Source organism: Leucoraja erinacea, chromosome 1, assembly GCF_028641065.1.
Source record: "Leucoraja erinacea ecotype New England chromosome 1, Leri_hhj_1, whole genome shotgun sequence".
Lineage (NCBI taxonomy): Eukaryota > Metazoa > Chordata > Chondrichthyes > Rajiformes > Rajidae > Leucoraja > Leucoraja erinaceus.
The window spans coordinates 101,195,713-101,484,070 of NC_073377.1; positions in this window are offsets into that span (position 1 = coordinate 101,195,713).

Here is a 288,358-nt window from a genome sequence, read left to right on the forward strand (position 1 = left end):
GGTTTGGGTCATGCTTTTATTAAACTTAAGGTGTACATAATAGCAAGCTGCTCCTGAATTCACTTAAGGCTTATATATGTATGTCTTTCAAATTTTAATTTGGGAAATTGTATGGGACTAGGACTAGCAACCGTGAGTTTTTCCTAACTTACAGACCTGGCATTGGTCGCACTGAATCTTCAGTCATCTCTATTTAGTTTAATTTAGTTTAGTTCAGAGATACAGCGTGGAATCAAGGCCTTTGGCCCACCGAATCCACTCAGCCAGGGTCTCCGGAGCTGAAAGCACTGTAAGGCAGCAACTCTACCGCTGCGCCACAGTGTAGACATTGGATCAGATAATAGCAAATCAGAACTGGGAAGAATGAAATTATAGAAACATATAAAATTCTTAAAGGATTGGACACGCTAGATGCAGGAAAATGTTCCCAATGATGAGGTAGTCCAGAACCAGGTGTCATAGTTAAAGAATGATGGGTTGGCCATTTAGGACTGAGATTAAGTACAAATTTTCATGCAGAGAGTTGTGAATTTGTGGAATTCTCTGCCACAGAAGGCAGTGGAGGCCAATTCACTGGGTGTTTTCATAGCTCTTGGGGCTAACGGAATCAAGGGATATGGGGAATGCGCAGGAATGGGGTATTGATTTTAGATGATCAGCTATGACCATATTCAATGGCGGTGCTGGCTCGAAGGGCTGAATGGCCTACTCCTGCACCTATTTTCTATGTTTCTATGTTTCTAATTCATTCTCAGTCACTTGCACTAAATCTTTGACATGCCACCAGCTGCAGAATGTGGTGTCTCTAAAAATAATTTAAAAGGAACTGAATTTCCGAAGTATGATCCAATGCATAGGATGTTCAATTTTGTGACCAAGGACAGGTGGGCCTTTCCAGCCTGTATGACTCAGCAACGAACCAGATGGCACATTTTGTAACAGTGCCACAGGAGAGCAACTCCATTATCTAAATGGCTGATGAAAATCAATTAAAAGTAAAGGTAAATCTTGAGATGGGCTTCATTTTTCACCATTAGCAAAATGTGAGTTCAGCTTCTTACATAAGTAGCTTCATTAATTTCCATCATTTCTTCATAATTATTAAATTACCACATTTTATTTTATGCAATACTTAAAATAGATAGATTTGCAAAACTGAGAGCAAGCATGGAACAAATGAGTTGAAAGCAAAAACTATTTTGGAATGTATTTAACATTATGATAAAGCTCATTTTAATTCATTCTTGAAGGACTCTTGGGTATCCTTATAGATGTCTACAAATCATGCGAGGCATGGAAAAACTAAATGGCCACAGCCTTCTTCCCAGTGAAGAGTAGTCCAGTACTAGAAGGTGAGAGGGGTAACATTAAAAAGAGACCCATGGGGCTATTTTTATTTTTTTACACAACAGGTGATGCTTATGGTGGAACGAGCGGTCAGATGAACCTGTAGAGATAGGCACAATTAGACATTTAATAGAACAAATAAACCTTTATGGTTACTGTACAACATTCCAGAAAATGTTCAATGGAATGAGGGTCTGTATTTACAACCTAAGTGTGACACAGTGGTGCACCAGGGTGGCACAGTGGCGCAACCGGTAGAGCTGCTGCCTCACAACGCCATAGAGCCAGGTTCATAACCTCAGATGCTGCTTGTGTCGGGTTTGCACATTCTTCCTCTGACGACATGGGTTTCTTCCGGTGCTCCAGTTTCCTCCCACGCCCCAAAGACGTGCGGGTTTGCAAGTTAGTTGGCCTCAGCAAATTTTATCAACCACCAGTAAGAAGACTAACCAAGTTGCCTTTTGTGACAGGACAGAACCCTCATGTTGTTGATTAAATACAGTGCAACCACCTCGAACTCCACCTCAAAAATGCAAGTTTGTTCTCAGATATTTTACAAGGCATTATTGCAATTACTTCAGTTCTTGCTAACTCAACTACTTTTCAATTCTGTTCTCCTAAATACACGATCAACAAGTTAAATCTTAATGATCTATGTTACCTGCTGTAAATATGAAACATTGCAGGGTCCAATGTAAAATTTCATTGCATTGCCCCGATCTGTGATGGTCGTGTTTCAATTGGTAGCAGTCTCTCCTCTGAATCAGAAGGTTGCAGATTTGACGCATTTGAGTGCAAACATCTCTCCTGACATTCCTGTCCAATACTGATCTGCTGCAGCAAAGGATGTGCCTTTGTTAGGAGAAGCTGTTAAACTGAGGGCCAGTCTGCTCTTCCAAGTGACTATATGATCACAGTACTATTATGAAGACAAACAGCTAGATTTTCTCCCGTCTCAGTCAACACCCCATGTCAGTAGTGAATTGCTTATTACCTGCTTATCACCACCTTACTCGAAGGGCTGCAAATACAAATAACCTGAAGGATGTCCATCCTCAAATTAGAAGACCAAAACTGCACACAATAATCTAGATGTGGTCTCACCTGGCCCCTGTACAACTGCAGAAGGACCTCTTTACTCCTATACTCAATCCTCTTGTTATGAAGGCCAACATGCCATTAGCTTTCTTCACTGCCTGCTGTACCTGCATGGGGCAGGTTGGTAGAGCACATGTGTCTTGAGGGGATTGAGTTCAAAGCACAACCTTTAAAATACTTTCACAAATGAGTTAATAACGTATTGAAACTCAGCTTTTGAACATGTGCAAAAACAAGCATTGTCTACATGATGCAGGGCTACCGAAAACCTTCAGGTGGTCTTGCTTCTGGAGTGCAATCAGTGTATGTTGAACAGTTTCCCATAAATTCTGAAGATTAACTTTGGTCCTGCAGAATGTTTATTAGAGGTAATGCCATCATCGCAGTGAGAGGTTTTGAGAAATGTGTCAGGAAATCTACACTAACAATGACACTGAGATTGGGAGATTGGTTATTTTCTGGACACATTGGTTAGTATCAAGTAAAGGAGATGAAATTCCTATTTTTTTTATTATTTAAGCTAAATTTGAGGAGGGTGCCCTGCTTACTTGATAAAGTTGAAGACAATAGATGGGTTAAGAAAGGTCATGTATTGTGGTTGGTGCTGCTCCTGACAATATTTTTTCAAGCCATCACCTGTTAAAGATCGTTTACAATGTTCCTCCAGATAGAAAAACTCCACACTAATGAGAATTGATGCCCTAATTACATTCTCTCAGCTTCTCGGGGCAGGGTTGTTCTGAGTTCAGGTACAGGAAGAGATTTTCAGGCAGACGGAGGCAAATATTCTGGGATGTGCTCAAAGCTTCCTTGATGAAATGCATCATTCCCGCTAACTTCTTTAATGCCTAAGAGTGTGCATTCATCATGTTCCCTTTATCTATAGCACTTTAATAACTTCATTAAAATAACTTCAATCACTTTATCTAAAATGGCTTAGAAACATAGAAACATAGAAAATAGGTGCAGAAGTAGGCCATTTGGCCCTTCGAGCCAGCACCGCCATTCAATATGATCATGGCTGATCATCCAAAATCAGTACCTTCCTGCTTTCTCCCCATATCCCTTGATTCCGTTAGCCCTAAGACTTCCCTTTCACAATCACTTTGCCTTGAATGAAGGAACACATTGGTTATTTTTCAATCTACTGGAACCATCTAAAGTCTATGGAATTTTAGAAAATTACAATTGTTTCATCGTATTAAACTAGGCACCAACCATCAACCTGGACACACTGCAGCAGAGCCACTGTCGTGCCGCTGCCGATCGGAACGCCTGTTGAATGTTTAGTAGAGTGTTAAATTTGTTCATGATATATGTATTTTTATTTCTATTTATTTTTAATGCACACTGAATGGACACTGGTTGAGCGACGTTTTTTTGTTTCCTCTGGGTATGTGAATACTCAGGAAATGACAATAAAGATATACAATACAATACAATTTATTTCAAGGACCTAGGGCATTTTGAGATGCAAAAGGTGTTGGGTCTCTTGAAGAGCATTGAACTGGAGAGTTCCACATGGCTGGATGGTTCTGTCCCAGGTTAATGAGAGAAGGAAAATAAGAGATTTCTGGAACATTTACAAAAAACGTTGTGTCCTTTCTAGCCACAGGTGAGGTACCAGATGACTGAAGACTTTCACAAAGATAATCACAAAATGCTGCAGTAATTCAGGGGATCAGGTAGCATCTTTGTAGTTTAATCCAGGGAAGTATAGGGCATTGTACTTTGGGAGGTCAAATATAAGGGGAAAGTATGCAGTTACTGGCAGGACCCTTAGCAGAGGGATCTTCGGGTTTAGTACAGAGCTTCCTGAAGATAGAAACACAGTAGACAAGGTGATAAAGAAAGCATTAGGTACACTAGCCTTCATTGGTCTTGGCATTGAGCATAAGATTCAGGAAGGCAAGCTACAGTTTTATAAAGTCTTAGAACGGCCACTATTTGGAGTATTGTGTGCAGTTCTGCTTCCCCCTTTAGAGACAATAGACAATAGATGCAGGACTAGGCCATTCGGCTCTTCGAGCCAGCACCACCATTCAATGGAATCATGGCTGATCATCCCCAAACAGTACCCCATTCCTGCCTTATCCCCATATCCCCTGACTCCACTATCTTTAAGAGCCCTATCTAACTCTCTCTTGAAAGTATCCAGAGAACTGGCCTCCACTGCCCTGTGAGGCAGAGAATTCCACAGACTCATAACTCTCAATGTGAAAACGTGTTTCCTCATCTCAGTTCTAAATGGTTTATCCCTTATTATTAAACTGAGGCCCCTGGTTCTGGACTCCCTCAACATCGGGAACATGTTTCCTGCCTCTAACATGTCCAAACCCTTAATAATCTTATATGTTTCAATAAGATTCCCTCTCATCCTTCTAAACTCCAGAGTATACAAGCCCAGCTGCTCCATTATCTCAGCATATGACAGTCCCGCCATCTTGGGAATTAACCTTGTAAACCTACGCTGCACTCCCTCAATAGCAAGATTGTCCTTCCTCAAATAAGGGGATCAAAATTGCACACAATACTCCAGGTGTGGTATCACTAGGGCCCTATGCAACTGCAGAAGGACCTCTTTGCTCCTATACTCAACTCGTCTTGTTATGAAGGCCAACATGCCATTCGCTTTCTTCACTGCCTGCTATACCTGCATGCTTACTTTCATTGACTGATGAACAAGGACCCCCAGATCCCATTGTACTTCCCCTTTTCCCAACTTGACACCATTTAGATAATAATCTGACTTCCTGTTTTTGCTACTAAAGTGGATAACCTCACATTTATCCACATTAAACAGCATCTGCCATGCATCTGCTGACACACTCAACCTGTCCAAGTCACCATGCAACCTCTAAGCATCTTCTTCGCAGTTCACACTGCCACCCAGCTGACATGTGATTCGCAAAGGGGTGGTGATCAGGAAAGCTAATAGAATGTCATTGTTGAATACAAAAGTAGAGATGTTATGTTTCAATTATAAACAACATTGGTGCATTCTCACCTGCAGTACTGGGTACATTATTGGTCTCTTTAGCAAGTAAGTAAGTAAGTAAGATGAAGAGGGGTCAGGGTAGATGTGAAGAGGACTTTCCTTCTGTGAATTTAGAACAATGAGTCATTATTCAAAAATAAGTAAGACAATTCATGTCTTGGTATCCATCATTGCCAAAGGGCAGTAGAAGTTGTCTTTGAATATTTTAAGGCAGAGATAGATTGGTACATGGGTAAGAACTGCAGATGCTGGTTTAAATCGAAGGTAGACACAAAATGCTGGAGTAACTCAGCGGGTGAGGCAGCATATCTAGAGAGAAGGAATGGGTAACGTTTCGGGTCTGAAGAAGGGTCTTGATCCGAAACATCGCCCATTCCTTCTCTCCAGAGATGTTACCTCACCCTCTGAGTTACTCCAGCATTTTGTGTCTACCTTAGTACATTGGTAGATAGGCAAGGGATTGAAAGGTAACCTCTGGTAGATGGGAAAGTGATATTAAGGTTACAATCAGATGGCGCAGAGGCTTAAGAGGCTGAGGACCGTCTCATGCTCCTAATGTGTATGTTTGTGAATAAAAAGGCAAAGGATATTTGGCAGGTTAGACAGCTTGACATGCTGAGCCAGAGTTTTCTCACTTTATCATGACCTTATTGCTTATGAGAGGTTACAGCATAAATATTGTTCCTACAATAACGGCACTGGGAGTATTTTGTTGTCCGCACATCACTTTGCACTTTAAACATAGAAAGTAGAAAGTAGGTGCGAGAGCAGACCACCAGGTCCATCGAGCCCGCACTGCCATTCGCTCATGGCTGAACACTAAACAGACACACTTACCCACAAACAGTAGACACAAGACACAGAACACAAGACACTACCCTCCCCTTTATACCGCTATCACCCCTCTCCACCCCAAGAACCTCGTGATCTCCTGGGGGAGGCAAAAAACCGGATAAAAACCCAGGTCCAATTCGGGAAAAAAATCCGGGAAATTCCTCTCCGACCCCAATCTAGGCGATCGACACTTGTCCAGGAGATCACTCGGGTCTTACTATACTAACCATACCTAGGTAGGTACCATACTTTAGTGGATTAAAGGGAAATGAAAATTGTTTTGCCAAATACAAATATTCCATTCAAGCAGTATAATGTTGCATTACAACTACAGAATTATTTGACTTGACTGGAATTTGGTGCTTTGAATTTTGAGGAAAATGCAGCAATGAGTATGATAGGACTTTTAAATGTGAACTGTAAAGATTGAACAAACAGGTGCTGAACAAGGCTGTGGACTGGAAAGGGTTGAAAGAATCTTACCTTGAAATTTCTCTTGTATGGGGTTGTAAATAGCCAAGGGCAATAGTAGATAACTAATGTGCAGAATATTGCAATTTGCATAGCAAGGTACTTAACAGGGATCAAATTAAAAAAATCATTAATGTGTGCGCTTAATTAAGAAACACTTTTCAGTATACATGATAAATTATGATACCTATTAAATCTTCCAGTACATGCTGTAATGACTTCCTTGCTCCTGGGCAGAAAAGTGTGGTTATGGGGGTGTGCTGAGTTCCCCATGGAACTGCGGTACATGTTACGGTTTTAATAGGTAAATTGTTGGTTCCTTAAAGAAGTACGTGCACATATAGAACTGTGTATAATTGAAGTTACATTCCTGATCCTTTTAATTTGATTATATCATGTTTTACCACTTGCTTATAATTGAACATAGAGAGAATGTTTTCTATCGCATAAAATATATGATGGTCAGAAAGAATGTTGGCTTCATATTATGACACATTTTTATTATCTATTAAGTTTTATAGAATCATTAATTTGTGCTTGTCAAGATGCGAGATACAAGGAGGTTGGCCATTTGATTAAAAAATTAATTGAAGTTGGGCATTTGTTTCGATTAAGACCATTCTGAGAAGTCTACTTGTTTGAATTTTCTGATAAAATGCTGTGAAATATTAAAACCTGATCGTGATAACGTTAATACATTTCACAGTGTGAATTTGTTGAATGTTTATTTAGTTGGAAATTTATTGACCCACCAGTAATCTGCAGAAGCATTTAAGAGTTGAAAGGCGATTTGCATCTGAACATTTTAATCTACGACTAAAAATTGAATTTGATTTTACAGTATTCGTTTTACAAAGGAAATTGAGCTCAATAGCATGCAATATTGTATAATAATATTCAATAATTTAAATGATCATGAAATCACATACTATATGCTCTCAAATTTCAAATAAGCCCACTTATTGTGCAAGGTTTTCATCATCTGGTGCAATCTCAATGATTACAATGAGAATATTTATAGATAAATTAATGTCTGTTGATGTTTTTATGTCTTTCCAGGCAAAGAAATGTCTCCAATTCCTAGGACACATCATGAATGACATTTGTCGGGAAATTGGTGACATTCGGTCATTTGGATCTTGTGATAACATTTGACATGTGTATAATGAACAGGCAATTGATGACGTGAATTCTCGTGCATTGCAAACATGATGCCAATACTGAACTTGAGTCAATGAACCAAACACATGGTGTTCAGAACAGGCATGACGATCTTTGCCACAAGGACGGAAGAGTGACGGGAGGGTCAATCAAGCAACGAGCGAGTGGGAAGATGGCTCTGATCAGGCAGCCCTATCTTCTGACTTCATTCCAAAGCTGCTCTCCAATGTTCACCTAACTGAGGAATTTATTTCAATTGCATGTAATTATATGAAATAATTTTAAGCCCACAACATCAATTGCATGCAATCCTAACAAATCCAGAGTTCTTGTTTGCAGACTAGAATTATCTAGAGCTGGCATTTCAATCCACCCACTCTGCCAACTCTTCCCCATTTGTGCCTTTGGTTTCCCTCTGGGAGTTGGAAGATCTCAGTTTTCAGTCTTTGAAACTCTCATTCCAAAATCACTTAATCTGTTTTCTCAGACCTTGACACCCGGCGATGTCTCTCAAAGCTGTTATTCATTCAGCAGGTGGTTGTGGACACCTGTCACAGGCCACCTGTGAAGCTGTAACCACTGTGCAGAAACCAAATATTGCTGCTGGTTGAATTAAAAGTGACAGTGACCTGAAATCTCTTTGCCACAGGATACTTGCAGACTGCAGCTGCCAAGATGTGTGAACATGTAGAAGTGTCACATGGTCACTCAGGTTAGCTCCACTGCTTGACAGGGTCACAGGTGATCTTCTACTTTATTTCCACTAGTCTCCAATTCTACCTGCCTAGTGCCCACATCCCCCCATACTTCTGCATTTTTAAAATAAATGTACTCAGTCTTGAATGTACTAACAATTCAGCATCCACGGCCGCCTGTGATGGAACATTCCATGATTCACAATGCTCTCAGCAAATAAATCCCTCCTGATTTCAGTCTTAAAACATCCGACCTCTAATTCTGAAATTCCACTCGACAATTCTGGACCCTCCAGCCAAGGAAGACAATTCCTCAACTCACCCAGCAAACTCGTCCAGCATTATACCTGTTTCCCTGATGTTCCCATTAATCTTCTAAACTGTAGTGAATGTGGATCTACCTTTCCACCTAAAGCAAGCCTATCCTTCCCAAGATAGGAAAAACTAAATCACTGCACAGTACCTCAAGTGTGATCTCACCAAAACAGAACAGTTTGGCAGGCCTTTCTTACTGCTACATTGCAATACCTTTGAATACAATTTTGCACGTCATTTGAGCTACATATTACTTGCTGTAACTTCATTGTTTCTGTTGTTCATGTGAGGGCGCCCAAATCATACTGAACACCAATATTAAATATTTAACATCTGTGAAAGCGTATCCCATTTTTTTCTATTCTTCCGCCAAAGGGACGAACTTTGCGACATTACATTCCTACTAAATTGATATCTATTAAAAATCAACCTTCAGCAACAGATACACCAATTAACAGAACAAAAACTACTAATATATCTATTGTTGAAGATTGATTTCTGAGCTTCTGTCACCACAGAAGTTGTCAGGTTCTTGTGCTGCAATGCAACTGGTGGCACTAACTGTCAATGTTTAGTTTAGATAGACACAAAATGTTGGGGTAACTCAGCAGGTCAGGTAGCATGTCTGGAGAAAAGGAATAGGTAATGTTTCAGGGTTGAGACCCTACATCTCAACCCAAAATGTCACCTATTCCTTTTCTCCAGAGATGCTGCCTGATCTGCTGAGTTACTTCAGATTCTATATCTCTTTGGTGTAAACCTGCATCTGCAGTTCCTTCCTACATAAATGTTTAGTTTAGTTTTGTTTAGTTTATTATTGTCACGTGTACCGAGGTACAGTGAAAAGGTTTTTCGTCATGTGCTATCCAGTCAGCGAAAAGAGCTTCTTCCTGGTTATGGGTCCCTCTGCTGGAATGGAATGGACCATGACTCTCACGCTGGACAAGGTAGGATCCAGGCTCGTCACAAAACTTCACAGAGTTTTGAAGCTGCAGCCACCCATAGCTTAGTCTTTCAGCAAAAACATGAGCATCTCATTGGCAGACCCGTCAGCTTTTTTTCTCCAGGCAGGCCTATGATTATGTTCACTGGAGACACCTCGAGCAGAGCTAAAGTTTGACCATTGCCTCCATTACACAGATTGTTGCATTACTCTATCCACCAGACCAGTTGCACCTTTTCATGTCCAGTGATTCACAGCATGCTGATACCTACTCTAACCCACACCCATTGTCAGTACCAGGGTTAAAAATACTAGGACAAGGAACAGTTTGACCTCTTCTCTCTGTTAGGCAGTAAGTGGTCCAGATTATTTTGGCCAGGATGAGATTTCTTGGTTTTCTTTGTGAAGGAAGTAAGCACATGCACATGCATCTGTTTTACTCAGTTAATATCAAATTATGTCAGTGATTTCTAGATTCAGTATATCATACTGACAGCCTATTATGTCAATACATGATCCTTGTTATTTTCCAGCAACAATTTAAACTCACTCAAGCAAGACTAATACATTTAGTGTATAGTTCATGGAAACAGCAAATTAAGTGAATGTGGATCTATTACTATATTATCAGAGCATAAATCTTACAATACTTGTAAATAATATATTTAATATGACAATAGTATACTATACTTTTTAAAATATCTCAACACATCAATAATATACAATATATACTGAATTCTACAAATACACAATAATAATAGAAGTGGTCGATTAAATTTAATACAGGGGAAATATGTGATACAAACATTGAACATGGAGCAGTTTAGCACAGGTAAAGGTCAGTCTGAAGAAGGGTCTCGACCCGAAATATCACCCATTCCGTCTCTCCAGAGATGCTGCCTGTCCCATTGAGTTACTCCAGCTTTTTGTGCCTTTGGTTTCAACCAGCATCTGCAGTTCCTTCATACACAGGAATAGGCCCTTTGATCCATTACTTCTGTGCCAAAAATGATGCTAAATTAAACTGCCCCCATCTGTCTGTAATTGATCCATATCCCTCCATCATGTATCTATCACCTTAAAACTCTAACCTCTGATCTTTGACATTTGCACCCTGGGAACAAGGTTCTGACTGCACACATATTAAGCCTCTCATAATGTAAACTTCTATCAAGTCTCTCCTCAGTCTTCGATGCTCCAGAGAAAACACTCCTGTTGTCCAACCTCTCCCAAAAGCAAACACCTTCTAATTCAGGCAGATTCCTGGTAAACCAAATACAATACTCTCTGCAGCATTCAAAATATTCTGTGTTGTTTCTTATCTTTACTTCTACTTTGGCTTCTGCTTGCCACTGGTGGGAAAGCAATAGTTATATCAGTCACCAAGTCTTTATTTTGGAAATCAGATGGTTCAAAGAGCAACCACGGGCAAGCAACATTAACACTGCCCTCCGTGCACTGGCAGGACAGTGAGGCCACACCTGATAACTGGAGGCACTGTATTACAATCATTAAGCATGGCTTCTGTAGCTCTGCTGCAACATCCCACATCTGGGGACGAGTGGCTCCATGAGGTGTGGGTGTTGTTGTCAAGATTGATGCCCATTCCTAAATATCCCCAAGTACACGGTGAGCAGCCATTTTCTGGAACCATTGCAGTTCTGTGGTACGGTTACTCCCAGGGAGTTGTTAGGTTTGGTGTTCGAGATTTCTGCCAAAGTGATGACGTTGTTTAGAACAACCTGAAGAATGAGTCCTTAATAATGTGATCTTCTTCTTATCGAGTCCAACACAAGATTAGTTGTTCAGCCAGAGCTGAACACACTTCTCAGAATCTGCATCCAATGGTATCTGTCTTGCGCTTCTTGTGCTTCTTGTGCGTGGTGGTGAAGTGATTGGTGAAACAGGGCCGTGACCTGAACGCTCTTTCCTTGACCCCAATAATGTGATAGAGGCCAAAGTAATTGGCAACCAACATAAAAATCAAACATTGACAACTCTGGGCACTGGGAAGGCTGAGAAAGTAGAAACCTTTGCAAATATCCTTTCAATATTTGAGTAGGGGACTCTTGTGGCAAAGTTTCTTGGAGGCCTTGCGACATATTCGGTACAGAAATAGACCTTTCAGCCCACCACATGTGCCCTGACCACAAACCACCCTATACCAATGCAACAATATTCGATTTTATTTTATTTTCGCTACATTCTCATCAACTCCCCTGCAGATTCCAGCACTCACTTGGGGGCAAATTTACATGGGGTAATTATTCTACTAACCTTCACGTCTTTGAGATGTGGGAGAAAACGTGAGCACAGGTCAGGCAGTCACAGGGAGAATGTACAAACTCCATACAGGTCAGGATTGAAGCTGGTTTCTGGCGCTGTGGCACAACAACTTCACTAGGTACCATGAGAAAGGCAAACACTCAGCAGAAATTACATCTTCGATGTATTACAGAGGCAATTGAACTTCAAAGTTATTTTCTTGGCTATCAGCTCCTCAGGCCCTTTTGGAAGTACAGTGGAAGGGCAACTGTGAAAGCCTGAAGCAATGAGATGCTCTTTCAAATATTTTCTAACATTTGTGAATGAGATTTCCACTGGTTCTCTAAAAGGTTATATTGGTACAGCTGGAGATATTTCATCCCTTTAATCTATGCACACACAATGAGTCCTATGGCCGAGCAACATCTCCAGTATTGAGCCCCTAATTACCCTCAGACTGCTCCAAATGGCCGGGCGCCTCATGAGCTTGCCTGACTCAAGACTCCTGAAACAGAATATTTTATTCCAAGAAAGACTTTGCCAAGCAAGTGGAGGAACCAATTCAAGGACATGCACAAAGGCTCTTTGGAATTTGCAATATCTCTACTGACACTTGGCTATTCTGGCTCCTGAACACTCAAAGCAGAAATGATTCTCTCAGGATGGTCTTGAGAACCTCAAGTCCATGCATTGTAACACACAGAATTCCTGCATAAATGGCAGGAGTATATCATGAGCCACCTGCCCCATCTGTAGAAGTGTCTGCAATTCCCACATTGTCAGTCACACAAAACCAGAATGATACTATTATCCCTGATTCCAAGGGACCACCTGATAAGGAGGGGAAGAAGGTGTTAGTGGCTCCAGTAAGCACAAATCCTGATCTAACATTCCCCTTATATGTGTGTATTCAAGGGACCAACCTGATTCTTCAGTTTATCCAAGATCTCATCAAGGTATTTTTAAAAGGCTCAAAGGCTCAGGTTATTCGTTTATAAATAGCTACAACCACTGATGTGTAATTTGGATACTTGAGAAAGGAGCATTAAAATGTTATGCATGGCTAAATCTACTACTGTGGTTAAATGTATTAAACGATGAATGCACAAATTGTGCCACAGATATTGGTCCAATTGAACAAACTCTACCCACACTGACTAATCTTCCCTACACAAGCAAGAGAGACCCAATGAAAGTAAATTCCCTCAGGCTACAGGTTTACTGCTGCCATCCCCTCAGTGGAACCTCCTTAAAAAGGTAAATATTCAGGCTAGCTTTGCCAACGTTATAAAGATGGTGCAGGAGAAATCCAGAATAAATTAATTATTTTGCAATAAAATATATATTAGCAAAAGCATTTATTTACTATCTGCCTTTGCTGGAAAATAATATATACGTTTTCTCCCATTTTAAATTTTAACTATTTCCTGAGGATTTTAAAAGTCTTTCACTGAAATTCTTTCAATTAATATTTGTACTCCTTCAGCTGGAAAATGGATTAAAAGATTGAGCATTTGTTTCCCCTTAAGGCATTTCAATCCCAAAGAACTAAGTAAAATTTCCCTTGTACTAGTAAACAATATCTCCCATTAGTTTGAACTATGTCCCTATCCTGACCCAAAGGGATAGGAAGGACTGAGGCAACAATATCTGTCAGCTGACAATTTAAATTCCCAGCCTATTTATTTGGCTGAAAGAGAACACGGTTGCTGGGTTGTGATTTCTGAAGCATTTTGCCACAGATAGATGAGTTTTCCTTGCTTCACTTGGGATTTGTCAATATATTTATACAGTGAGAAACAAACTGTAGTTCCTAATAGATGAAGCAGCCCCATCTGTGGAAGATTGGAAGGGGTCACACATAGCATGGAGGCCAAAATATGATGCCTGTGAATTAGTTAGCACAAATAGAAAAAGGAATTGTTGCAGTTTGTGACTTTATTTATAAAAGGTGAGCATTTAATTTCATATTTTAAATTGCTGATCCTGCATTACCTTCAGTTGAATTTCAGTAACAATTTTCCCAGATGCCCCTCACCAGAGCCAAGTTTCTTTTTTTTTTATAAAAAAGATCAAAAAACACCTTGTTCATAGAAAAAGCAGAATCGATAGGCAGATAAAAAAATAAATACAGTTGGTGTAATTTTAACAGGGGTTCCAGTCGCTTAATGCGTAACATTAGAAGGGTATTAACAGTGTTCATCCCTCATTGAGTCTTTATAGTGCCTGTCTCCAGTTTTAATGTGTCTGTCAATGCCAGGTCCAGAATGGAGTCCATTGCAGTGTGTGATCCTGGAAACAGTCCATATAGAAATCTATCAAATATTTCTGCATCGTTTACAAACCTAACTGGCATATATACAATTTGGAAGAAGATGGGCAATGCCCTAATTTCTAATCCACCTATCATACATGAAAGATCTGACTGTGAGACACCATTTCTCTACCAGCCAAGCAAGATTATTTTGTTTGAAAGTGATGAAGTATTCTCTCAAAATAATTTGATAATCCATTCTCGGAAACATCTGTCTAGTTCCACCTTTTCCTTTTCCTTTTCCTACCGGGCTCTGATGACATTTTATGCACGAGATTGCGTGATTGATTTGCGATCAAAGGTGTTCTTCTGGGTAGACAGTCCTATGAGGGAGAGGTTGGTTTGGACAGTCCAGATAAAAGGAATATTCCAAGGTAATATGGCCAGATCCATCCTTTACAAGACTGATGCTGTTAAACTAATCTCATCTGCCTGCACATAATCCATATCCCTCTAATTCATATCCATCTATGCTCTATCTTAAGTTTATCTACAATATGTTCAATAACTCTTTTGCCCTTACTTAATGACAATTATTCTCAGATTTGAAGTTTTCCCGGGCACAGATTTGCCATTATTTCTGGGGAGAGATTTCCTGATCTCCCTTAACTTGATATGAAAGAGTGCTTTCTGATATCAACCATGAACAACCCGTCCCTGATTTCAAGATTACACATCTTGGTTCTGGTGATTGTAAAGAAGGATGCAGATATGAAAAGAGTGCTTGTTCTTTCATTCAAAGAGCAGGGGAATAATTAAATATGGGCAATAAAGTGTTATAAAGCAAAGTTTTTAATTCAATTCTATTTCTTTTGAAATGTTATGAAAAATAAACATATCAAAAAGGTTTTCATTATAGTAGCTGATTGGGTAGTGACTTATTCATAAATTTTTATTTAATTTTAAAATTAGTAATGCATCCAAGGTTTTAATAATGAATTACCATAATGAGTGCTTAAGACTAATCAGCTGCTACAGAATTTTATTGCACTATTTTTGCAACATTTATTGCCCTATTAAATTTGAGTAATGACTAGAGAGATATTGATTTATTTGTACCAGTAGTTTTCAAAAATGAAACAAAAGTAATAATAATTCATCTGAAAAGTAGGAGTTTGACATACTTTAAAGGTACCATTTCTTAAATTGCCCTGAAAATTACAGTGAGAAACAATGCATTAAAACGTCTTGTGTGATAAAAAGAAATCTAGGTCAGTAAAAATAGAAAATAAACCATTTATGCTGTTCATGGGACCTCAACATCATTGTATGAAATTGAAGCACCTTTAGTATCACAATTCAATGATAATGCATTAGATTTTTTATTGCTCTTTGTAAATACTACTGTTGCCATGACATTACTTACCACCACTTTATGTTAAAGCGTAAAATGCACATTTTATATTAGCCGCATCTTCGTGCTATATCATTCGAAAAGGCTGATTTATGTTCAGAGGAAGAAAATTATTGAATATGCTGGAAATTGTAAATAAAAGCTGAAATGACTGGTTGGTCAGGTAGCTCCAGTGGATAGTGAGACAGATTTAACATTTCAAGCTGATCTGGTGATTCTTTTCTTCCCCTTTGAATAGGTTAGAGCCTGGTCGACAACTAATGTGAAAATGACTGGAGAGAGTCAATATTTCAAACCCATATGTGATGAATAAAATGTTCAAAATATTGTCAATAATCTTCAGTAACATGTAAAGATCTGCCAGGGGTTTCCCGGTTCTCAAACATATTATACTGTCAGCTTAATAGTACATATTTGGCATTAAATTCTGCTGCGCATGCCCTTGACCAGTGATCTTCCATTGCATGACACTTTCATGTTCCCAGTAATTCAACTATCATCATGTTCCACATGCATAATAGAAAGTTACATTCATTGTTAGGGCAGCCTCACTAAGGAATGGAAAAGTACTCCAGTGTGCTCTGTACAGAAGGTCAACTGCTTTATTCACTCAGTTAAGCATTGAGAAAAATGACAAGTAATTGGCATAAAATGCCATTGCGGAATGTATCAACAAGATTTTCTTTTTATTTGAGTTTAAAAAAGTGATTTGTGTTCACATCAGAAAACATAATAAAACAGCTAGAAATATCAATTTTTCATGCTAACTTGCACAAAGGTCAAATTGAAGACCAAATCATTGTTATTAGGGTTATATAACTTAATTCACTTGTAATATACATTAATCCATTTATTTGATAAATCTATTTTTAGCTTTTCTGTTTTGAACTGATTAGTGATTTTTGATATTGTTGATTCTTAAATGGTTAAATCTAGCAATCCTAATAGGTCATGATTAATGTGGAATGATATTAAAGATGTTATTTTTAGAAACTCTACTTTAATTGATGCATTCCTCATTATCATTACATAATAATTAGTCTTAGCCTGTGTGAATATTTACAATTGACTCTATGAGAAGCCTTTGTGTTATGAGTCTTGTAGGAACAGTTTAGTCAAATGTTTTGCATCTTTGCTACTCTGTACAGAACATAAAACAATTAAAATTCTCTGCATAGTTTATAATTTCCAAGTTCTATTCTAAAGTTTATTGCCATTAGCCCGTTCAGTATACGCTTTTTTAAATCTTTAATGGAAAATGGATGTCATTGTCAAGGTGTGTATTTTGTTACCCATCTCTGATTTACACTTGGGAAGGTGGCGGTGAGACACCTTATTGAACCCTTACAGTTCTGGTTTAGCACTCCCCTAGTAGGGAGAGACAAAAAACAGCAAGACATTTGCAAATTAGAAATGTGTACATTTCAACATATGACATACAAGTGGTGTTCAATCGCAGCAGATCCAACACTGATCCTTCCATTCCTTCCCTTCCTATCACCTGGGGGCACAGACAGTTTTCCCAGTTAGCACAGGAAATCACTTGCAATTTGACAATCCAGTGTACTGCATCGTATGTTCACCAAATGGTTTCCCCAATATTAATTGAGAGCACCTCAATTTGCAGAGCACCTTGTTCATTCCACAAGGGTGACCCTGACTTTCCTGTTGCCTGCCACTTTAATTCTCCAGCCCATTCCCACTCTGATCTCTCTCTCTGATTGTGGACTCCTGCACTGTCGTAGTGAGTCCTTTAGTTCCAATTCCATAGTTTCTTTGTTTTGTTAGTTATGATACTTCAGTTTTTAGTTAAGGTCTGTAGATATTGTAATGCTTTGATGCAATATAACCATCGGGCGTGAATACAAGTTTTAAAACGCTACTTCTGGCGAATCATTGAAAATTCAGTGATCGTGCCGTCATCATCCTTTTTCTCCAGAGCTGCTGCCTGACCCACGGAATTATTCCAGCAATTTGTATCTATCTTTAGGATATTCCATTGTTTGTTTGGCTGTTTTTTACCTTGAATATGTTAGAATGATTTGTGGAACAGAAAATGCAGAATTCACTGTAAACCCCTGGACTCTATCTTGCTTCCACTATCCTACTTTCACAGGCAATTTTTAAAAACACGTGACTGATCCAGTTAAGTATCTGTGCAACAGTAACCTCCAGATGTTAATGGTTGGGTTTATGATTCACGAATAAAACTGATTGTATTGTATTGTATTGTATTGTATGGTAGGTATTGATGGAAAGCTAAGCAGTGTGTCACACATGATAACTCTCTGACAGGTTTCCCACTGTGTGGTGTAAACAATGCTGCAGCTTACACTCCAGCAGTATGAACATTGACTTCTCTAGCTTCAAGTAACCCTTGCTTACCTTCTCTCTCCATCTCTCTCCCCTTCCCATTTCTCCGACCAGTCTTACTGTCTCTGACTACATTTTATCTCTGTTTGCTTTGGTGTTACCTTCTCCCAGCCAACAATAATCTATTCTTCATTTTCCTTGAGGTCCATTCCATTTGTCCTGTTTTCACACCTTACACTCCTTTACCTATGCATCTCCTTCTCCCCTGATATCAGTCCAAAGAAGAATCTCGACCAGAAACATCACCCTTCCTTATCCCCAGAAATGTTGCCTATCCCGTTGAGTTACTCCAGCATTTTGTGTCTATTTTCTGTATTTCATTTGCTGCCCATTCCTGGCCACATCCATTGACCACTACAAGTAGATTCATCCAACTGTGGGTTTTGCTGTAACCACATCCAGGCCCGAATTAAGCTTTTCAAAAAGGGGGGTGGTATGACAGGATTACAAAAATTTAAAAGTGAAATAATGTGCGCGCTGCGCACATCACAAGCGCGAAGCGTCGTCCCTCAATGCCGGGGTCCAGGGCCCGGTTAAGGGCCCTGGATGCATTCTGACCCTTATTTTGCATTCTGCTTATTTTGCAGCATTTTTGACCAATATTTCAGAAATTAACAGGAATCCGAGGTAACTTTTTCACACAAAGGGTGGTGGGTGTATGGAACGAGCTGCCAGAGGAAGTAGTTAAGGCTGGGACTATCCTAATGTTTAAGAGACATTTGGACACGTACATGGATAGGACAGGTTTTGATGGATATGGGCCAAACACGTGTGAGTGGGACTAGTGTAGATGGGACATGTTGGTCGGTGTGGGCAAGTTGGGCTGAAGTGCCTGTTTCCACACTGCATCATTCTATGACTAAAAAGTTAAGAAGAAAAATGCATGTACATAAGTAGAGCAGATTTGAAAGAGGAGTGAAATGTAAAGGCAGAGAGAGGTTTATGGGTGAAAAGGAACATAGGAAAGGAGGGGGGAGAGTGGGCTTGGGCAAATGGGTGAATGGAAAATAGACACAAAGTGCTGGAGTAACTCAGTGGGTCAGGCAGCATCTGTGGAGAATATGAATAGGTGGCGTTTCACAGAGTGCTGGAGTATCTCAGCGGGTCAGGCAGCATCTCTGGAGAACATGGATAGGTGACTTGTCACAGAGTGCTGCAGTAACTCAGTGGGTCAGGCAGCATCTCTGGAGAAAAGGTATAGATTATATTTTGGGTCAAGACCCTTCTTCAGTAATATTCATGATGCGACATGCATAGACGTTCCTGAATGTTACCCAAACCATTGTGAGCTACTTTGTTATGGTGCTTGCCCTCTCCTATAACGTCTCTGTGCCATGTGTGATGCAGGACAGGACACAAGCTTTGGGACACAGTGTGAAGTTGTTGCCATCTGTCCCAGCCTGGTAAAAACCTGGATGGAATGGATGTGGATGATTAAAAGGCATTCCTTTAGGAAGGAAATGAGCAGGAATTTCTTAAGTCAGAGGGTGGTTAACTGTGCAATTCATTGCCACAGACAGCTGTGGAGTCAATGGACATTTTTCAGGAGGAGATTGATAGATTCTTGATTGATGCGGGTGTCAGAGGTAATGGGGAGAAGGCAGGAGAATGGGTTTGAGAAGGAAAGATAGATAGGGTCATAGAGTGATACAGTGTGGAAACAGGCATGTCCCATCTACACTAGTCCCACCTGCCCATGTTTGATCCATATCCCTCCAAACCTGTCCTATCCATGTACCTGTCTAACTGTTTCTTAAATGTTGCGATAGTCCCTGCCTTAACTACCTCCTCTGGCAGCTTGTTCCATACACGTACAACTCTTTGTGTGGAAAAATATACCCCTCAGATTCAAATCATGATTTTATGCACCTCTACTAGATCATACCTCATCCTCCTGTGCTCCATGAAATAGAGTCCCAGCCTACTCATCCTCTCCCTATAACATCCTCGTAAATCTTCACTATACCCTTTCCAGTTTGATGACATCTTTCCTATAACATGGTGCCCAGAACTGAATACAATACTCTGAATGCGGTCTCACCTTCTTATGCAACTGCAACATGACCTCCCAACTTCTATACTCAGTCTGACCCGCTCAGTTACTCCAGCACTCTGTGAAACGTCACAGAACAGGGCAAGATTAGCAAGTTTGCTGATGATACAGAAGTGAGTGGTTTTGCAGATAGTGAAGATGGTTGTGAAAGATTGCAGCAGGATCTGGATCAATTAGCCAGGTGGGCAGAGGAATGGTTGATGGTTGCATGATTCCTTGAAGGTCGAGTCGCAGGTACATCAGGTGGTCAAAAAGTATTTTGGCCCTTTGGCCTTCATCAGTCAGATTATTGAGTATAGATGTTGGGAGGTCATGTCGCAGGTGTATAAAACGTTGGTGAGACCGCATTTAGAATATTGTGTTCAGTTCTGTCCACCATGTTATAGGAAAGATGTCAAACTGAAAAGAGTACAGAGATCCCCATCCTGGATCAGTCCAATCAGGGTTGTGTCATCCACAAACTTGAGAAGCTTGACAGGGGTGTCTGTGGAGGTGCAATCATTGGTGTAGCGATAGTAGAGGAGAGGGGAGAGGAGTGGTGCTCCTATGCTGAGCGTTTGCGGGTCCGAGATGTTCTTTCCCAGCCTCACATGCTGCTTCCCGTCTGTCAGAAAGCTGGTGATCAGTCGACAAAGGGGTTCAGGCACAAACAACTCAGAAAGTTTGGAAGGTAATAGCTCTGGCACAATGGTGTTGAATGCAGAGCTAAAATCAGCAAACAAACTCCTCTCATAGGTCCCCTGGTGGTCTAGGTGCTGGAGGATGAAGTGCAGGCGTCATCCACAGATCTATTGACCCAATATGCAAACTGCAGAGGGTCCAGCAGGGGGCTTGGGATATTTTATTTCTTGGCCAGCACAAGCCTTTCAAGGGTCTTCGTGAATCCCCCCAATCTCAATATGGAAATGTTACATCTGTATATAATGATCCCATTAAAATGTATATTTATGTCACAAACTGTGGAATTCATATTTTTCAGTATTGTTATCAAGGAAAAGAAAGCAGTTCCAATTGTTTGATATTATTTGATATTGTTTAATATTATTCATATGGAGGAGAAATATAATAGCTCTAAAACCTACCCTAATTTTGCAATCTCACTAAAGATAATCCCCCTTTCCATCTCTCCTCCACCTCTCTCTCCTTCCCCATTTCTCTCTCCCCTCCTTCATTTCTCTCTCTCCCCCTCCCCTCCCTCCCCCTCTCACATTCCCCCCTCTTTCACCTTGCTCCCTCCCACGCAGCGTTGGATGGCCCACAGCCAAGGGGAAGATGCGAGGGCCCGCGGGGGTGGGGGGGGGCGAGGTTACAGCCGCTGGGTTCAGATTCAGGCACTCCCGCCCAGTGAAGAGAGAACGATCGCCAGGTTGGCCGTTGGTGAGGCTCCGACGCCGCAGATGGAGACGTTGGACCGGGCGGGCAGATACCGCACGCACCAACCCCCTCACCCCAGGGCCAGGAGAAATGGGCACTCCCTTTTTTTTCTAAATCATCCCGCGGGCCGGATTAGACCCCCTCACGGGTAGTTTGCCACCAAGGATAAAAAACAGGCAACCCCTCCTGCAACGCAATATTCCACTACTTACCTGGAGTAGACACGAGGCATTGAGCTGAATGTGTGGAGTACAATTGGCAGTCTGACCCCGCCAGGGCTCACTGCGCACGTGCGGAGAATAGGCGTAATTTTGCGTCGCTTCCCCAACTGCGCAGGTGTGGATGGTCGCATTTTTTTCTCACAAATCATCCAGGGGGCCGGAACCAGAATTTCGTGCAATTTTCGTCAAAGTGGAAACGCTGATAGCGCTCCAATTTAAAAAAAAATTATATGGATTTTTTCTTACTCTGGGGGAAAAAGGGGGGGGGGGGGGGGATGCAGTCGTACCCAACGCACCCCCCCTTTCGGACGCCCATGACATCTGTGCTTATTCCAACAGTTTTTTAATAACTAGCCATTCTCTTTGAACAATGAAGATAATGACCAGGATATGTGGCAGTCTTCCTGTGCTTATTCAATTCAATTTACTGGTTACTTCAATTACAAGTATTTTAAACCTATTTACAGTTACATAGTTTCCACTACATAGTTTCCACTTATTAGTCTCAAGGGCATATTTACTGCAGTGTTGCAGCAATGTATAATATACTCAGATTAAGTGCTACAAAAAGGCACAGAGGAACATTAAGCACTCATATGGGAACGATACAATTCAGAAGATGTATCTCTATTTGTTTAGAGTGTATTGACGTAACTAATTTAAATCCTTCGTCAAATCTATAACCGTATTTTCTATTTCTGTTCCTGGCCTTATTTTTATGTAACCATCTGATGTAGCCGGGCTTAATCTTGTTTCAGTGTTTCAATGGACAGGTGATTTATGTGAATTAGAAGGAATTGTGATCCAAGCATTGATCCTAGTGGGAATCCCTTAAACCTTCAAAAACAGTTAATGGGGTGCTTTCATAGCTTCTGACCTTTTAATGTGTAACCAGTTTATTCTGCAGTTCCATCCTCCATCCTAGACCTCTGAAAAGCTTAGCTTAATAAAAGTACTTTCTGTGTATTCTTTTTAAAATTTTGCTGGATATCTAATTAAACTCCGTTGCAAGTACTAGTACTGATTTTGCCCGAATCCGGATGATTTTCAGGGAAGATCTTGCTCAGTCTGGTATCTTATTAGGCAATGCATGTTAAGGTGATCCTCTGGTCTTTGGCTTGACAGTATTTCCATGTATTCCATGCTGAGACATACTGAGCTGAATGGGCACCATCAATGGTCCATTACTTTGTAAATTGAATGCATTACTTTGTAAATTGTGAATATGTAATATGTAATAGAAGTTCCGTCAAGGAAAATAAAATGGTGTTGCATCTTATTGAGCTCACCAGTTGCCTGGCAGAAAAACAATAAATGTACTTATTCCATCGAGATAAATGAAGCCTGCATAACGAGCTAGGGCTACTCTAAAATGGCAGTGGAGTGAAATCAAACATCTCTCTTTGTGAGGTATTTTTAAAGGAAAGGCAGCACAGTGGCGCAGCAGTAGAGTTGCTGCCTTGCAGTGCTTGCAGCACCAGAGAACAGGTTTGATCCTGCTGAAGGAAAGATGTAATTACTAAATGGGACCCGTTGGGTCCCTGTCACATGGGAGGCCTGGTCCCCCAAGGCAACCCATTCCCCAACGCAATATTCCACCATTCATCCATAGCCCCTAACTGCGCAGGTGTGGCTCATTTTCCCTCCCCCTCATCATCATGTGTGGGAGGGGAGGAGGGGAGGGGGGATGAAAGTGGGATGTATGGCGGAGGGGTGTGAGGTGAGAGTGAAAGACGGGAGGGGACCGTGTGTGGGAGGGGAGGTGTAGGAGGGGGGGGGAGAGGGTGGTGTGGGAGGGGGGGGGGATGTGGGGGATGGGTGGTGTTTTGCGGGGGGTGGGCGGGGAGGTGTGAACGTGGTTGGGAGGGTTGTGGGAGGCGGAGAGGAGGGATGTGGGAGGGGGGGGGGGGGTGGGGGGGGGGGGGTGGGGGGAGGGGGGGGGGGTGGGTGGAGGGGGTTTGTGGGGGGGGGAGTGTGTGTGTGAGTGGGGGGGGACGGGGAGAGAGCACAAAAGACAGGGGAAGAGCCATGGGGGAGAAGAGGGTATCATGGGGGAGCCGGTCAGGAGCCAGCGAGGGGGACCAGAGGGGAAGGGGCTGGAGCTGGCAGTGTGATGGGAACTCACAGTGGGCGCTGTTTTTTTTTTTAATTTCATGGCGTCCTGAACTGTGATAGGCTGGTCTTTAAATGACTTCCAAATATCAGATGTGGACCTTACAATAAAAGCTGATCCTAATTTACTCTCCTTAGCTCTTTTCTAATAATGGTATAATTTACCCCACACCAATTGGTACTTTCCTCCAAGGTCGAGACTTATCTTTATCCATAAGCATCTTAAAACCTATGGTGTTGTGATCACTATTTTAAAAATGCTCTCCCAATTGAAACACTTGTCATTTGGCCGGGCTTATTTCCCACTTCTAGGTCCAGTACGGTTCTGCCTCCAGTTGGACTATCTACATATTGTTTCAAGAAATCCTTTTGAAATGCATCCAATAAATTCGGTCCCATCTAAGCCTTGTGGACTGTGGAAGCACCAATGAATATTCGCAAATTTAAAGTCACCCACTAGTATTATTATTGTAACTATTATTATTAATTATTTTTTTGTGCATATTTTCTTGTTATTTCCCTGGAAAAATCCATTAATTTCATATTCACATAAAGATAAGGATGAAAATAGATGTCTGCCTATCCTCTGCCTTATCTACTTCCTTATCAAATTATTTTTAAAAAGTAGATGAGATAGTGCTTCTGCTTTCTCTTCCCTAATTATTGCCATGCATGTGGACACGACAACAGTCCTGCAAATTGTAACATTTAAGTTTGATTTGTTTATCAATTAACTTTTTTATCATAGAAGTCCAGTATTTCTGGTCTCTTCCTAATATGTCCTGCACACACATTTATTTCCTCTGTTAATTATAAGACAAAGTATTGTGTCAATATTGCCAAGAGTTAACACGACTTTTTCAGCGACTGCCGGCACACTTCATAAGTTGCCGAAAATGTTCAAAATGTTGAAAATTCAGTGGCAACCAGAAAAAAACACCACGTCTCTTTTAGTGACTAGGAGACTACTCACGACCATACAGGCGACACCCTGGCGACATGTCGCATAAGTGGGACAGGCCCTTTACATTCCCTTTCATATTTGTAAGTCTTGAAGGTAAAGTATTTGGACCTATCCCTATTTCATGCAATATTTTGGTTCCAGTGTATATTGGTTAAGTTTATAAAGAAACAATTTGGTCATGTTTATGCAAAAGATTCACACTGATTTACCAATGAATCGTTGCACATTCTGTTCCTTGGACAGACTCCAAGCAGAAAGATGTTCCAGTCAACATCAGACAGAATGTCCGCTGTATAGGCTATCACTGGTTTACGAGCAACCGACCTATAGACACCCTTTCATACAAATGAACTTCCATATTATGAAATTCAGTATAAATCCAATACAAATACATATGTTTGTTTCTATGAATAGCAGAACTACTTCCTTCTCTCCCTCTCCACTTTTATTAATTGCTCTTTCTTATCGGTCTTATGTACTTTTGTTGCCATTCATTACATTGCTGTTGAGTTATCAGAACCACATTGGCTGTTTCTTGTGCATTTTCTGACATAAACAAAATCAACGAAACCTGTTTGTCACCCGACGTCAGCCTGTTTATAGAAACCAAATAAGGCAACAGTCTTAAAACCGAAAATATATTGTCTGACGGTGCCAATCCATGTATGTCCTCTCCAGCTCTCAGAACACCATGCTCCTTGAATTCTAATTGTGAGATAATGAAGCTTTTCAGCAGCATGTAAAAGAATAACAATTATGTAAAGTCTAAGATATAAATTTACAATATTAATAAATTAATTATTAACATAGTTTAAGTGCTGGTAGATTTCCTTTGGAAAATCGTGAACATCTGGTGTATTTACAGCTGTGCATAACACCTAACAGATTGGACCATTTTACAGCGGACAGAGTTAGACTGTAATTATTGAGGGAGAGTAGTATGAGCATGTCAGTGAAGATGTGGGCAAACACACAGAGTAAATACGGTTCAGATTTAGTTCATTGGTACATCGAAATGTTGCATGCTAACCATTCAGCGGAAAGGCAATACATGATTACAATCGATTACAATTGATCCATTTACAGTGTATAGCATTGTAATATGAGTTTGTAGATCTGCTGCTGTAGCTAGCACGCAAATTGTTGCCTGGGTTGGGTGCACATCTTGGAAGCAGATGGAAGTGTCTGGTGGCATTAACCCAGATATTTTGTATGGAGAAAGTTTATAATTTCCGCATATTATTGCTCTTCACCCCCCACTTGTCTTGTCATTCAATGCAGTAAATCCTTGCTCTTCCCACACATTTGCTGTTTAAATAACTACGCAAGATTATTTGCAATAATTTCTTACTTTAGCAATGTACGCTGAAACATTGTGGGTAGATCTCCCTAGACCTGACCCACTGCCGACAGTGCCTGCCCATCCACACTCATCTAGCCCACTGCACTCACTGTTGGGTGCTAGGATATAGGTAATGATTAGGCAGACCCCTTGTTTCATGCTGATGTGGCCCTACCCGGGTCAAAGACAAAAGTTGGGGCTTGGGGTAAAGTGATTACATTTGATTTAAATAATCAAATAACATTATGAAAAAAGAATGTTTAATAAGGTAATAGTCTATTAAAACATATTAAAGTAATTAGAAATCTATGAATACGCGGACTCCGAGGGAAGGTGGCCGACGAGAGGTTCCTGGCGAGAGGGCCTGAACATCGGGCCGCCCAAGCAGCGACTACAGGGTGCTCGGGAGGCATCCCACCAGCCTCCACTTCCAGTTTGTCCAAAAGTCAAGTTGTTGAATGTTTCAATGGTGTTTTATTGTCACACGTGCGAAGTGCAAACTCACAGTGAAATCATTTTCTTACAAACAGCCGAATAGAGTATCACCATACCACCCCAAATTCGCAGTTGTACAGAAATAGTCTACTGAGCCCGTTGCAAGAGGTGCCATGTTTGCCGCCATTTTCCAAACCTAGTCCACACTCCAGTTGTTAAGAACAGTGCCTGACGCAGGCAAGCCCCAGGCTGCTACGGGACCCTCAGCCGTCGCCTTCATTGGTCGACCAGCAATCGCCATCCTCTCCTCACCAGTCAACCTTAGTTCTCTGGAGAGCCCCCCACAGCAGACCTCGATCGACATCAAGGTAGGCCAGACCCCAGTCCCTGTCCTCGGATTGTTCCAATCGATACAATTAATTAGGGAAGCAATGTTGATCAGGATATTTGTTAAATCAGCAACTCTACCTTCAACAATGTGATATAATCTTTAACATTACCATGTGTCATCAGATTTGGAAGAGACATTTGATAAACCTTGTGATCCACTGTGAGATGGTATCAATAGCACAATAGTGGAAATAATGAGAACTGCTGTAACTCACTCCAGGAGACGCAGACATCTTCAGAACATGTGCTTTCCTGAGATCATGCATACAATTAGATCATATGTTACAAATTAGTTTCTCCAGCCAATTCTTCATCAAGATCGTGAAAAGTCTCTGAGGGATTGCCTTTCCCTGGAGTCCATGGAAAGGAGGTTGGTTTGTGTGATGGTCTGAACTGCATCCACAACACTGCAATTTTTTTCGGTCTTAGATGGAGCTGTTCCCAAATCCTGCGGTGATGCATCCTGATAAAATGGTTTCTATGGCGCATCAGTAGAGGTTGGTAAGGATTATTGGGGACATGCCGATCTTCCTAAGCATAGTAGAGCCATTTAATGTGCTTTCTTGGCCATTGCTTCGATGTGGCTGGTGCAGGACAAATTTCTGGTGACATTTATCCCTAAGAACTTGAAGGTTTCATCCATCCATCTCAGCGCCATCAAAGTATACCGGGATGTGTGCACCGCTTTGCTTCCTGGTCGAACATAATCTCCTATGTCTTGCTGACTTTGCAGGAGAGGTTGTTGTCTTGGCACCAGGTTACAAGATTCTCAGTCTCCTTCCTGTACTCTGCCTCATCATTATTTAATATCCAACCCACTACAGTCCGCAAATTTGTAAACTGAGTTTGAATGGTATTTGGCTGCAATGTACCTGAATGTATAAGGAGTATAGAAGGGGGCTGAGAACGCATCCAAATGTGGCACCAGAGTTGAGGATTATTGTAGATGATTTGTCATCTATCCTCACTGACAGCAATTGCCAGCTAATCCAGCTCTTTGATTCTTCAGTCCAAATAAAGAAGGCTGTAGTTTGTAATAACCCACAATTTTCTCACCATCACTGTGCATGACGCATTTTGGCTTGTGAACATCAGACCATCACATTAGGATATAAGAAATAGGATCATCGTCTATATCTCTTGTTTACAGTGTTTACAGTGCCAGAGATGCAGGTTTGATCCCCAACTATAGGTGCTGTTTGTACGAAGTTTGCATGTCCTCCCTGTGACCGCATGGGTTTTCTCCAAGACCTTCAGTTACCTCCCACACCCTAAAGACGTACAGGTTTATAGGTTAATTAGCTTGGTATTAATGTAAAAAAAATACCAGCGTGTGTCGGACAGTGTTAATATGCCAGGATGACTGGTCGTCACAGGCCTGTTTCCACTCTGTATCTCTAAACTAAACTCTAAACTAATTAGTAAGTGTAAGATAGATGTCAGAGCCAATATTCTCTTTTTGCAGTATTCCATAATTCATATTTGTTCCATATGAGCCACGGCCTCCCTAATATAATTTGCCATAATGCATATTTCCATTCTCTCCATCTCAAATGTTCCACTGTAAACTCCTGGAATGCCTAGATATATTTAATGTCTCCACTTGACTACCATTTGTGTTACATTTTTCAGACACACTGTCATTGTTGCACCCAAACATCATTACTCTCTTCCAGTTTTCCGATGCCTGGTTCTCCTGCTGTACACGAGGTCACTGCAGGAGGAATCATAGGTATGGAGACACGTTGTAATATTCAAATTCTCTCCTCTCAAAATCTCATTAGATTCAATTTGGTTTTGTATGAAGTTTAGAAGGCCTATTGATTTCACTGATTCAGCATTAATTTCAATCATCAGTAATGTCAAAGCTTTAAAGTCCTGGAACATTGTTTCTTCTAGTCATCCATTAGTTGGGGGAGTAGCTGAATGAATGAATGAATGAATGAATGTATGAATGCATGATTGAATGAATGAATGCATGATGAATGAATGAATGTATGCATGAATGAATGAATGAATGAATGAATGAATGAATGTATGGATGAATGAATGAATGTAATGAATGAATGTATGGCTGAATGAATGAATGAATGAGTGAATGCTCTATTGTCACATGTAACAAGTCACAGCTAAATTCTTTGCTAGCATACCCAAGGTATGCAAATAGTCACCCATAAAGTTCGCTTACAAAGTTACAATGTACCCCCCCCCCCCCCCCCCCCCCCCCCCCCCGCCTTTATTCCCCCCCCCCCCCCCCCCCCCCACGCCATGTTTTCCTTTGTTCCTTCCCTCCAACAGCAGTGTCCTCAATTTCACGTGGTCCGTCCTTGTCCGTCAGTCGGCATCGTCATCGACCGCCGCACTGACATCTCCACTATTACCGCCGGGTCCTCTCCGCGCGTCTCCGTGGCGCCGACCCATGCCCCAATTGTGGGTTTTGCCGATCCAGACACCGTTGGCCGCCGGCTTCATCAACTCACGAGGCTACGATCAGCGGTGCTCCTACCCACGAGGCCCGGACTCTGGCTCGCAAGGCCCGGCCGGCGAGGCTCCGGCCTTGCCTTCTCAGCACGCCTCCAGGAGGTGTCTGCCGCAGAGGCCCTCTGGGAAGTGAGATGTGATGTATTCCAAGAATGCGGCAAGATCACAATAATAGAACTAATAAAAAATGTTTTAAAGTAATTCTAGGAAGCACAGAACCTTTGCCATATGTGCTAACTCCCTTATTGTAAACTAATGACAACTAAGCACACATTTTCATCACACGGAAATTATCCAATTATATCATAAACACATAACCCTTTTATATACATATTGTGAGCAATTTTAGGCACCATATCAGAGGAAGGATGTGCTGGTTCTGGCGAGGGTCCAGAGGAGGTTTACAAGAATGATCCCAGGAATGAGTGGGTTAACATATGATGAGCGTTTGATGGCTCTGGGCCTGTACTCGCTGGAGTTTAGCAGAATGAGAGGGGACCTTATGTAAACTTACGGAATAGTGAAAGGCTTGGATAGAGTGGATGTGGAGAGGTTGTTTTCACCAGTGGGAGAGTCTAAGGTTAGAGGTCATAGCCTCAGAATTAAAGGACATTCCTTCAGGAAGATGAGGAGGAATTTCTTTCATCATATGGAATTCTTTGCCACAGAAGGATGTAGAGGCCGTCAGTGGATATTTTTATGGCAGAGATAGATAGATTTTTGATTAGCATGGGTGTCACGGGTTATTGGGTGAAGGCAAGAGAATGGGGTTTGGAGAGAGAAATAGATCAGCCATGATTGAATGGCAGAGTAGACTTGATGGGCCAAATGATCAAATTCTACTATTATTTATGATCTTATGAATGGATTGTTTGTACTTATCTGCTTTTCATCCCCCCAGGTGCTGCACAAATTTCCTTGGGATCTTTTGACATCAATTATGTCGAATTTGTCAACCTTGTGATACATTTGTTTCTTCATGCTTAAAAATCTCCACCAGATCCTTTGTTCATTCACACCACACACTCTATCCCGTAGTACACAGCTTAAGGTTCAAAAGAGTTGCAATGGGTTGATAAATTCTTAAGTTCCTCTAGACAGCTGTTAACAGTTAACCCAGCTGACCTTATGACCCTCTACATGTGATTTACACTGGCTTTCAGAATACTATCAATGTTTGGGAGGAATATTATAGTAATGTTATGATCCAGCTATGGAAATCCTGGAATTCTGATGAATTTAGTTATATGGCTTTTTGACCATGGTGGTACAGCGATACAGTTACTGCCTTATAACACCACAGACACAGGTTTGATCCTAACTACGGGTGATGTCTGTACAGTGTTTGTGCGTTCAACCTGCGTGGGTTTTCTCTGGGTGCCCCGGTTTCCTCCCATACGCCAAACACTAGTTGGCTTTGGTAAAATTGTAAATTGTCCCACTGTGTTAGTGTACGGGGAACGCTGGTCGGCACAGACTCAGTGGGCCTAAGGGCCTCCTTCCACAGCGTATCTCTAAACTGACTGACTAATATCTCTGGACTCCCTCTCCCCTGACTCTCAGTCTGAAGAAGTGTCTTGACCATTCCTTCTCTCCAGAGATACTGCCTGTCCCGCTTCATTACTCTAGCATTTTGTGTCTATCTTTGGTGTAAACCAACATCTGCAGTTCCTTCCTACACAAACTAAACTTCCTATTGCTCATCCTAAGAACTGATTTAGCACCATAATCCCCGAATACATGTGATTCCAATAAGTACCTATAATAGTAAATGTCTTCCCAGCATCTGTTATTTTGTTTTCCTTGTGAGTCAAAAAGCACTATGAATATAATTGAGCATTGTACAATCATCAGTATTTGCTTCCACTTCTGACAAGTAGAATAGATAAGGGAGAGCCAGTGGATGCGGTGTATTTGGACTTTCAAAAAGCCTTTGACAAGGTCCCACACAAGAGATTACTGTGCAAAATTAGAGCACATGGTATTGGGGGTATGATATTGACATGGATAGAGAGGTGGTTGGCAGACAGGAATCAAAGAGTAGGAATTAATGGGTCCTTTTCAGAATGGCAGAATGAGGGAATTAAATGTAACATCCCTAAGTTTGCGGATGACACAAAGCAGTGTGAGCTGCGAGGAGGATGCTATGAGGCTGCAGGGTAACTTGGACAGGTTGGATGAGTGGACATATGCACAGCACATGCAGTATAATGTGGATAAATATGAGGTTATCCATTTTGGTGGCAAGAACAGGAAGGCAGATTATTATCTGAATGGTAGGTACACAAAAATGCTGGGAAACAGCAACATATATGGAGCGAAGGAAATAGGGAACGTTTCGAGCCGAAACCCTTCTTCAGACTGAATGGTGAATTTGTCACCATTATCTGAATGGTGTCGGATTAGGAGAAGGAGAGGAGCAACAAGACCTGGGTGCGCTTGTACATCAGTCACTGAAAGTAAGCACGCAGTTACAGCAAGCAATGAAGAAAGCTAATGGCATGTTGGCCTTCATTGCTAGAGGATTTAAGAGCAAGGAAACCCTATTGCAGTTGTACACGGCCCTGGTGAGACCATACCTGGAGTATTGTGTACAATTTTGGTCTCCTAATTTGAGGAATGACATTCTTGCTTTTGAGGGAGTGCATCGAAGGTTCACCAGGTTAATTCCCGGGATGGCGGGACTGACATATGATGAAAGAATGGGTCGACTGGACTTGTATTCGCTGTAATTTAGAAGGATGAGAACGGATCTGGTAAAAACATATAAAAATTCTTAGAGGATTGGACATGGCAGGTGCAGGAAAAATGTTCCCACTGTTGGGGGAGTCCAGAACCCAGGGTCACAGTTTAAGAATAAGAGGTACGCCATTTAGGATAAAGATGAGGAAAAACTTTTCACCCAGAGAGTCGTGAATCTGTGGAATTCTTTGCCACAGAAGGCAGTGGAGGCAGTTCACTGGATGATTTCAAGAGAGAGTTAGATTTAGCTCTCAGGGCTCATGGAATCAAGGGATATGGGGAGAAAGCAGGATCGGGGTACTGATTTTGGACGATCAGCCATTTTCATATTGAATGGCAGTGCTGGCTCGAAGGGCTGAATGGCTTACTTCTGCACCTATTTTCTATATTTCTATGTTAATTTCAATAACATCAATTCATATTTTTTAATTGGCATTAACATGATGAACCCCTTGCTTCCCAATCCTTATCATAAATGTTCCACTTGGCATTCAACAGGCAAATAAATACTCGTTTGAAAGAAAATATTAAAACACAAAGATAATTTACCCATTGTCTTCAGGTTGTCATTAACAGAGAATGGTTTACAGATAATAATGCCAGGTGAAAGTTTGTTGCCTTCCTTGTTGCCTAAACACTTGCTACACATGATAAGAAGAGGTTGTGCAATGCACTAATGAGCAAAATCTAATAACTGTGCATTCCCTATGACAGAGATATATCTTCTCCAAACTACAATTTTTTTCTTTTACAGTTAAATGTATTTATTTGTTCCTACTTATTCACCAAACTATTGATTAAAATTGAATTTAGAAATATCAACCCCTCTCTTGACTCATCCCAATAGCATTTGTTTCCCAAGCACACCAACCACTAAGCTAGTTTTGATTCATCTATAATTACCTATTTTCCTTAACACCCTTTCCCTTCACAAACTCTGAGTAGATCTGAGTTACCACCGCAAACTCAGTCTCCACGGACATGGGTGGAAATCCCTTGGGGGGGGGGACTGTTGACGGGGGGGCACCTGTCCCTCCCATGTTTTGAGAGGTGGGGGACAATCCCCCCCATGTTTTGTAATCCGGATTTTGTAATTCGGTGAAAAAAAATCTATTAAAATCACCGCTTTCACTGTTAAGTGCTTGTTAAATGTCTCTATTAACGTCGTATTAACACGATGTGTCACCAATTGTGTTTTGACCTTCAAGTATTACTGAAGGTATTCACAGAGAATTTCTTAAAGCTGTCTGATGCAGTTACAATTACCATTTGAAATAATGGATGTATTGGTTGATGGGAAGATTTAAACGGGTATCGGATTTAAATGGGTCAGGTCAGTAAGGGCTCCGGTCGAATGGGTTTCCTGGCTGGCTTGCAGGTAACTCATTCCCTCATTCACGGTCACTCACGTGATTTAGCATGTTTTTCCCATCTCTCTCTCTCTCTCTCTCTCTCTCCCCTCTCTCTCTCTCTCTCTCTCTCTCTCCCCTCCAAGGATGATTCTTCTTTTTGCCTTTATTTGCTTCAGTTTTATTTGTTTAAGTGTTATTTATCACATTGTAGCTTTTGAAAGACTCAAGCGGGTATCAGGCGCTTTCTAAGGGCTGAATCGGCCCGTTCGCGGGGCCTTTCATCGCCTGGCATGGCTTAAAATCAATGCTGCATTGAGGCGATTGAGGTTCCCAATGTTGAAGCCCCCGCCGGCCGATTTTAAGCCACGCTGGGCGATGAAGGCCCCTGCGAATGGGCTGATTCAAGCCCTATGATTCGGGGCGGTCGAAGTTGCTGCCGCTGAAGTTCGGAGTCCCTGATCACAGGCACAGCCTGACCTCATGAGTTTTTTCAAGCAGTTTTGGTTTTATTTCAGATTTTTAGCATCTGCATTGACTTTCTTTTTCCACATTAAAAACAGGAGTCATAAATGGAGATTCAAGGAACTGCATATGCTGGAATCTTGAACAAAACACAAAGTTCAAACACATCAAATCACCACAGATCAGACAAAATCAGTCTGCAAACGTGTACTGGCACAACACATAACCTGTCCATTCCTTTCTTAGATGCTAGCTGACCCGCTCAGTTCCTCCAGCACTTGTGTTTTGCCCAAGACTCCTTAATACCCTGGCAACCCTCTCAGGTTCTTGAATATCTAAGAGAGCCAGTTATTTACATTCAGTGGTGCAGGGAAAGAAAATCCTGGCGTGATTGCAAAAGTATCGAGTTTAACCCAGCTTGGTTTGCCTTTTGCAACAAACTAGACACAAATACTTTCAAAGCTCCATGTAATGTGTGCACTCACAGAACTGAACAAGCTTGTGACAGATTGAGTGAACACATTGCTACTCATGTCAATTCATTCTGTCGTGACCTCATCGTAGCATGCCAAAGATCACCCAAAATCAATTCCAGACCGCAGAAAGATCAACCTCTCAGCATGCAGGTTTTCCATAATAATGATCCAAACCGACTGATGAAGAACGCTGCCAGCTCACAATCTTGAAACTAGTTCTTAAATGATTTCAGTTCAGAGTCTTTTAATTGTATTCATCTACAGCTAATCACGGTAGCTGAAAATACCACACATCTTTCTCCTCCAGCATTCTTTCATCACTGCCTCCTGCCACCCACCGTCTCCACATTTGGCCATGTCCTGGTTTCATGAAAAGTCTACTTTCTGCTGGAGGACCATAAGGGAAAAAGTCCAAACTAGGTTTAAGGTGAAAGGGGCAAAGTTTAAAGGAGATGTGTGGGGCAAGTTTTTTACACAGAGAGTGGTGAGTTTCCGCACGCACTGAATGCTCGGGGTGGCGTTGGAGGCAGATATGATACTGGTATTTCAGAGACCTTTGGATAAGCACATGGATATGCATAGAATGGAGGGATATGGAACAGGGATATGTGAAAACAGATAAGAATTGGTCTTGGCATCATGTCCGTCACAGACATTGTGGGCTGAAGGGCCTGTTCCTGTGCGGTACATAGCTACAATGGACCAAAATCCTCCAGGATCATGGGGATCAACCTGAAAGTAAAGTTAAGGTCAAAGATCAGATGATTCACAATTTTATCAAATAACCAAAAGGGCTCGTGGCTAAAACATCTAACTCTGTTTCTATTTCCAGAGGTCTTTCATCTGAGTTATAATATTCTGAGTTTCTGTTGAGGTTCAACTTCAAACTCTAGAACGACTCTGGCCCACATTGTTCTAGTGTCCAATTAATTAAATTTACTCTATAAATATGTCAAAGAACTCAACAATCCAAACAGCACCATTTTGAATTCTCAATGGAACTCATATCAAATTAATTTGAATAAAGATGCAATCTGGTGTATTCTCACATCTAATGTTATGGACTGAATTGTAGATTTAACAATAGTTACACTAGGTGGAAGGACAATGATTTATTTTGGAGTGCAGATGTTGGATTCATGAAACTGCAGATGTTGGAATCATGTATAGCATGAGGTCTGGAGTAACTCAATGGGTCAGGCAGCATCTCTGGAGGACTTGGATGGACGACTTTGCAGGTCGGGACCCTTCTTCGGACTGGGATTCATTCTGTTAGATTTCTGCCATCCAGAATCCAACTCAATTTTCTGATTAGCCTTTGTACTATTGGCAAAGTGGCCATCAAAATCCTATTAACCACGCTATCCAACTTCGTCATGTCCTTAAAATGTACCATTTCTTCTGTCTGTACAGTGCTCAATTATATAATTACTCACATTAACTTGTTGAGTAGAGAAACTTTGGAAAACCCCAATCAATATTACAATTTGAAGTGCTCTCAGCGCTTTCTTTTTAGACAATAGACAATAGGTGCAGGAGTAGGCCATTCGGCCCTTCGAGCCAGCACCACCATTCAATGTGATCATGGCTGATCATCCCCAAGCAGTACTCCATTCCTGCCTCCTCCCCACATCCCCTGACTCCGTTATAGAATCATAGAAACATAGAAAATAGGTGCAGGAGTAGGCCATTCGGCTCTTCGAGCCTGCACCGCCATTCAATATGATCATGGCTGATCATCCAACTCAGTATCCTGTACCTGCCTTCTGTCCATACCCCCTGATCCCTTTAGCCACAAGGGCCACATCTAACTCCCCTTAAATATAGCCAACGAACTGGCCTCAACTACCTTCTGTGGCAGAGAATTCCAGAGATTCACCACTCTCTGTGTGAAAAATGTTTTCTTTAAGAACCCTATCGAGCTCTCTTTTGAAAGTATACCGGCCTCCACCGCTCTCTGAGGCAGAGAATTCCACAGACTCACAACACTCTGGGTGAAAAAATGTTTCCTCGTCTCTGTTCTAAATGGCTTACCCCTTATTATTAAACTCTGGCCCCTGGTTCTGGTTTATTTTTTTGTAAATGAACTGAGAATCATTGCTCCTAATTATGGCTCAACATTAATCCTTTTTTCCCCCATTGAATTATAGATATGGCAGGCACATGTGTTATCCTGGTATTTTCCAGTACTTCTGCCCCCATATTTACCACTAAGAGCATTTACCCAAAGGCACCTAACAGAATTTGTTGCCAGAACCTGAGTTTACGGTGTGAAAGGTATACCTGGGTCAGTATACAGTGTGCTCCAACAGTATTACCTCTGGTTCTGAGATATGCATGGGCCACATGTCTTTTTCTACTACTTGCCCCACTGCTTATCTGCCCTCTATCGATAAGATGCTTATCTGCCCTCTATCGATAAGATATTAAGGTTCTTACTCCTGCTGGCACATTCTTCTGTGCGTTAACCCCGTCTTACCCCTGCACCCTTCACTCTGCAACACTGCCCTATCCTGGTTCACCATTCTTTCTACTTTCATCCTCATTTTGTCTCATACCAACTTGCCATTCAAGGATTTGTCATCTTCTCTATTCCTCTCTTTCCTTGCATTATCATATTAAATGGCAAAAGTACTCCACTGCATGTATTGTCAAAGAGATAAAAGCTGCAAGATTTTCTTCTTGACAGTTAATTCTTGAATTGAAGTGTTGCCTAATATTTGATCCGCCAGCTGCATTTCTGATGAACATTGCTATTCCTTGGCTGTAACATTAAGTACAAATACTTGTGGTATTTTCCAAGACAAACAAACACTGATGTAATGGAACCCAGCAGAAATCAAAAGGTTTTCATTTTGCGTGACATACCAAAGCAATTTTCCTAAATAATAAAGAATCACAAATCTGTTGGGCTGTCCCAACTGCCTTTGTTAAATAAGTATCTGGAATCACAGGAATTACAAAAGTTTAGTTTAGTTGAATTTGGAGATACAGCACAGAAATAGTCCCTTCAGCCCGCTGAGTCCGCACTGACCAGCGATTCCCGCGCACTTACACTATCCTACACACACTAGAGACAATTTACCAAGCCAATTAACCTACAAACCTGTATTTCTTTGGAGTGTGGGAGGAAACTGAGGATCTCGGAGAAAACCCACGCGGTCACGGGGAGAATGTACAAACTCGGTACAGAAGCACCCGTAGTCAGAGATTGAACGGGGTCTCCGGCGCTGTAAGGCAGCAACGCTACCGCTGCGCCACCGTGCCGCCCTTAAAAGATGTTTATGGAAACAGAAGTTTTGTGGATAAGCCTGATTCCATGCATGCATGGGTTAATGATTCTGGTTGTGTGTGGATTGTCATGAGGTTTACAAATGCATATGGTCATGGCTTGTTGATGATGATGTTCAGATTGTTGTACAAAAAACAGAGGCCACAAGAGGAAGTGTGCGGAAGTTCTGAAATGAAGATATTCATCCACATTTTCCACCTTTGTTTTGGGATGAAAATTCTCTAAAAATGAAGCTGAATTATTTACTTTATATCCCATTATGTTGCTAACAATATGTTAATTTGTTTATTCATATCAAACCACAGTGAACAGATGGCCCCTTTTACTTCAGCTTCCCAATCAAGTGCATCTCCCGGATGATGCCAAAGCCTCCTGCCGCTCTATAGTCTCCATTCTAATTATTTATGTTGGTGAAACACAGCAGGACTTGTTATCAGTTGGATGGTGTCTTAATAAAGGGAGACACGTCAACATATTGACATTGTGTTCAAGGGGAAATTTTGCCACATATAAACTGTTGAGAGGGTATTTGAACAGCTTAGGCCTTGTGCCAGCTCAAGAATTTTGACCTCCATGTATTCCTGCATCAAGTTCACTCCGGGTTCCAATGTTCCTGGTTGTGTAATGGTAATTAGAAGGAACTTATTAAAAAGTCAAATAAGCTTGAATACATTAATATTGACGTGAGGCTTGATGATTTCCAGTAGGTCATGACAAAGAAGGACAAAGAGGTGGGCTGCATAGAGAGAATAGCCATCTGAATAGAATTGATTGAAATTAAGAATTTGGCCCTGATCAGATCACGGGAGTGATCTTATCCTCATCAAATGGAGGTTTGGCATTCATATGACAGGCAACCTTCAGGAGTACAGGAACTTTAACCTCCAGACACCGAGGCAAGCTGAGCAATACCTTCTGGTCATTGTCTCGAAGTTCCTTCCTCTTCCACCTCCAAACAATTGTAAAGCTCTCTGGCAAAATGCAACCTTGACATTTGCAATACATATTTTAAAGTACAAATACAGTCCTTCCTTTTGAGTATTTTGTAATATTTTTAACAGTCTTTCAAAAGCTGTACCATTGGTAGAGAGAATAGTCACCCACTGATGGTAACCACAATGTATAATTCAGGTTTATGTCTCTTGCCAACTACAAGGTAAATAACCAAGTTTGTACAGGTTCAGGAGGTTTGGTGTTCTTTCTTCCAATCGGATAAGTGTATAATTTATACTGATGCACAGTATATGGTAGGAGACCTAGTTCATGCATTGGTGATTCATCTCTATTCTCTAGAAGGTAACAACATACTTCCTAAGTTTAGGTATAAGTTTAGGTTCATGTTTTTATTGGCACGTGTACTGAGGTACAGTGTAAAGCTTTGGAAAGCTTTGAAAAGCTAAAAAGCATTCTATCCAATTAGATCAGATAATACTATACATATACAGTCAAACTTAAGTAAAATAAGTAGAGCAAAGGGGAAGATAGAGCATGCAGAATATAGTTGCAACATTGTAACATTATTTCATAGACAAAGTCCAATGTCACAGTGGGATGGAGGTGAATTGGACAGTACCTTAGATTATGGGTGGGTGTTCAGAAGCCTGGTACAAGAGGGGAAGGAGCTGTTACTGACTCTCAAGATGCGTGTTTTCAAATTTCTGAATTTTCCACCCAATGGGAGTGGGTGAAGAACGAATGGCCTGGGTGGAAGAAGCCTTTGATGATGTTGGCTGCTTTTCCGAAGCACCATGAAGTATAGATGAAGTCAGTGGTGAGGGAGTCTGGTCGTATGATGGACTGGGCTACATCCACAATTTCTTGCAGTCTTGGGCAGAGCTATTCCTAGATCAAGCTGTGATGCTGCCTGATAGCATGCCTTCTATGGTGCTTGTCGATTTTTGTAAGAGTCATTGGAAACGTGCTGAATTTCCTCAATTTTCTAAGGAAGTTCAAGCACTGGCATGTCTTCTTGGCTGTTGCTTCAATGTGGTTGGCCCACGACAGTTTGGTGATAATATTAATGCCAAGGAACGTGAAGCTCTCAACTATTTTCATTACGGCACGATTGATGCTGATTGGGCGCTTCCTGAAGTCGATAACTAGTTCTTCATCTTGCTGGCATTGAGGGAAAGGTTGTTTTGGCACCAACGTCACTAAGCTGTCTATCTCTTTTATGTACTCCATCTCATCATTGTTCTTGATCTGACCCACCACAGTGGTATTAACTGCAAACCTGTAGATAGAGTTGGTGCCTGAATTTGGCCATATGATTGTGAGTGCACAGGGAACATAGTAGGAGACTGAGAACACATCCTTGTGGGGAGCTGGTGTGGAGAATTTTTAGGGAAGATATGTTGTCACCTATCCTCACTGATTGTGGTCTGTGAGACAGAAAGTCAAGGAATCAATGCTAGAGTCCAGAATTTTTGAGATAAGTTTGGATGGGATTATGGGGTTGAAGGTAGAGCTATAGCTGCTAAATAGGAATCTAACGTAGGTGTCCTTATTGTCTAGGTGTTCCAGAGATTAGTTTAGGTCCAGAGAGCTGGCATCCACTGTGGACCTGATCCATCATAGTTCCTTATTTTTTAAATATTATAATATACTCTTTTATTGGCATTCCACAGCAAACACATTTCCATAAAACGGGTTTCAGGTATAATGCTATATGTATACATCATCCACTTATGTTTGTCTTGAATTGCCTCTTTTTGAGATTTGTACAAAACTAATATAGAAACAGGAACACAGTAAAAACTACAAACACTTAGGGAGTGATCCTTTCTTTACCATATAATCAAAACATTGTAAAAATAAAGTCTGGCATATGAGGCTTTACATAGTTAACCCAGTTTTCCCAGCGTGACACAAATAAATCCAATTTCAAGTTAACATATGCTGTTATTTTTTCCATTTTATAAATGTCCATTGTGATGTCCATCCATGCATTCAGCTGGGCTCTCCTGTGATAACCATTTCTTGTGAGAGCTTTCTTTTTTACCAGCTACCATCAATATATTCAGTAAGTATTTATCTTTTTACCACCAGCCTTCAGGTATGTCCAAAAAGCATGGTCTTACACTCCAGGGGCACATGACATCTAAAATTGTTTTGTAAGGCATCATGTAACTCTCTCCAAAAACTTTAATAACAGGGCAACCCCAGATAACATGGTAATGATCTGCCTTTAAATTTCCACATTTTCTCCAACAAACTGGAGAGTTCCCATCATAATGGGATTTCTGAGAAGGCGTAATAAAATACTGTATCAGGCTTTTCCAACTAAACTCCCTCCAGTTTTGTGAGCTGGTACACTTCCATTGATACCTCCATATTGCTGTCCATTCTTCCTCGGATATGATTATCCCTCCTTCCATCTCCCATTTCATTTTAATATATAGGGTTGAGTAGGATTTAAGATTCAGTAAACCTTTATACAAACATGAAATAATTTTACTACCAGTATTTGAGTTATACGCTGTCCGAAATAATCCTATCAAACCTATGCTCTACCCCGTTATATTTTTAACATTTTTATTAACATAGTTCCGCATCTGTAAGTATCGATAGAAGTCTTGTTTTTCTAACAGGAATTTTTCTTTAAGCATTTCAAAACTTAACAGTGTGCCTTCTTTCATTATGTTACAAAGAGTGGTTATGCCTTTAATTGTCCACTCTTTAAAACTACTATCTAATTTATTAGGAGTAAAGTCTGTGTCATATGCGCACCATTTAAGGATTGTAATGTCTTCCTCTTAATTATACTCTGTTATAACTGTTTTCCATATTTTAAGAGTCAATTTTACCCAAGGATTTTCAATAGCATTTATACAGTCTTGTAGGTTGCTGTCAGCTATGATCGCTTGTACAGGAATGGCGAGTGTTCTCTCTTCAATATTTTTCCATTGAGCATCATATGATGGGTTGCACCAGCATATCATAGGTCTTAACTGTGCTGCCTGATAATACTTTGAAAGAGGGTAGACCCCATCGTCCCTTTTCTTTTGTTAACTGTAAGGCTTTAAGACGGGTCCTAGGACTTTTGCCTTGCCATATATATCTTGACAATAGTTTGTTCCATTCATTAAATTGTTTTTGATTAATCTCTATAGGTAGGGTCTGAAATAAATATAATAGTCTTGGAAATATGTTCATTTTAATAGATTAAATTCTCGAGCTGAGACTTAAGAAAGGAATTTGGCTCCATCTAGCTATAACCTCCTTAATTTTTTGGTGTATAGGTGAATAGTTGCATTCTGATAGTTCTGTAAGATCCCCTGGTATAATGATGCCCAGATATTTGAGATTTTCTGCTTGCCATGCCAGAGGGTACCTACTTCGGACTTCTCCTGATGGGCTGTAGTTGTATGTAAGCAGTTGTGTTTTACCTATGTTAATCTTGTATCCTGATAGTTGACCGTATTGTTCGAGTGATTGCATCAATTTAGGTAGAAATAGGTAGAGAGTTTGTTGGTTGCCCCAAATAAATAAAAATATCATTCGCATAACAGGCCAATTTATGTTCAGTCCCTTGAATAGTAATACCTTTTATTTCTTCATTTTGTCTTATGTATTGAGCTAGTGGTTCCAAATATAATGCAAAGAGTAATGGTGACCACGTACATCCCTGTCTTGAACACCTTTCTAGAGAAAAACTCTTTGATAAATATCCGTTAACTTTAATTCTAGCAGTGGGCTTATTATATAGTACCTGTATGGTTTTAATAATAGTGTCATGCAAGCTAAATCTATGTAGAACTCAATAGATAAAATTCCAGTTCACAGAGTCGAATGCCTTTTCAGCGTCCACACTTAACACTATTGCTTCAATTTTTTTTTTTTTTAATGTAGTCCATAATATGTAGTGTCCGTCGTATATTGTCCCGTGTTTGACGTTGCTGAATAAAACCTGTCTGGTCATTGTGTAGTCATTTAGGCAAGAACTGTTCTAACCGTTTGGCCATCATAGAAGTGACTAATTTATAATCTACATTAAGAACTGATATCGGTCTAAATGACCCACACTCTGTTTTATCTTTACCTTCTTTTGGTATAGCAGAGATAATTGCCTCCCTCCAGCTCGGTGGTGTTCGTGCCTTTTTAAAACCCAGTTTAATATACGGAGTATAATGGGTGTTAACTCATCTTTAAATTCCTTACACCATTCTGCCGTATAATCATCAGATCCTGGTGACTTGCTCAGCTTGAGCCTATTAATTGCAATTTCTAATTCACCCTCTGTTATGTCTCCAGTCATTATCTTGTTTTGTTCTTCATTTAAGGTGGGCAAATCTAAGGAATTCAGAAAGGTGTCTACTTGAGTTTGGCTACCTCCTCGAACTTCAGAATACAGAGTTCTGTAGAATACTTCAAAGGCTTCTGGAATTTCGCAATTAACTTTTCAATATTTTTGTTCTTGGGTCAGATTCAGTCATGTATTTTCAGCCATCTTTTTTTTCAGTTTCCATGCCAATACTTTCATAGATTTAGAACCACTTTCATAGTGCCTCTGTTTAAGGAACATTAACCTTTTCTTGATTTCTTGTGCAGCCAAATTGTTGATTTCATTCCTAGTATTCCGAATTTCCTCCAATGTATTCCGCGCCAGCATCAATTTGTGTTTCCTTTCTAGTTCCTTCAGCTTATTTTGCAAATTCTCAAATGTTTTACTCCTTATTTTTTTCTTATATGAAGATATTGCTATAATTTTGCCTCTTAGGACAGCCTTCAAAGCATCCCACAAAATAGGGGGAGAGACCTCTCCGTTATCATTGAGTTCTAAATAAAGACTTATCTCCTTTTTAATTTTTTCCTTAAAGTTAAGATCATTGAGTAGGCTCGAGTTCAGTTTCCATGAGGCATTTTTTGGACTTAGGTCTAAATCAACAGATAAGCAAATAGGTGCATGGTCACTTAAATCTATTGTTCCAATTCCACAGGTGTGTATTTTATCTTTACCCTTTCCAAATGTTATAAAATAGTCTATTCTTGTGTATAGAGAGTGTGAGGCCGAGTAATGGGTGTAATCCCTTCTATTAGGGAAAAGGTCCCGCCATATATCAATTAAACCGACCTCTTTAAAAAGAGTTTTAACTTTCTTATGTAAAGACTTTGTATCATGAGTTTTTCTACTGGACGAGTCTAGCTCTGGTTGTAAATGTATATTTAGGTCTCCCCCATAAATAAGAAGGCCTTCCGTTTCCGTTATCATGATATTATTAATTCTCTGGAAGAAATTAAAATCAGTCCCAGGAGGTGCATATACATTCAGCAACGTAACTTGATTCCCATCCATATTCCCCTTTACTAAAATGATTCTACCCTCCTTATCACTCATTTCAAATACTTTTTCAAAATGTAACTTGCTTGAGATGAGAGTAGCAACTCCTCTCCTACGTCCCGATATATAGGAGGAGAAAAAAAGAGGTTTAGTGAAACCCATTCTTTTAAGTTTTTCGTGTTCTTTGTTATTTAGATGGGTTTCCTGCAAGTATATTATATGGGCATGTTCTTTCCTCATTTTAGTTAGAATTTTGCTGCGTTTGATTGGGTTTAACAGTCCATTCACATTAAAAGAGATCAATTTTACCTTGCCATTAGCCATTTGTATTTAACTTTCAGTGTATCAGTAACATGGTGAAATAAGACATAACAAATCTACTCCCTGAACAGACAAGAACAAAAGAACATTTGAACAAACAAATACGTGATTCCAAGGTAGGGGTCTCCTGTGGATGACCCTGGGCTAAGCTTGAGGAGAAGCCTAGTTGTGCGGGAGAGCCTCTCTCATCTGTGAGCTGAGGGCCCCCACTGCAGCATCCAAAAATAAATTATACTCCATCCATAAGGTAGAACACACTTCCCAGTGCATTCCTCCCCTGTATTTATCGTTATTTAAATAGGGGAAAACGTAACAAATGAAATAAAGCACCATCGACTTTTAAGTTCTGTTCAGCTCAACTACATTTTTAAAGTTATCCATAACTTAAAGCTCTTCTGAAGATGACGTACTATGATCTTTTCTGTAAAAGTTTGATTGCTGTTCTGTGTCAACCTTCAACGAATGTCATTTAGTCTTTCATTCAGTCTAACCTATGACATTCCCTAGACCTTTTTTGAAGATGAAACCTTGATATACTGAAGACCCGTAGATTCGCCACAATGTCCTTCTCCTCGGCCGTCCCCTGCTGTCTTGATCTTCCCACCATCTCCCATGCAGTGCGGGAAAGTTGCTCAGCCAGGCTCTCTTTCGGTGTGGTCACTCTGACGGGCAGTCCTCTGTTCCTCCTGTCAGTGGTCGCCTCATCCACCGCCTGGTATAGCCATGTCTCGTCATCGTAAAAAACTCGTAACTTGATGGGGAACGGAGTCTGGAAGCGGATATTGTTCTGCTTTAACACCCGTTTCGCCTCAGAATATTCTTTTAGCTTCTGTAGCACTGCTGGGGCATAGTCTTGATCTCGAAGTATATTAGTCTCCCGTTCAAAAACACCTATTTCTTTCTCCAGGCCTTGCACAAAATCTCCTCTTTAGTTTTGTAGCGGAGAAATCTGGTTATTATGGATCGTGGTTTATCTCCTGGGTCTCCTGGGGGTTTCGGGGTGAGTGATCGGTGCGCTCTCTCATAGAAACATAGAAACATTGAAAATAGGTGCAGGAGGAGACCATTCGGCCCTTTGAGTCTGCACCACCATTCATTGTGATCATGGCTGATCGTCCCCTATCAATAACCGTGCCTGCCTTCTCCCCATATCCCTTGACTCCACTAGCTCCAAGAGCTCTATCTAACTCTCTCTTAAATCCATCCAGTGACTTGGCCTCCACTGCCCTCTGTGGCAGGGAATTCCATAAATTCACAACTCTCTGGGTGAAAAAGTTTTTTCTCACCTCAGTCTTAAATGACCTCCCCTTTATTCTAAGACTGTGGTCCCTGGTTCTGGACTCACCCAACATTGGGGAAATTTTTCCTGCATCTAGCTTGTCCAGTCCTTTTATAATTTTATATGTTTCTATAAGATATCCCCTCATCCCTCTAAACTCCAGTGAATACAAGCCTAGTCTTTTCAATCTCTCAATGTGAAACTCCGTGGTGGGCGGAAGTTCAAGTGTGTCCCGCAGTCCCCAGTACAAAGTCCATCATAGACAACCCCTCAGCTCCTTGGGATCATTATATATCCGTATATTTTCCTGTCTGGATCACCCTTCTTGGTCATGTAGCTTATTTTCTTGCTGGTTTATCACTTTTATCATCTTAGCTAGCACCTGCTCCACGTTTGGCACATGGTATTCCACCCTTTCGAGCCGTGTCTCCGCCACCACTGTTTTTTGATTAACATTGGTGAGTTCGCCCTTAATATCGATTAGCTGTTCTTTTGTTTCTTTGCAAAAATCCAGTATCTCCTCCAAAACAGTGGCTAAAATTAGCTCTACATCTTCCTGGTGTGGTTTGTTGCTAGCTCTATCATCTTGTACCTTTGTAGGTGAGCCGTCTGTGTTTTCTTCGTTTTCAGGTTGTTCAGCGGCACTTTTCTTGTTTACATCTCGTCTTCCCATTCCTGCCCCTTTCATCAGGTCAGTTATTCTCAATAAATGTTATATTTGACAAACTAACAGGTCTAAATAAGCATTTATCGGAGGAGCTGTTATCTTATGCTGCCATTCGGGATGGTGACGTCACCGGAACCCCCAAGAGTTCCTTATTCTCATGGACTGAACACATCTACCAAATGAAGAAATTTTGAACTGAAGCAGATAGCCATCTTATTGCAAGTAAAAAACAAGAAGGGAATCTTGGGAATTAACCATACGGGATTGTAAAATATTATAGACGTGGACAAAAATGTAATGATGAAGCAAATCAAAGTTGTTTTATTCAAAAAATAGACACAACAATCTGGAGTAACTCATTGGATCCGGCAGCATCTCCGGAGAAAATGAGTAGGTGATGTTTTGGGTCGAGACTCTTCTTCAGTTTTGTTTGCCACATTTAAGGAGTGATGTTATGGTGCGTAGAAGTTTCATAAGAGATTTATTAAGGTCATACAGGGAATGAAAAACTTCAGTTCCGAGAGAAGCAGAGGGGAATTGTGGCTGAATATCATTAGACAAAGACACTTAAGAGGAGATCTGACAAGTAAGCAAAATGATAAAGGTAATGGAGAATAATGTGTTCCACTGGGCACTGAGCCAGGAATTCAAGGACAAACATTCAGAATCATTACCAAAAGAGGGAGAGGTTAGGAGAATATTGTGTTTCAACAGATCTTTTGGGACATTGAAGAATGTGCTAATGAAAACATTCCAGGAAGGAGAGTCTATACTTTGGAAAGAGAAGTCAAAATATTTTTGAGAAAAGAAAGATTTCAAAGACTACAGGAGAAGGGAATTGCTCAGGCATAACCACGGCTGATGACAGTGGAGGGTTCTGTGCTCTCCACCCCACCTCGCCGCAAGATGGAGCTGATCCAGGGCAGGGCAAGGTTGATGGGGACACACACATGATTTAGGCTGCTTCAACAGCATCACTTTGACCTGTGGAGTGAGAACAGGACATGTGAGCAAGCAGCATCATATAGGGAGGGACAGCTACAACTCAACATGGAGCAGACAGCCAACAGATTGTGGGAAAGGGCAAGTGCATATTAAGCAACATTGGGAAGGTTCAATTATTGTCCTTTCTGTGACAAGGCCTATTGAAGGACATTAAAAGTGAAAACAAGAAAGGTTGAATATGTAACAGCAAGGGTAAATATTGTGCTGCTGATTTGTACACTGAACGTCTAAATTAAAGAAATAATTAGAGAGTAAAAGCTGGAAAAAAGCCTGCTCTTGTTGCATGGTCCTCTGAATTCATCACCTGCATTACTTCATGATGCCCCTAAGCCGGTGATATTGATAACCATCACCTCTACTAATTTACACAAGTCTGAAAGTTCTTAACCTTTACCAGCCATCCTGTTGGACAAGTAAAAATAAGTCTGCATGAAGAGATTTCAAACTTGGCAACACGTGTTAGCTTGCTGTTTGTGATGAGAGGGTTGGGTTGGGAAACGGAAGCAGCGGCTGTGAGAGCAGTACCTGATGTTGAGAGGGAATGCAAACAATGAAGCGTACCATGTTGATGCAAGAAGAAGTTTGGAAAGGGGAGAATGGAATGACTGATTATGCCAAGGTTATTGTAAGATAGTGTGTACAGTGGAATGAAGGGGTCTTGGAAAAAAATGCTTTATTATTCATTGTTGTGACGTACATATTATCGGCAAGTCCAATATTTAATGTCCAACCCTAATTTTCTTTCCGAACCATAACAGTCATTGTGGCATTGTCAAGTCAGTTCAAGAATCTTTGACTTAGGTATGATAAGCTCTGAACACAACAAATAAGCTATGAACACGACAAATAAGCTCTGAACTACAACAGACTATTATTATTATTGCACTATATTTGTTCATTTATTGAGTATGTGTGTATGTGTATATGTACACATTGAACTTTTTTTTCTCCCGTTATGTACTGTGTTTACATATTCTCTTGTGCTGCATCAGGCAATAATTTCATTGTCCTATCTGGGACATATGACAATAAAACATTCTTGACTCTTGTTGTAGGAATGATAAAATATTTTCAAGTCATCACAGAAACCACCCACTGCTGATATACTGATGAACGGTTAATGAACTCATTCCTTTCAGAAATCCCATCCCATTCAGTAGCAATCATTGACACATCTTGAGTATCAAAATTAAACTTGATTGAGAAAATAGATCTGACCTCCTGCTCTTGCGATCAGGCAAGTATCCTACCACCTGAACTCCAGATTTACAAGATAACCAAACATTGCTTAGTAACACATGTTGTTGCTTTATAATATTAATCCTTGTTGTGGAAACAATATAGTAAAGAAAGCAGAAGGTAGACAAAAATGCTGGAGAAAGCCAACGGGCGAGGCAGCATCTATGTAGCGAAGGAAATAGGCAACGTAAAGAAAGCATTTTAGTATTGCTGATTAAAATTAAAAGATACAACAGTGTCCTCCAAGCAGAAAAATGCAAGGTTAATGGCAGGTACCAGATAGTAGACATTGGGAGGAACTTAAGTCTATATGGAAGTCAGAGAGATCAGGTAATGCTATAGCACCATTATTTCAGTGGACTGAAAAATCAGGCAGGTGTAGAATGTGTGCTCGCAAAAAGTACTATTTAAATCCCAGGCACTAAGTTTCAGGGCTGGCATCTTACGCAAGTTGCCAGTCTTCAATTGCCAATTGAAATATTTACACTTAAGAAAGCTTTATAGTTATTCCTGACCTTGTTAGATTCTGAGAGTTGTACATTTGCACTATCCAGAGCAAATACCAGTCTGTGACCAGGAGCCTTAGATGATCATACTGTCCTCCTACTCTTTATTAGAGGTAGCAATATCTGAGGTACCAGATATTGTCTTGTTAGAGAACATCATAGGCCAAAAATTCTGTTGATCCATATGATTCTGCACAGGGTAGAAACTTTATCCTTTAAGTCAAGACATTTTCCAGAGTGTAAAGATTTCAAAGATTTATTATTATTAAATCAAATTTTCATGTAATGCAAAATATTAAAAGATAGTTGTATAGCAAAGAAATAGGCCCTTTGGCCCACCATAACCATGCTGAGCTTTTTGTCCTTTTACGCTTATGACACTTGCCAGCAGTAAGACTGTATTTTTCTTTGCCTTGGCAAGTTAATGCCTGTCTAAATGTCTCTTAAACACAGCAATTGCATTTGACTTCACTAGCAATGAGTTCCTGAAAGCAACCACTCTCTGTAAAAATCCTACCTCTCACTTTAAAGGTGACTCTCTCTTTTCTGTTGTCTTGTTTTTGATTCTTCTACCACACGGAAAAGATCCTGACTATCTACCTTTTCTATGGTTCTTGTAATTTTACATACTTTTATCAGGTCATGTCTTGGCACCCTCATGCCACGGAAAAGAAACACAACCTATCCAATCTATCTCCATCACTAAAATTCTTTGATCCAGGAAACATACTGGTGGATCTGCTCTGCACCTTCTCCAGTGCAACCATATCCTTCCCAGTGTGTGGCCAGAGCTGTACAACATATTCCAAGTATGATCTGACCAGTGTTCTGTAAAATTACAACATAACATTACAACTTTTATATTCTGTGCCCTGAACTATTAAGGCAGGCATGTCACATGCCTTCTTCACCATCCGATCTTCTTGTGTTGTCACTTTCAGGGAATTGTCAACTTGAACCTATAGTTTCTTCTGTCCATCAACATTCCTTAACTCCCTACCATTAACTGTATATGTCCTTCCCCTGTTGGACTTTCAGAAATGCATCACCTCACATTTGTCAGGTCTATATTTCATAGACCTGTTAGTTTGACTTCAGTGGTGGGCAAATTAATGGAAAAGATACTTAGAGACAATATATATAAGCATCTAGATAAACAGGGTCTGATTAGGAACAGTCAACATGGATTTGTGCCTGGAAGGTCATGTTTGACTAATCTTCTTGAATTTTTTGAAGAGGTTACTAGGGAAATTGACGAGGGTAAAGCAGTGGATGTTGTCTATATGGACTTTAGTAAGGCCTTTGACAAGGTTCCTCATGGAAGGTTGGTTAAGAAGGTTCAACTGTTGGGTATAAATGCAGGAATAGCAAGATGGATTCAACAGTGGCTGAATGGGAGAAGCCAGAGGGTAATGGTGGATGGCTGTTTATCGGGTTGGAGGCAGGTGACTAGTGGGGTGCCTCAGGGATCTGTGTTGGGTCCTTTGTTGTTTGTCATGTACATCAATGATCTGGATGAAGGTGTGGTAAATTGGATTAGTAAGTATGCAGATGATACCAAGATAGGGGGTGTTGTGGATAATGAAGATTTCCAAAGTCTACAGAGTGATTTAGGCCATTTGGAAAAATGGGCTGAAAGATGGCAGATGGAGTTTAATGCTGATAAATGTGAGGTGCTACACCTTGGCAGGACAAATCAAAATAGGACGTACATGGTAAATGGTAGGGAATTGAAGAATACAGTTGAACAGAGGGATCTGGGTATAACCGTGCATAGTTCCTTGAAGGTGGAATCTCATATAGATAGGGTGGTAAAGAAAGCTTTTGGTATGCTAGCCTTTATAAATCAGAGCATTGAGTATAGAAGCTGGGATGTAATGTTAAAATTGTACAAGGCATTGGTGAGACCAAATCTGGAGTATGGTGTACAATTTTGGTCGCCAAATTATAGGAAGGATGTCAACAAAATAGAGAGAGTACAGAGGAGATTTACTAGAATGTTGCCTGGGTTTCAACAACTAAGTTACAGAGATAGGTTGAATAAGTTAGGTCTTTATTCTCTGGAGCGCAGAAGGTTAAGGGGGGACCTGATAGAGGTCTTTAAAATGATGAGAGGGATAGACAGAGTTGATGTGGACAAGCTTTTCCCTTTGAGAATAGGGAAGATTCAAACAAGAGGACATGACTTCAGAATTAAGGGACAGAATTTAGGGGTAATATGAGGGGGAACTTCTTTACGCAGAGAGTGGTGGCGGTGTGGAATGAGCTCCCAGTGGAAGTGGTGGAGGCAGGTTCGTTGGTATCATTTAAAAATAAATTGGATAGGCATATGGATGAGAAGGGAATGGAGGGTTATGGTACGAGTGCAGGCAGGTGGGACTAAGGGGAACAAAAATTTGTTCGGCATGGACTTGTAGGGCCGAGATGGCCTGTTTCCGTGCTGTAATTGTTATATGGTTATATGGTTATGGTTATACCAACACCCTGCCTAACATGGTATCTGATTTACTTTAGTTTTAGTTTAAAGATACAGTGCAGAAACAGGTCCTTCAGCCCACTGAGTCTGTGCCGACCACCAAACCACACACACTAGCACAATCTTACACACATTAGGGATATTTTTTTAATTTTACCAAGCCAATTAATTTACAAAATTGGACGGCTTTGGACTGTCAGAGGAAACCGGAGATCCTAGAGAAAACCCATGCAGGTCATGGGGAGAAAGTACAAAGTCCATACATACTGCACCCGTAGTCAGGATTGAACCCGGGTTCTGGAACTGTAAGGCAGACTGCACCACTCTGCCACCTGTATATCCTGCTGTAGCCTCAGACATCCATCCTCGTTATTTATAATATCGCCAATGTTCACATCAACTGCAAACTTACTAATCATATCCCCTGCTTGATAATCAGTTCTGCATTTATGTACGATTTCGGTTGGGATCATTCTAATTAGTACTTTTTCCGCATTCTAGGTTGAGCCAGCATTTACTTGCCCATCCTTAATTGCCCTTGAGAAGGTGAGTAGCCTTCTTGAACCATTACAGTCCTTCAGGTGTAGGTGGAAGACTTTGATCCAGCAATGATGAAAGAATGGTGATATACTTCCCAGTCAGGTTGTAAGTAGCTTGGAGGGTAACTTCTAGGTGGTGGTGTTCCCATGCTTTTGCTGCCTTTGCTGTGGCAGAGGTTGTGGGTTTGGAAGGTGGTGTTGATATAGTCTTGATAAGTTGCCACTGTGCACTGTGATAATGAAGCGGTATTCATCCCGGCAAGTGGAGAGTATTCCATCACACTCCTGACTTGAGGCTTGTAAATGATGGACAGGCTTTGGGGCGTTAGAAGATGAGTTATTCAACGCAAGATTCTGAGCCTCTGACCTGCTCTTGTAGCCACGTTGTGCATGTGACCGCTCCAGTTCAGCTTCTGGTCAAAGGTAGCCTACAAGCAATTGATAGTGGGGGATTAAGTGATGTTAATGGCATTGAATGGGATCTTGTCATTGCCTGGCATTTGTGTGGCATGAATGCTACTTGCCGCTTATCAGCGTTGGATTGAATATTGTCCGGGTCTCATGGCATTTGGTTGTGGACTGATTCATTATCTGAGAAGTTCCGAATGGTGTGGAACATTATAGAATCATCAATGGTTCAATGGTGCTTTATTTGTCACATATGCAGCTACACCGTGAAGTTCTTTTTGCATATGTACACTTGCAGGCGCCCCCATGTTTTAGCGCTATTTCCAAAGACCAAAGTCCGGTCTGCCCCCACACTCGGTCTACTGGAACAGTTCCTGATCCTCGTAAGCCCCAGGCTCCTGCAGGGCCTACTTTGGTTGCCTTCAACTGGAGAAGCCCACAAACTGATGTCCCTCTGCTCGCCCGGCCATCTTTAGGTTCTGGGGGTGCCTCCTGCAGCCATCCTTGAAGGCTGGAGACATTACCCCAGTTCACCTTCCTGCCGGTCCACACTGTGTGTCTGACATCTCCAGCTGCTCCCTCACTGTACTGCAGTCTGACTTTGCCTTCAGGTGGATTCTGCGTTCACTGAGCCTACCGGCGGGATTCCGCCGTCTGCCATCAGCGAACGTCCCTCCCCTTCAGCTTACGATTGAAGAAAGATTATTGATGAAACAGCTAACGGTGGGGGAGATGAGGGTTGGGGGGAAGATTCTACTGAGGAACTCAGATAACAAATTCTTGAAACTAAGATGATTGTCCTCCAATTACCACAACCATCTTCTTGGGTGCTCGGTGTGATTGCAACCACTGACAGACTTTCCCACCAATTCTCTCTCCTCCCATACGTTTATGAGCTTTTATATTAAGACGGTAACTAACTTTTTTGCCCATAAAAGCAACCTACACAGTTTTGAAAGTTATATATTTATAATAAATTGGAGCTCCCCATCTCCCACGCTGAAATCTTTGAAACATAGAATTTCATTTAATTTCCTTACCATTAAAATGTTCCTATCAGATTAATTGTAACACACCAGCAAGTAGCTTATGGCAATCACAGGCGAGTGAAAAGTAGGCCATATAATTTCCGTGGGCCTCCAGTGAGTGTTCAATAATACCTGCTGATATCAGGCAGACAGCCCACATTTTTTCATGCATTAATCCTATAGTGATGATAGAAGTAAATCAGAGTTTAGAAGGATCAGTATGATCCTAATCCACATATAGCTGCCTATGCATGATTTCTGATGTTTTTATTATGATTTTGATATTGTTTAATACCTATTACAAACCCATAATCCGGTAAGAATCTATTGTTTGAATTACTGTAAGACATTATCCTTAAGTTTAAGTCTAAATGCTAAATTAAACAATCCTCTCTGTCAAGAAATTATTCAGCAACCATACCAGTGTTGGATATCAAGCTTTGTTTTTAATCATGTGGACTAATAAGACCCCTGAGAGTAATCTTCTAGCAATATCCGCAGTAAACAAGATCATATCTCTGTAGGTCACCTGCCTTAACCTTCTGTCGAATTACAGCTCCACTGGCCATTCTGATTGCTTCAATCAAAACAGCAGATTTGAATATCCAGGAGAGTTTCCAGTAAAACCTTCAAAAAATGATTTATTCTCACACGAGGAAATTACATTTGCTGGCTTGACTCTGTGTTTGGCATGCAATATTCTTCATTATCCTGTGCAGCAGCCATTCAGTTCATCATTAAAAGCGAAACAAAGGGGAAATCTGAAGAGAAAAATAAAGTTGCAGCCTGAATACATACAGTATTCACCTAGAAAGCATTTATATTTTCTCCTAATTTCACATTTTTTTTCTTTTCCTGTGCATTACCTCAGACAAATCTGTGTGAGTGTCTGTCCACTGCTAATCTATTCACCCAACATAGGCAATGGGAAGTTATTCAGTCACAATTTGATCATTTGACGATTCTAGGCTATAAATGTTTGTCAGATAATGCTGACCAGAATTAAGGCTTCACTTTCCTACCACAGGTTATATGTGAAAGGCTGTGCTTGGCTGCCATGACATCAATGACAAAAAGCAGAACGGAGCACAGATATAAGTCAGTGAATTTTTGCAGACTGCTTTTTTATCATTTGAATGAAAAGAGTTGTAACCTTGTGCCATGTGCAAAGAAAGCTCCACTAGCTATTAATGCAAGTCACACTGAATGGTAATACTCACATATAATATTATTTTTGATAGCACATATTTTCCTCACTATAACTGCATAGCATTCATTAGAGCAAAAGTCGGCCCACACTTCAAGTCCAAACAAGAACAGAAAATGCTGGAAGCTTAAACAGCCTTTGTGGAGAGACATAGTTAATGTTTTGGGTCAAGGGCTATTCATCAGAACAGGGTAAGTGAAAAAGAAAACATATTTTATGTTGCCAAGAGGAAAGGGCTGGAGAGAGCTGAGAGAATGTTTGAATACAGTGCAGAACAAATTAATTAAACTCATTATTACTCTAAAAAATGGTTACTTGCAATGGAAGAAGAAAGTGAGAAACAAATTAAATTATATATATAAATAAAAAGAAAGACACACACACGCACGCATGCACACGCGCTCGGAAAAAAACAGGATTACCTAAAATTGATAATTTAATATTGTCTCAGAGGATGGAAGTGTCCAGTTGGTAGGTGAGGTGTTGGTCCTCAAGCTTGCATTGGGTATCACTGGAGCAATGAAGAATGCTGAAGACAGGGAGGTCAAAGTGGGAATGGTGCAAAGGATTAAATGACTAATGATTTGAAGCTCAGGGTCACCTTTGCAGATGACACAGAGATACTCTGTTGCAGAGATAGTCTGCGCCGACCATCGATCACCCTGTACACTAGCAGTATTGCATACACCAGGGACAGTTTGCAATTTTTACTGAAGCCAATTAACCTACATACCTGTACATCTTTGGAGTGTGGGTGCAAACTGGAGCACCCGGAGAAAACCCACGCGGTCACAGGTAGAACATACAAGCTCTGTACAGCCAGTCAATTAATCCAACACCATCATTCCACAAGATCATGGCTGATCTCTTACTTCAAACACCATTTTCCTACCCTGTCTTCATAGGCATAGTCTGGATTGAACACAGGCCTCTGGCACTCTACCACCACACTGGTCCTATTGTGAATACTGTCTGGGAGAAACACAAGTAATTTGCCAAAGATGTTAGATGGTGGAAAGATAAAAACTAAAATGAAATGTAATGTAAGGATATAAAAACATGCTGGAGTAGGATACCCAGTCACTTAACCTGACTCCATCATTCCACACAATCATAGCTCATTTTTACTTCAAACACCATTTTCCTATCCTATCTACATAAACATTGATTTTTTAACATCCATAAATTTATTGATCACTATTTCGAACAAAATCATTCACTGTACCATCCCATCCCTCTTGTGTGATGATTTCAGAGATTGACCACCATTTGAGTGATGATATATTTTCTAATTTTACCCTTAAAGATTTATCTTTATTTAAACATTTTGATCATACTTTGCTGGCTTTACCATGCACTAAACGTCATTCCCTTATCATGTACAGTATCTATACACTGTAAATGGATCGATTGTAATCATGTATTGTGTTTCTGCTAACTGATTAACACACAACAAAAAGCTTTTCACCGTACCTCGGCACATGTGACAATAAACTAAACTGATCTGAACTGAAATTGTGACTTAGTTCTGGACACTGGCTAGAGAAACATCCTCCCTAAAATTATCTTGTCAAGCCTACTAAGAATTTTGCATGATTATTGAGGTCAACTTACATTGTTCTAAACTTTCGAGAATTGATTGCATAGCCTCCTGAATCACTTCTTCTTTGATGGACTTCTCATTCCCGAAACCAATCCGATGAATGTGAGAACATAGAAACAAGGAACTGGAGATTCTGGTTTCCCAAAGAAAGGTACAAAATGCTGGATTTACCCATAGGGTCAGGTAGTATCCCTGGAGAACATGGAGGGGTGAAGTGTCCGGTCAGGATCCTTCTTCAAATGAATTTGAAAAGTAAAAGGTAAACACAAAATCTGGCACTAAAACATCAGTGGATTTGTTTTTGATTAACTTGCTCCACCTACTGAAGACTCTTATTTATTTGTAGCTTATCAGAGCTTTGTCCATCATAAATAAGGAGTGAGGTGGTGTAGCAAATGAATGAGATAGGTGGCAGGTCTTCCACATTCTGCTCCATTCCAAGGTGCGAATGATACATCATATAGTCATGTTAAAGCCAAAGGGCCTGCCAACATTCTGTCAGTCCGGAGGAAGATCTGAGATTTGGTCAGGCTCATGACTGGGATCCTTGATGATGCTGCATTTTTTAAAAGAACGATCATGTTATTAATGTGGCTTGGGGCACGCTAAGGCAGAAATTTATCTCACCAGACCAAAAAAATATGCTTCAGTCTGTGGTTTCTGGATACAGTATATGCTGAGAAATGTGGAATTTAAGAAACCTTTTTGTGACTCTGTGAACTTTCATGAGGTCAGAAATTCCACAACAAGAACATTCATTGCTTCAGCCAGAATGTATCTCCAGTGGATTCTTGACCACAATGTTATGACACAACAATTGCAAATAATCCAAATTAAATCAACTTTTGATAATGACATCTGCATCCTAGGTCTCATTGTGCTCATTGTGCTCTTTGTATTTATGGATATGGATACACGATAATCCTTTTAGACAAGAAAAGTGGAGGGTGGCAAATGTGGTGCCCCTTTTCAAGAAGGGCTGCAGGGAAAATGCTGGGAACTATAGGCCGGTGAGCTTAACATCTGTAGTTGGAAAGTTACTAGAGCGTATTCTCTATGTATTTGGATGGCCAAGGGCTGATTAGGGACAGTCAGTATGGTTTTGTACGCTGGAGGTCATGTCTGACAAATCTGTTTGAGTTATTTGAAGACGTGACCAATTAGATCGATGAGGGAATTGTGTCTATCTTGGGAATTCTTTCAATTGCATTGCAATTGTACAACTGAATTTGGGGACAGAATGCCATTTAGAAATCCAAGGTATGTCTGAGTCCCCCCATGGATCCTCTCTTTCTTCACCCCCCTCATCCTATTCCACCCCACATCCCTCCTTCCTGCTTTACATTTCACTCCTCCCCTTATCTGACACCCTAGCACGGTGGCGCAGCAATAGAGTTGCTGCCTTGCAGCGCTGGAGACCCGGGTTCAATCCCGACTATGGGTGGGTGCTAGTTTGTACATTCTCCCTGTGACCTGCGTGGGTTTTCTCTGAGGTCTTCGGTTTCCACCCACACTCCAAAGACATATAGATTTGTAGGTTAATTGGCTTGGTATAAGTGTAAATTGTCCCTGACGCATGTAGGATAGTGTTAATGTGCGGGATTCAGTGGGCTGAAGGGCCTGTTTCCATGCTGTATCTATAAACTAAACTAAATGCCTAGCCTAGCCTAGCCTAGCCTAGCCTAGCCTAGCGTGTCTTTGGTTTCTGCTGCAGATTCCCACTCCTCTGGGTTTGACTGCGCTGGGTCCTAATGCTAGTCCTCCCAACTCTGGTAACCGCAGTGGCTGTTCCACTGGGTCTTCCCCATTCCCCTCAAACCATGTGACCCCAGCTCTTCCCCACCCACACTACAGCCCTCATAACCCCTGACCACCCCCCCACCCCCCCACCAGACATCACCTCGGCCTCAGCCCACTCACCTGTCTTCCTCCAGCCCCAACCCCCATCCCTGCCATGTTTTTGCCATCCCCCCTGACCTCCCCCTTTCAGATACCAAACAGTTTGTCCGCAGCAGAGGCCCCACCTTTGTCCCTTCCACCGGCCAATAATTAGTAAAATTTTGAATTGGTCTACCAAGCTGCTTTGCGAGGTCTGTTTATTAAGAAGTGAACCTGTTTGCTTAGTTTTAAACTAGCCTTTTTCAAGCAGATTAGATTCAGATTTGATTCAGCTTTTGCAATATAATTGTCAATAAGGAACAATTCTTTAAGAAATATTTCCCAACTATTATGCAGATTTTTTTTTTCTTCACTCAAGTGCACTGCATTTTGTGAGAACGCTCCTTCATGTTTCCTTTCTAATAACTGTTGAAGATTAATTTTTATTTTTATTTTCAGATTCTAATCTGAGCAGGAGTAAAAAAAAGTGGTGCTAGCAAGCGCAAGAGACTTGAAAATTATACGGTAAAGAAGTTAAGACCAATCCAATATGTATTTTAAAACCAACTGTTTAATGACAACATACAGTAGGATCTAAAAGGGTCACACTGTCACTGGGATGGGGGGGCTCACAATTGAATTAGCTTAGGGCCTCTCGTCATCTAAATCCGGCCCTGGTTACATGCTAGTTTTATCTCCTGCTGCAACTTACACCCTACATCCCGGGCTACTATTTGGGGGTCTGTAGATAACGCCAATTAGTGTCTTCTTGCCTTTACAATTCTTCAATTCAATCCACAGTGACTCTACCTCGTGGGCAGAGCTACCCCCTCCTGCTCTGCCCACTTGCCTGTCCTTTCTGTAGGATGTATAACCCTGAATATTAAGTTCCCAGGCCCGATCTTCCTGCAGCCACGTCTCAGTAATCCCCACAATGTCATATCTACCAACCTCTAACTGAGCCTCAAGCTCATCTACTTTACTTCTTATACTTAGCGTATTCATATACAATACTTTTAATTCCTTATGCATCTCACCTTTCATATCGATCCCTATTACACTTGGCCATACTCTCCTATCCCTTTGTGAGCTTCCTTTCCCGTTAATTCTGGAGTCATTACCCATCCCTTTACTCTCTTTCCCTTTAACTCCATCCTCGACTATCCCATTTGACACCCCACCCCCCTTATTCAGTTTAAAGCTTATCTGACACCATTTTGCCCCCTTTTCATCTCTAGTCTTTGTCACTATGTCCACCAATCTACCAATTAACCCCCTCCCCCCTCCCCTCTCATCTCTATTCACCCATCACTTCCCAAGCTTTGCCTCACCTCTACCTCTCTTTTTTGGCTTTTCACCCCTACTCCATCGGAGAGCAAGGATCCCAACCCAAAACATCATATGTTATGTTATCTCCATAAATGCTATCTGACCCTTTGAGGTCCTCAGCATGTTGTTGAAGATGAAAGATGTTGGCTGAACTTCATATTGTACACACAGAAACAGTTAGAGAGCAAACAAGGGAATTGGCTTTTGTTTGCAGGCTTATGCGTGTAGCATGGAATTGCTTGCAAAATAAGCATTTTCTGAAGTTCTGAGAACCTCCCTTGCCATCATGGACATTGTCTCCATGAATTTTTCAGAGAATACATGTGGACTTTGGTGAAAAAATAATTATCATTCTGGGTACTGAAAAATCATCATTCAAAATGAACACAAACACATTAAATGGCACAGGAACCATCAATGACCATGTTACAGTTAAATCGAGAACGTTTGTATGTACATTTGTGTACACCTGTCTATATGGGTATTTTATGGCTTACCTGAAGTGCGCTGATACCCACTACCACTCTCTGTGGATAAACTTAATGAAACGCAGCCGGAAACATTGCTTGGCCAATTCACTGTTAAATACAAAACATGCAGTTGGGGCAAGAGGTGTCTGATGTTGTAGGCTGATGATAATTCAGCTATTTATGCAGGGGTTCTGTGTGCTCCTGCTACATGAACTTAAGGATCTCCAAAAACTCCAGACAATCCTTTGGGCAGTCATGATTCCCAAGAGTCAGCGGAAAGGTTACATTTTCCAAGTCAACTTAAGAACACTTGTAATTCCATGTTGAGTGTGTAATAGAGGTACAGATGAAATAATTTAAAATTTAATAAAAGCAAAATTGTGTTCAATAGCATGTCAGCTAATGCAGTTGCTTTGCAACAATGACACTGACTGGAATAGTTATTTATTTTGGCGATAAACATCTGCATGGGTTCAGAACTTTGTCTCAGAAACATATTAAAAACAAGAGGTACGGTGCATTCAGAAAATATTCAGACCCCTTCAATTTTTGCACATTCTGTTACGTTACAGCCTTATTCTAAAATGGATTAAAAAAAGTTTTTTTATCGTCAATCCACACACAATACGTCACATCTACACCTAATAAAACAGTTATTTTTGCAAAGTAATTAAAAATAAATAACTGAAATATCACATTTACATAAGGGCCTGTCCCACTTAGGCGACTTCTTTTGCGGGTGCAGGCGACTGTCATAGTCTTGTTGAATCGCCGAAAAAGTGAATGTATCAAACGCATCCTACGACTATGTAGGACAAGCTACGACTATCTACGATGTAATCGCCGATTCACTCGTGACAATTGGCGACCCAATAGTGGGGACTGAAGACGACCACCTTCGACTTACATACGACTACACCCACGATCACAGAAAACAAGCTACAACAAGGTACGACTGGCTACGAATCTATAGTTGTAGGATCACCTAAAAAAATGACGATAGATTTTTCAAACGTCCTTTTAAATTCAGTGTATTCCTTGTTCAAGATGTATAAAAATAAAATCTTTTTAAATGGAGTGCTTTTGCTTGTTTTCTTCATCAAAATGAATGTGAAAAGTCAAACTTTAAATATATTGCATTCCTTCCTTGCGTTTGTGTATATTTCAATGATCCAAATATATGAGAAATTAAATATGAGATGTAAGTGATGACATGTGGGACTACTATGAAAAAGAATGATATTCATACATCAATTTGAGGTTAAAAAGTCAGGGATTTCATTTATTGGTAATGAAACATACAAAAGTCTTATAAACAAACAAATGTTGATAACAGTCTGGTGGGTGGTGTTGAGGGTTGTGCACTGCCCCTGCGCTGAAGCCTTCTCCTTGGAGCCATGTCTCACACCGTCTGATCCACTGAAAGAAAAATTGTGCAATGATCGTGCATTGGAATGACAGCACATCACGTGCTGCTGTTTACATACCTTTTTTTTCCTCAATGAGCCAATGAAAATGACCAGTCAGCAAAGGCGATTAACTAAGACTACCTACGACTAACTACAATTACCTACGATAACATGGCGACTCCACTAGGATTAGACCTACGACTACAAAAGTATCGATTTTCTCCATGGTGACCAATTCTTGGTCGCAGAAAACTTTTCAACATGTTGAAATATTTTCGGCAACTATACAGAGGCCACAACTAGTTCCCAGAATGCAGGAACTCCTCCCGACCATGAAGGAGACCACCTGCGACCATGTGGTGATCTTGTAGCGAGCGCAGAGTCTCCTAAACACGTCAAAGAAGTTGCCTAAGTGGGACAGGCCCTTTACTCAGTACTTTGTTGAGGCACCTTTGGCAGCGATTACAGCCTCAGGTCTTCTTGGATATGACGCTACAAGCTTGGCACACCTGTATTTGGGCAATTTCTCCCATTCTTCTCTGCAGATCCTCTCAAGCTCTGTCAGGATGGGGAGCATCGATGCACAGCTATTTTCAGGTCCCTCCAGAGATGTTCAATCGGGTTCAAGTCTGGCCTCTGGCCTCAGGACATTCACAGATTTGTCATGAAGCCACTCCTGCGTTGTCTTGGCTGTGTGCCTAGGGTAGTTGTCCTGTTGGAAGGTGAACCTCCACCCCAGTCTGAGGTCCAGAATGCTCTGGAGCAGGTTTTCATCAAGGATCTCTCTGTACTTTGCTCCATTCATCTTTCCCTCGATCCTGACTAGTCTCTCAGTTCCTGACACTGAAAAACATCCCCACAGCATGATGCTGCCACCACCATGCTTCAGCATAGGTATTGTATTGGCCAGGTGATGAGCGGTGACTGGTTTCCTCCAGGCCAAAGAGTTAAATCTTGGTTTCATCAGACCAGAGAATCTTGTTTCTCATGCCTTTGTCAAACTCTAAGCGGGCTGTCATTTGCCTTTTACTGAGGAGCGGCTTCCGTCAGGCCACTCTACCATAAAGGCTTGATTGGTGGAGTGCTGCAGATATAGTTGTCCTTCAGGAAGGATCTCCCATCTCCACAGAGGAACTCTGGAGCTCTGTCAGTGACCATTGGGTTCTTGGTCACCTCCCTGACCAAGGCCCTTCTCCCCCGATTGCTCAGTTTCGCTGAGCAGCCAGCGCTATGCAGAGTCCTGGTGCTTCCAAAGATCTTCCATTTAAGAATGACAGAGGCCACTGTGCTCTTCGGAACTTGCAATGCAGCAGAAATTGTTTTATACCCTTCCCTAGATATGTGTCTCTACATAATCCTGTCTTGGAGGTATACGATCAATTCCTTCGACTTCATGGCTTAGTTTTTGCTCTGACATGCACTATCAACTGTGGAACCTTATATAGACAGGTGTGTGCCTTTCCAAATCATGTCCAATCAATTTAATTTACCACTGGTGGACTCCAATCAAGTTGTAGAAACACCTCAAGAACAATCAATGGAAACAGGATGAACACTCAATTTTGAGTGACATAGCAAAGGGACTGAATACTTATGTAAATGTGATATTTCAATAATCTAAACTATTACTAAAAGTCTCATCTTGACCACTTGCTGTCTACGTTGTTAATACATTTTAGAAAAAAACGCTACCCTATATCGCTATGATATTTTAATTGAAGGATTGGTCTGCACTGTGCTGCTTGAACTGAAGCGAAATCACAGACCCGAGTGCCCGAGCTGCCAGCCCACCAGGCCCGTGTGACTGAACTACCAGCCCACCAGGCCCAAGTGACTGTTGCCAGCCCAAGAATCCATTCGGCCCACAATGTCCTTACTAGCCCTCTGGAAACCAGTTCCTTCGGTCCACAACACCCATACTAGCGCTCCAGAAAAGCCCCCCACCCACTGGAATTGGTGGTGAGGTGGAGGACCAGCCCTCACGTGTGAACATGAGACCCAACGGGTCACACTTAATCTAGTTTATTTTTAATTACTGCATAAATTTCTAAACACCTGTTTTCGCTTCTTCTTCATTCTGGGGTATTGTGTGTAGATTGATGATAAAAAAATGAATTTAGTCCATTTTAAAATAAGGCTGTAATGTAACAAAATGTGGAAATAGTGAAGGGACCTGAATACTTTCTGAATGCACTGTAAGTGTGGCATTCCTGGGAGTGTGACTGGGAATTTATAATTGACAAAAATGGAAATAGTAGTTAGGTTAAATCAATACTTTGCATCAGTCTTCTTCAAAACACAGAGCGTTGAAGCAATTCAGCGAGAGGAAATAGGCAACATTTTGTGTTAGGTCTCTTCTTACGACAATGTTGCCTATCCAGTACTCCAGAGATACTGCCTGATCTGGGATTCCAGTATCCACAGTTCCTTGTACCATCTTAATGTTAGAGTTCAGTGCAAATATCCTAAAGATATCTGATGAGCTAGTGTGAAACAGTATGGAAGAACGTGTAACCATCAATATTATGTGGGATAACATTGGAAAAGCAACTAATACGATACGATAATAAATACGATACAACATGATACGATATAACTTTATTTATTCCAGGAGGGAAATTGATCTGCCAACAGTCATCATAAAACACAAGATACATGAAACATGAAATTAAAGTGACGAGTGGAAAGGATTGGGGATGTGCAAAGATAGGGGAGGGGGAAGAGGGGGTGAAAGGGGAGTCAGTCTACCCCATGACCGAAGGGGGAGGTGTCGTACACTTTGATAGCCACAGGGGAAAAGGATCTCCTGTGGCGTTCTGTACTGCATCTTGCTGAAGGTGTTTCTCAGGTTGACCAGCGTGTCATGGAGGGGGTGAGCTGTATAGTCCAAGATGCTCTGCATCAATGGTATTAAAAGCAGAAAAGCCATCACGTGTCAATGGAATGTGCCTGGGAAGTTAAGCGGAAACAGGGCGGCACAGTGGCGTAACATTGTTGCCATCACGTCAAAGAGGGTGGGAGAGGTACGTGTAAAGTGTGCAGTAGCAAAGATGGTGGTATGGTGGCGCAGTGGTAGAGTTGCTGCCTTACAGCGCCAGAGACTTGTCTGTACAGAGTATGTATTCTCTATGTGACCAAATGGGTTTTCTCCAAGTGCTCCGGTTTCCTCCCACACTCCAAAGATGTACAGGTTTGTAGGTTAATTGGCTTTGTTAAGTTGTAAATTGTCCGTATTGTGTGTAGGATAGTGCTGGTGTCCAGGGTGATCTCTGGTCGGTGCCGAAGGGCTTGTTTCCGTGTTGTATGTATAAACTAAAGCTGCACAAAAGGTGGAGTCATAAATAGAAGGTTTTCAAAACTCAATGAGTTAGAGGAAAGAATCGGCAGTGGAAAATCATCAATCTGACTCCATGTTCAGGAAGGGAGGAAGATAAAAGATAGGTAACTATAGTCTGTGTTCAAGAAGGAACTGCAAATGCTGGAAAATCGAAGGTACACAAAAATGCTGGAGAAACTCAGCGGGTGCAGCAGCATCTATGGAGTGAAGGAAATAGGTGACGTTTCGCGCCGAAAGTCTGAAGAAGGGTTTCGGCCCGAAACGTCACCTATTTCCTTCGCTCCATAGATGCTGCTGCACCCGCTGAGTTTCTCCAGCATTTTGGGGTAACTATAGCCTTGCTGGTTTGTTGTTGGCAAGATGCTAGCGTTTATAATCAAGGACGGGGGCGCCGTCCTGTATGGGTTTGGCTGCCCAGCCTGCAGCTGACCGTTTTTTCACCTCTTTTTTTTATTTTTAGTGAGTTAAAGTGCTTTGTTTTTGGAGGTTTAGTCTTTTTTATGTGGCGAGTGGGGGTGGGAGGGGGGGTGTGGGTGAAGGGGGAAACTGCTTTTCAGGGTCCCTACCTGGTCAGAGAGGCAGCATTCCTCTGGGCAGCACCTTCGACCCGTCCTCACAGCCTACCAGCGGGCCTGGAGCGGCGTTTCCCGAGGGGACCTGCCAGAACCTCGGCTTCGGCAGCGGCACAGCGCTGGAGTGCTATCGCGGAGCAGGCGATGCCTTGCCTGGGTCGCCACGCTGGAACTCCGGTATGCTGGGGCCGCCAATGAAACATCGCGGAGCGACCAGCTGCGGGTGACGGTGCTGAACTTTACATCGGGAGCCTGGGATCTCTCGCCGAGATCACCAGTGGTGGAACTCCATCCAGCGCGTCCTGTTAGCTTCGGAAGCCGCGGTCTCCGGTAAGGAAGCGGCCGTTCCAGGTATCCCAAGCCGCTGAGAGGATTCTCCCGACGCCGGAGCACCATCATCCAGCGAGAACGGCCTGGAATATCGGGCCTCCGTAAAGGTGACTGCGGAGGCATCAATAAGCCCTACTTTGGGTGGACATGGGGACTGGATGTTTTTATGTTTACATTTCTTTATTATTGTTATGTTTTATTCTTTTTAATGTGCTGCAATGCCAATCCGCATTTCACTACACCATTTGGTGTATGTGACAAACAAAGAACCTTAGAACATAGCCAGAGAAGCATAATGTAATCAAAACAAGTCAATGTGATTTTATGAAAGGTATATTCATGTTTAATGATTAATGAAAGGTATATTCATGTTTGACAAACTTGTTGCAGTTTGTCAAAAATGTAACAAGCAGAGATGATATTAGAGAAAGTGCAGATGTAATGAATATGGATGTTCTCGGGACATATGATAAGGTGCCATATAAACAGCTTGTGAACAAGTTAAGTGCTCCTCATATTGGGGGAAATGTGTTCAACTGCGTGGATTGAAGACTGGTTATCACGTAGAAGACACAGAGCCTGAAAAAGTTATTAGAAACATAGAAACATAGAAAATAGGTGCAGGAGTAGGCCATTCGGCCCTTCGAGCCTGCACCGCCATTCAATATGATCATGGCTGGTCATCCAACTCAGTATCCTGTACCTGCCTTCTCTCCATACCCCCTGATCCCTTTAGCCACAAGGACCACATCTAACTCCCTCTTAAATATAGCCAATGAACTGGCCTCAACTACCTTCTGCGGCAGAGAATTCCAGAGATTCATCACTCTCTGTTTGAAAAAAAGTTTTCCTCATCTCAGTCCTAAAAGATTTCCCCTTTATCCTTAAACTGTGACCCCTTGTTCTGGACTACCCCATCATCGGGAACAATCTTCCTGCATCTAGCCTGTCCAACCCCTTAAGAATTTTGTAAGTTTCTATAAGATCCCCCCTCAATCTTCTAAATTCTAGCGAGTATAAACCGAGTCTATCCAGTCTTTCTTCATATGAAAGTCCTGACATCCCAGGAATCAGCCTGGTGAACCTTCTCTGTACTCCCTCTATGGCAATAATGTCCTTCCTCAGATTTGGAGACCAAAACTGTACTCAATACTCCAGGTGTGGTCTCACCAAGACCCTGTACAACTGCAGTAGAACCTCTCTGCTCCTATACTCAAATCCTTTTGCTATGAATGCTAACATACCATTTGCCTTCTTCACTGCCTGCTGCACCTGCATGCCTACTTTTAATGACTGGTGTACCATGACCCCCAGATCTCGTTGCATCTCCCCCTTTCCTAATCGGCCACCATTCAGATAATAATCTACTTTCCTGTTTTTGCCACCAAAGTGGATAACCTCACATTTATCCACATTATACTGCATCTGCCATGCATTTGCCCACTCACCCAGCCTATCCAAGTCACCTTGCAACCTCCTAGCATCCTCCTCACAGCTAACACTGCCCCCCAGCTTCGTGTCATCTGCAAACTTGGAGATGTTGCATTCAATTCCCTCGTCCAAATCATTAATATATATCGTAAATAGCTGGGGTCCCAGAACTGAGCCTTGCGGTACCCCACTAGTCACTGCCTGCCATAGTGAAAAGGACCCGTTTACTCCTACTCTTTGCTTCCTGTCTGCCAGCCAGTTCTCTATCCACATCAATACTGAACCCCCAATACCGTGTGCTTTAAGTTTGTATACTAATCTCTTATGTGGGACCTTGTCGAAAGCCTTCTGAAAGTCCAGATATAACACATCCACTGGTCCGCCCTTATCCACTCTACTAGTTACATCCTCGAAAAATTCTATAAGATTCGTCAGACATGATTTACCCTTCATAAATCCATGCTGACTTTGTCCAACGATTTCACCACTTTCCAAATGTGCTGCTATCCCATCTTTAATAACTGATTCTAGCAGTTTCCCCACTACCGACGTTAGACTAACTGGTCTGTAATTCCCCGTTTTCTCTCTCCCTCCCTTTTTAAAAAGTGGTGTTACATTAGCTACCCTCCAATCCTCAGGAACTACTCCAGAATCTAAAGAGTTTTGAAAAATTATCACTAATGCATCCACTATTTCTGGGGCTACTGCCTTAAGTACTCTAGGATGCAGCCTGGGGATTTATCGGCCTTTAATCCATTCAATTTACCTAACACCACTTCCCGGCTAACCTGGATTTAACTCAGTTCCTCCATCTCATTTGACCCCCGGTCCCCTGCTATTTCTGGCAGATTATTTATGTCTTCCTTAGTGAAGACAGAACAAAAGTAGTTATTCAATTGGTCGGCCATGTCCTTGTTCCCCATGATCAATTCACCCGTTTCTGACTGCAAGGGACCTACATTTGTTTTAACTAATCTTTTTCTCTTCACACATCTACAAAAACTTTTGCAGTCAGTTTTTATGTTCCCTGACAGTTTTCTTTCATAATCTATTTTCGCTGTCCTAATTATGCCCTTCGTCCTCCTCTGCTGGTCTCTGAATTTCTCCCAGTCCTCTGGTAGGCTGCTTTTTCTGGCTAATTTGTACGCTTTTGTTTTGATACTATCCCTGATTTCCCTTGTTATCCACGGATGCACTACCTTCCCTGATTTATTTTTTTGCCAAACTGGGATGAACAATTGGTGTAGTTCATACATGCAGTCTTTAAATGACTTCCATTGCATATCCACCGTCAACCCATTAAGAATGAATTGCCAGTCTATCTTGGCCAATTCACGTCTCATACCCTCAAAGTTACCTTTCTTTAAGTTCAGGACCCTTGTTTCTGAATTAACGATGTCACTCTCCATCCTAATGAAGAACTCAACCATGTTATGGTCACTCTTGCCCAAGGGGCCTCGCACAACAAGCCTGCTAACTAACCCTTCCTCATTACTCAATACCCAGTCTAGAATAGCCTGCTCTCTCGTTGGTTCCTCTACATGTTGGTTTAGAAAACTATCCCGCATACATTCCAAGAAATCCTCTTCCTCAGCACCCTTGCCAATTTGATTCACCCAATCTATATGTAGATTGACGTCACCTATTATAACTGTTTTACCTTTGTTGCACGCATTTCTAATTTCCTGTTTGATGCCATCCCCAACTCCACTTTTTGACTTTTGCCCTGGATTTGCCGGCCTGACACTTTTACTTTTCACCTTGCTACCTATTGCTTCTACCCTCATTTTACACCCCTCTGTCTCTACAACCCTGCTCACACATTTAAGTAACCCTTTCCCTTTAACTCCATCCTCCACTATCCCATTCGACACCCCACCCCCCTTAGTGCATTTACATATTGGAAGAATGTAACAGGTAGAGTGCCTCATGAATTGTATTTTGGTCCTCATTTACTTATGATTTATATTAATAACCTGAAGGACGGGACAAAGTGTAAGCCATTCAAGTTTGACAATGAAGCAAAAATAAAGGAAAGCTCATTTTTGGGAAGATAATATTTGGACTCTGCAATAGTTTATAGATAAGTTGAGTGAGTGGGCTAAAATGGAGCTTAATCAGGGAAAGAATGAGGTTATTCATTTTGGTAAGAGGAATCTATTGACAGACTATTATCTAAATGAAGCAAGATTATGGATGATTTAAGAACAGAAGGATTTAAGTGTTGTTGTGAAGGAAACACAATAAGCATGTGCAGAAAGTGATTGGGAAGACAAATGGTTTATTGACATTTACAGAACAAGGATTGCAGTTAAGAAATAGGAAACCAATGTTACAATTGTACAGGGAATGAGTGAGGCCATACCGGAAGTATTGACCACAGTTTTGGTCAAGGGAGAGCCAGTGGACGTGGTGTATTTGGACTTTCAAAAAGCCTTTGACAAGGTCCCACACAAGAGATTAGTGTGCAAATTTAGAGCACATGGTATTGGGGGCAGGGTATTGACATGGATAGAGAACTGGTTAGCAGACATGAATTAACAGGTCCTTTTCAGAATGGTAGGCAGTGACTAATGGGGTGTCGCAAGGCTTGGTGCAGGAAACCCTGTTATTTACAATATATATTAATGATTTAGACGAGGGAATTAAATGTACAATCTCCAAGTTCTCTCTCCCGCCTTTCTTAAAAACGAGGACCGCAGCTATTTACAAAATACATTAATGATTTAGATGAAGGGATTACAAATAACATTAGCAAATTTGCGCATGACACAAAGCAGGGTGGCAGTGTGAGCTGCAATGAAGATGGTATGAGGCTGCAGGTTAATTTGGATAGGTTGGGTGATTGGGCAGATGCATGGCAGATGCAGTATAATATGGAAAGATGTGAGGTTATCCACTTTGGTGGCAAGAACAGGAAGGCTGATTATTATCTGAATGGCCAAGAAGGAACAATTCTGAAGGCTGAATAGTCTACTCCTGCACCTATTTTGCTATGCTCTATGTTTCTATATTTCAATATTACATTTCTTGGCTTTTCCCACTGGGTCTGAAGAAGGGTTTCGGCCTGAAACGTTGCCTATTTCCTTCGCTCCATAGATGCTGCCACGCCCGCTGAGTTTCTCCAGCACTTTGTCTACCATTATCTGAATGGTGTCAGATTAGGAAAAGGGGAGGTGCAATGAGAACTGGGTGTGCTTGTACACCAGTCACTGAAAGTAAGCATGCAGGTATAGCAGGCAGTGAAGAAAGCTAATTGCATGTTGGCCTTCATTGTGAGAGGATTTGAGTTTAGGAGCAAAGAGGTCTGGCTGCAGTTGTATAGGGCCCTGGTGAGACTGCACCTGGAGTATTGTGTGCAATTTTTGTTTCCTAATTTGAGGAAAGGCATTATTGCTATTGAGGGAGTGCAGCATAGGTTCACCAGGCTAATTCCCGGGACTGACATATGATTAAGGAATGGGTCGGCTAGGCTTGTATTCATTGGAATTTAGAAGGATGAGAGGGGATCTTTTGGAAACATATAAAATTCTTAAGGATTGGACAAGCTGTATGCAGGAAAAATGTTCCCGATGTTAGGGGAGTCAGGAACCAGGGATCACAGTTTAAGAATAATGAGTAGGCCATTTAGGACTGAAATGAGGAGAAATATCTTCACCCAGAGAGTTGTGAATCTGTGGAATTATCTGCCACAGAAGGCAATTGAGTCCAATTCACTGGATGTTTTCGAGAGAGTTAGATATAGCTCTAAAGGAATCAAGGGATATGGGGAAAAAGCAGGAACAGGATACTGATTTTAGATGATCAGCCATGATCATATTGAATGGCGGTGCTGGTTCGAAGGGTTGAATAGCCTACTGCTGCACCTATTTTGCTATGTTCTATGTTTCTATATTTCAATATTACATTCCTTGGCTTTTCCCACTGGGTCAGCAACTGCATTTAAACGGAAATGGTTCTTTTCCCAAAGCCAGCCCTGGCTGGCATAAAAACAGGAGCCAAATACAAAGTCCATTCAGACTCTTTATTCAGCAGATCACTGCCCCTGGGCACAGTGAAGAGTGCAGCAACAGAGCAGGCAGTCAGACGTGCCAGCATCTGCCATCCAGTAAGTCTTAAGGGCCTGTCTCACCGCGGGGGCCTATTTCGCAAGTTTATAAGAGTTTGCCCTCGACTGATACTCACAGCATGGTTGACACGAGTTCCTAAGAGGTCTTTGAAATTCTCCTTCATGCTCGAGAGTAGTCTCCGCGTACTCGAGGCCTCAGCTAGATCACGGCGTCTTTTTCAACATGCTGAAAAATGTCTGCGAGTAAAAAAAGGTCGCCATGGAAAGAATCTATATTTTTTTACTCATAGTTTTAGTCGAGGTAGGTCAGAGTAGGTCGTAATGCTATTATAGGTAATCAAAGCTAATTGAAGGTAGTCGAAGGTAAAGCTCGTTGAGAAAAAAAAGGTAAGTAAACCGACTGGTAATGCTAAATGCCCGCTAAACTTTATTAAAAGTTGGCTGGCTTCTTAAAAGTCCCTCAACTGCTCCTCTTTTACCTTCCTGTTCATCGTGGGTGTTAATTTCAGACAGCGCTCCCCTGCTTTCCCTGGCCCCCGCCTTTGCTGTGTGTGTGTGTGTGTGTGTGTGTGTGTGTGTGTGTGTGTGTGTGTGTGTGTGTGTGTGTGTGTGTGTGTGTGTGTGTGTGTGTGTGTGTGTGTGTGTGTGTGTGTGTGTGTGTGTGTGTGTGTGTGTGTGTGTGTGTGTGTGTGTGTGTGTGTGTGTGTGTGTGTGTGTGTGTGTGTGTGTGTGTGTGTGTGTGTGCGTGCGCACTATCTGGCTCACGGTTTCATCGCTGATGGTCGATCCAGCTGGAAGTTTTTTAGGCAAGTGCCCTCGAGCTTGAAAGTCGAAGACAGTCGCTGAAAAGTCGCGTTAGTGGGACTTAAGACCTTAAGACCTCTACTGGGCACATGAGGAAGTCCAAAATATATGTGGGAGCACCAGCAGCTAGCTGGCAGCTGACCCTTTCCTTTGGAACCTTTACTATTAATCAGCACAAATTGAGCCAATGTTATTTTTTGCCCATTTTTGACACAATAGAATTTGGGTGGGTGCTTAGAATTAAATGCATCCTGACGTGTATAAAAATTGGAGTTACCTACATGTTATTGACCTGTTGCACTCAGAATAAAGGCCATGTTTTCACCCAACACACAAAATCTTTGACTACAAGAATCTTCCCAGAATGAGAGGAGGGCATATCCCAGAGCGAATTAAACTGCGCTTTTCCTGTAAACTCCCTGGCAGCTGGTCACAGAGAAACATTGGCAGAGATCTTGGAAAGAAAGACAAGCGTTCTATTGAGCCAAGTGTGGACCTGCTTCAAAGGGGACTGTGAGTTCATTTCTAAAATATATATTTTTAATTTTGTTTGGATGGAGCTTTGAAAAAAAAGTCCCCGGCATGCACAGCTAACATCTGCTTTCAATATGTCTCATCTGTATAGTTAAGTTGAATCATTTTGTGTATAGCGAGATGTGGAATTTAACTAAGTCAGGCAAAAGGATGCAACTGCCAGCCTCTTTTCCAGCTGGCATTGATGTCTCCTTATCCTTGCAGAAACGGCATTGCACCTGCACTTGGTGAAACATTATGTGCACTTGGCAAAGGTTCCAAACACTATCTGTCAATGTGTAGAAGTGCTTTAGGCCAGCTCTGCATATGGGACAAACCAACAAAAGATTCAAGGAATACAAAATAACATCTAAGTTGTTCACTGTCTATTTTCTCACTGAAACACACCTTTTGTTCTGTGTAGCCAACCATCCTGGAATCAAACCACACAAAAATAGCCAACTGCAAGTGGACCTTTTGAAAATTTATTACATTTCTATGGTAAACTATAAAGAAGTAAGAACTGAGTTTTAGATGGTTCCACAGATAAGGTGGCTATGTTTAAAAAAAATCAATTAAATGTTTAAATTACCTGCAAAAGATTAGACCGGGCAGAAGATCGTAAGAAAGTTGCAGTCTAACATAAAATGTGTCACAACACTTCCTCAAAACCTTTATCTAAATTTGTTTCCTCTATTTAGGACCAAGAACCTTCACCGGAAAGGTTAAGTTTCTCTTTTAATTGATTCTGCCTGAGCTGATGAATGTTTCCACCATTTTCTGCTTTTATTTCAGATTCAGAATCACATAGTCTTGGAGGGATACAGTATGGATGCCACGAATGCCTACACGACCGCTGCCTTATAGGCTCATCAGCGACACTATTTACAATAACCCTAAGTTAGTCTCACTCTTTACTACCCACCTTACCATCAATTCATGGAGAAATCTATCACTCATGTACACATCAGGGATAATTAAAAATTGACAATATACCTTATGATGACGGAGGAAACGGAAGCACCTGGAGGAAACCCACACGAACATGGAAACTCCACGCTGACTGCACCCGAGGTCAGCATTGAACCATTGGTGCAGAGAGGCAGCAGCTTCATCAGCTGGGTCACCAAGCTGGACTGTATTTGTAATTTTTAATTCATTGAACTTCTACAGGCGGCCGAACAGTCATGATACATTCTTCAGCTTGCAAAATGCTATTCAATTAATCAATGAAATGGCATGTGAAATATTGGTAATAATGGAAGTATGACAGAAATTTGAGTACCAGTTCACTCCACGAGCTGGCTCTGGTGACCATTTTTCATCTTTTGTATTCATGGTTATCCAAAGAAGCAAATGTTTATGGTCCATGAGGATTTTATTTGCATGGTGATGGCACTGTCATCACTGAAGAAAGTAATATTTATTTCATGACTCCTAAACCAAAACATTAGAATTGTATTTCAGGTCTCCAAAATCATAATATTAAAATTGCATTCATGGGCCATGGACTGCAGAGTCTTTCATAGCTACAGGGTTGCAATAATATGTTCCCAAGGGATTATTGATGCTAACTGATCACTTAAGAGGCTGTCAGTGCAGTTAAACAGATGTTGAAAGGGAACAGACGATGGCTTTAGTGCGTGGGAGGTCTGAGATCAGGAAGCAGCTGGGGATGCAAACTTCAGGCAGGACAGTGATTATGGAACGCACTTTCTGTTAGATGGGTCTGCCGGGTGGGAAAAGGTTACATTTATTGATAGTAACTGAAAATAACAAATCACCAGTTAGACTGAAATTGTTAAATAATTATATTAACTAATTGAATCCATAACTGTCATTGGACAAACAATTTGAAACACAAAATTAAGATAAAGTTTCAGACAGAAATGCATGCAACAATGATGAAGCATTTTAAACTCTAAAACCAGTGAAAAGATGTATTTAAAGGAATGTTGTTCAATCATATACAGTATATTGTCACTCACAATTACGAGAGGCATCTTTTGTGCTTTATTTCAGGCTGATGAAAAAATATCATCTTATGGACTACACACAGACAGTATAACCCAGAGACCACAAGGAGCCACGGGATCCTGGATTTATCATTGATTTTTAGTGCAAACCTTTCTTGGCTTCCAAATTATAAAGCTAATGGTATTACAGCATGCCAAAATAATTTCCCCCCCCCCCCCCTCCCCCTCCCTCCCTCTCCCCCCTCCCTCTCCCCCCTCCCTCTCCCTTTCCCATTCCCTCTCCCTATCTCTCCCCATCTATTTCTCTCCCTCTCTCTCTATATTTCCTTTCCTTGAGGTTGCAGTGTCAGCTCACTGGCAAACCACCTTCCTTTATTAAATACCATTTTTGTACCCTGTAATAATTAACAGCAATTCATTATTTTATGGGTTAAATGGTATACATCTATAACTATAAAGTGCCATCTTCCAATCCGGATCAGGTGCACACATTAAGCCTTTGAGACCAGAACTACAACAGCCATTAAACCTGCAAGAAACAAATAAACTGCAAAATGCAAATATAGTTGAGAGAAATTTGAATTAACATATAATCCCATGCTCTGTGAACTGAGCACAGTCATAAACGTGCTGGTGTACCTATAAAAATGATCCAATTTATAACATGGTAACCTCTAACCATTGAACGTTTAATATATGAGCAACATTGATTAAATGAACAAAATGTGTTTAAATTAAAGGGATTGTGACAAATACTAATGTTTTATCTGATATTTCTTTATTTTGTATTTGACACCAGTTTGTGTTTATTTATGAATAGAAAGACCTGCTGGGTCAAAGGAGAAGGGCAAGAGAGTGGGAATAAGTGGTGTAATTCCCAGGCTGAATTACCTTCAGTGCTGTATCATAGTATGATTCTGTGTTTACAGGTTTGAAAGTAATGGTGATGATCCAAGTCTTAAAAAAACACATGAGAATGATTTCCCTTAATACCAATAATGAAATTTAAAGTGCAGCAGGACAGAAAATGAATGGAAAGATATTTGGCTCCCCTTTCCACCACTTCTTGCACCTTCCTAACCCAAAGAAGAAAAATAATGTTCAAGGAGCAGCAATTAAAGAATATTATTTATTCATTACATCGATCAAATATCTCAACTAAAAACCATTTTACCTTAGAGTCCTTACACGTTTTATAAAATCATACAGCTCAGAAAGAGACTGCAGGAACAGCTGTTCGATTAGTCTCATTCCCCAGTCGTTTCCTTAAACCAGACACCCTTCACATAATTGTTTAATTCCCTTTCGAAAGTTTTGACCAGAGGTGGGGAACCTTTTCATGTTGGAATGCCGCATTAAGTTAGCTGAAATCTAATAAGGCCGCATCCAAGAAACTTCAAAATGTACATTATTTTGTAAAAATCTAACTACTATGTACTAACTTCAAGAAAATGAAAACATTTCGTTAATTCTAAAGTTAACTAATCTTTTAATGACTTTGTTGTGACTGCTTTTGTAGGAAAGAATTTGAATATTTGGTTGTAACATGGAGGTACACAGTTTCAGCTGATTTTCTAGATGGATATCCGTCATTTGTGACCTTAAGGCCGTCTTGATTAGGGTTAGGTAGGAGAATGGAGATTTGCAGCAATACGTAATTGAAAAGCACGTATTTTGTTGAATCTTCTTTTACTCTTTGGTATTTTAAATACGTTCATTTTAAGATTAAAATAAAAATAGTAAAAGATGAAGAAAAACATTTAAATAAAAATAAAAGGATTTGTTCTACAAAATTTGGATTCATTCAAAAGGCCGCACTTAATGGCCAAGAAGGCCGAACGCGGCCTGAAGGCCACAGGTTCCCCACCCCTAGTTTTGACTACCTCATTTCCTCCACAGGCTCAGTTAGTACATTCCAGATCATAACAAACATGTTAAACAACAAGACACTAAGTGCTGGAGTCATTCAACGGGTCAGGCAGTATCTCTGGAGGGAATGGATAGACAACATTTTGGGTCAGGACCCTTCTTCAGACGATAAATGTAAACAGAAAGATCTCCGCATGTCTTTGATTCATTTCACATTTACCTTAAATCTCTGCTTTCTAGTTATTTGACCCTACTGAAAGTGGAAAGAATTTATCCTCAGTTACTCTGTCAAAAGTCCCTGTGATGTTTATGCAGCAGATACACAGGATGTTTGAAGTGCAGCTTTGTGAGAAGCCAGCTGTGCATTCCTTCATAAGACAGCCTGGCTGTCCAGCCACCTTGTCAGCACTGCAGTTTTGCTGGATGTAAGGCAGGTTTACATGAGCTTTGTGTAACCGCAATAGGTGAATGGCAAGGACATCAAACCCAAACAGAAAACCATGCCATACAAAGTAATGAGGAGATAGTTTGCTCAATTTTTGCTCTCTGAGTCTTATTTGGCTCAAGTTGGGTACTGGGAAGCTATCTTCTTTTGTTGTTTTTTTCACAGTTGTATTTATTACTTTGCTTGATAATTTTGATGTTTTTCCAAGTGCCCTGCTACAATATCTTTAATGGCATCTCCTCGCATTTCCCCTGTGTGAGATGATGCGTCAACTGATCCATAGCTTGCTGCATCTTGTCTCCATCTCTTTTGAATAAAAAAGTTATATTTGCTGTTTTCCAATATAATAGAACCTTTTGCAAAACTAAAATCAATGTATATATCACTGGCAATAGATGTGTTACTCCACCATTTTGAGTTTACCTTGGGTGTAAACCAGCATCTGCAGTTCCTTCCTATACATATTAATCACTAGGCACTTCTTCACAGCATACAAGGCCCTAAGGCTGGATAATACTGTACTGGCCTTGCACAGTTATGGTGCATCATTGGATATTGCTGACACTCCAGGGAAATCGGGAGATCTGCAACTGGAACCAGGGCATTTGAAGTAGAGACTGAACCTTGGTCACTTTGGGGTATGAATAGGAGAATGGGCAGCAATGGGCAGAGAATACAGTGAGGAAAGGTGTTTGGGATTGGTCATTTAGCTATTGATTTGTGGTTGTGACAGATTCAATATGTATTGATAGTTATATTGTTGGGTATAAAGTGATAGGATTGCAATGACGAGGCTCAGTAGTTGTGGAGTATGATCACCAATCAAGCAGGTGAAAGATGGTGGCCGAGGGGGAGTGCAATTAATAATTAGCGGGCCAGTGGGATGAGATTGGTGAGTGAGAAGATGCCAGCTGTCAGGAGCACGTAATTGGTGGTTGGCCAGGGAGAGAACAGTTTGGTGTTTGAGGGTGGATTCAATTATAGTTGAAGTTTTTTTTTGTTCTAAAACTCTCGGACTTTAATAGACTTTATCCATCACACTTTAAATCCAACTTTTTTTTTTTTTGTTTTTTATTGATATTTTTATTAGAAGCAGTGTACAAAAGTATAAACCGCAGCATATGACACAATACATTTATTTACAGCTTCCATTTTAATTTTAGCAAAGATGACATAGAAAATGAGAGGAAGAGCAAGAAAAAGAAAATGAAAGAGAAAGTGAATGTATCAGAGTAGAACCCCTAAACTACCAAATGAGTGTAGTCGAAGAGTGAGTAAGTAAAAGAAATAGGAAAAACGTAAAGAAATAAAAAGACAAAAATGGAAAAAAAAAGTGTTGATATACCTGCTTCATTTCTCTCCCCACCCATCACCCAGTCTATAAATCGGTTTAATTCCGAAGTTGTGTTGCACCATATTATCCTCGTAATGAATCAATGAAAGGAATCCATATCTTTTTAAATTTCTCTGATTTTCCTGCTAAGACAAGTCTCATATCCTCAAGATGTAGCGTCTCAGACATGTTTGTAATCCACATTGTAAGAGTAGGGGTAGATGTATTTTTCCAAAATGTAAGTATGTTTTTTCGTCATTATCAGGCCATAATTAAGGAAACATCTTTGAAATATTGATAGCTCAGGGCAGGCTTCTGCTGGTCTGGAATAGTTGAGGATTTTGATGGTCAAACCAGCATTTGGAGTTTGGAGACACATGACCAATTTGTAGGGAGTAGCTGGGGTGGGTGATGTGATACAGGGGCTTGGGTAAAGGGAAGCAGTGGTTGGAGATTTCTATTGTTGGGTGGGTGCAATCAATAGTTGGGGAAGTTGGCATGTGGGAGGAATTGATATACAGTATTCAGAGGCCCCAGATCAGCTGGTTTGGGAAAGATCACATGAGTGTGACGAGTTTGTGGGGATTGGGGATTTCTTCCAGTGTGGGAAACTGCTTCAGAGGTCCAAGGGATGGCTGGGTTAATAGAGGGGTCCTGCACTATGTTCATAGTGCCACATAGATTCTTATTCTCAGTTGCATAAGAAGCAAACTCATGAGCAGTATGAAGTCCTGCAATTACATAAATTAACTGCAGATTGCCAGTGACATAAATGCAACTGAAAGTGCAGCCCAGTGCAAGATACCTGATGTTGGATGCCATTGTACTTATTCCAATTTTCGCAGAGCATTAAGATGTTAGATACAGTGGGGAGAGGGGTGAGTATTGCATCTTGCAGGAAGTTCAAGACTTTCAATAATGTTTAATTTCTCATTGAAATTAGACCACTCTGCACATGTTGCTACTTAATTAATTTACTTTGCCTGTTCACAATAAACATCTGACCTTAAACTGGTCAGCAACAGGTAAGGTATGCAAAACAGGGAGTTGGAGGGGAAGGGAGGGGGAAGGGGTGATCGCTGAGATGCTATCACAATAGTCATAGCATAAACCAACATGGTGCATGTCACTTGCACTGGACTCCAATGATCTGCTCAGTCAAGCCAGCCCTCTTTACTTTGCCAAACCAGACTCACCTGTGTTGCGAAATCAGTTTCCATATCCGCTGTCTAGAGCCACAGAGAGCTTCTCTAGGTTGTTATGTGTCGTGGCACACTACACACGTCCTGCCCCCTCTGTGTGTCAGATGCATGGAGAAATAGTAAGATTAAACGAGTACTTACCAGTATGAAGTTTGATCTGTATTTTATGAGGAGTTACGGTGAGGTATTACGTGAAGATCCCAGCTCAGTGCGCAGGTGCGGCATACTTCGAAGCAGCGGTGTGAAATCACAGGATAGACACAATATTTGAAGTAAGATAGTAAAGATCATGAGACATCAGTTTATTAGTTTGATCTATATATTGAGGGTGGGAGCGGAGGGCACGTAATACCTCACCGTAACTCCTCATAAAATACAGATCAAACTTCATACTGGTAAGTACTCGTTTAATCTTACTATTTTACTTCGGAGTCACGTGAGTGATTCCGTGAAGACTTCAAAGGTCTGTGATTTCAAACCGTGTAACAGTTTTTATTTCACTCACTGCCGAAGTTTTTGAGGGAGGAAGTGTTATCGTAATCAACCAGTGGATCTGCTTTCACAAGAAACAGAAAGGTATTTGTTAACAATAACAACATAAAGAGCTCCCCTGAGCTTAAATTAATATTGCAGTTTGTAATATTCTTTCTGCAATTAAATCAGGTTTATCAACGGTTTACAATAAAAAAATGTTCTGAACGTCGTTCCCTTGACCGTTCTGCCGTATTGAGAATGTGGTCAACCGGGATGTCCATTCGTTCAGCCGCTGATATCAATGCTGCCCTAGTGGAATGGGATTAAAATGTATTATTATCTATTCCGGCAGCTTTCAGTACCTGTTTGAGCCACCTTGGAGTGGTTTGGCTCGTACCCCGTCTTGGGGTTTCTGTGGTTGACCCATAGGCTTTCCTCTCCCTCTAAGATTGTGGGTTGTGTCTATATATTGTAGTAGATGGGTCACCACACTCAACCTGGACTCTGGTGGGTAGGCCCGGAATCCCACCAGTGAATTGGGCGTTCCTGGTCCATATAGCCATATAACGATTACAGCACGGAAAACACAGGCGATCTCGACCCTACTAGTCCGTGCCGAACTCATAATCTCGCCTAGTCCCATATACCGGCGAGTTAGATTTTTACCAGACCTAGAATATGAACGTGATGCGTCTGGGGTAATCACCATGTTATCCAGTCTAGTTTTATGGAGTGACTGGACTCTGTGAGCGTGTACGAGAGCCATAAGCATGAGCGTTTTTAACATAGATTGAGCAAGCTGAGGGATCTGGCTGGTGCCATTCTCTGAGATATGTCAATATCACACCAATATCCCATACATGGGTATACCTGGGTTTTTGGGGCTTATTATTATAGTTGCCCTTCATAAGTTTACCTTCAGTGGATGGGATCCCATGCTCTGCTGTCATGCTGTTTTAGATAAGCAGATAAGGCGCTCCATGCTGTATTTACGGCACTGTAACTCACCTTTTAGTCATGGTGTAGATGTTCCAGGAACTCCAATACGTCAGTGGTTGAATAGTTTGGTATGTTGTCCCTGCGTCGTGGCAGTATTTTACCCATGTTAGCTTTTGGTGACTGTTCGCAGGGATGCCGACATGGTGGTAATGGTTCCTTTGGATAATCCCAGTCCCTGGTAAGGTCTATTCAAAACCTGCACCCAGGAGTTTGATGTTTTTCTGGCATGGGTGGCTTGTGCCTGATACTGGGTTGAGTCAGCAACCATGGTCCACTAGGGAAATCCATAGGTGACTCGCCCACCGTGTCGTGATGAACTGGGAACCATGGCTGTGTAGGCCGGTCGGGCACGTTCAATATCTCGGAGACAGATCCCATCTGTATTGCGAAGTGCCCGACTGATGAGGCAGAAGGGAGGAAGGCAAAGCAGAAATTCCCCCTTCCAGCGTGTAGGCATCTATCGCTGCTGCCTCTAATCTGGTTCCTAAGTCACATACATAGGTTACTGGTGATTCCGTCTTGTGCAACCAAATTGATATCTGGCTTTCAAACTGCTTAATACCTTTAGCAGATATCTTGGGTTTGACATCTATTCAATGTTATCATAAATTTTACCCCGTGACATGGTGTCTCCCACTGTGTTCTAGCTTCCTAGGACATAGGCAGCTGATAGTTAAAATGTCTTTTGACACACCATTGCCAGATTTGTTTGACCAATTTGTTGCACAATAATGATTATTATGCTCCCCATATGGTTGATATAAGCCACCACCATAGTATTATCAATCCGTAACCACATATGTACGTGCTGCATTTGAAATGCATATGCTTTTTAGCCCAATAGGCGATCACCAATCCCAAGTAGTTGATGCCCGGTGTGTGTAGTAACGATGTTTGTGAATTGGTCCATCTGTTACCTGTGCTGGATATGGAGTTTAGTTGCTCCCCAGCCTAAAGTACTGGCATCGGTTTTTAATAACCAAGTTGGGATTGGTGATGATAATAGGGCTGAAAACTATGCCAAATATATGTCTGCCCACCACCGTAATTGTGATATAGCTTCAGTGGGTACATTCATGATTTGATTATAGTGACCCAAGTACCTTGGCAAAGTAACAGTCATATGGACGGAATTGTTATTGAAGCCCAGATAATCCATGGTAGTTAACGCTTCAATTCTGGTTTATCTGGGCGTGGGATAAACCTCAGAGCTTTAGGGAGCTGTTTCGTAGCTAGAACTGCTGCCACAGCTAATTCCTTTGTTTCCCCTAATATGAGGATATCATCCAATATATGCCATGATTATGCTTGTTTTCTTAATATTCATGGCCATTTTTTTAAATATTTATAATAGTTTAGGGCTGAGGTTAGACCATAGGGAATGCTCTATGCTCCCATAGTTGCCCTAACCGGGATATCCATTATCCAGGTAAAAATTTTTAGGTATCTATAATGATCCTAGTGTATGGGTATAAGATAGTTAGCATCTTCCATATCAATGCTCCCCATAGGTATCCTTTGGAGATCAGATGTCTGGCAGTGACAAAAACCCGTCTCCATCTTAAAGTGTATATACTCAACAGATTTATTTAGTGATATTAGATCAATGATGATGCTACATTCACCATCTTTTGTAGTTTTGGTGAATATATTCGATACAAATTCCAATGGTTCATGTTTACTCCCATGATCCGTTTAGTAATGAGCCTTTCTAGTTCAGCTTGACCTTCTCACTTCTCTTTCTTAGAGGGAGAAAATGCCCTTTGGGCGCATTGCTGAACTGGCGGTAATATGCCCAATTTGAATTCGTTTTTATCCACTAATACTGTTGAGTATATTTTAGTTATTTGTGACAGCATCCCATGCTTTATCAACAAGTGTAAATGCCCCCCCCCCCCCCCCCCCCCCCCCCCGCAGTTAGTAGAACACCCTTATTTAGTGTAAACTGGGAGGAACCAGACTACCTACCTCCATGTTTTTTGTTTTTTCATGAAGGCCTAGTTTGCTGGTATGCTGGTGCTGTCGGTGGGGCGGCGCATTTTCCCACGGCTCCGCTCTGGGCCCCTGTCTAAAAAGAACTTTGGGGGTAATGTGAAGCGGTCGCCAGGCTTTCACCAGTCCTTGTTTGATATTGCTGGTGGATGCCGAGGGGTGCTGCCAGCTGGGTGTTGGATGCGATGTCCTGCTCGTTCCATGGCCTGCCCTCATGAGGCGCACAGGTTTAGCTGCCTCTCTTCCCGCAGCAGCGGTTTGCATAGCCCCGTATATTTGGGGTTGCGGGCAGGTCTTATATGCACCAATGTTCAGTCGAGTATCCCAAATTTGGGAACATCTTAGGCGTCAGCACCCTGGTAGTGCAACGGGATAGTCTCATCCTGGGAGAACCACCTTGGTGATCATGGCGTCTCGCCTGCCAGGTGAGTATGATCCGTGGAAAACGAGCAAAGGCGGTGACATCTTGACCCTTCTGTTAGGAGCTTCAGAATTCGCTGCTTTTAGCTCTTGTCTGCGAGTCTGCTGACCCAGCTGCCTGCGGATTTGCCTCTAGAAAGGCCTGCTCCTGCAGGGCTTTGTTGGGAAGATGGTCGCGTGGAGGAGCCATGTAGTGGCCCACGACACCCAGTAGCTCTTCCTGATCCTGCTCCCCTGGCATACTGCTGTTCTCGTCCGCCTGCCCAGCGTTTAAGCCAGCCCAGCCCTGGCCTCCTTAGCTAGCCTCAAAAGAGGGAGCAAAAGGGTGTGCTATAAATTGGAGGAGGCATAGCTCAAACTCCGCTGTTGCATCAATCCCTCGTCAAGGGAGATGGCTAGTGCAATAGCACTGGGGTAGGAGTGTCAGCTCCCTTGGCATTCAGCCAGTGCCCCTTTTTTCCTGGAGGTTTTGAACTCCATGACCTCCTCTGGCTTGGGGAGACAGACATACTTATTTTTGCTGTCTCCAACCTGTTCCAGTGTTGGAGGAAGTTGATTCCTATAGAACCTGTAATTTTGGTAAGATTTTTGTCTTACCTGTATGTAGAGGCTGCCTGCCGTTTTTCAGGCGGCATTGTAGCGGTTCCCGGGCGGCGATTCTCCTTGTCAGGAGTCTGCAGGGCTGCCGGTCGGGTTTTTAAATTTCCCGCCGGTCCGCTGCTGTTACCAAACAGCTGTTCAGCGGACCGGCATCAGCGCAGCTCCCTGCAGCGGTCCGCAGCCTGTGCGGTCCCGTTTGCGCCTTTCCCCCTCCACTGTCGGCTCCTTCGCTGGAGTCGAACGGGGGCCGCTTCCTCTGCTGCTTTGCTCCCCCTGGAGCAAAAAACCACAAGGCCCGATTAAGGTAAGTACTTACCTCACGTCCTTGGATGCGGGAGCGCCCGACTCCCGCTGGCCGCGTTGCACAGCTGTGCGATAATGCCGCACCTGCGCACTGAGCTGGGATCTTCACGGAATCACTCACGTGACTCCGAAGTAAAATCAGACGCCACATTTCAATCTTTATGCTTTACTTTGTTCAGTGGAAACTTTGGGCACAATATTTCTGCAGCAAAGTTTCACAGCCCTGTACCTCTGAGCTGGTGACAGTTCAGGTATTGGCATTGCAGCTCTCTTTCTGACAGGCCATTCATTATTGGAATTGGAAGGAGACCTCAGTCCAGGTTGGCTGCAAATCAAAGGTATAATTCAACCAGCAGAGAAGAGGGGAGGTTGGAAAGAGCTGTTGCCAATGTTGGAGCTGCAGCATTGATGTGGGAAAGATTCCAGCTTTCAATCCATATATTTTAGAGTCCCTTAAGAAGGCGATGCGCTTCTGAAACATGAGGTTCTAACTCATTGGAATTGGATCAACTAAAGTAAGGAACACAAGTCTGCTTCCTTGATTGGCAGTTTCCAGTAGGAGGAACGAGATTCGCAGGAAATGTGGGACACAAAACTTAAAGGGAAACATTATTTTTCAGCTCACTGTAAATAAGGTTATTAGGACTGTGGTAGCAACCTGGATTGAACTCTCCATTCCAGAAAATATTTTCCATCTAAGTTTTTCTGCCAATTTGGACTTAAAATAGGAATAAGTTAACACTCTCATAAAAGGTGGGCGCACAGTCAATGGTGCATTACATCCGGGTTGAATGATGATGATCCATTAGAAATCAGCAGAAGAGGGATTCACATGTCAAGGACAATTGTGCCATTTACAGAATAATTTAGAGGATCTGGCCCTTATCTCCTACTTTTATTTTCTTGCAGGTTTCTTTACATGGAAGGTGTAGCCGAGAGGGAAGTCAAGATAATATTTCATAGGTTGGTAGCTTTTTACCAATTTTAGGTAACTACATATACCCTCCCCCTCCTTACCACATATGCTGCCCATTCCTACCTCCCCCCCTTCCTCTGTCTCACCTAGAGTCGCACCTATCTTTCAATCCTTCAGAGGTTTTTGGGAAAGAAAATTTGACAAGAGGATTCAGGGGGGGGAGAAAGCTTGAAAAAAGAAGTAGGTGGGGCAAAGCCTGGTAGATGATGGGTGTATGTAGGTGAGAGAGATGATTTGCAGGTGGGTGGAGATGGTGACAAAGGCAAGGGGTGATATGGAGACACAGGGGTGTCAAATAAGAAAAATCGAGGAGTGAAATGTACAGACAGAGGGAGGGACATGGATGAAACGGGTCAGGGAGGAGGGGAAATAGTGGGGATAAAGGGGAGATGGGACTAGGAATAGGGGGCAGGTGGGAGGTGAGTGGAATGATGAGGAGAAAGGAATAGGGTGAAGAGGATGGTGGGAGAAATATGTGTGCACCGAAGGGGTGGAAATAAGAAAGACTGTTGGAGCTTCCTTTCCCCTCCTCCAGCTGCTCATCTTCCACCCGTCAAGTCAAGTCAAGATAGTTTATTGTCATGTGTCCCAGATAGGACGATGAAATTTGTGCTTGCTGCAGCACAACAGAATATAGTAAGCATAAATACAGAACAGTTCAGTGTGTCTAAATAGCATAGACCATATATATACACGTAAATAAACAGACAACGTGCAATAGGCTGTTATAGTTCAGAGTTACATAGAAACATAGAAACATAGAAAATAGGTGCAGGAGGAGGCCATTCGGCCCTTCGAGCCAGCAGTGTCATTCATTGTGATCATGGCTGATCATCCCCTATCAATAACCCATGCCTGCCTTCTCCCCATATCCCTTGACTCCACTAGCCCCTAGAACTTTATCTAACTCTCTCTTAAATCCATCCAGTGACTTGGCCTACACTGCTCTCTGTGGCTGGGAATTCCATAAATTCACAACTCTCTGGGTGAAAACGTTTTTTCTCACCTCGGTCTTAAATGACCTCCCCTTTATTCTAAGACTGTGGCCCCTGGTTCTGGACTCGTTCCACATTGGAAACATTTTTCCTGCATCTAGCTTGTCCAGTCCTTTTATCATTTTATATGTTTCTATAAGATCTCCTCTCATCCTTCTAAACTCCAGTGAAAACAAGCCTAGTCATTTCAATCTTTCCTCTTATGACAGTCCCGCCATCCCAGGGATCAATCTTGTGAACCTACGCTGCACTGCCTCAATCACAAGGGTGTCCTTCCTCAAATTAGGAGACCAAAACTGTACACAATACTCCAGATGTGGTCTCACCAGAGCCCTATACAACTGCAGAAGAACCTCTTTACTCCTATACTGAAATCCTCTTGTTATGAAGGCCAACATTCCATTAGCTTTCTTCACTGCCTGCTGTACCTGCAAGCCAACTTTCAGTGACCGGTGTACAAGGACGCCCAGGTCTCGCTGCATCTCCCCCTTACCTAACCTAACCCCATTGAGATAATAATCTGCCCACTTGTTTTTGCCGCCAAAGTGGATAACCTCACATTTATTAATATATTTTACTGCATCTGCCACGCAACTGCCCACTCACTCAACCTGTCCAGGTCACCCTGCAACCTCCTAACATCCTCTTCACAGTTCACCCTGCCACCCAGCTTTGTGTCATCCGCAAACTTGCTAGTGTTGCTCCTAATTCCCTCTTCCAAATCTGAGTAATAATGGAGCATCTACCTCGTCAGTCCCTATGTCTTCCCTCACAAAGGACTGAATTCCATCCCTCACCAGCAGAGCTACCCCCTCCTCTGCCCACTTGCCTGTGCTTTCTATAGGATGTACAACCATGAATATTAAGTTCCCAGGCCCGATTCTCCTGCAGCCACGTCTCAGTAATCCCCACAATATCATATTTACCAACCTCTAACTAAGCCTCAAGCTCATCTACTTTACTTCTTGTACTTCGCGTATTCATATACAATACTTTTAATTCCTTACGCATCTCACCTTTCACATCGATCCCTATTACACTTGGCCATACTTTCCTATCCCTTTGTGAGCTTCCTTTCCCGTTAATTCTGGGGTCATTAACTATCCTTTTACTCTCTTTCCCTTTAACTCCGTCCTTGACTATCCCATTTGACACCCCACCCCCCTCCCTATTTAGTTTAAAACCACCCGTGTAGCAGTGGCAAACCTGCCTGCCAGAATGCTGGTCCACCACCTGTTAAGGTGCAATCTGTCCCTTTTGTACAGTTCCCGCTTACCCCAAAACAGATCCCAGTGATGTAAGAATCTAAATCCTTGCCCCCTGCATCAGTTCCTCAGCCACACATTCAGGTTCCGTATCTCCCTGTTCCTGCTCTCGCCAGCACGAGGAACTGGAAGCAAACCGGAGATAACCACCCTGGAGGTCCTGCTTTTCAGCATTTTTCCGAGCTCTCTAAAGTCACGCTGCAGAATATTCATCCCCTTCTTTCCGACATCATTTGTGCCGACATGCACTACCACTTCCGGCTGTTCACCTTCGCTCTGCACTCTGTCCGTGACATCCTGGATCCTGGCACCAGGAAGGCAGCACACCATCCTCGAATCCCGTCTGTTGCCGCAGAACCCCCTGTCTGTACCTCTCACAATGGAGTCTCCAACTACAATGGCGTTGCCTCTTTGGTTTTGGCTCAACAGCCCTTTTTGCTTCGCAAGCCAGTCCGCCACTCAATGTGACAACGACTTCTGTTCACAAGAGGTACAACACCCGGGGAGGTTTGCATTCCATGTTTCCCTCCCTTTCTCACCGTCACCCACCTTCTTGGGATCCTGGGATGTCAGGACTGTCTTATGAAGAAAGACTGGATAGACTTGGTTTATACTCTCTAGAATTTAAGAGATTGAGAGGGGATCTTATAGAAACTTACAAAATTCTTAAGGGGTTGGACAGGCTAGATGCAGGAAGATTGCTCCCGATGTTGGGGAAGTCCAGGACAAGGGGTCACAGCTTAAGGATAAGGGGGAAATCCTTTAAAACCGAGATGAGAAGAACTTTTTTCACACAGAGAGTGGTGAATCTCTGGAACTCTCTGCCGCAGAGGGTAGTTGAGGCCAGTTCATTGGATATATTTAAGAGGGAGGTAGATGTGGCCCTGGTGGCTAAGGGGATCAGAGGGTATGGAGAGAAGGCAGGTACGGGATACTGAGTTGGATGATCAGCCATGATCATATTGAATGGCGGTGCAGGCTCGAAGGGCCGAATGGCCTACTCCTGCGCCTAATTTCTATGTTTCTATGTTCCAGTAACTTAGGTGTAACAATCTTACTGTAGGACTTGTCGAGGAACTACTCCGTTTCCATGAATTTATGGAATTCCCTGCCACAGAGGGCAGTGGAGGCCAAGTAACTGGATGGATTTAAGAGAGAGTTAGATAGAGCTCTAGGGGCTAGTGGAGACAAGGGATATGGGGAGAAAGCAGGCACGGGTTATTGATAGGGGACGATCAGCCATGATCACAATGAATGGCGGTTCTGGCTTGAAGGGCCGAATGACCTCCTCCTGCACCCTATTTTCTATGTTTCTATGAACCTGAGGTCATCCACTTGCTTCTCCAGTTCCCCAACACGGTCCTTCAGGAGCTGTACCTGGATGCACTTCTCACATTTGTAGCAGCCAGAGGCACCAGCAGTGTCCTTGACCTCCCACATACTACAAGCATCACACTGAATCAGCTTGCTTGACATTTCCTTCTTTCATCTCTCCCTCTCCAGCATTTTGTGTAGCCTCCTCCCCTCAGCCTCCTCGCCGAAGACTCTCGAGCCAAAGACTCGCAATATTCTCACAGGGCACTTCCCTCACAAGGCTGCTTCCTCACTGCCGCTCCCTCAGAGCTGTCCTGCTTATATTGACTGATAAATTGCCTAATTTACCAATTTACAAACCAAATTCCTCAATTTTCCCCCTCTGACTCACTTCCAACCCTCCTCCCACTCAGGCAGGCTAGAGCTGCATCACTTTGTTGTTGCTTCTTCAAAATCCCCGGGAGCTCTGAGTTAAATCTGCCTGTGCTCTGCCTCTCTTTTTAAACTCTATATTGCCTCTCTATTGTTCTTGCAGTTGGATTGGGCTGAAGTACTAAGGAATCTACTAAGGATTTCCTCATCGTTTTTGCACTTTGATATTTGATTGAGACTTTTGAAGTCTAGGTGACTACATGCAGCAGACAGATGTCCAGATGCCCTTTATACACACACTGATATACTCTGGGATGTGACCTGCCGACCTCTGAGGAGAATAACATTAGGTACCAGTTACCTGTCATAGAGGTCCTTTGAAACACTTCCCCCTCATTTATTGAAAGGAAAAATTATGGGTCTCAATGACCTGAAAAGTATCCGCAGGTGGCATTGAAACCCTTCATCCTACTGCGGCAGATGGCCTTGCTTGGAGTATGCTTACCGTTCAACCACAATATGCAATATGAGGATTTTGGAGCAGATTATAATAATTCTAGATTGGCTTTAACACACAAATAATCATTTTAACCCAGTTCTATGTGATTTTGGTGAATTACCCTACATTTTATGATTTTTTCAATAATCTGCCATTACTATATTAAACAGTTAAACTATCCTCCAGGTCTGTCAGAATGTATTTCCATCGGTAGTATAATACATTGGGCTGCAAGAGCTGATTTGAGGTTTGTGCTGCCTCCTTTTCCAGCTTCCTTGGAAACTTGTGCAGATTATCCAGCAGCTGCTTCCTTACTGAATCCACTCCACTCCTGACAGACAATGCTCAGTGCTGCAGGTAGGAATCCCACCCTGTGGCAATGCGTTAATAAACCCCCCCCCCCAACAAAAATGTACTGACAGCCAGCCAGGCCACACTCCTTGGATTCATTTAACTGATTGATTCTCAGAAGCAATCAAGAACATTAAACATTTGGGGCGGCACGGTGGCGCAGCGGTAGAATTGCTGCCTTATACCGTCAGGGTCCCGTGTTCGATCCTGACTATGGGTGTTGACTGTACAGAGTTTGTACACTCTCCCCTAACCACATGGGTTTTCCCCAGGTACTCTGGTTTTCTCCCACACGCCAAAGATGTACAGGCTTGTAGGTTAATTGGCTTTGGTAAAGATTATAAATTGTCTCGAGGGTGTAGGATATGGCTGGTGTATGGGGATCGCTGGTCAGCATGGACTCGGTGGGCCGCAGGTCCTGTTTCAATGTTGTTTCTCTAAATTAAACTAAACTAAACTAAGAATTAAGATGAAGAATGTGTTCCCCTGCACAGATATTCCCTACTTTATATGCTGGGGAACTGAGACAAATTGCTCCTCCACCACCATATTCAATGAAAAGTATACTAGTACACTATAATTTAAAAAAAAAAGTACAGGCAATCAGCTGTTAGAAGATCCTACAATTATCTATCTACCTGTCTCTCTTAAGTTTGGTATATTTACATGCTGCATCACTGGCATTCCACAGAAAAACCTGGGATATTTATGGAAAAAGCAATACAGGTTGAGGGTAAATAGTATCATTACTTTAGTTATGGTTTTAGGAGGTCAGATTTGATGTGTTGATATCACATAAGTTAAAGGGGTGAAAGTGAGTCAACAATTCCAGCACAGGGATAAGAGAGCCATACTCAGTATAAACCAAATTTGGATAGCTGGCAAGTTGGATAGGCAAGGAATCCAAACTAAACAGTATTAAAGCACCTATTTTGGTGGGATTTTTTCTGAAAAATTGTAGAATTTTGTTTCTTAATATTTAATTATAATCGCATTTCAAACTAACTGGAAAGCACATCTATAATTTAAGTAGCAATGAAAAGCAATAGAAAAGGCCACAATTTATTTATATCAGTCATCAAAAACAAAGAACAACATGATGCAAAGATAAACAGGGGCAATGTGCAAAAGGGAACTGGCAGGTTGGAGTGAGTGGCATCCAAAATAAATTAGTTCATACTGAGGCTTTGAAATTAATTGAAGTGATTTTAGTGATATCCCTAATGCCATTTCAAAAAGCTCATTTTGTGGTACCTATTCTGAAATGTCACCATTGGGCTCCCATGTGTAACTGTTACAGGAACAGTGTAATGGCAATTTCAAACGTTTCCATTGTCATTCATCGCTGGCAGGGAGGAGTGGATCGAACTTATGCAATACGATAATAAAAACAGAACTTCCAGTCGTTATTTCCAATTGATTCTTTATTTTAAGTTGTTGTAAATACTAAGAAGTGTCTTATACAAATTGAAGCTTTCCATTCTTACTATCTGAACTGATAAAAACAGTGGCTTCTCTTCGTGTGCCAGCTCTCGTCTGACTACACCCTGTCGTATCGCTTAGTTAAATGTAAGTCATGCCCATCTATGCATCAAAATCCCACCCCAAGCATTCAAAATGATACAACTAGAAATATCTAGACAAAATACTATAATATACTAACAGTAACTGACTTAAGCATAAATGGCCCCTACAAACAGTATATTGAGAGTCAAATTCCCCACGTTAACAATACAATACAATACAATACCATTTATTTGTCATTTGAACCTCACATGAGGTTCAAACGAAATTTGGTTTCTGCAGTCATACAAGAAAAGAACCAAGACACACACCAACACAATTTACACAAACATCCATCACAGTGAATCTCCTCCTCATTGATGGAAGGCAAATCCTTGTCTCTCCCCTGCTCTCCATTCTTCTCCAGATGTCAAAGTCAAAGACAAAGCCCCCGGCAGGCACTAGCAAGTCCGCGGCCATTTAAAGCCACGCCGGGCGATGTAGGGCCCTGCTCCGGATGTTGATGTTGGAGCCCCCGGCGGGCGCTAGCAGTCCTGCAGCTGTTTAAGCCGCGCCAGGCGATGTAAGCCCCCGCTCCAGGTCACTTTCAACCCCGCAATTCGGGCGGGAGAAGTCGCCCCGCAATTCGGGCGGGAGAAGGGAGGGATTGCCCCGCAATGCAGTCTCCCACCGGGGACCCGCGAGCTTCCGGTGTCACCATCTACCGGAGTCGTGTTGCAGCCGCGCGCCATCACAGCTCTCCACGCTCTGAAGCTGGCCAGCTCCAGGATGGTAGGTCCGCAGCTCCGCCGGCTCCGTGACTTGAGCCCCACAGGTCGTTCCGGTTGGAGGCCGCTCCACGGTGCTAGGCCCCAAGGGCAACGGAGACCCAACAGGGAAAAGGTCGGGTCCCCGTACAGGGAAGAGATTTAAAAGTTTCCCCCACCCACCCCCCGCATACACAGTTAAAAACCCACTACAAACTATACCCTCAACGGGACAAAAAAAAAATTAAAAAAAGACAGACGGACTGCAGAGGCCGCTGCAACGTTGGTCGCACCGCCCACCCAACAGGACCTTCCTCAGAACTCTGTGTTCAGGGCTGTGTTCAGGCCTTAAAGGCTCACACCATAATACAACTAATGCTCGTTCAAGTACTGGGGAGCGTTGAAAAGAAACAAATAGTGAAATTAACAGAATTTGGCTAGGCACATTTATAAGTCAAAATTAACCCCATTGCATTAAAACTGTCATCTTGCAGATACTGAAGAAGCTGTTGTGTGCTCACAATATTTTCTATATTTATCAGAGTTCGAACTAGTTTTATGCCAGAACTATGTTAGCGTGCAATCTGGAAATTTTGCTCTAATGAGGCTATTAGTATGTTCTTCGGATATTTTATTTTGCATTATTGCATTGGTTGCTTGGGAGGATTCATGATGGAACATTATCGAGGTAATGATAATAGTTGTGTTCATCATAATAAGAAGTAAGTTTACATCACATTTTAACATTCATTAGGTAAAAAGAAAATATTGTATGATGGTAATGTTGTCTTCATTGAGATGAATAATATGATTCTTCCTTCTCCTCTGCTTGATTGGTGGCGAGGATCATCTTGTCTGTTATCCTTGACCTTTTATTATTAATGATTAAGCACGGTAAACTTTCCATTTGGCGCTGTTGATTTTTTATGCAACAATAGATTGTATTGAAAAGCAGCTAAATGGTTTCTCATTAAAATTATGATGGCTGAAGTTAAAACATACATAATGCAAACTATTCCCTTATCACTTTTATAATGTCACTGCTTTTCTATTCAGTGATGGAAGCCATCTCCACTAGGTCCAGTGGAGTTGAATTTTCAAGACCTGCTGATCTGAAAATTGGGGCTCTGACCTCCCAGTCCACCATCTTCATCCACTCTGTGGCATTTTTTTTGATAAATGCAAGCAGATTGCACAGCTAAATCTTTACCAGCACCCTGATATATGCATAAAACATTTGGTAGCATGTAAGCCATAGCACAATGTTTTTGTGGGTAAAACCGAGAGCAGCTTCTAATGTTGGCATCCATGGCTGAACGACTCTTATGCAATAAACTGACAAGAGATCTATTTCACAAATGTGTGGATGATTTCTGAATACCCAATGTTACTGTGAAATAATGCCTGCATTCATATAACAGTCCACAATGAGAAACTAATGGAGATAATTGGATTAGTTTCTTAGAGGATCCATATTATCCTTTATAGCACAGATTGGCAGCATTGTATGGATCCTCCACGAGGAATTGCAGCAGTAATAGAACATGGCCTTGCTCCATGGTTGGCATTAAGCAGCAGCCTGATTGCAGGGTCCTGTAATGTCCATACAACATCAAGAACTGCATCCAAATAACCAATCACTTGTCACCTTTTTTCCATTTCTTGGATGTTCCTTCTAGTGCCAGTTTTAAGAATGCACATGGACTTCTTAAGAAGAGATTAGTTGGAAAAGTAAAAAGAAATTGCAGATACTGGAAATCTGAAACAAAAACAGAAAATTATCCAAACACTCAGCAGATCAAATGCATTTCAATGCAGATCAATGCATTTCGTTGTCTCTGTACTGTACACTGACAATGACAATTAAAGTTGAATCTGAATCTGAATCTGATCAAATGCATAAATGGTGAGAGAAATAGAGTTATTGATTCGTCAATGTCTTATCACCAGGACTCGAAGTTAGAAATCAAACATATTTAGTGCAGAGAAGGGAGAGAGTTGGATGGAATAAAGAGAACATCTATATCATGATGGAGACCTACAGAGATAGAGCAATACATTTTGTGGTGCCAGGTCCAAAAAGCTTGTTCAGTAGAGATGGCCTTTGTGGAGGAGATAGGAATATAAGGACTATTGCAGAAGGAGTAGAGAGAAAACAAGAACATACTGGCACTGTAAGATACAAAACATAGCTGTTTCTAGATTTCCAAAATGAAATGAGTGCTGGAACTGCTCAACAGATCAGAAACCTTCTGCGAAGAGACACAAAGTATATTAACACTCTGCAGCTTCATTTAATGTAGGAACATTTGTTATTTGCATTGTTTTCAAGCAGTCTATTGAGAACAGGTGTAATCAACATTCATCCATTGCTACTCCCGCGATCCACTCAGATTGTATTCTCCCATTTCCTAAATTGTCAGGAATAGCAGCCAAACATTTTTTGAGAAAGATCAGATTTTGGACTCCCTCGCACAAGCGTGTAAAGAAGGATCTTACTCCAGGATTACAATGTGCTAATGTGGTGCTCCTGCACTATCAGACATGTGCTGTGCACAATTTCCTGATAGAAAACGTCGGAGACTTAAAGTGAACTCCGAGAACACCATAGATGAATATTTATTCTACATTATCTCCCATGATGAGGGGGGATCTTATGGAAACATTTAAAAGGATGAGGGGTTTCCTTATAGAAACATATACAATTATAAAAGGACTGGACAAGCTAGATGCAGGAAAAATGTTCCCAATGTTGGGGCGAGTCCAGAACCAGGGGCCACAGTCTTAGAATAAAGGGGAGGTCATTTAAGACTGAGGCGAGAAAAACCGTTTTCACCCAAATAGTTGTGAATTTATGGAATTCCCTGCCACAGAGGGCAGTGGAGACCAAGTCACTGGATGGATTTAAGAGAGAGTTAGATAGAGCTCTAGGGGCTAGTGGAGTCAAGGGATATGGGGAGAAGGCAGGCATGGTTTATTGATAGGGGACGATCAGCCATGATCACAATGAATGACGTTGCTGGCTCGAATGGCCAAATGGCCTCCTTCTGCACCTATTTTCTATGTTTCTATGTTTCTATCTCAACATGGTCATCATAATCTATTGAACAAAATACAAAGTGGTGGAGAAACTCCGCAGCATCTGTGGAGGGAATGGACAGACAGCATTTTAGGTCAGGATCTTTTTCAGACTGATTGGAGCAGGGGAGAGAGAAAGCTGGAAAAGAGAGGTGAGGATGAGAGAAGCCTGGCAAGTGATAGGTAGATGCAGATAAGGGTTTGATTGCCAGATGCCGGAGTGAGTGGCAAGGGCTAGATGCACAAGGGAGACAAAAGTGTGTAGAAGAGAAGATGAGTGAAATGTAATGCCAGAGGGAGGGATATGGGTGAGACAGAAGGGAGGGGAATGAGCAGGGATAAAAAAGAAGTAGGCCACTCTGCGATGGAAGATGAACAGGACAGCTGGGATGGGGGTGGGGTGGGAGAATTGTCTGCACAGTGCAATGAGGTGGTGGCTTGGGCATAGAAGACATGACATACTTTCTCCTGCAACCACAAGTAATGTAATAGCTTCACCTCCCCTCTCACTTGTATCCAAGGACCCCAGAAGCCCTTCCTGGTGACACAGAGGTTCATGTACGCCTTTGAAACCTTTTATATGAATATTTCATATCCTATAAAAAAAAAACTCTTTCAGACCGAATTGAAGGAAGAATGCCTTCCAGTTATAAAATGAAAGCTTACATAACAATGTCATATCTAAGTATTATAGCATTCCATATTGCGGAAATGATTTCACCCCTTAGTTCGACTTATGGTAATTATATAAAGTTCAATCATTGAAAACTTTAATGAATTCTCTAGTCCTATGCAGGCAGTTATGAGATGGACAATTACTTACATTATTTCTAGCATGAATTATCCATCTCATAAAGAAGTCTGGAATATTGATAGACTTCAGTAGAATACCCTTCAGTCAGATTGAGCTCAAATCATCTTTAATGTTTTGGAGATAACAACATCTTAAGGTGACTGTGTGGTTTTATTTCAGAAGAACTCTTATTGTGCATTGTGACATTTAATGTCGATAATTGTTATGAAACTAAATATATTTTATCTGTTACTGCTTCTATGAAAAAAGACTCACAAGTTTAACATTGCAGTGTGATCAGCCTGGTTTGCGAACAGCTCTGTACAAGACCGCAAGAAATTGCAGAGAGTTGTGGATGTAGCACTGATCGTCACATGGACCATACTCCCCACCATTCATTGACTTCATCTAGACTTACAGCTGCCTTGGGAAGTCAGCCAACATAATCCAGGAACTTTTTTACCCCAGTCATTATCTCTTCTCCCCGCTACCATTGAGCAGAATATACAAAAGCACACTATGGAACAGCTTCTTCTTCTCTGTTATCAGACTTCTGAATGGTCCTTCCATAAGCTCGGGTAAAGTCACAATCTTCCTACCTACCTAATTGGATATTGGATTTCTTTCTCTGGAACTGTTGCGCTCCAATGCTAAAAAACTATATTCTGCAAACTGGGAGCTTACTCTTTGCTCTACCTGTTATATTTACGTGTAGCCTGGTTATGGTCATGTATAGTATTATCTGATTTGAATGAATAGCATGCAAACAAAAGTTTCTACTGTGTCTCGGTATACGTGACCATAATAAACTAATACCAATATCTGACATTCTTACTCAGACTCTCACATAGAGAGATGCCATGCTTGCAGAGGATGGATGGGTGTGGGAGAGTGGGAGTAAGGAAGGTGCCAGCTTATTGTCAATACTTACACCCCAAACTTGAATCCAAAAATAGACACTCTATTCCAAACTCTGTCACAAATCCACAGGCTATGGGTCAAGGATGCGCTTTAAAGCCTATTTTATTGAATGCAACATTCACACTGACCCTTGGTAATCCCTGGGCTAGAAGCACCAACATCCACTGCATAGTCCTCCAAACCCTCTGTAAGGATAAGCCAGAAACCTCTTCAACAACCTCAACCTTGAGGCTTCAATGACATTCAGTTGGCTGTTGGGCAGATCCCATTGTTCTCATGCTTGACACCAGACTCCAGTACTTTATGTACTCCGTGAACTGTCATAGGAAGAAATTACCAGGTGTCAGGGAAGAAAGATTCAAGGATGTTCTTAATGCCTCCTTGAAAAAGTGATATATTCCCACTGATTCTTGTAAATTGCTGGCCTGGCTATTAAATGGCTCTTCTTTGAGCTTATATTTTGTTGGTTGTAACTTGGGGCGCTGCACTGGCAGCAGCCTCTACCCACAGCCTGTCTGTTATTTCTATCTTTTTTTTAATTTTTAGTTAGTCTAAAGTTTTGTGTTGGGGGAAACTTTAACTTTTCTATGTGGGGGAGGCGGGCAGGGTAAGGGGGAAACCGTCTCCCAGTCTCTTCCTGGCGGGGACGCGACTATTTCTCCGAGTCGTGTCCTCGCCCCCCACCTCGCGGCCTACCAGCTGGATCGGAGCGGCCTTTCCTGCCGGGGACCGGGAACCGGACCAGGGCTGCTTCAGCGGCGGCGCAGCGCTGGAATCACCGCGGAGCGGGCGATGCCCACCTGGGTCGCAGTTTGGAGCTCCGGAGTGTTGGGCCGTTGCTCCAACATCATGGAGCTCTGGTGCGGAGAGCTTCCAACGCGGGCGGCGCTGAACAACATCGAGGAGTCCTGGGGCGCCTTGCAGAGGGTCTCCAGCAGCAGTCTCCACCCGGCGCGTCCTGCGGACTTTGGAAGCCACCGACTCCGGTAGGAGGGGGCCGACTCTGTGTCCACGCCGCTGAGGACGTCCCGCAGCCCCGACGTTGGACTTACAACACCCTGGCGAGCGGTCCTGAACATCGGGCTGCCCGTAGCGGCAACTGCGGAGGGCACGGGGAGGCCCTGACCACGGGGAACAATGGAGGAATAGACTGACTTTGGTGCCTTCCCACACAGTGGGGAACTTTGATTCTGCTGTGTGGTGATGTTTTATGTCAAACCCTATAGTGTGTTGTGTTCCTTTTTTTATTGTATGGCTGTATGGGAATTTCATTTCACTGTGCCATCTGGCACACGTGACAATTAAATCTATCTTGTTTCTTGTATCTTGTATCATTTACATTCAGCATTGACCCAGTCATCACTTTAACAAATACGACACAATGGATACGATACGATAGAATTTTATTTATCACAATAGGGAAATCCATCTGCCAACAGTCCTAAAACACAAGATACATGAAACACAAAATTAAGGGTCTTAAGGGTCATTAAGGGTCAAAATTGCATCTTGGTGGGACCAGTCTGTTGCTGAAGGTACTCCTCAGGTTGACCAGTGTGTGGATGGTGGTGAGCTCTTTTATCCAAGTATGCCCTAGCATTGAACTGCATTCCCACGCCAGTTTGATCCTCAATGGAGAGGTTCTGCCCTGTGGTTTGACATTGCACATGCAAGTAGTGTGATATCGTGGGAAGGTGGGAATTTGGTATCCTCTAGCTGCTTCTGCTACCTCAACCACTTGAAAAAGCTGTTACCAGCTGTTCAGAAACATTCAAAAATATTACAAAAACTTAGAAATTCTCATGCTAGTTTTTAAATATTTACCGTTTAAAAATATATTCAAGAATAGTTGTCAGCAACTTTAATATATTTGTGTAAAAGTATAGCAAGGCTTCGAAGAAATAAAGGTAATGCTAACCTTGCTGATAATTTTGTTTTACAATTGATTTATCTTTGTAAAGTTATGATGTGAACTGTTAAATAAAAATGATAAATAAAAATGTAGAGTTAGGATTAGCATTAGGATTAGTGTCAGTCAGTCAGTCGGTCGGTCGATCAGTCGGTCGGGCTGTCGGTAGGCCGGTGAGTGCTGTGAAGGGTCGGTCTGCTGTCGGCCCGCCAGTGGATGCTACGAAGGATCGGTCAGGCTGTCAGCCGGCCGGTGTTGCAGCGAGCGAGCGGGCGGACTGATGGAGCCAGTGCTATGGCAGCTCTGGGGATAGTGCTACTCCCCACCATCATCACCATGATGATCCAGAAGGACATGCTGGCCGAGGTGAACGCCCTGAGTGGCCATACTTACGGAGCCTGCAGCCAGTTCCAAAGCGGCTCCAGCTCCTGCTCTGGAAGGGGGGCGAGTTAAGGGCCTGTCCCACTTGGGCGTCCTTTGCGCGTCATGCAGGTGGCGAGCGATGATTTTGAGAATGACAAAATCTTGGGGCACCGCGCGTTACCGTGGGTCACTGCCTATGCCACCACGTCTCACCACGCGCCATACGCGCACAATTCACGCCTCGTGATGCGTAAATAATGTCACGTAAATGACTGCGCAAATGACGCCCAAGTGGAACAGGCCCTTTAGGGTTAAAGTTAGGCATTTTCCTGTCAGTGGAAGATGCCTTAACCTTCCCCCAGTCTGGCACTGCCCCAGTCCCACTGTGGCCGTGACCCCCCACTCTGCCCACTGGCAGTCAGTGGGGTTCAGTAAATGTGTGAACGCATAGGATCTGCCCTCACCCATTAATTAGGCGGGTTCAGGAGCCAGTGAAACCTGGGACGACTGGCAGTCTCACTCAACATATACACTCACATTTATATTCATGACATTATTTTTATATAATATAATTATATATAACTCCAATCATATTCACAAGTCACATATATATATATTATTATACTATATATATATATATATATATATATATATATATATGGTACAATAATATATAGTTTAAATAGACCACAGCACGGAATTAGGCTCCCCATGGAGTAATATGAGCATTGAACACTAGATTGGGCTTACTTTTTCAATCTAATTTTCGAATTAACAATTAATTAGTGTGCAACTTTTGACACTGACGAGTAATGAATTCCTTCCCAATTATATTTTATCTAAATCTGTGCCAAATTTCAAGTAGATACCAGATATGGGTCACGAAAGTTAAATTCTAGACACATTTTCGATGCTCGGGTCACAGCCTATTTTTGAAAAAATAATCTTAATAATATTTTTCACTAACTGTTTGTAAAGGTTTAATGACAGGTATCAATCAACATATTCGGAGAAAATAGTCAGTGTTATTATACATAATGTTTCCATGATAAATCAATAGTGTTTGAAGAATACTACTCCCCACATTCTCAGCGAGTGTAGAATGAATATCAGAGCACACAATGAATGTTAAATATTTTCTACCATAATAAACTATCATGGATTGGAATATACTATGAGATGCTTTTGCAGAGCATTTAACACATAATTCTGGTATTTTTCACTACAAATTTGTCATTGAGGCATTAATTCGGTCATTATCCATGCTTAAATAGTAGAGTTGAATTTCAAATGGATGAGGTTTTTTCTCTTGCATTTGTATTCCAAACCATCACTTGTTAGCTCTATGATTAGCTCTTCTTTGGAATGAATAGAAATCTAATTATTTATTTGTCCCTTGAATAAATATATATCATCATCTTAGCTTCCTGTCCTGGCAATAGTCTTGCTTAGGAATCTGGTCATCTCTTTATCAGGTCAAATCTGAGCACATTCAGTACTATTCTGAAGGATTTATCTTTTCATCACTGCAGCACTACTTGGGGAGATGTAATGTGGGTTTAATGTTCTTGTTTGGTAAGTGAGCTTTGATGGAAAATAAAGCTGGATATAATTTTAGCCCCAGAAAAATGTGCAGCTATCATAAAGCATAGTTAACTTCATAGTGCATTATTTCAATTTATTTATTTCAATGTAAGTATATTATTTCAATTACTTTCAATGAATACATTTATTTTAAGGAACATTTTAATGGATTTTAATGATTACAATAAATCAGTAAAATAAACAGAATCAAGCCAATTACCTGCATTCACTTGGTTAATCCCAACCGGTGACTTTATTCAATAGCTTGGGGTGAGCTGCATGCATCACCTGTGGCTGGTGTTCAACTGAGCAATCAGAAGCACAATGTTAAGTGCAGCCTCAAAGCAGGAATGTTATTAGCTGGTTGTGCCCTACGAAACTATTAGTCCCAGTTCAGTATGATCGCGGACAATGCCTTTCCATGAAAGCAAACTTATTTAATTATAAGTAATTTACAGGTACTTTTGTTTTGCATTCATATCTTGGAATAATGCCTATAAACCTAGAACATGCATATTTAATTTCTTTTGTTGTGTAAGGAGATTAGTTTATAATAAATAAAAATAAAAACATTACAACCAAGACATTGGTTATTCATTCAACCATACAAGATTTCTGAAGCAAACCAATGCATCCACTCTAGTTTTCCAGTAGAATTGCTGGAACAATGCCCTCAATTGCTGCTTGTTTAATGCGTAGAGTACAGGCATGATTGGTGTTGACAGAGTAAATCTGTGCATATAAAGCATAACCATAACAACATTCTGCAAAATGTTACATTGGACAAGCTTTCTTCTCCCAAAAAAGGGAAAAGTTGACCAGAATTTAGAATCAACGGCTCAGAAGCAATATTGTCTGATGATTTAATCAGAATATATATAAACACAATATTCTTCCATATTTTTGGATGCTCCATAGCAGTGCTGTTGATAGATCAGAGCCTTCCTCTCTACACCGAGCACACGGTTTACTGTTCCCAACTCCATAAACTCCTCCTGTATGTAGTTCTCTATGATCAAGTTTCATCACTGAGTTCCATCCATAGATGCTATACTTTCAGCTATCTAGACTTTGGTGAGAATCCCTTCCCCATTTTTTGCTGACTCTCTGTAGACATTCCTCACTTTAAATTGCATTTCTTTAACCAAATGTTTGGTCATCTGCCTTAACATCTTCCTATATAATTTGGGGGAGGGGGGTTGTGGGGAGGGGGTGTATGGAGGAGGGGGGGGGGGGGGGGGATTCAGATTGTGTGTGTAATGGGAGATTGGGTGTGTGTGGGAGAGTACAGAGAGGGGAAGGGGTGTGGGGGCAGGGGGGCTGTCATGGGAGAGGGTGTGTGGGGGAGGGGGCTGTCATGGGGATGGGGGTGTCGGTGACGGGTGGTGGGCGGGGGGCTGGGGTGTGTGGGAGAGAGGCTGGGGGGGTGGGGCAGGGGGGTGGGGCAGGGGGTTGAGGCAAGGGGGTGGGACAGGGGGGTCTGGGGGGGGGGGGGTTGGGGGAGGAGGGGGTGTGTGGGAGAGGGGGTGGTGTGTGGAGGAGTGGGTGATTTGTGGGGAGGGGGGGTGTGTGGGAGGGAGGGGGGGGTGTGGTGTGGTGTGGTGTGGGGGGGTGGGTGTGGTGTGTGGGGTGAGGGGTGGTGTGGGCGGAAAGGAATGGTGTGAGGGGAGTGGTGTGGGGGGGGGAGGGGTGACGTGGGGGGGGGGGTGTGGTGTGGGAGGGACTGATGTTGGGGGTGGGGCGGTGGGGGTTTGGAGTGGTGTAAGGGGTGTGGTTGGAGGGGGGTTGTGGGGCAGGGTGGGGTGGTGTGGGGTGGGTGGTGTGGGGGGTTGGGATGGTTTGGGGGGGGGGTGGGATGGTTGGGGGGGTGGGTGTGGGGGAGGAACAGGGGATGGAACAGGGGATGATAAAGGGGGGTGTGTGGGGGGGGGGGGGTGGGGGGAGGGGGCGGGGGGAAGGTGTTGGGTGTGGGGGTGTGTGGGGTGGAGGGTCTCCACTCAGCGGCCACCGGCCACGGCACCACACAGCACCTCCCGGCTCCACTCACCGGCTGCCCCGACTCCACACAGTGACTTCCCTGACTCCACTCATCAGCTTCCCCGACTCCACTCTTGCGGACTCAATCAGCATGGCTTGTGAACTCAGCCCCTCCTTCACAGCTTTATTCTCCTCGCCCTGGTGATTGACAGCGAGTACTGGAAGGGGTGTTACCTTCATGGTGGCAGACAGGCGAGAAGACCAATCTGCTGATCTCACAATTTTTTAAACCTTCATAACGTTTGTAATATTCCACCGATCTGGAATTTTCATTTTGCATGTTAAAACCCACCTGAGAACCATGGGCGATTTTGCAATTTTACTGACGGATTTTTCACTTTTAAAACATTTCATATAACAAATGAATAAAGATAAAAAAAGTCAATAATTCCTTACTTTTGATGAAATGCAGCGAGCAAACGCGATAATTCCCGATATTTGGATCTTTAAATCTCCACGACAAATGTCCGCTGGTCACTTCCACTGGTTTAGGACCTTCAGCTCCCTCTTGAATTTACCTTAGTTTCTATCTTTTTTTTGGACTGTAAATTTAGGTAGCTGTGCCTCACGGTCACCCCGACTGGCACAGTAAATTGCAGCTCAAAAACTGGCCGTTTTCGATGTTTTTAAAGTGTGAAAGTGCGTGTTTACCCATTCACTAACATGTACCGGATGTATAGCATGTCCTCCACTTTAAATTTTCGGTCACGTGGGTGCGGATGTACGCTCCAGTGACCTTTCGTGAAATCACCCTATAATGTTGCCAAATTGTTTTGCAATCTCTCTAGATTATCACAACTCTAAAAGAATCAGTTCTGAATTGGCAGAATGACATTGGGCTTCTGACATCTTGTGATTTAGCTAAAGCATTTTATGCCTTGATTGATTAATTACTTTACACCATTATTACATGTGAAAACTTCATTTCTGTTACACAATATCACTTCACTAATCTCTTCATGAATGCACTGACACATTTTATGAACATCAGTCATTTTCTTTCCAGTGAGCTGCCATAGAAGGGTAAGCCATTTCTGTAGGAATCGCTGCTGATGAAATGTTAGGTAGAATATCACATCGAGTCAAAAGCTAATGCCTGGTCTACTGGTTCATCCAACAAATTCTATTCTCAATGTCCTTGAACACTACCTGACTGTCTGAAGAAGGGTCTTGACTTGAAACCTCACCTATTCCTTTTCTCCAGAGATGTTGCCTGACCCGCTGAGTTATTCCAGCTTTTTGTGTCTCTCTTTGGTGTAAACCAGCATCTGCAGTTTCTTCCTACACCTGATTGTATTTTTGGCTGTTTTCTCAGAAGCAATTTGATAACAGTTGTGCTAAATTAAAGTAGAAACGAGGGGAACATCACTAGAGCATTATTCTCCAGGCAACATTCCTGGAGAACAATGTTGTCTTGAGATGCTGCCTGATCTTCTGAGTTACTCCAGCATATTGTGTATTTTACTTCGGAGTCACGTGAGTGACTAGGTGAAGAAGACCCGTTCAGCCGCACGTGCGTCATTACGTCAGACGCATTGGTGCAGGCGACCGGTTGGGGAGCAGGAGCTCCTCAGCCCGGTAAGTTTTAAACTCAAGGTAAGCTTGTTTTCTTCCTTAGCATAGCCCAATTAAATGTGGTTCCAACGGTTCCATTACCTTCAATTCCACCTTGGATACCTCCAGATGCAACAGTAGACTTTACAATATTAGAACAGAAAAACAAGGATAAACAGCATATGTATAATTCAGTCATCATACAGGAATACATTGACAGATACTACAGTTTTGTCCAAATTTATACAGATGCATCAAAAGATTCAGTAGATAAAGTAGGAGTAGCATTTATTGTACCAGAATTTCACATCAAAGTAGGGAAGAGGATCAATAATGAGGTCTCAGTATACACAGGTGAAATGATTGCAATATTGTTAGCAGCACAGTGGGTCGAGGATACTAGGCCTTTAAGGACAGTTATTTGTTCAGATTCAAGTTTAGCAATAAAGAGTTTACAGCACAGTCATTCGTACAGTAGACCAGACATTTTGATAGAAATACAACAAACACTATTCAGAATTCAAATGATGGGGCTTACAGTCATATTTTTATGGGTACCAGCACACATTGGCATTAGAGGAAACGAAATGGCAGATAAGGTAGCAAAAGAGGTAACAAAAAGAAGTAAGATTGATTTAAGTATTAACATAGGTAAAACTGAAATCAAAGACATTATTAAGCAAAGACTGAAGGAAAGATGGCAAAAGCAATGGGAGGAAGAGCGGAAAGGATGGTGGTTCTACAGAGTCCAGAGGAAAGTGGGAGAGATGAGATGTGCAGGAAAGAACAGAGAAGAGGAGACAGTGATTTCAAGAATTAGATTTGGACACACTGGTCTGAACAGTACACTTTTTGTAATAGGCAAGCATAATACAGGCAGGTGTGAATACTGTGGGCAAGAGGAAACGATAGAGCATGTCATTGTACATTGTGAGAGGTATGAGGAGGAGAGAGAACGGATGATTGAGCAGTTCAGAAAAGAACGAGTACAATTTGATTTGGTAGATATTTTGCAAGGGAGTTCAAATAAGTGCTATCAAATCCTGATGCTTTTTCTTAGGGTAACCAATTTGTTCGGAAGGATATAGGTTATTAGAATATGTAATGGTGTTGTTTGATCCACACTCCATGCCAGTTGGTGGCGGTAATGCACCAAAAAAGTTGTTTGCCAACCACCAAAAAACACTATATAGAAGAAGAAGAAGTAGTTTTCTTCCTTGCAGGAACCTCTTGTTCCAGAGGCTTCCTGCCGGAGAATTCGCGAGGTCCGACGAGGGAACCAGCTATGGGCTGTGGGGAAACCCCGGTTCTTGCCGCCAAGAGCGGGTAGCTGAAGTATGTCAGGTGTCGCGGAGGTCGGTCGCTGACAGGGGTCAGTGGCTTCCAGGCGCTCCGGGTGCCGGGAGGGTTTCCCTCCAATAGGCACAGAGACGTTGGGTTTCCAGGGAGGGGACCTCTAGCAGGCCGGGTGCCGGGAGGGGTTTCCCACTGACAATAAGATAATGCTGGGGTGTCCCAGGGTGGGGACCTCCAGTAGGCCGGGTGCCGGGAGGGCTTCCCCCCCGATATGAATATGAATGCTGGGGTTTCCCGGGGATGGGGCCTCCAGTACACCGGGAGTCGGCAGTACTTTTCCCTCCGATATGAATGTTAATCCTGGGGTTCCCGTGGAGGGGACCTCCAGTAGACCGGGAGTCGGGAGGGGTTTCCCCCGATATAAATATATATGCCAGGTGTCGGGAGGATTTTCCCCGATATACATATAGAGGCTGGGGTTCCCGGGTAGGGGAATCCAGTGATTATGCGGCTTTCAGACCGCTGGGGTCCCCAGGTAAGCGGTTAAACAGATCGGAACGGTCAGCGCTGGTGCCGGTCGGGGTTTTCCCTCCGGTAATATATATAATGGTGCTGGGATTCTCGGAGGAGGGGAAATCCACCAGCTATGCGGTGCACAGGCCGCAGAGGTCCCCAAGATATGGGGTAAATCAACCCAAGTGGTCAGTCCCGGTGCCGGGAGGGTTCCTTCCGGGAAAAAAATAATAATGTGGAATTGCCAGGATGGAGCCTTATTGAGAGGAGGCTCAAGATAGATACACCCTGACATCAGGAGATATGGCAGTGTTGGGCAGATGGGAGAGCCCTTGCCGGCAGCGCCTTGTAACAGGGCTGCATAATGGGGATGCCGAATCTATGGCAGTGCTGGCCTATTGCTCTAGGCCGTGTCAGCAGCGCCTTGTATAGGGCTGCTTAAATTTATGGCAACAGCACCTGTAGAAGGGCTGCATGATGTCTCCCTCATGGAGGAGGTGAGCTAACCGGGGCATTTTCTGACCCTGAAGGGTGGGCCTGTTGGAGAGGCCATGCCAGCAGCGCCTTGTAGTAGGGCTGCTTAATGTCTCCCTTATGGAAGAGGAGAACTTGCCGGGTCAGTGTAAATCTGATACCGAGGCTGAGGGTATAGCGTGGAGCATACCTCAAGGGATGAAGGGCACATGTCAGAGGTACGATTCCTGGCAGCAAGGTTGCCATCCCAACGCAATGCAGAGAACACCGCTATCAGGGGACGTTAGAGCCAACCGCCGAATCTTCTATTCAGGTAAGACCTATTCCACGGGCAAAACCTGAAGGACGAAGCATAAACTGTTGGACCAATTAGGCCAACGACGAGTAAGGATTCATAGTTTAGGGGAAAACGCACCCCACGGCTTCATCGGCAGGAAGCGGTTCACTGAAGCTGGTAGCAGCATTAAAGCTGACCAGAGTTACTCTACAACTAAGTGACCATGAACAAGTTGGTAAGATTTACAATTGGTTGGGCAATACACAAATAATTGAGACATTATCATCTACTCAGAGGCATTTTAACCAGAGAACTGGACAATGCTAGTATTCCAAGAAGGTTGGAATTTGGCCAGAAGGATGTTGAGCCAGGTCCAGTATTTTAGCCAGGTTGCCTTCGGGACAGGCTCGGAGATATGGGAATTGTCTTTCAAGGCAAGGTCAGAATTATGGCAAGAGTTGTCTTGGGACATGTGAGAATTATCGGAACCGGGCCAGAGTTGCCGTTCAGAGCAGACTCAAAATGATGGCAGGCGTGGCCTTTTTATTATGAAAGAAGGGTGATCAAACTGATTTCATAGGGTTTTTCCATGTACAATGATCATCAGAGATGAAGGCATTGTTATGATGAGGCTGTGGTCTTTCTGAGGAGGACCGAAAGCATCCTGACCACCTGCTTCACGGTATGGTACAGCAGCTGCACCACAGCTGACAGGAAGGCACTGCAACGGGTGGTGAAAACCGCTCAGCACATCATCGGTGGCCCCGCTCCCTGCCATGGATGCCCTCCACCACAAACGGTGTCTGAGACGGGCCGGGAAAATCATCAAGGACCCCTCTCACCCTAACCATGGACTGTTTGCCCTCCTCCCATCAGAGAGGCAGTACAGGAGCCTCAGGTCTTGCACAAGCAGGCTGAGGAACAGCTTTTTCAATAACACCATTACACTGCTGAACTCACAGTCCCGTCGCAAGCTATCTTTAGACTCTCCCATTTGTATACATTTATTTGCCTATGTACCAGTTTAATTCATCCACAGTCCACACATTGTTAACCAGTATTTTTATTTGTACTTTATTTTGTATTTTTATTTTTATTTCTACTATCTTGCACTATGACCAGATGCTAAACTGCATTTTGTTGTACCTGTACTCATATTTGTGCAATGACAATAAAGTTGAATTGAATTGAATTTGGAGCTATTGGAGTTCATTTAAATGGTCTTTGACAATATTGAGTTATAGGGTCATTAACTGTGCCAAGGTGCTTTCCATTAGACTTACTGCAGCTAACAAGGTCCAAGTTGTTGGGTTCACCTCGGATATCGAGTTAGTAAAGGATATCTGTTACACAATTTTTTCCCAGGACAAGTACAATGCAGTATGGGAGATTGACATTGTGTTAACACTATTTCACCAGGGGGTTCTTAGCTACATTCTTAGCTTTGATCGGACCTCATTAGGTAGTTATCCTCCTGGCGCTGGTTAGCGCAACAAGTCACTCGCTACATTATGGTGACAGGAGAGGATGGTTATATCTGTGAATATATGCATAATATTTTATGCTATAATCAATTTAAGCAGAGCAGTAGGGGTGTCAGGTCTCAAGATAGTTCAAGACATACACAGGGACCTTTCATTATGTGGGGACACATATACAACAATATGTCAAGGTCACCAAGAGCCTTTGAGACTCTGAGCTAACTATGATTGTTAGTTACAAAAGACGTTGTAAGAACCTATCTGCTCAGATCTTGCCAGGTGTTAAAACTGAGTTGAGTTGTGCAGGACTAGATACTGATCCGGATCTCACTCCACCAGGGCTGCTATAACAGCAGCAGCAAAGGTTAATTACATTCCGCTGGACCACTTCCTAACAGCTGTAGCGTGGTCAAATGAACAAAAATTTCAAACATGTTATAATAACCCGTTGCCAGACCAGGGGTATTTCTCAATTTATTTTAGGGTCCATCCGGATTATTGTTATTGCTTATTTAACAGCATCAGCATGTTTAAATCTATGTCATAACTATATGCATTATGAATGTTTTCCATCATATGTCAATGAGGCAGTTGTGGTTGTGTAGACTTGTTTTCTCACGGCATGAAATCACAGAGCTTTAAAATCTTCACGTAGTCACTCACATGACTCCGAAGTAAAATAGTAAGATTAAACGAGAACTTACCAGTTTGAAGTTTGATCTTTATTTTATGAGGAGTTACGATGAGGGATTACGTGCCCTCCGCTCCCACCCCTCATTAAGATCATCTGGTAGTTCTAGTCTTCTTTCATCTTACTATCATACTTCAGTCACAATTATTATTTGTGATTTCACACCGCTGCTTTGAAGATTGACGCACGTGCGGCTGAACGGGCCTTCTTAACGTAATCCCTCACCTTACTAGTTTTCATCAAATTGAATAGCCACTGCATGAAAGAAGGCAGACTGGGGTGAGTGACAACCTACCTTCTCTGACTGGTTAATACCATCAGAACCCTACAGATTCTTCATTATGGCTTTCACAAAGTATTCACAGGGAGATATAGAATAGAGATCAAAGACAGATGGCCACCATAATTCTGCAAATGGAATCAGTTCTTCCAATGCCTCCACATCGTGACAACACTGAAAGAACCAGCAGAATGACATTGGGCTTCTGAGATCTTAACAGTTTAGCCTAAGTTGTTGCCAAAGCATTTTATGCCTGGATTGATCAAGAGTACGTCACAAAGTACATACGAGTCATCATAGAGTTGGGAAGGCAACTAATATAAATTCTGACCCCACTGTCCTTTTCCATTGGAACACCCACCCTGATGTGTTGGTGCCAACACACTGCAATACGATGCCTGGTTAAATAGAATTTCTCATGAAGAAATACCTTTGATGGCAAAGGGGTGAAAATCTAACACCTTCCCATTGCACCACATGAGCCTCATAAATGCAAGTGATAGTAAAATCCTTTTATTATGCAGCAAACAATCTTAGTCTCCAATCAATTATATTTGAATATTTTAACAACTGAGCAGTTTTTTTCCAGAATATTTATTCACCATCTGTGGTCCATAATGCATCCCCTGATGTCATTTGAATAATGTGGCACAGTATCAGACACCAATTAGATTCGGGTTCAGGTATGGAAAAATCCTCAATATTATGTTAACCAAAACATTACAAATAGTAAAACATCAGCTAGTTGTTGCAAAATGTCCAAATTCTAAATTATTCTGTTAATCATACAGCAACTATGGAAATTACAGACAGGGTGGGCAACACCAATAAATAAATACTCTAACCAGGAATTAATATCGTCATTTAATAAACCAATATTTTGACATATGCTTCCCTATCCTTCAGATAAAAAAATGCATTAAATTCCCACAAATGTAATCTGCTGTATTCCACAGAGTCCTGTTGAATATAAATACCAGATACGTTACTGAATACCCTTTATCCATTGAAAAAAAGATACAGCTTTGCTTGATATGAACTGTTTCTGGCTTCTATCACTGGCTCTAGCCATCTTCACTAAAGCAACCCTTCACAAAGGTCAAAAACAATTGCCCGTGCCTCTTATTAAAATAAAGATGGGAAATGGTGATGATTGCTGTGCCCAGCAGCTAACTTCATCATCTGTAGCAGTTTCAGCATATGCTTCCCAGATAATGAAAAATGTAGCATTAAACATGGTGGCAGATTGAATCTTGTTCCAGGGTAAATATAGCAAGTCAATTTTTTTAGAAGCTGTTTAATAATGAATTGCAAATGCCTTTGCAGAAAGGCAATGATGTTATTGCATAATGCGTTTTCAACAGATTATGTTCTCATAAATGCAAGTGATAGTAAAATCCGTTCGTTCTGCAATGAACATTCTTAGTTTGCAATCAAATGTATTTTAATAATGGAGCAGGCTTTTTTTCCCAGAATAAGTATTCACCATCTGTAGCCCATAATACAGTCCCTGATGTAACATGAACAGTGCGCTACTATATGAAACCGAATTAGATGGATCTTTCCCTGTGATAAATAAACAGCTTCAAACGTGCTGCAGTTGTTTAAAATAAAGATGCTGCATTGACTTTACTCAACTTTTGTTTGCACTTTGGGCCTTTTGCACATAAAATAATCAATTATAGATGATTTAAGGAAGCAGATAGAGGACTTGCGCATGACAGCTTTCTGCAGTTCCTATTTTAGATCATTCCACTGGCAGGCAAGGACCCCCATTGTTTCACCATATCAGAGTTTGCACTGATAGTTTTCTGGGTCATAAAATTACTTGCATGCAGCTTGATAAATTTGCTGAAGGGAAGCATCAAGCCAATACGAGCCAAAACAGCAGTTTATTTGTTATAAGCATTTAGCAAAAGTCTACATTCAAATTCCTCTGTGGTTTCACTCCGTCTCTCTCTGGAGTTTTGGAAACCAACAGCTTAAGTGTCTTGTCATTCATGAATGAAGCTGGTAACTGTATTAAAGTACTCCTTTGTTTCTGAAATTTAGCAATATATTATCTTGGGGTTTCATTCTTGTCAAACTGTGCACTGATTCTGCAACAATAGCGCCATGTTCAAAGTCATAAATGTCACAGTCATGCAGATTGGAAAATGAACCGACAGCCCACCAGGTCCACACCAACATCAAGTGCCCACCTACACAAACTTTTAGTTTTCTCCAATTACCATTATCTACACCCCCCCCACCTCACTCCCGAGATTTAGCCATTCACTTAAATATGAAGGAATATGCAGCAGCAATACGCACGTTTGGTTGAACCTGGATGAAACCCACAAATGACAGGGAGAATGAGCAAACTTTGACAAGCCAACACCAATGGTCAGGACTGAACCCACATCAGGAGACAACTGTAGGAAGGAACTGCATATGCTGGTTTACACTGAATATAGACACAAAATGCTGGAGTAACTCAGTGGGACAGGCAGCATCTTTGGATAGAAAGAATGGGTGACTTATTGGGTCCCCCACTCTTCAAACTGGATATCATACGTAGGATGCCAAGAAATGAGGAGAGCATTTGCAAAAGGGACAATGAAGTAACTTCATCTCAGTTAAAGACCTGCGGTCTGTATATGTTTGTATTTGTTCAACTTCAAACTACAGTGTCTGATAGATGGAGATGTACAACATAGGAAGTGGCATAGATAAAAAATCTTCTAGGAAAATAGCACAATGTACAGAAAGTAAATCAGGGGGCAGTGGTTCAAGCTATTAAAAGGTAACTTGGCAAGAGGTTTATTCATTCGGAACATAAGATATCCTGTGGCGGCGGGACTCGCGTTGCAGCGGCAGTCTGTCTTTTTTTTAATTTTTGTCTAGTTAAATGTAGTTGTCCGTGTTTTTTAATACTGCTTTTAAAAATCTTTTCCCTGCACGGGAGACCCGAACTTTTTCCTGTCGGGTCTCCGTTGTCGTTGGGGCCTAGTACCGTGGAGCGGCATCCAGCAAGAACGACCTGGGGACTCCAGTTGCGGATCTGTGGACTTACCATCGTGGGGCTGGCCAGCCTCGGAGCGTGGGGAGCGGTGGTGGCTCGCTGCTACGCCCCGTCTCCGGAGCTCAGAAGCTCCAGCTGCAGACCTGTGGACTGGGACATCGGGAGCTCGCGGAGCCGGGTGGGAGACCGCTTTCCGGAGCTCCCGCAACGCAGCTTCTCCCGCCTGTGTCATGGGGTTGGAACGACCCGGAGCGGGGCCGTACATCGCCCGGCGCGGCTTTAATGGCCACGGGACATTCCAGCGCCCACCAGGGGCTCCAACATTGTGACTTTTGGGCCTGGAGCGGGGCAGTACATCGCCCGGCGCGGCCTTAAATGGCCGTGGGACATACCATCGCCCGCCTGGGGCTTCGACATCGGGAGAGAAATGGTGCAGGGAAAAGAAAATACTTTGCCTTCCATCCCAGTGAGGCGGAGATTCACTGTGATGGATGTTTGTGTAAATTGAATTGTTTGTATGTCTTGTAGGAAGTGTCTTTGTTTGTATGGCTGTGGAAACGGAGTTTCGTTTGAGCCTCACTGAGGTTCAAATGACATGTAATAAATATTGTATTGTATTGTAAGTTCTTGGAATGAGAGTCATAGAGAAGTACAAGTTGCATTGATTTATTAATCATTTAAAGGTAAAAGTGGTGGAAGTGCCAGGTTTTTCTGGATTGATGAAGGAAGGTAAAATAATTGGACTACCTTTTCAATTAACATTTTGTGAATTCGGAATTTAGTGTCTGTGTGTAATCTTTGATATAATCTATGTATATTGGTTCAAAGTTATGTAGCTAATCAGGATTGCTGAGAAGTCTTCATGATGTTCATCTAGTTCTACCTGATCTGCGAGTACTTCCCAGGCTGCTGCTCATTTCTTTGTTCTTCAATCATCAATTTCAGAAGGTTGACTGTAATCCTCATGGATTACGGCAAGCAGTGGGTCGGGCCACACTCGACCGAGGAGGACTCGCCTCACAGAGTGTCGCGGTCTAAAGAGAAACCAGAGCAGAGCAAAGCGGTCGGGTCAGGGTCGGATTCTCGAGGTCAGAGGGTCGATACCATTTGGTCGGAGACACGAGGTCGGAGTTGGGCCGAGGTGGATGGGCGAACAAAGTGGAACCCGGTGGGGGGGGGGGGCAAACAAAGAAGGGATGTATTTTTTGTAACTTTGTCAGTGCTTTTTTTTACCACTTTTGTGTAATTGCTGCTAGTTTGTAGGTGAGAAAGTGGTCAACTCACTGAGTGACTATCAACCCCTAAAAGCCAATGCATTTTGGTCACAAGAGATGTTAAAATGTTTGGTTTCTCTTTGATTTACCAACTCCCCCCTCATCTTTTTCCAATATTCCCACAATTCTGAACTCCACCAATCGCTTCTGTTCCACTCTCTTCAAACAACAAATTTTCCGATCTCCTGTCAACTTTTCTAATCACCCCCTCGTGACTCTTCCAATATCCCCATGCACATTTAATCCAGTCTTCTTCAAAGCTCTCCCAATCTCCCCAAATTCCACAATCTCTTCAGGTTATTCAGCCCCCAATTGACTCTTCTAATCCATCCCCAAGAAGCTCCCAATCCATCTTCACTCTCTCACTGCCCAACAGCAACCAATCTTCTCAATATGCATAACTGTCGACAAGAAATAAAAAGCAAAGGGCATAAATCCATTTATTCTGTGGTACTGAGCAAGATGTATGGAGGACTATTTCTTCTGGAAGCTTCAAAGATGCATCTCTACCCACCAATCTCACAAAAATACCCCCATCATGTTCACATGTGTAGTGTCCCTCTTTGTGCCAAATTGGTTGTAAAAATCTAAATTTTGAGGACCAAAGTTCATAAGTTATAGGAGTAGAATTAGGCCATTCGGCCCATTGAGTTTACTCCGCCATTCAATCATGGCTGATCTCTGCCTCCTAATCCCAATTTCCTGCCTGCATTGTTTGGACATGTTAGCATGCCTTCTGCCCATAACCCTTGACACCGTTCTAATCTAATTTGTCTATCTCTGCCCAAACTATCCACGGACTATGCCTCCACAGCCCTCTGTGGCAATGAATTCCACAGATTAACTACCCTCTGACTAAAGAAGTCACCTCCTTTCTAAAAGAGCACCCTTTAATACTGAGGCTATGACTTCTGATCTGAGACTATCCCACCAGTGAAAATATCCTTTCCACCTCCACTATGCCTTTCATTATTCTTCATTTCAAGAGGTCCCCCCTCAACTATCTGACACTCCAGTGAGTAGAGGTCCAGTGCTGTCAAACGCTCATCCTATGCTAACCCACTCATTCCTGGAATCATTCTTGTAAACCTCCTCTGGACCCTCTCCAGAGCCAGCACATTCTTCAGATTCAACTTTAATTGTCGTTGTCAGTCTACAGTACAGAGACAATGAAATGCATTTAGCATCTCCCTGGAAGAGCGACATAGCATATGATTTGACTAAATATTTACATTAGCATATATACAGACATAGTGTTTTTTTCCTGTGGGAGGAGTGTCCGGGGTGGGGGGGGGTGATTGGCAGTCACCGAGGTACGTTGTTGAGTAGAGTGACAGCCGCCGGGAAGAAGCTGTTCCTGGACCTGCTGGTCCGGCAACGGAGAGACCTGTAGCGCCTCCTGGATGGTAGGAGGTTAAACAGTCCATAGTTGGGGTGAGAGCAGTCCTTGGCGATGCTGAGCGCCCTCCGCAGACAACGCTTGCTTAGGACAGACTCAATGAAGGGGAGCGAGGAACCGGTGATGTGTTGGGCAATTTTCACCACCCTCTGCAAGGCCTTCCGGTCGGAGACAGAGCAGTTGCCATACCATACTGTGATACAGTTGGTAAGGATGCTCTCGATGGTGCAGCGGTAGAAGTTCACCAGGATCTGAGGAGACAGATGGACCTTCTTCAGTCTCCTCAGGAAGAAGAGACGCTGGTGAGCCTTCTTGATCAGAGTTGAGGTATTGTGGGTCCAAGAGAGGTCATCGGAGATGTTAACACCCAGGAACCTGAAGCTAGAAACGCGTTCCACCTCCGTCCCGTTAATGTGGAAGGGGGTGTGCGTGCCGCCCCTGGACTTCCTGAAGTCTACAATGGGCTCCTTGGTCTTCTTGGAGTAAGGGCCAGGTTGTTGTCAGTGCACCATGCTGCTAAGTGCTGGACCTCCTCCCTGTAGGCCGACTCATCGTTGTTGCTGATGAGGCCAACCACCGTTGTATCATCTGCATACTTGATGATGGTGTTAGTACCATGTACAGGTGTGCAGTCATAGGTGAAGAGGGAGTAGAGGAGGGGGCTCAGCACACAGCCCTGTGGAACGCCAGTGTTCAGGGTGAGGGTTGAAGAGGTGTGCTTGTCTAACCTAACAGACTGGTCTGTTGGTTAGAAAGTCCAGTATCCAGTTGCAGAGGGAGGGATCGATGCCCAGGTTACCGAGTTTGGTGATCAGTTTAGATGGTATAATGGTGTTGAATGCTGAGCTGTAATCGATGAACAGCATTCTTACGTAAGTGTCTCTGTTGTCGAGGTGGGAGAGGGCGGAGTGAAGTGCCGTTGAGATGGCATCCTCCGTACTCCTGTTCTTGCGGTAGGCAAACTGATAGGGATCCAGTGTGGGGGGTAGGCAGTTTTTGAGGTGTGCCAGGACCAGCCTCTCGAAGCACTTGTTGATGATGGGGGTCCTCAGATATGGGGCCCAAATTTGCTCACAAAAAGTTACAGAACCCTGAATTTTGATTGATTACTGAGGTGGCAAATAATTAATTAATTGTGTGAAAATTATTTGACAAGTTAACAACTTAATTTTAAAATAAAGGAACCACAGGAATTCCAGAGAAAATGTTAATAACCAATTTAACCAAATTAACATACTTTGCAGCTCAATTCTGAAAAATAGTATTAAAAGATAAAATGCACTGTGTAAATATTCTGATCCATTAAGATACTAAAATATTTATGCCACATCTTTGGAAGATTATATGTACACTTAGAAACCTACTTAAATGGATTATTACCTTTGTGAAAATAACATACAAAGGAATGCAGCACAAATGCTTAAGCATTTGGACACAAACTTTATACATTAAAAAATCTGTCCTGATGTTTCATGCATAAATCCATCCTCTTCCAGCCCATGGTTACTAATCATCTAACGAGGCTGGTGTAATTACATATTTATATATTATGATTTCTAGATGCTTCAAATTAATGTCCTCTTGACTTTGCTGACCCTCTGAAGTATAATCTGCTTTTAGGTAATGGTTTCATTCCTCCAAGGAAAATCCTTCCATTACAGCGACCATGTGTTTATTCTTTTCAAATATTACAGTTTTCAACATCTGTCATCACGCTCTATCATTGGAGTATAATCTGACAGATAAAATGTAGCATTTTCTGAAGCTGTGGTCAATATGTCTCTCTATCAGTTTAGCAGATGGGGAGAGGAGCTCAGCAGCCCACATGGGCTTGCTTTAGCCACAACCTCACTTAATTCCTCATGGAACAGGTACTTCCAGTAAAAGCCATACCGTTTTAGAACGCATCAGTAAATAATCTTATCCGAGAAAAAATAATAATGATTACAAATGAAATAAAGGTAAACCACCATAAATTACAACAGAACACAGATAGATACAATGCAGATCCGAATGTAATGCAGATGATGTCCTGCACGTTCAGATGCTACTGTTGGCCCTTAGTTTTGAGTGCAAATATATTTGATCCAGGGCAAAGAGCTTAACTGTCATGCTTGTTTAGAATGTGCAACAGTCACATCTTTCTCATCAGACTTGGCATCTAGGATTTTTGTCTTTTTGTGTGTTTAGTGGAATTTATGTCATTTTAATTCATTTGCATTACCTAAAGCCTGTGCCATTTGTGAATGTCAAAACTACAAGTTCAGGACAGTTTTTCGAACAACACTCACCAGGCTTTTAGAGCACTCTGATGTAATGACCTTTTGTAGCAAGATGGGTGTAAAAAACGTTGAGAATCACACATTTTAGCCACAAAACTGTCCTGATTTATCGCAACATCATTAAATTAGCAACACCATTGTGTGAAATTCATTTCATGAGATAACAGCTTTGTTAAAATAATATAGTACCCAAAGGAATTCCACACCAAACATTAACAGCTATGTTATTAATATTACACATAATAACTTCCAGTTATATTTTACAAGAAGCAGGGGTGCAACAACTTTCTATGAAACAAATGGCAGTGTAATTATCCAATATTAAAACGTGCACTGGCCGCATCCAAGGAGGATTTAGAGGTTACATATATGATGAGAAATTGGATTGCATTGTTCTGTTTCTGTAAGTAATGCGTAATGCAAAGTAAATATAAAAACAAGCAAACCCGAAAGTGGACCAGCCATGATCCATTCTACAGGGTTTGAATGTTTCCCAATATCATATACGTATGCATGTACCCGACTGTGTCAAGAAATGGCGTAAGGCACAATGGAATTATTTCTAGCTTAAATTGTTTGTCCCATGTCCGGAAAATTACCTGGGAATTGGGCAAGTCCTAACTTAGTTCACACAGCACATACCCCTCCACCTCTCTCGCATCTTCACTTCCAATAGATCTCAGGCAGTGCTTAAACTTGCCAAAGTACACTTGGAGAATTTAACTACTAAAGATTATAGTTTTAGACTCCTTCAATGGCCTTTCTACCCAGCCTATCAATGGTCTTTCCCTAGCCTTGCAATCTGTTCCACCCAAGTGTAGCCTTATCCTGTCCAACTGGTCTTTTTACTTATTGAGAAAGGTGAGTCAGGCAGAATCTGGAAGAAAAGGATGGGTGACGATTTGGGTCGGGACCCTTCTTCAGAATGAAAGTAGGAAGGGGGAGCGGTGAGGATGAAGAACTGGGTGTGAGAAAAGACCAGGACCAATAAGGGCCAGCCACAAATGACCTCAGACTAGGCGTTGCCTTGTAGGTCCATTGTTGGCGAGGGAAGGTGTGATCTCAAGAGAAACAACGTGGAGAACTGGTAAAATGACTTGGGAGGAGGAAGGGGCAAGGAGGGAGGGGGGAGAAGCGTATTCTTATTCTTAGCACATTCTGCCTCAATGGAATATGTGGAATGAAATATTATTTTTGTGTGCATTTTTAGGAGGTAAGCATAAATGGGGCAAATATGTGGGAGGTAGGAATAGGTGGATGTAGCTTGCGATAGCATGAAAACCAACTGTTGCTGAACAACTCTTCCCTAACCCTTTCTGATATTTGTTTTCTCTTGCTTTTCCCTGCCTTGATCATGTGAATGAGACCATTTCTTCAGATGGATTTTTAATACAGATACCACATTGTGTGCTCCACCATTGGGGGAGTGGGCAGTTGCATGGGTGGATGGGCAGTTGCATGGCAGATGAAGTTTAATGCTGATAAATGTGAGGTTATCCACTTTGGTAGCAAAAACAGGAAGGCAGATTACTATCTAAATGGTGTCAAGTTGGTAAAAGGCAAAGTACAACGGGATCTGGGGGTCCTTGTTCATCAGTCTATGAATGTAAGCATGCAGGTAAAGCAGACAGTGAAGAAAGCGAATGGCATGCTGGCCTTTATAACAAGAAGAATCAAATATAGGAGCAAAGAGGTCCTTCTGCAGTTATACAGAGCCCTAGTGAGACCACATCTAGAGTATTGTGTGCAGTTTTGGTCCCCTAATTTGAGGAAGGACATTCCCGGGATGGCGGGACTGTCATATGCTGAGAGAATGGAGAAGCTGGGCTTGTACACTCTGGAGTTTAGAAGGATGAGAGGATATCTCATTGTAACATATAAGATTATTACGGGTTTGGACACGCTAGAGGCAGGAAACATGTTCCCGATGTTGGGGCAGTCCAGAACCAGGGGGCACAGTTTATGAATAAGGAGCAAGCCATTTAGAACAGAGACGAGGAAACACTTTTTCTCACAGAGAGCGGTGAGTCTGTGGAATTCTCTACCTCAGAGGGCGGTGGAGGCAGGTTCTCTGGATGCTTTCAAGGGAGAGCTAGATAGGGCTCTTAAAAATAGCAGAGTCAGTGGATATGGGGAGAAGGCAGGAACGGGGTACTGATTGGGGATGATCAGCCATGATCACATTGAATGTCGGTGCTGGCTCGAAGGGCCAAATGGCCTACTCCTGCACCTATTGTCTATTGTCTATTGTGGGATCAAAAATAAACCCTGCTGCCTGTAACTAAGCAACCACCAAGTCCACAAATCTTCTCTCACTGACTAATATGGGATTCCATTTAAGTAATGCTTCAATTTTAAGATTCTCAATGCTGTTTACAAATACATCTGTGTCCACCCCCCCCCCCACCACCCAACCTCCTGTTGCCAGCAACTTTCTCCCAAACCCATGTATTCCCATATCTGTTACCTCCTGTAATGACCTGACATAAGTCGGAAAAGGGTGGAGATGGGAAGACGTGATTAATGGTGGGATCCAGTAGGAAGGAGAAGACGGGAATGTTGGAGGATAATGTGTTACTCTGCCTGAGGTCATTTCTGGCTGGCACTGATTTGTCATGTAACATAGAAACATAGAAAATAGAAGCTTCAAGCCAGCACCGCCAGTCAGCCATTTGTCCCTTCAAGCCAGCACCTCCAGTCAATATAATAGTAAGATTAAACGAGAACTTACCAGTTTGAAGTTTGTTCTGTATTTTATGAGGAGTTACGATGAGGGATTACGTGAAGAAGCCCGCTAGGACGCATGCGTGTCATTCTTCAAAGCAGCGGTGTGAGATCACAGATAACTGTAACAACTAAACATAGTAAGATTAGAGAAGAGGTACCAGTTAAGTATATGATCTGGGTGGGAGCGGAGGGCACGTAATCCCTCATCGTAACTCCTCATAAAATACAGATCAAACTTCAAACTGGTAAGTTCTCGTTTAATCTTACTATTTTACTTCGGAGTCACGTGAGTGACTACGTGAAGACTTCAAAGCTCTGTGATTTCATGCCGTGGAAACGTCCATGCACACGTCTGCCTTGACTGTGGGAGGAATAGTGTTAACATAATTGTACATGATTCGTTATTGAAATCATGAAATTTATTAACACAAATATAACCCTATTTATGGGTTTTAATCAATTTACAGAATTTAAAATTCTTTCTGCAAATGTTCCAGTCTCCCTCACTGGTTTGTTATAAAATAACTGGAAAGTTCTTTCCCCTGACCATCCTGCTGCTTCGGGGACTTGGTCCATGGGCACATCCAGTCATACTGCTGCTAATGTAGCTGCGGCCCTGGTGGAATGAGATTTGAACACATTAGTATCCACCCCGGCCTGCGTCAGTACCTGTTTCAGCCATCTCGAAATTGTCTGGACCATCACTTTTTTGTGAGGTTTCTTGTGGCTGATCAGCAGTCCCTTCTCATTGCCTCTCAGGTTTTTAGTTTTCTCTATGTATAGTAATAGATGTTTTACTCTACAGAGGCGGTCATCTGCAGGGTATGACCTGAATTGGATGTTGAGGCCTGCCGATCCCTGTCTGTTTTGTTTCACCAGTTCGAAAATATGAAACGTGATATCGTCTGGCGAGGAGGTCATGTTGTCCAGTCTAAGTTTTTGCAGTGACTGGACCCTCTGAGCCGTAACCAATGCCATCAACATGACTGTTTTTTAATGTAAGTCTATGCAAAGACAGGGTTGCTGCTGATGACCTGTTCCTGAGTGTTTTCAGGACAATTGTTACATCCCATATATGGGAGTACCTGGTTTTAGGGGGGTTAGTGTTAAAAATTCCCCTCATGAGCTTGGTTACGAGGGGGTGAGTCCCTACCGTGTAACGCTCTGTCCCTTGCCATAAGTATGTCGACAGGGCACTTATGGCGCTGTTGATGGCACTGTAGCTGAGCCCTTCATCATAGTGTAGGCCTGCCAGATATTCCAAAACAGATGGGATGTTCATATTCCTGTTGGTGATTTTGTTCTTTTGGCGTATTTTTCCCACTTCCTTATGTAGACCAGATATTGTTTCTTTGTCGATTCTCTTTGGGCCGCTGAGATGTTGTTTACTGTTCGGTCCGTGAGTCCCAGTTGTAGAAGTGGTATCTTTAAATTCTACAAATTAACAAGTTCAAGCTTTTATGTCTTGGATGGCTATCCCCTGTCACGGGATGTAGAAGTAGATCTGGTCTGTGTGGGATTGTCGTACATGGTTCTAATACCATGTTTAGCACCACTGGGAACCATGGTTGTGTAGGCCAGTCGGGTACTATCAAAATACCAGACGCAGAGTCTTGTCGTATTTTCCTTAATACCCGACTGATGAGGCAGAAGGGAGGGAATGCATAGATAAACCATTTCCCCCAATGCAGTGAAAATGCATCTATTGCCGCTGCCCCAGGGTCTGGTTCCCATGAAACATAGTTAGATATCTGGTTGTTTAGTCTGGACGCGAAAAGATCGATATCCGGTTTCCCGTATTTTGCTGTGATTTCAGCAAACACTGTTTTGTTTAACATCCATTCGGTGTTTTCATTAAATTTGCGTGACCTGGTGTCTGCCACTAAATTTAGTCTCCTTGGTAGGTAAGTGGCTGATATCCAAATATTTATCTGGATGCACCATTGCCAAATTGAATTAGCGAGATTGTATGTATGCTCATGTGGTTGATGTATGCTACCACAGTGGTATTGTCTATTTGTAATCTAACATGCTGGTGGTGTGTTTCTGTACAATATGACTTAAGTCCATGAAATGCTCCCAACATTTCCAAGTAATTTATACCCAGTGTCAGTAAGAAAGATGCCTCCTGTGCAGTCCATTTACCTCCACAGCTGGTGATGGTATTGGTGGCTCCCCACCCTAGTGCACTGGCATCCGTTTGTAGTACCATCGAAGGGTTACTGACAATGATAGGGTTGGAACAAAACCAGATATTATCGATCCACCATTTTAGCTCCGTTTTGGCTTGGATTGGTAGTCTCATAGGTCTGTCAAAGTGACCTGCATTGATTTTTAGAGCTTGAATTTTAGATCTCTGTACGTTTTGGTAATGTAAAGGTCCAAATTGTGTGGCTGGGAAAGCAGCCACTATTTTACCAATTACTTTGGCTACCAATCTGATGGATGGATTTGTGATGTCAATGAGGTTGTTACAAACATCTATTATTTCTCTGGCCTTTCCCTTAGGTAGTGTCACCGTCGTGTGGACTGAATCAATGGTGAATCCCAAGTAGTCCATCTGTTGTATCCAGCACAGCTTGTTCCTGTAGCTGGTTCAGTGACATGTAGTCAATGCTTGCTGCAAGCTTAGGCTCCAGGTTTGCCCATTTGGTCTGGCTGCATGAAGCTTGCCACCATATCCAGTAAATCTTCTTTCCCCTGCACCCCATGCACACTGGTGTTTTCTTCCGCGGTCCCCTCTTCCAAGTCAGCCCAGAACTGACTTCAGGTGCTCCCCTCTGAAAGGGTGGAGATATTGTGCAGCCCTTGAAAAGGTGCTGCTGTGGGTTTGATATATGGTCCACAGGGATCTGACTCCAAATCGCGGAGCCGGTCCCGCTGGAGCAGATGCTCCAGACACCGTTCCATTCGGGTCCAGCGTTCTTCATTGCTGGTCTCCCGCGGTGTATCAGAGTCGGACTCCTCCGAGTCCACGACTCTGTTAGTCTTGTGTTTTGCCTTTCCGCCCGGCCCCGTTGATTTGGCCGGTGCGGCGGCTACACAGGGCACTAGTGATCCCACTACGGGTGATCTAGGTACCGACGGCTGCTTTGGCTGGCTGTCCGCTGCTCCGCGGTCCTCCCCGGCCAGCTTCGTAACAGCCCTCTTTGATTTTCTCCCTTTCTCCATGTCTGTAGAGGGAAACAAATTCACAGAGTAAATCCTTACCTGCGATAGCGGCTTTTAAATTGCCGCCGCCGCGGGGGAACGTCCTTCCACCGCGTCTGACGTTTGCAAATGCGTGTAGTGCAATGACACGCATGCGTCCTAGTGGGCTTCTTCACGTGGTCACTCACGTGACTCCGAAGTAAAATCATGGCTGACCATCACAATCAGTATCCCGTTTCTGCTTTCTCACAATATCCCTTGATTCCGTTAGCCCTATATCTAACTCTCTTGAATACATCCAGTGAATTGGCATCCACTGTTTTCTGTGGCAGAGAATTCACAACTCTCTGGCTGAAAAAGCTTTTCCCCATCTCAATCCTAAATGGCCTACCCCTTACTCTTAAACTGTGATCCCTGGTTCTGGTCACCCCCAATATCGGGAACATTTTTCCTGCTTCTAGCCTGTCCAATCCTTTAAGAGTTTTATATGTTTCTATAAGATCCCTTCTCATCCTTTTAAATTTTAGTGAATACAAGCCCAGTCGATCCATTCTTTCATCATATGTCAGTCCCGCCACCTCGGGAATTAACCTGGTGAACCTATGCTGCACTCGCTCCATAGCAAAAATGTCCTTCCTCAAATTATGAGACCAAAACTGCACACAATACTCCAGGTGTGGTCTCACCAGGGCCCTGTAAAACTGCGGTAAGGCCTCTTTGCTCAAATCATCTTGCTATGAAGGGCAACGGGCCATTTGCTTTCTTCACTACCTGCACTACCTGCATGCATACTTTCAGTGACTGATGTTCAAGGACATCCAGGTCTCATTGCACCTTCCCTTTTCTTAACCATCAGTCTGAAGAAGGGTTTCAGCCCGAAACGTTGCCTATTTCCTTCGCTCCATAGATGCCGCCGCACCCGCTGAGTTTCTCCAACAGTTTGTCTACCTTCGATTTTCCAGCATCTGCAGTTCCTTCTTAACTATTCAGATAATAATGCCTTCTTGTTCTTGCCTCACACCTATCCACATTATACTGCATCTGCCATGCATCTGCCCACTCACCCAACTTATCTAAGTCACACTGCAGCCTCATAGCATCCTACTCGCAGCTCACACTGCCACCCAACATGGTGTCGTCCACAAATTTGGAGATATTACATTTAATTCCTTTGTCTAAATCGTTAATATATCGTAAATCGTAAATAAGTGCGGTTCCTGCACTGAGCCTTGCGGCACCCCATTAGTCACTGCCTAGGACCTGATAATTCCTACTCTTTGCTTCCTGTCTGCAAATCAGTTCTCTATCCATGTCAATACCCTACCCCCAATACCATGTGCTCTAATTTTGCTCACTAATCTCTTGTGTGGGAACTTGTCAAAGGCTTTTTGAAAGTCCAAATACATCACATCTGCTGGCTCTCCCTTATCCATTCTACTTGTTACATCTTCAAAAAATTACAGAAGATTATTCAAGCATGATTTCCCCCTTCGTAAATCCATGCTGACTTTGGCCGATCCTGTCACTGCTTTTCAAATGCGCTGCTATTACATCTTTAATAATCAATTCAAGCATCTTCCCCACTACCGATGTCCACTAACTGGCCTATAACTCCCTGTTGTCTCTCCCCCTCCTTTCTTAAAAAGTTGGCTTTCATTAACTACCCTCCAGTCCACAGGAACTGATCCAGAGTCTATAGAACATTGGAAAATGATCACCAATGCATCCACGATTTCTAGGGCCGCCTCCGTGAGTACTCTGGGATGCAGACAATCAGGCCCAATGGATTTATCTGCTTTCAGTCCCAACAGTTTACTTAACACAATTTCTTGACATGTGGATTTCCTTCAGTTCCCCTCTCCTGCTAGATCCTCGGTCCCCGAATATTTCTGGGAGATTTTGTTGACTTCCTTAGTGAAGATTGAAACAAAGGACAGAACCAAAGGACTGGTCTGCAATTTCCTTCTTTCCCATTATAAAGTAATCTGTTTCTGATTGTCGGGGACCTACATTTGGCTTCACTAATCTTTTCCTCTTCACATATTTATAGAAGCGTTTACAGTGAGTTTTTATATTCCCCGCAAACTTTCTTTCATGCTCTTTTTTCCCCCTCTAAATTAACCCCTTTCTCCTCCTGTGTTGAAAACAAAATTTCTCCCAGATCTCTAGTTTGCTGCTTCCTCTGGCCAATTTCAATGCATCTTCCTTGGATTTAACAATATCCCTAATTTCCCTTGTTAGCCCCGGTTGAGCCGCCTTAGCTGTTTCATTTTTATGCCAGACAGGGATGCACAATGGTTGTAATTCATCCAAGTGATCTTTAAATCTTTTCCATTGCATATCCACCATCAACCCTTTAAGTATCATTTGTCAGTCTATCCTAGCCAATTCCCGTCATACCATCAAAGTTACCTTTCTTTGAGTTCAAGACCCTTGTCTCTGAATTAACAATAGAGAATAGACAATAGACAATAGGTGCTGGAGTAGGCCATTGGGCTCTTCGAGCCAGCACCGCCATTCACTGTAATCATGGCTGACCATCCACAATCAGTACCCCGTTCCTGCCTTCTCCCCATATCCCTTGACCGCTATCTTTAAGTGCTCTGTCTAGCTCTCTCTTGAAAGCATCCAGAGAACCAGCCTCCACCGCCCTCTGAGGCAGCGAATTCCACACTCAGAACTCTCTGTTTGTGTTTCCTCATCTCCGTTCTAAATGTCTAATCACTTATTCTTCAACTGTGGCCCCTGGTTCTGGACTCCCCCAACATTGGGAACATGTTCCTGCCTCTAGCATGTTCAAACCCTTAATAATCTTACATGTTTCAATAAGATCCCCTCTTACCCTTCTAACTGTATCACTCTCCATCTTAATGCAGAATTCTACCATATTAATAATGACATGGTCACTGTTGCCCAAGGTGCTTTGTACACCAAGATTGCTAACTAATCCTTCCTCATCATTACACAATACCCAGTCTAGGATGGCTTGCCCTCTAGTTGGTTCCTCTACATATTGGCTTGGAAAACCATACCACATACTCGCCAGGAAATAATCCTCCTCAGAGTTGTTACCAATTTGGTTGGCCTAATCTATATGTAGATTAAAGTCACCATGATAACTGCTGTACCTTTGCTACACACATCCCTAATGTCCTGATTCATGCTATCCCCAACCTCACGACTGGCTATTTTGCAGTTCTACCCATACAGATTCGACAGCATCCAAGCTAATGTCTCTCGTTACCATTGCATTAATCTCCTCTTTAACCAGCAATGCCACCCCAGTATTTTCTTCCTTTCTGCCTATCGTTCCTGAATATTGAATAACCCTGCATGTTGAGCTCCCAGCCTTTTTCACCCTGGAGCCATGCCTCTGTAATTCCAACTATATCATATCCATTAACAACTAACTGCGCATTCAATTCATCCATCTTATCGCGAATGGTCCTCTCGTTTAGGCTCAGAGCTTGGTGGCTTTTCTTGCCTCCAGCTCTTCATTCTACTCCCTACTCCCACGACCTACTTTCACTTTGGAGAAGGTTCCTGACCCATAAAACTGCCTGTCCTTTTTCTCCAGAGACGCTGCCTGACCTGCTAAATTACACCAGCACTTTGTGTCTATCTAGGCTTAATGCAGATACTTTATAACTATTATAACTTTTTATAACTTTTATGACACATTTGTACTAGTAATGTTTAAGTATACTAGTAAACTAGTAATGTTTAAGTTTGGTTTTTGTTTTGCATTTCACTAAAATATATATATATTTGACTTTGTAGTTAAAAAATAAACTACTTGTGTTCTGTGTGGTCCCACTTCTAGTTCCCTACTACAATACTAGTAAACTAGTAATGTTTACGTTTTGATTTTTTTTGCATTTCACTAAAATATATATATATTTGACTGTAGTTAAAAAATAAACTACTTATGTTCTGTGTGGCCCTACTTCTTCAGATGGCAATGTATTGTGTTTAGTTGCATATGCAACTGAAGTGAATGGAACCAGTAGGTAGTTCACTGATTACCTAACAATTTCTCTCCAAAATTTGTGATTTTAGTGCATCACAGAAGTAGAAGAAACTATCATGACGTCTTTCATTTATTAGATTATTCTTGGAATAAGGCCAAGGCCAGATTTTGTTGCCAATCCTAATTGTCCTTGAGATTATATTTTTAAGTTCTCTTCTCAGTTCGGAAGTGGCAGCGTTGTTAACAGTTTTTTTGCGCCTGCAGTCCTAAAATCTGTCTTTATACTTTTTTCTGTAGTTTTTTTGGTACTTGTTTTGGTTACTTCTTCAGTTTGTTGTTTGGTTGCATATGCTAGACTGGGGTGAAACACCGTTAGTTCACGGATTACCTAACGGGGGAATGCAAAATTTGTGATTGTAGTGCATCACAGAAGTAGAAGCACCATCTGACGCTTTGATGGTGGAGATGATTCTTGGATAAGGCAAGGCCAGATTTTATTGCGACCGACCCCGAGGCTCCGGAGGCAGATGATATTTTTTAAGTTCTCTTCTCACCAAGTGGCGGCGCTGGCCAGTTTCGGGGCTCGCATGCAGCCCGTCTGTCTTTACTTTGCTGGTTTTTTTTTTTGGCTTTCGGCGGCAGCCTGGAGTTGATGTTAGTTGGGCTAGAGGGGGTGAGCACGTTCTCTGTCTCTTCCCGGGGGCAGCAACAACTTTTGCATGTCGGACCCCCCTTCTGTGGGCAGCTGCCCGGAGCGAAGACTGCGGGAGCTGGGAGCTGAACTGCGGGACCAGGAGCTCCGGGGCAGAGCCAGCTGGAGACTTGGGGCGGCTGCCCGGAGCCTTGGGGCTAAGGCAGCAGTGGCCGGAGACTGCTGGTGCGGCCTGGAGCTGGGGCGGCGGGGCCTGGAGCTGGGGCGGCGGGACCCGGAGCGGGGGCGGCGGGACCCGGAGCGGGGGCGGCGGCCCAGAGCTGATGCTATGTCGGGCCGTCTTGGAGCGGAGACGGCGTTCCGGCTTTCGGCGGCGGCGACATCACCACGGAGGTCCGCTGGACTGGAGAGCGGCATCTCCGGCCTGGATCGATCGCCTCAGCGCAGTGGGAGAAAAAGGAGGGAAGAGGCGGAGACTAAGACTTTGCCTCCATCACAGTGAGGATGTGCTAGGTGAACTCACTGTGGTGGATGTTTAATTTGTGTTTATTGTATGTTTTGTTATTATTGATTCTGTGTATGACTGCAGGCAACATAATTTCGTTCAGACCGAAAGGTCTGAATGACAATAAAGGATCTATCTATCTATCTATCTGTCTATCTATCTATCTATCTGTCTATCTATCTATCTATCTATCTGTCTATCTATCTATCTATCTATCTATCTATCTGTCTATCTATCTATCTATCTATCATTGCAGTCTGTTCGGAAAAGATGGTCTTACAATTTTCCCCGGTTATGAGTTCCAAAACTCAACAAAGGAACAGTGACGTGTCAGGAATGAGTGCGCCAGGAGGGGGGACCTGACATGATACTGCTCCCCTGCATATTGCCTGTTAGCGTTGTGTTAGATGATGGCGGTCACAGATCTGAAGGGAAGGCATCTTGGCAAGTTGCAGCGAAGTGTGCTACAGAGCACACTTGTATTTGTATGGCGATGCTGCAATAATATTTATTCATCCAGTGCACCAGTCTGAAGAAGGGTCTCGATAGTTATGGGTAGCTCAGATATGATTGAATGGCGGAGTAGACTTGATGGGCCGAATGGCCTAATTCTACTCCTATCACTTATGACCTTATGGCCAACCAGAGCGCATAACCTGGGCTGAGACATTCACACAAGATGTCTGACTTCACATAAGATTCACACAAATCTGAAGAAGTGTCTCGACCCAAAACGTCACCCATTCCTTTGCTCCAGAGATGCTGCCTGGCCCGCTCAGTTACTCCAGCATTTTGTGTCTATCTTCATCCTGTGCATAACCTGCACATTTAAACTCACTGTCTCTTGAGACCCAGTGACCTCAGTCAAATCTCAGTCCTGTTACTTAGATAACAAAGATGTTTTACAGACTTAATACCAGATGAATTAGGGAAGTGTTGTGTATTTACTAAATTGAATGACTTTAAACAATGCACATGTGCTGAGCTTTAGGACCATGTGTCCATGTAATAACTGTGTGTAAAACAGCTGTTTCTATGAGAAAGTAGTAATGAAAGCACACATAATCCTACCTCTGCATCAAAAAGGAATTCTACTGGGAAAATTGAAATGCCAACAAGATTTATATTTAATGATTGCTTAATCTTGAATCCTTGCTTATAAATATCTTATCAAGAATGAAAGATTCTTTCAATGGATCTAAATGCAATCAACAAAAGAATCTTAAGATTTTGCTTTACAAAAAATAATTTAATCAGGGATTGGGTATAATAAATGAGTAGACTATCCTAATACATTGCTTTATCTTTATAACATCTTAAGAAAGAAATATCTCACTGTAAGGCTAACTACTTCACAAATCAAGCATAAAAAATGATTTATAAAAAACATTCAAAAGGTCAGACAGATAGATGAAGAGAAAATATTTGGGGTCAATAATGCTTCATCAGAACTAGGAAAAGTTATAAACCAATAACGCAATTTGCAGAGAGGAGAAAGGGGCAAATCGGAGAAGTGGAATACTATACACGTGCAGAGCAAAAGAGAATCTGATACAAGGTGGTGATTACAGCAGAGAAGGTGGTAAAGGCTTGTTAATCATGCCTCATCTATCTGACAGAGTCGTGAGTCTGTGGAATTCTCTGCCTCAGAGGGCAGTGGCTGGTTCTCTGGATGCTTTCAAGAGAGAACTAGACAGAGCTCTTAAAGATAGAGGAGTCAATGGATATGGGGAGAAGGCAGGAATGGGGTACTGATTGTGGATGATCAGCCATGATCATATTGAATGGCAATGCTGGCTCGAAGGGCCAAATGACAAGATACAAGATACAAGATACAAGATAGATTTATTCATCACATGTGCCAGATGGCACAGTGAAATGAAATTCCCATACAGCCATACAATTAAAAAAAGGGACACAACACACTATAGGGTTTGACATAAAACATCCCCACACAGCAGAATCAAAGTTTCCCACTGTGTGGGAAGGCACCAAAGTCAGTCTCTTCCTCCACTGTTCCCCGTGGTCAGGGCCTCCCCGTGCCCTCCGCAGTTGCCGCTACGGGCGGCCCGATGTCCAGGACCGCTCGCTGGGGATGTTGTAAGTCCGACGTCGGGGCTGCGGGACGTCCTCAGCGGCGTGGACACCAGAGTCGGCCCCCTCCTACCGGAGTCGGCGGCTTCCAAAGTCCGCAGGCCGCTCCGGTTGGAGACTGCTGCTGTAGACCCTCTGCAAGGCGCCCCAGGACGCCACGATCACGGTCAGCGCCGCCCACATTGGAAGCTCTCCGCACCAGAGCTCCACGATGTTGGAGCAACGGCCCAACGCTCCGGAGCTCCAAACGGCGACCCAGGTAGGCATCGCCCGCTCCGCAGTGACTCCAGCGCTGCGCCACCGCTGTAGCAGCCCTGGTCCGGTTCCCGGTCCCCGGCAGGAAAGGCCGCTCCAATCCAGCTGGTAGGCCGCGAGGTGGGGGGCGAGGACGCGACTCGGAGAAATAGTTGTGTCCCCGCCAGGAAGAGACTGAGAAACGGTTTCCCCCTTACCCTGCCCCCCTCCCCCACATAGAAAAGTTAAAGTTTCCCCCAACACAAAACTTTAGACTAACTAAAAATAATAAAAAAGATTGAAATAACAGACAGGCTGTAGGCAGAGGCTGCTGCCAGACCTACTCCTGCACCTATTGTTTATTGTCTATTGTCTAAGATGCTATCCCTCAAGCTTGCCTTGGGCTTTAATGGTAAAAGGAGTCAAAGACAGAGACATCAGTGTGAAAGTGCGATGGAGAATTAATGTGACTCAGGGTCACGCTAGCAAAGACAAGGAAACGTTCTGCAAGGATGTCCTCAAAACTGCATTTGATTTCTCCAGGATAGACAGGACCACACGGTAAGCATTGGATGCATATACTGCTTCATTTACCAAACAAGATTTGACAGTCTCCACCTATTGCTTATATGTAAAGTGATGACTCTTCTTGTTTCGAAAGGGACAAGGCACCTGTTGAAAATTAAAGGAATCCTTTCTTATACATATCGTTCAAAGTGTAATTAGTTTAGCTTAGTTTAAAGATACAGTGCAGAAACAGGCCCTTTGACCCACCAAGTCCATGCCTGGCAGCGATCACCCCGTACACTAACACTATCCTACACACTAGAGACAATTTCACTTTTTTTTACCAAAGCCAATTAACCTACAAACCTGTGTGTCTTTGGAGTGTGGGAGGAAACCGGAGCACCTGGGAAAAACCTACATGGTCACCGGGAGAACATGCAAACTTCACACAGACAACACCCATAGTCAGGATCGAAACCGGGTCTCTGGCTGGAAGGCAGGAACTCTATCACTGTGCCACCATGCCACCTTAATGACAGTCATGGACCCCAATTTTAACTCTGGCTGTTAACCCACAGTGGGAACAATGAGAATAAGAACCTGAAGAGGCTACTTTAAGTAAACTTATTTTTGTTTAAACTTTGTTATGTTGGACAGTAGAGTGATATCATAGAAGAAGAAACATAGAAACATAGAAACATAGAAAAAAGGTGCAGGAGTAGGCCATTCGGCCCTTCGAGCCTGCACCGCCATTCAATATGATCACGGCTGATCATCCAACTCAGTATCCTGTACCTGCTTCTCCCCATACCCCCTGATCTCTTTAGCAACAAGGGCCACATCTAACCCTCTTAATTATAGCCAATGAACTGGCCTCAACTACATTCTGTGGGAGAGAATTCCAGAGATTCACCACTCTCTGTATAAAAAATGTTTTTCTCATCTCAGTCCTAAAAGATTTCCCCTTTATCCTTAAACTATGACCCCTTGTTCTGGACTTCCCCAACATCGGGAACAATCTACCTGCATCTAGCCTGTCCAACCCCTTAAGAATTTTGTACGTCTCTATAAGATCCCCCCTCAATCTTCAAAATTCTAGCGAGTACAAGTCGAGTCTATCCAATCTTCTGGGTGCAGACATCCCCAACGGAATATGGTTGCTGTTTCCTCCAATTTCCATTTCTGCTGCTGTGGCCAGGGAGGAGACCCAGCGAGAGGTCGGATGGCGGAGTGGGCAGGGGGAGTTGAAGTGCTTGGGAGGTCAGCTTGGTTATTGCCTGACCTCGCGGGGTTGCGAAACGTGTTCGCCCAAACTCATACGCGCCAGACCTCCGCTGACATTCCTGACCCGATAGATGCGTTGGAAGAGGCTGCCCTCTGGCACCTTGGAGGAGAGCTTGTGGTCCTTGACAGTCCGAGGGCTGAACGGGACAAGTATTGCTCTCTTGCGGTTTCAAGGGAAAGAAGTGTGAGACCCGAAAGGGGAGAATCACAAGGGTTATGCGGACCGACTTTTTGCGGAAGGCTATCATATGAAAGTTCTGACATCCCAGGAATCATTCTGGTGAACCTTCTCTGTACTCCCTCTATGGCAAGAATGTCCTTCCTCAGATTAGGAGACCAAAACTGTATGCAATCCTCCAGGTGTGGTCTCACCAAGACCCTGTACAACTGCAGTTGAACCTCCCTGCTCCTATACTCAAATCCTTTTGCTATGAATGCTAACATACCATTCGCTTTCTTCACTGCCTGCTGCACCTGCATGCCCACTTTCAATGACTGGTCAACCATGACACCCAGGTCTTGTTGCATCTCCCCTTTTCCTAATTGGCCACCATTCAGATAATAGTCTACTTTCCTGTTTTTGCCACCAAAGTGGATAACCTCACATTTATCCACATTATACTGCATCTGCCATGCATTTGCCCACTCACCCAGCCTATCCAAGTCACCTTGCAGCCTCCTAGCATACTCCTCACAGCTAACACTGCCCCCCAGCTTTGTGTCATCCGCAAACTTGGAGATGTTGCATTCAATTCCCTCGTCCAAATCATTAATATATATTGTAAATAGCTGTGGTCCCAGCACTGAGCCTTGCGGTACCCCACTAGTCACTGCCTGCAATTCTGAAAAGGACCTATTTACTTCTACTCTTTGCTTCCTGTTTGCCAGCAAGTTCTCTATCCACATCAATACTGAACCCCCAATACCGTGTGCTTTAAGTTTGTATACTAATCTCTTATATGAGACCTTGTTGAAAGCCTTCTGAAGAAATGGCTAAAAGAAGCATAAATATATTCCTTGAATTTGCAACGCAAAACCTATTGCATATCTTTAACAGGTTGACCATTTACTCATAAGAGCAGCACAGAGCTGCTTAAAGCAAAAAATTAATTTGAGATTTTGTATTCCTGTAATACGAAACAAAATGTATACCTTTTAAGTATCTTAGAGAAAGCATAGAATTACTCGGTTGTATTCAGGAGAACTTATTTTTAGCCATGGTGTAGCAAGCACAAACAAGAGAAACTCACTTGAAATATTACCTGAAAACATGTAATAAAACCAAAGGTGGAAAAAAGCAGCAACACTCAGCATGTCGGGTTGCACCGATGGAAAGAGAAACAATTAGCAGTTAATTTCATTCCGACAGAGGATCCCCATCTTGAAATGTTAACCGTGTCTCATGTGGCCTAAGATGCTGAGGAAGGCAGATCTGGATTTAATTTTAGGGAATAAAGATCGGCAAAGGAGGAAATATTAATTAGTTTAGCATCTTTAAAACCAGATAACCCCTAGTGAATTAGATCCGATGTTATTTAAGGAAACATTAGAGGAAATTGTACAAGTGATGTTTTGGGTCGGGACCTTTCCTCAGATTGATTGTTGTAGTAGGGAGAAAGCTAGAAAAGAGGTAGTGTTGGGACAAAGTCTGGCATGTGATAGATGGAATGTGTAAGAAGGAACTGCAGAAGCTGGTTTAAACAATGGTTTAGACCTTTCTTCGGGTCTCGACCCGAAACGTCACCCATTCCTTCTCTCCAGAGATGCTGCCTGTCCCACTGAGTTACTCCAGATTTTTGTGTCTATCTACATAATAGATGGATACTGGTGAGGACGGTGATGATTAACAGATGGGTAGACCAAAACCAGAGATGAAAGCGATGACAAAGGAGGGCCAAAAAGGAGACAGTGAGACAAGAGGATGTCAGATAAGAAGAGAATTGAAGGAGGAGTGAAATGTAAAGCCAGAGGGAGGGATATAGGTGAAAGGGGACAGGGGTGGCAGGGGGTGGGGCAGGGAAGTTGTGTGGGACTATGGGAGAAGTGGGTGCGCAACATGGTGGAGGTCACAGGAATGAGAGGGGATGGGTGGAAGGAAGGAACTCAGTCTCAGAATTAAAGGACGTTCCTTTAGGAAGGAGATGAGGAGGAATTTCTTTAATCATAAGGTGGTGAATCTGTAGAATTATTTGCCAAAGAAGGTTGTGGAGGCTACCAGTGGATATTTTTTAAGGTCATAAAGTTATAAGGAATAGGAGTAACATAGAAGCATACTGTAGAAACATAGAAAGTACTGTAGGTGCAGAAGTAGGTCATTCAGCCCTTCAAGCGTGCACCACCATTCAATATGATCATGGGTGATCATCCAAAATCAGTACCCCATTCCTGCATTTTCCCTAAATCCCTTGATTCCTTTAGCCCTAAGAGCTAAATCTAACTCTCTCTTGAAAACATCCAGTGAATTGGCCTCCATTGCCTTCTGTGGCAGAGAATTCCACAGATTCACAAATCTCTGGGTATCTAGCTTGTCCAATCTCTTAAGAATGTTATATGTTTCTATAATATATAACCGACAGTGCTGGCTCAAAGGGCCGAATGGCCTCGTCCTGCACCTATTTTCTATGTTTATAAGATTCCCTCTCATCCTTTTAAATTCTCGTGAATACAAGCCCTGCCGACCCATTCTTTCATCATATGTCAGTCCCACCATCCTGGGAATTAACCTGGTGAACCTACGCTGCACTCCCTCAATAGTAATAATGTCCTTCCTCAAATTATGACCAAAACTGCACACAATACTCCAGGTAAGGTCTCACCAGGGCCCTGTACAACTGCAGTATGATCTCCTTGCTCCTAAACTCAAATCCTATCGCAATGAAGGATAACATGTCATTAGCTTTCTTCATGGTCTGCTGTACCTGCATGCTTACTTTCAGTAGAATTAGGCCATTCGGCCCATCATGTCTACTCCGCCATTCAATCATAGCTGATCTATTTCTCCCTCCTAACCCCATTCTCCTGCCTTCTCCCATAACCTCGGACATGATAACCTGTCCTAATCAAGAATCTTATCTATCTCTGCCTTAAAAATATCCACTGACTTGGCTTCCACAAACTTCTGTGGCAAGAAATTCCACAGATTCACCACCCTCTGACTAAAGAAATTTCTCCTCATTACCTTCCTAAAAGAACGTCCTTTAATTCTGAGACGATGATCTCTAGTCTTTGACTCTCACACTAATGGAAACATTCTCTCCATACCAACTCTATCCAAGCCATTCAATATTCTGTATGTTTCAATTAGGTCCCCTTTCATTTTTTTTAAACTGCGGTGAGTACAGGCCCAGTGCTGACAAATGCTCATCATAGGTTAACCTACAAATTCCTGGGATAATTCTTGTAAACCTCCTCTGGACCCTCTCCAGAGCCAGCACATCCTTCCTCAGATATGGTGCCCTAAATTGCTCACAATATTCCAAATGCAGCCTTACCAGCGCCTTATAGAGCCGCAACATTACATCCCTGTTTTTGTATTCAAGCCCTCTTGAAATATATGCAAGCATCGAGTTTGCTTTAAGGCAGAGATAGATAACTGCCTGTCCCGCTGAGTTACTCCAGCTTTATGTGTCTATATTCAGTTTAAACCTCCATCTACAGTTCCTTCTTACACGTAGATAGATTCTTGATTAGTACAGGTGTCAGGGGTTATGGGGAGAACGCACGCGAATGGGGTTAGGAGGAGCCATGATTAAATGGTGGAACAGACTAGATTAACCAAATGGCCAAACTCTGTTCCTTTCATTTATATCCTTATGAACAGTCTCTGCAGAAAGCGGAAAGGAGTGGAAGATGCAACTAATGGTGGTATCGCATTGGAGGTGGCGAAGATATCAGAGGATTATGTGCTGTATGCAATGGCTGGTGGGGTGAAAGGTGAGGACTAGGGGGAGTCTCTCCCAGTTGTGACAGTGGGATTATGAGATCAGATGGCATGCAATTGGTGTGGAAACGCAATGAGTATTTTAAGCCAGTGAAGTCTACCTTCGTTCAGCACTGAGAAACTCCCATGAAATGTTATCCGTGGTTCAATTTAACCCACTGCACTGGCATTTATAGCTCCTAAGAATCCTGGACTATGATTTCCTTGTATAATCCCAGGGTTGATATCCCTCTCCTAAATGTGAACTCCCGATAAACAAAGCAACCATCTATTGAAGTGTTTAAGCTTTGTAAAAGGCATGCAGAATTCTGAAACAAACCTTGTCACAACCAAATGTACCTTTGCCCCTCCCCTGTCTTCTAATGGATCACTGCCAGGGGAATCTGCAGCGATTCTTCAGGCAGCTTTGCTCTGTTCATTTTTCCTCTTCCAGTTCAAGCAATAATATGTGGCAATGCACAGAAAACCATTATCCATCCACCTAGTTATTTATTAGACCATCAGTAAATAATATAATTGTAGGTCAGATATACCTTGGCAATACAAACAGACACATCAAATATGGTTTCATCTTTTTATGTACTTAGAAATTCATTTAAGGGCAATGTGCCACTAAACTGACCTGAAATGTGAATTAAATGAGAAATTCTATTTCTCTGTTCAAGCTGACATTCAGATTGTGATCCCAATCCTTTATCCTCATATTAGTCCACCTGGTCTCCTTTGCTTCCTTTGCCAAATACTGAAAGAAAATCAACATGTTTGACATATAACTGATGCCCTTTTAACACAGACCTGTTAAAATGGAGAAAAAATATTGCCGACCATATTTCAACCACATAATTCCTTCTTAATTCTGAAACATCTTTAAATATCTGAACCCGTGGCTCTTTTTGCTTGTTAACAGGTTTGTAATATTTTAATTAATAAAACATGAACAATATTTACCAGGAATTATTTAAACAAGTGATTGTATTCACAGGACAATTAGCACATAATAAGGTAAATGTAGACTCACAGTATAATAATAGCATCTGTATATTTGATCTATGCGGATTGGTGCATCTTACCAATCACCATGCTACACTATTTGCCAATCCAACTTTGCTCTTTAGCAATGAAGCTTTGTGCATCTGCTGCAATACCCTTGTGGAGTCGCTTGCTACCGGATAGTGATTAAATTTCAGAGTTTAGAATGAGCCGGTAGGACCATCTGCTAGCACCAAAACCATTAAAAGTGAACATCATTGAGTTTCCAAATCCAGAGGAGAACTGGTGGTTGAATGATGTATTCTAACTCGGAAAAAAGCGATGAACTGGACATTTCAATAAAATAAAATGTGACTGCCTTGAATTTGCATTGGGTTTGTGGAGTGATGGGGTGAGGGTTAGATCATGCTATTGGCAACTTAGAGATAATAGGGCTGGTTTTTGGTCATGCTGGCAGTTCATTGCTCCACTACCTTTTCCCTGCTTTCACCTTTGGCAGACTATCCATAAAACAGGCGGTGAGCTGATATACAGGGTCCACAATAACTGGGGGTTTCTCTTATTGTTTTTTAAAGTGAGTAGAGCCTCTGCTCACCATTTTCCATCTGAACACCTTGCAACCTGTTAGATTCAGCACAGATCTCTACAATTCAGGTAACCCAATTTCCCATGGAGTCATAGAACAATTGTGCAGGAAACGGGCCCTTCGGTTCAACTTGTGCCTGCTGACCAAGTTGGCATTCTGGGCTGCTCCCATTTTCCTGCATTTGACTCATATACCTCTAAAAACCTCCTATCACGTAACTGTTCAGATATCTTTGTGTCAGAACTGGCCAGGTCACCTCTAATACTGTCAAACATCTCTCTCCATTTGTGCAGTCTGACCGACTATGTAAGTCAGACAGCCCTTCAGGTTAGGACATGGTTAGACATGCCAGATAATGATCAGATGAATATCTGAGGGATCAGAGCCAGGGATATGATTTTGGGAGTTGCCAATTGCCAGAGATGGTCAATGAAAATGAGATTTTAGAGTTTATTTTAGAAATACAGCCCGGAAACAGACTCTTCGACCCATCGAGTCCACGCCAACCACCAATCACCCTGTACACTTACACTATCCTACACACTAGGAACAATTTTACAATTACTGAATGTTTCAAAAGTTACAGATACGGTCAGAGATCAGCTTATGTCATTTACATCATGGTACAATGATATTACTTATTCACATACAGTATACATACAATACAAACAATACACATAAAGTAATGATAAACACGATGACAAGTTAAATGCAAAGAAGCAGAATGCTGCAAGATTGTAGTGTAAACTCTGAATTGTACAATGGAATATTGAAGTACAATAATGATCTAACTGAGTAAGGTAGATTTAAGAGTACATGGCAGAACCTCTGGAATGTGGCGTGAAAGCGTTGATTACTTCAGGAGTTGGATAGCAATGAGGAAGAAGTTGTTCTTAAGTCTGGACATTCAAGCTTTAAAACTCCTACATCTTCTCTCAAAAGACAGTGGAGAGAAAAGTTCTCCAACCTTCCAGAGCAGCCTTCCATGTGGAACCTTGTCAAATACTTTGCTGAAGTCCATATTTGCAGTATCTACAGCTCTGCCCTCATCAATGTTTTTGGTCACGGTGGAATGGACACCTAATCCATAATTAGCATGAGCACATCCCTGATGATACTTCCAGCCTTCCTGATACAACGTATTGTGAAGATTGGATGGAAATGGGCTGTGTTCAGCATTCCTGTCAGGTTCCGGCAGCCAAGAGCAGAGCAGTTGCCATAGTAGGCTGAGATGTAGCCTATCTGGCAACAGTAGAAGATTAAGAGAATCCTTGTGGATGTGCTGTTTCTGCTCAGATGCCTAAAGGGTCTGTCCCACTAACGCGACTTTTCAGCGACTGTCTTTGACCTTCAAGCTCGAGGGCACTCGCCTGAAAAACCTTGAGCCGGATCGACCGTCAGCGATGAAATCGCGAGCCGGATCGACCATCTGCACGCACACGCACACACAAATGCATCGCAAATGCGGGGGCCAGGGAAAGCAGTGGAGCACTGTCTGAAATTCACACCCACGATGAACAGGAAGGTAAAAGACGGCTGGCACAGTTACAGGGGTGGGGGAGAGAAGGGGAGAGAAGGGGAGAGAAGGGGGGAGAAGGAGTGGAGACACTTTTAAGAAGCCAGCCAACTTTTAATAAAGTTTAGCGGGCATTTAACATTACCGGTCGGTTTACTTACCTTTTTTTTCTCAGCGAGCTTTACCTTCGACTACCTTTGATTACCTTCGATTGCCTTCAATTACCTACGATAGCATTACGACCTGCTATGACCTACCTCAACTAAACCTACGAGTAAACAAATATTGATTTTTTCCATGGCGACCTTTTTTAACTGGCGGGCATTTTTCAGCTTATGGAAAAAAACGCCGCGACATAACTGAGGCCTCGAGTACGCGGGGACTAGTCTCGAGCATGAAGGAGAGTTACAAAGACCTCCTAGGATCTCGTTTCGATCATGCTGCCAGTATGAGTTGAGGGCAAACTATTCTAAAGTCACAAATTAGGTCCCCGCAGTGGAACAGGCCCTTTAGGAAGTAAATATGTTGATGCACATTCTTGAACATCGCATCAATGTGAAGGACCAGATTAAGTTGCAGGTGTTCTGGAGAGGGTTGCATACATACACCACCCCATCCAGAAATAGACACCTGATCCATAATCAGCACGTGCACATCATTTACTAATGGCAACTATCCCAAAATATCTTCAATGCATTTGAGAAAAGTTATAAATCTTGATTTTTTTCCTTCAGATCTTTCAGTTGTAGAGATGTAACTATAAAGATTTATCCATTCAGAGAAAAGCATTGGAAGTTCTTCAAATCCCTGCAGAGATATCAACAGCCCACCTCATTTTGATAAAGCAAGATTCAACACCAAACTTGAATATTGACCAAATCTGGAGGAAAATGTCAAATGGGTGTTTTGTTTCTCAGAGTTTAGTGCACAATGTTACCAGATGGTTATCTTTACTCTCACTAAGGAAAGATTTTGGTGGGAAGACCCCAGCCCATGATGAGGAAGTCGGGTGTATAGCCACATAAACTTCTAAGGTTTGATCAAAAATAGCCAAAAAATTAGAAATAGTGTAAGATGGTCAATGCACAGCCTACCCATCTAACAGGGGCAGATTGTTGACAATGTGAAGATAACAGAACGTCATGTGCTTAAGGTGGAAAGCAACTAAATTATAACCAAGATCTTTGGCTTGGTTAACATCCAAGCTGCCGTTTTATATAAGCAATTGTTAAAATAAGAATTTACAACATCATGGACAGATACCCTCCATTGCCACAAGACACAGAATTCTCTCAGGAGCCCTAATCTGTCCTCAGAATCCTATTACACATCAGTAAGCTGCAGTGCTGCCATGTTGCTATTGATCGCCTTTCTAATGCAGATTTTATGCATTTAAATTGACATGGCCCAATTCTTTTTTTCAGGTTTTCTTACAGGAACTTGTATCCATATAGCTCTGCGGATAGTGCACTGTTATTAATCATGTCCCCGGTAAGAAGTATCAGCTTCTATTAGATTAAATACCTTGGAGTACAGATGCTACCTTGTATTCCTACATTCATTCACATGTAGCTTTTAAATCACCAACTCAATCATAATCCGTTATCCAATAAGATTTAGTGGAAAACTTATTTAAGGTACATGTGACAGATACAATCCTTTAGTATATTATAAAGTGACTGATATCTGTGCAGGAAATTTCAGGTAAATCAAACAGAAGCTAAAGAGATTAAAAACAAGGACATTGTAAAGTTCAAGATAAAGTAAAAGCGGCTTTTGGAATAAACGTATCAAATCCTTCCTGATGTGCAAAACCAGACTTCAAAACTAATTTGGTGCTTGTATTTCCCATATATTTTAATGCACAAATTTGACATAATCTTTTAAGGTACTTTCTTGGAACAAACCATTCGTCAATTAATCATGCTGAAGGGAAATCTGCAGCAGGACAGTAAAAACACCTGTTACTGAGGGTTTTTTTCAAATAAAAATATATTTTGGTTTAATCTACTTCCTTCTTCGTCTTCCCTTTGATGCTTTTGTGTTCATCAACTGCCTCGCCAACCCACTTATAATAAAGTTCTTTTAGCTGCAATTCCCCCCATCCTCACTGACATTTTGGAGTGTCCAGCAGGAGATATATCTCTGCAGGACAAAGGATGGACAAAATTATATATTTTTACAAAAAGCATACTCCAACTACCAGTGTGGATTGACTAAAGTATTTCCTTTTCCAGTAAGTACAAAGAACACTAATTTCATATTTCATTCTTTTAGATAATGCCTTGGGTTCCTTGTTTATCTTTCCATTTGAATCTATACCAAAGTATTTAATTCTCAAAAATCAGCAGATGAATATTTATTTGGTCTTGAAGGTTTGCATGTTTCCCCCTCTGTTTCGTTCCATAATCCTTGATCTCAATCTAACATTTATCCACAATGGACAATCACATGGAATCTTGGATTGGGGAATGAAGGGGGTCAGAGGTGACTCCCTATTTCAGAAGGAAAGGGAGGTTATTGTTGCAAAATGTTAGCAGGCTATACCTTTTTTCTTAAATGCACTTTACTGTAGTTCATGCTGATAATGGGGAAGTACTGCTAAGAATTTCATGTTAGGTCAAAAATAAGCATCGGACTGTAAACGCCTTTCTCACCAGGGACTAACTGTACAGAACGTTTTTCCTTCTATTATTTATTATGTAAAATAATATGTGTGTTATGATTGTGTTTATAATTTGTTTGGTTGTTTTGTTGTTCCGCGAGCATTGCCACTTTCATTTCACTGCACATCTCGTATGTGTATGTGACAAATAAACTTGACTTGACTTGACTTGACTTGAAATAGAATGATGGCATTGGAGGTATATTACCCGACTAATAATGCAGAAACCTAAATTCAAATGCCAGCTGTGGAATTTAAATTTAAACAGTTTTAGTAACTAGTTTGTTGTAAAACCCCATCCAGTTCATTAATAATCTTCAGGGAAGAAACTCTGCTGTACTTCCTAGGATATGTAACTCTGGCCCATGTAAACTCCTAAATAGCTGCAAAAGCACTCAGTGCATCTCCTCTCTTACATCCAATTAAATATGACTGCCATGATAGCCATGGTTTAAAAAGATGCTTGAACTACCTCTTCAAAGACAATTGGGGATGAGTAATAAATTCTGGCCTCACCAGTGATGCCCCACATTTAGAAAATGGAAGACAAAACACAATATAATTGTGTCTGTTTTGGACTCTTCCCCCTCCAAAATTCATTCTTTTGAATGCAAATCAATTTTGGAAGCAGAATATTACATACTGGCATTTGCAAATCAACAAACTACAGAAGATAGAAATCTAAAGTTTGGGTGGCGCAGTACTAGAGACTTAGGTTCAATCCTGACCTCGGGTGCCATCTTTGTGAAGTTTGCACATTCTCCTTGTGACCACGTGGGTTTCCTCTCCGTGCTCTGGTTTCCTCCTCCCACATCACAAAGAAGTGCATGTTTGTAGATTAATTGGTCTATATAAATTGTCCCTAACGTGACGGGAGTGTTCAGTTCAGTTCAGTTTAGTTTATTGTCACGTGTAGAATGCATCTAGAGTGGATACCTTGAGTGTGAAGGGAGTAGAACTAGTGTGAATGGGTGATTGATAGTCATCGAGGACTCGGTGGACCAAAGGGCTTTTTTCAATTAAATCAATCAGTAAAAACAAATAAAAAACAAAATACTCAAAACACCCAGCCAGTCAGGCAGAATTTCAGTATCAGTTTTCTCTTTCCCCAAATAGTGCCTGACCTGCAGAGTGTTTCCTGCACTTTCTGTATTTATGAACTAATTATGATGTTTAGCACGACTACATTTCTCGGCCACAACTGCTAATTGGGAGACAAGCTTTGGTTGCCAGTGAAACTCACAGCTGTTTTAGAGACAAATTTTGTCCATCTTGTTTCTGAAGCCAGCCAAAAATCCATTACATTTTTTATTTAAATCTTCATATATGTGAACTACATATGACAACCTTTTTTCAACCAAGTTCTTTGTGAGCACAAATCAAAAATATATGTGGCAAATCACAGTAAATTGTTACGATAACCAATACACTTTGAATTTTGGATGTTTATTGATGTTGCTCAATAAGAACTGTATACGATATGATCGAACATTATTTATGGGAGAAATTGATTTGTCACAAAATACATGGGGGGGGGGGGAATCACTCAGTCTCAGTTTACCCCACGACAGAAAGGGAAGGAGTTGTACAATTTGATAGCCACAGGGAAGAAGGATCTCCTGAGGCATTCTGTGCTGTATCTGGGTGGAGCCAGTCTGTTGCTGAAGGTGATCCTCAGGTTGACCAATGTGTCATGGATGGGGTGAGCTGTATTGGTCAGGATGAGATGCTCCACAGTTTGAGGAGCATCCTCCCCTCCAAGACCAAATTAGATCTATTTAAAAGACAGCACCCGCTGAGTTTCTCCAGCATTTTTGTGTACCTTCGATCTTCCAGCATCTGCAGTTCCTTCTTGAACACTTTGTCTACTCCACTGCGATATCTCCTCAAGATATGCCTACTTTGACGAAGTTCTCCTCCTCGCTCCGGGCCCACCCCCCATCAGTCTGAAGAAGGGTTTCGGCCCGAAACGTCGCCTATTTCCCTCGCTCCATAGATGCTGCCGCACCCGCTGAGTTTCTCCAGCATTTTTGTGTACCTTAGATCTATTTAAATCTGGGTTAAGACCCATTTGGCTATATTGGTGTTGGGAAAACCTATTCCCCTGCATTGACAGGATGATGAGAACATGAGTAAATAAAATACATTTGAGAACAGAATGATGTTTGGTTTCAAGTTGTTTCAATCAGTGAATGTCTAATTCTGCCATCTTCAATAGCACCTATGAGATTAATGAGTTTCTGTGAAAACTGACATTGAAGGTCCAACAACAGAAGTTGGAACTGAGGTGGGGGATATCAGGATAAAGCTCTTAAATAGTTAACAGCTGGTAGAGTTTGTGAAACTTTCTACCTAAACCCATAATCTTCCATCCAAAGCAGATTTGTAGTTGATTAAGTTCTGTTTATCTACATGCTGAACTCATAAGACACCTGTTTATTGTAATCACAAAACTCCTGAAAACGGGTATCCTGATTAATTTTCTGGACATCCAAATTAATTGTTTTCCTACAACCCCAAGCATTAATCCACAAGATGTCTCAGCAAGCAGAATGGTGGTTGAATCTTCATGGTCTATTGTAGCCAAGGGGTGACATTGCTGAGGCTCTGACAGAAAGGTTTAAATCTTCTTTGGTGACCGAAGAAGTACTAAATGACCAAAGGACGGTAAATCTGGTACCTTTATTCAAAAATGGTAGCAAGGATATATATAAACCAAGGTTGGTGAATAGTCATAGAATCATAGTCATAGTGCATGGATAGAGGCCCTTTGGCCCAACTTGCCTACAGCGGCCAACATGTCCCATCTACACTAGTCCCACCTGCCTACATTTGGCACATATCCCTCTAAAACTGTCCTATCCATGTACATACCTGTCCAAATGTTTGTTAAACATTGCGATACCACCTGCCTCAACTACCTCCTCCAGCAGCGCATTCCATACACCCACCAACCACCCTCTTTGTGAAAAAGTTCAAGTTCCCATTATATTTTCCCCCGTCACCTTAAACCTGTTGTCTAATTTCCTTAAAACTTAGCATCAATACTGAGCGATGACTAATCTGTCCCTAAAGAGAGAGATCACAGACAATTGGTATGTCTTTCTTAGCAGGTGGTCCTGTTCTACTAATTTGATTGAATGTTCTAAGGAAATGACTCCTTATGTCTATGAGAGTTATGTGGTTCATGCATTCCATATAGATGTCACTACAGCTTTTAATAAAGACCACAAAGGAAATTGGTTACTATTCATTGTTAACAGTTTGGCATTCGTCACCATCATCCCCTCCAAACTTGTTATTAAACTCAGAGAGCTGATCTCTACTCATACCTATGCAACTGGATCCTCAAGTTCCTCATTGGCAGACCACAATTGGTATGAATTGACAAGAGCACTTCATCCTCGATAACCATCTATCCACTTTCTGCTGACTGGTTCGCACGCAACAAAAGCTTTTCACTGTACCTTGTTACATGTGACAATAAACTAAACTAAGCTAACCTAAACTAATCAGCTCATGAGCAAGTTCACAAACGAGGAATAGTGATGATGTATTAATCTGGTGGGTAGTCTTCAGCTACAAAGCAACATTCCCAATCCCTTCCCACAACTGAGGTCTCACCTCCAAGCTGTGGCCTAGTAAATCCCTTTATAGCATTTCTCTGGACTTTTCAATGAAAGTGCCAGAATTTGACAAATACTTCTAGCTGGGCCCGAGCAGTAATTTAATATAGTCATAGAGTGATACCATGTTGAAACAGGCACTTCGGCTCAACTTGCCCACACCGACCAACATGTCCCTCCTACACTAGCCCCACCTGCCTGCACTTGGTCCATATCCCTCCAAACCTGTCCTATCCATGCACCCGTCCAACTGTTTCATAAACATTGGGATAGTCCCAGCCTCAACTATCTCACCTGGCAGCTTGTTACATACACTCACCATCCTTTGTGTGAAAAAGTTACCCTTTGGATTCCTATTAAATCTTTTCACCTTCATCTTGAACATATGTCATCTGGTCCTAGATTCCCCTACTCTGGTCAAGAAACTCTGTGCATCTTCCCGATCTATTCCTCTCATGATTTTATACACCTCCATAAGATCACCCCTCATTCTCCTGCGCTCCAAGGAATAGAGACCCAGCCTATTCAACCCCTCCCTATAGCTTACATCCTCTAGTCCTCTAATCTTCTCTGAACCCTGTCAAGCTTGACAATATCTTTCCTATAACATGGAGCCCAGAACTGAGCACAATATTCTAAATGCGGTCTCACCAATGTCTTCTACAACTGCAACATGACCTCCCAACTTCAATACTTTATACTCTGACTGATAAAGGCCAATGTGCCAAAAGCCTTTTTGATCACCTTATCTACCTGCGACTCGACCTTCAAGGAACCATGCACCTGCACTCCTAGATCCCTCTACTCTACAACACTCCCCAGAGGCCTACCATTCACTGTGTAGGTCCTGCCCGTGTTGGACGTCCCAAAATACAACACCTCACACTTCTCTGTATTAAATTCCATCAACCATTCCTCAGCCCACCTGGACAATCGATCCAGATCCTACTGCAATCTTTCACAAACATCTTCACTACCTGCAAAACCACACCCTTTTGTATCATCAACAAACTTACTAACCTTGCCCTGTATGTTCTCATCCAAATCATTGATGTAGATGACAAACATGACTTACAGTACATGCTTTTATGTTATATTCCTCCAGTAACAAAGCCTTTTTACTCTATTCAGTCATCTTCAAAGATTTGAAATAAAATATCACCAATTCTTTCTCAAGGTCCATTTATAATAAATGTGAGGTTATCCATTTTGGTGGCGAAAACGGGAAAGCAGACTATTATCTAAATGGTGGCCGATTGGGAAAGGGGGAGATGCAGCGAGACCTGGGTGTCATGGTACACCAGTCATTGAAGGTAGGCATGCAGGTGCAACAGGCAGTAAAGAAAGCGAATGGTATGTTAGCTTTCATTACAAAAGGATTTGAGTATAGGAGCAGGGAGGTTCTACTGCAGTTGTACAGGGTCTTGGTGAGACCACACCTGGAGTATTGCGTACAGTTTTGGTCTCCAAATCTGAGAAGGACATTATTGCCATAGAGGGAGTGCAGAGACGGTTCACCAGACTGATTCCTGGGATGGCAGGACTGTCTTATGAAGAAAGACTGGATAGACTTGGTTTATACTCTCTAGAATTTAGGAGATTGAGAGGGGATCTTATAGAAACTTACAAAATTCTTAAGGGGTTGGACAGGCTAGATGCAGGAAGATTGTTCCCGATGTTAGGGAAGTCCAGGACAAGGGGTCACAGCTTAAGGATAAGGGGGAAATCCTTTAAAACCGAGATGAGAAGAACTTTTTTTTCACACAGAGAGTGGTGAATCTCTGGAACTCTCTGCCACAGAGGGTAGTTGAGGCCAGTTCATTGGCTATATTTAAGAGGGAGTTAGATGTGGCCCTTGTGGCTAAGGGAATCAGGGGGTATGGAGAGAAGGCAGGTACGGGATACTGAGTTGGATGATCAACCATGATCATATTGAATGGCGGTGCAGGCTCGAAGGGCCGAATGGCCTACTCCTGCACCTAATTTCTATGTTTCTATGTTTCTATACAACATAGCTTTTCTTCATTCTTCGCGATGAGTCATTTTGTACATCTCTGCACTGAACTCAATCAGTCCCATATCTGCCTATTTCCCCACTCTATCCACATCATCCAGAAACTTGTTACTATCCGCTTCATCTTTGCCATAGGTTTGAATTTGTTGTCATTCAATTCAATTCAATTCAACTTTATTGTCATTGCACAGATACAAGTATGGGTACAACGAAATGCAGTTTAGCGTCAGTCCATAGTAATAGTGCAATATAGAAATAAAAATACAGAATAAGCAAACAATGTGGACGGAGAGACTGGAGAAATCTATCGGCGGGACCCCGAGTTCAGTAATGTGATAGTGTTATTGTAGAAGCTGTTCTTCATCCTACTTGTACGAGACCTGAGGCTCCTGTACTGCCTCCCTGATGGGAGGAGGGCAAACAGTCCGTGGTTGGGGTGGGAGGGGTCTTTGATGATCTTCCCGGCCTGTCTCAGACACCGTTTTCGATGGAGGGCATCCATGGCAGGGAGCGGGGTACCGATGATGTACTGAGCGGTTTTCATCACCCGTTGTAGTGCCTTCCTGTCCGGTACGGTGCACCTGCTGTACCATACCGTGAAGCAGGTGGTCAGGATGCTTTTGATGGTACAGCAGTAAAAGTTGGTCAGGATCCGGGGGGACAGGTGGGCTTTCTTGAACCTCCTCAGGACATAAAGGCTCTGCTGCGCCTTTTTGATCAGCTTGGAGGTGTTGAGGGACCAGGACAGATCCTCCGAGATGTGTACCCCGAGGAATTTGTAGTTGGAGACGCGCTCCACCTCAGTCCCGTTTATATGGATGGGGGTATGTCTGCCCCCTCTGTTCTTCCTGAAGTCAACAATAATTTCCTTCATCTTCTTGGAGTTGAGGACGAGGTTATTGTTGGCACACCAGGTTGTCAGGTGCTGGACCTCATCCCTGTAGGCTGACTCGTCGTTGTCACTGATCAGTCCTACCACCGTGGTGTTGTCGGCAAATTTAATGATGGCGTTGGAGCCATTCTTAGGGACGCAGTCATGGGTGAAGAGGGAGTAGAGGAGAGGGCTGAGCACACAGCCCTGAGACACGCCGGTGTTCAGTGTTATAGTGGAGGAGGTGAGGTTGTTGACCCTAACAGACTGTGGTCTGTTGATGAGGAAATCCAGTGTCCAATTGCAGAGGGAGGTGGAGATGCCAAGTCCGCTGAGTTTGGTGATCAAGCTGGCGGGAATGACAGTGTTAAAGGCAGAGCTGAAATCAATGAACAGCAACCTGATGTAGGTGTTATTGCTGTCCAGGTGGGTCAGGTCAGAGTGTAGGGCCACCGATATGGTGTCCTCTGTAGACCTGTTGATCCGGTAGGAAAACTGATGGGGGTCCAGTGTGGGGGGGAGGCTGGCTTGAGGTGAGCCAAGATCAACCGCTCAAAGCACTTTGCAATGACAAGGGTGAGTGCCACTGGGCGGAAGTCGTTGAGACTCCCTGTGGCTGATTGTTTGGGCACTGGCACGATGGTTGATGTCTTGAGGCAAGTGGGGACAACACCCTGGGCCAGTGACAGATTGAAAATGTCAGTGAAGACCAGGGATAGTTGTCCAGCACATGCCCTGAGCACCCGCCCGGGGATGCCATCGGGGCCGGCAGCTTTGTGCTCATTCATCTTGCTCAGTGCATCTTGTACAGCAGAGGTGGAGAGACTGAAGTGTTGTTCATTCAGGGGAGGAGCAACTTTGGTGGCTGTAGTTTTGTTGTGCCGGTCAAAGCGAGCATAGAAATGGTTTAGCTCGTCCGGAAGGGAGGCGTTGTCTGGGGGGGGGGGGGGGGTTAACTTTATGGTAATCGGCAATGGATTTGATTCCTTGCCACATGCGCCTGGGGTCAGAGTTGTTTTGTAAATGCTCCTCAATCCGCCGTTTGTGATTGAATTTAGCATTCCTAATTCCCTTTTTCAGATTGGCCCTGGATGAGCTGTGTCCCTCAGCGTTGCCAGATCTGAAAGCGGCATCGCGAGCCTTCAGCAGGAGTCTGACCTCTCTGCTCATCCATGGCATCTGGTTGGGGAAGGTCTTTATCGCTTTGTCATCTGTTGACTTCAAAATTAGACCATGCATAAGCAAGCTCATGTTATTAATTATACATCATAAAGACTTAAGGTCTGAAAACCTTCCCTGCTATTTCAAAGATAAACATTCACCATGTTTTCACTTTCATTCTTTGGTCTGGTGCCCCTTTCAACAAATGTTGTACTTGATCAAACTCTTGTTGAATGTCCTCATCATCTTCAGACTCCTCTCTATTAGTTCATGAAAAATGTAATTCAATTAATCAAACATGATGGACACAAAATGCTGGAGTAACTCAGCAGGTCAGGCAGCATCTCTGGAGAAAAGGAGGAGTGATGTTTCGGGTCCCTTCTTCAGACAGCTACTTCAATAAATTTAGTTGAACACAGCTAATGTGAAAGTTATTGACTAACAGTATGTCAATATGTAAGTAAGTCAGCATTGAGTGTGTCAGCGTGGATTTGCGAGGAACATATTGTCTGACTAACTTGAATAAATTTTCCGAGGAGATGACAAGGAGTGTCTTTGCAAACAGCACCATTGAACTGCTCCATGAGAATTTTAGAAGGCATTTAGGGAAAGTCCCATTTGGCAGACTAGTCAGGAAACTAAATAGTCATGGGATCTGAAGGAAAGATGCATATTGGCTGTGGGGAAAAGCAGGTTAACAATCAATAGGCTGCAAAGAGTGGTATCTGCAAACCTTTGTGCTGGGCTACTTGACCTTTTGCTATTCCATACTGCGACACTATAGTTAAGATGTTTGCTGATGATATCCAAATGATCGAGGAACAAATGTTTCTGGAAGATTGATCCAAGCAATTCCCCAAAGATTGCCCCAGGTAGGCACAATGTGGCAAATGGAATTTAGTCTGAAAATGTATGAAGGAATAATAATAATAATAATAATAATAAATTTTATTTGGGGGTGCCTTTCAAAAATCTCAAGGACACCTTACAGAGATTAACAAGAATAATAAAACATATAATCGGAATAAAATAAATAATAAAGACATCACCAAAACAGAATTCAATCCAAAGACAAAAAATCAAATACACAATGTGAAGAGAGAGCAGCGGCAGCTAAAGCGCGCCAGTGTCCGCTCTCCCTTCCGACAGCCATCTTGGACACAGACTAACATGTTTACTTACACACAAAAAAAAAAAATCATCCCCCCACAATGGTTACCACTGTGGGGGAAGGCACAATGTCCAGTCCCCATCCCCAGTTCACCCAAAGTCAGGCCTATTGAGGCCACCGCTATTGCCTCTATGGAGGCCCAATGTTCCTGGCCGTTCTCACCGGGTGGTGTTGACCTGGCGTCGGGAGAGTCTGGGGTCCGCGGCTTCCGAAGCCGACAAGGCCGCGCCGGTTTGGAGCTCCCAGGCTCCCGATGTTAGAGTCGGCGCCGCCCGCTCCGCTCCGCAGACCCGCAGCCCGGAGGTGTTGATCTCGGCGGTCACAGCTCACCGGAGCACCAGCGCGTCGATCCAGCGCGGCGACCCAGGCAAGGCATCACCCGCTCTGCTCCACGATAGCACCCCTGCGCTGTGCCGCCACCGAAGCCGAGGTGCTAGGCGGTCCCCGCCAGGAAACGGCGCTCCAAGCCCGCTGGTAGGCCACAAGGACGGGTCGACGGGGCAGCCTGGAGAAAAAGCTGCCTCACCGACCAGGTAGGGACCTAGAAGTATAATTACCTCCTTCCCCCCACATTAAAAAGTCCATTCTCCAACAAACAAAGGACAGGACTTACTAAAACTCCAAAAAAAAGTGAGTTAAACGGATGGCTGCTGGTTAGCAGCCGTTCCCCAAGATGACTCCTCCCACTGATATACTGTATGTGGGGAGGCAAACAAGTTAAACATATATATATTGTGATTTATCCATACTTTTCAAAATGGAAGACAGATCATACTCCCTTTTCTTGAAGAGAAATAGGATATATAGAAATCCAAATGCTGCAGATGCTGGAATTTTGAAATAAAGGCAGAAAATTATGTAGATACTTGTGTAGGAAGGAACTGCAGATGCTCCAAAGATAGGCACAAAATGCTGGAGTAACTCAGCGGGACAGGCAACTTCCCTGGAGAGAAGGAATGGGTGATGTTTTTCATTCCTTACCACCAGAGATGCTGCCTGTCCTGCTGAGTTACTCAGGCATTTGGTGTCTGTCTTTGATGTAGATATTCAGTAGATTGAACAGTTTTTGGGGAGTTTATGTTTTCGATCAATTACCTTCCGTCAGAACTAGACATCATTCCTCAGAACCAAATCTGACACATTGTTTTATATCATCAATGGGTTAACAATTTAACTTTCCTATGCCTTGTTACTGGTGCTGGATAGCGTATTGAACTTGTCCAATATTTCCTGTTTTTAATTTAATGCATTCCTTCACCACTTTACCTCGGGATGTGGCTATCATTGCCAGGGGAGTTTTATCGCTAGTTTCCAGTTGCACAGAGATGGTGAGGTCTTTGTGTAAGAAGCTGCAATCTATTTAAATATAGCTGTGGTCGTGTTGGCATGTGATATGTGTATGCAGCTGCAATGCTGGCAAAATAAAACTGAAAAGTGCAGTAAAGAGGAAGGTGAGTCCACAATATGCGGTTAGTAGAGTTGCATAGTGAACAATTCAAAGGAAACTGTTAATGATCAATCAATCTATTCATCACATACGCAATAAAGTGCAGTGAAATTAATTTTGCCAGCAGCGGTACAATCAAAAACGAACACACAATACACAATAAAAATCTAACACAAACATCTATACAAGTACAATCAAGCAATGCACAAGTACAAAGGGTATAATACGGAGAAAAATCCCAGAATGCCGAATATAGTTCTGCATTGTAGCATTACAGTTTGAGAGTAAAACATACACTTGCACATTTGCTATTGCATCCAACTTGTTTTCACGGACAGCTTTTACATGGTTCCCAATTCCAATGATAGACACAAGTTGCTGGAGTAACTCAGCAGGACAGGTAGCATCTCTGGATAGAAGGGATGGGTGACATTTCGGGTTGAGACCCTTAGAAGGGAAGCATTATTGAGAAGCAGTATTCACTCACCTTCAAGTTGCCCATCAATGGCAATTGAATCGGGTTCTACTTGGGAAGAATTTCAGCTCAATGTATAATAGTGCAATTGTGGTCTCTATCTAAACATTCCTTCTATCCAAAGATGCTGCCTGTTCCGCTGAGTTACTCCAGCATTTTGTGTCTATCTTCGGTGTAAACTAGCATCTGCAGTTCCTTCCTCCGGATTCCAATGTTTGGTGACTGATGAACATTCACCGTTTATAACTTGGAAACATATAATCATGTGTTTACATTATCTTTTTAGAGATTGATTGCTATAATATTAACTTGCTTTTACTGAGCTTCCGTTCATCAAAATAGGTTCTGTGAAATGTGTTTTCTATCCCTAGTCTCATCATTATTGCCCATATTCACAGAACTAGAAGTTAAAAAGTCTGCTCACACTCTTGTTATGTATCTTTTCCAGTCCGTGCTAAACAGAAAAGTCAGTGACATTCATTGGACACTAATAATAATCACATGGAATAGAATAGTATCTCTTCTATAATAGAACCCGCCCCATGATGCATAGCATTGTTACTATGCTAAAGTGGACAATTATAATGATTTATTTTATTATTATGCTGAGGGAGCGACAATCAACTTAACAGCAATCCAACGTGACAAATGCCTTCAGTGGGTTTCCCTGCATTATTCTTCAGTGTTCCACCATTAAATCAGTGTATCTAACATGTCTCTGAAACATGTCTCTGTTATATTTGCAAATTGGATGAAATTTGTAAATATATACTCATGGCTATCTGTGATGGATCCCAAATAACGTAACTGCCATTTGGTCAAGTTTTATATCATTTTCTCTTCACGGTGTTAGCTGCTGGAATACGGTTTTGAACACCGGGCGGTCTTTTATTCCTTCCTACTTCTCCAGCATGCATGGGCCCATGACTGATAGAAATACGTTAAAATATTCGTCTTACAATGCATAATTGTAAAACACTGTCAAATAAAGTAACTTTATAGCGCCGTAGTGCTGCAAGTCTTTATCACTTACTGTACACCATTAGCTGCAAGGCGCATACTGAAAATAAAACGATGCCCTGATATGGAGTGAAATAAAATTGTGAGGAAGAAAGATCTTTTAAACTACTCTCATTATTTGTTGCAGAGCTAATTTCATTCACCATGTGCAGCACTGGCAGGGATTAGTCAAGCATACATGTTCATCAGGATGAAGGCAACGTATTTTAAGAGCAACGTGTATCACTGAGATAAATGGCGGGGTGCAATGGTAAAATACTTATTTCACACTTCCATAGCCTCAAGCTGATGCACCAAGGAGAGATGATGAACTCTGCCTTCTTATAAGGGACGTATTACATTCTGCAAGAATGTTTGTTCCTACAGTCTAAACAACCAACAATTATTCCATTTATCATGCTTCAGACCCGTTGCCTTCTAAACAAGCCATCACAATATCCTAACTGGAGCTTCATGCGGGATCCATTGTCTATTCTGGTGTCTCTGGTGCAGTGAGGCAGCAGCACTACCAGATGCACCACTGTACTGCCTTTTTATATTCTCTCTGTCAATTCTGATTGGTCAACTGTTGTACATCAGGTCATATCAGTGTCAGCAGATAGACACAAAATTGCTGGAGTAACTTAGCGGGACAGGCAGCATCTCTGGAGAGACGGAATGGGTGACGTTTTGGGTCGTGATCCTTCTTCAGCCCCGAACCATGAAGCAGAGTGAGCAGGTTCTACACATATAAAGTGGTGATATCAAATGGAAAAAATAATTAAACTAATAAATACAAGTAATTAATTAGAACATTAGAACACTAATTCCCAGAGTGGGGGAATCGAGGACCAGAGGACATAAGTTCAAGGTAAAGGTGAAATTATTTAATAAGAATCTGAGGGGTAACTTTTTCACATAAAGAGTGGTGGGTGTATTGGACAAGTTGCCAGAGGAAGTAGTTGAGGCTGTGACTATCCCAACGTTTAAGAAACAGTTAGCCAAGCACATGGATAGGACAAGTTTGGAGGGATATGGACCAAATGCAGGCGGGTGGGACTAGTGTAGCTGGGATATGTTGGCTGGTGTGGACAGGTTGGGCCAAAGGGCCTGTTTCCACACTGTATCACTCTATGACCTGGGTTGCAGGTGTAACATGTGGGAACAAGTAGACCCCATTGCAGCAAACGGTGGCCATATCTGTAATAAACGTTGGCTGCTCGAGGTGCTTCAGCTCAGTGTCAATGGGCGGCAGTCTAAACTCCAAACTCTTTGACAAAGAGGGGGAAATTACCTGGACACAAAATTCCCTGGAGGAAGTCATACCCTTATGTTAATTTAGATTATCTATCATTGAATAGGTAAATGGTCCTTGACAAGAAGTTGTGGCAGCAGAAGATGCAGTTGGAGAATCTCCACAGGAGAGTTACACAGGAGTCTCAGACTTTACCCTTGTAGAACAGGGACAAGGTTTTTGTGCATGTTCTCTGAAGAAGGGCCCCAACACAAAACATCACCCATCTATGTTCTCCAGAGAAGTTGCCTGATCCACTGAGTTGTTCCAGCACTTTGTGCCTTTCTGTGTAAACCAGCATCTGCAGTTCCTTGTTTTTACAAGATTTTTTTCTCCCCGTTCAGCAAGGATTGGGACTGCAGGAAAGATGTGCAAACTATACTTGGCATCATGGCACAGGGACAATATAAGTGAGGAGAGTAAACAAAAAAAGCCATAGTCCTAATGATAGCATAGTCCTGTTCTCTGCTGAAAAAAACTCACCCAACGTCTGTGTTGCCTGTCCAGTGCTGGAATTAAGGAGATATCTTCTGGGTTGGAGAAAATCTAGATTCCCAACTATCCACCCTCACCCCCCCCCCGCTGCAGACTACAGGAGTACATGCTGAGGGACGCCATGTGCGGACGTGGCGTCGAAGGAAGAGAGGCCGAAGCAAAGAAGTGGAAGCAAAATAACCGAACGGAATCAAAGCCGAAAAGCCAACACCGAAATGGACATTGGGGTCTGGATCAATCGCTGACAAGTGCCGCCCCCCCCCAGTGACGTCATGTCCGTTATTTGGCTTTTCGGCAGAGCGGCCTTTCGGTTAGTTGGCTTGTAGGCGACGCAGCCTTTCAGTATGTTGGCGTTTCGGCTTTGCGGTGAGTTTGCTTTTAGGCATCCTGCCCTTTTGGTTAGTTGGCTTTTAGGTGCCCCGCCCTTTTGGTTATTTGGCTTTTCAGCTTTGTATGCTTTCGGTTAGTTGGCTTTTCGGCTTTGTTTCCATTCGTTTATTTGGCTTCCACTTCTTTGTTTCAGCTTCTTGTCCTTCGAAGCCATGTGCGGGTACCAAGGGATGCACTGAAGCTTGGTAACGCCAAGGCTCGTTGTGGGAGGACCACAGTCTAAGGCCCTTCCACAGCTGGACATGGGGGGTAGGGTGTGGTGGATCCACCCATCAACATAAGGGAAGGGATTCCATGCCAGTGGGCCACATGAGTGGCAAGGGTGGGGGATACGTTTGTGAAATTTGAGCAATGTTTGTAAGCAGTATTGAATTTTTTTATAACCTCCAAAAATGGCGGATTAATTTGGTTTTGCACAATTCATGTATTGTATATATTTATTACCTGAATAAAGCCTATTTTGAAATTTAAAAAAAAAGTTCTCCAGAGATGCTGCCCGACCTGCTGAGTTAATGGCCTGTCCCACCAGCATGCGATTGCATGCGTCTAGCGCGACCAAACATGGTTGCTTGAAGCATATGGCCGCTCGGGACCGATCTCACTTCCAAGCGCCGAGGCGTATGGAGTTGTGCGGGGCTGGTCCTGACATCATACTCACCAATCAGCTGGACAGGAGGCAGGCCGACTGAATTTGAATGTCGCATGGCGTCGGGCGGTGATGTCATCGCCCAACGGCACACCGGGCGGTGACGTCATCGCGCAACGCCACGCACTAGGCGTACGTCGTCAAGATGCTGCGTATGCCCATTGAGACGCTGTGTACGCCCTCAATGCACCTGCGGGCCGACAGGTCGTTGGCGCGCGAAGATTTCAGACAGTGCGGGATTTTCGGAGCCCTGCGCGATGTCGGGACCAGCCCCGCAGAACTCCATACGCTTCCTCGCTTGGAGGTGGGACCGGCCCTGCAAGGTCGTACGCCTCAAGCGACCACGTTTGGTTGCGCTAGACGCATGCAATTGCATGCTGGTGGGACAGGCCCTTTACTCCTGCATTTTGTGTCCTTTTGTGTATTAACCAGTATCAAGTCAAGTCAAGTCAAGTCAAGTTTATTTGTCACATACACATACGAGATGTGCAGTGAAATGAGAGTGGCAATGCTCGCGGACTTTTGTGCAAAAGACAAACAACCAAACAAACTATAAACACAATCATAACACACATATTCTTTTACATAATAAATAATGGAAGGAAAAACGTTCAGTAGAGTTAGTCCCTGGTGAGATAGGCGTTTACAGTCCGAATGGCCTCTGGGAAGAAACTCCTTCTCAACCTCTCCGTTCTCACCGTATGGCAACGGAGGCGTTTGCCTGACCGTAGCAGCTGGAACAGTCCGTTGCAGGGGTGGAAGGGGTCTCTCATGATATTGTTGGCTCTGGAGTTGCACCTCCTGATGTATAGTTCCTGCAGGGGGGCAAGTGAAGTTCCCATAGTGCGTTCGGCCGAACGCACTACTCTCTGCAGAGCATTCTTGTCCTTGGCAGAGCAATTCCCAAACCAGATGGTAATGTTCCCGGACAAGATGCTTTCCACCGCCGCTGCGTAGAAGCACTGGAGGATCCTCGGAGACACTTTGAATTTCCTCAATTGCCTGAGGTGGTAAAGGCGCTGCCTTGCCTTACTCACGAGTGCTGAGGCGTGTGATGCCCGTGTCATATCCTCGGAGATGTGGACTCCCAGATATTTAAAACAGTTCACCCTATCCACAGGATCCCCATTTATCCTCAATGGAGTGTACGTCCTCGGATGATGTGCCCTCCTAAAGTCCATGATCAGCTCCTTCATTTTTTTTGATGTTCAAGAGGAGGCTGTTATCCTGGCACCAGAGTGCTAGACCAGACACCTCCTCCCGGTAGGCCTTCTCGTCATTGTCTGAGATCAGGCCCACCACCACAGTGTCATCAGCAAACTTAATTAATGAGTTGGAGGTGAACCTAGCCACACAGTCATGTGTGTACAGGGAGTACAATAGGGGGCTGAGGACACAACCCTGGGGAAATCCTGTGCGCAGGGTGAGGGACTTCGATGTATTCCCTCCCATCTTGACTACCTGGGGCCTGGCGGTGAGAAAGTCCAGGACCCAGGCATACAGGGAGGTGTTATGTCCCAATTCCATTAGCTTCCCGGCCAGTCTGGTGGGGCCTATCGTGTTGAAGGCTGAACTGTAGTCTATGAACAGCATCCTCACGTAGCCCCCCTTCTGGCTGTCCAGATGGGAGAGAGCGGTGTGCAAGACCTGGGAGACCGCATCGTCCGTGGATCTGTTCGGACGGTATGCGAACTGCAACGGGTCCATGTTCCAAGGGAGGAAGGCGCAAATGTGTTTCTTCACCAGCCTCTCAAAGCATTTCATGACTACTGAGGTAAGGGCCACCAGATGGTAGTCATTCAGACAGGCTGGGGAGGCATTTTTTGGTACCGGTACAATGATGGATTTTTTGAAGCAGGCAGGGACCATGGACTTGTCCAGGGAGAGGTTGAATAATGTAGTGAGCACTGGAGCTAGTTGCGTAGCACAGGACTTGAGTACTCGCCCCGAGATGCCATCGGGGCCTGCAGCTTTTCTCGTGTTCACCCGTGTCAGTGCCCTCCTCACGTCGTGCTCGGACAGCGAGAATGTGTGCACATTCCTCCCTTCAGCTTCGGTAGCCAGCCCGCTGGCGGTATTGTCGATAGTCGGCAGACCTGGAGTGGTGTTGCCCCTCTCGAAACGAGCGTAGAAGGAGTTCAGGTCGCAGTCGGTAGCACTCTGCCTTGTAGACGTCCATGTTTCCTGATGCCAGGCCCGAGTTGTAGGCAGCGGTGCGAGCATTCAGGGCCACACGAACAGACCTGTCTACCCAGGGTTTTTAGTTCGGAAAGGTGCTTACCCTTACCGTGGGGACGATGTTGTCGGTTACTGTTGTGATAAAGTCCGTGACTGCTTCTGCGAACTCACTGACGTCACTGGAACTTGCTTCGAACACATTCCAGTCGCCATATCTGCAGTTCTTTGTTTCTACAGAAAAATGTCAGTGAAAGGGGGGAGGGAATCCAACTAGTTGTGATCCATTTGGGCACAAACAACGTACGTAGGATCAGGAAGAAGGCTCTGCTGAGGGATTATGAAGAGCTCAGAGCGAAATTGAAAAGCAGGACCTCAAGCATAATAATCTCTGGATTACTACCTGAGCCAGATGCAAATTGGCAACAGGTAAATAGGATTAGAGAGGTAAATACATGGCTCAAAGTGTGGTGTGAAATGGATTCTGATTCATGGGACACTGGTATCAGAACTGGGGAAGGAGAGAGCTGTTACGTTCGGATGGGATTTAACTGAATCACATACCTAAGGTCGTAGATAGAGCTTTAAACTAATATCTGGAGTGAAACCTACGATATTCAATAAATCATATGTAAAAGAGAGAGCAATAACACTGGATAATGAACACAGAATGTAGAAGAGTACAGCAAAGGACAAGCCCTTTGGCCCACAATGTCTGTGCCGAACATGATGCCAGGTTAAACCAACCTCCTTTGGCTAGGCATGAACCATAAGCCTCCATTCCCTGCATATCTAAAAGCCCCATAAATGCCACTGTCGTATCTGCCACCGCCATCACACCTGGTTATGCGCTCCAAGCAGTTACCACCCTCTCTGTTAAAGTACTTGCCTTGCACATCTATACATAACTAAAACTCTGATCTTGTTATCTTCCGGTTTGGCGGGCATACTATTTGCGCAAAGAATGTTCACGATAGCGCTAAGATTATTCGCCAGTTCACTCACTGTTCTCTTGTGCTGCGATTGCACCAAGTTTGTTCCGATCAGTTAGCGAGGTTTAAAAATCTTAACAACCGCGCGTGCGCAGATCGATCTCTTCTCCTGCCAGTCAGTGCCGCGCAGATTAGCCTCTTCCCCTGTCACTCCCCGGGATGATCCACCCCTTCCTGCGCCATCGCGTCTTTACTGGAGCTGAGGATGGCCGGCGGAGATTTCCAACCAGAGGTTTGGAGGGACCCAAAGCAACCCAGCCCCGCCCAAGCAGCCCCGCCCCAAGCAGCCGCCCAGCCCCAAACAGCCAATACCTACACCAATGTCACATGATCCTAATCCAATAATATGTAACCCTTCTCTTCAATAATACTAAATTTCCAAATTATGAAGTATTCTGCATTAGACATAGATTTTTATTTGGTTGAGCAATCAAAGTACTGAATGAATAACAGTAGCGGAGTGAGTATACTGTTTTGTATTGAGTTAGGAGAGTTATATTAATCCACTATAATTATATTGAGTTAGTAGTTATAATTTAAGATCCACCTCTGCATATGGGCGCACATGCAATCAGGACAACAGAAGAGCAGATCAACCTTTTGTGCTTCTATTCAGACAACAAGTGAGCAAAATATCTCTTGAACCAGAAAGTTGCAAAACCAAAAGTTTCAAAATTACTGGTAATACATTATTATGTTTTTTTTGCAAGGCAATGATTATGGTTACTTTAGCTCACAACATAAGATCACCATCTACTGGTTCCCACCACAGCTGCAGCACAGCCTATGTTATCATGAATACTTCTGGTCACATTGTAATGTATCACAAAGGCCATTGCTTTGGGTAAAAGCCAGTTGCTCTTAGTGACAGAAGAACTGAGGCTGCCTGCAAGAATGGAAGGCCAAAGCCAGGGCATGAACACTTTTGCTTTTTCCAAAGACTATACAACTACTTCCAGCACTCAGCTAAGACAAACTGATAAGTAACAATTATGAACATACTAATAGATGCATGCATATTAACTTTCACATTAGTTCACTTAATAGCACATTACCCTCCACATTATTATTGCTGTGCTGTTCTGAATTAGCCAAGCCCCGAGACTCCAAACACACGAGACTCAAAAGGAACGGTTCCCTCACACCAGTTATTTTTAGCAAAAGCATCCAGATTACCAATACACCCTTCACTTGAAATTCCATTTTTGACTTCCCATTGCTTCCACTGGCACATTAGTAGGAAATACTTTAAATAACCTCCATTTGCCCTTAGAGGGTTGTGTTTTCAAAAGGTGTTTCATATTATGCATTTTATTCCATATTGAATCAAATCAATGAATAAAATTAGTGAGAAAGTCCAACTTTCAACTACTTTTTACACGGTATTTTCTTACCTCAAATTCATCCTTAGACTCTATCCGAGATTTAGTTCAAATGACCGATTTCTATATGTGGGCCCTTACATGTTATACATTCATAGAGGCATAGAATTGTACACCATGGAAATGGGTCCTTCGGCCCACCACATTCACGCCAACATATTTGTCCTTCTACTCTAATCTCGCACCAGGTCCAGATGCTCCTATCCCTTGCATCATTATTGTATTAAGTTATTTAAGAAGGGAGAAACATTAAGGGATAACTTTGGACAGCAGAATGATGAATGAGGCATGACTTCAGCTGTACATCCTGTAAGTTTCACTTCCATTTATTGAGCAGTCTTCTGCACTGTTTGCTGGATGTGAGTGTGGAGAACAGATTGGTTTAGGGAGCAACAAAGCCTCTCAGTTACATAAGTCTGCAACACTGCAGCTGGGATCTGCCAGGAGGTTGTCAAATTTGCTTCCTCCTTCTTCCTCCTAAAATCCTTTGCACCCACTCTCACTCTCTGATATTTGACCAAGTGTGACATCAAGGAACCCTGTGAGACCGAAGTCAACAGGCATCACAAGGAGAATAATCCAAAGAGGAAATACTTGTTGGAGGTTAATCATTCCAGCCCAAGGTCGTCACTGCACGAGTTCTTCAGGAGTTCTTCAAGGCAATCTTTTCGACCCAATCCAATTTGAGTTTGCAGCATAATTTCTGCAATGCACCATCACATGACATGGAATTTAAGAGACTTTGGGGTAGGCACATGGAGATGCAGGGAATGGAGGGATATTGATTATGTAGAGGAAGAAACTGCAGATGCTAGTTTACACCGAAGATTGACATAAAATGCTGGAGTACCTCAGTGGGTCAGGCAGCATCTCTGGAGAAAAGGAATAGGAGACACTTCTTCACACAGGACACGAAACGTCACTTATTCTTTTTCTTCAGAGATGCTACCTGACCCGCTGAGTTACTCCAGCATTTTGTGTCTATCTTTGGATTATGTACAGGCAGACAAGACATCGTGTTTAGCACAGATTTGGCCGGCTGTAGGGTCTGTTCCTGTGCTGTTTTGTTCTATGTTCTGTTTAAGCAGAAAAAAAAACTGCTAATGTGATAAGACAATAGAACAGTGAAATAGATAAATACAACATTAGAAATAACCGAGACAACAGTCTGCTGTGCATTATGATTGTCAAATGATTAATTGTTAATAAAAAATGTAATTATTGTGCTGCTCTGCTATAGATTGTAGGTGTGTTAATCAAAATCACACATTGTTCTTCACAGTTCACTACTAATTATCAGCCCAGAATGTGAGCTGAATTACCAACCCTGCGCTGATGATGTAATTTTTTCCCAGTGGCACTTGGGAGCAGTGAGGATTGCAGACATTATTCACAGCCAAGAGTACAGATGTTTTTAATTGCTTTCCATTACCAAGAATAACAGCTGTTTATATCTATCAGCAAATAATTCACAAGAGCTCCAGACTGTTAGGATAACACATCCCACCTGGTCAACACCATACGTTGTCAGGGCAGAAGAGGTTTATGCACTTCCCCCCTCCCCCCAGGCTCCCCCCATCCCCCATCACTACCCCCACCCCCCCCCCCCCCCCCCCCCCCCCCCCCCCCATCCCTCCACCAGTATTTATTTTATCTACACATTAGCTCTGCAACACCTTCATGGCTGCACAGTGTAGTTGTCTACGGCTGACATTTCATTTGTGCATTTTGCATACAGAGTAACGATGCAAATGAGGTTCAAAGGTCTTTTGGTCTCCAAAGGTGTCTTGTGATAACTGATCTTCATTTCACCTTTACCTCACCTCATTGTCTTTCCTCTTCATACATAAATCCATATCTTGGACTCGCGAAATAAATGCACTGCAAGAAAAGGTCGATAAACTAAAGCTACATTTCCAGGGACTATTATGATAGATCACAATTCCTGATACATTCGCTGGACCAGCCCCATGGAAAATGGTAACATTGATAAGATGATGAAAATGTTAATTTTCACATAAGTGATTTATACATTAGCGCATAAATACAGGTCAGCACAGGCTCACTTTCTGTTATGTTCTGATTTATTTGTATTTGGCTGTGCATGACTGATGCTGTCATAAATTGTGTGGAATCCAATTGTTCCTTTAAACTAGGGTTCAGTTAAAATAATTTATTTCAGAAAGAAAGCAATCAGGGAGGTTAAATTAAAAGCACAAACTAAGTTAGTAAATGTTTAATCAAATCCCTATGGTGGGAGATCCTGCCCAATGTGCCTTTGTTGCTACAGGGACCTGTCAGCAAGACGTGCACCTTTAACCAAAGGCATAAATGATGATGCCAAACTCATCTAGTACTGTACAACCGGGAGGACAGGCTGCCATCCTTCCAAGGGCTCCAACCTGTTTGTGAACACTGAGGAATCATGCTATGGAATATCCCCGATTAATAAACCACTGGAATTCTGTTTGCTTTAACACATTTCTGCTTTACGTGAAACTTCACTGAGGCTCAGAATGTCTTCATCCCATAAGGTTCAGTGCTTTTTCTCTCTCCCACCCTGCTCCCTGTTATCAAACATAAAAGCACCTTTATTTGCAACTCAAGTACAAAGGCAGCAGCTTTCTTCCTGGATGACAAGGCTGATGTGGAGCTCTGCCAACACAAGCAGAATGTCATTATGAGAAGAGGCTGCTGTGGGCTGCCATAATCAGGACAAATATATCACCATAAATGATGATAATAGACTTCATGGCAGATGACTCTGCATGAGCAGAAATTGGCCAACCAAAGCAATATCTTCAGAAAAATGTGAGATGATACACAACTGAAAGGATGTGATATGGGGTTGGGGGGTTGAATGGGGTAGGGGGGAGAGGGGGATGATATGTTACAGGTTAATCCTGAACAAACCAATACCTCATAACCTACCATGATTTTTTTAGAAACATGTAGTGATTATTTTTCAAAATCATTTGCTGCAAGAAGGAAAAATAACACCAGAAACAATGAAGAAATAGACAATATGGAACAGCAGGTTATAGGATGCCATTTCTACCCACATGTGGACTGATCTGATTGCCTACAGTAACAAGGCAAAGAGCAAATAACAATGCAATTAATTTTATCGAAGTCGTATCTTATTTACCTCTCACCAATTCTTCTTTTTATAATTCTCGCTTCAAAAAAACAAAACAACGCTATCAGAAAACTTGAAGTTACTACTACGGACATCTCTGACACAACGCAAAGTCTGAAGGAAGATCTAGACTGTGTTTCTGGGCAACTGGCCAGAATGACCGACAAATGCCTAGATATTGAAGCCCGGTTCAGACGCCAAAACATAAGAATTGTTGGAGTGAAGGAAGGGAAGGAAAGTGGAAAAGACTCTGGGGTCTTCACTGCCAACTTACTTCAACAATCTGCCTGAGAGACCTAAAATTGATCAAGCACATCGAGTCCAGAGACCCGCTCAGATGTTGGAGCCCCACCAAGACAGATTATTCTTAAACTACATGACATAGCAGTTCTTGAAGACATCATGAAGAAAGTGACAACCGCAGGAACCCTGATGTTTGAAGGAGAAAATATAAGATTCTTTAGAGAATATCCAGCAGAGGTGGTCAAGAAGCGAGCTCTCTTCTCGCTTGAGGGAATTGAAGGCAATATCTCCAAGTTTGCGGATGACACTAAGCTGGGGGGCAGTGTTAGCTGTGAGGAGGATGCTAGGAGACTGCAAGGTGACTTGGATAGGCTGGGTGAGTGGGCAAATGTTTGGCAGATGCAGTATAATGTGGATAAATGTGAGGTTATCCATTTTGGTGGCAAAAAAATGGGGAAAGCAGACTATTATCTAAATGGTGGCCGATTGGGAAAAGGGGGAGATGCAGCGAGACCTGGGTGTCATGGTACACCAGTCATTGAAGGTAGGCATGCAGGTGCAGCAGGCATTAAAGAAAGTGAATGGTATGTTAGCTTTCATTGCAAAAGGATTTGAGTATAGGAGCAGGGAGGTTTTACTGCAGTTGTACAGGGTCTTGGTGAGACCACACCTGGAGTATTGCGTACAGTTTTGGTCTCCAAATCTGAGGAAGGACATTATTGCCATAGAGGGAGTGCAGAGACGGTTCACCAGACTGATTCCTGGGATGTCAGACTGTCTTATGAAGAAAGACTTGATAGACTTGGTTTATACTCTCTAGAATTTAGGAGATTGAGAGGGGATCTTATAGAAACTTACAAAATTCTTAGGGGGTTGGACAGGCTAGATGCAGAAAGATTGTTCCCGATGTTAGGGAAGTCCAGGACAAGGGGTTACAGCTTAAGGATAAGGGGGAAATCCTTTGAAACCGAGATGAGAAGAACTTTTTTCACACAGAGTGGTGAATCTCTGGAACTCTCTGCCACAGAGGGTAGTTGAGGCCAGTTCATTGGCTATATTTAAGAGGGAGTTAGATCTGGCCCTTGTGGCTAAGGGGATCAGGGGGTATGGAGAGAGAGCAGATACGGGATACTGAGTTGGATGATCAGCCATGATCATATTGAATGGCGGTGCAGGCTCGAAGGGCCGAATGGCCTACTCCTGCACCTAATTTCTATGTTTCTTCACCAAGACACGCCTTATTCCCAGAGACATTTCAGGCCTGAGATATGGAATAATGTATCCTGCCAAATTAAGGGTCACATATGAAGGATTGGAACGTTTCTTTATCGACCCAGAAGAGGCATTTAAATATGCGCAAGAGTTTAAAAAGGACATAAAGGGATAAGTAGAATGACATGGCTCTGTTTGATTCGCAGGTCTATGCCCTATTGAACTTTCACTGAACCTGTTTGCTAAACCGTGTGTTTAACGTACACCTTTTATATGTATTTCTAAGTGGTAGACTGATATAATATGTTTTTTTATATTAAAAAATATATATAAACCTGCAAATAAGATGGCCGACAGGTTCACAGACGTTTATGTCAAGACATACTTATCAGAGATAGATTGGAATGTAAGCGGGTAGATTGCTCCAGGTCTCCGTGTTTATGAGGAGAATGTTCAAGATCTTTGAATTACACAGCACTGAAAACAATTTAAACCTATGGTAACGATATAATATACTAACAAATTATATAACTAAAGCTATTATTATCACATAAAATACTAACAAACGCACTAAACCGTTTATTTTAACCTAATACCTAATACTAATCCGTTTTTAAAAAAAAATGTAATACCTAATAGTTACTAGATTTACGAACTCTAGGCAACGGGCAATGTATTGGTTTATATTTAAAATATGTTTTGGGGTTGGAATTTCCAGCAGTTACCAGGTCAGAGCGAGAGGGAATATGTGATGGTGGTTTGAGAGGGGAGGAGAGAGAGCGAGAGAGAGAGAGAGCTCTCGTTCGGCCGGTGGGACTGCTGGAGATTTCAATTAACCCCTTCAAGCCTGACGGTTTTCAACCAGTTATGTATTTAACATACAAATATCAATAAGCAAGATTTTTGTTAATTTAAATAGGGTATTTAAATAGTAAATACCCACTTAGACCAACCTATAAGAAGAAATGTAACCCTCTTAGAGGAAATTATTTACAGTCCTTGTTCTGGTTTTTTTCTGTTTACATAATATCCTGTTTAGTCCAGTTTTTCATTTTTGCAATATTACTTTGTAAGGTGATGAGCTAATTGCAATTAACACCCACGGAAACTCACTTGAAATTTCACACCAGGGGGTGGGCACACACAGTATTTTTAAATGCTATTTTTTTGTATTATTTACATCATTTAGCACTTTTTTCACTTTTTCTTCAGATGACAATTTTTCTTGTGATTTCCCAGCAGGGTTTTGAAATTGGGATCACCCACCCAACATCCAGAAGATTGATTTATTGTGTTGCCCCATCTGAAACAAGGGAATCCATGTAAGTTATAATGCAAGACGACCCTCTGAAGAAAATTGGAGAAATTACTTTCTGTAGCTGGAATAATTGGGGGCGATAACGAGCCAATTAAAAGGGGTAAGGTAAGGTTCTTGCCCAAATAAAATCAACTAATGCTGATATAATATTTTTACTGGAGACGCACCTCAAAGATCAAGCTCATATCAGGCTGAAGGCCAACTGGATTGGTCAAAATATCGCTCCTCTTTTCTCTCCAAAACCAGAGGTACTGCAATTATAATCCGTAAGGGTATACCATTTAAACATAAAACCACCATAGCAGACAAAGATGATAGGTATGTCATAGTATCTGGGGAGATGTATTCCACCCCACTTACTATGGTGAACATCTACGCTCCCAACTTTGATAACCCACAATTTTTTAACAACATTTTTAATATAATTTCAGACTCCACCCAGCAAAACCTGATAATCGGAGGAGATTTCAACTGTGTTCTGGATCAATATTTGGATAATTCCTCACAACAAAAGAGATATAACACAAAATCAAAATCCAGCGAACTTCTAAATACGTATATAAAAAATACAAATATAACAGACATATGGAGGATTGCAAACCCATCCGGAAGAGAATACTCCTTTTATTCATCCGTACATAAAATTTATACACACATTGACTATTTTCTGGTGGACACAAAACTAATACCTTTTACAACTAATTCCAAATACTATAAAAGTACAATCATTCCCTGCTAACCTTCTCCCTAAAACTAGAAGGAATGTACAATAAAAAATCGTTCTGGAGGTTTAATCCTCAAATACTAAATAACCCAGATTGCTGTATATATTTAAAACAACAGATGGAATTATTTTTTGAGACCAATGATACTCCAGGTATTTTGCCCTCGTTATTATGGGAATCTTTTAAGGCTTTTATTAGAGGTTCTATCATTTCATATCAAGCATATCAAAACAAAAAGAATAGGATGGAACAATTGCAACTAGAAGAACACATCAGACAGCTGGACTCAGAAAACATGACAAATCCGTCTATGGATAAACATAATAAGATAGCAGTATTAAAATTTAAGCTAAATCAAATTCTCTCTGCAAGAGTTATCAGATTATTTCAAATTACTAAACAGGAAAATTTTGAATTCGGCGAGAATTCACACAAACTTCTAGCAAGCCAGTTGAGAAAAGTGGAAAATGACCATACTATTCAAAAAATCAGATCAGATAAAGGTGAATTGTTGACACTTCCAAAAGACATCAACAAAAGATTTGCCCAATTCTATCAACATTTATATACATCTAAAACATCAACAGAAATGAGAAAAATTACAAACTTTCTTGATAACTGTAATCTTCCGACACTTAATGCGGCGGAACAAGATGAATTAGGAGCACAGATTTCCATTAAAGAAATAGAAGAGACTATCAATTCATTGAAGAATGGCAAAACACCAGGCCCAGACGGGTTTAGTAACAAATTTTATAAAAGATTTTACAAGGTAATCTCCCCGCGTTTACATAACCTTTATATACACGCATTTAAAGAACAGACACTACCACAAACCCTAGCCGAATCAACTATTACACTTATACCCAAAAAAGATAAAGATTTGGAAGATCCGGGATCATGCAGAGCAATCGCCCTATTAAATACAGATCAGAAAATATTACCTAAAACTTTGGCAAGAAGATTAAGTAAATATGTTAAATAAATGAATACTGGGATCAAACTGGGTTTATACCCAAGAGACACTTGTTTAATAATTTGAGACGCCTGTTCAACATAATGTACTCACATAGAACTATAAAAGAAGACTTATCAATTATTTCATTAGATGCAGAAAAAGCATTTGATCAAATAGAATGGAAATATCTTTTTACAGTATTGTAAAAATTTTATTTCATGGATAAAACAGCTATATGATAAGCCGGCTACCAGAATACTGACTAATCATATATGCTCACCTAAATTACAGCTATCCTGGGGCAATAGAAAGGGATGTGCATTATCACCCCTGTTATTTGCCCCTTGCGATTGAACCTTTGGCGGAAAGTATAAGAGTACATCTGAATATTCACGGCTATAACACTAAATACTCCAATAATAAAATATCAGATGATGTACTATTCTATATCACCAATTCCCAAGTTAGCATTCCAAGTATATTAAATCTTATAGAGGAATTTGGTTCCTTTTCAGTATATAGAATAAATTGGAACAAAAGTGAAATTATGTCAATAAAACCTCAAGAGCTGACACACTTCCTAAAATTCCCTTTCAGAATTGCTACGGAAAAATTCAAATATCTTGGTGTTCATGTAACCAGAAAATACACTTCTCTATTTCATGCAAACTTTCCTCCTTTAGTTACTATATTAAATGCTCTTATTCAATTTTGGAAAACACTTCCAATGTCTCTCATAGGCAGAATAAAAGCCATAAAGATGATCTTCCTCCCACAAATCCTGTGCTTATTCCAATCAATACCGATATACATTCCTAAAATTATTATTTTTAAACTTGATTCTATGATGACAAACTTTATTTGGGATTATAAAACACATAGAATCCATAAACGGCATCTATGTAAACCCAAAGAAGTTGGTGGACTGACTCTCCCCAATTTTTTATACTATTATTATACTAACAAATAGTAAAAACATAATCTATTGGTTGGACAATACATGCCAACAGGTAAAATGGTTAATAATGGAGAGCGAGGATTGCTCGCCTTTTAATATAGGCACGATTCTCTCTCTCTCCAATAAATTTGAAGAAACACTATATGAGAAAAACCCGATTATCCACAGTACCTTACGAATCTGGAGACAAGTGGTCAACCCTTAAACTTAGACATTTATCTCTTCTCTCACCAATTACCAACAATCCTTCGTTCAAGCCGCCTATTTTAGACAAAACATTGGGAAAGATTAGGAATTAAAAAACTCGGAGATCTTTATCAGATGGGAACTTCTCTCATTTCAAGAATTACAGTCGAAATATCACCTGAAAGGTAGTCAATATTTTAGATATCTTCAAATTCGAGACTATCTGAAATCATATACCCAAGACTATCAATCTTTGTTGCCAAACACACTAGATGAATGTATGAATAGAAACTCGGATTCAAACAAGTTAATATCATATCTTTATAACACCCTTTTAAAGATAGAAACCCCATCGTCAGAAGTAATTTGAAGAGCTTGGGAAGATGAACTTGCCCTAAAAGTTTTAAAAGACAGATGGCAGGAAAACCTCTATATATACACAATTGTTCGATTAATGTTAGGCATTCGTTAATCTAATTTAAAATACTGCACAGACTATTATTCAAAGTCTAAACTGAATAAGATCTTTCCAAATGTATCTCCTATTTGCGATAAATGTCTTCTTCAGGAAGCAACTATAGCCCATTCCTCTGTCTCTTGTATAAAGTTATATACTTTCCAGAGAGGAATTTTTGAATTTTTTTCAAAAACACTAAAATACAATTAGATCCCGACACGGAATTGATCACTCTAGGTACGTCAGGATCCTGTTCTGAGCTATCACTATTTCAAAGACGTTTCCTTAATTATGGCCTGATAACAACGAAAAAACGAATATTCAAATTTTGGAAACATACATCAGTCCCTACTATTAAGGTGTGGATTATAAACATGTCCGAGACGCTACATCTTGAAAATATTAGACTTGTCTTGGCAGAAAAACTAGATCATTTTTCGAAGACATGGACACCAATCATTGATTTATTACAAGGATAGTATGGCGCAACACAATTTTGGATTTAAATCTAATTACGGGTTGGGTGAGGTGGGTGGGGAGGGATGTGAGGCAGATATATCACCACGTTTTTCTTTCTTTCTCTTTTTGTCCTTTTATTTATTTCATTTTTTTCTATTCTTCGTTTCTTTCTTTTATTTATTCACTCTTTGGCTACACCATGTTGGTAGTCTAGGGGTTCTATCTTTGCACATCTCACTTTTTCTCTTTCTTGCTTTTTCTCCTTTCTTTTCTTTCAACTAGAGCTAAAAGTTAAAATTGAAGCTGTACAATAACTATATAATTTTATATGCTGTTGGTTCTAATTTTGTACACTTGCTTCTAATGATGTTTTTTAAATAAATAAATAAATAAAAATTAAAAGTTCCTGAAATTAGAATTATGAGGATTTTTTCTGAATTGATGTGATCCAAATGTGTAATTCAGTCGCAGTGAAACCACTGCTTACTGATCTGTGGTAACAGAGGGAATGATGGACGCATTATTTGATATTATGCCTCCAAATATACACACTATTGGATTCTAACACTAAAATAGGTGGTATTGTAGATAGTGAAGATGTTTGTCGAAAATTGCAACAGGATTTTGATTGGTTGGGCAGGTGGCCTGAGGAATGGTTGATGGAATTTAATACAGAGAACTGCAATGTGTTGCCTTTTGGGAAGTCTAAAGTGGGCAGGATCTGCACAGTGAATGGCTGAGCTCAGGGGAGCATGGTAGAGCAGAGGGATCTAGGAGTGCAGGTACACAGTTCCTTGAAAGTGTCGTCACAGGTAGATAGGGTAGTCAAGAAGGCTTTCGGCACATGGGCCTTCCTCAGTCAGAGCATTGAGTATAGACATTGGAAGGTAATGTTAGAGTTATACAAGACATTGGTGAGGTCACATTTATAGTATTGTGTTCTGTTTAGTCACCTTGCTATAGGAACAATTTTACTAGGCTGAAAAGGGTGCAGAGAAGATTTATGAGGATGTTACCAGGATTCTGCTGAGCTAAGCTCCAGGGAGAGGTTAAGCATGCTAGGACTTTATTCCTTGGAGCACAGGAGGATGAGGGGTGGTCTTATAGAGGAGCATAAGACCATGAATTAAATAGATAAGATGAATGCACAGAATATTTTACCAAGAGTAAAGGGATCAAGAACTTGAGGATGTAGTTTAATGTGAGGAGGGAAAGATTTATTAGGAACCTGAGGGGCAACCTTTTTACACAAAGTATGGTAGGTATTTGTAATGAGCTTCTAATGAAGGTCGTTGAGGCAGGAACAACCACACGTTTAACAAACATTTGGACAGGTTCATGGATATGATATGTATCGATAAGCTTAGCATTGCTAAGGAATCCTGCAAAACTTAACTTTCCAAATAAACATTATGAATAAAATGAGTTTTATTGGTCAGACATGGCATTAAGCAAGCTCTTCCTTGCCGGAGATGCGATTGTTTTCCTGATCTCCGTATTTCGGTGGCTCAGAGGCACTTCAGTAAATCTACCTTGCAGCGTCAGAGACCTGGGTTCGATCCTCACCATGGGTTCTGTCTGTAGAGTTTATATGTTCTCCCTATGACCATGTGGGTTTTCTCCAAGTGCTCCAGTGTCCTCCCAAATTCCAAAGAATTGCAGGTCTGTAGGTTATTTGGCTTCTGTATATTATCCCCAGTACCTACTAGTATGCATGTGATCGTTGGTTGGAGCAGACATGGTGGGCCAAAGGGCCTGGTTCCATGCTGTATCTCTAAACTAAACTACAGTATACTGACGATAAAGACAAGTTTCTTTAATGAAGATTCCTCAGCAAAAATGATCAATTGATCTTCACCAACTTTGGTTGCACTACAGGCTTCAGTTTTATCGTTGCTTCGCATTAGGATCATTAGTTTATTGTATTTTTTATTATTATATATTTATATGTGTTGTTGTGAGTATGGGCCTGTTAAGTTGCACCAAGTACAAATGTCATGGTTCCGTTGTCAGCATGTATAATAATTAAAGTCTTTTAAGTCTCTTGTCTCTTGAAAAGTAATTGAATTACCATAATTTAGGAATCCAGAAAAAACTAATGTCAAATCCTGCAATATAGGAGTACTATTTCTTCTCTTTCCTCACTAGCTACCTTCCCATTACAATCTTTGTTCCCTACTAATAGAGATGTTAGAAAAATGCATACAGGCCGAGTTGGGGGATGGGGTGGGGGGAAGAGTAGGAAATGGGAAAAGTGAGTTGGATTAGGGGTGCACACCCTTTTCCACTTTCCATAGAGACCATTCTCTCCACATCTCCTTCGTTCATTCATGCCTCCCAATCCAACTGCTCACTCCTCAAACACAATCCCTTGCACCCATACCAGATATAACAACTATCCCTACACTTCCTCTCTTACTTACATACAGGGATCCCAGCAGCTCTTCCAAGTGAGACAGAGATTCACATGCAACCTTGTTTACTGTATTTGTTGCATCTTTTGTTCCCAACATGACCCCCTCTACGTCGACAGACTAAGTTTAGCTATGTGACCATTTCGCCAAACACGTGCTCTGACCATCAAGGCCTGCATTTCATTTCAATGCTAATGATGCTAATCATTTCAACTCCCCTTCTCATTCCCATACTGACTTTTCTGTCCTTAGCCTCCTCCATTGCCAGAGTGAGGCCAGATGCAAACTGAAGGAACAACATTTCATTTTCCATTGGGTCACAAACATTCCTCCTACCATCTCTTTGCACACAAATCGCCCTGCTCCTTAACCTTCCCCCGTACGCACATCTCCCATCCCTCCCATCTCCAAGTCCCCAATTACATTATCCAACTTTTGATGGCCTCTAACACTCCCCCGCCCTACATCCCCCTCCCCTTTCTCCCCCACACTACCCCTCTCCCCTGTGCCCTTACCTGGTTTCACACCTATTCTCCCTCCTTTTCAACCTATATTCCATTTGCATCTCTCCAATCTTTTTGACACACATTCTGTCTTTTAATCTCTAGCCATTGTCCAACAATCTGTGTATCAAGAAGACCCTTCACTTGTATCTACTTATTGCTTGCCAGGTTTTGTCCACCTCTACTCTTCCAGCTTTCTCCCAACCCCCCCATAATCAGGCTGAAGAACGATCTCGACCTGCAACGTCACCCATGTTCTCCAGAGATGCTGTCTGACCTACTGAGTCACTCAAGCACTTAGTGTATTTTTTTAGGCCGATGGGATTAGGCTGGATTTGCTTCATTGTCAGTATGTACTGTACATTGTGGGCCAAAGGGCCTATTCCTGTGCTCTACTGTTCTAGCTGAGCAAGTTATCTCATTGATCAGTCTCATTGATCACATGGGCCTCACATTTACAGCTGACCAGATGAAGTTAATAGATTCCCTTCAATGAAAGTCATGAGTGAACTAGATAATTACAAGATAACTACAGCCTGGTAGTTTCATAATTGAATTGGATTTTAGTTTGTTGATTCCAGGCTTATTTCTTATTACTTGAATTGAACTTCACCATTTACCATGTCAGTGTTCAAATTTGTGCCCATAGATTGATGGTCCAGAATTCAGATCTTGTTGCATTAAGCATTATGATGGTTTACAATTTGTAACTGAATAAGGGTAAGGCATCGTCAATACTTCCACAACATTTTTTTTAACGTAAAATTGCTATGATTGAATAAATCTGCAACATTAATAGGGAGAGATGGGGTGGTGAAATAAACTGCTAGAACTGTTCATTCAATTAAAAGCTTACAGAATGAATCAAAGCCTCCGTGAGCCACTTCCGTTGGCCTGCAATGAGTTTCTTTCAAATTACGCTTGTGAACTCACAGCAAAAAGACCATTTGCATGTCATTGTTATGCAAATATTATAAAGTTTCAACTAACATTGTCCATTTGTGAATTGATCAATTTCCAGTCATTGGGTATTTCTGTAAGAAGGAACTGCAGATGCTGGTTTAAACCGAAGATAGACTCAATAAACTGGAGTAAGTCAACGGGATAGGCAGTATCTCTGGAGAGAAGGAATGGGTGATGTTTCAGGTCGAGACCCTTCTCACGAACCGAAACGTCACCCATTCCTTCTCTCCAGACCTGCTGCTTGTCCCGCTGAGTTACTCCAGCTTTTTGTGTCTATCATCGGGTATTTCTGATTTATTCTACATTGAATGTCAGATTGTCTTTTCAGAAGCATTTTTCCTCTCTGCAGGTGCCAACGTGCCTCATGAAAGGTCATGACACCATATCATGCCCTTCAGTTCCATTGAGGTCATCTTCTCAGCAGGCAGAACAGCAGGGCCCATACATCCTACATATCACTGCAGGAGTGGGCAATTAGTTCCAGGGCTAATTGGAGACTTGTTTCCAGTTTAAGATGCTTGACATTGGGATGGAATAAGAATGGCATATCAATTATATTGGAAATATTCAGAGGGGGACCCTATGCATATTCATGTTGCAGATGTTTATAATCAATGGAAATCTATATTTCCATTATCAATGCACTATTCTCCATATCAGGAGATATCTTTCTAGACTCAATCCCTAGACATAGGAAAAGCATTGCTAGCTCAAAAATATCATCGGAACAAACAGAATCTTTTTCCCAGGTGGATATGTCAAAGACAGGAGGGCACAGTTTCAAGGTGAAAGGAGCAAAGTTTAAAGGAGATGTGTAGGGCAAGTTTTATTGCACAGAGGGTAGTTGGTGCCTGGAGCAGGCTGCCAGGGGTGGAGGTGGAGGCAGACGTGATAGTGGTGTTTAAATGGTTTTTAGATGGGCACTTGGATATGCAGAGAAGGGAGGAATATGGATCATGTGCAGGCAGAGAAGATTAGTTTAGTTTTGCATCATGTGTATCTCAATTTTCTTTTTTTTCCTTTTTTTCCTTTTATCTATACTTTCTTTTCGTCCACACTGCTTTGGTAGTCTAGGGGTCTTTTCTATGTGCTTTTTCGAACTATCTTTTCACTTCTCTCTCGCTCTTCTTTTCTTTCATTTTCAGGTTATAAGGTTAAAAATGAAGCTGTACAATAATTGTATAATTTTAGATGCCGAATGTTTTATCTTTGTACAATTGCATCTAATAAAAATAATTTAAAAAAAATTCAAAAAAGTTTGGCATCATGTTTGGCACAGGCGTTGTAGGCCAAATGATTCTTGTGCTGTACTTTTCTATGTAAAGCCTTCAATCCCATGGTTTCTTTTTACAATCGCATTACTCAGCATTCTTCCTCCTTTGCTCCAGCATTCCACTTATTCAGACCTCACGAGTTTGAGATCAAACCTGTGGCCCGTTAGGATAACAAATCTTACCCGGACCTGAATTGAACAGAAATATTTATTCCTGCAAACTAATGTTTTAGTTCAGTTAAAAAAGACATTCGTATTCACCTAAATTAGTATTCACCTGACATATATTCTGTAAACTAGGTGCAAAGGCTGTTAAAGGTGGAATTGTATTGTGGGTTTAGCTGATGCTATATACTTCATACCGATTAATGTGTTTTTATTCAAACTTAATTTACATGCCTAAATCTCCAAATCAAGTTGAATCCAAATCAAGTAGAAAAGTGAAGAATAATGAAATTCCACCCATCACCTAGAACTTGTTCAAAGCAAGAAATGCCTTGCCCATACTGACTATAAAAATAAACCAGTTAATGATTCGCCAGAATTATTTCCATTTGCAATAGAAGATTTGTCAATTTAATTAATATTTTAATAAATGTGACTTTATATGGTGTCTCTCAGCCTCATGCAAACACATATCATTTTTGATTTTATCAACACACAGTAAATAGATTAAAATGATATAGGAGTACAGAGGTGAAACAGAATTGTGTATCCATAAAGTACAATTACCGAGAGTGCATGGAATAATCTCTTCATAAATGACTGATTAAAACTCTGCTTTATACCACCTCTCTGGGTGCTTTAAATTATTATTTAATTAACTGATTATAAAAGCTTTTTACTACCTTTGGAAGAACAAAAATATAATTTAAAAACTTTTTTCTATGTTTGAGAATCCATTTTTATTCCTTTTCAAACACAATTTTTCTTCAATATAATTGTTAAATCACGTCAGCTAAAATGACAAAAATAAATAATATCTACATTACACGTGGCATGCAACACCTTGGAAATTGTATTTGAGTGAAAGATTGCAATAAATTATAAGAAGTGTTATTGCTCTTTTACAAATGCTAAATTTGACAAGAATTGAAATTTCTTAAATTATTCACATTTATGTGAGTAATATATTAAGGAAATTTATTTTGAGCATGAAAACTTCTAAGCAAGTATTTATTTGGAAAGGAATTTCAGAGCGGCACAGTGGTGCAGCAGTAGAGTTGCTGCCTTACAGCACCAGAGATCCAGGTTCAATCCTGACTATGGGTGCGTGTCTGTACGGAGTTTGCACGTTCTTCCCGTAACCTGCGTGGTTTTCTCTGTGATCTTTGGTTTCCTCCCAGACTCCAAAGATGTACAGATTTCTTGGTTAATTGACTTGGTATAATTGTAAATTGTCCCTAGTGCGTGTCGGATAGCATTAGTGTGCGTGGAATGCTGGTCGGCGCAGACTCGGTGGGCCAAAGGGCCTGTTTCCACGCTGTATCTCTAAACTAAACTAAAGTAATAAAAATCATTATGGATATTCATTGATATCAAGGATCTCGAAAATATATTTCACAAAAACACATAATCAAATTATAAGAAAGGAATTAAAAAAATCATGCAGCATAGTTAAATTGTGCTCGCTTCTACTTTAGGCATTAAATTAAATCCGAACATTTTAGGTGGAATTTTATTCAGAGGTGGCACTTTTATATATGTTGTCTTGAAATTGTAATGGCTTGCTTGGTTCTGGAAATATAAACAATTTTAACAAAGCCAGCCATGTTCTGCTGAATTGTGAATCAAGCCCCAAAAGCCATTTGACATTTAAGGAAAACCATTAGTCCATATGCTGCTTGTCAACAACACCATAATTCTCAACTTCTGTTTTCATCCAAGTCAGGTCCTTCAACCATTTAAAATTCAAATGTCATTTTACGTTCTGCTGTTGCGTTGTGTGTAATCTCAATTAAAATATGAATATTTACATTGGAAGTTGGAAAAGGGAGACCAGGTTAATATTTTTCTTGAGTGCAAAGCATCAATCACGGCCCAATCCATTTATCATTCACTGCACTCAACGAGCTTCATTAGGTTCTCACTGTGGGAGAGGTGACATAGATTCACATACTCATAAGATAGTGACTCAGTCAATTACTTATTTAGTTGTACAGACAGGAAGGATACAAGCTTGGTTTTCCCCGTATCAAGAAAATTAAGCTTGTACTGGTCTATTTTTATATTTCTTAGAATTGATTTCAGGGGAAGACGGGTAATTAAGGAGGATTGCATTTATCAGATAAAGTGGCAGTTTTACAGTCGGACTTAAATTTTGGTCATACTTAGGAAATCTGGGATCATGGATTATTAAAAATATAAGATTTGACAGCAGCACCATTTTAGGATCAAATTTGTGAAACTTTGCAATTCTACATCAAACGTTCTATACTGTTTAATAAAAACGAAAAGCCTACAGATGCTGGAAATCTCTAATAAAAACAGGAAATTATGGAAACACTCCACAGGTCAAACAGCATCTGTGTATAAAGAAACAGGGTTTTTTTCTGACTGAGGAGCCCAAACCTTAATTGTGAACTGTTTCTCTTTCTACAGATACTGTCTGAGCTGCTGATGTTTCCATCACCTTCTGTTTCTTTACTATTTATTTGCCTGTATTGAGAGATACGGCAACGTCTAATGGTTAATCAGTAAATGCTGGATTGAACAGTGCCACTTTTCACCCACAAAATGTATTATAGGATTACAAAAAATAACTGCATGTCCAAGGGCTTGTCCATTTGCTTTCACACTTTCAACAGTAATAAGAGCAAAAATAGGTGTGGTGCCTTCAAATGAGAATCAGATTTCCACTGGATCTTTATCAAACAAGATGTGATGCTGAACAAGACAAAGAGGTCAAGAGAAGAGGTTTCATATAACATCTGAAAGGGAAGTTGGACAGGCAAGTTGGCCTGGCGTCTACACAGCATAGTCCTGTCCATGGCTGGTGATGGAAATAAGGAGTAAGCTGGAGGCCAGGTCTGGAGGAATGCTCAGATGTTGTGAAGCTGTAGAAGAGAAGGATTTTACAAAGCCAAGGGAATGTGGGAACATGGAGTGATTTGAAGGCAAATTCACAAATGTACAATTCAAATAATTTAGCAAATCTAGAACACCAGAGGAAGGTGGGCAGGTTTGGATGATGCACCAAAGGGTACAAGTTATGGGTACATTTTACGGGGTTTTTTAAGCAAAATTGTTCATAATGGTGTTATGGAAATAATTAATATGACAAAACATTGTCAAACATCCCTGAAATCTTCTTCTACAATTTCAACTTCCTTATCGATGAAACCACATCATAATAAATCTGCTCTTCAATTGGTTTTACCCATCATCCCAGTTTAAAAACAAAGGCTAACCAAAATCTGTTGGGAATCAGGAGCAGGTGGGTAATCCTCCGACCCAATCCTCAGTCTTCTTTGAGGATTTGTGGAGCAGTAAATCATTCGTAATATTAAAATCAAATGTTAATAACCACCCTTCTTCTGAAAATATTCTCTGCACTTTCCTCTGATGCCTTGTTGCAGACATTCATTTGGTGGTGAACAGTTTAATGATAAGGTTGGATATTTGTCTAAATTATCTTAAAGAAATAGAAATATCTCTTTGATATGTAATTTTATCTGATTTTATAGGATTAAGAATCCATTGAAATCAAACCAGAGAATTTGTACTTTGTATTCTAACAGAATCAGTCAAATATGGTGTGGAGATAGCAACTTATTCATAATCTATGTTAGTCGTAAATGCTGCATATGCAGAATATTACTAACATGTCATTTCACATCCCCTTGGCTCCCTGGTTCAAGGATCAACATTTTAATTAATTGCAGTACACGGGCAGTCTAATTCTTTATTTAGAATTGTCCATTGTTTGAATTATTAGCCGGATATTTCTCAAGTCCATGCAGAAATCATAGTTTTCAGCAGAAATCATTTTTTCTTTTGGTACTTTTCAGCAAAAATACCACAGGTCTCCAGCACCAAGGCGAATGACCCATATATACTAACCAACCTCTGTCAGCCGTTAGCTAGCTGTGCTCGGAACCTGGATTCCCAAAAGAAGATGCCCTTGACCTGGTTTAAGAAACTAGGTGCTAAATTCACCAATAACAGGACCTTCGGCCCACAATGTCCATGCCGAACATGATGCCAAGTGAAACTAATCTCCTCTGCCTGCCTTGATCCATATTTCTCCATTCCCTGCACATCCCTGTGCTTATCCAAAGCATCAAATGATACTATTGCATCCGCCTCCACCACCACCCTTGGCTGCGTGTTTCAAACTCTCTCTGATGTGAAATACTTGACCCTCACATCTCCTTTAAACCGTGTCCCTCTCCCTATAAAGCTATGCACTCTTTGATATTTCCACCCTGGGAACAAAATTCTGAATATCTACTCTAGCTACTCCTCTCATAATTTTATATAATTTAATTAGGGTTCCCCTCAGCCTCCAGATGAAACTATCCAAGTTTGTTCTAATATTGTTATAGTTAATACCTTCTATGCAGGCAGCATCCTGGAAAATCTCTTCTGCACGTTCAGCAAAGCATTCATATCTGTACAAAGAAAGTGGATCAACATTAAGTATTTCTCTTCAACTTTTGTTCCCATTGACCAGTCCTCCGGGAGCACTTTTCTCAAAAGCTGCTGCAGAATTTGCTTTATGCGCCCGAATGGGGCAACCTCCTCACTTCCAGTGAGGTGACTATTCCTATGATGCTTCCAATAATCAATTCTCAATTCCATTGCCTTTATGTTACAACAGAAAGCTGAATTTTTAATTCACAAAGCATTTAAAAAATGTGGCAGGATGATTCAGTCTAGATCAATGTGTCTTCTCTGTGACGATCCAGTCCAAAAAATAGCAACATTGGAATTTATAGCTGATCCCTAATTCATTATAAAAGTGATTGTGATTATAAACAATAAACATTTTTGATTGTGACTCAAAAATCTCTGTGTGTAAAACAGTGACCCCCAAATATTCAAATATCACCAGCAACTCTTCAGGGTAATTTTAACATGTAATTTTTTATATCTTCTCATCCCCACTGGTTTCCACTTTTAAAAAGAGACCACCATCTCCTCAATTCCTTGGTTCACCTATTAGTTACCACCCAACCAGTCCCATGCTTCCCTGGAGATGTAACACCCATCCCTACACCTCCTCCTCAAGAATCTCAGCAGCCTTCCAGGTGATGCAGAGATTTCCAATGTCAACTGTTGCATTAGGTACTTTCAATGTGGCTTCCTCTCCATTGGCGAGTCCAAGCATAGACTAAGCGACACTTTCGCTGAGCACTTGCACTCTGTCCATCAAGGCCTGCTGGGGCATTCGGTTGCTGGCTGTATTAACTCCCCTTCCTGGATTATCCCTATTTCACTTCTTAAATAAATGAACAACACTGGCTACTCTCCAGATTTCAGTGACATTACCTGTGGCCAGAGAGGAATCTACAAAGATCAAACCCCCAGCATTCTCCTCTCTTGCCTCTGTCAATAAGCTGGGGCAGATCCCAGCAGGCCGCGGGGAGATTCAACAATATTCTTCAAGAGACCCAACACTACCTCTTCTTTGATCTTAAAATGTCTCACACAGATCCCACTATCTTCCACGTCCTTCTCCCTGCTGAATACAGATGCAACAGTTTCATTTAATATCTCACCTAAATTTTCTGCATAAATTCCCTCTTTTAACCCTTAGTTCTACCTTCTCCATAGTTACTAACTTGCTTTTAATGTTTGCATGGAATACCTTGAGATGCTCTTAATTTTACTTGACTTTTCTGTCCTCTTTACACTTTCCTAAATTTTGTTTTTTCCTGCTTGCTTTATGTTTCTCAAAGGTCTGATTTCATCTTCCTAAACCTTGCAAGAATGATCCCAGGAATGAGTAAGTTAACCTATGATGAATGTTTGTCAGCACTGGGCCTGTACTCGCTGGAGTTTAGAAGAATGAGGGGGTACCTCATTGAAAATACAGAATAGTGAACGGCTTGGATAGAGTGGTTGTGGAGAGGATGTTTCCGCTACTGGGAGAGTCTATGACTGGAGTAGTAATCCTGAAATTACAAATTTAGAGGTTCTGTTTTTTTTAACTTACTGCCTAACTCCCTAGATATTACTATAGCTTGTGAGTTAGGCAGTAGGTTAAAGAAAGATATTCCATTTAGGTTATTCCATTTCTGGACCGAAAAGACTGATTAAGGTGTTCCAGTTTCAGGTCAGAAAGCTGGACCTTGCATTGCATTAATATTTGTTATTAGTCAGGCATTAACCCTCTCAATTGTTAAACCTTATGGGTCTGTCCCATTTAGGCGACTCTTTAGGCGACTGCCGGGGACTAATTTTAATGGAATTCACCTATGAAACCTGGCAACAGCCTACAACAACATACAACCTAAAAAATTGTGGCAACAGTCGCCGAAAATTTTTAAACATGTTGAAAATTTTGCGGCAGTTGTCTGTAGTCGCCCAAAAAATCGCCTAAGTGGGACAGGCCCATTACTCTCTGCAATGTTTAGTGTGCAACCAAAGTGAAAATTCTGTGGATCCTGGAAAACAACAGGGAATCTAGTATGAGATGCGATGGCATAAATCAATCAATATATTCTGCAGATTGAAAAATCAATTCTTTATATTTTTAATCTGCTGAAATTACAGGCCAAATTGTGAATAAATAATTACTGTTGTAACAATTTACAGCATTTTGTTAATTTGCAGACAAGATTATGCTCCAATATTTAGACAGAATTGTCCTTTCTTTAAGGAAGTAACGCATCACTTTGCCATTAGGGGGTCTTTTCTCTGGCTTTTTAATGTTTGGATGTCTCAGGTTACTGAGAATGCAAGACAATACACTGTATAAGGAAATTGGCTAATGAAGTAGAGATGAAATGAGCAGAAATTAGTTTTGATAGCCAGTTATAATCTGAATGTGTTGGAAGGAATTTGATCATTGACTTTCAAGTGGGAATTGGATAACCATAGGAATGTATATTTGCATGACTGTGCGGGATGGATGGTGGACATGGACTAATTCATCTGACAGGCTTAATGACTTCCTTTGGTTCTTCGATTCTACTATTCGATGCAGACAAAGATGTCAGATATTTTTTAACACCACCATTTATCCATGTTGCAACCCATAGAATCACAGAATGGCAGGGAAACAGACGATTCATCCTACAAATAAATGCTTCAGTATCCATGGATAAATATCAAAAGCATCAAATCCATCAGCATTGTTGTTCTGGAAATCACTTTTGAATAATCCAATGAATGGAAATTTATTGTTATGAGTTTTTCTGGATTTTACCATCATTAGTAAGCTGGTATTTGTCATTCATCACTGATGAACTTTAAATATGATGATGTGCTGCCTTGTTAAACTGGTGCAATTCTCTCTTTAAGGTACTGCCACAGCGTTGTTGTCCTCATGTGCCTGTTACTTTAGTCCTTCCTGACAGTAGAGGTCATGCTGTCAGAGTGGCCCGTGTGAATAAGTGTCGGTGCCTTATTAGGTGGCAAAGAGTACAGTCAAAGTGCAAAGTCTATGGTGATGAATAGGCGTCAATCAAGTGAGCTGTTTCACCCTAGACGGTTTTAAGCTTCTAGCGTTCCTGGAGCTACACTTGTCCAGGCAAGTGAAGATTACTCCATCACTCCTGACTTCTGAGATCCATTTAAATGTCAACCTGAGGTAACATGAAATATACTAACTGAAAAGAGCAGTAAAGGTAGCTTTGTCGACATTAAGGTTAATTACTCATTAACCTTTCTGTGCATAACTTGGCTACCATGTATTTGTCTATGATGATAATCTGAGTCGTTTTATTTCCAGCAGTGATAGGAACCTGTACTCAAGGGTCTTACCTGTATTACACATGCAAAAGGAAATATCAGCTAGGGCACTAATGGGCAACAGACAAATGACTGCCAAACCACAAAGCATTTTTGAATTTGCTGAGCAAATAATTGCTGCTATGTCAATGCAAATCATTTTTCTTTAAAAACAGAAAAATGGGAGGACTTTACAACTGTCAATTACAGTAATGACCACTGATCAGCTAGTCTCAGATTAATTTTGCATGCTGGATTTTCAACACTGAATCAAATGGGAGCAAAGATCAGAAAAATGTAAAAAGAATGAAAGAGTGATCAAGAGAGCCGGGTTGTTTCGGTAATAGTGACAGGAATTCAGAATGTCATTCTCTTCATTCAGTAGGCAATGTCAATCACAACAACCTCTCGCCACTTATGCCATTCTAGTAATCATTTACATAAACATCCAACTATTTTGGAGTGTAATTATTTACAAAACAATGTATGTATCTGTCAGATTTAACTATTGCAGCCATGTGGCATCATTTAATCCAATATTATCTGCCAATTAGAGTGCAAGTAGAAGCAGTCTCATTTCCATCAGTTTAATTGTACTTATCCATGTGATAAAAATTATATGTTGTGATCAACTAATAAAATCAGCAAACTGGCAGAACTTATACCATTAACAAGTCTAATAGCTTGTAGAATAGATAGGTTGCGTATACTACTAACCTGATAGATGTAAATAGAAATTATAAGCAATCACCTTTCACAAGCCTAAATATCTCATGTCATTAATGTGCATTTTTTCCACCTCATTAGAGATGCGGCAAAAGTGGGTTATGTCAGGAAAAGTAATCAATTAGAATTTCAACAGCTTGATATGCTGGAACACAAAAGCAAGGGTTGTAGTTGAATTGTTTTTTAGGCCACATCTGTCTCTGGATCAGCTTCAGGAAACAACACTTGATTTTCTCTAATTAACTGAGTTTTTAGTCTGGTTTTTTTTTTTGTAATGTAAATGGCCATCACAACCAGGTTCCTCCACTGAAATGTGCATCGTGGGGTGAAATAAGCAAGATGTTAACTAATTTTTTTTTAATCTCCCTCCGCCGCTGAGCGTGTCACTCAGGCATCACATCTTCTGAAATTTCCTCGCCTTGTTCATGGAAACATATTGGAGCAGCATTCGCCAGCTGTCAGCTTCCTGTGCCGTCTGCTGCCATTATCCTGAGGCACCACCCCACCTTCTGGTCTGCCAGGCTGCAAAGAGATCATAGCAAAGGGGAGGGAAGAAAAAAAGTGCCTCTTTGTAGATCAGGCTGTCTTCCCGTGATTTGTACGCACTGATGAATGAACCTGTTTGCCTTAAAGCTCAGTGGTGCAAAGAGAAAATAATAATTCCCAAGTCTTGTGCTTGGTTCTCCTGTGAAGTGCTGATGTTCAGTGCTAATGAGTGGATGGAGCAAAATGTGTGCTCCTTGATTATATGATTAGCCAATTTTTCCTCTTCTTAAAGTTCATTACAAGTAACCCATGACTTTAATCCAGGAAGATACAGTTGATCATGTTAAATAAATACCTGTTAGTGGAATTTTACATTGACTCAATCACCAACCAAAATAATTATGTTTTCAATCCCTGATATGTAATTCCTCTTGGGAGTACTTTTAAATGTATAGTGCTTAGTGATAAATTGGAAAAATAAATGTGATTGATGCTTGTAACACGCAATCTTGTATCTGCATATTAAGACAACGCAGTTTGGGATTCACATTAGTCGAACAGTGCTGCCATGGTTTGGGCGTCAAGATGGCCATCAAAGCCTTGAGCACTTTTATGTGAGAGATCTGAAAACACTTCCAGTAGATAGCATCTTGCTGCCGGAGTTCAGACTGGCTACAACATGCTGGAGCCTGCTACATAGCCCCTTGTTCAAAGAATTCAAGCAATCCACGGCCATCTTCGGGGACTTAATTAATATCCTTTACAATGTTTTAATCTTAAAACAGTGCTATTGCTCTTGTCTCTGCTCTTCATTCTCTCATTCTCTCTTCTCCCCTCTCCCATCGGGCAGGTGATACAAAAGCTCAAAAGCCTGCATCACCAAATTTAAGAACAGCTTCTTCCTCGCTGTTATCTTGAACAGCCCTCTCGTATGCTAACGATGAATTTCCTGATCTTCCAATCTACCTCAGTGCGACCCTAGCACTTTTGTTTCATCTGCACCCCCTCTGTAGCTGTAACACTGCACCCTGAACTCTGTTTATTTTCTCCTCTGCGCTACCTGATGTACACGTGCATGATATGATTTGCCTGAATAACACACAACACAAAGTCTTTCACTGTATTTCAATGCACTTGACAACAATGAACCAATACCACTACATTAAAAAAATATGATATTAAGTTCCACTTTTATGCCTAAACATTCACTTGTTGAAGATTATGTTTTGGTAACCTGACACGGAACTTCAGTAGCCAACAGCATATTTTACAAAAGTTGGCATAATATTCTTCCATTATAATTAAAATCAAGGGTGTTTCGTTGTCATATGTCCCAAAATGGAACAATGAATTTCTTACTTCCTGATTATTCAGTATCTTCTCTCTTTCTATTTTTTTCTTGTCTTTTCTCTTTATGTACAACTACTACGGTCTGACGCAAAACTGCATTTCGTTGTACTGATACTTGTATTTGTGCGATGACATTAAAGTTGAAATTGAATTGAATTGAATTGAATTACTTGGAGCAGCGCAACAGATAGGTAAACGTAGTTGTGTAGGAAGGAACTGCAGATGCTGGTTTAAACTGAAGATAGAAACAAAATGTTGGAGTAACTCAGTGGGACAGGCAGCATCTCTGGAGAGAAGAATTGGGTGATGTTTCAGGTCGAGACTCTTCTTCAGACTCGGGTAAACATAGTATTCAGTAGACACCACCATAGACAAAAAAAAAGAAGTTCTATAAAAAAAAAAAATCAATATAATGCAAAAGCCATTTTAGGGAATTCTGTTATATACTCCAAGCACCGAGTATCACGGATGGCAGAAAAATCTCATGAAATCAGGTCTGTTATTGCTGAGAACTACACAACGTATAATTAAGAAAATGATGAGACAAAAGACTGCAGATGCTGGAATTTTGAGCAAAGCACAAAATACTGGAGGAACTCAGCAGGTCAGGCAGCATCTGGGATAGGAATGGACAGTTGACGTTTTTGAGTCAGGAGCTTATTGAGAAATGACCTTGATCTCAGTCCATATCACTAGGGTCCTCTTTCCAAGCATTAATAATGGACATTTTGTAAACTGTACATAAAAAGATATTGCAGTTTTATTTAGTAGTCTTCTGACTATTGAACATTCAGGAAGCAAGCGACCTGCAAAGGAAACAAACCCGCTTTACAGCTAATGGTCTCAACAATGCCTCAAATTTCAGAACATGCACAAACTTATGTAGAAAGGAGTGATTTTATTGTTAGCTTTTTTCTTTGATAAAACTACATTGACAAAATAGTAAACTGGCAGCAGTAAATACAGTAATTCTATTTTGAAGTCACGTGAGTGACTACGTGAAGAGCCCACCAGTCCGCATGCACGTCAAATATGCGAGACGCAATGCGGCAGGTCGGAGCAGTTCGCAACTGCTCTGGCAGGTAAGTAAATTTTACTTTCAGCGGGCCGCTGCGATAGCGGTCCCAGAGTAGCTCATGGAGGCGGCCGCCCTTGCGGCTGTCGTCATTGGAGCTCCATACGGGAGCAGGTGGCCGATTTCGGAGGCCGCCGTGGAAGGTTCATAGTAGCTCGAGTTCATTATTGCTGGCCGGATTTTAGCCACCGTGGAACTCCATTAGGAATTGGGCTGCCGGTAAGGCTTGGGAACTCGCTGCTAAATATAGCAGCAGAAGGTGTATTAATATAGCGGCTACATTTCATATCGCTGCTAAGTTTACAGCGACCGGTTTTAGCCGCGGCCAGGGCAGGGAACGGCTGCCATAGCGCCTATATAAATTTTTAACACAGAAATGCTGCTGAGGCAGCATATGCTGGTATCAGCATTATAGTTTACCATAGCGCCTATAAAAGTTTTAAACATAGAAATGTTGCTGAGGCAGTATATGCTGATATCAGCATTTTAGTCTGCCATAGTGTCTCTAAATGTTAAACATAGAAATGCTGCTGAAACAGCATACGCTGGTATCAGCATATAGTGTGTGCTCTATTCATAGGGGCATTGGATATATTACACATAGCTCTTTAATTTAAGTCAAAATCTGAAGTACTGGTTAAGGTAGTTAAAAATAGAGCTGGCAGTTTTTAATAGCAGTTGCTGTTCGGTCAGGTATGTGACTCACAGCAAATAGGACATTTTTTATCATACACCATATGGTGTAGAAAAAATTTGACTTGACATTTCGACACAGTATGGGACTCCACTGGAATGGGTGGCTCTTCGGAGGAACTCCATTGAGGCGCCAGAAAAGAGCTCCTGGCTGGGGAAGCCTTTTTTCAGCTGTGTCTATCAGACACCTGTGGAGCTATACCTAGTGGTTGCAGTATTCCTCCCACTTTGTCTAGTGGACTATTAGGATGAGGTGACTCTGATTATAATGCCGTCATATGGGTGCCAGAGGCGCTCCAGTCCCTCCCTGAAATACTCCGTTGGGGCTCCAGAAGGGAGTAAGGACTCGGAGTCACTAGCAGGTGCAACCAGTCTGGTAAGTATAATGATGATACCGACAGAGCACCGATCTGCACAACTAGTCCCGGTTCGGCTCCTAGAGGGAGCAGCTTGACAACCCCGAGTCGGGGCAAAGTGAAAGCCAAGTCTGTGGGACAAGTTCTGTCGGACCATTTGGGTCAAAGGGATTCTGTCCACACGTCTATGGCAGATGTGATTGGGCGTTTGTCTCAATTAGAACATCTGATGAATCAGATGGTGGCACAAGAAATGCTCCGTGTTACGAATGCATGTCAGGCTGCAGCTCCTGGTTCAGGGTTGCAATATTCCTCCCACTCGAATGAAAGGAGTGGTGGAGATGGTGCCAATGTATATGCACATATGCCTGAGGCAGCTCCTGGTTCAGGGTTGCAATATTCCTCCCATTCAGAGGAAAGAAGTGATGGAGATGATGCCAAATATTATGCTCCGTATTACGGATGCATGCACAGGCAGTTCAAGTCATATGCCAGTAGCTACCCCTGGTTCAGAGTTGGACTATTCCTCCCACTCGAAAGATTATCAGAGATGGTGCCACAAAATATGTTCTGTGTTACGGAAGCATGCACAGGCAGTCCGAGGCATATGCATGTGGCAACGCCTGGTTCGGGGTGCACTATTTCTCCCACTCTAAGAGAGTGTCAGAGATCAGTATGGAACTGACTCCGAACATGACATGACTCCTAACATGACTATGTGCCTGATCCCATGCTTTAATGCATGATGTGCGAGAGTCGCATAAGGAAGAGCTGCCTGCTCTTGCCTCTAAATTTACTGTTCCCTCAGGGATGAACAAGCCACTACAAGAGGAGTTGGCCAGCGGCATCAGCTATCTAACAGATATGACAAGCATGACAGACAGGATCTACAAATGGAACCTTGCTGAATCTCCAACAAGCAAATCGACCCGGGGTCAGAGATGCTGGCAAGTAAGGTCTCGTTATTAACCTCCGTAAACTCCGAAATGGAGCAGTTTGTCGGCCCAGGTTTGGGTTTACTGGCGGCATGGGCTGTAGGGGGCGCCGTCGAGTATGGCTGCCCTGCCAGCAGCTGTTAGTCTTTTCACCCTTTTTATTTTAGTGTTTGTTTTGGAGGTCTTTTAGTCTTTTTATGTGGGGGGAAAGGGGGAAACTATTTTTCTCAGTCCCTACCTGGTTGGAGATGCGGCTTTTCTCCGAGCCGTGTTTTCGCCCCTTCCTCGTGGCCTACCAACAGTCTGGAGTGGCGTTTCCTGCCAGGACCAGCCAGGACTTCAGCTTCGGCGGCGGCACAGCGCTGAGGCACCATCGTGGAGTGGGCGATGCCTTACCTGGTTCGCCGAGTGCTGAGACCGCTGACTCCAACATCGCGGAGCTGCAGTCTGTGGAGCTTCCAGCCGCGGGCGGCGCTGAGCTTTAAACATCGCGGAGCCTGGCATCTCACGACGAGGTCTCCAGTGTCGGAGCTCCAACCAGCGCGGCCCGTGGACTTCAGGAGCCGCGGTCTCCGGGGAGGAAGCGGCCGCTCCAGACATTCCAAGCCGCTGAGAGTGTTCACCCGACGCCAGAGCTTCAACATCCGGCGAGAGGGCCTGAAGCATCGGGCTGCGGTAGCGGCGACTGCGGAGGCCTCAATAGGCCTGACTATGGGTGAACAGGGGATGGGACTGGACTTTTGATGCCTTCCCCCACAGTGGGAACCATTGTGGGGGTATGTTTTTATGTTTACTGTTAAATTCTTTGATGGTATATCTTATCTTTATTTGTGTGCTGCAATGGCAAGTCAAATTTTACTACACCAATTGGTGTATGTGATAATAAATGTCCTTTGTATTATTTGTAATAAATAAATGTCCTTTGTAGTGGGTTTTCACTGTCTCTGGGATAGATCAGGTTGATGTAGAGACATTGTCAGGGTGCCTTGCATAGTAATCTCTGTAAGTTCCAAGTAGGAACAGTTTGGTTACCCTGGTTCAGGGTAGACCATCATGGAACTGGCTGGCCATATGGGTCGTATTGACCAGGGAAGCACTGCCTCATCATCTGTGATTGAGGTTATCAGACTGCTCAGTAGAATGAAGTAGTTGAAGTCTTCCTCAACACATGGTTTAATTTCTCCTCAGTTAGTAGAGTTGCCGGTTCATTGGAATCATCATTGCCATCCTCTCTGGGATAGGTAATTACCAGCAGGAAGCTGGTCTGGCATATAATATAAATTTGATCTGACCTGCAGGTTCATGTTGTGAATCAACAATGTATTTATAATAATCCATAGGCTCTCAATACCAGTATTCCTGATTGAGTGGTGGGTCGAAGAGATTGTGTTGTGCACTCTGGCGACTCAGGCAAGTGGTTTCAGTCAAAGGACTGCGAGGTCATTCCTGATTCAGGCTTGCATTATACTATTTCTACTCTGCGGAAAAATGCTGAGTATTTGTGTTGACTCTTAGTCAAGAGTTGACAGGGAACTCGTATTCCCACATCAAAGGGAGACTGTGGTTTCAGCTCTAGTCATAAGGTTCTGATTATATGTTATCAGCGAACTGTATGAATAACTAGATAATGCATTTTCCATGGCAAGAGAAGCCAAATATTTCCGTCCGTATGGTCAATAGAGGAACAGGGGTTCCGAGTGCAATCAGTGACAGCTCATCCGAGGATGAGCGGTCTGGCCAAGGACTATAGGGGTATATTTCTGATATTTCTCAAGATTACAGAAACATGGTGCAGGCCGAATCAGGTTAGCATTTGGCTAATCTGATCATGTGTTTAGTTACCCAGTTTAAGATGGATGATTGGCTTTCAGCAATTTAACTGATTCAGAGAATCGATCTTGAAGTTGCATACTCTGCCATATCTATACACATCTTCATTAGGATGGAGAGTGACATAATTAATTCAGAAACAAGTGTTCTAAACTTAAAGAAAGTTAACTTTGGGTGTATGAGACGTGAATTGGCCAAGATGGACTGGCAATTGATTCATAAAGGGTTGACAGTGGACATGCAATGGAAGGCATTTAAAGGCTGCATGGATGAACTACAACAATTGTTCATCCCAGTTTGGCAAAAGAATAAATCAGGGAAGGTAGTGCATCCATGGATAACAAGGGAAATCAGGGGTAGTATCAAAACAAAAGATGAAGCATACAAATTAGTCAGAAAAAGCAGCCTACCAGAGGACTGGGAGAAATTCAGAGTACAGCAGAGGAGGACAAAGGGCTTAATTCGAAAAGGGAAAATAGATTATGAAAGAAAACTGGCAGGGAACATAAAAACTGACTGCAAAAGTTTTTATGGATATGTGAAGAGAAAAAGATTAGTTAAAACAAATGTAGGTCCCTTGCAGTCAGAAACAGGTGAATTGATCATAGGGAACAAGGACATGACAGACCAATTGAATAACTACTTTGGTTCTGTCTTCACTAAGGAATACTTGAATAATCTGCCGGAAATAGCAGGGGACCGGGGGTCAAATGAGATGGAGGAACTGAGTGAAATCCAGGTTAGCCGGGAAGTGGTGTTAGGTAAATTGAATGGAATAAAGGCCGATAAATCCCCAGGGCCAGATAGGCTGCATCCCAGAATATTTAGCCCCAGAAATAGTGGATGCATTAGTGATGATTTTTCAAAGCTCTTTAGATTCTGGAGTAGTTCCTGAGGATTGGAGGGTAGCTAATGTAACCCCACTTTTTAAAAAGGGAGGGAGAGAGAAAACAAGGAATTACAGACCAGTTAGTCTAACATCAGTAGTGGGGAAACTGCTAGAGTCAGTTATTAAAGATGGGATAGCAACACATTTGGAAAGTGGTGAAATTATTGGACAAAGTCAGCATGGATTTATGAAAGGTAAATCATGTTTGACAAATCTTATAGAATTTTTCGAGGATGTAACTAGTAGAGTGGATAACCAGTGGATGTCTTATATCTGGACTTTCAGAGGGCTTTCGACAAGGTTCCACATAAGAGAATGGTATACAAACTTGAAGCACACGGTATGGGGGTTCAGTATTGATGTGGATAGAGAACTGGCTGGCAGACAGGAAGCAAAGAGTAGGAGTAAATGGGTCCTTTTCACAATGGCAGGCAGTGACTAGTGGGGAACCGCAAGGCTCAGTGCTGGGACCCCAGCTATTTACAATATATATTAATGATTTGGGTGAGGGAATTGAATGCAACATCTCTAAGTTTGCGGATGACACTAAACTGGGGGGCAGTGTTAGCTGTGAGGAGGATGCTCGGAGGCTGCAAGGTGACTTGGATAGGCTGGGTGAGTGGGCAAATTCATGGCAGATGCAGTATAATGTGGATAAATGTGAGGTTATCCACTTTGGTGGCAAAAACAGGAAAGTAGACTATTTTCTGAATGGTGGCCGATTTGGAAAAGGGGAGATGCAACGAGACCTGGGTGTCATGGTACACCAGTCATTGAAAGTAGGTAGGTACACACAAAAAGCTGGAGAAACTCAGCGGGTGCAGCAGCTATGCAGCGAAGGAAATAGGAACGTTTCGGGCCGAAACCCATTCATAGCAAGAGGTCTGAAGAGGGTTTTGGCCCGAAACGGGAGGTTCCTTCGCTCCATAGTTGTGCTGCACCCGCTGAGTTTCTCCAGCTTTTTTGTGTACCTTCGATTTTCCAGCATCTGCAGTTCCTTCTTAAACATTGAAAGTATTGCAGCAGGCAGTGAAGAAAGCGAACAGTTAGCATTCATAGCAAAAGGATTTGAGTATGAAGGGTAGTACAGGGTCTTGGCGAGAAACACCTGGAGTATTGCTTACAGTTACACCAGTCATTGAAAGTAGTCAAAGTGTTTAAGAAGGAACTGCAGATGCTGGAAAATCAAAGGTACACAAAAAAGCTGGAGAAACTCAGCAGGTGCAGTAGCATATATGGAGCGAAGAAAATAGGCAACGTTTCGGGCCGAAACCCTTCTTCAGACTGATGGGGGGTGGGGGGGCGGGGATAAGAAAGGAAAAAGGAGGAGGAGCCCGAAGGTTGAGGGATGGGAGGAGACAGCAGGACGGCTGAGGAAGGGATGGCGACAGCAAGGACTAACAAAATTGGGAGAATTCAATGTTCATGCCCCCAGGATGCAGACTCCCCAAGCGGAATATGAGGTGCTGTTCCTCCAATTTCCGGTGCTGCTCGCTCTGGCCATTGAAAGTAGGCATGCAGGTGCAGCAGGCAGTGAAGAAAGCAAATGGTATGTTAGCATTCATAGCAAAAGGATTTAAGAATAGGAGCAGGGAGGTTCTACTGCAGTTGTACAGGGTCTTGGCGAGACCACACCTGGAGTATTTTGTACAGTTTTGGTCTCCTAATCTGAGGAAGGACATTTTTGCCATAGAGGGAGTACAGAGAAGGTTCACCAGACTGATTCCTGGGATGTCAGGACTTCCATATGAAGAAAGACTGGCTTGTACCCGCTAGAATTTAGAAGATTGAGGGGGGATCTTATAGAAACTTACAAAATTCTTAAGGGGTTGGACAGGCTAGATGCAGGAAGATTGTTCCCGATGCTGGGGAAGTCCAGAACAAGTGGTCACAGTTTAAGGATAAAGGGGAAATCTTTTAGGACTGAGATGAGAAAAACATTTTTCACACAGAGAGTGGTGAATGTCTAGAATTCTCTGCCTCAAGGGCCACATCTAATTCCCTCTTAAATATAGCCAATGAACTGGCCTCAACTAAATGTAGTTGAGGCCAGTTCATTGGCTATATTTAAGAGGGAATTAGATGTGGCCCTTGTGGCTAAAGGGATCAGGGGGTATGGTGAGAAGGCAGGTACAGGATACTGAGTTGGATGATCAGCCATGATTATATTGAATGGCGGTGCAGGCTCGAAGGGCTGAATGGCCTAATCCTGCACCTGCTTTCTATGTTTCTATGTTTCTATGAGACACAGATTCTGGTGGGTTTTTTTTACAACAAAGACAGTGGTGGAAGCCAATGTTGCCCTACTCAGTTTAAAGGGCATTTTGTCATCGAGTTTTAGGTAATATGCAAAAATTTGCAGCTGATAAAACTTAGGGGTCATAAGTAGATACCTTTTGCGATGTTAAAAATGAAGCAACATGAAATTTAATAGTGCCAATTTTGCCTATTTTCACACCATGGTAAGATGGCTGAAGCAACTCTTATTCACTCAGTCACAAGTGATGGCTGGGGCAGCCTGTCTTCTCGGGCAGCTAGCTCTGCACGAGTGTATGAGAAGCTTGTGAACAACATATGTGAGTTACTTTTAAACGGAAGTAACAGAGGTTTGTGTGGCTTTCAGTTTGAGCCTAGAGAAGCGTTTATGTGATAACACAATTGACATTGCTTGTGCTGCTTTGTCATTCTCTATAGTACCATAAGTGGGACAATAAATGATTGGTTATTCACTCACTGTTCACTAACGTTATGCAGGGTGTCTTTTATTTGACCAATCTAATAGCCTACACTCATTGTAGTGTGTGATGTATATCAGTAAATTATTATGCAAATATTTTTCTACTATATTCCTAATGGGAGCAGTATTTTTAAGATGATTATGCTTTCAGCAACTGATCTCAACACAAAGAACACAGTCTTTACTCAATCTCTGGCTTGGTCTCCAGGTCATCATTGACATTAGGGTAGCTTGTTATGGGAATGATCTCATAAGCAAAATGGGCAGGATTGCGTACATGTGAATTTGACAGCATACCCACCAGAGCAGAGATCGGGGGGTGTCATTAGGTATACAAGTGCACTGAGTTTGCTAGTACCTATGAGATGAAAGATAGTTTCTGTTTTGTTATTCAATAGTTTCAAGATATTGCTGATGGCTCATTAGCAGCCAATAGAATGGATATTTTCCCTTTCACCTAACAGCAAGAGGCTTACATAGTGTGTATTAATAAATTATAAAATTTGGTTGAATATGTCTGGATATTTGTAGATAGAATTCTGCACAGTGTTGCATGAGTTATTGTCTAACTCAACAATCTATTGGGACTATGGTCCGGTTAAGAATAATGACCATGTATGCAAGTTAGCATCATGGTATTCATAACCCATGTTTTTTCGACCATTAATGGTTTATCTGTTTAAGTGTTTCACACACAGATTGGGTTACTGCATGAAACCACCGAGCTTTGAAGTCTTCACGTAGTCACTCACGTGACTTCGAAATAAAATAAAAAGATTAAATGAGAACTTACCATTTGAAGTTTGATCTTTATTTTATGAGAAGTTGAGGTGAGGGAATACGTGCCCTCCACTCCCAACCCTACTTCTCATAAAGACCATTCGGTAGTTTAAGCTCATAATCTTTCTATAGCTTAGGTCAGCAACTATTCTGTGGTTTCATACAGCTACTTTGAAGATTGACGCGCATGCGGACTGGCGGGCTTCTTCACATAATCCCTCACTGCAACTTCTCATAAAATAAAGATCAAACTTCTAACGGTAAGTTCTCGTTTAATCTTTCTGTTTTACCTCATTGGTGCTCATATTATATTCCCCACTCACTCTTCTCTTCTGAAATGTTCCAAAGATTTAGCAAGCTCTCCCGGGATTTCAATGAACAACCAATAATTAAAGTTACAGGAAACATGGAGAAATCCCATGAAAATTACAGCCTACAAAATGTCATTTATAGTTTACCTTGACAGACATTTCCTTACTATATGGCTTTCCAATTGTGGATATGTTCATCCTTAATCAAATGTATAATGGAGAATATCAATTTATTTATTGTTTGTCAACTTACGCCATTGATTTCCAGTTGCCTCAGTTCTCCCTCTTTCATTCATATTTTCCAAATATAAATTCTAATTTGTGAGACCTTAATTCAACTTTAATTAAACATCTAAGGTCTAAGCATGTACAGTTTTCCGAATTTCTCAAAGTTGAAAAAAAGAAGTTAATTTAATGCTGAACAATTCTGTTTATTATTTTGCTTTTCAATTCTATTGAATAATTGATTTTGAAACTCACATGGAAGTGATAATTATGTTGTCCAAAAAGAGATTATTTGTACCTGCATCTGTTTTTGTGGGCGTGTAAGAGAAAATAGCATAGTTGTATAATTTCATCTCAAAAAAAATAATTGGTATATATTGACATTTTTATTTGTACCTTTACTACAATTTCAAATTTTAATTTATTTTAATTTATTTCAATTTATCTGTTCAGCACTCAAAGCCTATTAAAGTATCTGTTTGGTGCTTTAACTATAAGCTGCTTTGAAGTGGTAATAGGTTATTAATTGGTTACAAAAGTATTACTATTCTCCACCTGGCAATTTTTTTCTGTGACAAGTGAGCTATTTAGTTAAAGACATTTTTCATCAAATGCAAATTGGCAAAAAAAAAAGGAAAGGAAGAAAATCAGAAGGGGATGGGGGGGTTTTAAGTTCTAAGAACAGCTGGGTTTCGCAGTAGGTGAGAGGCTAAATCTGCCAAACAGTCAGTGGGTCGGAAACGCAATAGAACTCGCCAACTCTGCAATTTAACCTGAGTGCATCAAGCAACTATAGGAAACCCCCTGTGGGAATCAAAGTAAACTATAGAGCCAAGACAGACCATTCCTAAATAATGAAAGGCCTGAATAGAATGGATGTGGAGAAGATGTTTTCCATTAGTGCGAGAGTCTAGGACCAGAGGCTATCGCCTCAGAATAAAATACCATTCCTTTAGAAAGGAGATGCGGAGGAATTTCTTTAGTCAGAGCGTGGTGAATCTGTGGAATTCATTGCCATAGAAGGCTGTGGAGGCCATGTCTATGGATATTTTTGAAGTGGATATTGATAGATTCGTGATTAGTACAGATGTCAAGGGTTATGAAGAGAATGGGGTTAGGAGGGAGAGATAGATCATCCATAATTGAATGGTTGGGTAGACTTGATGGGCCAAATGGCCTAATTCAGCTTCTATAACTTAGGATCATGAATTTCTGAACATTTGCCCCATCTTGTCCACAATGGTAAAAGGCATTGATATGGGCTAATCCCACTACTCAGCTGCAGATTGCAGCAACAAATATACTCTTTAAATGCAATGACAGTGCCCACTTCTTCATCCTTTGTGCTGCTCTTTTGACCCTGTGCCTTAAATCTCTGTCCTCCTATTTAATAATTTCCAGCATTAAAAAATGGATCCTGCCCTTCCACCATTTCAGAACATCTCATAATGTTCAAGCATCTTTTAAACTCCCCTTAATTTTAATTCCCTTCATTACAAGATAAACCCTGAGCTTTAACAACTTTGTCTTACAGATAGGATTTTGGGTCCTACATTCATTTTATTTCTCTTCCGCACCTCTCTGCTCCCACAGTCTGTGCCTGCATATAAAGTGGAGCTGTGTTGATAAATTATGTTAATTGCTTATTAAGATTTTTATTATCTGCAATTTTGGAATTGAAGTGAGGATTTCCCAAGGTCTCCGAAACTTGCCAGTGAAACTCTGGTGAGGGTTAGACTGAAGAGGTGACAACGTTGTTTTATTACAAGTTCTGTGGTTTAACAGGTACCCTCCTGAGTGAAACTGCACAAGCGTCTCTTCATAGCAGGTGTGCTTGTTCTCTCCTCAGTAAAACTTGGTGACAACCTTAAAAATTGGTGCTAATCTTGTTTTTCAGTGTCCACAACAGGAATGCCCAAACACTAGCCTGTATACTAAACCTGACCCTGACTGCAGTCTGAAGAAGGGTCCCAACCCAATATATCACCTGACAATTCCCTCCAGAACCACTGAGTTACACCAGTACTCTGTGTTTTACTGACCCTTGTTTGGTCTGATAGCTGATTTAGACATTCTATCATTCATGTGATTACAAGCAGTTGGATATGATCAAACTTCCACCATGGACTTCACTTTCCATGATGGTAGAACAGTGCAACAGTTTTGTGGCATGGATGTGAGCGATTGGAAAAGATTACTGGCTGGAATAGGGAGGTTCAGAACTGGGTGGCACAGTGGCACAACGGTAGAGTTGCTGCCTTGCAGTACCAGAGACCCGGGTTTGATCCTGACTACATGTGCTGTCTGTATGGCATTTGTCCTTTTGGGGGGGAGGGTGGGGGGAGGGATAGATTGAGAGCTTGGAGAAAGTGGAAGGGAGGAGTGTGGTGATAGTGGTTGATAATATCAAGGGTGGGGATGGGGAGGTCAGAATGTATGTTACGATATTGGGCCGACAGATATAGGAATCGAGACTTTTGGGTGGTTAGAGAGGGATTCAAAGTCAGACCTTTGTCAGAGCAGATGATTAGATTCTTGGTGGATGGATAGTCAGAGAGAGGTTATCGAGACCAGGAGAATGCTCGAAGAAAATGTGGTGGAGAGGAATATACAAGCAGAGGACTCCAAGAATATTGAAGGTAGGATAAGGAGGTGCATGGACAGATAACCATGAAGGCGAACATCAAGCCAAATGGGTTAAAGAAAAGTCTTCGCAATAAGACGATTCAGCCTAGGAAAGCACCGTTCCTGTGACTAACAGCACAGTAAGCCTCAACTTTCCATTTATGACAAAGTTTGTGTAAGCGACATCATTTTATCATTGTACACTGTTGACGTTTCCATAACCTCCATGCATAAGAAACACACAGAAATATGGGCTCATGGTCTTCCAACCAAAATAAAAAGGGGAGTCAAAGCAGAAAAGGTAGTGTTCCCTGTTCTCTTTTGATTCTGCCTACTTATTGACAGAGTGTCTTTCTGTCTAAAGGAAGGATGCCTTTTGTGCAACCAGACCAGGATCTAGCTGTTGCATCAGTGGCTGTTGCCTCTTGCCTCCCCTGAACCACAGAGAGGAGAGTGAACAGGGGGCTATTCCCCACATGCTGACGTTGTTCTAGCTCCTTGCAGAACATTAACTGTGTCTTAGTCTGGACACAGGCCACTGCATTGAGGGTTGGTAGATCCAGGCAGGTTCTTTGAATGTTGCATCTTTCCTCGGAATCTAGTGGACTCCATCTGCCTGATGCAGTCAAAGTTTTCAAAACACCTGCTCAGCTTACCGCAGGTTAATAGTAAGATTAAACGAGAATTTACCAGTTTGAAGTTTGATCTGTATTTTATGAGGAGTTACGATGAGGGATTACGTGAAGAAGCCCGCTCAGGGCGCAGGCGCGGCATGCTTCCAAGCAGCGGTGTGGAATCACAGACAGACACACGATTTGAAGTAACATAGTGAAGAATAAAAAGACATCAATTATCAGTTTGATCCATGTAATGAGGGTGGGAGCGGAGGGCACGTAATCCCTCATCGTAACTCCTCATAAAATACAGATCAAACTTCAAACTGGTAAGTTCTCGTTTAATCTTACTATTTTACTTCCGAGTCAAGTGAGTGACCGTGAAGATTTCAAAGCTCTGTGATTTCAAACCGTGTAACAGTTTTACTCACTCACTGCCGAAAGCTCTTGAGGAAGGAAATGTTATTGTAATCAACCAATGAATCTGTTTTCAAAAACAAAACGGTATTTATTAACAATAACAAAACAAATAGCTCCCCCGGGCTTTAAATTAAATATTTGCAGTTTCTAAAATTTTTTCTGCAAATAAATCAGGCTTCACCAACGGCTTGTGATAGAACGTCCGGAATGTGGATTCCCTCGACCATCCTGCTTTGTTTAGGATAAGGTCAATAGGCACATCCATCCTTGCTGCCGATGATGTGGATGCTGCCCTGGTGGAATGAGATTTTTATACATTAATGTCTATCCCAGCAGCTTCCAATACCTTTTTTAACCATCTTGAAATGGTCTGGCTTGTTACCCTGCCATGTGGTTTTTTGTGGCTGACCCATAAGGCTCTTTCGCTTCCTCGTATATTATGGGTTGTGTCAATATAAATTTTTATGTGGGTCACCACACACAATCGTGGCTCTGGTGGGTAAGCCCGGAATACCACTAGCGTGTTGGATGTTCCTGGCCTGCTTTGCTTTATCAGACCTTGTATAGTGAAGGTTACCTGGTCTGACGTTGTTTTCATGCTGTCCAGTCGAAGTTTATGCAATGACTGGACCCTCTGTGCAGATACTAGAGCCATCAGCATGAGCGTTTTTAATGTCAATTGCTCTAGGCTGAGGGATCTTGCTGGTGGTCTGTCCCGAAGGTATGTGAGCACAATACTGATGTCCCAAATTTGAGTATATCTAGGCTTGGGGGGCTTGATGTTAAATATGCCCCTCATCAGTTTGACCACCAGCGGATGGGACCCCATGGGCTGATGTCCTGCAGGTTTGAGGTAGTTGGAGAGGGCACTATGTGCCATGTTGATGGCACTGTAGCTCATATCCTCATGATGATGTAAGTAGGCCAGGAACTCGAGAACATTGGCTACTGTGGCTGTTTCGTAAGCAGTCCCCGTTTCTTGGCAGTACCTCTCCCATTTCTTGATGTTGGTTAGGTACTGCCTCTTTGTAGATGTTCTCAGGGATGCTGACATGGTGGTGATGGTTTGTTGCGATAATCCCAGGTCCAGATAGGGTCGGTTTAAAATCTGCAACCCAGGAGATTCATGTCTTGATGGCATGGATGGCTGATGCCGGACACTGGGTGAGTCAATAACCCTGGATGACTGGGAAACACCATTGGTGATTCCACCACCATGTCATGGAGTGTTGGGAACCATGGCTGTGTAGGCCAGTCGGGCACCACCAAAATTCCATTGCTGAATCCATCTGGATTTTGCGAAGTACCCGACTGATGAGGCAGAAGGGAGGAAAGGCATAAAAAATAACTTTCCCCAATCCAGCGTGAATGCATCTACCGCTGCTGCCTCTGGATCTGGTTCCCACTCGACATACGTAGGTAATTGGTGATTCAGTCTTGATGCAAATAAATCGATATCTGGCTTCCCATATTGCTTTACAATTTTAGCAAATGCTTTAGGATTTAACATCCATTCGATGCTGTCATTAAATTTGCGTGACCTGGTGTCCGCCACTGTATTTAGCTTACCTGGTAGATAGGTAGCTGAAAGCCAAATATGTCTTTCGACACACCATTGCCAAATCGTATTGACCAATTTGTCGCATGATAAAGATTTTATGCCGCCCATATGGTTAATGTAAGCCACCACCGTAGTATTGTCTATTTGTAATCTAACATGCAAGTGATGCATATTGGATACATGCTTTCAAACCATAAAAGGCGCCCAACATTTCCAAATAATTAATGCCCAGTGTAGATAGTAATGATGATTCTAAGTTAGTCCATCTACCACCTGTGCTGGATATGGAGTTAGTTGCTCCCCAGCCTTTAGCACTGGCATCTGTTTGGAGTACTAAAGTAGCATTAGTAATAACAATAGGACTACAACTATGCCAAATGTTGTGTATCCACCACTGTAGCTCTGATATTGCTTCAGGGGGTAAACTCATGACTCGGTCATAATGACCTTTATGTTGTTTTAGTGCCTTTACCTTTGCTCTTTGTAAATTTTGATAGTGCAAAGGTCCAAATTGGATAGCTGGAAATGCTGCTACCATTTTGCCAATTACTGCTGCCACTTGTCGAATAGTTGTTTTTTTGTTAATCTTTAAGTTATTACATGATTGTACTAATGCAATCATCTTTTCCCTTGGCAGGGTAATAGTCATTTGGACTGAGTTAATTGTGAACCCCAGGTAGTCCATTATCGTGGATGGATTTAACTTCGATTTATCTGGATGTAAGACGAATCCTAGAGCTTCTAGGAGCTGTTTAATAGCTGATACTGCTGCTACAGCCAATTCCATAGTTTTCCCAACTATGAGGATGTCGTCCAAATATGCCATGACTATATGATTAAGTTTCCTTAACGTTGCCATGGCTGGTTTTAATATTTTAGTGAATAGTCTTGGGGCTGACGTAAGCCCATTAGGCAGTGGTTTATACTGCCACATCTCCCCCATCCAGATAAACTTAAGGTATCTGCTATAATCCTTATGTATAGGTACCAGATAGTAAGCATCTTTGAGATCAATGCTTGCCATATAGTATCCTTTGGAAATCAGTTGTCTAGCAGTCACAAATGTTTCCATTTTGAAATGTATATACTTAACAAAATCATTCGACATCCACCATCCTTTTTAGTTTTTGTAAATATGTTGGAAACAAATTCCAAGGGCTCATGTTTGGTTTTTTCTATGACCCCTTTGTTTATAAGTCTCACCAGTTCAGCTTGTCCCTCCTGTTGTTCTTTTTTTGGAGAGAAAAAATACCCTTTCGGGCCGGTGTTGAACTGGCGGTGTTTTTGAAATAAATTCAATTTTATACCCTCCAATGCTATTGAGTATATATTTGTCATCAGTGATCATTCCCCATGCTTCTTTAAACAAGTGTAACCTTCCCCCTGTTAGTAAGGCACCCTTATTCTCTGTATGCGGGTAGGAACCAGATCCACCTACCTCCATGGTTATTGACGGCTTTGTGATTTTTTCTTCCGTTGTGCCTTGCCTTGTCGACGTGCTGGCGATGTTGGGGGGAGGCGCATTTTCCAGGGGGTCCGCGGCGGGCCCTGACCTAAAAAAGGTCTCTGGGGATAGTGCGGCCCCAAGCTTTCACCAGTCCCATGTTCCGGACGCCGACTGGTGGATGCAGTGGTGTGCTGCCGCCTGGGTGTGAGAAATGTTCTCGGCTTGTTTGTCGCTGGGCCTGCCCTCATGAGGCTAAAGGTTTTGGATGCCTCCTCCATATCCTTAAGTTGTTTATTGAGGTCATTCCCAAATAATAATGAGTCGGATTCCATAGATGGAGTTTTACACAAGCCGGCAAACTTTGGGTTGAGGGCAGGTCTGATGTTTTCTCTCCGAAGGTTATTCAACTCAAACTGAGTTGTGCACATTAATGCGAGCACATCCTGCTGGTGTGTAGTCATCTCCTCCGTCTGTACGCACCGGGCATAAGCTGTGATGGCCGACGTGAGGAGGCGAAGTATCCGCTGGAGTTTTACTTCTTGTGCCCGCATTGGTCCCCCCACATTACCCCAGATTTGACTATTGAGACTCTTAACCTTAAGAGCCTCGCAGTTATCTGGTGCTGTGTGCTCCTCCAGCACTTGGGCGAGCACCTTCTCCTGAAGAGGTTTGTTCGACAGGTGATTTATACTGGCCGCCATCCTCGGCTCCAAAGGTGCTCCAACCCGTGGGGTAGCGACAAAACGCTCCACAACACCCAGCAGCTGTTCTTCCTGCACACCCTGCACACTCTCGACTCCTTCCACCTGCCCCTTTTCCAGACCAGCCCTGCCCTGGTCACCAATGCTAACCTCCAGTTCTAGGTCTGAGGTTGCAAAGGGAAGTGCCGGGCTCGGCACTATGGAGGAGGCGCCTGTCCTGTCTGCCCGAGAGCGCTGCTGTTCTCGGTAGACCATCCCCTCCAAGAGCTGCTGTATGCAACTCAGGCGGTTGTCTCTTCTCCGTTTTGGGGAGGACATTTCCCCCTCCGACGAGTCGGAGTCGACCGGCCGGTTGGTTTTCCGGGTGGCTTTCCCAGCCCGCCGTGTAGGCTCTGGCGTGACTGGGACCGGCTGGGTCTCGGGAATTGCAAACCGCTGCTCGAGCGGTACTACCGCCGGTTGCTGCCCCACTGGAATTGGCTCCTCCGGTGGAGTTGGAGCCCGGGCAGTTTTCTGAGAAAGTTTTCTACGTTGGGTCATTTTGCTGCGCAAAAATACAAACGCCAACTCTCTCCGGTTTCCCAACGCACCGTCCACTTACCTGACGGTCCATTTTAAAGTGCAGCTGGAGAGCCTGACTCCAGCTGCCGCCGCTGTTGCACTGCTGGGCGTAATGCCGCGCCTGCGCCCTGAGCGGGCTTCTTCACGAAGTCACTCACGTGACTCCGAAGTAAAATTATTCAGGCAAGCACCATTGACCTGTTCCAGTTGAATTGTTGAAAGTGTCCAAGGTGATGGACTGCATTCAGATGACAATCAAGTCATCTCCAGAACATCTTGAAGTGCTCATCAGCCAGGAGGAATTCCACTACTATGGTGTCCAGTTGGTCTGATCCAAAGATATATTTTTCTTGGGTTATGTGCACAACATCAAGATAGCTGCCCTGATTCCTCTATTCTGAGCTACTCCATCTTTTACCATGCCACTCAGTCATATACAGCATGGACGCAGGTACTTTGACCTAACTCGTCCATGCCGACAAGATACTCCATCTAAGCTCGTACCATTTGCACACTTTTGGCCCATATCCCTCTGAACCTTTCCTATCCATGTACCTTCCAAATGTCTTTTAAATGTTGTTATCGTATCTACTTCAACTACGTTCTCTGCCAGCTCATCCCACATACCCACCACCCTCTGCCTTACAAAGTTGTTCCCCTGGCTTATATTAAATCTTTTCCCTCTCACTTTAAACCTTGGCCCACCAGTTCTTGCTTCCACTACTCTGGGAAAAAGATGATGTGCATTCACCCTATCTATTCCCCTCATGATTTTATAAATCTCTGCAAGATCACACAGCCTCCTATGCTCCAAAGTATTAAGTCCTAGTCTGCCCTACCTTTCCCTAAAGCTCTGGATCTTGAGGCATAGCATTATCCTCTTTAATCAGTCCTGGGATAACGGGACTGAGATATGTTGATAGAATGGAGATGCTGGGCTTGTATACTCTGGAGTTTAGAAGGATATGAGGGGATCTTATTGAAACATATAAGATTATTAAGGGTTTGGACGCTAGAGTCAGGAAACATGTTCCTGATGTTGGTGGAGTCCAGAACCAGGGGCCACAGTTTAAGATTAAGGGGTAAGCCATTTAGAACGGAGATGAGCAAAATAATTTTCACACAAGGAGCTGTGAGTCCTTGTGGAATTCTCTGCCTCAGAAGGTGTCGGAGGCTGGTTCTCTGGATGCTTTCAAGAGAGAGTTAGATAGGGCTCTTAAAGATACCGGAATAAGGGGATATGAGGAGAAGGCAGGAACGGGATACTGATTGTGGATGATCAGCCATGATCACATTGAATGGTGGTGCTGGCTCGAAGGGCCGAATGGCCTACTCCTGCACCTATTGTATATTGTATATTGTCTATTGTCTATTGTTTATTGTTTATCATCTCTGCACTCTTTCCAGCTTAATGGCATCTTTCCCATAGCAGGGTGACCAGAACTGACAACATTACTCCAAATGTGTTTTCACCAACAGCTCGTACAACTGTGACATCATTTCTATACTAAATTCCCTGACTGGTGAAAGCCAGCATGCCAAAAGATTTCTTCACCGCCCTATCTACTTGTGCCACCAGTAAATTTAGAGACTGCTTGCTTCAAATGAAGGCTTCTCATTATAAACCGGATTAATGAGCTAGAGAAAATGGCAACAAGCAAAGCACAGCAGTACTTCAAAGGAAGCCATCCTATCCCCTTAGAAGCTACTGAGCAGGCTGTGAGAAGGTTGAGTATCTGTGCTGGTGGATGGAGAGTCTGGTTGTGATGCTCCTCAACATCCCTCTTCTCTTGTGCATCTTGATGGACCAGTGAAAGTCCTGTGGGAGACTGAAGGCACGAAGTAGAAGGTAAAACTATCTGTGCTTTTGCTCAGAAACATGATCATTTTTCACCTACAACTGATTTTCAGTCCATTGATAGACAGATAAACTTTGGACAGACAGATACAGCACAGAAACTGGCCCTTTGGCCCACCAAGTTTGCACCAACCAGTGATCACCCCATACATTAGCACTATCCTACACACAGAGGGGAGGAGCCATCTTGGAGGAATGGCTGCTAACCAGCAGCTGTGCGTTAAACTCGCTTTTTAAAAAGTTTTTTAGTTAGTCCTGTCTCGTCCGTTTGGAGAAATGGACTTTTTAATGTGGGGGGTAGGGGGCAATTTTATTTCTAGGTCCCTACCTGGTCGGTGAGGCAGCTTTTTCTCCGGGCTGCCCGTCGACCCGTCCTCGCGGCCTACCAGCGGGCTTGGAGCGCCGTTTCCTGGCGGGGACCGCCCAGCACCTTGGCCTTGGTGGCGGCACGGCGCTGGAGCGCTATCGTGGAGCGGAACGGGCGATGCCTTGCCTGGGTCGCCGCGCTGGAGCGACACGCTGGAGCTCCGGTGAGCTGGACCGCCGAGAGCAACACTTCCGGGCTGCGGATCTGTGGAGCGGTGCGGGCGGCGCCGATTTCAACATCGGGTGCCTGGGAGCTCCAAACCGGCACGGCCTTGTCGGCTCCGGAAGCCGCAGTCTACAGCTTGGAAACGGCCGTTCCAGGTGGCCCAGCCGCTGAGAGGACTCTCCCGACGCCGGGGCAACACCACCCGGTGAGAACGGCCAGGAACATCGGGCCTCCGTAGAGGCAACTGCAGTGGCAGGCCTGACTTTGGGTGAACTTGGGGTTGGGGACTTGACATTGTGCCTTCCCCTACAGTGGTAACCATTGTGGGGGGATGATTTTCTGTCTCTACGTAATCCTGTTAGTCTTTGTCCAAGATGGCTGCCATGAAGGGAGAGTGGACGCTGGCGCGCTTTGGCTGCCGCTGCTCTCTCTTCACATTGTGTTTTTTATTTTCTGTTTTTGGATGAATTCTGTTTTTAGTTTGTGTCTCTGTGATGTCTTTATTATTTATTTTACTCTGATTATATGTTTATATTCCTGTTAATCTATGTAAGGTGTCCTTGAGATGTTTGAAAGGAGCCCAACAAATAAAATGTATTAGTATTATTATTAGGCACATTTAACATTTTTTTAACCAATGACAATTAACCTACAAACCTAGGTAGACATAAAATACTGGACTAACTCAGCGGGACAGGCAGCATCTCTGTAGAGAAGGAATGGGTGATGTTTCAGTCGAGGCCCTTCTTCAGATTTCTTCAAAAACCTATACGTCTTTGGAGTGTGGGAGGAAACCGGAGTACCCGGAGAAAACCCACGCAGTCACAAGGAGAATATACAAACAGTGCTATGTACAAAATATCTTGATGAGACACAGTTCATAAGTTTATGTTGTAGGAGCAGAATTAGGCCACTCGGCCCATCCAATCTACTCTGCCAGGGGTACACAGTTCTCCACTGTTCTATCAGCAGGTCCCGGTGGCGCAGTGGTAAAGTTGCTGCCTTACAGCGAATACAGTACTGGAGACCTGGGTTCGATCCTGACTACGGGTGCTGTCTGAACTGTATGTTCTCCCCATGACCTGCGAGTTTTCTCCGAGATCTTCGATTTCCTCCCACACTACAATGACGTACAGGTTTGTAGGTTAATTGGCTTTGTAAATGTAAAAATTGTGCCTAGTGTGTGTAGGATAGTGATAATGTGCAGGGATAGTGATAATGTGCGGGGATAGTGATAATGTGCGGGGGTACCTAGTGTGTGTAGGATAGTGATAATGTGCGATCTTGAAGCCCGGTCCAGACGCCAAAACTTAAGAATTGTTGGAGTGAAAGAAGGGAAAGAAACTGGAAAAGACCCTCGGGTTTTCACTGCCAACTTACTTCAACCGGTATTTAATCTGCCTGAGTGACCTAAGGTTGATGTAGCACATCGAGTCCAGAGAGCCCGCTCAGGGATTGGAACTCCACCAAGACAGATTATCCTGAAATTAAATGACATAGCAGTTCTTGAAGACATCATGAAGAAAGTGACAAGCAGAAAAAACCTGATGTTTGAAGGAGAAAACATAAGATTCTTCAGAGATTATCCAGCAGAGGTGGTGAAGAAACGTGCCCTTTTCACGAAGACTCGTCTGATTCTTAGAGACATTCCAGACCTGAGATATGGAATAATGTATCCGCCAAACTAAGGGTCACATATGAAGGCTCGGAGCATTTCTTCATTGACCCAGGCGCCGCATTTAAATATGCCCAGGACTTTAAAAAAGGACCCTAAAGGATAAGTAGAATGCCACGGCTCTGTTTGATTAGCAGGGCTACTGAATTCTCACTGAACCAGTTGGCTAAACCTCGTGTTTAATGTACACCTTTTGTATATATTTATAAGGGGTAGTTTGATAGAATATGTTTTTTTACATAAAAAGATATATAAAAGTTGCAAATAAAATGGTCGACAAACTCGCATGTGCTTATGTCTAGACATTCTTATCAGTGATAGATTGGAATGTAAACGGATAGATGTTCAATGCCCTCGTGTCTGCTAAGAGAAGGTTCGAGACTTTTGAATTACGCAACATAGAAAACAATTTAAACTGATGGTAACGTAATAATCTACTAACAAATTATATAAATAATTTTATCATTAACACATAAAAATCACACTAACAATCGTACTAAACCGTTTACTTTAACCTAAAACCTAATGTTAACACCCAATACCAACCCATTCCTCTTTAAAGCTAATACTTAATATCTACTAGATTTACGACCTCTAACCAATAGTCATTGTATCGGTTTATATCAAAAATATGTTTAATATCTATTCATGGGGGGAGGATGGAGCTTCCAGAAACTGCCAGGCCAAAGCGAGAGAGAAGCGATGGTGCTTGGAGATGGGAGGAGTGAGTGAGCAAGAGAGAGAGAGAGAGACTCGCTTGGCAGGCAGACAGGCCAGAGATTTCAATTAACCCCTTCAAGCCAGATGATTTTCCTCCGAGTATGTGTTTAATATACGAATACCAATAGGTATGATATTTTGTTAATTAAAATTGGGTATGTAAATAGTAAATACCAACTTAGACCTATTTAAGAAATGTAATCCTCTTAGCGGAAATTACTCAGTCTCACAGTCTTCGATACTGTTTAATACAGGATTATTAATAAGCAAAACACTTTTTTTTAAATTTACATACAGTATTTAAATAGTAAATACCTACTTAGTCCAACCTATAAGATGAACTACTTACAGTACATGTTCTGTTTTTTTTTGTGCATATAATATCCGGTTCTGGCCTGTTTTTTCTTTTCTATAATATTAGTTTGTAAGGAGCGGAGCTAAATGAGATTTACACCTACGGAAGATCACACAAATTCTCCCACCAGTGGTTGGTTTCACAAAGTATACTCAAATACTGCTTTTTTGGATCATTTATGTCATTTAGCACCCGTTTCGCTTTTTCTTCATAGGGCACCTTTCTTTGGGATATACCATCAGAGTTCAGAAATTGGGAGCACCCACCGAACACCCAGAAGGTTGATTGTTGTGTTGCCCCATCTGAAACAAGGGAATCCATGTAAACTATAATGCAAGACGACCCTCTGAAGTAAATTGGAGGAATTACTTTTTGTAGCTGGAATATTAGGGGTGCTAACGAGCCAATTAAAAGGGGTAAGGTTCTTGCCCAATTAAAATCAATTAATGCTGATATAATATTTTTACAGGAAACGCACCTTAAAGTTCAAGCTCAGACCAGGCTGAAGGCTAATTGGATCGGTCAAATATATCATTCCTCCTATCTCTCCAAATCCAGAGGCACTGCAATTATAATCCGTAAGGACATACCATTTAAACATAAAAACACCTTTGCAGACAAAGATGGTAGGTATGTCATAGTATCTGGGGAGATATATTCTCACCCACTCACTATGGTAAATATCTATGCTCCTAACATTGACGACCCACAATTTTTTTAATAAAATCTTGAATATAATTTCAGCCTCCACCCAGCAAAACCTGATAATTGGGGGAGATTTCAATTGCATTCTGGATCAATACTTGGATAGATCTTCACAACAAAAGAGATATAATACAAAATCAAAATCCAGCGAACTCTTAAATACATATATAAGAAATACAAATATAATAGACGTATGGAGGATTGCAAACCCATCCGGAAGAGAATACTCCTTCTACTCATCTGTACATAAAACCTATACACGTATTGACTATTTTCTAGTGGACACTAAATTAATACCTTTCACAATTAACCCCAAATACCATAATAGTACTATTTCCGATCATTCCCCGCTAATATTCTCCTTACAACTAGAAGGAATGTTTAATATAAAATCGTTCTGGAGATTTAATCCTCAAATACTAAATGATCCGGATTGTTGTAAATATTTAAAACAACAGATGGAACTCTTTTTTGAGACCAATGATACCCCAGGTATTTCGCTCTCGTTATTATGGGAATCTTTTAAAGCTTTTATTAGAGGTTCTATCATTTCATATCAAGCTTATCAAAACAAAAAGAATAGGATGGAACAATTGCAACTAGAAGAACAGATCAGACAGCTGGACTCAGAAAACACGATAGATCCGATTTTATCAACATTTATATACATCACGTTTATACAACCTTTATACATACGCATTTAAAGAACAGACATTACCACAAACATTAGCTGAATCAACTATCACACTTATACCCAAAATAGATAAAGATCTAGAAGACCCGGGATCACACAGAGCAATCGCTCTGTTAAATACAGATCCGAAAATATTAGCGAAAACTTTGGCAAGAAGATTAAGTAAATACGTTAATAAATTAATACACTCGGATCAAATGGGGTTTATACCCAAGAGACAATCTTTAATAATTTGACACGCCGATTTAACATAATGTACTCACACAGAACTAAAAAAGAAGACATCAATTATTTCATTAGATGCAGAAAAAGCATTTGACCAAATTGAATGGAAAAATCTTTTTACAGTACTGCAAAAATATCAGTTGGGAGAAATGTTTATCTCATGGATAAAACTGTTATATGATAAGCCGACTGCCAGAATAGTGACTAACCATATACTCTCTCCTAAATTTCAGTTATCATGGGGCAATAGACAGGGATGTGCATTATCACCCCTGTTATTTGCCCTTGTGATTGAACCTCTAGCGGAAAGTATAAGAGTACATCCGAACATTCACGGCTATAGTTCTAAATACTCCAATAATAAAATATCATTATATGCAGATGATGTATTATTATATATCACCAATTCTCAAGTTAGTATTCCAAATATATTAAATCTTATAAAGGAATTCGGCTCCTTTTCAGGATATAGAATAAACTGGAACAAAAGTGAAATTATGTCAATAAAACCTGAAGAGCCGACACACCTTCTAAAATTCCCTTTCAGAATTGCTACGGAAAAATTCAAATATCTGGGTGTTCAGGTAACCAGAAAATATACATCTCTATTCAAGGCAAACTTCCCGCCTTTAGTTACTAAATTAAACGCTCTTATTCAATTCTGGAAAACACTCCCGATGTCTCTAATAGGCAGAATAAATGCTATAAAGATGATCTTCCTCCCACAAATCCTGTATTTATTCCAATCAATACCGATATATCTTCCTAAATTTTTTTTCAAAAAACTTGATTCTCTGATTACAAACTTTATTTGGGATTATAAAACACATAGAATTCATAAACGGCATCTATGTAAACCCAAAGAAACGGGCAGATTGGCTCTCCCAAACTTCTTATACTATTACTGGGCAATGAATATTAAAAATGTAATCTACTGGCTGGACAATTCAGGCCAACATGTAGACCTGTTAATAATGGAGAGAGAGGATTGTTCGCCTTTTAATATAGGCGCGATTCTTCTCTCTCCAACAAATTTGAAGAACACACTATATGATAAAAATCCGATTATTTACAGCACTCTATGAATCTGGAGACAAGTAAAATCAACTTTTAAACTAAGAAATTTATTTCTTCTTTCAACAATAGCCCATAACCCATTGTTCAAGCCATCTATTATAGATAAAACGTTTACATATTGTGATAAACTAGGAATCAACAAACTTGGAGATCTTTACGAGATGGGAACTCTTCTTTCATTTCAAGAATTACAGTCGAAATATCACCTGAAAGGTAGTCAATATTTCAGATATCTTCAAATTCGCGACTATCTGAAAACATATACCCAAGACTACCAAAATTTGCTGCCAGATATACTAGACAAATGTATGAATAGAAATTCAGAGTCAAACAACATCATATTTGTATAACATCCTTTTACATATAGAAATCCTATCGTCAGAAGCAATTAGAAGAGACTGGGAAGAGGAACTAGGCCTAAAAATTCAAAAAGACAGATTGGAAGAAAACCTTTTATATATACACAACTGTTCGATTAATGTTAGACATACTTTAATTGAATTTAAAATACTGCATAGACTTTACTATTCAAAAACTAAACTGAATAAGATCTCTCCAAATGTATCTCCTATTTGTGATAAATGTCTCCTTGAAGAAGCAACTATAGCACATTCCTTCACCTCTAGCATAAAATTACATATTTTTTGGAGAGGAATTCTCGAAATTCTCTCAAAAACACTAAGAAAAAATTGGACCCCGACATGGAATTGATTATTCTAGGAATGTCAGAAGCCTGCTCTGAGCTATCAATATTTCAAAGACGTTTCCTCAATTATGGCCTGTTAATGGCAAAAAAATATTACTCAGATTTTGGAAACATACATCTGTCCCTACACTTAAAATGCGGATTACAAACATTTCTGAGATGCTACATCTTGAAAATATTAGAGTTTAAGAAGGAACTGAAGAAGGATTTCAGCCCAAAACGTTGCCTTTTTCCTTCGCTCCATAGATGCTGCTGCACCCGCTGAGTTTCTCCAGTTTTTTTTGTGTACCTTTGAAAATATTAGACTTGTCTTAGCAGAAAAACCAGTGCATTTTTCGAAGACATGAACACCATTCATTAATTTATTCCAAGGATAGTATGGTGCAACACAATTTTGGGGTTAAATCTAATTATGGGTTGGGTGATGGGTGGGGAGGGATACGAGGCAGGTATATCATCACCTTTTGTTTTTCTTTCTGTTTTTGTCTTTTAATGTCTCTACGTCTTCCTTATTTCTTTGACTTACTAACTCTTTGGCTACACCACTCTGGTAGTCTAGGGGTTCTATCCTTGCACATTCCCATTTTTCTCTCTCTTGCTTTTTCTCTCTTCTTTTCTCTTAACTATAGCTAAAATCAAAATTGAAGCTGTACAATAACTGTATTATGTCATATGCCGTTGTGTTTAAGAATGAACTGCCGATGCTGGAAAATCGAAGGTACACAAAAATGCTGGAGAAACTCAGCGGGTGCAGCAGCATCTATGGAGCGAAGGGAATAGGCAACGTTTTGGGCCAAAACCCTTCTTCAGACTGATGGGGGGGGGGGGGGGGGGGGGGGGGGGGGGGGGGGGAAAGGAGAAGAAAAGGAAAAAGAGGAGGAGGAGCCCAAGGGCTGAGGGAGAGGTAGGAAGGGGAGGAGACAGCAAGGGCTAACAAAATTGGGAGAATTCAATGTTCATGCCCCCAGGATGCAAACTCCCCAAACGGAATATGAGGTGCTGTTCCTCCAATTTCCGGTGTTGCTCGCTCTGGCCTTGGAGGAGACCCAGGACAGAGAGATCGGATACGGAATGGGAGGGGGAGTTGAAGTACTGAGCCACTGGGAGGTCAGGTCGGTTAATGCGGACCGAGCCGCAGTAACTAACCTGACCTCCCGGTAGCTCAGCACTTCAGGTGGTGCTCGCTCTCCATGGCCATAGCAAGCACCACTGGAAATTGGAGGAACAGTACCTCATATTCCATTTGGGGAGTCTGCATCCTGGGGGCATGAACATTAAATTCTCCCCATTTTGTTAGCCCTTGCTGTCTCCTCCCCTTCCTATCTCTCTCTCAGCCCTCGAGCTCCTCCTCCTCCTCCTCTTTCCTTTCTTCACACCGCCTCCCCCCCCCCCCAGCCCCCATCAGTCTGAAGAAGGGTTTCGGCCCGAAACATTGCCTATTTCCTTCGCTCCATAGATGCTGCTGCACCCGCTGAGTTTCTCCAGCATTTTTGTGCACCTTATGTCATATGCCGCTGGTTATATTTTTGTATACTTGCTTCTAATAAATAAAATTTAAAAAAAAATAATATAAAAATGTGCGGGGATTACTGGTCGGCGCGGACCAGGTGGGCCGAAGGGCCTGGTTCCGCGCTGTATCTCTAAACTAAACTAAACTGAAAAGCAGGTGCTATGAGGTCCTCAAATCTAAAGGCCACCAAGGACTCATCCATCTCTTAGGTCAAAGGACTTAGCAGAGGTCAACTGATTGAGGGCTGGGGGACCACCCCCAGTGATTCCCCTACACCACAGAGTGGGGCCACTGGTCTTTTTTGCCTCTCCCTGATGCTTTGCACAGTTCACTTTATGGAGTGAATGAAGATATCTAACCCAAACATGAAATAGCCTCAAGGAAGCTAAAAGGCTCACTCCCTGTCCTGCATAAACTAAATGTTGTTATTTTTTGATATTTTGTCACTCTTTTAAAGGCTAATGATACCTAAACCTCCATTGAATATATTTTTTGCATTGGATGCCTTATAATTTTATAACCTTGATCTAAAGTAACTATAGTCCACAGCTTTAAGAAGAAAGAGGAAAAGTTTAAAGGAGATATGTGAGGCAAGTATTTTTTTACACAGAAGGTGGTGGATGTCTGGAATTCACTGCCAGGGTTGGTGGAGGTAGTGGCAGATATGATTATGGTGGTTAAAAAGCATTCAGATAGGGACATGATAATGCAGGGAATGTAGGGATAAGAATCACATGCAAACAGATGAGATTAGTTTAGCTTGGCATCATGTTTAGCACAGATGTTGTGGGCTGAATGGCCTGTTTCTGTGCTGTACTGTTCAATGTTCTATGTTCTATGTAAACTGGCAAGAACGCCTTGGTGCTGCAGCAAACAATATCTCAGCAGAAGAGCACACTTTAAAACAGACAGCCGATGGGCAAAATTTGGGAGTATTCAGATGCACTTTATTTCATATGGCCCAGTTCAGAAATATTTTTTGCAAACGGAGTGAAAAACCTTGCACAATAAAAAAAACTATTAAAATAATGATCATAGACCAATATAGCAGTCGGCTGTGACATGCAGATCTGCACTCATAATGCAAATTTGCCAGGATGGATCAGACTTGCTCAGCATATCCTCATTAGGGTATTGGTTAGCCTCATTTTGCAGCTGTCAAAGACGATCTTTGTTATTTTATTCCAATCAAGCCCCCAGAAAGAATTCATAAAGTGGAATCCCTATAGGATTCACGAATAATCCATGTTCCTGTACCACTTCCAAAAATCATCCCCTTGAACAACATGGTGGGGGTGATATGGTTGGAAGAAATAACAGCAAAAATTAATTAAAACCAATTTTTTATATTATTACAACCACTAATGCAAAAAATGTTACTGCTTTACACAGTACTATTGACGTGCTCATTAATTATGTTAAATGTGGTAACCGTGAGCTATCACCATACAGTCAGGCTTGAGCTCACTCATTTCCTGCTCTGGTTTTTGCTGTTTGCTGCCTTTCTTCATCTTTATTTTTATGTTAAATACATCTGGACAAATTCTACTGCTCCATGGAAGCAGAGTTGGTGCACAAATTACATCCATTTGTCGAGTGACTGCATTTTCACTACTTTTCTCGTCCAACAATGCTTCCACTCAGCCCGTTACCTCCCTCCACTGCCAGACTTTACTGATGTGTTATTTCCATCTTGGGAAGGAAACACTGAGAATCTTAGCATTGCAATGTCTTTCCTTTAAGGACAGGCTAGGTAGGTGTATGAGGGTGAGAGAAATGAATGGCCATGTCAATAGGGTGAAATGAAAGGAAGACCTCCAGTGATATAACATTTTCATGATCTTACGATGCCCCCAAATCAATTTGCGCCCAATTTAAAGTGTAGTCAATGGTGTAATTTTTTGAAAGATTACAAGTAGTTAATTTCCACATACCAAGCTCCCATTAACAGTGATAAGATAATGCATGGATAATCTGTTTTAATTATATTTATTGAGGCATACATTTTGGGCTAATTAGGAAATAGGAATAATTTTGCTGCTTATCAAAATGGTCATACACTTCTGCGAAGCTCTCACCATTACAGACTACCTTGGTGAGGCCCTTGCATCTTTTTGATCAGCTCTTTCTCCATAGCTGTACGATTATATCCTGCAGAAACAAGGAACTGCAGATGCTGGTTTACAAAGACATACACAAAGTGCTAGAGTCACACAGCAAATCAGGCAGCATCTCTGGAGAATATGGATAGGTGACGTTTCAGGCTGGTTCACTTCTTCGCACTGACCTTCTGAAGAAGGGTTCTGCAGACAGTCTGAAGGAGCAACACGACACGAAAAGTCACCGATCCATGTTCTCCAGGGACATTGCCTGGCTGAGGGTGAATAACTCCAGCACTTTGTGTCACACTATATTCTGCACTCTGTTTTCTGTTTGCCCCACCTGGTGTACTCATGTACTCATCTGCCTGGATAGCACCCAGAACAAAGTGTTCACTGTATCTCTTACAGATGACAATAATAATCCAATAACAACAGCAATAACGCATCTTCTAGCTCTACCAGGGGTACTGACAGAGCCTTGACCCTTCTGAAAAAGATAACCATGCAACAGTGCATTCACTCAGTTTTGCATGAGGATATCACCCCAGATTTCTGGCTCAATCTTTTGGAATGTATTTGAACCAATACCACCTAACTTTGAGGTAAAAGTGCTCCCAGTTGATGTATTGGCTGACAACTGATACAATGAATGGAAGGAATAGTCAAGTGGAGAATAGGTTTAGGAGGCTTAAGAAGTTAACCTCTTAAATAGGCAAGACAAATCTGACTTACGTTTTTATGGTTACAAAGATAACTGGCAAACTTTCAACAAGGCAATTGAGAGGCAACTTATTCACTTGGAGGATGGTGGGCATATGGAATGAGCTCTCTGAGGAAATAGTTGAGGCAGTTACAATAACAACATTTAAAAGACATTTGGACGGTTACATGAATAGGAATGGTTTAAAGGGATATGGACCAATGCTGGGCTAAAAATGATACAGAGATAAGTGGAGGAGCAGGCAGTATTTTTCAAATGGGAAGAGGATTCAGAAATTGGAGGTGCATAAGGACTTGGAAGTGCTAGCGCAATATTTACAAAAGGTTGAGTCGGTGGTAAGGAAGGCAAATGCAGAATTGGCATTCATTTTGAGAGGATTAGAACACAAAAACAAGGATGTAATGCTGAGGCTTTATAAGGTGCTGGTCAGATCACATTTTGAATATTGTGGGCAGTTTTGACCCCATATCTGAGGAAGAATGTGCTGGCTTTGGAGAGGGTCCAGGGGAGGTTTATGAAAATAATCCCAGGGATGATTATGTTAACATATGAGGAGTGTTTGATGGCTCTGGGCCTGTACTTGCTGGAGTTTAGAAGGATCAAGGGCCTGTCCCACTGTACGAGGTAATTCAAGAGTTCTCCCGAGTTTCCCCTGATTCAACCTTGGAGAATTACGGTAATAGCCGTTCGTAGGTACTCAGGGCTCTCGTGGACATTTTACACAGTGCTGAAAAAAATTCACAAGTTACCGCGTTTCCCGAGTACCTGCCGTTAGCATTACGATCCGCTACGGGACATTCACGAGCTCCGACGTAGCCGCTACGTACATTCTACGTACTTACCATGAGTTTGATTTTTTTTTAACTCGGGAGAGCTCTTGAATTACCTCGTACAGTAGGACAGGCCCTTAAGTGGGGAATCTTATTGAAACTTACCAAATAATGAAAGACCTAAATAAAATGGATGAGGAGAGGATGTTTCTAATAGTGTGATGTTCTAGGACCTGAAGGAGCAGCCTCAGAATAAAAGGAAATACCTTTGGAATGGAGATGAGGAGGAATTTCTTTAGCCAGGGAGTGGGGTGGGTCTGGAATGCATGGCCAGGGGTTGTGGTGGAGGCAGACATGATGGTGGTGTTTAAAAGGGTTTTAGATAGGCACATGGAAGTACAAGGAATAGAGGGATATGGATCATGTACAGGCAGATAGGATCAGTTCAGTTTATTATCATGTTCAGCACACACATTATGGGCTGAAGGGCCCATTCCTGTGCTGTACTGTTCTATGTACTATGATAATTGGAGCAATTGGAACATTTGTCACTAAACAAGCCATCAATCTTAAGGTAAATAAAGTGGAAAGAAGTGCTATCTGAAATTCCCTGGCAGATGCTATCTAAAGACTATGAACCAAAAGAGTAAAGAGATCTGTGATGTGTATTTCTTTGCAGTGGACCAGAAAAAATGTCACATCTATGACTGGTGGTAGACAATTGACAATAGACAAAAGGTGCAGGAGTAGGCCATTTCGGCCTTTCGAGCCAGTGCCGCCATTCACTGTGATTATGGCTGATCATCCACATTCAGTACCCCGTTCCTGCCTTCTCACCATATCCCCTGTCTCCGCTATATTTAAGAGCTCTATTTAACTCTCTCTTGAAAGCATCCAGAGAATTGGCCTCCACTGTCTTCTGAGGCAGAGAATTCCACAGATTTACAACTCTCTGGGTGAAAAAGTGTTTCCTCATCTCCGTTCTAAATGGTCCACCCCTAATTCTTAAACTGTGGCCCCTGGTTCTGGACTCTCCCAACACCAGGAACATGTTTCCTGCCTCTAGCATGTCCAATCCCTTAATAATCATATGTCTCAATAAGATCCCCTCTCATCCTTCTAAATTCCATAGTATACAAGCCCAGCCGCTCCATTCTATCAACATATGACAGTCCCGCCATTCCGGGAATTAATCTCGTGAGCCTACTCCCTCATTAGCAAGAATATTGAGGGAGTGCAGCAGATGGGGTTGACCTGATACAATATAACGGGACAATGATGTTGCTTCAGCACAAACAATCACATCAGCTTTGCAACATAGATGTAACATCTACAGAAGTTTTCACAGACTACAGAAACAAGAAGGCAAACACCATCTAGTCCCAGATGAGAGGAAACAGCTGGTAACTCACTTAGCTAGAACTATTCTGGTGGTTATTGAGGAGACATGTATTATTTTTGAAGAGGCAGGGATCGTAATCAAAATGATATGTCTACCCCTCTCTACCCTGCCCAGTATAAAAAATCAACCAACAAGTTGCCCCCACCTAAGAGATCTCTGAAGAGAAGTCACGGCAGTATAAAAACAATAAAAGTGTTTTGTCATATATTTGTGGAGTAAAATATTAAAAGGCATTGATTACAAAGAATGACATCTGGGCACGATACTCCAAATGTAGCCTAACCAAAGTTTTATAAAGCTGCATCATGACTCCCTCACACATATACTCAATGCTCTAACCGATGAAGGCAAGCGTACCATACAGCTTTCTTACCACTCTCTCTACTTGCATTGCTATTTTCAGGGAGCTATGGACTGGGACCCCTAGATCCCTCTGTACACCAATGTTGTTACTTTATCCTAGCATTTGACCTCCCCAATATCAGCATCTCCCACTTAACAGATTAAACTCTGCCATTTCTCTGTCATTTTATCTCCAAACTGATCTATATGCTGCTGTATCCTTTGACAGCCTTCATCACTGTCAGCAATTCCATCAAGTTAGCTCAATCTCTTCTAAATGCGAGCAATTTCCACTCCGAGCATGACATGGGAGATTTGCAGATGGTTTTCCATTTTACTTCCTACCTTTCTAATGGAAATATGAATCTTCACATAATGAGCAATTCCTTTCAAATAAAGCGAAAATCAATTCAAGATGAATTCAGTCCCACGGCCATTCCAGAGCTTCCCATTATCCGCCATTATCTGAAGAAGGATCCCAACTCAAGCGTTGTTTATCCATCTCCTCCAGAGACACTGCCTGATCTGCTGAGCTACTCCAGCACTTTGTGTTCTACACAAGATTCCACATCTGCCTTTCCTATGTCTACCATATGGTCATTCATGGTCATTTTGGTTTTAAAATCCTCTGGGAAATTGGCCCTTGCCTTGTTGTGAGATTAAAAATTGGGACTGGACCAGTTGGCAGATTCCATCCACAATAAATGAGTGGAACTTTCTACTCTATTAGAATGGAGTTCCCTATTATTATAACCTTGTTCTGGTGCTGCTTCCATTTTTAGTCCAACAATTGACATCAGCAAGAGTTGGAAAGTCTAACACCTACGAGATCCAGGAATCAACATTCATCAGACTCTTTGACATGAGAAAGGAAAATTATACACATATTATCATTCATTATGTGCAGTTAGTATTTTACCTTGATCCAATAAATTGTCTGTATTGTGATTCAATTTAGTTCAATAGCATGAACATTTTGAGATATTTCTAAGCATTATCTCCATTAAAAAATATGTGGGCAAACTGCACAGTTTGACAAAAGCAAGTCAATAACATTAAAAAAAAAATCATTTTCGAAGAACTGATACTAGTCCAAATGGAATTCATACAGCTAGCATTTCCCTTATGTTCATTCCTTTACAGCTGTTAGTTCTAAATAAATTTATGCAAAGGCTATTGGCCACTACAGAAGGAGCTCTTTTTCCAAGATTTTACTGTCACCATTTGCTTCTCTGATGAAAAATGATTTTGTCAGAATGTTCCATGATCTGTTCTCTACATGTGCAAGAAATGAGGCTCAAAACAATGTGATTGAAGCCAGGGAAACCTACAGATGGAAAAATCATAGCTCTATGCACACTGGTGCTATTACTGTGGAGAACTGCAAATCTATACCTGGTGAAATATTGAAACAAAAAGGATCAAGTAGAAATCTCGATAAAGAATTCTGTAGCTGGGTTTGCCATAATACGTAATTAATAGAAAAATCCAATTTATTCATGGGTTCAAGTCAATCTGGTGATTTTCTTGGTCCACACGGAATATGTTTATATGAATTTTAAAAACTATGTGGCATTTTTCCAACAACTCTCGGCTCCAAAATCAGTAATGATACTTGAGTACTTCCCTGCTGAAGAGATTGCCTTGAAATCATTAAGGAATAGAATATTTTGTATCTATTTGAACTCAACTAATCTCTTCTTAACTGATAAATTGTCTAATACTCTTTTATCTACAAACATAGAAAATGTGCATATAATATTGTTCAGACCATATGAATGTAACAAAACACAGTATGCTAAGCCACACACCTAATGATAGGCTAAATATAAACAGTGACAATTATGGTTCTAAAATCAAGGCATGAAATAATGTAACAGTCTGCCATCTGTCATTGGCGTATTCATATTTGCTAATTGTCATCCCAGGCTCAAATTGGGCTTCTGTTTTTAGCAGAGACATTTTTTAAGTACTCCCTGGAACCAAAGGACTGTTTATCATGGTCCTGACTCAATGCACCTCAGCACTTATGGCAGAGTGAATACTCCTATCATTTATAGACCTTTGTTTCACCCCTGATTTCATAATCAGTTTTCATTATCTATCTCAGAATGCAAAGACGCGTGCAGCTAACATACACAGCTTCTGTTATAGAACCTGTTCCTTATAGAATTTAGAACATTGTTTCAACAGATCACGTACGTAAGTGGATCGTTGTTCCCCGTTTTAGGACAACAGAAAGGATCTGGTTCCTAATAAAATAGGCGACTGTTCATAATCTTCCAATTAAACAGACGTGCAACTTGTTATTGTTGGCATCACTGCTCTGATGCAGCCACAAGTTAACTGGGCACAAGAAAAATTCTTGAGATAGTTTAAGGGAGGAAGAGAAAAAGCGAAAGAGGAAGAAAAGAACAAAACAAATGGAGGATGGAAAATTTGACAGATTATAGTACGTCATGGATGCTCCAATGTTTCACGACAACTAGCTTATGCATCAAATGCAAGCATTGTTGTTTTATGGACAAGCATAAATTTTCAACTGTGTTGAGGTGGTTTGTTAGTTATGCGTAGTTTAGTTTAGTTTAGTTTAGTTTAGCGGCACCGATCAGCGATCCCCGCACATTAACACTATCCTACACACACTCGGGACAATTCTAACATTTATATCAAGCCAATTAACCTATAAACCTGTACATCTTTGGAGCATGGGAGGAAACTAACGATCTCGGAGAAAACCTACGCAGGTCACGTGGAGAACGTACAAACCCCATACAGTTAGCACCCATATCGGGATTGAACCCGGGTCTCTGGGGCTGTAAGCGCAGTAATGGGCCTGTCCCACTTAAGCAACTTTGTAGGTGACTGTAGGAGACTATGCGGTTGCCACATGTTCGCGGGTAGTTGTCGGGGAGTCGCCTTCATGGTCGTGAGGAGTTCCCACATTCTTGAAGAATGTAGCCGCCATGGAGAGTAGTGAGAATTCTCGTGCCATAGGTGGGTCACCAGGAGGTCCTAGTGGGTTGCTAGTAGATCAAAGGTTCTTGTAGGTTGTAGCCGGTGCTGACCGGTGAATTTCATTGGCTCATTGGGAAAAAAAACGTAAGCAGTTGTTTTCAGAACCAAGGATAACCGACCGGTAATGTTAATGTAATGTTAATGTCCGCCGAGCTTCATAGTCGTGTATCTCTGGCTTCTTAAAAGTTGTCTCCACTCCTTCTCCCCTCTCTCCCCACCTCTTGCCCCCTCATTTAAAGGACTTACGTGACCCTTCCCGTACACCATCTTAACTACAGCGCCAACCTTCCTGTTCATCGCAATGTGTGTCCGTATCACATTGGCTTTGCACCGTGTGAATTTCACTCAGACAACGCTCCCACCGCTTACCCTGTCCCCCGCCTGCATAATGCACATGAAGGAAGCGATGTGTGTGTGTGTGTGTGTGTGTGTGTGTGTGTGTGTGTGTGTGTGTGTGTGTGTGTGTGTGTGTGTGTGTGTGTGTGTGTGTGTGTGTGTGTGTGTGTGTGTGTGTGTGTGTGTGTGTGTGTGTGTGTGTGTGTGTGTGTGTGACAGTCCACTCTGACAGTCGCCCGGTTTTTCTGGCGACTGCTGGCAATTTCACGGCAGCCGGCAGTCGCCTGAAAAATCACCTAAGTGGGACAGGCCCATTAGGCAGCAACTCTACCACTGCGCCACCGTGCCCCCCTGTGTACGAACAACGTTTATTGCTGAGCAAATATATACTTAATGTTAGTAGTAAATAGAAGGGAACGTAACCATATGGAAATCAGTCCACATTTAACTAACACATTTAAAATAGATGTAAGACTATTTTCTCCAATATGAAGAAGATCAAAGAATTCTTGGAAGTTAAATTACAAAGCCAATACCCAAGGTCTGCTGAAATATCTTGTAATGTTTTTCCAGCACTGCAAACTCATGCCAAGCCTTATTTTGCCATTAGATATTTTGAAGCAATGTTATATGTGACTGAGGCGGTCAGACACCTGTATATGCAGAAGGCAATTCTTACTACTTTTTGGGCAATTTCTCAAAGTCTTTACATTGCCCACAAGGCTAAATAAAAGCTGTCCAGCTCTGTAGGCTGGCAGCATTCTAAGAACCAGGGTGCAATGATAAAACTAGTGCCCTTCAAAGCTTCTTACAACAACCTACTATATTTCATTGACAGGAGAGATTTTCAGTGTTTCAAAATCCAATTAGTGTAAAATGGCAAACACCTTAATCATGATAATATCCATTCCTCTGAAAGCTGCAATAAAACTTTAACATTAAACACCATAAAACACCATAAACTACCAGTGTTGATCACTCTGAAGCACACATCAGGATGGCGAGTTGCCTGGTGACAATAACTCCTGCATTCATGAGTAATCATGCTAATATAAGGCACCCACAAATAAAGGAGAAGAAGAGACATAATGAAGCCGATGGAGCCACAAAAAGTTTTTATAGAACAGTCTGCGTGTTGTTCAAAGTCCCAGTTTAGGGAACTCGATAAAACTAGTGGAGCTCTACATTAATACGGTTCTATTTCTGGGTTACACCGTTATGTAAGTACAAGTTATATCACATTGCTTTGTTCCACTCTCAATCTCTCCCACCTCTGTAAGAAATTAAAATAAAAATGGTTAGGAGATTGCTGGCAGGCCAGATTGAAATCCCAACTCAAAACCCACACATCTGTGAGAAAAATGAAAAAATACCAACTGGGTTTTTTTTTATCTGCTGGTTTGAAATATTATTTTAGACAATTGTATTGCTGTAGTGAATATTGATGCTAGCATTAGGATTGAAAGCATTAGAAATGGCTGATTGATTGGAATTTCCAATTGGAAATTTACTTAGGGTGCTACTCATATAACCCAACTCAGTGATATGTATGAGGTAAATTGGCATTTGAAAAAATAAACACTGAATTTTAAGTTTTAAATATTACGGAATCAAGTAACCAACAAAATGATCCCCAATAAAAGCAGACAACAATGAAAATATGCAGTGGGGCATGTAGAAAGAAAATGAATCACTATTTAAGGGTAATGATTAGCAATGGGAAAAGTGGGACATCTTTTATGTTGCAGGGAAAGAGGGGAGGGGCAGAAAGAGTCAAAAGGTAGGTCTGCGACTGGGTTAAATGGCACAAGTGGCTGCTGGTGTAATTGAAAGGGAATGGCAATGGTATATTTGGAGGTGTTAAAGGAAGTGAATGTAACCTGCCTTTGCAGAAGAAAAAAGAGAAAATAAAGAATAATTGCTGAGAATGTAAGAGAGTAACATTCGAATGCCACATTATCTAAAATGGCCATTATAGCTATACCATTGTGTGGATACAGGACATTATATAGAATGGGCTAGAAAATAAAAATAAACATGTGAAAAATCACGAGAACCTGATCACATGCAATGTCTGGTTCAGCTCACAGTTCCAAATAAGTTTTATTTCAGGATAAATATAACTCAAAATTCTAGCAGGCATGAATGAAAACAAATAAACTGCAGATGCTGGAATCCAAAATAAAAACAGAAATGGGAAGGAACTTGGCCGCACGTTGGCGCCGGAGTGGGGTTGTTGCCTAAAGTGCCATTGCCCCAGGTTCCGTGTTGCTGTTTGTACGGAGTTTGTACATACTCCCAGTGACTGGCGTTGGTTTTCTCAGACATCTTTGATTTCCTCGCAAACTCCAAAGACGTACAGTTAATACAGACGTAGGTTAATTGGCTTGGTATAAATGTAAATGATCCCAAGTGTGTGTAGATAGTATTGATGGACGAGGGCCAGTGCGGACTCAGTGGGCCGAAGGGCCTGTTTCTGCGCTGTATCTCTAAATTAAATCTAGCTCACTGAGTGAAAACATTCCACGGATGCTGCCTGCCTCACTGAGTTCCTCCAGTATTTCTGCTTTTTGTTCCAGGTCACGTTATCTTTGCTTTGTCATATTACAACACAATATCAAATCCTATTAAACAACAGCACAGAAATTAAAGCAGTAATTTAAGATAGTCAGTCAAAGGTTTTGATGTTTATTCTGAACATTTTGGCCTGAATGGCAATAGACAATAGACAATAGGTGCAGGAGTAGGCCATTCGGCCCTTCGAGTCAGCACCGCCATTCAATATGATCATGGCTGATCATCCCCGTTCCTGTCTTCTCCCCATATCCCCTGACTCTGCTCTCTTTAAGAGCCCTATCTAGTTCTCTCTTGAAAGTATCCAGAGAACCAGCCCCCACCGCCCTCTGAGTTGTGAGAATTCCACAGACTGACAACTCTTTGTGTGAAAAAGTGTTTCCTCGTCTCCGTTCTAAATGGCTTACCCCTTATTCTTAAACTGTGGCCCCTGGTTCTGGACTCCCCCAACATTGGGAACATGTTTCCTGCCTCTAGCGTGTCCAAACCCTTAATAATCTTATATGTCTCAACAGGATAACCTCTCATCCTTCTAAATTCCAGAGTATACAAACCTAGCCACTCCATTCTTTCAGCATATGACAGTCCCGCCATCCCGGGAATTAACCTTGTAAACCTACGCTGCACTCCCTCAATAGCGAGAATGTCCTTCCTCAAATTAGGGGACCAAAACTGCACACTGCATTCCTCCTTTTGAAAGCTATCACATGTTCCAGGTTGTTTCTCGAGTATAATGCAGATTAGTTACTAGCCTTGGGACTCTATGCATTAACATGAATTTGTCACATGCAAATTCATTTCCATTTTGCTTAATACATTTCTCCTTATTTATAACAGGACAGATGTTTCAAATCATATCCTCTATTTAGCCTGATTTGTGCCCTGCTAGAGGCATCGGTGCTGAGCACACAACGCTGAAACAGCTGCCACTTGGAATTCACTATTCACCAGGCCTTCTCGAGTGACTTGTGATCCAACTGCTTTCCAGCTAAATCAGGCAAATGTAAATTGTACTTTTCAGTATTAGTCAGGATATTTTTATGATACTGGGCTTTCGTAACACCAAGCAACAGATTGCAAGGTTTTTCCTCATATATTTGCGTGGAAACCATGTAAACAAGTGTGTGGACGCTGCGTGCAGTACATATGCCGTCCCTTACCTAAAGAAACTATTCTTTGAACAGCTGGAGTCCATCACTTTTCATTGCAGGCTTGGGAAAGACAAGGATGACAGAGTGATTCAGAGAGCCTGTCCCAGATAATGACTTTGCCATTCCCCATCATTATCCCCATCATTAGGAAATTAGAAGGACAGAAGGTATTTACTGTAAACCTGCCACCTCCCAACGAGAGATAAATAGAAACTGATAAATGATATCTCACAACACTGTCCATCTATTAACCTTCTGCTTCCCTGTTCTAACATATGCAAGGCTTTCTGTCATTAATATTCACTAATTAGCTTTGATTTGTACTTGATTTTAAATTGCATCTTAAGTGTTTATATATGATCACAATAATTTAAGTACATGTTGCGATATATTTAATGCAAAATAATTCAGATCAAAAGATGACCTTGAATAAAAGAAGCAGCAGAAGTATTTTAATACCAAGGAAGAAAGGTGCTTTGTGGGCAAGATGAAGGGTTGTCATTCAACTGCTGCAATGAGAACACTTGCCCACACAAAACAGTTAACCTAAAAACAGAGTCGAGACACAAGAGACTGCAGATGAGACTGTGGCTAACCTCGCTCAGTGAAGACTTTGTGATTCTTTTGTGAAAACATCAGGAAGGTTGCAGTTGCACAATGGAGGGTCTCTCTCACTGTAGTGTACGCTTCTCATGGAGTTGCTGGGGTCAGGCGTGTCCTGCCGTTAAATGGGCCATTAGCAATTGCTTGAAACCCTCACTCCTCACCTCTCAACAAGGAATTAACATCCTGCTGCTATGTCACCTGCCCTACTGGTAGTTCGACGGTGATGAGTATTGTGGAAGCTACAAAGCAGGACATGTACTTTCTCAATCGCTATTCTGTGATGCCTCAATAACAAAAATATATAGCAATATTAAACATTTTGCACTTACTTTGCCAATGTCAGTGGAGAACATTTAATATCAGTCTCATCATCAGTCTGAAGAAGAGTCTCCAACCGAACTGTCACCCATTCTTTCTCTCCAGATATGATGCCTGTCCTGCTGAGTTACTCCAGCATTTGTGTCTATTTTCATCATTTAAAACTAATTTTGGCAAGTTTAACAAAACAGATTTTCTTTCACTCAGCGTGCATATTGTTTAAATGAATTAAATAAAAAAATACAGCATGGAAAGAAGCCCTTCGGTGCATCGAGTCTACACCAACCATCAATTCCGCTTTCTCACCCACTCTTTAAACGCCAGGGACAATTTACAAAGGTCAGTTAACTTACCTACCTTTAGAAAAGAGATGAGGAGGAATTTCATTAATTTGCGGGTGGTGAATCAGTGGAATTCATTGCCACTGATGGCTGCAAAGGCCAAATCACTGGGTATTTTTAAGATGGAGATTGACAGATTCTTGATTAGCAAGTGTGTCAGAGCTTATGGTGAGCAGGCAGGAGAATGGGGTTGGGAGGGAAAGGTAGATCAGCCATGGCCATTTTGGAGAAAACTGGAGCACCTAGGATACCCACATGGTTACGGAGAAGGTGCACATTCCACACAGGTAGCACCCAAGGTCAGGATCAAACCAGGGTTACAGGCTCTGTGAGGCAGGCAGCAGCTCTGCTAGCTGTGCTAAAGTGCTGCAATTTCATTTGAGTGTCCATCACAGGTATTCAAAGATGCATTCATATTGCCTGTGTGTGTGTGTGTGTGTGTGTGTGTGTGTGTGTGTGTGTGTGTGTGTGTGTGTGTGTGTGTGTGTGTGTGTGTGTGTGTGTGTGTGTGTGTGTGTGTGTGTGTGTGTGTGTGTGTGTGTGTGTGTGCACGTGTGTGTGTGTGTGTGTGTGTGCACGTGTGTGTGTGTGTGTGTGTGTGTGTGTGTGTGTGTGTGTGTGTGTGTGTGTGCACGTGTGTGTGTGTACGTGTGTGTGTGTGTGTGTGTGTGTGTGTGTGCACGTGTGTGTGTACGTGTGTGTGTGTGTGTGTGTGTGTGTGTGTGTGTGTGTGTGTGTGTGTGTGTGTGTGTGTGTGTGTGTGTGTGTGTGTGTACGTGTGTGTGTGTGTGTGTGTGTGTGTGTGTGTGTACATGTGTGTGTACGTGTGTGTGTGTACGTGTGTGTGTGTGTACGTGTGTGTGTGTATTTGTGCTTGTGTGGGTGGGGGAAGGGAGATCCGCTGAGTTTACCTCAGGCACGATGAGCATTTCTGCCTTACAGCTTGTTTCTAGTTACCATGTAAATGATATTTAAACAGCGCAACCTACTTGATGCTGCAGGGCCCCCAACAAACAGCAAGGCCTTGCAAATTGTTAATGGGCAAATTATCCGTTTTATTCATCCTGTTTGAGAGATAAATATCAGCCTGGACATTCATTACCGAGTGTCGCAGACAACATCAAATTTCTGCCAATCCACACAACAGCATAAATTCAATGGGTTTGTAAATCTGTCAAAAATAATAAAGCTTCAAATTAATATTTAAGTAATTATTTACTTAGAGAAAGCAGGAGGCTCACAAAGCCCTGTTTCTGGATTAGGATAAAATGAGAAGGATGCAAAGGGAATATAGATTTATATTCTCACATATAATATTGAACGAAACGCCAACTTTTGTTGGGTAAGAATTAGAATGCGTACTGTTGACCCCTAATGATGATAATCTAGATATTAATTTACAGCCCAGTGGTGACTGGCAGAATCTATCAATTACAGCATTAAACTAGCCACCCGCTGCAGCTGCAGTGCACGGAATTACTCCTCAAACTGCTGTCATTTCATTTGAATTTTACCGACACAATTAACACTTAGACAATCCATACATTAGTGGGCTGTCCATGGAAATATCAGCAGTGCAAAAACAATTCATCAGGTGATTTGGCCAAGATTGATAAATATTAATGCACTTTTTGTCAAAGATTTCTTGCAAGTTCATCAATGCTGATTTGAAAGCCACAGAGCCAAGGTTTAGAAAATCTGAGCGGGAGGAGAGGTGCCGTGACATCCAAAGAGCACCTCCATCCAATTAGGTTACTGGACACAGTTTTAATCTGATTATAGGGGAGGGGGGGTGGGGGGGGTGGAGGTAGGGAGTGGTGGAGTTGGGGAGGGGTGATGGCGGGAGGGGTGAGGTGAGGAGGGGTGATGGCGGGGTGGGGGTGGAGGTGGGGAGGGGTGATGGCGGGAGGGGTGGAGGTGGGGAGGGGTGATGGGGAGGGGGGTGGAGGTAGGGAAGGGTGGAGTTGGGGAGGGGGGTTGGGGAGGGGTGGAGGCGGGGGAGGGTGGAGTTGGGGAGGGTGGGTGAGGAGGAGGTGGGGGGGGGGGGGCAGGTGGAGCAGCGCTAGAATCATGAAGATGAATCTTGAAAGACAACTGAGGGGATCAAAACCTGTAATCTGAAATCAACCATGTCCATTCAATGTATTAAGCAATGTATCAATGGTTCTCTGTTGTCACGTATGCGCTGCACAGTGAAATTCTTACACATGCACAAGTTGCCATATGTTGGTCCCATTTACACAAACAAAATGTCCAAAGTCCACATGCAGGATGTATTAGCACCCCCGATCCAGGTAAGCCCCAGGCTGCTGCAGAGCCTCCTCATCGCCCTCAACTGGTTCGGCCGATGAACCAATGTCCATCTCCTCACCTGACTGTCTTTGTGTCCTGGGGACAACTACTGCAGCCGACCTTGAAGGTGCTGAGGTTGTACCCCGGTCCCTCTCCTACGAGCCCACTCCTCACGCCCATCATCTGACATCTGCCTTTCTGTCTTCAAGCAGGGCGGCCATCAAGATTGACGCCAAGATGACACATCAGATGACACGTCACAAGATGACAGCTGCCTTTAGGGAGACAAACTGGAGGTGTCCAGCCAGATACTAGAGGTAGAGGGTGACCACACCTAGACTAATTGATGGAACTGCTGGTGGATCTATTCACAGCGAAAGGTGAATTTTTCACAGCCATAAAGAGAGGCGTCATACTGCTTCTCCCATCAAGAAAGCATGGAAGTGTTGAATGCATTGGAAATGTTTGTATTCTCTCAAGTAGTCTTCAGCAGCAAGTGTTCTTGCCCATGCTTGGGCTGATATGGTCAAGCTGTCACCAGGCCCATTGTTGATGCTGAGAACTGTGAGGGTGGCTCCCTCCTGCCTGAATATGGCAGTATTTCGGAGTGAGTGACTATGTGAAGACCCCGCCAGCACGCATGCACGACATAGCATCTCACGCAGTGCAACAGCGACGGACGGGAGTACGAGCTCTCCCGCAACAAGTTTAAAAACGGGACCTCCAGGTAAGTAAACTTACTCTGAGGTCATATTTTGGAACCCTTGTTCTGCTTTACTTTACAGAAATATGAACAAAGGAAAACAACCAAAGAAGGTCGGACCCCGTCCGACTGCGTTGGACCAGGACGGTCCCAGCAGTGGGGGGCGACCGGCGGCACCTGGACCGCACACGCTGCGGTCCTCAGTCACCGACAATATTTCCGAGCCAAGCCCAGCGCCGCTAGCAAAGCTCGAACAACCGCAGCGGGCTGGAGGCAAGGCGAAACGGAAGTCGGACCGGCAGGTTTACTCGGATGAGTCCGGCGCGGAAGACTCACTGCCCGAGAGCGGCAGAGGTGGCCGTTTGGGCCGTATGGAAAGGCTCATGGAGCAAATGCTCCAGTGAGATTTGCTGCGGGAGATGGGGCAAGCTCGCCAAGGGAGCACAAACACTCCCGCTCCAGTGCATTACCAAGCACTGGCCATTGCATCACCCTCAGCAGAGGGGAGCGTTGGCGACCAGGACTGGGCTGGTCAGGAACAGGGGTCACTGGCTGAAGAACACGGGAGCATGCTGGGGGTACAGGATCAGGAAGAGCTGCTGGGAGTGGTGAACCGCTACACGGCAACACCGCGAGCGGGACGGCCGTTACAGCCCAAACTGGCGGCCAGTATTGACTACCTGTCCTTTAAACAACTCCAAGAACAGGTAGTCAATGAGGCATTAGATCTTTACACGCCTCCCGAAAATTGCATTTCGCTCAATGTGCCTGCCATTAACAGTCAAATCTGGGGGTACATTGGGCAGGGTATCAGAACCCAAGAACTTAAATTGCAAAAAATGCTGAAGCTCCTGACGTTGGCCATCACTTCATATGCTCGTTCCATGGACGGTGTGATGTATATGTAAATGCCAGTGCCCCTTTAATATAAAGGGCTGTGCCTCGTGATCGAGAGCAGGTGACCTTGGAGAAGTGTCCGTGGGTGGGGCAGAATAAATCATACTTACAAGATGTCGGACGTGTTTTCCTTCTGCTTGTGCTAGTCACAACAGGGCCTTACGTGGTCTCAAACATTACATGGTGTCAAAGTAAAAAAAAAACTAAAGAAAAGAATGGCAGGACTCAAGCCACCGGGACCACTCTCCATGTGAGGAAACGTGGCCAAGAATTATAAGGACTGGATAAGGGCATTCCAGCTGTACGAGGCGGCAACAGAACTAACAAATAAACCAGATAATATTCGCTGTGCAACATTCCTCCACGTAGCCGGGCCGGCAGCTCAGGAGGTTTATGAGACCTTTGAGTTTACCCAGGAGGAAACTGACAAAATACAACCCCTGAAGGATAATTTCAGACATACTGTGAACCAAAAAATAACTTTACTGTCTCAAGATATGTCTTAATACACGTAATCAGCAGCGAGGGGAGACCTTCTCCTCCTACCTGACTGCAGTGAAGTCTTTAGCCAAAGATTGTGAGTTTGGCATTATCCATGACTCATTGCTACGAGACAGAATTGTCTGCGGCATCACCAGCCAGCCGCTCCGGGAAAAACTACTACAATGCGATGATTTAACACTGGAAAAATGCAGTGACATGTGTCTGATAGCTGAAGCAGCAGCCGAACAGATGAAGCAGATTGCCCCAACCGCCATCGACACCGAAGAGACAGTTGATTATGTTAAACGGGACAGCGCCAGTCGGCCTTGGGGCCGAGGCAGGGATTCGCGACCCAGACAACCACAGACAGAAATCCGTGATTCTGGTAAGGATACCGTCTGCCGGTCATGCACCCGCGGGCATAAAGGCAACTGCCCTGCTCAGTACATGAGATGTTATACCTGCGGAGAGATTGGACATCTTTCCAGATCCCCCGACTGCCCGGTAAATAGAGTGCCCAACAGCCGCCCACGTCCCCGACAATATGACCGGCGAATCAGCCAAAAGGCTGGGGACTGGAGCCGTGAAGTCCGCAACGTCGAGTTCCAGATGAACGCCTCACCGCTGCCTGAGCCAGTGGATGACGAGGTTGATGTCTTCTACATTGACGCCGTGACTGATGCTGTGATTGGGTCGACGTGTGAATGGGAACAGATGTGCAGCATCAACAATGTGAACATTGAGCTCAAACTTGACTCTGGAGCTCAAGTGGACATCCTGCCCGAGCACTTGTTCAGAAAGACTGGTCTTGACTTACTGAAGACGAATGTGACACTGAGGTCCTATTCTGGACATACAATGAAGCCTGTGGGGCAGGCAAAAGGGAACGTCAAAGTAGGTAAGACAGAACACAGGGTTGTCTTTCAAATAGTGAGGGGGAATGTGAAACCCATATTTGGGAAACTAACGTGTGAAAAGTTAGGGCTTCTTGTGCGAAAGGAGGCGGTTGATAGCGTGAGTGCGAGCCCATCATACACTGCAAGGATCATTGAGGAAAACCGTGAGATTTTCCAAGGGCTGGGAAAGCTAAAAAGACATGAGTACACCATAGCGCTGCAAGAGAACGTGCAACCTAAGCAAAACCCGCCACGCACTATCCCCTATAAGATCAGGGATAAGGTCAAAGCCGAATTAGAGCGCATGGAAAGCTTGGGAGTCATAAAGCCCGTGAGTGAACCGACGGATTGGGCGAATTCAATGACTGTGATTAGCAAACCTAATGGTGAAGTTCGCATATGCCTTGACCCACGTGACCTCAATGCGGCCATTCATAGGGAGCATTTCCCAATGCCGACATTCGAGAACATTGCAGCCCGCATGCCGAAGGCAGAATGGTTCTCAAAATTTGATGCTACAAGTGGGTACTGGCAGTTCCCACTGAGCGATGACAGCTCGCGTCTGACCACATTTAATACTCCCTTTGGGAGATACCGATATCTCGTGCTTCCATTTGGAATCTCATCTGCAAGTGAGATTTGGCAGCGGGCGATGCAGGAAGAGTTTGGCGATTTACAAGGGGTGGAGATAGTTGTCAACGCCATTCTCGTTTGGGGTGTGAACGCAGCACAACATGACGCAAGGGTGAAAGCCCTACTCAAACGGGTGAAAGAATCCAGCCTAAAGCTCAATCCCCGAAAGTCAGTAATGCGCTCAAATGGGATTGAATATGTGGGACACGTCATCTCGCAAGCAGGCATGTCACCAAGCCCATCTCGTGTCAGCAGCATGCTACAAATGCCATACCCGACAAACAAGGCTGAAGTGCAAACGTTCTTGGAGATGGTGACATACATGGCTAAGTTTATTCCGAACCTCTCAGAGATCACCGCCCCATTTAGACAGCTAACAGAAAAGGGAATAGCGTGGCATTTTGAGCAGAAGCACAGACATGCAGTAGACAAGCTGAAATGTCTTCTCACTTCACCGCCCATACTCAAACTGTACGATGTGAACGCGCCCGTGTCAATTGCCACAGATGCTTCCAACAGCGGATTTGGAGCGGTCCTGATGCAAGACGAGAGACCTGTTGCATACACATCACGACGTGTGAACGCGGCCGAACGCAACTATGCAACTATAGAGAAGGAGCTGTGCTCCATACTGTATGCATGCAGAAAGTTTCATGACTTCATTGTTGGTCAGTGCACAGTAATTTTTACTGACCACAAGCCATTAGTAGGCTTGCTCGCCAAACCACTACACAAACTAAGCCCCAGACTCCAACGCATGCGAATGCACCTGCTACGGTACGACCTGGAAATACGGTGGAAGCCGGGACAGGAAATGTTTGTCCCCGATGCCCTGAGCCGGCTGCCCAGTGCAAACACACCTGCGGAAGTGTACACCGCACTGCCGAACATGATACATGCTGTAGAAGCCATCCTACACATGTCAGACGAGCGCCTTGCACAGTTCAAGGCTGAAACAAAGAAAGATCGAACCCTAACACTGTTGTGCGAGTATATAAGGAAGGGTTGGCCTAGTAACAGGCGTGATCTGCCCTCGGACTTGACTCCATTTCATACATACAATGACGAGCTGGTTGAAGTTGACGAATTAGTCTTGAGGGAAAACCGAATCGTAGTCCCCCAAAGCATGCGGAGGCAGATGCTGAACACGCTACATGAATCACATCTGGGAGTAGTGAAACTGAAACAACGAGCCCGCAATTTATTTGCGTGGCCAGGAATGAACGCACAGATTGACGACACGGTGGGAAATTGCTCGATATGTCAGGCGACAAGGAAAGCACAAGCAAGCGAGCCGCTCCAACCACACTTCATCCCCAGCAGACCTTGGTCTAAGGTCGGCGCAGACATCTTCCATCTGGATGGAGTTGACCATTTGCTTGTAGTGGACTATTACTCCGAATACCCAGAAATAGCGCAACTGACAGACATGACGTCACATTCGGTGATACGTGAGATGACGGGCATGTTTGGCCAGAATGGCATTCCTGACTTGGTGATGACAGACAACGCGAGACAATTTGACTGTGCTGAGTTTCGTAGGTTCCAGGATGACTGGGAATTTGCCCATGTCACCTCAAGTCCCATATATCCACAGAGCAACGGGCAGAGAGCGCTGTGTGCAAACTATAAAAGGTATCATGAGGAAAGCCAAACACAGCGGCCGTGACCCGATGTACGCCATCCTCGAATACCGCAACACCCCCCTTGACGGGACAGGCGGCTATGCCACCTCACAGTTACTGAACAGTAGACTGTTAAGAAGCAAATTGCCATCGCCTCTATCGCTCTTACTGCCACATCGTGTCCCGCCCATGGGATGACAACTGGCCGTCCGGCAAGAAAAACAGGCAGCATACTTCAATGTGAAGGCAAGTGTCGAGCCGCTGCTGCGCCTGGAACAACAACAACAGGTATGGTTTCATGCCAAACCAACTGAGTGGAAACGCGACGTATTGCAAGAGAAAACCTGTCCCCTCGGAGCTACGTCATCTCTACACCGAGCGGTACAGAGTTCCGCAGGAACAGGAAGGACATACGACCTGCGCACGAAGCAGCTGAGCCATGCCCTGGCAACACGCAGCAGACAAGTGCGAACACTCTCCCACAAGGAGGAACCCCTCACCCAGAAGGAGCTAGTCTCCCAAACTCAAGCAAACTATCACAAGGGTCTGTGGTGGGGGAATCGGCTCAAAGCGAGCCAAGCCACACTCGCACACAACAGAAATACGACACAGAACGAGTTGGAAAGACGACTTGCACGAGAAGTGGGCGATTGTCAAAACCCCCAACTCGACTTGTTATGTAAAATTGTTGGGCAATTTTTTTTATAGTTTTGTAGTATGACGAGCACTGTGTTATTTGTGGTACTTTATCCACATTAAATTCATTAAGGTTCAAGTTATTAATTTTGACCAACGTTGAAGGGGGGGGATGTAAGGTAATTTAAGGGAAGGGGGAGAATTGTAATTAAAGTAAAGGGGGAGATGTGATGTATATGTAAATGCCAGTGCCCCTTTAATATAAAGGGCTGTGCCTCGTGATCGAGAGCAGGTGACCTTGGAGAAGTGTCCGTGGGTGGGGCAGAATAAATCATACTTACAAGATGTCGGACGTGTTTTCCTTCTGCTTGTGCTAGTCACAACAGGGCCTTATATGGTCTCAAACATTACAGACGGGGTTGACATCACAACCAATCAACAGGACACCCTGGCTCTGTTGTGCAACACACAGTATGAGATCAACAACAGAATGGAATGCTATTTATTGTCATTCAAACCTAGGTTTGAACGAAATTACATTTACTACAGTTTTTTACATTACAAAAAAACCCAAGACCACACTTAACACAGTTTACATAAACATACATAACAGTGAGTCTCCAACACCTCCTCATTATGATGAAAGGCAAAGTCTTATCTCTTCCCTTTGTTCTTCTCCCGCGGTCCAACTGCAACATCGAGGCGAACTGGGGCTCTGATGTTAAAGCCCCCCGCTTGGTAAGATGGTAAGTGCCGTGGCCATTTGACCTCCGGAAGGAGGCCATAAGTCCTGCCCTCAACTCAAAATTCGCAGGACTGTGTAGAACGCCGACCTCAGAACCACAGATCCTGTTATTTGGCAAAGACTTACCAAGTCATTTGGTCTCATGAGGGCAGGCCCCGGCATGAGCAAAACCACGCAACCCAGAAGGCAGTACCCCACGCATCCACCAGTAGGCGTCTACTTCATGGTTCTGGTGAAAGCTCGGGGCCCACATATCATCCCCGGAAGTCTTTTTTAGGACAGGCCACTGGCCACCCATGACCATTCCCAGCAGACCAGATCTACTGATCCACCCAGTCTCAGGTGAAAGTCACCCATGTCATGACAGAATAAACCTGTTGGGTTGCAGATTCTAAAAAGACCTTTACTGGACCTGGGATTGTCAAATAGGACCATGGACACGATGACAGCATCTCACCGACTTTGCACCAAGAAACAATATCTCTCCAGCATCAGAAAATGGGAAACATACTGCTCAAGAACAGGGACAACATACAGATTAACAACCATAACAAATGTACTGGGGTTCCTGGCCAGCCTTCACCACGATGAAGGTCTGAGCTATAGCACTATCAATTGTGCTAGGAGTGCACTGTCAGCCTATTTGAGACAGGCGCCAGGACAACAGGCCATAGGGTCTCATCCACTGATGGCCAAATTAATGAGAGGGATCTTCAATACAAACCCCACTAGAACTAGGTACACCAAGATCTGGGATGTCAGTGTTGTCCTGACATACCTAAGGGGATGGCCACCAGCCAGATCCCTCACTCTGGAACAGCTAACCCTGAAAACGGCTATGATGATGGCGTCAGTCTCAGCACAAAGGGTCCAGTCCCTTTACCTACTCAGACTGGACAATATGGTCATAACATCAGACCAAATAGCATTCACCATTCAGGAGCTGGTGAGACAGAGCAGACCAGGAACTTCAGGACTCATTATGGAATTCCGGGCATACCCACCTGACCACCGTTTATACTGATATTTACACATCTCACTCCACCAGGGCAGCATCCACGTCGGCGGCTAACAGAATGGACGTGCCATTGGACCACATCCTGGCAACAGCAGGGTGCTCCATGGAAAGAACTTTCCAAACATTCTACAACAAGCCAATAGTAAAACCTGTTTCATTTGCTGAGAGAATTTTAATTTCTGCAAATTTATAATTTAAGCCCAGGGGAGCATTATTTTCTTTGTTATTGTTTCAAATAAATACCATTATTGTTTTATAAACAGATTCATGTTTGATTACAATAACATACTTCCTCCCTTGGATGACTTCGGCAGTGAGTGAAGCATGGACTGTTACACGGTTTGAAATCACAGAGCTTTAAAATCTTCACGTAGTCACTCACGTGACTCCGAAGTAAAATAGTAAGATTAAACGAGAGCTTACCAGTTTGAAGTTTGATCTTTATTTTATGAGGAGTTACGATGAGGGATTATGTGCCCTCCGCTCCCACCCTCAATTATAAAGGTCAACTGGTATCTTAGTTCTCCTTATCTTTACTATGTTTATTTCAATTATTGTGTTGTTTCTGTGATTCCACACCGTTGCTTTGAAGTACGTCGCGCATGCGTGCTGGCGGGGTCTTCCCGTAATCCCTCATTGTAACTCCTCATAAAATAAAGATCAAACTTCAAACTGGTAAGTTCTCGTTTAATCTTACTATTACTGCTTCTGCTAAGTCCATCCTGTCAGGTGGACACAACATACCCAGAGATTGTATTGAAGGAGTCTAGGATGATGGCTATATTTAGTTTAGTTAGGGATACAGCGAAGAAACAGGCCCTTCTTCGTCCCACCGAGCCCATGCCAACCAATGATTCCCCAACACTAGCACTATCCTACACGCACTAGGGACATTTTACAATTTCACCAAGCCAATTAGCCTACAAATCTGCATGTCTTCAGAGTATGGGAGAAAAACCATAGCTCCCGGAGAAAACCCATGCAGGTCACGGGGAGATCCTACAAACTTCGTACTGACAGCTCCCAAAGTCAGGATCGAAACTTGGGTGTCTAGCAATATAAGGCGGCAGCTCTACCGTTACGCCACTGTGCTGGTTCATGTCAGTTTGTCGATATCAGCCACCAGGTCCCAGAATGAAAGCTGAGTGTCTAGTTCCACCGCTGGCAGCACCATGAGCGGCAGAGATAAAGTGAACACTCACAGTCTTTTTCGCACGGTAGAGGATTTGAAAACTAGAACACTCTTACAGTGGGAGGGGAGACATTTGCGAGGGACCTTAGGGGCAACATTTTCACTCAAAGGATTGTCTGTATCTCGAATGCCTGAGGACGCAAAAAAATTTGATGCATTATAAGTTTTAAAAGACATTTGGAAACATGGATAGTTAGGGTTTGGAATGATATGGCCCAAATGTAGGCAAATAGATTAATTCTGTATGCCAACTAGGTCGGCAAAGACCAGGTGAACTGTTTCAGTGCTGTACATCACTCTTTGACATTATTATACCTTGGGGCAAAGATTTTATAAACTTCTAGTAAGTCAATCTAGTAAGTCAGTTATTCATCCTCAACTTACAGATAATACCCTGACCCAGGAAACATCATGCAATACCTCTTCCACACCCTCTCCAAAGTGTCCACATCCTTTCAGTAATGAGGTGGCCTGAACTGCACATGATATTCCTCATGTAGCCTTACCCAACGTTTTATGCAGCTGCAACACATCTTGCAGCTTTTATACTCAATCCACTGACTAATGAAAGCATGCATGCCTTCCTTGCCATCCTTTCTACTTGGTTAATTCTTTCAGGGAGCTGTGGATACCCCAAGATTCCTCTGTATACCGATGTTCCTCTGGGCCCTGCCATTTACTTTTATCTTATATGTCAAGTCAAGTCAAGTCAAGTTTATTCGTCACATACGCATACTAGATGTGCAGTGAAATGAAAAGTGGTAATGCTCACGGACTTTGTGCAAAAAGACAACCAAACAAACTACAAACAGAATGGAACAGAACCACATATTCTTTTACATATTAAATATTGTGGGCGGAAGGAAAAAGGGGAAAAAAAACAGCAATTTTTTTTTTAAAAAGCAGTAGAGTGGTACAGTAAAAGTTAGTCCCTGGTGAGATAGGAGTTTACAGTCCTAATGGCCTCTGGAAAGAAACTCCTTCTCAACCTCTCCGTTCTCACAGCAACATGCAACACATCATACGTGTCCAGATTAAACTTGACCTGCCGTTTCCCACCCATTGTTCTAACCGATCTACGTCTCTTTATTGTAGACTTTAAACTTTAGAGATACAGCGTGGCAACAGGCCCTTTGGCCCACTAAGTCGGCACCAACCAGCGATCACCCCATACACTATCCCACACACTAAGGGACAATTTACAATTTTACCGAAGCCAATTAGCCGACAAACCAGTACGTCTTTGGAGTGTGGGACGATACTGGAACACCTGGAGAAAACTTGCGTGGTCAATGGAGAATGTACAAACTCTGTACAGACAGCATCCCTAGTCAGGATCAGATCCAGTTCACTGACGCTGTTAGACAGCAACTCCACCACTGTGCCACCCCTTTGACAACCTTCCTCGTTATCTACAAATCTGAGGAAAGACCAGGTCGAATCAAGGCCGGCATCAGGTTACCTTAGGCAGGGTGGTTCCCTGATCGGCCAATTGTCATCTAGGAAAGGTGTGAACTTAAGAGGGATAAATTGGTGTGAACATAAAACTGGTTAAATAATTAAAGTGAAGGAAGGGGGCAAAGAGGGAGGGGCATTTAGTAGAAGTTACTTAAAATTGGAGAATTCATCATTCATACCACTGGGTTGTAGGCTACCCAAGTGAAATATATAATTTCATTCCAATCAAAAAGTCAGCATGGTTTTGTATGTGGGAAATGGGGTCTTATGAATTTGATTGGATTTTTTGAAGGTAAACAAGAACAAACATTGATGAAGGCAAGGCCATAGATGTTGTCCATCAGCAAGATCTTTGATAATGTTCTGCATGATAAGGATAGATTGGATGTGATCCAGGGAGAGCCAGTTTACTGGATACAGAATTATCTTCATGGAAGGAAGCAGAAGGTGATGGTGGAAGGTTGTTTTCGGTCTGGAGGACTGTGACTAGTGAGTGTGCCTCAGGGATTGGTGCTGGGCCTATTGCTGCTTGTAATTTATATCAAGGATTTGGATGATAATGTACCTGGCAGGATTAATAAATTTTCAGATGACACTAAAGTAGTTGGAATCATATGCAGTGAAGATGGTTCACAAAAAATTTCAGCAGGATCTTGATCAGTTGGGCAAGCAGGCTGAGGAATGGCTAATGGAGTTTAATGCAGATAAGTGCGAGGTGTTGCTTTTTGGGAAATCAATCCAGGGCAGGACCTTCACGATGAATGGCAGGAGTTTTGTAGAGCAGAGGGATGTAGGAGTAATAAAGGTACATAGTTCACTGAAAGTGGCATCAGAGATAGATAGGGAGTTAAAAAAGGTGCTTGGCCATCATCAGTCAATGCCTGTGCTGTACTGTTCTATGCTCTATCTTCTAGGGCCACATTTGTAGCACTGTGTTCTGTTTTGGTCACCCTGCTATAGGAAGGATGCCAATAAGCTGGAAAGTGCAGAAAAGATTTATGATGATGTTTGGTTTAGTTTAGTTTAGATATATACAGCATGGCAACAGGACGTTTGGCCCACCAAGTCTATGTTGACCATTGATCACTCGTCAGAAGGTCATACATGATAGGAGCAGAATTAGGCTGTTCAGCCCATCAAGTCTACTCTGCCATTCAATCATGGCTGAGCTACCTAATCCCATTCTCTTGCCTTCTCCTCATAACCCCTGACACCTGTACTAATCAAGAATCTATCTATGCCATAAAAATATCCATTGATGGTCTCCACTGCCTTCTGTGGCAAAGAAATCCACAGATTCGCCACCCTCTGATGAAACAAATTCGTCCTCACTTTCTTCCTAAAGGAACGTCTTTGAATTCTGAGGCTATAACCTCTAGCCCTAGACTCTCCCACCAGTGGAAACATCCTCTCCACATCCACTCTATCTAAGCCTTTCAGTATTCCGTAAGTTTCAATAAGGCCCCCCCTCAGTCTTCTAAACCAGCGAGTAAAGGCCCAAAGGCCTCAATTACATCATAAAGTTAACCCCTTCATTCCTGGGATCATTCTTGTAAACCTCCCCTGCACCCTCTCCAGATACAGCAAATCCTTCCTCAGATATGGTGCCCAAAATTGTTCACAATACTCCAACTGTGGCCTGACCAGCACCTTATAGAGCCTCAGTGTTACATCCCTGTTTTGTATTCTACCCCTCTTGAAATAAATGCTAGCATTTTGGAGGTCGCAAGAACGACAACTGAGTTTTATCAACTTATTTATTTCGAAAATAACTTCTTAGCTCACAGGTTCCTACAACACGTCTAGCCACAATGGTGGTCAGCACACAACTGCCGCACGAAAGCGAAACCAGGAGAAAAACAGCAGCCCCTCCCGAGACATGTGACTGCGCTTCCGAATGCCGGGTTTGATACCTGCGTGCACCAGCCGGCGCCGCTACATGGCCCCCCCCAGAATCCGCGGTACGGAAATGCACCGGTAACCGGATGGTTCAACCGGAATGTGCAGTCCGAGGTCGCGGGGCGAGCGTAGCAGTAGGGAGCCAGCAAAACAGAACCAGAGGGACGCGAGAAATGCGAACGAGGGACGAGCGTAACAGAGGGGACCGGTGAAACATAACCGGGGGTAACAGGTGCAGAGGGTGGCAAAACTCCTCCCTGCCACCCATGTCGAAAGTGAACGTCGAGGTACCAATCCTTAGCGCCCTGTAAGGACCTTCGTACACCCGCTATAACGGCGGGTGATGAGCATCCCTACGAAGGAAAACATAAGCACAATTCCGTAACATAGTAGGCACATGCACCGCGGACGACCCGTGTCGGGAAGTGGGAACCGGGAGCAACACGCGCGCCCGCTTGCGAAGGTCAGTTAGCACCGCCGAAGCAGGGACCTCCAGATCACGGGTGATGGGCAAAAAATCCCTGGGTACCCGCAAAACCGAGCCGTAAACCAGCCGTAAAAGGTCTTCCTTAGGCGTAGTTTTGATGCCTAGGAGAACCCAAGGCAACTGGTCAAACCAATCGGGGCCGGTGAGCTGAGCCTTCAACTCCGACTTGAGGTGTCTGTGGAAACACTCAACCAAACCGTTTGACTCTGGATGATACGCGATGGTTTGGTGCAGCTTCGTGCCATACAGCTGCGCCATACCACCCCACAGGGAGGACGTGAACTGGGCCCCACGATCAGTAGTAATATCTGAAGGGACCCCGAAACAAGCGATCCAATGGGAGACAAGGGCCCGTGCACAAGCCTCAGCGGAGGTATCAGTTAACGGTATTGCCTTCGCCCACCTGGTGAACCTGTCTACGATAGTGAGTAAGTGAGTGGCCCCACGCGAACACGGCAAGGGACCCACCAGGTCGATATGGATGTGCAGGAACCTGCCGTCTGGAACAGCAAATTCCTGCACGTGCGGGCGCACATGCCTCTGCACCTTGGAAGTCTGACAGAGGATACAAGGGCGGGCCCATGCTGCGACCTGGGCAGAGGTGGCACGAATGGACGGTGAGCTAGGCTGTGGATGGCATCGAAATTCTGACGTCTCCAGGCAATCGGGACAATCGGGTGGGCTTTGCCCGTCGAGACATCGCAAAGGACCCGCACGCCGGCGGCGCCGCAGGGCACCTAAGCCAATTTAAGGCCCGACTCAGCGTTGCGGTAAACCTCCATGCCGGCATCAGCCCGTTGGGCAGTGGCCAGCTCCACGTAATCCACACCTAGGCTTAAAGCGGAGACCTCTGGGGCTGTCAGACGGGGCAACTTGTCAGCCGCAACGTTCAGCTTCTCTGCCACATGCCGAATGTCAGACGTGAATTCGGATATGTAGGCGAGGTGCCGTTATTGCCTGGTGGACCAGGGGTCAGACACCTTATTCAAAGTGAATGTGAGTGGCTTGTGGTCCGTGAATGCGGTGAACGCGTGCCCCTCCAGGAAATAACGGAAATGGCGGATCACTTGGTAAAGCACGAGGAGCTCCCGATCAAAAGCGTTGTACTTGATCTCGGGTGCCAGCAGCTGCCTGCTAAAAAACGCCAGCGGCAGACAGTGGCTACCTACCCGCTGCTCGAGGACAGCACCTACTGCAACGTAAGATGCGTCCATGGTGAGGGCCGTTAGGCCCGATGCTCAATGGTGTACCAGCATGGTGGCGTTGGCCAACGCTGTTTTAGCCCCCTCGAAAGCCATCTCAGCCTCCTTGGACCAGACCAGGTCTTTAGGCTTGCCCGCAAGACACTGGAACAACGGCCTCATGATGGCGGCTGCTGACGGGACGAATCAGTGGTAGAAATTGACCATTCCGATTAATTCTTGCAGGCCCTTGACGGATAGTGGCCTCAGGAAGCGAGGCAGGTGATGCTGTGACCCAAAAAGGAAATGGAGCGCAATCCGAACTGGCACTTCGCAGGGTTGATCACCAACCCGTGTTTGCGCAGCCATTCGAAGAGCAGGCGGAGGTTCTCAACGTGCTCTGCCTGCGAGCTGCTGGCCACCAGAATATCATCGAGGTTGATGAATATGAACGGCAAACCCGGACCGACCTGATCCATTAATGTTTGGAACGCATGAGCGGCGTTCTTCAGGCCAAAAGGCATTCTTAACCATTCGAAAAGGCTGAAAGCGGTGATGGTGCCCGTCTTAGGGACATCCTTGGGATGGACCGGAACCTGATTATACCCATGAATAAGGTCAGCCTTCGAGAAGAAGGTTGCGCCCTCCAGATGAGCCGAGAAATCTTGGATGTTTGGGACTGGGTACCGATCTGCCGTGGTTATGGCGTTGAGACGCCTGTAATCACCGCAAGGTCTCCAACCCCTGGATGCTTTGGGCACCATGTGTAGTGGGGAAGCCCAAGGGCTATCCGACCGCCGGCCAAGACCCATGTCCTCCATAAGCTGTAACTCATCTCGTGCGATGCGCAGTTTATCGAACGGGAGGCGGCGCGCGCGAGCATGAACCGATGGGACCTCAGTGGGAATCTGGTGGACCACGCCATGACGGGGCACGGCCCCATCAAACCGGGGCGTGAGAAACCCTGGGAAATCGGCGAACAGGGCTGCGAAAGGTTGCTGGATCTCAGCTACCTCGTCGAGTTGCTGTAGGGGCGGCTTGGCAGGGCACATGTTCGACACAGGGACCATGCGCCCGCTTCGCACATCGATTAACAGGGAGAACGCGCGTAAGAAATCGGCCCCCAATATCGGTTGGGCGACATCAGCAACGGTGAACCTCTACCTATACGGTTGGGAGTCAAAATTTAAGTCCACATTCCGCGTACCGTAAGTGCGAATGTCACTCCCGTTGACGGCCAAGAGGACGGGTTCTACCTTACCACCGCAGGTATCTCGGGTGGTCAAAATAATATGTGTGTTATGATTGTGTTTATAATTTGTTTGGTTGTTTTGTTGTTCCGCGAGCATTGCCACTTTCATTTCACTGCACATCTCGTATGTGTATGTGACAAATAAACTTGACTTGACTTGACTTGACTTGACTTGGTCGGTAGCAGGATGCTGACTATGGCACCGGAGTCGGCCAGAAAACGATGGCTGGAGTGGCTATCACGTACATAGAGGCATTCGTTTGGGCCGATCGCGTTCGCCTCTATGGACGATCGGCCGAGTCATTTCCCTGAAACGAACAGGGGCTTCGGTATCTTCGGGCTTCGGTACCGTAGCGCAGATGGTAGTAGCACCAGCATCGTTGGCTGTAGACCACTGGTAGCGGCGATGCTTCTTCGCCGCTGGGCAGGGCTTCCTCTTGCTCCCGATGTCGTCTCGGTTGCACCAGTGCCGTGACAGGAGAGTGGGTGAAAGCACAAACGTCCCACCGTCTGTGAGTCCACAACTCGTCAGCTCTCTCTGCGAGATGTTGGGGATCACTGAAATCAGCCCCGGCGAGCATCAGGTGAACTTCGTCGGGCATAGGAACAACTTCGTCATTCTAGGAACGCCTGTTCGAAGAGCAGACATGCGTGGTCCCCGTCCATCAGGACTAACATCTTTGCCATGATGGTGGATGGCCGCGATCGCTGACACTGTCCATGTGTAGAATCTTCGCCACCCTGTTTCTGTGACTGAGACTGAAGGTATGGAGCAGGAGGGCCTTCATACTTGGCAATCGTCGGTGGGTCTCTGATGCAAGGCAACAGCCTCGAGGCACAGTCCTGTGGCAGAGCTCCTACCACATGAAAATACATGGTGTCTTCCACACTAATGCGGTGCAGGTGGAAATGTGCCTCAACGTGGGCGAACCACACCTGAGGTTGATCCAGCCCTGCCTCGTGCCAGACGATTCTGCGGGAACGTAGTCTTCCTGCATGATCTTTGCTTGTCTAACGACGGCTAGACAGGTTGGGGTCACTAATTTGGCGGTCGCAAGAAGGACAAGTTTTATCAACTTATTTATTTCGAAAATAACTTCTCAGCTCACAGGTTCTTACAACACGTCTGGCCATAACGGTAGTCAGCACACAACTGCCACGCCAAAGCGAAACCACGCGAAAAACAGCAGCCCTTCCCGAGTCACGTGACCGTGGCTTCCGAATGCCGGGTTCGATACCCGCGTGCGCCAGCAGGCGCCACTACAGCATTGTGTTTGTCTTCTTTACTATCAATTCGACTTGCAAAGTAAGTTTTTTGGAATCCTGCACCAGCACTCCCAAGTCCCTTTGCACCTTGTGTACACTAGTTCTATGTTATCTCACCTACTCATCCACTTCCCTCACACTAGAGACAATTTACTGAGGCCAATTGACCTATAAACCCACACATCTTTGGTATGGGGGTGAAAACCAGATCATCCAGAGGAAATCCATACAATCACAGGGAGAACGTGCAAACTCCACACTCACAGCACCCAAGGTCATAATCAAACCTGGGTCTCAGGTACTGTGAGGCAGCAACACTACCAGCTATGCCACAGTGCCACCATTTTGCCAAGACTAAAGGGTCGGAGCTATGGGGAGAGGTTGGGCAGGCTAGGACTTTATTCCTTGGAACGTAAGAGGCTGATGGGTGATCTTATGGAAGTGTATAAAATCATGAGGGGGATAGATAGGGTGAATGCACAGAGTTCTTTTAATCCAGGATAGAGGAATCAATAACCAAAAGACATTGGTTTAAGGTGAGTGAGGAAGGATTTAATAGGAACTTGAGAGGCAACTTTTTTTACTCAGAGGCTGGTATTTTACTCAGAGGCCGGTATAACAACATTTAAAAGACACTAGGGCAAGTTCATACGTTCATAAAGTTATAGGGATAGTAGAATTAGGCCCATCAGGTCTGCTCCGCTATTCAATCATGGCTGATCTATCTCCCCCTCCTAACCCCATTCTCTTGCCTTCTCCCCATAACCTCTGACACCTGTAGTAATCAAGAAAGTTTATGGATAGGAAAGGTTTAGAGGGATACGAGCCAAATGCAGGCAAATGGGACTAGCTTAATGGGGCATATTGGTGAGCATGGATGAATTAGGTCAAATGGCCTGTATACATGCTGTATGAACCTATGATCTAAATATCAGCCAGTCCACATGATGTGAGGATCCAGTCCACACCACATCAATGTGGCTGCAAAACTGGTGTAACATTCCCCATTCTGAAACCATCTCATTGTCTATATTACTAATAGTCTGATCTTGACCACTTCCTGTTGTTCTGTATATTGATTTTAGAAAAAAATGCTGCCACTTACAGCTGTGATTTTTGGCCATCTTACTCAGAGTCTCCCTCTGCAGTGCATTACAAGGGGATTTTTCCCATCAATTAAAAATAAAAGAGTTATTTGTGTTTTAAAAATGTTGAGATTCTCTCTCCTGAAGCCCACACCACCTCCGGAGGAACTATAAAACCCAGAAGTGTTGAGTGCCCCAGTCATTCTCTGCAAGATGGGGGGAGTGAGAGGGCCAAGTCTCTCAGTCTGACCTGTGAATAACACTGAACACATGTCTACTAAACTGTGAGTGTGGTTTTACTGACCTTGAGTGCCCGTAACATGGTTTGAAAATGAAAATGTGGTTGGTTTGAAGTGAAGCACAGCAAATGTCTGTTGGTGATGGTTGGTTTGAAGTGAAGCACAGCAAATGGCTGTTGGTGGCTTTGCATCCTGCTTGAAGTGGCACGAAACTGCACTTGAATTTGGTGGCCATCCACCCTACTTGAAGTGGCGAAAAACTGCACTTGAATTTGGTGGCCTTGCACCCTGCTTGAAGTGGCATTTCGAGGAATAGCCGTGAGTCAACAGCCAGCCCATCAGCCGTGAGTGAGCTGCCAGCACATCAGGCTTGAGTGACTGAGCTGCCTCCCCAAGAATCCATTAGGCCCACAAGGTCCATACTAGCCCTCTGGAAACCAGTCCCCAGCCCACAACACCCATACTAGCACTCCCCCCCCTCCCCACCCACTGGCCACCAATATTGGAATTGGTGGAGAGGTGGAATATTGGTGGAGAGTTGGGGGATCAGCCCTCCCGTGCGAACATGGGACTCAATGGGTCCCACTTAGTCTAGTGTGGATTACATTTAGATATGCCCTCTTTGTTTATCTTTGCATGTATGTTTTGCCACTTCCACCAGAGCTTTACTCTTTAAGAAATTTGGCAATGGCAAGAAAGTCCCTCAATTATTATTTTTTCTCTGTTTTTATCTCATACTTTGAATCTCAGTCCGCACAGCATTATTTGTCAGTTCCTAATCGCTGTCTGGTATTTTAACAGCACCCATTCATTTGAAACAATTAGCAGATCTATTAATAAAAGGAGAGTAAGGAATTTAACAGAAGATGTACACAATTGGTATGATAATATCTCCCAGAATAAATTCCAGCTTTGTAAATCAAACAGCTTCTGCTGAACTGAAGATGTCGTGTTGTTGATAATTGTTAGATCAAACCTGCATTGCAAGAAATCTTCCCTTTGAAAATGCGAAACCTGTGAACATCACAACTCTGATACTTCCCAACAAAAGATGTAACAGGTCAGGCTAAAGATAACAAATTAAATAACAAATTACAGCAGTATCTTCCAAACTGAAACATGTGTAATCATACACCTGCCACCACGCACAAACAATTTTGAATGAGGTAAAGAAAATTCATAATAATTTTTTATATTTATGCATATGAAGTCCTGAACACTCATAAGCTTTCAAAAATCATCAAGCACACAAATTGCTGGTTCAAGAAATTAGTCTGTGTTTCCAAGTTTCATATATTACTATCAAGCATAGATGTGACCATGATATACAGTAATAAGGTGTCTTCTTTCTCAAAATAAAGACTTCTAAGCCAGTGTTTACTTTTCATTAATATTCAGTAAATACATTTTAAGTAATCAATATTAGACAAACATTTTCATTAATATGCAGTTACATTGTCAGTAGGTTAAATCTTTCCTCTGCCCCTCACGTTCTCCCTGCATTAGCACTGAAACAGCCTGTCAGTAATTGACTTATCACCACTCATGTGGTGTAATAATAATACGCTGAGCTAGTTTTATCAGCTCTGATTTACTACAGGCCATATTGGGCGTCATGCAATGGACCATAAAACCAAGAAAAATTCACGTGAATCCGAAAGTTTTTGGGGAACAGATGAAGGAGGTATAAACGGACATCAGCTGGCCACAGCTCACCGGTGTGTGCCAAGCTGTTTGATTGGCTGCGGGGCTACATAGCCATCTTGTCGTTCTGGCAGGCAATATACTGACAGTTTGAGGTAAAAATAGAGCTGCAGAGATTGGCAGGGAGAAAGGGAGAGAGAGAAAGAGAGAGACAGAGAGAAAAATAGTGGAGAAAAGGAGTAATAGCATTGCCTCGTAACTCTGGCCAATAAAGTTGAGTTAATGTGTCCTTTTGTACTGGTGCAATTATAGATATATTTAAACATTATTCTTCAATCTCAGATTGACAAATTTATTTAACAATCCTCACATCTAAATTACACATTGAGTGTAATCGCTGGTTACTCTAAATATAAATATTGAACACATTTCATACGAACGGGCGTTGTATTAACACATTAAAATGTAAGCAATGAAAATATAATTTTTATAGAATTCCCTTTTCTGCCATTTCAGTGATGTCCATCTTAAACTGGATGGATTTAATCCATTCTTTCATTCTCACAAAAATCTGTTATGCAGATATAATGTCCCTTTTTAATCTTTTTATTGATGATCTGTTGTAGCAATTGAAAGCCTATAATACTGGGTGCATGATTGGTAATATTTTAGTGAACCATGTTATATATGCAGATGATCTTGTGGTCTTTAGTCCATCTAGCGCTGGTCTCCAGCAGTTTCTTACTATATGGTCTGTGTATGGTGTGGAACATGATGTTAAATATAATGCTTGTAAAGTGCTGTTATGATCTGTAGAACCAAAGAGGATAAATGTCTAAAATTTACTGATTTTAAATTGTCTGACAATAATCTTAGTGTCTGTAATAAGGTAAAATATCTTGGGCATTTTATTACAGAACAAATGACAGATGATGAGGATATTTATAGGCAACGACGTATGCTGTATGTACGGGAATCATTTCATTTCATTTCATTTTTCATTACGGGCGAATATTCTCTTGTGTAAGTTTGGTGCGTGTACAGATGTGGTGAAGATGTCTCTGTTTAGAGCATATTGCACACCACTCTATACTGTTAGAAGCCCAGTGGCAGGATAACCACCACAGTCCACAGGGTATCAGCACCCCAGGCGAAGCTCAACCAAGTACAGTACCACCAACGGAAACAAGTCCAGAGCCCAACCAGCCACAGTCAGCGGTAGAGAGGAAAATGGAAGGGAAAAAGCCTCAAATCTTGTGGCCTAAATCCTGCCAGAGGAAAGAGTGGGAGACCACTAACACTGACCTCATCCATTTTATGGAAGGATTGAAGGGATGTGAGGAAAGAAAACTGGAGAAGATGGGAAACACCATATGCAACTATGGGGTGGAGAGATTTGGGGTGAAGTTCATGAAACAGAGGACACAGAAGGAACTAAAAATGTAATTATCGTGGCCTTATCAAACATAACGTTTAGCACTACACGCTCCGAATCCCAGTTGTGGAGACACTGGTATTGCTGTCTCGTTGTAGGACACTAATCTTTCTTTTTTATTCTGGATTTTAAATAATGTATTGCGTGTATCCACTTTGGTGGCAAAAACAGGAAAGTAGACTATTATCTGAATGGTGGCCGATTATGAAAGGGGGACATGCAACGAGACCTGGGTGTCATGGTACACCAGTCATTGAAAGTAGGCATGCAGGTTCAGCAGGCAGTGAAGAAGGCGAATGGTATGTTAGCATTCATAGCAAAAGGATTTGAGTATAGGAGCAGGGAGGTTCTACTGCAGTTGTACAGGGTCTTGGTGAGACCACACCTGGAGTATTGCGTACAGTTTTGGTCTCCTAATCTGAGGAAGGACATTCTTGCCATAGAGGGAGTACAGAGAAGGTTCACCAGACTGATTCCTGGCAGGGCTGGCCCCCGATTGGCTGATTGGGCCCCGGAGGGGGCCCCCGATTTTTCCACATTTGCTTTGTTAAATAAAGGCAGCAAAACGCCCCATGGATAACACCGCTGTGAAGCGAACTCAGCTGCGTGAGTATTCAGCGTTAAACACTGGGAGTGTAAATGCGTTAAATTGGCAGGCAGGGGGGCCGCGGGGGTGTGTGTGTGAGGGGGGTAGTCCACAGAATGAGAAACACTGCTCGGCTCAGCGTTAAACACACGGGCAGGCGGGCTCTCGTGGAGGGGGGTGAACTGTAGCATATACAACATGGCTGGGGGTAGTGGGGGGGCTGGGGGGGGGGGGGGGGGGGGAGAGAGAGAGAGGGATAATTTGAGAGAGCAGAGAGGAGGAAGAGGAGAGAAAGGAAGAGAGAGAGGGGGAATTGGAGAGGAGAGAGAGAGAGAGGAAGGGGGGGAGATAGAAGGGGGAGATAGAGGGGGGGGGGGTAGAGAGAGAGAGAGAGAGAGAGAGAGAGAAAGGGGGAGAGAGAGAGTTCTCCCTTCTGCCTCACCACTGTTGGCTGCCCTTTGTGAGATGATTGGAGACCAAAACCAGTTACCCTTTAGATCTCCCTCTCCCTACCTCTCACTACCTCCATCCCCCTCCCTCTCTGTCCTTCTTTAGAGAGGGGGGGTTGATGAGGGAAGGAAGGGGCGAGAGGGCGGTGGGGAGAGAGGAGTGTGCCTTTCTTGGTGGAGAAGAGGGATGTGGGAACTCACACAGGTGGTGGTGGTGACACTCTCACACTGGTATCCCCCGCCCCCCCTGCGCAGTCTATCTGACCGCCTGCACCCCTCCCCCCTCTATGGAGCGAAGGAAATTTGCAACGTTTCACATCGAAACCCTTCTTCAGACCCGGCCCGAAACGTTGGCTATTTCCTTTGCTCCATAGATGCTGCTTCAAGTCCTGTCCCACTGTACAAGTTCACCCAAGAGCTCTCCCGAGTTTAAAATCTCTGTGTAGCATCTCTGTCCCTATCTACAAATTCCCACTTTGAAATAAAATACATCTCCGAATACAGATTTGAAAAATTCTCTTTTAAGGGGCCTTCTCTTCTATTTCTACTTTCCACTTTTTCTTTTTATTTTTTTATTTTTTATATACACACTTCACGTTTTTCTACTCTCTACCATCTATTTTTCCACTTTTTCCTCTTTCTATTGTTTTCTTTTTCTTGTCTTGCTTACTTCCTTCTCATAACATAAAACTAGAGGTTGTACATAGAATGGATTACGGTATTATATAGTTGGCACCTAAAATTAGGTTCCACTGTACTGTTTTGTACTGTATTAACTTCTAATAAAATAAAACCTGGGTGATGTAGATATGCTAGGATAAAATACCATATATTTGCTTTTATATAGCGATCCTGCTGCAAAATGTTTAAGTCTTAAGGGGTTGGACAGGCTAGATGCAAAGATTGTTCCCGATGTTGGGGAAGTCCAGGACAAAAGGATAAAAATCCTTTAGAACCGAATGAGGAAACCTTTTTACAGAGAGTGGTTCTCTGGAACTTGCCACAGAAATTGAGGCCAGTTCATTGGCAGGGAGTTAGATGTGGCCCTTGTGGGCCAGGGGATCAGAGGGTGGAGGAAGGCAGGTACGGGATACTGTTGATGATCCCATGATCATTTTCAAGGCTCGTCGAATGGTTTGATTTCTATGTGTATGTTTCTATTTTCATCGTCACCTGTGTAATTTTCACACCTGGGTGATGTAGATATGCTAGGATAAAATACCATATATTTGCTTTTATATAGCGATCCTGCTGCGAAATGTTTAAGTCGTAAGTTGTATTTTATATCAAACTGTGAATTGGAAAATAGGGACAGAGATGTTACGCAGAGATTTTGATGGGAAGGAAACATTACAGCAGCCGAGTAAAAGATTGGTCAAATGGTAGATTCAATGAAGATCGGGCGAGGGGGATTGGGGGTGGGGGACAAGTATCTATAGCTTGGGACTTGCCTAAATGAGTACTGAGATGGATTATCATTCCACACCAAATTTGTTATACAATAATACCTTCTATGCAATTATCACAATAGCTTGTTGGATATGGATCAATGAATATGTGTGTTATGATTGTGTTTATAGTTTGTTTGGTTGTTTGGTTGTTTGTCTTTTGCACAAAAGTCCGCGAGCATTGCCACTTTCATTTCACTGCACATCTCGTATGTGTATGTGACAAATAAACTTGACTTGACTCTGTATGGTACATGCTCGTAAATTAGTAAAACAAATGCTCTCATTTAAGTTCTGTTGTTTCTGGGATGGGGGTGACTGATAACAAATAACCCACATTCTGTATTTTGTCATAATGTGGATGAAACAATGGCATATTTTGTGATATTTATTGCGATAGAAAGATACCACGGAGTATGGGCAAGATATTACCTTGCAACATTCTGTATGTCTGATAGATATTGTGAAATGGAACTCAGAAATTATGGGAGGATTACATAAAACTACAATTAAAGGTAATGAATATACAGTGTGTTCTTATTTCCATCATGAATATACAATAGTTATATGGGACACCAGGTCCTACTACGGCAAACTCACGAGCTACTACGGTATGACTACTGTTAAAAAGTATCGAATTTTTACATCATGAGTATTTTTTACTCGTGGACATTTTTCAATGTGTTGAAAAATCTTCACGAGTTACCACATTTCCCAAGTATCTGCCATTAGAGCTAAGAAATGGCATGTTGACCTTTATAACAAGAGGAATCGAATATAGGAGCAAAAAGGTCCTTCTGCAGTTTTACAGAGTTCTAGTGAGACTGCACTTGGAGTATTATGTGCAGTTTTGGTCCCCTAATTTGTGGAAGGACATTCTTGCTATTGAGGGAGTGCAGCGTAGGTTTACAAGGTTAATTCCGGGATGGCAGGACTGTCATATGCTGAGAGAATGGAGCAGCTGGGCTTGTACACTCTGGAGTTTAGAACGATGAGAGGGGATCTCATTGAAACATATAAGATTGTTAAGGGCTTGGACACGTTAGAGGCAGGAAACATGTTCCCGATGTTGGGTGAGTCCAGAACCAGGCGCCACAGTTTAAGAAAAAGGAATAAGCCATTTAGGATGTAGACGAGGAAACACTTTTTCTCAGAGAGTGGTGAGTCTGTGGAATGCTGGTTCTCTGGAAGGCAGGTTCTCTTGAAGCTTTCAAGAGAGAGCTAGATAGGGCTCTTAAAAACAGCGGAGTCGGGGGATGTGGGGAGAGGGCAGGAACGAGATACTGATTGGGGATGATCAGCCATGATCACATTGAATGTATGTGATATGAAAGTGAATTAGGTGTCAAATTAAACTCCTTTTTATGCTTTATCTGATGGGATAAATTGCAGACTTGATTTTTAAAATCTCAAAATTTTGTAACATTGCTAGCAAATGTACCTGCATCTTGGAGGCCGAAGGTCAGGTTATTAGCAAAGAAAGATAGACTTTGTTATCCCTCAGTACTGAGATATAGCCAAGTCTATCCCTCATTGCTAGCAGCTGATGGGAAGCGGCTGTGAAGTGGGAAGCGGCTGTAAAAGGACAGCGCTGCTGGGGGGGGGGGGGGGGGGGGGGGGGGGGGGGGGGGGGGTTCCTTTCAGAGCGTGTGGGTAGTCTGGCCAGGGGTAAAGTTGCGGGGAAGGCAGAACGGTTGAGATGGAGGGGGTCGGCCGGGAATCATCCAGCTCAAGAGCGGGTCAGTGGGCGGTGGAGCTTACTCCATATGTCAGGGCGAGTGACCTCAATTGATCCCTTGTTCGCGCTGACACAGGAGTAAGGTTCATCACCTGCTGTGATGTTATCCATTACCCGCTGACCCGCTCCGCCCTATGATCTTTGCTCTTGAGCTGGTCCCCTCACTGTTCAGACGGAGAGCACTGCCAGATGTGAGCGGGCCGGCAGAAGGCGCTGAGATGGCAGTCGGTTCCGCTGTCCGGTGATGGCGGCCGCTTGTAGCCACGCGAGCTGCTTCCCTCCCCGGCCACAATGCGGTAGCTCCGCGCCCGGAGCGCCGCGGCAGCAGTGAGTGAGTGTTACTGGCATGAACCCAACCCCCTCCTTCTCAACGCTCCCGCAACTTTATCCCTGGTTAGAGTCCCCACACGCTGTGAAAGGAACTCTCCCCCGAATTGTCATGTTACTCACGACACGTGACTCATTTATAATTATTTATTTATATTTCTTTGAAAAAGATTCCCAATTGGGCCCCGCAGCTCCTAAGGTTGGCCCTGATTCCTGGGATTTCAGGACTTTCATATGAAGAAAGACTGGATAGACTCGCTTTGTACTCGCTAGAATTTAGAAGATTGAGGGGGGATCTTATAGAAACTTACAAAATTCTTAAGGGGTTAGACAGGCTAGATGCAGGAAGATTGTTCCCGATGTTGGGGAAGTCCAGAACAAAGGGTCACAGTTTAAGGATGAGGGGGAAATCTTTTAGGACCGAGATGAGGAAAACATTTTTCACACAGAGAGTGGTGAATCTCTGGAATTCTCTGCCACAGAAGGTAGTTGAGGCCAGTTCATTGGCTATATTTAAGAAGGAGTTAGATGTGGCCCTTGGGGCTAAAGGGATCAGGAGGTATGGAGAGAAGGCAGGTACAGGATACTGAGTTGGATGATCAGCCATGATCATATTGAATGGCATTGCAGGCTCGAAGGGCCGAATGGCCTACTCCTGCACCTATTTTCTATGTTTCTATGTTTCTATGTTTTTTGTATATAATTTATGATGCTTTTATGTGATATACTAAGATTTTATATGTGTTTGATGGTGTTTTTATATGCAATATATTTTATGTAATGTTGTCCCTTGTCTGGACCTTGAGTCTGAAATAAAGTTTAATAATAATAATAATAATAATAATAATAATAATAATAATAATAATAATAATAATAATAATAATAATAATAATAATAATTTTGTTTCATTAATACTGCCAAACATACTCTGTAATGCCAAAGTGAATGTTTTCTAACACTGCGGCATGTTATTAGGTTTAGCCAATATAGGTACAGAGGATGAATATTAGCCTTGAAAAAACGATCCCATGGGCCGTGGAACCAAGCCATTTAATTTTCTGAACTGAGCAAGAGCTGACCATGAAAATTCTGACTGAAGCACATTTCAATATTTTAAATGCAGACATACCTTTTGTAATAATAATGAATTAAGCTTTCCACACCTGTTAAGGCTGTGAAATTGAATAGCACTGGAAAACGTATGCATGAAAAAAACAAATATAAAGTGCTGGAGTAACTCACCGGGTCAGGCAGCATCACTGGAGGACATGGATAGGTGTCAATGGCCAGAAGACCTTTACTTTAGACTTTAGAGATACAACCGAGACCTTGCCGACCAACGATCATGCTATATACTAACTCGACCCTGCACACTAAGGACAACTTACACTTTTGCCAAAGCCAATGAACCTACAAACCTGTAGGTGTTTAGAATGTAGTGGGAAAACTCACAAGGTCATAGGAAGAACTTACAGACTTTGTACAGACAGCACCCATGGTCAAGATTGAACCCGGGTCTCTGGTGCTGCAAGGCAGCAACTCTATAGCTGGACCACTGTGCCACCCTGAAAGGTCCAGCAGATTTAAACTAGCCAGCATAGCTTAAAGGCAAGATGTTCTGTAACTAAAAGCAAAAGAAGGGATTATTCCTGAAGTTTGAAAAGCTTTTTTGCATGGATCAGTGCAGACACCTAAATATTGTAACCCTTCGTGGGAGACCTCGGGAATGAGGAGAGAGAAGCAGAGAACAATAGATCATAAGAAATAAAAACAAGTGTGGGATCAAGGCTGCTCATGCCTGCTCTGCTATTCCATTAGAACTTGGTAAATCTTTGTTGGCTGACTCACCTCCAACTCTTTGTACTGCACTACCCCTAAAATCATGATCTGTTTGAGATTTAAACCTCTCTTGGTCTCTGTCTGGAATATACACAACAACTGAACCTTCCCAATGCTACAGAGTAGGGAATTCCTCCACCCTCTGGGTGAAGAAAGTTCTCTTCATCGCAACCTTAAAAGACCAACCTTTTACGTTGAGACTGTGATAGCTCGGGGAAACTGCAAATTCTGTATTTACAGTATGCTACCAAGCCACACAACCTCCCATTTAAATTTTTCAGAAATGCAGACGTGACTGCTTAATTTCTTCTCATAAACCAACCCATTCAGTTGCTGCTCATAAATAATGAATCAGGTGAACCTTTGCTGCACTTACTCTATGTGAAGTATTTCCCCTGCACTGTGGCCCAAGTAACCCTCCAAGTGAGCTGGAAAATGACAGTCAGATTCAATGTGAAGTTTGCAGCACCCAAGAGCATAGAAAGGCAGGAAGGTCAATAACCTCACATGTGCAGCTAATGTCGGTGAATATATCTACAAATGCCACCCATTCCCAAGTTCACCACCATCCTCAAGAACTTTCCTCTGTATCACACCTTCATCACAACTACCAGCGATCAGTATCAGTCAGGCCCTCATTTGCTCCAGAAGCCATGTGACCCTACCAATACAACACACATATCGGGCAAAGTTGGGGCAGTACAGTGGCACAGCTGGTAGAGCCACTGCCTCACAACGCCAGAGACCCGGGTTAGAGCCTGACTTCAGGTCCTGTCTGTGTGGAGTTTGCATGTTCTCCCTGTGACCGCGTGACTTTCCTCTGCGTGCTCCAGTTTCCTCCCACATTCCCAAAGACGTGCAGGTTTGCAGGTTAATTGGCCTTTGTAAATTACCCCTAGTGCGTAGAGGGTGAATATGAAAGTGGGAAACATAGAACTAGTGTGAACTACAGTCAACGTGGACTCAATAGGCCGGAGGGCCTATTTTCAATCTGTATCCCTAAATTAAACAAAACTCAAACCACCAGGAGGCAAGCGAGGCAGTAGTGAGCCATACTCTGGGAGAGGGGAGAGTACTGACCTCTACTGAGACAACCGTTGCACAATGTGTGGCCAGCAGAGTGGCAGGGTCAATTGAGATGAGAGTATGTTTAACACAGTCCACCTTTTCACACTTCACTTCCCACACACCAAGTTGTCTCTTTTGGTTACATTCAGATTCAGATTCAGATTCAATTTTAATTGTCATTGTCAGTGTACAGTACAGAGCAAAGAAGCAAACATGCAAAGAATCGTATAATTATGTTTCCACGCAGGAAAAATAGCTTCACTAGTAAAACTCTAATGATGCCTATTTCTCCCGTCAGGGAGCCGAGCAGACAGGGTGTCAGCCCATCTGCAGGAGAATGAAGAAGAAGACACCTCTTCACTCAAACTGGATCTTGCAACCATGCCTTGTGCTCAGGTGCTGACCCTTTGCGTGCTATTGAGGTTAGCCAAGAGGCAGGATCTACTCATGAAGTGTCCCATGTTAGGAGCGGCACAGGGGTGCAGGGGTAGGGTTGCTGCTCTATAGCACAAGAGACCCGGGTTTGATCCTGACTATGGGCGCTGACTCTCTCCCTTCTCCCTGTGACCATATGGGTTATCCCCCGGTACTCCGGTTTCCTCCCACATTCCAAAAACATATATAGGCCTGTCCCACTTAGGCTATTTTTCAGGCGACTGCCGGCGACTGTCAAGTCGTAACAGGTTGCTGAAAAACCAGCGACTGGAACGGCGACTGTCAGAGTGGAAACACACAACACACACACACACACACACGCACGCACACGCAGCACGCACGGCGACTGTCAGACACACACACACACACACACACACACACACACACACACACACACACACATGCGCACTCACACACACACACACACACACACACACACACACACACACACACACACACACACACACACACACACACACACACACACACACACACACACACACACACACACCACACACACACACCACACACACGCACGCGCGCACATGCACAGGCGGGGACAGGGCAGGCAGGAGGAGCGCTGTCTGAGTGAAATTCACACGGTGCAAAGCCAATGTGATACAGACACACACCACGATAAACAGGAAGGTTGGCGCTGTAATTAAGATGGTGAAAGCACAGTGTACGGGAAGGGTCAATCAAGTCCTTTAAAAGAGGGGGGGGAGAGGGTGGAGAATGGGAGAGAAGGGGGAGTCGGGGTGGGGAGAAAGAGTGGAGACAACTTTTAAGAAGCCAGAGATACACGGCTGTGAAGCTCGGCGGACATTTAACATTACCGGTCGGTTATCCTAGATTCTGAAAACTACTGTTTAAGTTTTTTTTTCCAATGAGCCAATGAAATTCACCAGTCAGCACCGGCTACAACCTACGACAACCTACGGCCTCCTGGCGACCCACTACCACTGCACCTACGGAACAAGAATTCTCGCTACTCTCCATGGCGGCTTCATTCTGGTCGCCGCTAAATTTTTCAACATGTTTTTCTGGACCTGTAAATTGTCTCTAGTAGGTTGGATAGTGCTAGTGGACGGGGTGATTGCTCGTCGGTGCGGACTCAGTGGGCCAAAGGGCCTGTTTCCACGCCGTATCTCTAAAGTCTAAAGTTTTAAGTCCATGGGAGGACAAAGCTTGAGGAAAGCCAAGCCCTGGTGCTAGCTCCTCAGTCGGGGACATCATTTACGTGAAATATCTATGAGGAATTCGATGAAGATTTTGATGGGAAGATCATACAGAAGGTGGCCTGTACAAGGTCATAAGGTCATAAACAATAGGAGTAGAATTCCTCCATCGGCCCATCAAGTCTACTCCACCATTCAAATCATGGCTGATCTATTTCTCCCTTCTAAAGGGCCTGTCCCACTTGGGCGACCTAATCCGCGAGTCCAGAAGAGTGCCTTCAACCTTCAAGCTCAAGGGCACTCTCCTGGAAAGCCTCGAGAGAGAGAACTCGAGAGAGAGAAGGGAGACAGAAGGGGGAGAGAAGGGGGAGAGAAGGGGGAGGGAAGGGGGGGAGAAGGGGAGGAGAGGGGGAGGAGGGGGGGGGGGAGGAGAAGGGGGGGAGGATAAGGGGGGGAGGAGAAGGGGGGGAGGAGAAGGGGGGGAGGAGAAGGGGGGGGAGGAGAAGGGGGGCGAGGAGAAGGGGGGAGGAGAAGGGGGGGAGGAGAAAGGGGGGGAGGAGAAGGGGGGAGGAGAAGTGGGGGGAGGGAGAAGGGGGGGGAGATAAGGGGGGGGAGACACTTTTAAGAAGTTTAATAAAGTTTAGTGGGCATTTTACCTATCAGTAGGTCTTCCTAGGTCGTGAAACTCCAATGAGCCAATCAAAATGGCTGGTCAGATAAAGGAAATGGCCTACGGCTGTCCTCGAGTGCCTGTAAGTAAATAGCAACCCTACTCCACTGCATTACGAGTGAAAAAGACCCAAGCCGACCAAATTTTACTCACGGAAAATTTTCAATATCCTGAAACATTTTCCTCAACCTAGCTGAGGCCGTGAGTAGGTGGGAACCTCCCTCGAGCATGAAGGAGTTCCAGCCACCTCATACGACCTCCTAGGACCTTGTGTCGACCATGCTGTGAGTTTGAGTCCAGGGCAAACTCTTCTAAACTCGCAGCTTAGGTCGCCCAAGTGGGACAGGCCCTAAACCCCACTTTCCTGCCTTCTCCCCATAACCTCTGACACCTGTATTAATCAAGAATCTATCTATCTCTGTCTTAAAAATATCCACTGACTTGGCCTCAACATAATTCCATAGATTCACCACCCTCTGACTCCAATGAAAAATTTACTGCAGAAAGGATACATGCAAAGTTAGGGACTATGGGTAGTGGGTCTAACCTTCTGCAGGGTTTTCCAGACAGCTGGAACCCATCTGCTCAGCATGCAAGCTGACTTCACTTCAATGTTTGCAGGGAGCACCCATTGTGGAACCTCTGATTGCCAATAGCTCTGCAGCTATTGCTGAACAAGCAGATTCCAACAACATCTGAATGATCTTTTGAAGTGGCTTTCAGTGGACAAGATCAGCTTACGCTGTTCAGACCAAATTACTGCCATTGCACCTTTAGATGCCATGCTCAGAGGGAATTAAATGGTATCCCAGCACAGTAGCATAGACCCTCTGATTGATTACAAGGATTGCTAAAGGGAAGCAGCAGAGATCCCCTGGGGCACAAATCAGCCAACACCATGTGTGATCTCTACATTCCATCCATTCATGGTCCTTCCTGTTGCCTTTCAGCTTGACATCCCACTCTCTGTCCACACATGGCATGATGCGTGGCCTGGTCTTCCCGGATCAGAAAAGCTTATCACAAGCCATTTTCAGTCTCATTCACTGTAATTTGATAGCCTACAAAACCTACTGTACAGCCTATTTTGGGAGCTGTATATTGACAATCGGACAAGCAAATCCACTTGGAAGATAGGCACTAAAGATGCCCACAATGGTGATCAGTCGATATTTTTTTTTGACTTGGTTGGAATATTGGAATGTTGCTGACCTGTACAAGGTCTCTATGGTCAAATGGGCAATTAATGATCAGCAGCAGGGAAGATAAGGCCAGAAACATATTTGAAAGGGGATTTAGCGTTATGGTCACAGAAAGTATAATTTGATTGGCAAGTCTAGGAAGGTCAAACCTGGCAGGGACATCCTCTTCTTTCATTCATGATTTGCCGAGTGAGTGCTGGTTCCAGTTTGGAGGTCTTGGAAGTTCCTTGATTGAATATTGACTAACTAGAAGAATTCAAGATAGAAGCTGTGAAGGACAGCTTCTATCAGAGAAGCCATTGGGGGTTCTAGAAACATAGAAACATAGAAATTAGCTGCAGGAGTAGGCCATTCGGCTCTTCGAGCCTGCACCGTCATTCAATATGATCATGGCTGATCATCCAACTCAGTATCCCGTACCTGCCTTCTCTCCATACCCCCTGATCCCCTTAGCCCAAGGGCCACATCTAACTCCCTCTTAAATATAGCCAATGAACTGGCCTCAACTATCCTCTGTGGCAGAGAGTTCCAGAGATTCACCACTCTCTGTGTGAAAAAAGTTCTTCTCATCTCGGTTTTAAAGGATTTCCCCCTTATCCTTAAGCTGTGACCCCTTGTCCTGGACTTCCCTAACATCAGGAACAATCTTCCTGCATCTAGCCTGTCCAACCCCTTAAGAATTTTGTAAGTTTCTATAAGATCCCCTCTCAATCTCCTAAATTCTAGAGAGTATAAACCAAGTCTATCCAGTCTTTCTTCATAAGACAGTCCTGTCATCCCAGGAATCAGTCTGGTGAACCGTCTCTGCACTCTCTCTATGGCAATAATGTCCTTCCTCAGATTTGGAGACCAAAACTGTACGCAATACTCCAGGTGTGGTCTCACCAAGACCCTGTACAACTGCAGTAGAACCTCCCTGCTCCTATACTCAAATCCTTTTGCAATGAAAGCTAACATACCATTCGCTTTCTTTACTGCCTGCTGCACCTGCATGCCTACTTTCAATGACTGGTGTACCATGACACCCAGGTCTCGCTGCATCTCCCCCTTTCCCAATCTGCCACCATTTAGATAATAGTCTGCTTTCCTGTTTTTGCCACCAAAATGGATAACCTCACATTTATCCACATTATACTGCATCTGCCAAACATTTGCCCACTCACCCAGCCTATCCAAGTCACCTTGCATCCTCCTAGCATCCTCCTCACAGCTAACACTGCCCCCCAGCTTAGTGTCATCCGCAAACTTGAAGATATTGCCTTCAATTCCCTAAGTTCTCAACTTGTGCTGTGGACAATCTTTACCAGTCATGGGACTCCTTCTTAGGACTTCATATGTAGCCATGAGTGTTCTTCTGTTTTTTTGTTTTTTTTTTTAAATTATTTTTATTAGAAGCAATTGTACAAGAATAAAAAATTTGCATGTAAAATTATCCAATTATTGTACAGCTTCAATTTTAACCTTTTAACCTGAAAATGAGGGAAAAGAAGAGAGAAAGAACAAGAGTGGGAAAAAGTGAAAAGTGAAAAGATAGGACCCCTAGACTACCAAAGTGGTGTGGCCAAAGAGTGAATAAAGATATATGAGAGGAAAAAGATAAAAAGAAAAAAAAGAAAAAAGAGGAGATATACCTGCTCCCCCCCCCCCACATGTCTTGAAAAATTGATCTGGTTTTTCTGCCAAGACAAGCTTAATATTTTCCAAATGTAGTGTCTCGCACATGTTTGTAATCCACAATTTCACAGTAGGGACTGATGTGTGTTTCCAAAATTTGAGTATTCGTTTTTTCGCCATTATCAAGCCATAGTTAAGGAAACGTCTTTGAAATAATGTTAGCTCAGAACAGGCTTCTGACGTACCTAGAGTGATCAATTCTGTGTCGGGGTCCAAGTATTTTAGAAAAAATTTCAAAAATTCCCCTCCAGAAATTATGTAGCTTTATACAGGAGGCAAAAAAATGGGTTATAGTTGCTTCCTGAAGGAGACATTTATCACAAATAGGGGAAACATTTGGAAAGATCTTATTCAGTTTAGACTTTGAATAATAAAGTCTATGCAGTATTTTAAATTGTATTAACGAATGCCTAATGTTAAGAGAACAGTTGGGCATATATAGAAGGCTTTCCTCCCATCTATCTTTAAAAATTGTTAGGCCTAATTCATCTTCCCAAGCTCGCCTAATTATTTCCGATGATGGGGTTTGTATATTTAAAAGGGTATTATAAAGGTACAATATTAACTTATTTGAATCCAAGTTTCTATTCATGCATTCGGCTAGTTTGTCTGGAACCATATATTGACAGTCTTGGGTATGTGATTTCAGATAGTCTCGTATTTGAAGATATCTAAAATATGTATTTTATGATTATTTCATTATGATTAAGTATGTTTGGAATACTAACTTGGGAATTGGTAATATATAGTAGTATGTCATCTGCTTACAATGATATTTTATTATTAGAATATCTAATATTATAGCCATGAATATTTAGATGTACTCTTATGTTTTCCACTAAAGTTTCAATCGCAAGGGCAAATAACAGATGCACACCCCTATTGCCCCTGGATAACTGAAATTTAGGTGAGAGTGTTTGATTAGTCAGTATTCTGGCAGTGGGCTTGTCATATAACAACTTTATCCATGAAATAAAGTTTTCTCCTAATTGAAATTTTTGCGATACTGTAAAAAGATATTTCAATTCTACTTGGTCAAATGCTTTTTCTGCATCTAATGAAATAATTGATGTTGTCTTAATAGTTTTATGTGAGTGCATTATATTAAACAGATGTCTCAAGTTATTGAATGAGTGTCTGTGGTATAAACCCAGTTTGATCAGAATGTATTAATTTACTAAAGTAATTGCTTAGTCTTCTTGCCAGGGTTTTAGCTAATATTTTTTGGTCTGTATTTAGCAGAGCTATTGCTCTATATGATCCCGGCTCTTCGAGATCTTTATCTTTTTTGGGTATCAGTGTAATAGTTGATTCGGCTAAAGTTTTTGGTAGCGTCTGTTCCTTAAATGCGTGTATATAAAGGGCTTGTAAATGCGGGGAGATTAAATCATAATTTTTTTAAATAAAATTCATTACTAAACCCGTCTGGGCCTGGCGTTTTACCGTTATTCTGTAATTTAATAGTCTCTTCAATGTCTTTTATTCAACTGGTGTGCCAGAAGTTTATGCAGTTTGTCGCCAAATTCAAAGTTTTTCTGTTTAGTAACCCCACGCCCGGTGGGATATTTCTTGTAAACCTCCGTGGATGTTGATTTCAGTTAGCTCCGCCCCTACAGAGTAATACTAAAAAAAAGGACTGAGCGACATATAATGTAACAAAGAAAAACGGAGAACAATCCGTAAATAATTTCATCTGAGAGAATTAGATTCATACATTCTTAACTTGCTTATTGAAATTAGTATGTTAAATACATACCCGGTTTAAAATCGGCCGGCTTTAAGGAGTTAATTAGTACCTCCAGCAGTTCAGCAGGCAGAGTGAGATCTCTCTCTCTCTCTCCTCTTTTCTCAAACACCCTTCTGGTTTTGATACGTTTCTGCGGCAGGTTTGTCTGTTGTGTGTATGGTGGTTGTGATGTGCCATAGTTGCTTTGCCAAGTTTTATATGCATAGCATTTAATACAGCAAATGATGAGAGTGGTTGCAATATCATCAACCTGGCTCAGTGACATTTGGTTCCCTCAGTGGTTGTGGGAGGCATGTCCAGAATGATTCCCATCTTCTTCAGTTTTCCATAGTAATGTGCATGGTCTTTTGAATTTCCATGAGCAGGAAGAAAAGTTGAAAAATAATTCACCTTGAGTGTATTAGGAAAATAGTATGGAAATACAAGGAACTGCACAGATTGGAACCTGGACTCAAACACAATGTGCTGGGGGAGCTCAGTGGGTCAGGCAGCATCTGCAAAGGGAATGGACATGCTATGCTTTGGATCAGGAAAGAAAATAGCATGGAGGGGAGAGATGAAACTTTCTTCTGTTGCAAAATATTGGATCCTCGTCCAATGCAGAATGGTGTCAATTTGGGGATGTGTTATCAATCGATGTGCAATCAGCCAATTCTGCATAGTTCTAGTATGTGTGTGTGTGTTTCACACCCAAATGCCCTTCCCAAAATGGCAGACGGTGTGAAGCATGCTACTAATCTGTGTGTGTACTTTGCACCATAAATTGGCACCATGGAAACTGAAAACAGGTGTTAATGTCCTAATTATTAACAGGGACACTGCTTTCCAAAGCTCTTTAGTAGTTATTGTAGGCAGGTCTCCATTATCTATCTACATCTCAGGGAATCTTTTAGCATGTTAGAGCATTCTGAAAAAGTCACTTATTTTATAGAGTAAATGTTAAATCTATCTTCAAATTTTCTTAATAGGTTGTTGGAAAAATAATAGAACAACGCAGTTGATATTTTAAAATGAACTCAGTTGATAATCAGGCTCAAAAATTATCGGTGGGGCAGCGATTTCAACTCTGCTTTGGTCAGGAGTAAATATTCCTGCTGCACCAAACTTGAACAACATGTTAAACAATTCATTTTAATTCCAACAGATTGCTTCTGATTGTATTCCACTTATTGGATTTTAATCATTCCCTCTTTAGAATATAAAGTCCTATTTAAAGCCATCAGTAGAATTGGACAAAAGATTCAGAAAATTGAAATAAAAAAAGTTCAAGGATTTATGCCTGTATATAACGTCTGTTTTTAAGTATCTTGACAGTATTATAGTCATAACTGTATTTATGCTAAACTTGGTGAAGTTGATCATCTTGTTTCTGCCTCACCAGCGATCAGGTTGCAGAGAGGGGTCAGGGGGTGGTTACATTATTCCAGGTACTATCATGAGCCTTTCAGCAGCAATGTCCATCTTAGTCCAATGATCAGATTACTGCATTAGCCCTCTCAGCCAGGCTACAATAACACAGAAAATAAGTGTAAAATCAATTAAAATACAAAATGGACCTTTTACAAAATATAATTTAAAACATATTGTCCAAGAAATGATCTGCTCATTCATTTCAGATGGTTACTGTGTTGTTATGGGGAATCCGTATAAAATGTCTGGGTCATTAATTGGGATTCATCCAGTTATATTGATGGCATCCAACACAGATTCCATTTGGGAATATTGTCAAGTAGGAGACAACCCAGATTTGACGACATATTTAATATAAACCAAATACACATTTTCCTCTCTTCTGTGTTAGAACTTTGATCAAGGTCCCACTTAAATGTAGGTTAGAGTGAAAGAATGTTCCTTATTGAAGGTACTACCTTTCAGATTAGGTAATAAACTGAGGAAAGTTTGTGTATCTCAGTTGGATGTTAGTGATCACATGGTCATCTTCAAACAAAAGCAGCCAGTTCTCTGCACATGAATGAAAAATAAAATACTGCAGACACCAAAATATGAAATTAAACAGAAATTCCTGCAATGCTTAACGATTCCACAACAGAATCAAATTTCAAGGTGGTAGTTCTTGTCTACATCATAGTCAGTGACCAAAGGGAAATTTATCTCCTGTGGGTGCAGCAGCATCTATGGAGCGAAGGAAATAGGCAACGTTTCGGGCCGAAACCCTTCTTCAGACTGATCGGGGGCGGGGGTGGGTGGGGACAAGAAAGGGAATAGGAGGAGTAGCCAGAAGGCTGGGGGATGGGAGGAGACAGCAGGGGGGCTGAGGAAGGGGAGGAGACAGCAAGGACTGTCTCTTGGAACCCCCCTCGTGGCCAATTTCCGGCTTTAGAACTTTTTATCAATAACTGCCGTCGCGACATCAACCGCCTCAACTTCTCCACTCCCCTGTCTCACTCCAATCTCTCACCACATGAACGTTCTGCCATCGACTCACTCCGCAACAACCCAGATTTGGTTATCAAACCCGCTGACAAGGGAGGTGCCGTGGTAGTCTGGCGCGCCGATCTCTACAAAGCTGAGGCCACGCGCCAACTATCGGACACTTCCTCCTACTTACCCCTGGACCATGACCCCACTGACGAGCACCAGGCCACCATCTCCAGCACCATCACCAACTTCATCCACTCCAATGCCCTACCCGACCGAGCCTCCAACCTCATCGTTCCCCAGCCCCGCACAGCCCGATTTTACCTTCTCCCTAAAATCCACAAACCTGATTGTCCCGGAAGACCCATTGTCTCCGCCTGTTCGTGCCCCACCGAACTCATTTCCAAATACCTTGACTCCATCCTATCACCCTTGGTTAAATCCCTCCCTACCTATGTTCAAGACACCTCAGACACTCTCCGTCGGCTCCGCGCATTCTACTCTCTAGGCCCTCACCCCCTCAACTCCACCATCGACCTCCAAACACTATACACCTCCATCCCCCACCACGCTGGTCCCACAACCCTCCGGCTCTTCCTCAACCAGAGAAGCAACCCATACCCAGCCACTGACACTCTCCTCCGCCTAGTGGAGCTGGTCCTTACCCTCAATAACTTCACGTTCGACTCCTCCCACTTCCTCCAAATACAAGGCGTAGCTATGGGCACACGCATGGGCCCCAGCTATGCCTGCCTATTTGTAGGTTACGTCGAGCAATCCTTGTTCAATACATACCAGGGCCCCATCCCCGACCTCTACCTCCGCTATATCGACGACTGCTTTGGTGCCACCTCCTGCACCCGCACACAACTGACTGACTTCATCCACTTCACCACTAACTTCCATCCGGCACTCAAATACACCTGGACCATTTCCGACACTTCCCTACCATTCCTTGACCTCACTATCTCCATTGCAGGTGATAGACTTCTAACCGACATACACTATAAACCCACTGACTCCCATGGCTATCTGGACTACACTTCTTCCCACCCTGCTTCCTGTAAGGACTCCATCCCCTACTCCCAATTCCTCCGTATACGCCGCATCTGCTCCACGGATGAGGCGTTCCACACCAGGACATCTGAAATGTCCTCACTCGCAACAAGGGCCGAGTCCCCCTAGTCCTCACCTTTCACCCCACCAGCCGTCACAAACAAAAAGTAATCCTCCGTCAGTTTCGCCACCTCCAACGTGACCCCACTACTCGCCACATCTTCCCATCTCCCCCCATATCTGCCTTCCGCAAAGACCGCTCCCTCCATAACTCCCTTGTCAATTCTTCCCTTCCCTCTCGGTCCACCCCCTCCCCGGGCACTTTCCCTTGCAACCGCAAGAGATGCAAAACTTGTCCCTTTACCTCCCCCCTCGACTCCGTTCAAGGACCCAAGCAATCGTTCCAGGTGCGACAGAGGTTTACCTGCATCTCTTCCAACCTCATCTATTGCGTCTGCTGCTCTAGATGTCAGCAGATCTATATCGGTGAGACCAAGCGGAGGTTGGGCGATCGTTTCGCCGAACACCTCCGCTCGGTCCGCAATAACCAAGCTGACCTCCCGGTGGCTCAGCACTTCAACTCCCCCTCCCACTCCGCCTCCGGCCTCTCTGTCCTGGGTCTCCTCCATGGCCACAGCGAGCAGCACCGGAAATTGGAGGAACAGCACCTCATATTCCGTTTGGGGAGTCTGCACCCCGGGGGCATGAACATCGAATTCTCCCAATTTTGTTAGTCCTTGCTGTCTCCTCCCCTTCCTCAGCCCCCCTGCTGTCTCCTCCCATCCCCCAGCCTTCTGGCTACTCCTCCTTTTCCCTTTCTTGTCCCCACCCACCCCCGCCCCCGATCAGTCTGAAGAAGGGTTTCGGCCCGAAACGTTGCCTATTTCCTTCGCTCCATAGATGCTGCTGCACCCGCTGAGTTTCTCCAAATTTCAAGGTGTAACCTTCGATTCTCCAGCATCTGCAGTTCCCTCTTAAACATAATTTATCTCCTGTAATGTGTTTCATTTAATTCTCCAGCCAGCCTACACAAAGATGTGTGGAAAGGAACTGGAGATGCTGGTTTATACCGAAGATAGACACAAAGGACTAGAGTAACTTAGCGTGTCAGGCAGCATCTCTGGAGAAAAAAGGATGGGTGATGTTTTGGATCTGGACCCTTCTTCAAACTGAAAGAAGGAATTCTCCTGAGACACTTTGTGTCTACTTTCGCACGGAAATGTGCTCTCTGCTTTTCTTTAACAAAACAAAATTGTTTAATTTAGAGTTAAATATGCCTCAGTCTGAGAAAATAAACACAAATTGTTAGCTGCTGGCTTTTTCTTCTCTATTTTCAAGTTGTCTGATGTTTTACTCATTCATTTATTTTCCAAAATATCTATACGTTGGTCTCAAATGGTCTGTCTCGGAGGTCTTTAAAATGTTTCAGGGACAAGTAAACGGAAATAAAATGGGGTGAGCTCATCACAGCTACGCCTACACAGGAAAACATATTGCCTGCCGTGAGGCAAGAATGTGCAGCTGTGACTCTCTTGTCCAGAACTTTGAAGATGTCAGTGCTGGCAAGACAGAAGGAGATACACTGATCCTATTCCCTAGGGTCTGTTTTTATAAAGGCATTGCATCTTGGACATGGATATTTAATGGAAGAGTATTTAATATTGGAAGTCAAAACACATGCAACAAAAGAAATGCTCTTCATTTCCTGGCCAGATACTCTTGCTGACTTGAGATGACTGAAGGAACTGTTGTTCCATGCACCAAACCAGCTGCAGCCAAAGCCGTTCTGTGGGCTGTGATTTATGCATGGGGCAGATGTAATTGAATCTCCATCACATTGGTGAGTTTACCTGACCAAAAGGCAGCTCTGAGACTAATGGATCATTTGCAGGATGGGTGCATTATTTTTACAGTGTTTTTAAGCTGAATATAATATAGTCAGCTTTTTAAGATGACTAATAATATACAAAAAAATAGATGAAATACCTAAGGGCAACACAGAAGCTACAGTCCTTTAAATTGTAATAAGGCTCTATCAGTGAGAATAATTGAATTGGGTGTTGCAGTGACTAGGAACACCATGTTTACAATAGAGAAACAAGAACTCATTTCTACAAGCCTCTGCTCTGATTTACAGTTTTGGTTGCTATATACCATGCCAAGTATTAGGTAAAGTCCAGGCCTATTCCCAAAGTAAGTATACTGAAGTCATTCCTCTATATCTTTTCCCTACATGTTTACCTACCTGCTCTGCCCTCTCTTTATCGATGGCAAATGGTGCAGTGCAGACTTCAAAATCTACGGGAAGACGGCAATTACATAAAAGGTTAGGTTTTGAATGTTCTGAATCTGAGTGGTAGAATTTAGACAAAATGTGTAAGAAGGAACTGTAGATGCTGGTTTAAACCGAAGATAGACACAAAAAGATGGAGTAACTCAGCGGGACAGGCAGCATCTCTGGAGAGAAGGAATGGGTGACGTTTCGGATCGAGACCCTTCTTAGAGCCAGAAAGTCCATTGTGACAATGTTTTAACTCAATGATCATCATGCTCTTGCTGTCCTCTTTACTAGCCGCAAGCCAATTGTCATTTAGTTGAAAAGTCATTAGGTAATGGCAATCACATTTGTTGGTAATTTGAAAACAGAACAAGAGATGCTGACAAAGGAGAAAAATAGATAAAGATGTACAAGTCAAAGGTGAGAGGAATGAGAACCAGAGGAGAGAGGAGGTATGTAATTGACATCTTACACCACCATCTAGTGTTCAGCAATTAGAAGAACAGGCAATACATGATCAAAGAAGCATTTGTGAAGCTACAATCAGAAACATAAACAGTAATTTAACATTATAAGTCTACTCCAACTTGCTGGAAGGAAAATATATGTTTGGTTGGAAGGCTGATTGTAGTGCTGGATGAGTAATAGATGTGGTGAACCTCAGGGATCAGTGCCAATTTGGTTTCTGTCCCTGATATAATTTACCCTGGTTTAAGGAACAAACTCCCAAAACAATTTAGTAAGCAAGGCTACATCAAGGAGTTCTGTAAAAGATTTTAGATCTTCCATTGACTTCATGCCTATTTGTGAGACTTTGCATGGAACTTTTGCCTAATTGATTGATCGATCTGAGAAAGCAAAGCTACATAAATCCAGGTTACTTCCTTCTTTTCCATACAGCCATGCTGACGGGCACTTGTTCTGTCTCTTTTCAAATTGTCCTTTTTGATATCATTTATAAAGATCCTCCAATTTCCCTAAATTTAGGGCTCAACAGTAGCAAAAAAAATGCTGTGTTTGTTGTTCCTTCAGCTGCAGCCCTCCATCACAACACTCAACGTATGGAAAAGATCTAATTTCCCTGCAAATCATCAAATAATTAAACTGCTCTATCTGCAACGGTTTTGTTACCTGTGCCAAAATTAAACAACATTCTTTAATGCTCTCACGGTGGTGTCACGGTAGAGCTACTGCCTTACAGCGCCAGACACCCGGGTTCCATCCTGACCATGGGTTCTTGTCTGTATGGAGTTTGTATGTTTTCCCCTTGACCTGTGTGAATTTTCTCAGGGATCTTAGGTTTTCACCAAAACTCCAAAGACGTACATGTTTGTAGGTTATTTGCCAATCTAAATGTAAATTGCCTCTAGTGTGTGTAGGGTAGTGTTAATGTGTGGGGATCGCTGGTCGTCACGGACTTGGTGGGTCACTGTATCTCTAAATTAAACTAAACTAAACTAAACTCCAATTTGGACCATAGATTTATTTGCAGTCCTGGACATTTTGGTTGCATGCACATTCATTGAAAGACTCACACTGTTCTGATTAATCCATTAATGTGAGACCTCTTCATTAACTTCGACCCATTTATTGCTCAATGCTGCAGACACTATTTAATTTGAAGTAGAGTTTATGGGTTGTTCTCCAATTATAATATTTAACTGCTCACCACAAAATCTCTTTCTTATTAGAGAGAACACTTGTAGTTTTAACTGACAATCTTCATTCTGTCAATTGACAAGATTCTGAGGTCATGCAGTATATCGTAGGGAACACAATAAGAATATTTGCCCCAACACAAAAACATCGCTCATCTGTTCAATGCAACCAATAGCTTCACACTGATCAATGTCATTGACTCTCTAGTTGAAAGCAACAAGGAAGCAAGCGTTAAAATATTTAAAGCTTCTCAGACTTGATGGCAACTAGCAAGAGAGTCATAGCATCATAGAGTGATACAGTGTGGAAACAGGCCGTTTGGCCCAACTTGCCCACACCGGCTAACATGTCCCAGCTACACTAGTCCCACCTGCCTACTCTTGGTCCATATCCTTGCAAACCCATCTTATACATGTGCCTGTCTAACTGTTTTTTAAACCTATGTCCTCTGGTCTTCACCTTAAACCTATGCCCTCTGGTCCTCGATTCCCCTACTCTGGGCAAGAGACTCTGTGCATCTACCCGATCTATTTTTCTCATGATTTTGCACACCTCTATAAGAGCTCCCCTCATCCTCCTGCACTCCATGGAATAGAGAACCAGCCTACTTAACCTCTCCCTATAGCTCACACCCTCTAGTCCTGGCAACATCCTTGTCGGTGGGGGTGCTGCGAGCCGGCTGCCCTGCCAGCAGCGTGTTATTTTTTTCAACCTTTTTTTGTTTTTTTAGTGTGTCTCAATGTGTGTTTTTAATGTTTCTTGGTGTGTCTTGTGTGGGGGATGATGTGGCGAGGTAAGGGGGAAACCGCTTTGGTCGCCTCATCCACAGAGAGGCGGCTTTTTCCATGTTACCTCCCTCGTGGCCTAACACAGAGGCCTTTCCCGGAGACGCGCCCGGGGCTTCAGCCACAGGCGCAGTGAGGACTTTTTCGTTGTGGAGTGGGCGAGTCCTCACCGGGGGTTGCCGGGGGGGAGTGCTCCGTTAGCTGGCCAGCGGCAGTCTGAAGCCGCGATCTGCGGAGCTCCAGCTGGCGTGGCGTCCGGAGCCTGGGATGCCTCATTGGGGACTCCGGAGGAGAAGAACTCCGATCGCGGCCTACTCTAACCATGGGCGCGGCGGGAACTTACCATCCAGAGCGGGATCCCTCGCCGGGGAGCCCTGGAGAGGAGCTCCGACCGCCGGCCCTGCAGTCTGCGATGCTTCTGGTGAAGTGGGAATTTAGATCTTCGACCACCGGCCTGCGGTCTACGCCTTCTAGAAGCCGCGGTCTCCGGTGGGGAAGCACCAATTCAGGACTTACCTGGACTTACCTTGTCTACACATCTGGATGCCCACAGCGGTGACTGCGGAGGGTTGTGGTCCCGACCACGGGGGGAAATGGAGGAGGACTGACCAAACTTTGTGCCTTCCACCATAGTGATGAATGCTGTGGTGGATGTTTGTGTTAAATTTTTATTGTGTATTGTGTGTTTTTTTTTCATTGTACCGCTGCTGGCAAATTCATTTCACTGCACTTTATGTGCAAGTGATGAATAAAACTTGACTTGATTTGACTTAAATCTTCTCTGAACCCTTTCAAACTTGACAATATCTTTCCTATAACATGGTGCCCAGAACTGAACACAATATTCAAAATGTGGTCTCACCAATGTCTTATGCAACTGCAACATGACCTCCCAACTTCTATACTCTGCATTCTGACTGATGAAAGTCAATGTGCCAAAAACCTTTTTGATCACCTTATCTACCTGCCACTCGACCTTCAAGGAACCGTGCACCTGCACTCCTAGATCCCTCTGATCTACAACACACCCCAGAGGCCTACCATTCACGGTGTAGGTCCTGCCCTTGTTAGACTTCCCAAAATGCAACACCTCACACTTCTCTGTATTAAATTCCTACAACCATTCCTCAGCCCGCCTGGCCAATCGAACCAGATCCCGCTACAATCTTTCAAAACCATCTTCACTATCTGCAAAACCACCCACTTTTGTATCATCAACAAAACTTGCTAATCTTGCCCTGTATGTTCTCATCCAAATCATACATGGCAAACAGTAACGGGCCTATCACTGAGCCCTGAGGCACAACACTAGTCACAGGCCTCCAGTCTGGGAAGTAACCTTCTACCATCACCCTCTACTTCCATGGGGCCAATTTGTTATCCATTCAGCTATCTCTCCTTGGATCCCACACAAACTAACCTGCCAGAGCAGCCTACCATGTGGAACATAGTCAAATGCCTTACTGAAATCCATGTACACAACATCTACAGCTCTGCCCCTCCGAGTTTTGGTCACGTCTTCAAAAACCTCAATCAGATTTGTGAGTGTAATGGTTTGCTGTCTGTGGTATCTCCACAGAGAGAAGGTGAACACTCCTCAAGGAACTGCCAGAGTGTTACCCGAATAATGGTCCTTCAGATGATGAGTCTTTATGAGCCTTTTGTCCACTCTCCCTTCAGCCTCAGCACTGCTTGCTTTTATTGCTGTTACTCTTCCTGCTGCAGTCAAACAGGAATTACCAGAGGGTCCTCCATGAAATTAAACACCTCTTGCCAAATGTTACTTCAAGATTGTTATATAACACTTTTTCCCACAGAGAGTGGTGAGTCTGTGGAATTCTCTGCCTCAGAGGGCAGTGGAGGCAGGTTCTCTGGATGCTTTCAAGAGAGAGCTAGATAGGGCTCTTAAAATAGCAGAGTCAGTGGATATAGGGAGAAGGCAGAAATGGGGTACTGATTGGGGATGATCAGCCATGCCGGCTTGAAGAGCCAAATGGCCTACTCCTGCACCTATTGTCTATTGTCTATAGAATGGCCACAAAAATAAAACTTACAACCTAGAATATTCCAGTATTTCACCTCAGAGCTATTGAAGATCCTTTCAACTTGTCTGCTTGCTCTTAGCAATTTCCCTCCCGGGATAAATAAAGTTCTATCGTATCGTATCGAGTCGTATTGTAGTTCAGTGGTCAGTGTCAGGAACTACGAATGCAGATACAGCACAGCAAAGGTGACTTTATGGATCCTGTCTGCATCCTCAGTCTTTAGTCAATGGGATCCAGACACTTTCACATGATAGAGTCTGAGGACTCAGTGCTTATGTCATAGAATAGCTGAAAATGTGAAAGTTTCAATTGTTTACACTCCTGGAGATCTTGCAGAGTTTGTGCCACATCTCCAGGCAGCACAGGGATGACAACAGAACAAGGGTTGCTCCCTTTGGTTGTAAGTGGCAGATCTTTTCATTCCCTTTCCTGTATATTGAATTGATTGGACATATTTTAAATTGACATATGGTAATTATCGTGCATTTTAATTGCCTGACATGAAAAATATTGATTTCCATATTTTTAGATCATCCCTCTTCTCCTTTTTCCTTCTCTTTATTTCAGTCAATCTTCTAAAGTGACATTGGAAAGCAAAGAAAACTGTGGGATATCTTGCCGACATTGCATTCTTTTGCTCTCTCTTGGTATCCATTCTATCGCAAACATTCCCTCTGTACATTTTGGTCCACATCTTTCTCTGTAAATTAAAACATGTCAAATTTCTACCTTTTGTGGTTCTGACATATTAACTCTATGTCTCTCTCTCTGAAATTTTCCAGCAATAAACAATACCTCTAATAAACAAATGATATCTCCCAAACATGACCAAAATATAGCCCAGAAGAAATCTATCACGTGAGCCCAATCAATAAAAAAATTGCTCCAGTGACTGACGTTCCTCCAATTGCTAATTTTAGTGCAACAAAATTGTGACTATAAAGATGAAACTCCACTGTAATTTTCAATCAAAAATCATCAATGAAAGAACATACATTTCTATAAAAAATATTAATTTACTTTCTTCTTGTGCACATTTGAATTAAGGAGTTCCTTGGTGATATGATGTGCAACAAACTGATAACAGGAAGTCATTTTTATATAAGGGAATATGCTGACCAATGGTGTTAACATGGTTTATTTGAGGGTGGGCTCTCATTGCATTGACATCAGCAAACTTCAGGCATTAAACACAATTGCCACAGCAGCTTACAGGCAGTTGTAGTATTGGTAGGACAGAGGCCCACCTGGTGGACTAGTGCAACATTGTTGGCTGGAGCCCATTTCATTCATCTCATACTTCAGCAAACCTGTATAGCAGCATGGGAAACACATTTACTGCAACCTAAGGACCCAGTTCCCATGCTCACTTCAGCATTCAGTTCATGCCTAGTTTAAGCATTCCCTCACTACCCACCGGGACTCTGGTTCCCACGCTCCACCATTACTCTCCAAGGCCACGATTCCTGGCTCTTTATCCACTCACTGGAGCCTTGGTTCATGCTCATCCTCTAAACTCACCTGGCTATGTTGGCTGCAATCCCTTTAACTTTAGCTGTTTCAGTTTCACACGCTGCTATAAACGGTTCCTAAAGTATAAATGAAATAATATCTGATAGCCCAGAACATCTGCTAGTTTGGCATGAGGAAAGTCCCAAGATTGCCAGATGTATAGATTTTTACTGTTAGTGAATTTATGTAAACCTCAATATAGAAGACAAGGGCCCACAATAAACTACACCCAGGTATTCTCCTGGACACAGCAAGGACCCCATGGCACTGATCAACTTTACTATCAATCCATGAGAATGTCTTTTGCCTAAATTCACCTGGACAAGATTGGGGAAAGGTCAGAAGAACAATTGCACCATGTTATTGTAGACAAACTCACATCATCTGAATGCATTACCACTGCAGCCCTGACCTCAGGAAGCAACCACATGAATTTAAAACTGGTGCTTGTGATAAATACAGGATGCACAAATGCTATCAGATTAACATTTTGAGATTCTGTGGGCTTGACAGAAATAATTCTCTCTGTAGACATAAATTATGTTTTGATTTCATGGATACATGAACAAATGCAAACTCAATTCCTCATTGGAAATGGCAGCTAATAATTTCACCCTTAATGTTATTTTAAATAGCATTTAAGGAGAAAAATTGCACTCAATATGAGATAACTGTGTAGGAAGGAACTGCAGATGCTGGTTTAAACTGAAGATAGACACAAAAAGCTGGAGTAACTCAATGGGATAGGCAACATCTCTGGAACGAAGGAATGGATGACGTTTCTGAAAATGGGTCTCGACCCAAAATGTCACCCATTCCTTTTCTCCAGAGATGCTGCCTGTCCCCCTGAGTTACTCCAGCTTTTTGTGTCTATCTTTGAAATAACTATCCCATACAATTTTTTCTTGTAAATTGAATGTAGGTCACAATTCTTGAAAAAAAAAAAGTGATAATGTGGAACTTCTCCTGAAGCAGCTCTAATGATATTGGTCTTTGCTCATGCAAATACAGTATAGTATTTCAGTGTGCACTTTGATCAGAGAATCATTACAGTTTTAGAGTACAGAAACTGGTCCTTCAGCCCAGCAAGTCCATACCAACCAATGAGTTTCAATTTTAGAGTGTGCAAAAATGTCACATAGCCAATTGACAACTCTCTTGATTATTGTCACACCATATCAAACTCCAGTCATAACTGAGCCCCAATGCTGTGATATACAGACTGGCCATTTCATATTTTCTGGTTGAAAAACAGTCACCCAGTGGTCCTCCTTCTCCAAAGTGTGGAGAAGGAGGATCAGTTATTGCGAATGGAATTTTAGCTTTCATTGCAAAAGGATTTGAGTATAGGAGCACGGAGGTTCTACTGCAGTTGTTGGTGAGACCACACCTGGAGTATTGCGTACAGTTTTGGTCTCCAAATCTGAGGAAGGACATTATTGCCATAGAGGGAGTGCAGAGACGGTTCACCAGACTGATTCCTGGGATGTCAGGACTGTCTTATGAAGAACGACTGATGGATAGACTTGGTTTATACTCTCTAGAATTTAGGAGATTGAGAGGGGATCTTATAGAAACTTACAAAATTCTTAAGGGGTTGGACAGGCTAGATGCAGGAAGATTGCTCCCGATGTTGGGGAAGTCCAGGACAAGGGGTCACAGCTTAAGGATAAGGGGGAAATCCTTTAAAAACCGAGATGAGAAGAACCCTTTTTCACACAGAGAGTGGTGAATCTCTGGAACTCTCTGCCACAGAGGGTAGTTGAGGCCAGTTCATTGGCTATATTTAAGAGGGAGTTAGATGTGGCCCTTGTGGCTAAGGGGATCAGGGGGTATGGAGAGAAGGCAGGTACGGGATACTGAGTTGGATGATCAGCCATGATCATATTGAATGGCGGTGCAGGCCGAAGGGCCGAATGGCCTGCTCCTGCACCTAATTTCTATGTTTCTATGTTTCAAAGGCAGATTTGGCCAGATGGCCACAGGCAACCAAGGCTGTGGTGGACCGGAGATGTGGAGCTGGCTTGTAATCCACCAACTAGTTGATGATGAGGGTGCAGTTATTGGGAAGAGAAGCAGATATTCTGCCGAGCTGGGGCAGCTGCCAGGAGGAAGTGAATGAGAGGAGGCCAAAGGTCACCCAGGTGCTGCTAATCAGGGCTCCAGTGTAGCTTGATGGAGATTGCATTTTCCACAAGTTCACAAGTTACAGGAGTAGAAATTGGCCATTCGGCCCATCTAGTCTACTCCGCCATTCAATCAAGGCTGTTCCCAGTCTCCTATTCACATTTTCCTGTCTTCTCCCCATAATCCTTGACGCCCATTCTAATCAAGAATCTGTCTATCTTTGCCTTAAAAATATCCACTGACTTGGCCTCGTCAGGGTTCTATGGCAATGAGTTCCTCAGATTAATTACCCTCTGACTAAAGAAGCTCCGCCTCACATCCTTTCTAAAAGAGTGCCCTCTTTTAGGAAGGGGATAAGGTGTAGATAGGGAGGGATGAAATTATGTGGTAAGCACTTTATTTTTTTTACAAGCCTTCATGTCCCGCATAGCATTGCAAAGTCCACTTGTTCTCAGGAGCCTTCGCCAATGCTCTCCCTCAACAGAATTAGGTCTGCACCCCCGTGCATTGCTCTCAAAAGAGTTTTGGGGAGAATAATTTCATCAAGTGACATCCCAATGCAGAAATCACTTTGGAGGCCACAAACAAAATTACATGGAAAGGGTCTTTATTGTGTTTTAGTCTAAAAAACCCCAGAGATAATTGGATTAATAGTCTAATTGGCCACATTAAATTTCCCATAGGGTGTAACTGGGTGGTAGGAATTGGTGGGAGTTAATGGTGACATGAGAAGAATAAAATCGGTTAGTGTAGGATTTATGTAGAAATGTGTGCTTGATGGTCAGCATGCAGTTGGTGGCCAAATAGCCTGTTTCCATTCTGTATGTCTCTGGACTCTGTGAATCTATAATAGTGTTATAAAATTTAATTTACAAGCCATTAGATATCTTATTCAAAAAAGTAATAATTTGTGCCGAAATCTATTAAAGTATGCGTTTTTGTGTTCAATAATAATCTATACTTGGTGGGAGAGGTATGAGGAATAGAGGTCAATGTATTAAAACCGCTGGTATTGCTTTAAAAATTAACCCTCCATGTAGTTTCTTTTTTTTAATTAGGTCTTGCATTTGTACTGAGCTTTAAGCAATATCCCTATTAACACATACAAGGGAACATACAATCACATAGACTTATGGGGTGGTTTGTTATCGTCCTGCTTTCCGTGGAGAAATACAAGATACATGAATAATATTGTAGTAACTGAAGGTGCTCTACAACGGCAGTGAGGAATTCATTGTAACACTGACAAAAGCAAGAGGTTATTGAAAGCCAAATGCAATGTGCTTGATAATTGAGCTGAATCCCCGACTACATCCAAGACATCTACTGGGAAACTGGAGGTGCTATTATAAGCTATTTGAACTCTGAATGAAAATAGGAACTTCACCTCAGTATCTAATTACTAAATGACATCGGGTGGCACCGCGAGCGGCAGCCTCGCCAGCAGCATGTTCATTGTTTCAACTTTTTTTTTTTTAGCATGTCCAAATGTATGTTTTAGTGTGGGGGAGGGGTGGTGGTGGTGGGGAATAGGGGGAAACGTTTTTGGTCACTTGCCTCGACGGAGATGCAACTTTTCTCTTTGTCGCATCTTTGCCCCCCTTGCGGCTTAACAACTTGGTTCGGTGCGGCCTTTCTCGGAGACCGGCCCAGAGCTTCAGCGACAGGCGTGGGGGACTTACCATCGCGGAGTGGGGCGATCCCTTGCCAGGGATCGCCAGAAGAAGTGCTCCAGCCACCAGCCTGCAGACCATAACATCATGAAGCCTCGGTCTGTGGAGCTTCTAGCCGCGGGCACGGCGTGGACTTTACATCGTGGAGCGGGGCGATCCCTTGCCGGGGGATCGCCCGAAGAAGTACTCTGACCGCCAGACTGCGGCCTACAACAAGCCTCTCCGGTAAGAAATCGGCCAATTCGGGAACTCCAGCTGCGGAGTGTGTGTTCCGTCCATCCCGAAGTCGGAGTTTCGAGCATCCCGACGAGAGGGCTTGTTCATCGGGCCATTCATAGCAGTGACTATGGAGGGTTCATGGCCCTGACCACGGGTGAACAATGAGGAAGTTTGACAACGTTATTGCCTTCCATCACCGTGAAGAATGTTGATTCCCCTGTGGTGGATGTTTATGTTAAATTCTATTGTGTATTGTGTTGTTTTTAATTATATGGCTGCATGGTAACTCAATTTCACTGTACCATAACTGGTGCATGTGACAAATAAACGCGAACTTGACCTTGAACTTGAAATATACCTGAGTATAGTTCACATTCTCCACTGGAGACACAAGGAACTGCTGATGCTGGGATCTTGCATTGAAGAGCAGAAGACCCACAGAAATCACAGACAGGGAGACGGGGAGCAGTGGGAGAGCATTCAGCACTGCCAACGTATATTAGGTTAAATATAATATTCACCATGAAAATATTTTGCAATAAAATAGAGTGATGGAATAAATGCAAGTAATGACGAAGCACTAAAAAGTGTGAAGCATTCACAGGCATTTCACTTCTTCACACCTTGAACGTTTTGTTTGTACCGCTAAATCCTGATAAACATTCAGACTATTGTAGGAAATACCTTTCTAGGCCTGTCCCACTTAGGTGACTTTTTAGGCGACTGCAGGAGACTATATAGTCACCACATGGTCGCCACATGTTCGCGGGTAGTTGCCCGGGAGTCACCTTCATGGTCGCAAGGAGTTCCCGCATTCTGGGAACTAGTCGCGGCCTCATTATGGTCGCCGTGAATTTTTCAACGTTGAAAAATTAGCGGTGACTAGAATGAAGCCGCCATGGAGATTAGCGAGAATTCTCGAGCCGTAGGGGGGTCGCCAGGAGGTCCTAATGGGTTGCCAGGAGGTTGAAGGTTCTCAGAGGTTCTCGTAGGTTGTAGTCAGTGCTGATTGGTGAATTTCATCGGCTCATTGGGAAAAACAAGGTAAGCATAAGTTTTTCGAACCAAGGATACGTTAAATGTCCGCCGAGATTCACAGCCGTGTTTCTCTCTCTAGCTTCTCTATAGTTGTCTCCCCTCTCTCTCCCCCCCCTCTTCTCCCCCCCCCCTCCCCCCCCTCCCCCCCCCCCCCCCCCCACCCCCCCCCCCCATAACCCCCCCCCCCTCCTCCCCCCCCCTCCCCCCCCCCCCCCCCCCCCCCCCCCCCCCCTCCCCCCCACCCCCCCCCCCCCCTCTCCCCCCCCCCCCCCCCGCCCTGCTCTTCCCCTATCCCCCCCCCCCTCCCTCCCTCCCTCCCCCCCTCTTTTAAAGGATTTACTGTACACTGTGCTTTTACCATCTTAATTACAGCGCCAACCTTCCTGTTCATTGCGGTGTGTGTCTGTATCACCTTGGCTTTGCACCATGTGAATTTTTTAGACAGAGCCAGCGGGGAGAGCACTGTCTATAAAATTAACACGGGCTGGTGAAGGAAGCGATGTGTTTCTGTGTGTGTGTGTGTGTGTGTGTTCCACTCTGACAGTCGCCGTTCCACTTGCCGGCAATCTGCTGAAAAATCGCCTAAGTGAGACAGGCCCATTAGCCATCTCCCCATCAATGTTATGTTTGTTTACTGTGAGAGTCCACTTGTTTTAACTATGGCTCCTTTGCAGGCATATTCTGAAAAAAAGCAGGCAGCTCCAATTGTTTTTATATTTTCTTTCTCTTCATCTCTGAATATTAGAAAATCTGAAAATCTGAAAATCTGGATACTTAATGGAAGACATACTTAATGAATGAGTGACTAGAAATACCATCCTCATTAGATGTGCAAAACAAGCAAAACTTAGCACCCAGTCAGAGATCCAAATAACACAATTGGAATACTGTACTGAGAAGACTTTAAGAAATTGTTGGGGCGCCTTACATACTGACACCAAGGTGTTTGATTCCTGGTGGTGTCTCCGACAGGACTGATGATCAGAGAGGCATTTACTAATAGTTGAAAGACATTAAAATAATTAAACAAATTTTCAAGTACATATTCAACAAAAAAAATTAAAATAATCAATTAATTTAAAGGTAATTTGAACATATAAAATAATTGAAATCATTAGTACCAATGATAGTACCAATAAAGAAAACCTTCTTGGTAAAGATCAGCAAACCTTTTCAATGAAGGAGCCACAGGAGACATACCTAGCTGGGGCAGGTGTAAAGTTTGTAAGTAAGTTTCAAAGTGTATTAGATCACTCAGCTAAGTGTGCTCTTGAACTCTATGCTAATCTCAAGGAAATGCGGGAAGTCGGGTGTGATAGTACTGACCTCCTGTAGATTTTGTAATTCCTCACTACAGTGCATGAGTGAATGTGTCTGGAAGACACTAACATCTACACTGTAACTAGCCAGCAATTCTGCATGGAAACCATGTCTGGAAACCTCGTTGGAGTTTAAAAGAATAGTGAATGTATGGATAGAGTGTGGATGTGGAGAGGATGTTTCCACTAGTGGGAGAATCTAGGACTAGAGGTCATAGCCTCAGAATTAAAGGGCGTTCTTTTAGGAAGGAGATGAGGAGAAATTTCTTTAGTCAGAGGGTTGTGAATCTGTGGAATTCTTAGCCACAGAAGGCTGTGGAGGCCAAATCAGTGGATATATTTAAAGCAGAAATAGATAGATTCTCGATTAGTACAGATGTCAGAGGTTATGGGGAGAAGGCAGTAGAATGGGGTTAGGAATGAGAGATAGATCAGTCATGATTGAATGGCAGAATGGACGAATGATCTTATGACGTTATGACCTATGATCAACCATCATCACAATTTAGGCAGGCATTTACACCACTGGAGAACTTTGGATCACCAGGTCTCCCATTTTATTTCCAGCAGAATCTCTAGAATGCTGAATCTTGTGTATCATGAGAAATAAAGGACTATAATTTGCTGAAAAATTGTTGGCATTTCCCACATGCAGACAACTACACTGCACTCCTGTCAGAACCTATCAATACACAACCCCTATATGATTTGCTGGGGAGTTTTCTCCTGGTTCAACTGTAAGTTATAAACAATGATCATAGGTTGCACACTGCTGCTCCAACTTCTCTCTTTTGTAAGGCTGGATTGAGGATCAGGCATTTAGTTACACCGTTGCTTAAATGAATGGTGTTGGGGTTATGTCCCCCTTTGTAGGATGAATCACCACAGGAAGCCGCTGGTCCAACCTCTGGTAGTAGATCATCAACCATAACTGTTTGTTCCTTCACAGATGCTGTCTGACCCTATTGTGTATTGCTGGCATTTTATTTACCTTTCAGATGCTTTCAATGAAAGGAAAGTGATCACCAATGCGTCCACTATTTCTAGATCCACCTCCCTGAGGACCCTGGGATGCAGACTATCAGGCCCTTGGGATTTATCATCCTTCAGTCCCATTAGCCTACCCAATACTATCTCTCGTCTAATGAAAATGTATCTTGTCAGTCCCTATGTCTTCCCTCGCAAGGGAATTCCATCCCTCACCAGCAGAGCTACCCCCCCCCCCCCCACTCCTCTGCCCACCTGCCTGTCCTTTCTATAGGATGTATAAATCTGAATATTAAGTTCCCAGGCGAGATCCTCCTGCAGCCACGTCTCAGTAATCCCCACAATGTCACATCGACCAACCCCTATCTGAACCTCAAGCTCATCTAATTTACTTCTTATACTTTGCGCATTCAAATACAATACTTTTAATTCCTTACGCATCTCACCTTTCACATCGATTCCTATTACACTTGGCCATACTCTCCTTTCACTTTGTGAGCTTCCTTTCCCGTTAATTCTGGGATCATTAATTATCCCTTTACTCCCTTTCCCTTTAACTCCATCCTTGACTATCACATTTGACACCCTCCCCCCCTTATTTAGTTTAAAACCACCCATGTAGCAATGGCAAACCTGCCTGCCAGAATGCTGGTCCTCCACCTGTTAAGGTGCAATCCATCCCATTTGTACAGTCCCCCTTACTCCAAAACAGATCCCAGTGATCTAAGAATCTAAATCCCTGCCCCCTGCACCAGTTACTTAGCCCCACATTCAGGTCCCGTATCTCCCTGTTCCTGCTCTCGCCAGCACGAGGAACTGGAAGCAAACCGGAGATAACCACCCTGGAGGTCCTGCTTTTCAGCACTTTTCCGAGCTCTCTAAAGTCACACTTCAGAATATTCATCCCCTTTTTTCCGACATCGTTTGTGCCAACATGCACTACAACGTCCGGCTGTTCACCTTTGCCCTTGAGGATTTTTGCCCTTGAGGATGATCCGTAACATCCTGGATACTGGCACCCGGGAGGCAGCACACCATCCTCGAATCCCGTCTGTTGCCAGGATCTAGGGATCATCTGCAGACTGATGGAAATTACAATATTAACTTTGTTGTGTTGTGACGCTTGCTGCGATCTATTCCAATTAGCTATTCAGGAAGTTATAGTGACATGGCGGATGGAGAAATTTACTACAGGATATGTTCACAGAATTTCTAGACTGCTGAATCTTGTGAATTACAAGAAATACATTTCTCACCTAAATATCATAAAGTTTAAGCTCATTGCACAAACACATAAGGGTGGCACAGTGGCTGAAGTGATAATGTGGCTGCCTAATAGCGCCACATATCCGGGTTCGATCCCGACCTCAGGTGCTGCTTTTATGGAATTTGCATATTTTCCCTGTGACCGTGTGGGGTTCCTTCGGGTGCTCAGGTTTGTTCCCACATTTTCAGTTCAGTTTAGTTTATTGCCATGTGTACCAAGGTACGGTAAAAAGCTTTTGTTGCATGCTATCCATTCAGCAGAAGGACAAAGCGTGATTACACCCCAAAGACGTGCAGGTTTGTAGGTTAATTGGCCTATGTTAAAAAATGCCCCTAATATGTAGGGAATGGGTGAGAAATCAGGATAACACATAACTAGTGTGATTGGGTGATCAATAGTTAGCATGGATTTGATGGGCATGTTTCCATGCTGTATCTCTAAACTAGTCTAAATTAAGTTATGAATTCTCCTCAGTGCTCATGGAATCCAGAACTGGAACACCAAACTCTTACAATATCCAGCAGTTACCCATTGGGTGATTAACTGCTGAACTTGCATCTCATAGCCCAGCAACCCTATTTCATTCAGCAGCGAGCAACACGCTAAAGAGAGCAGAACTCGCAGCTCTCATGTATTTAGAAAAAAATTAATATATAAATATTTTAAATATTTTATTTTTAAATGTTTTCCAATTTTTTTGCGAATGGATTAGTTCAGATACAGCATGGAAGACAGCCTTTCGGCCCTCAAAGTCCATGCCGACCATCAATCACCCATTCACATCAGTTCCATATTATCCCATTTTCTCATCCATTCCTTATTCTACAGGCAGGTTACAGAGGCCAATTAGCCTACAAACCTGCATGCATTTGAGACGTGGGAGGAAACCGGAGTACCCAAAGGAAAAGCACGCAGTCACAGGGTGAATGTGTGAATTCCACACAGACAGCATGCAAGATCAGGATCAAACCCAGGTCACCAGCATTGTGAGGTAATAGCTCTACCAGCTGCACTACTGTGCCACCCTTAATAATATTGATGAGATCTTTCAAATTCCCTGCATATCCCAGAAAACAAATCAAGTAACTAATTTTAGCATTTGTGGCAAATTACCAATCTCAATTGTAAATGATCCTTTGAGAGTAAAAAGAAGACATTTGATCTGTAAATAGACACAAAATGCTGGAGTAACCCAGTGGGTCAGGCAGCATCTCTCGAGAAAGGAATAGGGGATGTTTCGGGTCAAGGGAAGTTAAAATGTTTGGCAACCAGGAGATCGCATAGGCCAAGGCGGACTGAGCATAGGTGTTCAACGAATCGATCGTCCAGTCTGTGCTTGGTCTCACCGTTGTATAAGTCCACACCTAGAACAAAGGATACACTACCAATAGGAGGAGGTGCAAGTGAACCTCTGCCTCACCTGAAGGGATTGACAGCCAACAATGGACCATTGTGGGCTCCACCTTCCCTTGGTCATCCGTGCTGGCTCTGATTTGTTCTGAATCTTTTCATACCTCTAGTTTCCCTCCCCTTGACCCTCAGTCTGAAGAAGGGTCTCGAGCTGAAATGTCACGTATTCCATTACTCCAGAGATTCAGCTTGACCCATTGCGTTACTCGAGCATTTTGTGTCTATCTTCGGTGTAACCCAGCATCTGCAGTTCCTTCCTGCACATTTGATCTGTAAAGAAGAGATCACTTCTTTGCAACAATACAAATGTTTCCTGAAGACGTGAAACTCTGAAATTCATTCCGTCAGCATCTATCTCCTGACAAGCGTCTATGTCCTGTTGTTTTCCCACAGGGAGACTGTCCCACGTTCTGGGAAATGGCTATAGTTGACCGAGCAGTGGGGTGATGCACATGGAGGGCAGCGTCAATCAAACAGGAGTGAGGACACCATGGAGACAGTGGGCAGCCATGGTACCCACAGAACATTTCTACACTTAAAATACATTTTACATGCTAATGTAATAGTAGAATCAGCAATTCTTTACATTATTTCATTAGTATTCATCCCATGTCGTTTTATATACTCAGTGTATTTCCAAACTGTATTAGTTAGCAGAATACTGTTTTTCAGGATAATTAAATGATTTTATCAACATGGTTGGAATTTTCTATTATTTTTATCAAAATCATGAATATTCTTTTTGAGCATTTTTCCAACCGTGTGATGAAAAGCAGCATGAAATTTTCTATTTTACTCAGCAGCTTCCTATTCATAGTAAAATCTAATCTATATCCTTAAAATTTTGTTTTTTGTTCCCTTTTTGACTGAAGTAGGAAAAAGGACCTGGTGCCAGAAATCATTCTACAAACAAAAAGATGGTATTTTGTTCATATAAAATGGTATCATGTGCATTAAATAAGAGGGGAAGAAACACTCCACCCCACCCCCCTCCCCCCAAATGTGTGTTTCGGGCCAACAAAA